The following is a 283,397-nucleotide window of genomic DNA, read 5'->3' on the forward strand; positions in this document are numbered from 1 at the left end:
GCAGAAGAAACGCCATTTGGGAAAGTCTCAAATTAACTTGATTATTTTAACAATTATTGAGCCCCCGCTCTGGCGAGACACTGGAGATACAAAGATGCAAAGCATCAAGGAGACTCAGGGTGGGAGGGATGGACAGACTCACCAGTGCCCTAAAGAGCCCCATGTGCAGCAATACACATCCTAAGAACAGGAGAAGCACAAAAGAGAAAAGGACTTTTCTATCTGGAGGGAAGAAAGCCAGTCGGAGAAAGTCGAAAGAGGGGATATGAGCTTAGTCTTGAAAAATGGTTGCAGTGGATTCTCTGAGCTCATGAACCGCCCCCATTCTAGGCAGGAGCAGCCTAGGGAACAAGCGTGCACAGGTAAGAAACAGACCAGCCTGCAGGTGACCAAAGAGAAAACTGAGTCAGAATTCTCGGAAATGCCTAAATCCTGCGGTTACATGCTAAGCAGGACCACCGATCTCCTGCCCCGATCCCACCTAGGGTCTCGTCATGTACCACTTCCTCTGTGAAGCCTCCGGCCTCCTTTGAATTTCTGTAGCCGTTTTGACTGTTTGCCATTTCTCTTACACTTCCATCCTCTTCGCCCTTCCCTGCCACATTTCACTGCACCCCTAACACTCCTCAGTGAGGGCAGGAATTGGGTCTCAGTAGGCGAGGGTGGTGCCTTAAGCATCACTGTTATTCCATTTGGATCTACATGGCTCTATTTGGTTCACTGTGCTCTGTGTACATGGAGATCCATAGTAGCATTTTTTTTCCTGCTGCTTATATTTCTTATTTTGACATCTGAAATGAATAGAAATGTTGCAAAAAGCAAAACTATACCCTATACCTTTTGCTCAGTTTACCGATTGTTACCACTTTATCACATCTGCCTTATTCTTTTTTTAAAAATGTCTATTTATGTTTTTTGAGACAGAGAGAGAGAGAGAGAGAGAGTACTCACCCAAGTGGGGGAGGGGCAGAGAGAGAGACACACACACACACAGAATCTAAAGCAAGCTCCAGGCTGTCAGCACAGAGCCTGACACGGGGCTTGAACCCACAAACTATGAGATCATAACCTGAGCCTAAGTTGGACGTTTAACCAACTGAGCCACCCAGGCGCCCCTGCCTTGTTCTTTATAGACACACACGTTAAAGTTTTTTCTGAGCCGTTTGAGAAAAAGTTGCAGATTTAATACTCCCTGACTCCTCCTTCAATATATATTTGCGTATTTGCTATAAACAAGGACATTCTCTTATACAATATAACCGTCAGGATAATAAAATTAACATGGATTCAACATTACCATACAATTCCCATTCAGATTTCCTCTGTCAGCCCAATTATACGTGGTGCAGGTCCTCTATAGGTATCATTTCTCTTAATCTCCTTCATTTTGGAACAATTCCTCAGTTTTTCCTTCTCTTTCATGACCTTGACATTTTTTGAAGCCTGTAATTACTTTGTTGAATGTCCTACAGTTTGGGTTTGACGTTTCTTTATGATTTATGCACTTGTAGCAAGAATACCTCAGAAGCAACGCCTTGGTCTTCTCATTGCATCATAGCAGGAGGCAAATAACGTCAATTTGTCCCGTTACTGTTTTCTTGTTGCTTTCGGTAAACATCCAGGCTTATAGGATTTTCCACTGAGTCATTCCTAAGTATTTTGCAAGGAGAGGACTTAAGACTTCTATTGTAAGATAGCCTTTTCCTTTTCCTCCATTTATTCATTTCAATCAGTGTAGACTCATGGATTCCTATTTTAATCAAAGGATTAACATTGGTAACTATCATTTATTGTGATACTCAAATAGTCCCAGACTTGGCCAGTAGGAGCTCATCTAAGGCAACTCTTATGTCCTTTTGATATGTCCCCATCATTCTTTCAGCATTTCCTTACTTTGTAGTATAAGATGTTCCTGTCTCGTCTGTTATTTTTCCTACCCATCCCTGGAGTCAACCATTTCTCTAAGAACCCCGGTTCCTTTAAATGGAGAATAATATTTAGAAACCAAGCCCTGCAAGCTAGGTGTGCTGATTGCTACCAGGATATCTTTGCTTTCAGCAGCTAGAACTAGGAGATACACGTATATATCTACATGTTGCATGTGTGTATGCATGTATGTATGTGTGTGTGTCTGTGCATATATATGTATGCACGCACACATAAACATCTATACGCATTATACCTATATCAATAGCTATGTCTATTGACATACAACTCACGTACAGCTGTGAGTTCACATTGACCTCTGCATCTCCAATCTAACACAATAGGATTTATTCTAGGATTTACTTCGCCTTTCCATATTTGTAATTCCCTTCTGACCACAAGAAATCCTCAGAGTATTTCCTTATTTGTTTAACAATTCCAGTATGTCACTAGTCCCCCAGCTGCACTGGCCAAAAGCTTGTCCCCTCACCATGGGCCCCAGAAGCAGGCAAATCCCTGCCCCTGCCACTGGGGGGGCCTTTAATCAACAGTGACTTGCATGATCTGAATTAATAGTCTTTGAGTGGATTCCGCCCACCTCTGCCATTGCCTAGACTCTGAGAATCAATAAAGAAGAATCACAAGGTTGACTTTTCCCGTTGTTGCTTAGCAGGGTGAATGTTATTTTCTTCTTCGCCATGGCAGTGACCACTTTAAATGTGGTATTTTTTTTTTTTCCTGTTTGCTCTTCTCTACTTCTCTGATTACTCACGGGACAGTAACAGGATTAACTGAATCCATTCAAAGATTTGTACAGCTCCAAGCTTCTCCCAGGAAGAGTGCATTATAAATATTATATAGCTATAAAATCCAGAACTGGAGGCCAGAGGTCAGCTGATCCCTCCCCACAGTTGCCAGATGGTTGGCTCTTCTGGTGCATTCTCAAAGCCACAACCTCACATCCTAGATACACATCTTTAAGTCATCTTTGACACCTCCAGACGCCACCCACCCCCCCCCCCCCCCGCCCCATGTCAAACGGTAACCTTGGAAGCAGGGAGTATATTCCCCACCAGAGCCGCTGTGTGTTTTTCCTCCACCAGTCCTGTCCCCCACAATGTCCTCACTGTTCCGGAGGGGAGCGGAAATCCTTTTCTGCGAGCTAAATCATCCCCACGCATTTAGAAGTTTGCTTACAGAATTTTTAAAACCAGATAGCTCTGTGTTGCACCACGTTCACTAAATGCAGTTGAAAATCCCATTTCTAAAATTACTTTCAACACTGTCACAATTTAGATTGTTAGGGAAAATGGATGATAACGGGGCCCACGGTCTTTCAGTCCAGAACTGACTTTGTTTTAGAGGAGCTAGAAGAGAGCTGCCTGGCAACACAATGCATCGCTGTGCATAAACTTTGTTTACAGCTAAGGCTGGAGTAAAGGAACAGATGGTAAGAAAATCGGATTTAAAGAGGGACAGATGCGCCAGCGTCGGAGCTTGGTAAATCTCTTGGCTTCTGGTTTGCATGCAAGGATGAAGTCTAACTGCCCACAGCAGTCACGCCCCTGTTCACTGTTGCCTTTGACTGTTTGCATCTTGTCTCTCTGAGGATAGTTAAGACAGCCCATTGCAAGCATTTATCTCTTCCCTCCCACGGGGAATGTGTTTTCCCAGGGCTTTGTATGTTCCCTATCCTTTTATGGAAAGTAGTCTCTTCATCATCCCTGTGACAGTATATCTAAAATTTCAAGAATATTTAAGCCGTTAACTCTGCCTGTGTATGGAGGATGGGATTATATTTCTATGATCTTGGAACTATTTCCAATGAGCATGTGTAACCAGGAAAAATAAGCATAAACATTTGCGTGTAACGCGTTCATAAGCGCACCCTCCCCCCACCCATCATGCTTCATCATCTCCCTTCGGTGCTTTTCTCTGTGAGGGCAAAACGATTCTAAGATGCTAACCTCCACGATATATACAATAGCTTTTATAAATGTTATATTAAAGCTGCCTAGGCCGACTTCCCCCTCCTTCCTAAGGGAAAGTGTCAGTTATACTTCAGTTAAGATTTACACGTGCTCCCTCAGGGAGGTGAAGGGGAAAAACACATTCTATCTCAGTGATGTATGGTTGGATTTAACAGCCCCAATTGTTCAATGCTGGGATCCAGTTATAAACGTTTTTATTCCAAAATGACCCCTATGCATTTATAGCGATTCCAGGACCTTCATAGCTGCTCCACAGTGAGTTCCCTGCAGAAACAATGCACCGTGACCAGACATCTCACCTGTTCCTGCATGTTGGCCACTGGTCACTCCTAGGCAGCATCAGGTTCTGTCACTCCTTGAGATTCATCCTGAGCGAAAGATTGGCTACTTAAGTAAAAATGCTGTGGATTAGAGCAATAGTTCCTTATAAAATAGTCACGGTAAACATCAAAATATCTTACAGGGTTGACTGCAAAGCACCACCAGAAGTGTTCTAAGTGACACCATTAGAACTGGTTTGACTCGACTCCTTACCTCTGGGTGTGCAAAGGGCCAGCTGCGGCTCTTTGGGCACCAGAATGATCCTTTTGGGTGGCACACAGGTTGCCGTCTTCAGATACACTCTCCGGGTATTCCTCACCACCCCCCGTGGGACACCCCTAATGCTGTGCTCTGGAACTTCTAGTCGGCTCTGGTGTCCAGGGTGACCCCCTTCACCAGTCTCTGGAAAGGCAACATGGGGATCAGAGGCCTGTGGCTTGTGGTACCCCAGTCTCCCACAGCACTTGGGTTCCAGCCTGTACAGATGCGGCCACGGATGTAGGCAGAGGACACAGAAGTTGCTCCGGGACTAGAAGTACAAAGGCCAGGCTGGGCACAGGGCATGTTAGGTGACAATTTACCACTGCTGTGTTAAATGAACCATGTTCTTTGACTGCAAAGTGTCTGAATCTGCCACAGCCTCGAATTCCCTAGCTCCATAGTAACCAAGTTAGGGAAAAGCCTATATAGTACCCAAGTTAAGGGAAAAGCCACCACCAAGAAATCCCCGGAAGAATCTACTATGGCATAGACCTCTTCATAGCCACCAGCCAGGAGACAATGTGTTATGCCTCCTTTTCTTGGTCTCTTTTTCTTTGCCTGTTGCACATCTACCCCACTCTGGGTTCTGTGAAGCTCAAACTTGTGTTTGCATGGGATGGACCTTGAAAGCACTGGATGGACCTTGAGGGCATTTGCTAAGTGAAGTAAGTCAGACAGACAAAGACAAATACAGTATGATCTCACTTGTATGCGGAATCTAAAGCAAAACCAGAAACAAAAAACCGAGCCCCTAGACACAGAGAACGAACTGGTGGTTGCCAAAGGCAGAGGTGAAATGGGTGAAGATGGTCCAAAGGCACAAGCTTCCAGGTAGAAGATAAATAAGTCATGGGGATGTAATGTGATGATAGTTAATAACACTATATAGTATATTTGAAAGTTGTAACTATGTGGGGTGATGGATGCTAACTAGATTTACTATGGTGATCATTTTCCAATATATACAAATATCAGATCATTTTGCTTTATACCTGATGCTAGTATAGTGTTATCTGTCAATTATATCTCAATTTTAAAGACTTTTATTTGCCTCGGGATCACCTGGGGTGCTTTTTAAAATTTTTTTTTATGTTTATTTATTTTTGAGAGAGAGACAGAGCATGAATGGGGGAGGGTCAGAGAGAGAGGGAGACACAGAATCCGAAGCAGGCTCCAGGCTCCGAGCTGTCAGCACAGAGCCCGATGCGGGGCTCAAACTCACAAACCGTGAGATCATGACCTGAGCCGAAGTCGGACACTTAACCGACTGAGCCACCCAGGCGCCCCTGGGGTGCTTTTTTAAAATTTTTTTACTTTTATTTAAAAAAAATTTTTTTTACATTTATTTATTTTTGAGAGACAGAGAGACAGAGCACAAGTGGGGAGGGGCAGAGAGAGAAGGAGAAAGAACCCGAAGCAGGCTCCAGGCTCCAAGCTGTCAGCACAGAGCCCGATGCGGGGCTCAAACTCACAAACCGCGAGATCATGACCTGAGCCAAAGTTGGACGCTCAACCAACTGAGCCACCAGGAGCCCCTGGGGTGCTTTTTTAAAATTCAGATTCTTGGGGTCACCCCTGCCTCAACCGTTTAGGCTGAGTGCATCCAGGGTAGGACCGGGAACAACAGGCTCCACACGTGAATCTGATGACCATGGATGGGTTTTCTTTAAAAGGCCCTGAGTAGTAACTTTTGTCCTTTTCTCTTTCCACTTTTTTTTTTCATTTTGTTAATGTTTATTTATTTTTGAGAGAGACAGAGCATGAGTTGGGGAGTGGGAGAGAGAGGGGGAGACACAGAATCCCAAGCAGGCGGCAGGCTCTGAGCTGTCAGCACAGAGCCCAACATTGGGCTTGAACTCACGAACCATAATCGTGACCTGGACCGAAGTCGGACACCCAATCGACTAGGACCCAGGCACCCCATCTTTCCACTTTAAATAGTCTCCCTTTCCCCTTGCTTTAATTACTGTCAAGTTTTTGTCATTATCTGTAGAGCTAATGACTTCCAAGTCTATACATCTATAGCCCTCATCTTCCTCTCGAATGCTAGGTTTAAAATTCCATCAGCCAGCACGTATTTCTCCCTCGATGCACTGTAGATACTTCCAAAACCCTTCCAAAATATAATTGTGACCAGTTATTTCTTCCCGAGACATTTGAAATTGAAGGCCACTCTTTGAGGACCATTTAGGTAACAAAAGGCTAGCGTCAGCTAAGATGTGGAATCCACTCAGGGTAAAGAAAAATTTAAGTGTTCACATTTCTTATAAAGTTAAAAACAAATGTTTCCAATGGCTGAATAACCTCTAACAGCAAGACGCGAACGCAGTTTGTTCCCACAATCTGTGAATTCAGGACTTGTGTCTTCTCTTCTGCTGAAGCCAGGAACGGATATTCCAGTATTTCATCATCACTTAGTGAATTTTTGCCTCGGTTCCCCAAGACAAAGCTAGCTGTGTGCGGGTGGGCTTTGACAACTGCGGGTACCTGCTATCTGTTGATCTGGTTCTCTATTGCTTTTCACATGACAGTGGTGAAAATTCTGAATTATTATATCCTGACTATGCATTCAAATCCTCAGAAACCTGCTCAGTTTATGTCAAGAGTTAGAGTTCATTGTAAGGCTACGTACAGTGCTGCATGAGGAAAACAGGGACAGTGCCGCCGAGGGGAACTTCAGAACACAGCGACAGTTCTGGACATAATGGCTCTCACATGCTGACAGCTGACATGGGCCAGACAGCGCTGAGCGCTGCCTGTCCCCACTTATTTAGTCTTCCCAATAGTTTATAAGAAGCACCATCCTAGGGGCACCAGGGTGGCTCAGTCCGTTGAGCATCTGACTTCGGCTCAGGTCATGATCTCGAGGTTTGTGAGTTCGAGCCCCACATGGGGATCTCTGCTGTCGGCACAGAACCCACTTCAGATCCTCTGTCCCAATCTCTCTCTGCCCCTCCCCTGCTCATGCTCTCTCTCTCTCTCTCTCTCTCTCTCTCTCTCTGAAAAATAAATATTAAAAAAAAAAAAGTGCTGTCCTTGTCCCTGCCTTACATGTGGGAAACAGAGGTACAGAGCAGTAAAGGAGCGCTTTCAGCCTCCCTGGCTCAGAGTCCATGTTCTTCCCTGAGGCGCGAGGCACAGTTGTGCCTGGAGACAGACCCTGTGGAGCTTCTCTGTGGCGGTTGCTCAGTGACTCCGTGGTTGGCGTCTCCTTCTCTTGCTGCTCTTGCTGCTGCCAGCTGACTCCGTGTCCCCTCCCTCAGGATTTTCATTCATCCTCTCGGCATGTGTACTCCGGGAGCAGTTCCACTGGTGGTGGTGGGCAGGGTATATTTGCCAAGTGCCGGGACAGCATTGTTAGCCCTTGGTGGGGTGTGTGAAAGCTGTGGCGTCCTTGGAGCGGGTAGAAATGCAGAGACGTCACCACAGTATGACAAAGCAGCAGAGAAAACGGCAAGCCAGGGGACAGAAAAGTAGTGAAATCAAATACTTTCCTATAGCCCTGAGTTCGGAAGGCACGAGGGCCGTTCCCTGGGGGCTCCAGGAACCAACTGGGGAGAAACTTGAAGGGGCTGAAAATATTGTGGGCAGGAGAGAGTGGGAGAACCAGAGATATGTTGCTTTTTTAAATGTTTATGTATTTTTGAGACAGAGAGAGACGGAGCATGAGCAGGGGAGGGGCAGAGAGAGAGGGAGACACAGAATCCGAAACAGGCTCCAGGCTCTGAGCGGTCAGCACAGAGCCCGATGTGGGGCTCGAACTCACAGACCGCGAGATCATGACCTGAGCCGAAGTCGGACTCCCAACCGACTGAGCCACCCAGGTGCCCCGAGATATGTTTTTTTTGTTTGTTTGTTTGTTTGTTTTTTACTTTATATATACGGGGCAACTTTAGAAACAGCCATTTATTATTTGGATTAAATGTATGATTTGTTCTGTGATACAGAAAAAATATGGAACGCTTCACGAATTTGCGTGTCATCCTTGCGCAGGGGCCATGCTAATCTCTGTATCGTTCCAATTTTACTATATGTGCTGCCGAAGTGAGCACGAGATATGTTGCTTTTGACTATTATCTTATTCTCTTTTTCCTCTCCAGGCTGGTATAGGCTGGGGAAACATGGATTATGTGTTTGCAGCTCTTGCAAAATACAGCCTGATAGCCTGTTCCTTTCCTAATGTCGATGTTCACAGTGTGTTGATTTGATTTAAGCAAATTGCCCTTTCCTTTTCACATCAAGACCAAGGCTCAAAATGGCACCACCTCCTCCGCAAAGCACTCTCCTCTCACCCTGCAGATCCACCGCGACCCTACTGTGTGTCAGGCACTGTCCTAGGTGCTGAGGACATGGCAATTAATGAAAGGCACAAGACCCTGCCGGGTTAAAACATACCCCGCAAGTGCCAAGGGGCGTTGGGGAGCATCTAGTCCACTCCGCACCCACTCTGACCACCCCTCAGCCGGCCTCTGCTTCCCATTTCCAACAATGCCCGTTCTACCAGCGATGAGCTCTATCGCTCAGAAAGCTCTTACCTACTGGCGTAACAATCTGTTTTCCGGCTACATGTATCTATTGGCCTGAGTTTCATTCTCCGGAGCTAGGCAAAATAAATTCCCTTTTATTGGATAGCCCTTCAAATCCGGGTCTACAAACTCTCATTGTCACACTTGCTCTCTTCTCATCTCTCTGCCATCCTCCCCTTTTCTCACCAAGCGGGGGCAGACCCCCTTCCCTGGCTGTCCCCCTACCTTGCCTTACGGTCTCTCCGCCTCAGAGCCCGCCACATTTGGACTTCTTCAACTCACGCTTTATTTGTTCTTCGTGCTTAGGCCTTCCTTCTTTTCCCACGGCCTATCCTTAGCACCCGACTCTAAGTCTATACTGTTTCAAACTCTGCATTTGTTTACTGTGCTAGTTTATTGCCATCCTGGGCAAATTGGGATTGGACAGACGGTGGTGAGTAGTGGTAGCAAGGTGGGGGCAAGTCAGCCCTTTCTTTTGGGTTTTGTTCTGTCTTTGGCTGGGTCTACTATCTCTTTACATTTAAATTATTACCATGCAGGATTATTGAAGAAACTAGGTCAGGGAGTTCATATACGGTTATTATTTTGATCACTAAAATAACATTGAATAAAACATGTCTACCAACAAGCCTCTATACGGACGAGAAAGAAGCAGATTGTGTAAATGAATGAATGGATGGGATGTTTTCTTGCATAATTCTTAGTTTGTTTTTTCTTGTTGTTGTTGTTGGTTTTTTTTTTAGTGTTTTAGTTTTTTCCTACTCATGCCAGATAGGTAAGTAACATGGATGGTTTTTCAAATCAAAATAACTAAGTTTCGGTCATTACAATTGCTAGTTTACTTACATTAAATGAATATATAATCCCACCACACTGCACAGCATAATTAGCAAGTATTTATGCTGTTCAATCCATGACCCAGTTTCCTGAAGACATCTGTTTTCTAAAAGGATCTTTCTCAAAATTCAGATGAAAAGACGCTACTCAAGTAGGATTGCCAGATAAAATACGGGGCACTCAGCTAAATTCGAATTTCAGATTCTATTTTTTAGTATAGGTCCGTCTCAGATATCACATAGGGTAGTCTTATACTAAAATGTTGTTAATTGTTTATTTGAAATTGAAATTTATTTTAGCATGTTGTATTTTTCTTTCTCCCTTTTCTCTTTTTTTCCTCCTAAGTCTGACAACCCTACACCTGAGACATAAACCTTAGACGTTCATCCCAATGCCCATCTTCCACCAGTAACCTCCCTCTTCCCCATCCTCTTTCCCATTTTATTTTTCTTTCTTCCCTTTTAGATAAAGCACTCAGATTTCAGTTCTCCCAGGTATAATGGCCTCATTTCGATTCCACGTTGTTGTATTTTTCCCCCTTTGACAATATGTAACAGGTGTGTAGCCTTGTTGATTTCTACTGTGGGATAAAAAAAAATACACATAGGATAAACTGTTGGAGAAATTGGCTTAAGCAGCTTCTCAGCTGATGACTAATAGTTTAACAGTTGCAAACAGGTGAAACCAGTCTCACTGTTCAAATGTTGCAAACTCCGGGGTCAATCTGGGTGGAGATCTGTGGCAGTAAAACATAATTCCTTGTCAACAGAAATGTGTTTGCTGAATGTTATCAGCAGGCATCTAAAGGCCTTGTGTATTTAACACGTTTTTTCTTTTCACCTGAGAACTGGATTCATTTCCTTTTTTTAAAATAACTCTAGACTCTATTTCCCTTCTACCCCATAAGCTCTTGAGACCATCAAGATGGTTGTCAGAGAACACTGCATGGATTGACTTCTCTGAGGGCTCCGGGCCATCCCATACCTCAAAAGCCTTTGTCTTTACTCCGCGGGGAAGTTCAGAGCTGGGAAGTGTGGCATAACCACCACCTCTCAGCTAGCACGGAGGAGTCATTCGTGCTGTTGTCCTGCCCGTGGGGCTGATTCATTCGTTGTTGTGTATGGGTCTGAGCAGACAAATGTGTCAAATTACAAATAAAGGGGGAAAAGACATTTCATTCTATCTTTTAATTGAAGTACAGTTAACAGAATGTTACATTACTTACATTACATTACTTCTTGAGTCGACAGTTCTGTGTATTACTCAATGCTCACCATTATAAGCATAGTCCCTATCTTTCACCGTACAACACATTTTCATCTTTCAAAGTTATTACAATATTATTGATTATATTCCCAGGATTGCTGACTATGTTGTACTTTTCATCATCATGACTTATTTTATAACTGGAAGTTTGTCTCTATCTCTTATTCCCCTCTATCTATTCTGCCCTTCCTCCTGCCCACCTCCTCTCTAGCAACTACCAGTTCGTTCCCTGTATTTAAGAGTCTGGTTTTTGTTTTTGTTCATTTGTTTAGTTTTGTTAGATTCCACACATAAGTATTTCTACACATACAGTATTTGTCTTTCTCTGACTTGCTTCACTCAGCGTAATACCCTCTAGCTCCATCCATGTTGTCCCAAATGGCAAGATCTCATTCTTTTTTATGGCAGAGTAATATTCCATTCTACAAACATGACACATCTTTATCCATTCATCTATCGATGGGCTTCGGCTGCTTCCATAGCTTGGCTACTGTAAATAATGTTGCAGCAAATGTAAGGGTGCACATATCTTTTCAAATTACTGTTTTTGTTTTCTTTGTGTAAATGCCCAGTAGGAAAATTACTGGATTGTATGGTGTTTCTGTTTTTAATTTTTTCAGGAACCTCCACACCGTTTTCCACAGTGGTTGCACCCATTTACATTCCCATGAACAGTGCACCAGCGTTCTCTTTTTTTCCACATCTTTGCTAACACTTGTTATTTCTTGTCCTTTTGCTACTAGGCATTCTGACTAATGTGACATGATCTCTCATTGTGATTTTGATTTGCATTTCCCTGATGATGAGTGATGTTGAGCATCTTCTCATGTATCTGTTGGCCATCTGGATGTCTTCTTGGAAAAATGTCCATTCCGGTCCTCTGTCCATTCTTTAATTGTTTTTTTTTGTTTGTTTGTTTGTTTTTTTGGTGTTGTGTAAGTTCTTTATGAATTTTGGATATTAACCCCTTATTGAATAATCATTTGCAAATATCTTCTCCCATTCAGTAGATTGCCTGTCATTTTGTTGATGGTTTCCCTAGCTGTGCAAAAGCATTTTTTATTTTGGTGTAGTCCTAATAGCTTGCTTTTGCCTTTGTCTCCCTTGCCTGAGGAAACATATCCATAAATACGTTGCCAAAGGTGATGTCCAAGGGTTTCCTGCCTATGCTTTCTTTAAGGAGTTTTATGATTTCAGGTCTCACATGCACGTCTTTAATCCATTTTGAGTTTATTTTGTGTGTGGTGCAAGAAAGTGGTCTGGCTTCACCAGTTTCACTGTTTCGTGAGTGGCTGAAAGACATTTTTCTTGTTGAGAGTAGCCTGTGTCAGTTTCTGTGGCCTGAGACTTTAAATTGTTAAATAATTATTGTCAACACGTTAGACAATGAAAGCTGATTCAATGTACAATTATGTGCTTTACCTCTCTGGAAATGGTAAACTATGCAGGAAGCTGTTAGCTATATTTAACAAAATACTACTCCGAACAGTTTATGAGACTCAAATTAAACATGGATTCTTGGAGATATTAAAATTAAATGATTCAGTAGAGTAAATATATTTTTTTAAGGTTATTTATTTATTTTGACAGAGATAGCAAGCAAGGGAAGGGCAGAGAGAGGGAGAGACAGAATCCCAAGCAGGCTCAGCACAGAGCCTGACGCAGGGCTCACACTCACAAACCCTGAGATCATGATCTGAGCCGAGGGCAAGAGTCAGACACTCAGGGGCACCCGGGTGGCTCAGTCGGCTAAGTGTTCAACTCTTGGTTTCGGCTCAGGTCATGATTTCTCAGTTTCGTGAGTTTGAGCCCCATGTTGGGCTCTGCGCTGGCAGTGTGGAGATTCTCTCTCTCCCTCTCTCTCTGACCCTCCTCACTTGCACTGCCTCTGTCTCTCTCAAAATAAATAAATCAACTTAAAAAAAAAAAAAAGGTCATTCAACTGAGTGAGCCACTCAGGCGCCCCCCGTAGAGCAAATATTAAGATATCCGTGAACTCAAAGAACAAACTTGAGATCTCATGAAACTTAGGTTTCAAGATTTCATCTGTATTAAAATGTCCCAGAGACCTTCCTAAATACAGACTGTTCTTGGGTCACAGTCACAGAGATTGTGCTTCACCACGTTGTGTAGCACAGTTGTTAAGAGCATGGGTTCAAGGGGTGCCTGGGTGGCTCAGTTGGTTAAGTGTCCAGCTTCGGCCCAGGTCATGATCTCACACTTCATGAGTTCGAGCCTGCTTCATATTCTGTGTCTCCCTCTCTCTGCCCCTCCCCTGCTCATGTGCTCTCGCTCTCTCTCTCTCTCAAAAATGAATGAACTCTTTTAAAAAATTAAAATACCTTTAAAAAAAAAAAGAGCATGGATTCAGGATCCAGACTAATCTGCAATTTTATTTACCTATGAAACTCTCTCATTCCTCAGTTTCCCCATCTGTAAAATGGGAACAATATTGCCTATCGCATGGAGTTGCCGAGAGGATTAAGAGTTGCTATGGGTAAAGCACTTAGTAGACAACCTGTAGATGTTAGCAATATTTTAAAACACCAGGCGGCTGCCATCCTGCCGTTCCTCAACCCACGCTTTCCTGAACGCTGCAGTGTGGACTGAGGCTAGCTACTGACTCAGTTTGGGCTGTGCATAAATTAGTTAGCCTGTCTGTGCATCAGTTCACTGCCAGTAAAATAAGTCTGAGAATTCTCAACTAACTCACAGATTCAGTCCTTGAGAAAGGAAGCAGCTACATTTTCCCCCCTGGCCTGGCAGTATTCACTCTGCTCTGTAAGTTTGGAACAGTAAGAAAAATACGTGGTAAACAAGGGCTGTGCCAAGACTGAAGGCATGAGCAAAACACTGTGGACCTTTACCCTCACTCTCGTGGAGAGACACGAGCAGTCACAAGAAGTTGCAATCTTGATGATCACAACGAGTCCGGCACACGGGACACTATTAGCATAACACAGAGTACCACGGATGTGTTTGGATACATGGAGAATCTCAGTGGCCACGAGTTCAGTCTCCTTTCTGGAACCTTCTTCCTGACCTCCAATTGGTGGTGGGGCCCAGGGCTCTGGCCTTTTCTAATCTACCCTCTCTTCTCAGGTGATCTTGCCTAGGCCCTTGGCTTTTTGTAGCTCTAGCCTGACCTCTTGTTGGGTTTCAGACTTTTATATACCCAACTACCTACTCAACGTCTACACGTGTATGCCTAAAATGATCTTAAACTTCACATGTCTAAAAATGAACTCTCATTTCCAAACCCGTCAGCTCCCCTACCCACACAAATCTGTATTCACTTCCTCCCCCAAGCTTTCCCAAGTATCAGACTTAGCACTAAGAGGTCACCCTTGATTGTTCTCGCCCTCAAAACCCTACAGTTTCTCACTCTGCCTTCTCTCAATCCTTATTTCCTTCTGCACTCTGCTTCACATGAGCCTTCCTATTGTTCTAGAACATTCCTGGCTCCAAAATCTCACTTCCTTTTCTCTGTACCAGGAGCACTCTGCTCTTGGTTTGGCTCATGGCTGATTTCTCCTCATAATTCAAGTTTCTGCTCAAATAGCAAACGTCTCCTCTTCAAAGAGGTCTTCCCTGATTACAGTAAGGAAAACAGCCTCCACTCACATAGCCATGCTCCAGCCCTTACCCAGCCTTTTCTCTCTCCCTCACAGCACCTGTCCCAGTCTGAAGCTATGTTACTTATTTATTTATTTGCTTACTGTCTGTCTCCCACACTAGAATAAAAAACTCCAAGACAGCAAAGACTTGTCTTATTCACTGTGGTGCCCTGAGTTCTAGAATGGTGATAATTCAATAGTGGGTTCTTAGTATATATTTATTGCAAAAATAAGTGAATGAATGATGAATGAATATCAATGGCTAGCAATAACAGGGTTTTGGGAACCAGAAGCATAATGAGTATTAGAACACTGGAAAAACAGATTCTGTTTGGGTTTTGAATGGCTAGAAGAATTTATATAGGTGAAAAAAGAAGAAAGGGGTCAGCAGGCGGGGAATTAGCCCAAACGAAGTCCAGACTTGGCCACAGTACTCATGGGAAAATACAGAGAAACTGACCTAAGAGAGGCAGAGAGCAAATGACAGATGCAAATGGAGGCTGAGGCTGCATGGGTAGGAGAGGGTGAGACCAGGGCAAATGTTGGATGTGTTGCATAGAGAGGTTATTTGGTGGTGACATGACTTCTTCCAAGGGGCTGGCAAGTTGTCAGTGATGAATGTGGCCTCATGTAGTGCTTGAGAAGGGGAATAAAGGAGAGGTTTGTCACCAGTAAGACACTCAGACAAAGCCTTGGGAAAAAATAAAGGCTTCTACAACGAGCTTTCCCCCATAGCCTATGTAAAAATCCCAGGAAGAAGACCCTTTGCCCTTGGGATGTGTCCCAGAAACTAAGAGGTCATGGCAGAATCTGAGAATCTGTCCCACCAGGAAGACCTCACATACTCAGTGGTCAGGGAGTCATTTATTATTGCTATAAAATCCAGGAAGTATTGGATCTTGTGTGAAGGCAGGGGGATGAGAGGGTTTCTGAAAACACATTGGAGATACTGTTGGGAAAATGTCAGGTTTTTAATAACTGAAAAAATGACCACAGCAGAATTTCCAGTGAATCCCTTCCCACTTTCACTGTAACTGCCTTAAGAACAGTGTCTGTTGTGATTTAAATTAATGCTTTGCAGCCTGGCCCTAAAGATGCACACGCTGACCTTTTGAGAAATCATATTTATTCCAGATGTTGCTTCTTGTAACAGCGGTGGAGAGTTGATTTCCTGTGACAAAAAGTTGGAAACGACCTAGATAAGTACAGCAAAACCCAAAGGACCCAGTCATTTTTCTAATAGGATCAGGCGACTAATTAGATGGTAACACCTGTTACAGTTCCCCACCTTCCACCTCCCCTAAAGATGAGAAAGGCACATTCTGTAGCTCCAAAGCAACACTTTGAAGGATGCTTCAGCACTCACTTTATCTGCAAGCCTATAACTGGGGCATTTACTGCACTTGAAAAAAAAAATCCCTCGGGGCGCCTGGGTGGCTCAGTCGGTTGGGCGTCCAACTTCAGCTCAGGTCACAATCTTGCGGTCCGTGAGTTCAAGCCCCGCGTCGGGCTCTGGGCTGATGGCTCAGAGCCTGGAGCCTGTTTCAGATTCTGTGTCTCCCTCTCTCTGCCCCTCCCCCATTCATGCTCTTTCTCTCTCTGTCTCAAAAATAAATAAACTTAAAAAAAAAAATCCCTCCACTGTGCCTCTACTGTGTCATACACCACAGCATCACCATGGATGGGAGGGACAATGAGCCTGTGCCACCTCTTTCTGGTTCAGCCTCAGTGTCCCCTGTGGTTTCTGAGGCACTATGAGGGTGAATTACATCCAGCGAGTGTTACATCACTGGGTAACCTCCATACACACCTCCTCTCTGGTGTGTGCCTCACCTATCAGAGCTCGGTGAATCCTCACATGTGAAGGTGGGACTATCATCCCGGGTTACCTATTTAAAGAGTTGAACCTCAGAGAAAATTCCCCTTCATAGTGTGCTTATTTCAGGTAAGCAATATATTGACTTGGAGCTCCCATTACTGAGCTCCAAACTTTTGCATTAAGAATAGCTCTACCTAGGGGCGCCTGGGTGGCTCAGTCGGTTAGGCGTCCGACTTCGGCTCAGGTCACGATCTCGCGATCCGTGAGTTCGAGCCCCGCGTCGGGCTCTGGGCTGATGGCTTGGAGCCTGGAGCCTGCTTCTGATTCTGTGTCTCCCTCTCTCTCTGCCCCTCCCCTGCTCATGCTGTGTCTCTCTCTGTCTCAAAAATAAATAAACGTTTAAAAAAAAAAAAAAAGAATAGCTCTACCTAGAGGGCGCTTGGGGGGCTCAATCACTTAAGCATCCAACTTCGGCTCAGGTCATGATCTCGCAGGTCGTGAGCTCGAGCCCAATGACGGGCTCTGTGTTGACAGCTCAGAGCCTGGAGCCTACTTCGGATTCTGTGTCTCCCTCTCTCTCTGCCCCTACCCCACTCACACTCTCTGTCTCTGTCTCTCTCTCAAAAATAAATAAAACAGTTATTTTTTTAACTTGTTTTATTTTTTATTTTTTAAAATTTACATCCAAATTAGTTAGCATATAGTGCAACAGTGATTTCAGGAATAGATTCATTAGTGCTCCTTACCCATTAGGCCCATCCCCCTTCCCACAACCCCTCCAGTAACCCTCAGTTTGTTCTCCATATTTATGAGTCTCTTCTGTTTTGTCCCCCTCCCTGTTTTTATATTACTTTTGTTTCCCTTCCCTTATGTTCATCTGTTTTGTCTCTTAAAGTCCTCATAGGAGTGAAGTCATATGATTTTTGTCCTTCTCTGACTAATTTCACTTTGCATAATACCCTCTAGTTCTATCCACGTAGTTGCAAATGGCAAGATTTCATTCTTTTTGATTGCCAAGTAATGCTCCATTGTGTGTGTGTGTGTGTGTGTGTGTGTGTGTGTGTGTGTGTGTATATATATATATATATATATATACATATATATATATATATATATATATCACATCTTTCTCCGTTCATCTATTGATGGAAATTTGGGCTCTTTCCATACTTTGGCTATTGTTGATAGTGCTGCTATAAACATGGGGGTGCATGTGTCCCTTCGAAACAGCACACCTGTATCCCTTGGATAAATGCCTAGTAGTGCAATTGCTGGGTCGTAGGGTAGTTCTATTTTTCGTTTTTTGAGGAACCTTTTCCAGAGTGTCTGCACCAGCTTGCGTTCCCAAAAAATAAATAAAACATTTAAAAAATTAAAAAAAAAAGAATAGCTCTACCTAGTCACAAAGAGGTGTAAGCCTTTGAAACAAAATTGCCAAATGATTTAGAAATGGCTAGCTCTCACTTATGTCAAGCAAAACATGAACATACACAGGAACAAAGAAAAAAAATTCCTTTCCTCCTCCAGACAGGGGCCACATCTTCTTTGCTACTCTGTCCTCAGTGGCCAGAATAGGAAGAAAATCAAGATAGTTCTATGGGGGACAATGTATACAGTGACTTTATGTCCTTGTATTGTAGAGTCTGGACTGGAAGTTCCCTCAAAAGTCACTCTGAGCCAGGCCCCCTGCTTCCAAGCAAGTTCACATCCAGAGTAAGCAGCAACAGATCTGGGCTATCTCTCTAAGGCCTAAATAGCAATACACATGGACAGTAAGAAGAACAAAAAGGGTTTGAAATAAAATAAACATGATCCACATTGCCTTCCTGCCTTTTCTAGTCTTTTCTTTTCCTTTTTGTTAAAAAACAGGGATCTGTTGGTGGGAGAATTTCTGGATGTTCCCATGAGCAGATGGCAATGTTCTCTTCTTCTAATGTTGTAGGAACCAGACAGAGAAGGGGCGACAGAAAAGGGAATGAACGAATCAGAATTAGACAAAGCACATCTGGCCAATGGGTTACCCTCTATTTCTAATGACTTTTGAAAACTTCAGTATCTGCAAGAATTTTTTAACGTTATCACTGATCTATCATTACAGTCCAAGGACAGACGAGTAAGAGACTTCATCCTCATCCATTCTTTCAACAAATGTGTGGTCAGTGCTGAGCGTATCAGGCTATGGGCTAGTCGATGGTTTCATAGAGATGAATGAGACCGTCCTTGCTGTCATCTAGCTCATAATCAAGACAGCCAAGCAGCAATGACCAGGTGGCTTGATCAGTGCCGGGATGTTGGCATGCCCAGGAATGATAGGGAAGACTTGAAGGGCAGTCAGAGAGGGTCATGAGACCAGGTACCACCAGAGCTGTGTCCAGAAAGAGGGGTGGGATGTAGACACACGTGAAGAAACAAAGCAATTTGAGGCAAGAGTAAAAGTCAGGAGTGAAAGACTCTAGCTCTGATGGCTGGGCATTAATTTGAAAGCACTGGGGAACCATCGATGTGTTTTCAACCAGGGACGAAAATATCATATTGGCATTTGGGGAAGATAATTTAGGCAGCAGTCTGATACACAGACTTGCGGAAGAATCAGAAAACAAGACTGGAGACAGGGAGACTAGTTAGGAAGGTATGGAAAGAAGTCAGGTAAGAAATTACTTAGGGTCTAACCAAGGAGCTCTGGTGAGGGTGGACAGGAGGAGACTGACTGGTCAACTGAATGTGAAGAAGTGGTGGAGAAGGAGAGACTGTAAAGAACTTCTGGGCTTCAAACTTGACTTAAGAGATAGATGTCAGATGTCATTAACCAATAGACACTGTAGCGAAAGATGGTGGGGGGGGGGCAGATGATATGGGCAATTTTGGATATGTTGAGTTTGAGATGTCTAACTGGCAGTTGGACAGCCCTGTTCTGAGCTCAGGAACAAGTTCAAGGTTAGAGATATGAATCAGCACATGGGTTATCACCAAAGCTGTAGGTTTCAGTTTAACTGGATCGGTGGCTTGCAGATGGTTTTCCTATAATCCACAGCAGAAATACGTTTCCTTTCATAGTCCTGTGCACATGTACATACACATAAAAATTCACTGGACAATATTTACCATTACTAAGAGTGATGAACTCTAATAATTGTCCTTTTTATTCCTTTTTTTTTAAATGCACATCAGGGGCGCCTGGGTGGCTCAGTCAGTTAATTGTCCGACTTCAGCTCGGGTCATGATCTCACGGTCTGTGAGTTCGAGCCCCACGTCGGGCTCTGTGCTGCCAGCTCAGAGCCTAGAGCCTGTTTCGGATTCTGTGTCTCCCTCTCTCTCTGCCCCTCCCCTGCTCTTGCTTTGTCTCTCTCTGTCTCAAAGATAAATAAAAACATTAAAAAATAAAATAAAATAAAATAAAATAAAATAAAATAAAATAAATAAAATGCACATCAGATGCATCCTAATGGGTCACAAACTTTAGTTTTGCATTGTTCTGAACTGTACACTTCTTGTGGCAGGGACCACGTGTTAAGCAATTTAGATTCCCCATAACATCCATTATAGTGCCTTTTGCATAATGAACTTTGGTGGAAAAGAGAGAGAGAAGGAGGGACAGAAAGAGGGAGGGAGGGAGATTTTCTGATAATCAATATTCTCCAGCACTGCAATGACATCTTGTCCCCTCCAAGTCTCTGAAACTTCTATGCATAGTTTCTATTTTTTGACAAATCAAGCATGAATCATAATACCTGGGGTGAGATTGGATGGTTTGCTTTTTCTCCCCCACTGTACCCCCAGTACCAGCTCCCTAAACCACACAGAGTATTCCAGGCACAGTCTTTTATTTATTTTTTTTAAGATTAGAAAAAAACTTCTTTTAATATTTATTTCTGAGAGAGACAGACAGAGATAGAGCACAAGCGGGAGAGGGGCAGAGAGAGAAGGAGACACACAATCTGAATCAGGTTCCAGGCTCCGCAATGTCAGCACAGAGCGTGACGCGGGGCTCGCACCCACGAACCGCAAGATCGTGACCGGGGCCAAAGTCCGATGTTTAACCCACTGAGCCACCCGGGCGCCTGGACAGGCCTACCCAAGCAGCGAGCTTCCACATCACAGCTGAAGCTCTTTCTCGAAAAGATTGCCGAGCTCTGCACCACGTGACACCGAGCACAGCGGCCTGGACCGGAGGAAGATGTAGCAGTGGCAGCAGCCAAACCGCACAGAGAAGAGGAGCAAGTCGAGGCCACGAGGGAACAGAAGCTCTGAGCAAGCTGAAGACCAGGAGGACAGGACAGGATGGAGAAATCAGTTGGTAGGCTCAGGAGCCGTTGAAGAAGCAGAGAGTAGTTGGGAACCTGTAACAGCAGAGCAGTAGGAAAGGTCGCAGTGGCCAACTTGTGCTCAGAGGGACGAGATACCCGGTTGAGGTGTGGTGAATCCTGCGGCAGCTCCCGCTGCCCTGCTTGCATTTCAGGCTCTGCGAGGGCCAGCTTTTCATGATTCCTCTTTCTCCTCGAAGCCTCGTTGTCATAAATGGGTTTTCTCTCTTCCTTACTCTCCCATGGGTTTTTAAAACTCTTATGTTGGGGAAAAGTCGCAAGAGCGGCAGGGAGGACTCCCATAGTCTTTACCCAGAATCACCCATTTGAAACATGTTGCCACATTTCCTTTGTCTCTAGTTTTTTGGGAAGCAATTGAGAATAGGATGCATATATCATATCCCTTTGCCTCTTAATACTTCCGTGTGCATTGCCTTAGAACAAGGATGTTTCCCTACATCATCACATTACAGGTATCAAATTCAGGAAGTTTTACATTGATGTAATACTTTAATACAATCCAAAGCCCATGAAATGTCTCTATGCCAATGTTCTTAGCAGTGTATTCGCAACAGTCAAGAGGTAGAAACAACCCAAATGTCCATGAATAGGTGAATGGACAAACAAAATATGGTACACACATACAATGGAATGTTATTCGACCTTAGGAAGGAATGAAATTCGGATTTATATTATAACACGGATGAACCCTGAGGACATGTTAAACAAAATAAGCTGGTCACAGAAGGACAAATAAGTCTGTGATTCCACGCATACGAGTTAGGTAAAGTAGTCAGAACCACAGAGAAAGTAGAATGGTGGTTACCAGAGGCTGGGGGGAGGGGGAAATGAGCTATTGTTTAATGGAGACAGAATTTCTGTTGGAAAAGATGAAAACACTCTGGAAATGGATAGTGATGATGGTTGCACAGCATTGTGAATGTACTTTTTTTTTTCTTTTTTTTTTTTTAGATGTTAAAGGATTCAACATTTTTTTTTATTTTTTTAATATATGAAATGTATTGTCAAATTGGTTTCCATACAACACCCAGTGCTCATCCCAAAAGGTGCCCTCCTCAATGCCCATCACCTACCCTCCCCTCCCTCCCACCCCCCATCAACCCTCAGTTTGTTCTCAGTTTTTAAGGGTCTCGTATGTTTTGGCTCCCTCCTTTTCTAACATTTTTTTTCCTTCCCCTCCCCCATGGGTTTTTGTTAAGTTTCTCAGGATCCATGTAAGAGTGAAACCATATGGTATCTGTCTTTCTCTCTATGGCTTATTTCACTTAGCATCACACTCTCCAGTTCCATCCACGTTGCTACAAAGGGCCAGATTTCATTCTTTCTCATTGCCACGTAGTACTCCATTGTGTATATAAACCACAATTTCTTTATCCATGTGAATGTACTTAATGTCATTAAACTGTCCGCCTACAAATGGTTAAAATGGTAAATTTTATGTTATGTGTATTTTACTACATTTTTTTAAGACCCTGTTCAAATTCTATGAATTGTCCCAATAATGTCTTTTATATCATTTCCCCCTCCAGCCCTGGATCCAGTCCAGGATCATGCATTTCATGTATTGCATTCAATTATTATGTCTCCTCATGAGGGTGACCATTCACTCCCGCTCGCCTGACTTTCTGGTCTTAGCGCTGAAACTCCCCCATCCCAGGAAACCACTCAGTCCTGCAAACAGGGATGGTCAGGAACCCCAATCCTTAGTCTCCTTTGATCTGCATCAGTTCCTCAGCCTTTCTTCATCTTTCTTAACATTGTCATTTTTATTTTATTTGTTTATTCATTCATTCATTCATTCATTGAGGGGAGGTGTAAGTGAGCAAAGGGCAGACAGAGAAACATTTTAGAGGAAAGATCAGATGGCATCTTTGCACTTGACAAAAGCAAGCATTTCAGGATCCCATTTCCATTGTCATCACAGAGCACGATAAACCGCTTTCTCACTCCCTCCCTCCTTGGCCACTTCAGGATTTTTAGGAGGAAGAATTTTCAAAATGCAAATATTTCCAGATAACTTCTTCTTTAAAAAAAAAAAAATCATCGCATTACTAGGGAAGAAAGTATGCCTTTCTGTCTGAATTCTGCGCCTTGGCACTGATTCTCAAAGCGAAGACTGTTTTGTTGGGAAAAGTACACTATTAATGGGTAGCAGAAACCTTTGCCCTTTTTTGTTGACAGCCCTGACTGCCATCAGAGTTTTGTGTATATTTAGTAAATGATCAGTTCAAATTCTTTATTAATTGCCCAATCAGGTAACCAACGAACTCTCCAAAATCACTAGCAATCATGGGAGGCAGAGCTTTTGGGGAAGAGGTAGATGAGCAAAGTTCTCTGAGCTATTTGAAGGACACAAAAGCCTTCAGATGCTCAGAGCACTGTGACCTTGAATCTAACCACAGCGTTTATCATGGTCTAAACATGCCACACAGTCTCTTTATTTATTATGTTTTCTGTCTCTCTGTGCTAGAATGAAGAAATCCCCATGAAGCCAAGGATCTTTTCTTGTTGTTGTTGTTCACTGATGGGGGTGCCTGCCCCCACCGTGTGCAATTAAGTTAAGATTTGTTGAATGGATGAAACTGCTCCTAAATATAATTAATGTAATTAATGCCCCTGACCTGTACACCTAAACTGGCTAAAACAGTAAGTGTTATGGTACGTATATTTTGCCACTCAAAGAAAAGTAAAAAGGGGCGCCTGGGTGGCTCAGTCGGTTGAGCGTCCGACTCTTGGTTTCGCCTCATTTCATGATCACAGGTTCATGGATCACGCTCCGTGTCTGGCTCTGTGCTAAGCGTGGATGCTTAAGATTCCCTCTCTCTCTCTCTCTCTCTCTCTCTCTCTCTCTGTCCCTCTTTCCTGCTCTCTCTCTCTCAAAAAATAAAGTTAAAAAAAAAAAGTCATCTGACATGGGTAATGCTGGATTGCTGCTGTATTTGAAATAATTTCAGTAGATCCGCTCCACTTAGGGAATCAGACCAGACCAGGTCCTCATCCCGGAACCAACAGAGGATCAGTTTCAAAGCCCCTTGACTCAAGTTTGAAGTTTTTCATTTTTTCTGAGGGGCTGGGGAGTACGAGAAATAGCAGCCCCTTTTAGTTTATAACCTTTCCTGCCATGCATTCTCCGGCCCTATACACCCTCACTCTCCTTCCCACCAGCGATTGTTTTCCACAATTCTCACAAGGAAAGTCAGGAAAAAATACTAAGTTGCATTTTTCTGCCAGTGTTCCCGTCACCCCTCTTCAGCTGAGTACCTAGGCGCTGTGGCGAGAGGGAAGTTAAGAAACCGCCCCTTTGGATAGCGTTGCATTCTTTTCTGTTCTCGGATCCTCCTCCCAGAGGAGGGAAGAGTCCATTTTTGCCCACGATGTAATCTAACAAGCACAGGATCAAGAATTACAGCTCAGGGACATTCTGCGAAGTAGAATGAACGGGGGACGAGAGAGCTACATTAATCATCTGCACTGGGGAATTCTCTGCACTAGTGTTCACAAAACGCTTTCTGCTCTGCAGATAAATGTCTGGGCTCTAAAACAGAATGCACAAACGGCTCCTGGTAAAATCTACTATGGATCAAAGCTATTTTTTTCTTTGCCCTTCCAACTAGCTAGTTTGCTCTTTAAATATTTGAACCCTTTTGTACAAGTTGTGACCATGACACAAATTTAAATACGTGATGCTCTTTACCGATAGAGTCTGACTTGGAAAAGCCTCCACCCCAACCCTGACTCTTCTCTGATGTTTGGAAGGAAAAGAAAGATTTCAGAGGAATGTTAATACAAGTCTTCAAAAATATAATGCTATGAATATATTGGGTGCTTAATTAAAAACACTATTCCATTGAATTTAACACCTAAATGATTGAACTAAGGAAATTGAGGAAATAGTAACAAACGAGATTTTGTAAAAGACAGTTATGATGTCTGCCATTATTCACAATCTTCTGTCTCCCGTGCAAATGTAGCTTCAAATGAAGATGCCACTAACAGATATTGGACACCTACTTTGTACTATTTTAAGCGTTTTTACACATTTTATCTCATTTAAATTACAGTCATATTTACGTCTACCTACATGGATTAGAAAATCACAGGGACCCCTGGGTGGCTCAGTTGGTTAAGCGTCTGACTCTTGGTTTCGGCTCAGGTTGTGGGCTCACAGTTTTGTGAGTTCGAGCCCCATATCGGGCTCTGGGCTGACAGCACAGAGCCTGCTTGAGATTCTCTCTCTTTCTCTGTCTCTCTCTGCCCCTCCCCTGCTCATGTTGTCTCTGTCTCTTTCAAAAATAAATAAACTTAAAAATTAAAAAAAAAGAAAATCACTAAAAAAAAGAAAAGGAAAAAAGAAAATCACTAAGTCTTCTTAGGCAAATGATTTGATTCTCAGCTAAGTAATTTGCCCTCTCCACTCTCTTTTTCTCTTCTTTTTTGAAGTACAGGTATAAAAAGCCATTCTTACCGTATTGTAATACTACTGATTCTAAGACTCAGACACATTTTTCTGTATTCTAACAAATAGAAAAAAGTGTGCTCTATTGAAAGACTATACAGCTCATTATATCAAACTCTAAGCCAATATTTTAATAACTATATTTTATTATAACTATACATTTTAGTTAGAATGTCACTACTGTATTTAGTTTAATTGTATGTTTTGATTCTGAGTTGCAATACAAATGCTGGGTTTGAGCTAAAACTGTTATGGAAGTGGGCAGAAAGTTTGCAAAAGGAAGTCAGGATGAAACCTACCGATGAGATCAGGCTCTTAGAAGAATGGAATATTCAACTCACCTCCTCATTCGTAACAAGCTGAAGGCAACTTTTCCAACTTTCGTTCTTGTGAAAAGTGTCAATGAGCACAATGGCTTTATGTAAATGATTCCAGAACATACCCTTGATCAAAGTTAACAGTGTTTCATTGAGAATTTTCATTCCAGGCAAAACAATTTTGCAAAGAACATTTAGAATAAAGGTAACATTAGGATGCCTAGGTGGCTCAGTCAGTTAAGTGTCCAACTCTTGGTTTCAGCTTGGGTCATGATCTCATGGTTTGTGAGTTCAAGCCCCTCTTCGGGCTCCACACTGTCAGTGCAGAGCCTGCTTGGGATTCCCTGTTTCTCCCTCTCTCTCTGCCCCTCCCACTCACATTCTCTCTAAAAATAAATAAACTTTAAATCTATTTTAAAAATTAGGGTAACATTTTACAAAGTATCGTACTAAATAACACACATAGGTCATTGCTATATGGCTGATTCAGTAATACAACCCCACGCAAAACTGTGCATATACTCCCTTATGTGTTACGGGACTATTATATTGTTGCAGTTCCCAATGCCGTGATCACAATAAATAGCGGTTGATAGAAGTTATTGACCCGTGCCTCTGAAGGTATAGATGAATAGGTCAATTTTAGGAGAAGATGGATGATCCTGTGTATATGGGCTGTAAGAAATATACATTTATCAGAGAATGTGGGACTGGAGCGTGACGGTATGAATTTCATGAATTCATTCTAACATGTATTAATTAAATGATCTTACAGAAGTTCATTTTCTTTTGTAAAACAGGGCTAAAAAATATTACTTGCCTTCTAGCAGTCTTATGGTATTTTGAGAATAAATGATAAGGAAATACATTTTCTTTTTTTTTAATGTTTCTTTTTGAGAGAGAGAGAGAGAGAGAGAGAGTAGGGGAGGGGCAGAGAGAGAGGGAGACACAGAATCTGAAGCAGGCTCCAGGCTCTGAGCCGTCAGCACAGAGCCCGATGCAGGGCTCGAACTCACGAGCTGCGAGATCATGACCTGAGCCGAAGTCAGACACTTAAGCAGCTGAGCCACCCAGGTGCCCCAGAAAACACATTTTCTAAAGCTAAAATACCATAGGTATATTAGGTATAATAATTAATGCTTTTAGCAAGATTCCAATTTTAGTTTCCATTTACAATTTTTTAATTTAAAAATCAGTTTCCAAATACTCATTTTAAAAATGAGAGGGACGCCTGGGTGGCTCAGTCGGTTGAGTCTGACTTCGGCTCAGGTCATGATCTCGTGGCTTGTGGGTTCGAGCCCCACGTCAGGCTCTGTGCTGACAGCTCAGAGCCTGGAGCCTGCTTCATATTCTGGTTCTCCCTCTCTTTCTCTCTCTCTGCCCTCTCCCACTCATTCTGTCTCTCTCTGTCTCTCAAAAATAAATAAAATAAACATTAAAAAAAAATTTTTTTTTAATGAGAAAGGGGGCGCCTGGGTGGCTCAGTCTGTTAAGCCTCTGACTTCGGCTCAGGTCATGATCTCACAGCTCATGAGTTCGAGCCCCGTGTCGGGCTCTGCGCTGACAGCTCAGAGCCTGGATCCTGCTTCGAATTCTGTGTCTCCCTCTCTCTCTGTCCCTAACTCACTTGCATTCTGTCTCTGTCTATCTCTAAAGTAAATAAACATTTTTTTTTTTAAATGAGAAAAACAGATTATAAGGGAAAAAAGGAAAATCATCCATAGTCCTACTGTCCTTCTTCACCCTTAAGTCTTTGCTTAAATATCACAGTCCCAGTGAGGCTTTTCAGGACAGTGGGTTTAAAATTGTTGCAAATTGTTGTACCTCCACCTTGACACACAAACACAGGGCACTCAGTGTGTAGCATTTCTACTAGTAGGAGTAGGTGTAGATCTACTATTTAATTTACTTATTTGTGTATCGTCTGTATCCCTCCAGAGGAATTTGAGTTCCATGAGGACAAGTTTCCCTTTTCCTCATTTTTGTATTCCTCGTCCCTGTCCACTGTCAGCATAAATATTTGTTGAATGAATCAACGAATCTAAGCACAAGTCCTGGTAACATTTAGATGTGTTTCTTCTCCTGCGTTAAAATTTTTAATGCAGTGAGTTTTGTTATTTTTAACATAAAAAAAAAAAAGTAACATTTATTTAATGCCAGACACTGTGTTAAGGGTTTTACATACTTTTTTCATTTGATCTAGCAACAACACTCAGGGATATTATCCCTGGTTTACAGATAAGAAAATCAAAGTCTCAAAGTGTTAAGCAATGTGCCCAACATCTGGCTTCTAGGAAACTGAGTCTGACTTCAAATCAAAGTGTGACTCTAAAATTTTTTTTTTTAACGTTTATTTATTTTTGAGACAGAGAGAGACAGAACATGAACGGGGGAGGGGCAGAGAGAGAGGGAGACACAGAATTGGAAGCAGGCTCCAGGCTCTGAGCCATCAGCCCAGAGCCCGACGTGGGGCTCGACCGCGAGATCGTGACCTGAGCTGAAGTCGGCCGCTTAACCGACTGAGCCACCCAGGCTCCCCAAAGCGTGACTCTAACGTTTGTTGTAATTTCACTGCATCAGTGTGTTTTCTGGTTGTACTCTTGCTATATATTTACTCATATGCATCTTTCTCCATTTAACTTTGTATCCAAAGTATTTCCTCATGTTGACACATTTCACTTCCTACTTTAATGGCTAAAGCTAACTGTATAAGACAGGATCATACTAGAGGGAGCAGCAGTATGTATTAGCTGAAGATCATAAATATCTATCATGTAAGTGTTTAGTTACGAACTTTCCTTAAAAAAAAATCATATTTAAGCTAACCTCTGCACTTTTGTCCAAAGCCCCTCCCCACTCCTGTCTACCTACTCAAATATGTGTATTTGGGATTCTCAGACTCCGTCTAGCTGCTCAAGAGTGTTGTTGTTTAGTGGGGATTATTTATGAGAGAACACTGGATCGGCTCACAGATCTGAAGCTAAACAGTTAAGCCTTGGAAAGGATGTGTCAGCTGGACCTTGGCCGTCAGGGCTCTCTTGCCTTCTCCGGCCTTTGAATCCCTGCCTGTTTGCATCATCCTCTCAAGCCAGCTTCCACAGCGGGAGAATAGCTGCCTTGGGTGCAAATCCTGCAGCTTTCTGACCAGTGGAAAGAGGAGTTCGAGTTTTAAAAATATGGGTAAAAAGACGCTGATTGACCTGGCTGGGACCTTGTGCCTATCCAGGGACGATCAGCGTGTGCAGAGGAATGGACAACAGTGATGGACTCAGTTTGGGCCCATGTGCTTTTCCTCTGAAGCACTTCACGATCAACAGCCCCACAGGGTTGTAAACAGCAGTCCCCCAGAAATGTCTGTTCTGGACAGACAAAACACGGAATGCGCCTCTATGGGATCAGATCAAACCCTGCTTTTTTCCTTAACCACCTCAGGCCACATTCATTCATTATGAAAAAAGATTCATGGGGCAACTATCATGTGGTAGGCACTGCTAGGATCTGGAGATAGCCATCCATTCTTTCAGTCAGCCATCAAATGTTTATTCAGAGGCTCCTCTGCCTCTGCAGTGTGCTAAGTTGCTGGGAACACAACAGTGGGGAAGACAGGTCTCTGCTCTCTACCAGCTTATATCCCGTGGGCACAACCGTCAATAAACAGATAAAGGAAACAGTCGTAAGCTGTGAGAAGAAAGGATCACGATGTCATAAGAGGATAATGAGGGTAGGCATGGGGAAGGGGGTGGGCTTAAGATGATGAAGGCTGGCCCCTCGGAAGAACCGATGGTAGAAAAAAAATCACCTGACCCCCCCGTGTCCTCCTGCTGAATCCCTCCCATGCCTTAGCATAGGGGCTAAGCACACGAAGATTTGCTAAATTGAAAGGGAAACTAGGAAAATGAATATGAATTAGTGTAAAGATAAAGGAATTTTTTTGTGGAAATTAAGACCTGCTGGCTGGAGAAGGTCATACTCCCATGTGAGTTTTGGAAAAAACACATCATTTAGCAGTCATTAAGAAAAAATGTGTGACCATAGGAACTGCAAAGTTCACAAGGCTTCAATGCACATTTCAAAACAAGCCTAAGAAATAACAATCAAATGTGTCATTGCTATACAACTCATTCAAAAACAAAGCCACAACAAAAGGGGAAAAAATAAGGCTGTTTTGCAGGCCATAAACCTAAGCACCAAAGAACTTAGAGTTTGGCTCCTCTGAAAATCGGATAGGCATGTTTACTTCTTTGTAATGATCTTTTCCTCTGAATAGATTTGTTTGTTTCTGAGAGTAACAAATACAGAAAGAAAATTAAAATTTTTATTTCAAGATTGCTCTGTACACATGCGTGATATTTAACCACATGGTGTCATGAACATGCTCTTTGTACACACACACACACACACACACACACACACACACACACACACACGTATACATGCTCATATACATAAAGCCAGGGCTGTGTAGACAGGGGATACAATTACTCAGATACAATTAGTCCCAATTACTTATTAGCTGTGTGATTTTGAGCAAGTTACTTAACCTTTCCAGATCCCATTTTTTTCATTTGTGAAATGGAGATAATACTAAGAACTTTGTAGGGTCATTCTGAAATCTTCATAAATGAGTTGCGTATTGAGTGCTGAGCGGTATGTGGAATAGAGTAGGTGTTCAATAAATGGTATTTATTATTTTTTTAGAGTCAATATATTACTAGACTGGGACAAGACCCAATCTCATCTTGACTACTCTTGTATTCTATGAAAGAGCAAATTTAGTATATTTCATTTGTTTGCTAATGATTCTGATCACACTAGAAATATTAAATGACACTCCTATTTCGTTACTATATGAGGAACAGACACATCTGTGAAATACTTTGAGAAGGTTAAACAGTGTCTTTCTGTTCTTTCGACAATAGACCAGAACAGACAAGAGATACATTTAATTATTCGTGTGTAAATGGAAGAACTAACTAATATTCAGTCAAACCAGCCCTTTTAGAGGTCAGAGGGACCTTGGCCATCTCAGTGAATGCTGTTGCCTCCCCTGTATGTTCTGCTCACTTCCACATTTGTGGTCTGGGTCAAGGTGCTCTTTGACTGGACTGACCTTCACCTCCACTCAAGTAAATTCCATTTTTCTCCTTACCTCATTACTCATTCCATCTGCCATCACTGCACTAGTTTTAAGGGAAGCAGGGAGGGTGGGAGGGGTGGGTGGGTACACAGTTCTTTTGTTCCATTAACAAACATTTCCAGGGCACCTGGGTGGCTCAGTTGGTTAAGCATCCGATTCTTGATTTCAGCTCAGGTCACAGTTTCAGGGGATCACGGAGCCTGCTTGAGATACTCTTTCCCTCTCTCTCTGCCCCTCCCCCACTCACTCTCTCTCTTGAGTGCTCTCCCTCTCTCAGAATAAATAAATAAACTTAAAAAACAAGCAACATTTCCTTTTGAATGCCTTAAATCCTTATCACTCTTTTATAAGTACCTCCCCAAATCTCCTTTGAATCACTCTACCTCAAACACAGAGCACTTGTTACTTACGGTTAACTAGCCCATGTCCTACCTAATTCAGAGGTCCTGTTTGAAGAGATGAGCAGCTAGAGTCTCCTGACTGACAGGTGTGAGATGGCTCTTTCCCATGGTCGCCTTCCTTGGACAAAGTCCAGTTTCCCAATGAACCCTCTTACCAGGTTCCCAGGGAAAAACCCACCATTCTGGATGGACACTGACCAGTGCAGGTCACAGAGAGCCTCTCAGAAGCCTGGATTATTATGTCTGAATCTGAGGCTGCTTTAGGACTTTAAGCATTCCAATTCCAATGACTCTCACCAGAAAAATATCTGGTGATATTTAACCAAACCATTTACCAAAATATAACACAAAACTGAACCCCCAGGACCCTGTAGGTGAAAAGAGAATTTCAGAATACACTTTCTAAGAAGGACACCCTGCCATTTGCAACCACATGGATAGGCTTTGAGGGCATTGTGCTGAGTGAAATAAGCCAGAGGAAAATAAATGCTGCATGGGATCACTTATATGTGGAATCTAAATAAAAAGAAACAACAACAACAGCACAAAGAATATACTTTCTATTCCTTTCCTACAGAAAGGCTCACTCTCATCTGCTTTTGCTTTAGGTTTCAAGAACAGAATCACCAACTCGTTTCTTAGTGCAATTTTGTCATATATATTTAACAAACTGCAGGTTTTCAAATACAATTACTCTACATAAATATGGTATAAGAAATAGCATTTTGCCAAGCAGAGTGACCACAATGTTTTCCAACCATGTTGAATGCTGCCTACAATGAGGTAGCAGCATCAGGGGTCTCACTGAGGAAGGAAGCAGCTGATTGATCCCCAAGAGGCCTCCGAGGTGACATTTCCTTGGTCGTTTCACAAAGGTCCAGATTCTGGGCCTCGTTTGGGAGGGTCCACAAACTGGACTTTCAGAATGGACCCTGGAAATGCACCCTCAGTGAAATACTCACATGGGAGATGGACTTGTAAACCAGAATGTCAATGCATTAATTTTTATATGGATACTAACTTTTTTAGCATGGTACAGGTGACCTGCATCTCATTCAGCATACCACACCTCCTCTCCTATGGACAGATACCCGGGAAGCTGGATTAGTAATCAAGACCACTGCTGAGTGCATAGGGAATTAAAAGTAGATTGTCTTCTGTTTGTTTGCTTGTTTGTTTCTTTTTGAGGGGGGAGGGGCAGAGGGAGAGAGAGAAGAGAATCTCAAGCAGGCTCCACGCTCAGTGCAGAGCCCGACCCTGGAATCATGACCAGTATCAAGAGCAGGATGCTTAACCAACTGAGACACCCAGGTGCCCTGAAAAGTGGATTGGCTTGAGGACTATTTCACAAAGGGCATGACGAGACCCTGATCAAATACATCCTGGCATCTTTGGTCAAACATCATCCTGTGGGTGATAATACCTATCTAGGGGCCAGAAGGACCATGGCATAGGTTCACATTGCCAGATTTTTCTTTGCAGAATGACAATAGCTAATACTTATATGTGGTGGTGCTTACCAGGCGGCCAATCGCTATTCCAGACTCTTGTATTAACTAATCTAATCTTTATAACATATCTTTGAGATTTTTGTTATTACTAGCTCCATTTTATAGACGGTAACACTAAGCCACAAAGGGAGTAAATAACTTGCTAAAGGTTGCGTGGTTAATTAGGTGGTAATGCCGGATTTGTAGGTTGCCTTGCTCCAGAGTCCATGCTTTAAGTTGTTATGCTATGGGGCGCCTGGGTGGCTCAGTCGGTTGAGCGTCCGACTTCGGCTCAGGTCACGATCTCGCGGTCTGTGGGTTTGAGCCCTGCGTCGGGCTCTGTGCTGACCGCTCAGAGCCTGGAGCCTGTTTCGGATTCTGTGTCTCCCTCTTTCTCTGACCCTCCCCTGTTCGTGCTCTCTCTCTGTCTCAAAAATAAATAAATGTTAAAAAAAATTTAAAAAAATAATAAATTGTTATGCTATACTGTATCTCGAACGCTGTGTGTTTTCTATGCTGCCCACCTGTCTCTATTGCTACATCTTGCAAGCTACATTGATTACCTCACATCCTGTTTGACGCCATCTCTGTAGATCTGACTCCTTATAATGTTATGTCTCTGAAGTATTTTTCTTAAAAAGTGTACATATGTAGGGAAGCCTGGGTGGCTCAGTCGGTTAAGCGTCCGACTTCGGCTCAGGTCACGATCTCGCGGTCCGTGAGTTCGAGCCCCGCGTCGGGCTCTGGGCTGACGGCTCAGAGCCTGGAGCCTGCTTCCGATTCTGTGTCTCCCTCTCTCTCTGCCCCTCCCCCGTTCATGCTCTGTCTCTCTCTGTCTCAAAAATAAATAAACGTTAAAAAAAAATTTTTTAAAGTGTACATATGTAAACATATATATATGCATTTTTTAAAAAAATTATATGTATACATATATGCATATATAAAATATTTACTGTTGCCTCCATATATACCAACAAATATGAGCAAAACCGTGCTTGCGTGAACAGTCAGCAGGGCAGGAACTTTGTTACATTGAATTAGATAGCCTGATCATAGCTGTTCAAATGAGAGTTGATACTTAATCCTTCTCCAAAAAAGGAAATATTTAGTTTCAGGGAGGGTTTAATAGTTACAACAAGAAATATTAGAAATGAATGAGGAACGTGCATTGGCCTCATGTTAAAAAATGATGCCACGGTCAAAGGCAGCTGCTCCAAAATAAGGCTTGAGGTGGCACGCCCTTGGCCACACCATCTGGATGTCTACAAAAGGCCCTGGGTAAGGCTGGATTTTTTTCCACTGATCAGATCCTGGTTTCATAGAGATTGTATTAAAACTGCTATAATTTTGAGGGAGACTCCCTTGTTACTTTCTTTTTAAAAAGGGATAAATTAAAAATTTACATGACTCCAAAGCCTAAATGTGCGAAAGGTTGTACAGTGTGAAGTCTCTCCCACGCCTAAATCCCCAACAGTTGGTACCCCTCCCAGGAGGCAATTATCAGTTCCTTACTAATCCTTCCAGAGATAGTCTATTATCCCTTTTTCTGTCACATCTTTTCCCTGGAGATATGTACTTGAGATTTTTTTTTTTTTATCTTAGTTTGCAATACTTTCTTCTCTTCCTTTCCTATTTCTTTTTTTTAAAAAGACAAGGTCGACCTCCCGTGAAAACTTTCTTTCAAATACCAACTTGCAGTTGGTTGATACTGGTTTTATGCCCTTTACAACTCTAGTTTCTCCTCTGGCTAGGAAGGAGTTTGTATGTGACAGGTGGTTGTCCCAGTCACCTCCCAATGAATGATGGATGGGACCAGGAGGAACAATCATTCCCTAATATTATTAATTGCAAGATTTTTGGGAGCTCAAAACTCTAAGAACTGACAGTTGCCTCCAACTGTTACCAGCTGTTGATTTGGCTTAGGCTGTGGGGATCTGACGCTCCTTCAGCAAACAATCTGAGACAGCGGCTGGCTCACTATATACCTTCCTTTACAGCGTCTGTGATTCGGAATTTCTTAGGCCTAAAAAGAATATCCTAAGCCCACTCCAGAGTCCCCACATCTATCACTAGTTGTGTGACCTTGCTTGAATAATGAATGTACCCTTGGTCCTAGGTTTCCTATCTGTACAATGGAGGGACTGGATTCAACAATCTCTTGGCTGTCAACCCTACAATTTCCATAAGAATGGAGTCAGTTGTTAAATGGTAAATCCTACCTCAGTCCTTTTCTCTCCCCCCTTCTCCACTTCCCCCAAAGCACCTGCAACTTGAGGGAGTGAAGAATCTAAGCATGGTCTTAAAGTAATGATGTGTCCCTGCATTTCTAGCACAACTGTTAAGGGGTTTCTCCTCTTTGCTGCCTTACTGCTGGAGGGTCTAAGAACTACCTGTCTCACAGATGCAAAACAATTCTTTCCTAATCCCACATACTGGCATGCATTTTTTTAAAAAATCATTTAAAAAAATTTTGGGGTCCCACCTGGGTGCCTAAGTTGGTTGGGCGTCCAACTTCTGCTCAGGTCATAATCTCACAGTTTGTGGGTGTGAGCCCCATATTGGGCTCTATGCTGACAAAGAGAGAGAGAGGGTGAGCAGGGGAGGGGCAGAGAGAGGGAGACACAGAATCTGAAACAGGCTCCAGGCTCTGAGCTGTCAGCCCAAGAGCCCCACCCAGGGCTCCAACCCACGAACTGTGAGATCATGGCCTGAGTCAGATGCTTAACCAACTGAGCCACCCAGGCACCCCCCAAATCATTTAAGTTATTATGAAAACAGCATTAACTTTTTTTTAAGTTTAGAAAGGTAGTAGAAAAGAGTAATCCCCTATTTTAAAATCTCGTCTGTATTTATCCAGTTAATATATATCAACGAATAATTCTCCCCCAATGTGAATGTTATTGCACATTACCAGTCACCAGAGCGACAGTTTTGAGGTGTGCTTGACGGGGATGCCTCTCCCTGGGAAAGGCCAACTTGGCTGCTTGTGACAAAGGTTTGCAAGCGGTCGTGCACTGGGGTACCTCCCTCCCCCATTCTGTGTTATAAAACTCAATCTTGTCAAGGCCCTCCGAGGTGTCGGTGTCTCAGGACCCAGCTACACAAGTAGCTGGACAACTCAGCTCTGCTGTGCAGGCAACACCTCCCTTGAATCAAGGCATCTGGGGAAAAACTTCCCATCAGAAGTTGATGAGCATGGAGTAAATGAAAGGTAGCATACTCGGACCCTGAATAAGATGGACAATTCCTGCTCCACAAGAGAGATTCCTAGAATGCCAGGGTCTCACATTTGCCGCATTTATTCATTCAGCAAACATTTATCAAGCCAATTTACTAAGACTATGAAAGCTTGAGTTTCCAGGCCCCTCACTTGCAAAGGCCTCTCTCAAGACTGTGAGAGGGACCTTCATAATATGTTCACACATTCATACATTTTTGTAATATTTTTGTGAAAGTAGGTATTTTCAATGCATTCAGTTAAGACTTGATCTCTCTGCGGTCCTACTTCTCAGGCACACGTCTTGAGGAGAGTAGCACTGGAGTTGTCGCAGGCATTGTTAGGATCTGGCAAAGGGGCAATTGACTTGGGGATATATTTTTGTTTGGGTTTAGTGGTTCGCAGTCGCTTCTGGAGATAGTGTAGTCATCGCTGGCTTCCCTGTGTCACAATAGCTTCTGGGAACACTTCTACAGCCCAGTGGGCTGGCTTGTCCCGCAATGAGACACGACAGCACCGAACTGGGAGTCACATTACAACATGAACATGTCCTAGTGCATCGAAAGTATGTGGAGAGTGCGAGAGAAAGGAGGTTTCAAACCTCAGAAGCAAATCCATGAAAAATTCTCCCAGTCTTCACGCAAGTGAAATTGTAAGTAGAAAATTTAATTGTCACTAACGCCTATTCAAAATGGAATAGACTTAATTATGCAGAACATACGATTGTAAACATGTCATGCTTTTTTTGTTCTTGATCGCAGTGGGGCAAAACAGAACTTATCGGAATCCATGTGTTTGCAGGGTAATGTTATAAATTCTGAATACATCTGTGTGGAAAGTTGAATATTTTATGCATCCCAATTATTAACATTAAAAATTTTACTAATCAACCAAGGTGGGGGACTGAATTATCCTCCTATTCTCTCTACATAAAATGATAAAGCAAAATCATTATCCCATACAGATTATCCAGGTTTCAACGTGCAGGAAAAATAGCATTATAGAAGTATTCTGGGCAATTCAAGAAGGTAGCATGTTGTTTCTTTCTGAATTTCGTGAGTGAGTGGCATTTACCATCTCTTAAAAAATGTACCATAAGGGAACCCTAAAAAAAAAAATGAAATAAACATTTTTTCATCAAAACCTGTATTTGTGGTGATTTATTTTCTCATTCAAAATAAAAATTTGCCTTTGTAGCTGATTTCGTATGTACGCTGTTGTCTTCTTTTTCTTAAAGAGTTTCAGGCCCCACAGAACTTGGATCTGCTCCTGATTGAGCAGCTGGCATTTGCCCAACTGCATATTAGGATCCAGGAATGCAGAGACGAGCTGCACACAATCTTTGCCTTGGACAAGCCTGTATTCTAGTGGAAGCGGACTCAGGCGCAAACCAGCAAAGATGGTACATTGTTGCAGTCTTTATAGAAAGTAGATAAGATCTTCACAAAGGAAGTGTGACTCCCAGCCCACAGCCTCAGAAATGCAACAAGTATCGAGTTCTTTTCTTTAGACCAACTTAAATTGCAGCCCTGAGTCTCCATACTACTGCAGGTTGGTTGGAAATTCCAACGCCAGCCGTTTTCTTACCAGAACTGTCCGAATGTAGAGAGGCTTTCCCGGTGCCTGGAAAATGGCAGAGGGTCTCTCAGTTCCTGCGCATCAGAGTCACGGCTGCCACTCTTATGCACCCAGCCTCTGATCTCTTAAGGGCTGGCCACCTTCAGACCGGCACCGTTCTGTTTCCGCACACCCAGCGCTCAAGTCCAGGAACCTTTGCGAGGCTGGGACCCCGGTGCCCAGGTTCTGTCTCTGAAAACGCAACGTGCAGCCAGCCCCTGCTGATACTTCCCCGGAGTCTGTTGCCAAGCAGCGTGAAGGGCCCCTGGCTCCCCTTTCCTGGTGCATTTTGCCCTCTCCCCCTTTTCTCCAGGACATCCCATATACGCTCTTCGAAGGACTTGAGATTTTTACTCAATACAGGAGGAGCCTTTGACGTCACATTATCTGCTAGATTTTGTCTGGTGAACATCCCCAGGACCAGGAAGCATGAAAAGGCCCGACAGTCGTCTGCTCAAATTGGGGAGAAGTGAAAAATACTGAGAAGACAGATCAGTATGAATGGAGCACGGTGTCCAGGGAGGAGTGAAAGTATTATGGGAATAAAGTGTGGGGGAGGGGAGCATAGAGGAAGGTGTACGTGTCTGAGCGCATGTGGAGGGGGCTGGAACTGACAGACACAAATTCTTGCTCTCCAGGTTTCTAGAGGCCTTTCTAAAGGGCCTTCTTTTTACAGACTCCAGTCCAGTCAGTTAGTTTGGGCTTTGTTGGTGACAATGGCATTCCAGTCATGCCTCCCTGAGGTCATCCTGATTAAATGTGAGGATTTTTTGAACACTTCAAAAAGTCTTTGTTGTTGTTGTTAATTTTTATTTTGAGAGAGAGAGAGAGAGAGAGAGAGAGAAAGCGAGCAGGGGAGAAGGGCAGAGGGAGAGAATCTTAAGCAGGCTCCGTGCTCAGTGTGGAGCCTGAAACAGGGATTGATCCCTCGACCCTGGGATCATGACCCGAGCCAAAATCAAGAATTGGGCATTCAACCGACTGAGCCACCTAGGTGCCCTTGACAAAGTCTTTAGTAAATATTGAGTAGATTAAAAATAATATAATATAATATAATATAATATAATATAATATAATATAATATAAAAATATATAGCTGTATGTCAGGTACTCATACTTCTAGAACACAAATCAATCCCCTCCCCTTCCCCCCTCAGCAGAAAGGACTATCTTGAATTTTGTAAATAGCATTGCTTTGCCTTCCTTTATGGTTTTATCACAAATGTTGTCCTTAAACACTAGGTTGTTTGGTTTTGTATATGTTTGATCTCTATATAAATGGGATCATAAGTAGGTATTCATCTATGCCTTGCTCTTTGGCTCTGTGACTTGTACAAATCTCCTGGCACACATGTGTAAGTTTCTCTAAGATATTTATCTAGCAATGGAATTGCTAGCTTATGGGCTATGTGCCCCTTTATCTTTGATTAGATAATACTAATCATTTTCAAAAATTATACTGATTTATATGTTTATCAGTGGTGTCTGAGTTTCTTCCCATGCTCAATACACTTATCATTCTAGTTATCACTGGTTATGCAGTGGTATCACATTATGATCTTAATTTGCATTTCCTGATTACTAAAGAGGTTGAGCATCCTTTCGTAAGTTTCTTCTGTGAAATGACCATTAGGACCCGTTTTCTTCATTTTTCTATTGAATGGTGTGTTTCTTCTTTGTGAGAGTTATTTTCTGTCTGGTTATGAATCATCTGCCAGTTATATTTTTACAAATATCTCCTCCACCTTTATGGCTTGTCTTTACTGACCAGTTCGGAGATGTTCTCTATTTAAATGCAGTTAAATATATTAATCTTTTGGGTTTATGTTTTCTTTCTTTTTTTCTGGGGGGGGGGGGTGTTATGTTTTCTAAATCTTGTTCAAGAAATCCTTCCCTACCCTGAGATCATGAAGATACTCTCCTGCATTAATTTCTTTTTAAGTTTTATAGTTTGCCTTATACTTTTGTGTGTTTAATCCCCCTGGAATTGATTTAGAGGATATGGAATAAGATAGAGGTCCAAATTAGCTATTTTCCTGTGGGTAAACCCTTTTCCCAGCCCCTTGTTGGTCATCTCCCCATGACCTATGCTGACAGTGTAGGCCTAACTCAACTTTTCACATCCGTGTGAGTCTGTTTATAGGTTCTTTATTCTGTTTTATTGGTCATTTTGGCTCTTCCTGAACTAATACCACACAATTACTACAGCTTTGTAGTCAATGTGAAATCTTGTAAGGCATTTACCCCCAATTCACTCCCAACCTTGCTTTTCTTCAAGCTATTCTTGGCCCGTTGTTTCCTGTATGTATGTATGTATGTATGCATGTATGTATGAGGTAGGCTCCTCGCCCAGTGTGGGGCTCAAACTCATGTTCCACCTACTGAGCCAGCCATGCATTCTTTCCATATATATTTTTAATTTACCTATTCAAACTAAAAAAGAAAACAAGAACTGTATAACAATTTTGATTGAAATTGCATTGAATATGGGACGCCTGGTTGGCTCAGTTGGTTAAAGGTCTAACACTTGATTTTGGCTCGGGTCATGATCTCAGGGTCGTGGGATCGAGCCCCGAGTGGGGCTCTGCACTGACAGTGTGGAGCCTGCCTGAGACTCTCTCTCTCCCTCTCTCTCTCTGCCCCTCCCCTACTCTCTCTCTGTCAAAAATAAATAAATAAACTTAATTTTTTTTTTTTTTTACTTTCTCTGCCTATTTCTGGCATATAGTAGTAATACCATTTTTTGCCCATCAACCTTGTTAAACATTCTTATTAATTAATTTTTAATTTTATCTGTAGATTCTTTGCAATATTTACTGCTTAATTTCTTTCCAATCTTTCTAATTTAATTTTCTTCATTTTTTAATCTCATTGTTCCAGTCAGGATCCCTCCTGTGATGTTAAAGAGTATAAACAGAAGTGATAGAGGCACCCCTGGTCTTGCCCTGATCTTCAAAAAGAATGTTTTCAGTATTTCACCATTAGATATGACAATTGCTATCGCTTTTTGGTGAGAATTATATCAGATGTTTATTTCCGTGTAACACATCGTTCAAAAACATAATGGCTCAAAACGACAAGTATTTTATTAGTTTCCATGATTCTGTGGGTTGGCTGTGAGGTTCAGCTGGGACAGCTCACGTCTCATTCTATGTACTATCAGCAGAGACAGCTGGCTGACATCTGGACAAGATGTAAGGTGGCATACTACAGCTGAGATGGCTGGAGTACAGGAGTCTCTTGTTCCTCATGGTCTTACCTCTTCCAAAACCTCTCTCTTTGGCAGGCCTACCCAGCAGAAGCACCTGACTTCCCTGTATGGAAGCTCAGGGCTTCCAAGGGGATAAAAGTTAAGCCACATGCCTCTTAAAGTTGGTCAGAGCAACTCATTAGGAAAGCCCCATTTCAGAGGGAAGGAAGATAGACTTCCCGAGAGCAGGAGCAGCAAAATAGTATATGGCCATGTTTTTCCAACCTGCCAAGTGACCCATCTTTTCATGATTTGCTAAGAATTGTGATCATTAAGAGACACTGTATTTTAGCCAAATCTTTTTGTTCGTTCATCTTTTAGAATAATCATACAACTCTTCTCCTTTAATCTGTTAATGTGGTGAATTATATTAGTTGATTTTCTAATGTTACACTACCTTATATTTCAAGGATAAATCCAACCTGCCAGATATAGTTATAAATATTTTGCTTAGTATTTGTGTCTTTACATCTAAAATTAAGACTGAGTTCATGGGGCGCCTAGGTGGCTCGGTCGGTTAAGCGTCCGACTTCGGCTCAGGTCATGATCTCACGGTCCATGAGTTTGAGCCCCGCACGGGCTCTGTGCTGACAGCTCAGAGCCTGGAGCCTGTTTCAGAATCTGTGTCTCCCTCTCTCTCTGCCCCTCCCCTGTTCATGCTCTGTCTCTCTCTGTCTCAAAAATAAATAAACGTTAAAAAAAAATTTTTTTTAAAAACAGACTGAGTTCTAATTTTTTTTAAATTTTAATTCTAATGTATGAGTGTTTTTTTTTTAATGTTTATTTATTTTTTAGAGAGACGAAGAGAGAATGACAGCGTAAGCGGGGGAGGAGCAGAGAGGGAGACACAGAATCCAAAGCAGGCTCCAGACTCTGGGCTGTCAGCGCAGAGCCCAATGCGGGGCTCGAACTCATGAAACCTGAGATCATGACTTGAGCCAAAGTTGGACGCTTAACCAACTGAGCCACCCAGGTGCCCCTCCAACATGTGAGTTCTAATTTTTGTTTCTTGCTGTGTCCTAACTTGTTTTGGTTCCAAGGTTATATTATACAAATAGTATAAGTTAGAGAATTTCTCTCTTTCTCTATACTCTGGAATAAGTTTTTAAAGATTGGAATAGTGTGTTTCTTGAATGGTTGGTAGAAATGGCAGCAAAACCAGTAGGGGTAGTGATTGTGGTAAATGTTTTGGTTTGGTTTTGTGGAATATTTTAAACACTTTTAAGAGTGTTTTTAAGAAATTAAGTTCTTTTTAAGAGTATACTCAGTTTGAGGGAGTTGTTTGTTTTTGTTTTGTTTTTTCTCCTTGGTTAAATTTATTCCTAAGTATTTCATCATTTTTGGTGCAATTGTAAATGGGGTTGTTTCCTTAATTTCTCTTTCTTCTACTTCATTATTAGTGTGTAGAAATGCAACCAATTTCTGTATATTAATTTTGTATCCTGTGACATTACTAAATTTGCCTGTCAGTTCTAGTAGGCTTTTGGTGGATTCTCTAGGGTTTTCTATATATAGGATCATATTACCTGCAAATAGTGAAAGTTTTACTCCCTCCTTACCAACTTGGGTGCCTTTTACTTGTTTTTCTTGTCTGATTGCTAAGGCTAAGGCTTCCAGTACTATGTTGAATAAAAGTGGTGAGAGTGGCTGTCCTTGTCTTGTTCCCGATCTTAGAGGAAAAGCTCTCCTTTTTTTTTCACCACTGAGTATGTCAGCTGTGGGTTTGTCACATATGGTCTTTATTATGTCAAGGTATGTTCTCTCTACACCTACTTTGTTGAGAGTCAGGGTTTTGTTGTTGTTGTCATCAATATCTTCTTGAGGGAGTTTTGTTAGGTTACACTTTTCTAGGAATTTTTCCATTTCACCCAAGTTTTCAATTTAATTGGCATGTAACTGCTCATGGTGTGATCTACCTTTTATGTCTATGTCTTAACATCTATAACATGGCCCCTTTCGTTTCTAATGTTTATTAATGCTCTTTATCTTTTTCCTTGGTCAGTCTACCAGAATTCTGTCGATTTTACTCGTTTTCTCAAAAATCAACTTGGACTTTGTTGACTTTATCTAACATTTTTTCCCATTAATATCTGTTCTCAACTGAATCATTTCTTCTTTCTACTTATTTTGGATTTATGCTATTAACTTGGGTATGCTATTAACTTGGATTTAACTCATTAACTTTCAAACTTTCTTCTTTTCTCTGAGTTTATTATGATTTATTATGATTCATTTATCATTCATTATGATTCAATTATAAATATTTTCTAATTTTTACTATTATTCTTCTTTAATCCTGAGCTACTTCAAAGTATGTTTCTTAATTTCCAAATGTGTGAGAGTTTTCTAGCAATCTCTTTGATAACCATTAGTAATTTAGTTGGACTGTACAAAGAGAATGAGACCTATAAAATACGAGTAAGTATAATACATTTACATATCTTAATTATGACCATATTTGGCTTTTTTTCCCCTACTCTCTTATTTAGTGCTATTTGTTCTGTCCCTTCCCCCCTGCTTGGTTTTTGTTTTTGTTTTGCTGTCTTTTCTTGCCTTCTTTTGGACTGACTGAATATATTTTTCTTATTCCATTCATCTTTGCCTATGATAGTTTGAAAGTTATATACTCTGGGGCACCTGGGTGGCTCAGTCGGTTAAGCGTCTGACTTCGGCTCAGGTCATGATCTCGCGGTCCGTGAGTTCAAGCCCCGCGTCGGGCTCTGTGCTGACAGCTCAGAGCCTGGAGCCTGTTTCAGATTGTGTGTCTCCCTCTCTCTCTGACCCTCCCCCGTTCATGCTGTCTCCCCCATCTCAAAAATAAATAAACGTTAAAAAAAAATACTTTAAAAAAAGAAAGTTATATACTCTATTTTCATTCTTTTGGTGAAGAAATTTTAGCCTGCATCCTTAACTTATCAAGGTCTAACATTTATCAATACCTTTATTTTCCTCTCAAATAATATAAGAAACTTTCAGCATTCTATTCCTAATCACTTTTTGACTTATATGCTACTGCAGATGTGCTTTTATTTTATAATGATTTTTAACCTAAGACAATGTTATTGTTTTATATATAATTTTATATATGTTTTATTATATACATAATATAATGTAGTATAATATGATATAATAATATATAATACATATATGTCACCACTTTTTTTTGCTCTTCATCCCTTCTTGCATCTCAGACTTTCCATTGGAGATTATGTTGCTTCTGCTTGAAATATATTCTTTAGAATTTCCTTCAGTAAATTAGCAAACTCTCTTAATTCTTTCTTTTTAACTTTTTTTATTGTTTATTTTTGAGAGAGAGAGAGACAGAGTGTAAGTGGGGGAGGGGCAGAGAGAGAGGAAGACAGAGGATCCAAATCGGGGTCCACACTGACAGCAGAGAGCTCCGTGTGGGGCTCGAACTCACAAACCGCAAGATCATGACCTGAGCCGAAGTCGGCTCCTGAACCGACTGAGCCACCCAGGCACCCCTCTTAATTCTTGAAAGATACTTTTTGGTAGCCTTATTGTTTTTGGTTGATTGTTTTCTCTCAATTCATCAAAGATATTATTTTACCACTTTCTGACTTCTACTTTTACTGAAAATCTAATTTTTATTCCTTTAAAGATTTTTTTTTCTCTCCATCTTCTTTTAAGGTCTTCTCTTTTCACTTTGCTGTTTTGCATTCAAACTATATGTCAAAGGATGAGGTTTTTAAAAAAAGAATTTCTCAAACCACACTGAGATATCACCTCATGCCAGTCAGAATGGCTAAAATTAACAAATCAGGAGACTATAGATGCTGGAGAGGATGTGGAGAAATGGGAACCCTCTTGCACTGTTGGTGGGAATGCAAACTGGTGCAGCCACCTTGGAAAACAGTGTAGAGGTTCCTCAAAAAATTAAAAATAGATCTACCCTATGACCTAGCAATAGCACTGCTAGGAATTTACCCAAGGGATACAGGAGTGCTGATGCATAGGGACACTTGGACCCCAATGTTTATAGCAGCACTTTCAACAATAGCCAAATTGTGGAAAGAGCCTAAATGTCCATCAACTGATGAATGGATAAAAAAGTTGTGATTTATATATACAATGGAATACTACTTGGCAATGAGAAAGAATGAAATATGGCCCTTTGTAGCAACGTGGATGGAACTGGAGAGTGTTATGCTAAGTGAGATAAGTCACACAGAGAAAGACAGATACCATATGTTTTCACTCTTATGTGGATCCTGAGAAACTTACCAGAAGACCATGGGGGAGGGGAAGAAGAAAAACAAAGTTAGAGATGGAGGGAGGCAAACCATAAGAGACTCTTAAAAACTGAGAATAAACTGAGGGTTGATGGGAGGTGGGAGGGAGGGGAGGGTGGGTGATGGGTATTGAGGAGGGCACCTGTTGGGATGGGCACTGGGTGTTGTATGGAAACCAATTTGACAATAAATTTTATATTAAAAAATATATATATAAATAAAAAAATAAAAATAAATTAAAAATGAATTTCTCTTACTCAGGACTCTTAAAAACTCACAGCAAAATATAGCCAAGGATTGCAATTAGGAAGACAGCTGGGGGTCAGATTATGAAAGGTTGGGATTTAATTTTGTAGAACAATGATCCTCAAACTTTGTAGCTGTGTACATCATATGAAAATTTTGAAAAGTATGTATTATTTTGCACATATTTAAGTTGATATGTATTATTGTCATATTGGCATCATTAGGTTAAAAAATTCATTTCTTGCTAATAAGAAAAAGGATATATATATATATATATATTTTTTTTTTTTTTTTTTTTTTAAACTAAAATCAGGTAAGGATAAAATTGGAATTGATTTTATGGTATGCTTTGGATATACCATATTTGATATGTATTTGGGTATGATTATATACTACTTGAAATACATTTGTGTGCTTATCAGAAAAGCATGCCAATTTAAAAACAAATCACATATAAAGTTTACACTTCAGTTGTATTAAACGAGTCTTTAGAATGTTGTGCTTTAACACATTACAGTTTCATTTAAAACAATGAGAATTGGGGCGCCTGGGTGGCTCAGTCGGTTAAGCGTCCGACTTCAACTCAGATCACGATCTCACGGTCTGTGAGTTCGAGCCCCGCGTCGGGCTCTGGCCTGATGGCTAGGAGCCTGGAGCGTGCTTCCAATTCTGTGTCTCCCTCTCTCTCTCTGCCCCTCCCCCGTTCATGCTCTGTCTCTCTCTGTCTCAAAAATAAATAAACATTAAAAAAAAAACCCAATGAGAATTGTTTACCTATATGCTGCTTCAAATATTTTGAATTTAAACCATTTCCCAGTATGAGATCAATACTGTTTCTAACTTCAAGCTTTACCCTTATCAGAACTCTGTGTAAAACTAAAAAGGCAGAAAGATCCACGATGTTTGATTAATCATTAAGGAGGCTTCCCTGAAACCAACTGTCATTCCGGGTAGTGCAAACAGTCACACAGAGGTCTAAACAAATTCTACAATGTGACAATGGTTTTAGCTTCTGCATGTGCGAATTTCTCCCTCCCCTGCCCCGTCCCTCTTTCTCATATATGCAGGCAGAACCAGAGGTCCCACATCTACTTTTTGGAAAGGGATTCATGCAGGCAAAGAAAGTTCTGCTCACACACAGGTCTCTGCTTTGAAGGGTGGGTGGGTGAGGACCTTTTCCTTGGGGCAAAAATGATTGGCTGTGGAGAGGTCCAGTTATAATTCTCTTTCATTTGGAGGTAGGTTCAAATGACCTACCTGGTGGGCAGGTCCCTCTCTGTTCTTGTCGCATTAAATAGGACATGGGCACAAGGCAGGACAGGGACTTTCTTGTAAGAAAAAGTGAGCATTTCATGTTCTTTTATTGTAATGTTGTGAAACTTTTCTTTTTGAGAAATGTGCACACAGATCTTGATGTATTTTATTTTATTTTATTTTACTTTATTTTTAGAGATGGGGCTTGGGAATGCACTGTGCTGTTTGTGAAGGAAGCCTCCTTAATGATTAATCAAACATCACGGGTCTTTCTGCCTCTGTGTTTTACACAGAGTTCTGATAAGGGTAAAGCTTGAAGTCAGAAACAGTATTGATCTCAAACTGGGAAATGGTTTAAATAGGTAATAACTCTCATTGTTTTAAATGAAACTGTAAAGTGTTGAAGTACATTTTGAAGACGCATTTCATACAACTGAAGTATTATTTATGTATTTATTTATGTATTTCAGGGCAGGGGGGGAGAAAGACAGTGTGCAAGTGGGGGAGGGGGCAGATGGGGAGAGAAAGAGAATATCAACCAGGCTCCATGCTCAGCATGGAGACCAATGTGGGGCTTGATCCCACAACCCTGGGATCATGACCTGAGTGGAAATCAAGAGTCAGACGCTCAACTCACTGAGCCACTCAGGAGCCTCTTGGTGTATTTTACTTGAAAATAGTATATGATAGTTACTACCAGTTATTTCCACCTTTTTTCCAAAAAGAGAGAAATATGGGAAAAGTGTCATGGTAACTTTAGATCTATAGAGAAGAATTTGACTAAGAATGAGGTTTAATGCATATTTTCTGGTTAAGCATTAATTGTCATTAGCCCTAGATTGTATGCTTGGTAATAGACTAACCATTAAGCAATTGGAGGAGATGCGGAATAGTGACTAAGAGCATAAGCCCAAGAGCTAGACTGCCTGGGTCCAAATCCCAGTCATAGCTAATTAGCTCTGTGAACTCGGGTAATTTTTAAAACCTTTCTATTTTCTATGCCTCAGTTTCCTCATCAGAAGTAAGAGGATTAAAGTGATATTTACCTCAGGGACGCCTGGGTGACTCAGTCGGTTAAGCATCTGACTTCGGCTCAGGTCATGATCTTGTGGCCTGTGAGTTCGAGCCTCACATAGGGCTCTGTGCTGACAGCCTGGAGCCTGGAGCCTGGAGCCTGCTTCTCTCTCCCACTCGTGCTCTGTCTCAAAAATAAATTTAAAAAGTTTTAAATGATATTTACCTCAGAGGATTACTTTGAGGATTAAATGAATACCCCAGTTTCCTCACCTGTAAATGGTCTCTTTTTCACAGAGTGGTTGTAGGGATTACAACCTGCTTAGCACCAGGGCTTGCCTCATGATAGGGAAATAACAAGGAAGGAAATAAATCTGTCTTAACAATACAAAATTAATGCTCATTTTACATTCATGCACCATGTTACATCTGGGAATTTGGGGATTTAACACAATATGCTGATAGTAAATATCCAAAAGAGAAGGAGGCAAAGGCATTAACTTTGAAGAGAAAATTCCCTTGACATCCTTGTATTGCTTTGTACCAATTACCAATTGAATACAGTAGGACAGGATGGTGAAGATACACAAAGACTTAAATGCTTTTCTAACTTTTAAATAGAGTATATCTTGCTTTTATTTTATTTTTTTAATTTTTATGTATTTATTTTGAGAGAGAGCGCGCAAGCAGGGAAAGGGCAGAAAGAGGGAGAAATTCCCAAGCAGGCTCTGAGCTGTCGGCACAGAGCCTGACATGGGGCTCTATTGCATGAGCCTGCAAGATCATGACCTGAGCAGAAACCAAGAGTCAGATGCTCAACTGACTGAGTGACCCAGGCACCCCGAGCATATCTTGTTTTTAGTTCTTTGTTCAACTCAGTTATAGAAATGTAATGGCAATACAATTTCTCCATTTTTATCTCATCTTTGTTCTTTAGTTTAGCTCTAACTTGCTGAGAGTAAACATGTTATGGTAAGACACTAAATCACTTATTACAACCTACTCTTGGGGCACCAGGGTGGTTCAGTTGGTTAAGCATTCGACTCTTGGTTTCAGCTCAGGTCATGATCTCACAGTTCATGAGTTCCAGCCTGACATGGGGCTCTGTGCTGATGGTGTGGAGCCTGCTTGGGATTCTTTCTCTCTCCCTCTCTCTCTGCCCCTCCTGTATCTTTCTCTCAAGATAAATAAATAAGCTTAAAAAAAAGAAAAAATCTAATACTACATGATTTAAAAAAACAGGGTTATGTGTTCTAGATTCTAAATGGCATTCAACTGAATTTATATAGCATCCAGATAAAACATAATAAAACATCAAGATAAAAAATAAAGAAAAGAGTTGGTTAATTATCCATATTTTTCATAAAACAGCAAAATAATTAAACATTTAGAAACGTCTATAGGATTGACTGAATTTTTCATTTTTTTTAGACATCATAATCTCGAAGACATTCATTAATTAAATGTACACTAAATAAAGCTAGTTTTGATTTTTTGAGTTATCCAATGTAAGCTAATTTTTGCCTTTCTAATTTCCCTATTTTTCTTTTGTTTTTTAATGTTTATTTATTTTTCAGAAAGAGACAGAGTGAGCGTGAGTGGAGGAACGGTAGAGAGAGAGGGAGACACAGAATCTGAAGCAGGCTCCAGGCTCAGAACTGTCAGCACAGAGCCCGATGCGGGGCTCGACTTACAAACCGTGAAATCATGACCTGAGCCAAAGTCAGTCGCTTAACTGACTGAGCCACCCAGGCACCCCTAATTTCCCTAATTTTCAAGCTAGACATAACATTGAACATTATAGTGGGCAGCTATAGTTTTTGATTGCCCAGAACCACCCTTTATTTGGAGAACTGTCCCTTCGTACTTTATCAGAGTTTGGCAGGGCTGTGAATCATAGTACTCTGTCACCCACTCTCCCTCTATCATGGTGCCTAGTAAATAAACTAGCCCTGGCTAATCAAAGTAATCTGACTCCCCCAGGGAAGCGATTGGGTCAGGATACACAACCTAAGGTGGTCCAATCCAAGTCCTTCCTGGGACTTTTCAACTAAAGCTAGATCTGTGGAGCTGGAAAGATGTGCATCTGGAGTACTGCCTTCTCACGTGTAGGAGTAGACAAGGTCCACACACCAACAGAAGAAGTGCTGGGAGGTGAGGAGGGGAGGCCTGATGATATTGCTTAAGCCTCTAGCTTTAGTTCAGGTTCGACATTGGGGTCTCACATCCCCACACACATGGGTATATTTTAAAGACCATTTGAGTTCGGTTTAGAGCACTTGGAACTGAAGGAGTCCTGAGAAGCAGAGACATCTTTCTAATTTATTCATAGATGCAACCATTCACCATGAGAATGAATATACTACAATAAGGTGCATTAAAAACGTGATCCAGGTGTTCCTTGAACCCAGGCAGTGTAACAAAGCAGTTGAGAGCCTAGATTCTGGAGTCAAACTGCTTGCCTCCCTGCAAACTAAACTTCACCTGGGGCTGAGAAGGGCTGCCTCTTTACAAGAAACATGTACTCGGGGCGCCTGGGTGGCTCAGTCGGTTAAACGTCCGACTTCAGCTCGGGTCACGATCTCGCGGTCCGTGAGTTCGAGCCCCGTGTCGGGCTCTGGGCTGATGGCTCAGAGCCTGGAGCCTGCTTCCGATTCTATGTCTCCCTCTCTCTCTGCCCCTCCCCCGTTCATGCTCTGTCTCTATCTCAAAAATAAATAAATAAAATGTTAAAAAAAAAAAAAAAAAAAAGAAAAGAAACATGTACTCTCCAGCTCCCATAGGGAGAGCCTGGCACACCATGGACCAGGGCTGATGGCCATTTATCATCACAAGGATACTGCCTTCTTTCTTAAAAGTATGTTATGAGAAATGTCAACTATTTCTAGTATCTCTATCTGTACCAACATTAGGAAGAGAAAGGTAGAAAGGGAGAACCAAAAAAAACAAAAAACAAAAAAACAGGAGTGAGCCTTTTTCTCTGTGGATGAGAAGACCATTCCTACAGGTTGTGCTTGTGTGTGAAGAATACAATCTAAGTCGCCATCTTGAATTCACCATTTCATTCATTTTCATCACCTACGTCAGCATTTGCCACCCTGGCTTAATGTCTGCCTGTCCCAGAATGTGTTCTCCAACACATTGCTTGAAGTGTTCTCCTTCACTGCTTGAATATTTTCTCTTGTCTGTTATGCTGCTCGAAATGTAGAGATTAATTTGGGTTAAGAAGCACTCCATATTTAGATATCAATCCCCCCTGGGAAGGTTGGGATGAGAGCACAGTCTTCAGTATTAGACTGCCTGGATTCAAAACCCAACTCCATCACTGACTATAGCATACTGACCTTGGGCAAGTTATTTACCCTCTCTGTGCCTCAATTTCCTCATTTGTGGAGTGCAAATAATAGCACCTCTTTCCCAGGATTGTTGGGGGTCTAAAGAGTTGATGCATGCTGAGAATAGCGCTGGGGGGCGGCGCCTGGGTGCCTCAGTCGGTTAAGCATCTGACTTCAGCTCAGGTCATGATCTCGTGGTCCGTGAGTTCAAGCCCTGCGTTGGGCTCTGTGCTAACAGCTCAGAGCCTGGACCTATTTTGGATTCTGTGTTTCCCTCTCTCTCTGCCCCTCCCCCACTCACTCTCTGTCTCTCAAAAAAGAATTAACATTAAAAAAAAAGTATAGTGCTAGGCACACGGGAAAGCACTGTATAAATGTTGGCTCTTTATTGTGCTTAGGTGTTCACACATTATTTAAATCAAATCTTATTCTCCGTTGTCTGGCTGCAGATGCTTCATTAAGGGAAGAGAAGGCCAGCGGTTGACGACTAGATGAGCAGGAGCTAGGAATACGGGGAAGGGGGAGGAGTTACAGGGGGGATGGAGAGGATAAAAAACATTAAGGACTTTGCAGAGTGAAGTAAGCCTGCATGAGATGCTATAGTTGCAGTCTTTGGGCCACTAGAATAAAGTATATTAGAAAATGGAAGAGAAGAAACGAAAGGAAGTGAGTGTGCCAAAATAAATAGCACACTTTTCAGAGCCTTGTCTAGTTTGACTTGTGTCTAGAAAAGGGGGCAGAAATTCTTTTTCCTCCCTCTTACTCTTGGGCTGGTGTCATGATTTAACTACAGTATGAATGAAATAAGAGTGTTGTGGACAAACCCGAGATCCCAACCATCATTTATAATGTTTCAACAGGAAATCTTTTCTGAGTTCCAAATAACAGGCTTCAGTGATCTTTTGGAAGAGGATCCATGTGTAAGTTGGGGGCTGCCGGTTTCATGGGGTGGGGGCCAGGGCAGGAGTTGCAGCAGGTCAGAGAGAGAGTCAGTGTTTCACAATAGAAGCAACTGGGGCTTGTGGTGGCTGAGTTGTCTGGACTAGCGACACAGCTCAGAACGAGAGTTCAAGTCGCTAGACGTCCACATTTCTGGCAGAGGCTAGATGACCACCTGCATTCTTTGTAATAGAATCCAAATATCGGGTGGGAGGAGGTGGAAGAGGGGAGGAAGATGGGGAGATCCTCATGTCTCCTCCAAATCCAAGATTCTATTACTCTACACTGCCTGACTTTAGACTAGTAAGTATCATTTGTTTTCCTTTTCCTTTTAGTTGCTGCAACGACAACCTGGATCATAAGGATTCCTCATTGATAAAGATTAGCTTTTACAATCTTCCCTGAATTTCCAGGAATTTAGCAGGTGGGAGACACCGTTATAAGCAACTATGCATTAGAAGAGTGATTGGGAGATTTTTATTTATTCTTATTTGAAAGAAATCCCCCAAGATCAATGATATCATTGTACGCTGCTCTCCTTGACAGCTGTGGGATTAACCATGAGAGGTGAAATGTGAGCCACCTCCCAGTAAATTCTCTGGTGAGACAGGGAGCTAAGGCAATGATATGTGGTTCCATCCAAAGAGAACTGACTCACTGATTAATGGGTCATAAACATCAATGAGATTAATAATCTGATCAGTTTTAACAACAGCACAAGGAAATAACAGCACCAATAGGCTTAGTGAGAGGGCAGATCCTTAAGAATACCTCTATGTTGATTTTCTCATGCAACAATAATTATGTGAATTGCTAAGAGATTAATAACAACTATGTTAACTGAGCTTTTACTATGGGCCAAATGCTGTGCTAGCCACCTTTCCTACATCATCTCTGAACTTCATGTCAACTCTCTTGGGGAGATTTTATTAGAAAATAATTTTTGTTTCTGGTAAGAAGCTGAAGCTGAGAGGATTTCAGTGACTTGCCTGAGGTCCCATAGTTGGTAAGGGGCAGAGCTGAGACTCAGCTTCAGGTTAAGTCTGATGTTGCTTTCCTGTGTGAGGCAGCTAGGAACTTTGGGTTTGGTATTCTGAGAGGTACACTAGTGTCAGAAATAACCATAGTTTAAAAAGGCTGTGGTGTTATGGATAACTCGGTGGTAGTGTGAGATTTCCATGAAAAACAGAATTGCATGTTAATAAGAAAGGGGATGTGTTCGTAATATAAAGGTTACAGCCAATGGAGAAGAAACATCTCTGCTTCCTGACCATATTACAAAGTGTTGTTTACCAAAACTCATGCTTCTAATAAACATTTTAGATTAAACCAGTTGTTCAAGAAGCCACTGTAATGCTTTCTATATAGGAGGCAGTAAAGTGGAGTGGTCAAGACCATGTGCCTATAACAAGACTGCCTTGAACCAAATCCTGGTGCTGTCACTTTCTAGCTGTGTCACCTGAGCCACCTGTTCTGTAGGGCTGCCATCAGGGTTAAATGATTAAATGATTAAAGTGCTTAGAAAGTACCTGGTCTGTGGAAAGCACTTGGTCAACATTGATCAATATTGTGCACAGAATGATGTATGAATGGTGTTATGAGATTGAAGGCACGGTCCCCACTTTCAAGAGATTTAGAAACTAGCTGGGAAGAGAAAGAAGCTGCTTGTAATATATCTTAGGAAAAATTACAGCATAAAAGCATTTCTTGTACTTGTGGTAAACACCATTGTATCACTAATAAAAGTTAAGTAAATAAGAAAGGTGGTAAAGAGAAAGTGAGTGATGACAGGGATTTTAGAGGAGTTTCTGGCTTACTACAAAAATTTTAATTCAAAGGCTTTGGAAAAGCGACTTGTCCATTGTCATTGTTCATCTTGATTCATTATATAACTAATGATAACCTTCTCTATGCAAAACACTGGGATATTGGTAAGGAAGGACTGTACATTTGCAGATCTCATCCTCAAAGAGCTTAAAGTCTTCTTAAAAGAAGTTAAATATTAACAAAATACAAGGTAGTAAGTGCCATAGAAAAGGCATTGCCAGTTGGTAACGCAATGGTTTCCAGAAGTTCTATTAAGTACATGAAAGAAAGAAGGAAAGAAAGAAAGAAAGAAAAAAAGAAAGAAAGAAAGAAAGAGGAAGAAAAGAAAAAAGAGGAAAGGAAAGGAAAGGAAAGAAAAGAAAAAAGAAAAAAGAAAAGAAAAGGAAAAGAAAAGAAAAGAAAATTGGGTTAGTCTGGAGCACAATGGAACCCAGATACCAGATGTAATGACTATGAGGGAGATCTTGTTGTTCTTGGAAGGGCCTCCTGGGGCTGTAATTGGTATTAGGAGTAGGCCTGCCTGGGCTTTGCAGGATGAGAAATTGAGTCAGGATACAGAGGCTAAGGATACGCTACCAAATGGGCAAGAGATGAATCAGAATGGGAATTTTCTAAATTCCCTAGCTAAACTACAGAACTTTCATCAATGCAGCCCCTCATTCTTCTCTCTGCACCTCTGCCCCTCATCACTACTGGTAGAAAGACTCATTTGGGGAGTAAATTATAGAGCAAGAGATTGCCTGGTGCGAGTCAGATAGACTGACATTTTCTACTTTAAGAATATTTCTGTTTTAACTACATGAGCATTTATGTGTCTGGACAATTACTTTCTCCACTCCTCTTCTTCCATTTTTTTTTCCCTCTTGTAACACATTTCTTTTTTAGGAACAGAGATTTTTTAACATGTTAAAATTTTCAAGTTTATGGTTCATTTTTACATTGGCTACATTTTTACTTTCTTCCTGATAACATTCAGGGAGGAAACGGAAGTTTCTTATAAATCCCACTATAGGATGGGTTATGTTGGAAGGCTCTCTGTAGAAAACAAATACTACTATCTTAGGAGTCAAATTCTTTACCTGAAGATTTCATCTTCTTCCTGACTTTTTGTCTCCAACTCTTGTCCTAGATGTTGAATACTATTTTTAGATTTGACTTCTGTTTTCTGATTATGTAACACATTTTATATGGTTAATTGAATAGGATTCATATTTCATTTGAAACCTAAGGTTTCATTTGAAACCTTCATTCGTATTTCATTGACAACCTGTTTGGTTGTCCCTAGGGAGTTACATGAAGCCTGAGAAAATCACACTGATAGCTTGAGTAATGGGAAATAGATGTATGCAAGTAACATCAAATTGAAATAAATATCAAAGGAAAAGAAGTTAGGTAAGAGCTCATGTTTATAAGAACAGGGTAGGGCTTTTGTCCTTTCTGAAGAAAGATGGAGATTGAAGGATGATTAAATTTTTGGATACCACCAGGTGGCTGCCTCCCTGGTACAGCAGGGATTTAACAGGAGAGTGAAATTTTATAATGTGAGTTTCAAACCTGACATGGGTTTATCACGTAGATAGCTTTGAAAAGAATAGATGTGTTGGTTAGATGCTGCCCGGGTAAATTTGTCTGAATTCCTTTTCCAGGCAACACAGACACAGTTCACTTTCCAAGAGCCTGACCTTGACATGGGGAGGGCAAGGCAAAGAGGGGCTGGTGAAGCAGAGCAGTAGAAGACATCTGAAAGACGGTGCCAGGGCACAAGTCTGGAACAAGATAAACACAACCTAACCTAAGCATTGACCTGATGACCCTGGGCAGCAATTTGTAAACAAAGGGAAAAAATGGAGATACTATGACTGTAAGCTAGAGCCAAACATTTAAATCAACTTCAGTGTTTGGGAGAAATGCTCAGAAATTAACATTTTAGGGGTGCCTGGGTGGCTCAGTTGGTTGAGGGTCTGACTTGATTTTGGCTCAGGCCATGATCCCAGGGTTGTGGGATTGAACCCCACATTGGGCTCTGTGCTGAGCATGGAACCTGCTTGAAATTCTCTCTCTCTCTCTCTCTCTCTCTCTCTCTTTCTCTTTCTCTTTCTTTCTCTCTCCTCCTCTGCCACTCTCCCCCACTTATGCTCTCTCTCTCTCAAAAAAAAAATCTTAAAAAAACTAACATTTTAACACATGACAATATTCCTTATAATAGCTGACATTTAAAAACATAAAAAAATAAAAAAGCTTTTTTATTTTTGGGCTTTATAATGTTATTTAATCTTCAGAAAAATGATATGAAGAAGGTAGGGTGAATAGTGTTATCCTATTTTTATTTATTTGTTTATTTATTTTTAATGTTTATTTACTTTTGAGAGAGAGAGACAGAGTGCGAGTCGGGGGAGGCACAGAGAGAGAGGGAGACACAAAACCCAAAGCAGGCTCCAGGCCCTGAGCTGTCAGCACAGAGCTCGACACAGGCCCGAACTCACGAACCACGAGATCGTGACCTGAGCCAAAGTCGGATGCTTAACCGACTGAGCCATCCAGGCACCCCTATCATCCTATTTTTAGAGTGAAAGAAACTGGATATAGAGAGTTGAGTTGTTGATTGTGGTTTACTGGGAGAATGGTGACTAACTCCCAGTTCCCCAGTATGTTACTTATACCAAGATAAACACTGAGAAGTATTAATAAAAGATTAGTTGTGAGTAAGAAGGCTTGAAAATAGTCTACGTTTCATTGTTCATATTTTACCTGGGAAATGGTAGGTATACGAAGTAGAGAAGACTCCCAGTGGCTTAGGAAGCAGATATGGCAGACAACCACCAGATCATAAAGGGAAGCAAGGCCAACGGGCCTGTATTGTGAAGTCAGGAGTTCTCTCTCATGTGGCTTCTGTCCTTGTCCTCATCATTTTTGTACTCCGTTCTGGAGACCGGCTTTCTTTCCTTGCTTACTTGTGTGTGTTCGGCCAGACATTCAGTGCTACACAACTTGGCAGTTTGTCTCCCGAGGCCAACTGAATGTTTCTGTGAACTTATTCCAAATTCCTGGGAGAAGCACAAGGTTCAGCCTGGCCTAGGTCTTCACTCCTGGTTGTCAGGGGAGGAACATTTTCTGGTTCATTGTCACTCGAGGTCACATTTTAGCGGAGGGTATGGGTGACGGCAGAAGCATGGGTTAAGAGGTACACACACACTATGAATATGAAAGAATATCATATGCCATCAGCATTGCCCTATAATTGAAAACCAAAAATAGGAAAGGGTGTATAGTCATTGATTATAATAAAATGTTATATTCAAGAGCATTTTTTATTGTAGTACAGGATCTAATTTAGGGCATTTCAACCAAAAAAATGCTAATGGATTCAGGAATGAGTCAGAGGAGAGTTACAAAATGTATTTTGATTGGATATTAAGATTTGTGATAACAATAAATGGAGGCATAGTCTCAGTAGGGTAAAAAGTAATTTTCAAAAAACAGATATAGGGGCGCCTGGGTGGCTCAGTTGGTTGGTTAAGTGTCTGACTTCAGCTGAGGTATTGATCTCATGGTTCATGAGTTCGAGACCTGCGTCAGGCTCTGTGCTGACAGCTCAGAGCCTGGGGCCTGCTTTGGATTCTGTGTCTCCCTGTCTCTCTCTGCTCCTCCCCCACTCACATTCTGTCTCTCTCTGTCTCTTTCTCCTCAAAAAGTAAATAAACATTAAAAACAAATTTTAAAAACAGATATAAAATTTGGGGGCACCTGGGTGGCTCAGTTGGTTAAGCATCTGACTTCAGTTCAGGTCATAATCTCATGGACCTTGGGTCCAAGCCCTGAGTTGGGCTCTGTGCTGACAGCTCAGAGCCTGGGACCTGCTTCAGATTCTGTGTCTCCCTCTCTCTCTGCCCCTCCCCTGTTTGTGCTTTCTCTCTCTCTCTCTCTCTCTCTGTCTCAAAAATAAATAAACATTAAAAAAAAAAAAGATATAAAATTTAAAAGACCCAAAAAGGCAAACAGCGTAAAGTTAGTCTCTCTTTCAACAGTACCCCTAGCCACCAGCATCCTTCTGATATATCCTACTGGACTGTGGATAAACATACAGCTCCACATCATGCTTTTTTCAGTATACTTTAGAAGTCATTCCATCTGAGTACATCTAGAATGATCTCATTTTTTTCATGGCTCTGTAGTATTCTATTGTATGGATGTAATGTAATTTTTTTGGACCAGTTTCCACCTGATGACATTTAATATATATCCAGCCTCTGCGATTACTATCCTTGAATATACATACATCTTTTTATATACAAATGAGTTTATCTGTAGGATAAAATTCCTAGAAATGGAATTTCTGGATTAAAGGGAATATATATATATTATATATATATTTATATATATAATATATATATATTTAATTTTGAAAGAAACTGCCAAACTTCCCCCTGTAGAAATTGTACCAGTTTTCCTCCAAGCAGTAGTTTCAAATAGCACTGGTTTGCCCACACTTTTAGGTCAGTATAGAGTTATGATATGGTTAGGTCTAGAGTCTTTTACTTGCTGGGGAATTTCCTCAATTTTGTCTTCCAACCTCTTGCTAACATCTTTATACTGGCTGTAATATTTTTAATTTGTAACAGCCTTTTCTCTTACAAATTGTAACTTTTTCATGGTATCCTAGTCTTATTTAACAAATGCAATATTATATCTTGCTATACATATTGATTAAGCTTTTAAAAAATTTCCCGTTGCTTCTGCCTTTCATTTTAGAGACTTACCTAAAATGTTTGGTGTCCTTGACTGACTGTTCATATTAAAAGTCAGATAACTCTCCTCAATCTTTCTAGTTTCATTCTCCATAGAACAAAAGTCCGGGACGCCTTGGTGGCTCAGTTGTTAAGCATCTGACTTCAGCTCAGGTCATGATCTCACGGTTCGTGAGTTCAAGTCCCGCATGGGGTGAGCTTGAGCCCTGCTCTGGGTGAGCCCTGCTTCTCTCTCTCTCTCTCCCCTCCCTCTGTCCCTCACTCAGTTGTGCCCTCTCTATCTCAAAAAAACAAACCCAAAACACCAAAGTCCATTCTCCCTCTGGGGTGTTGGGAAGAGATGGAAGCTTGCGGTGGGGATAGGAGCTCTGTGTCCAACCAACTGTTTTTATGCAGACTTTTCTCCAATTCCATTTTTTTTTTAACTTAATGTTTATTTATTTATTTTGAGAGGGAGAGTGGGGAGGAGGAGCAACAGAGAGAGAGGGTGAGAGAGGATCCCAAGCAGGTTCCGTGCTGTCAGCACAGAGCCTGACAGGGGGCTGGATCTCACAAACCCGATCATGACCTGAGCCAAAACCCGGAGTCAGATGCTTTACCCACTGCGCCGCCCAGGCGCCCCTTTCCATTTTAGAAGACATTTTTCATCCTCACTTTTCTCAGTCCCAGTGTCTCCGTTCTTCAACTTTCCAGAATTCTGATGTGGGAATCAGCTGACTTGTGTTTGTCTTTCCCCTCAATAGTTAATTTTACTTTTCTCTGCTTGGTTAAATCTATTTATCTTTTCTATCTTCCAAAATTTTTTATTTGTTATCATCTCCCCTTCCATTCTTTTCATTCTTTATTGTAATTTTATAAATTGTAATTTTATAAACATGTATATTCAGTTTACCGAGGTTAGAAGGTGGTCAATAAATATGTTTTTAATCTATCAGAAGCCCTGCCCCTCTTGTGGTTATATTTCAAAATTAATAATGTTGAAAGGAAAGAAGAATACTGAAACATAAGGAAACAGAAGCAATATTTATGTTTAGATATAACTCAGCCCTAAAGCCCATTAGTTTTTGAAGTGGTTTTATTTTAGTTTCAGTGTGGATGCTGGTTATGTTTATATTATGGCACATATCAGTAAATTTAAAACAATTTTTTGAAAAGTAACGTATCAGGCTCTTCTTATTTTTGAAGTCGTATTTTCTTTTTTCTTTTCTTTCTTTCTTTTTTTTTTTTTTTGAGAGAGAGAGAGAGAGCTTGAGTAGGGGAGGGAAGCAGAGAGAGAGAGAGAGAGAGAGAGAGAGAGAGAGAGAATCTTAAGCAGGCTTCACACTCAGCACAAGCCTAACACGGGGCTTGATCCCACGACCCTGGAATCATGACCTGAACTGAAATCAGGAGTCGGACGCTCAACCGACTGAGCCACCCAGGCACCCCTAAAGTCACGTTTTCTAACTGGAGTCACACTTTGAAAATCCATCTGTAACTAATTTTGCCACCAATGTACTTTCTCAAGTGGAATACTCTTAAATAATGACTGTGTTATAGATACAGTGACTTTTAAAGACAGATATAATTGCCAGTATTCAACCGTGAGTTTCAAATTTGTGTATGCAGGATTAAGTCATAATGAAGAAAATCTGTCTTGCTAAATGAAGTCTCAATTAAATACAGTAAAAATTACATAAAATGTATTGGTTGTTCTAACAAAAGTGCTTTAAGATGCTTATGTTACTAATTTCCGGAAGGAGTAAGAATATTTCTTTCTGGAATGTGAAACCGCAGATAGAATTGCATCTCTCCAGAAAAGTGGACGCAGTGGCTTCTGCAGTAAGCTTTTCCCATCTGTAATGTGATAACCAACTCTATAACTGCGCTACTATGGTAGAAAATTATCTCCTGCGTTATATTTTTTAATATACTTGGATGGATAAAATGAGGAATTCAACCTAATGCCATTTTTTTCTGTTTAACTTTTCCCATTATTGTAAAAGTATTTCGGTTTTTGAAAGCCGTTTTACCCTGGGACTCCTGAACAAGCTTCTATAACCAAATTCTAGAGAAGACTATTCTTAAATTAAACACGTATGGGTATTACATGTCAGACTGTTCATTGTTAGCATAAAGTACATTATATTTAACAAGTATTTTCCAAGCCTCATTAGTGTACGTGCTATTGTGCTGCTCATTGAAAAGAATATATAAGAAGCACGGTTTTGTAGGGAGACAGGATAGCCCGGAGACTGAGTCAGACCGCCTGGATTGAATTCCCAGCTTTGTGAGGGCCTAGCAGCAGGACCCTGGGCAAGCCGTCCAACTTCTCTAAGCCTCATTTGCAAAATGTAAAAATCTCTACATTTCAGGGCTGCTGTGAGAACAAAATGAAATGACGTAGGCTAGGCATTTAATGTGTTGTCTGTTTACTATAAATGCTCAACATGAATCCAGAGAGCGCAAGAGAGAGAGAGAGAAGAGAGTGACTGCATTGTGCTCTCCAGGAGCTTCAGTAGATTGGGGAAAATAAGAAATGCACATATTGGTAAAATCCTAAGTCATGATAAAATAAATTTTCAAAGTTAGAGAGTGATATCAACGATAATCTCAGTAGGGGTTTGGAGAAGGGAGATGTCAGTGTGAAATGGATGTACCAATAGGTATAACTCCATGGAAGGAGCAGAGGCGGGTCTTAGGTCAGGCCCTAAAGAGTTTTAGAACAGACAGACAAGAGGGACAGGGCAAAGGTGTGCTGGAATGGAATGATAGGAGCAGGTCAATAACTGGTGCTTATGAGGAGAAATACGTGTTTTTTGAACGAATCAATCAAAGGATGACCTGGCTAGTGTGTGGAGTGGAGATGAGGTGAATTGGTAGGTAAGCTGAGGTTATAGAAGTCTCTGGATGTCACCTTGGTAAATCACAAGGAACAACTGGGGATTTTTGAGTGGGGTGGGGAAGATGTGTGACACAATGAAAATGGCGTAGGAATAGTTGTATAAAAAAGGAAAAAAGTCTCTGGAGAGTAGTGAAACCTAAGAGATCAAGTAGGAGTACTTTTCTATGTATATAGTTTGGGCTAATATTTGCAAAAGAAAAAAAAATCCTGCAAGAAATCGTAAGGATCAGAACTAAATGGATAAATAATAAAGGAGAGAAAAGAAAAGGGTCAGTGGTGATTCTAAAGCTTGGGAGGGAGAAGGAATGATGGGAAGTGGTGTTGGCGGGAATGGGGATGAAGGAATTCAAAATTTTCAAGTTAGAAAGAAAGCGACACTGTTGTCACTTTTATAAAGGTATGCATACTTCTAACAAAAAACAACAGCAATGGCAAACAATGGAACTACATAAAGTAGAAAACTGGGGGTCCCCTTTCCCACCCCCAATTCCATATTCTTTGGCTAAAACCACTGTGATAGTTTGTTTGCATAGCTTTCCAGGCTGATTTCTATGTATGCCAACCCAGAAAAGGCAATGGAACACTAGTGGACACAGGTCTCTTCAACTTGCTTGGGCTTTCTTCCATATTGGTTCACATAGGGCTATCTTTACGTTGTAAGGAAGCAATATAACTGCATTTACCTACTCCCATATTGATGGGCATTTAGTATTTCAATTTTTACTATTACAGACAATATTTAATGAGCAGTCCCGTATATCTCCTTGAACTTCATCACAGCATTTTTGTAGGACAAGTATCTATGTGTGAAATTGCTGGGTCAAAGGTACGTACATGTAAATTTTTCCTTGCTTTTGGCACATTGTCCAACGAAGAGATACGTTAATTTTATACTCCTACCGTCAGTTTATGAGAGAGCCTACTGCCCACACCTTGGCTAAACTTGAATATTATAGATCTTTTGGATTGGTCAGTCTTTGAGGCAAAACATAATCTTGTTTAGTCTCCATCAGTAAGGATGGACCTATTTTCTTAGGTTTTATTAGCTATTTTAATTTTTTTCTTCTCTGGCTATTTCAGTTTTAAACACATAGAGATTGAACATGTAGAGGTTTAAACGTGTAGAGGATGGAATATCCTACAGATCATTATCTGATCCTACAGATCAGATATTGATATGATCAATATCATACAGATGTCATGGAGGCAATTAGAAGTCTGAGTGAGAATTACGTGTGGAGCAGTGATCACTGAAACAGTAAGACTACCTAAGTCCCCTGTATGATCATAGATAGAGATCTATGATAGATAGATAGATGATAGATAGATAGATAGATAGATAGATAGGAGAGAATACAGGCCCATAGAAAACTGAGAGATAGAAAGTGGAAAAAGGGGAAATGAGAGAAACTGGGCAGTAGCAGTTTATCAGCTATTGATAGGGAAGTAGAATCAAGATTGTGCCATCCTGCTAACTGGTTAAGGGATTCTGGGTAAATCTTGAATCTCTAAGGTTTAGTTTCCTCATTCATAAGATAAAAAAGTTGGATAAGATGAGTCTTCAGTTATAAAATGCATTGTTTCTAAAATTTTACCCCAAGAGATGAGACAATTTCAGGGGAGGAGTCAACAAAGCCTGTGGGATTAGGCAGTAAGGTGGTCATTTAAAATAATTGTAACGTTAGGGTCTATGGGTGACTTCTGCAGCTGCTTCTTTTTTGAAATTCTAACATTAAAAAAAAGCTTTTTATTTGGAAATAATTTCAAATTTATAGACGTTTACAAGGAATAAACCCAAACACACCTTCCCAGCATCACTTATTAACATTTTACCTATTTATTATGTTTTCTCTTCGCTCTCTATGTATTTCTCAGCCATGCACACCTCCTAGTCTTTTACTCCTAAATACTGCAGCATTTAGGGACATAACCACAGTATAGTAACCCACTTCAGTGATTTTAACATTGATACTTTTATCTAATCTGTTTGCCAATTAACCCAATGATGTGCTCTATAGAATTATTTTTCCCTCCAGTAAAGGTTACAGTTTAGTATTTCACATTGCATTTACTTGTCATGGCTCTTCAGCTGGAATATGTTCATAGCTTTTGTCTTTTATGGCATTGACATCTTTGAAGAATACAACCGCCAAGCACCTCCCCCCTCAATTAAAAAACAAAACAAAACCCAAAATGTTCTTCATTTGGGATCTGCTATTTCTTCATTAGATTCCTCATTAGACTTCCTCATTTTCTCATTCGGTGCTGTGTCCTCTGGGAATCACGTCTCAAGGCAAACAATGTTTGTCTGTCCCTCATTCATGATGTTAATTTTGGTTACCTGGTCAAGATTTTGTCCAGTTTCTCTAGTGTATAATTAGCATTTTTCCTTCCTTGCAACTAATAGGAAGTCTATAGGAAGAACTGTAAGATGATGTAAATGTCCTGTTCCTCATCAAAATTTCTCCTTACATTTAGCATCCATTGATGGTTTTCGTCTTACCCAATCTTTGCCACAATGGTTGCAAAATGATGATTGTCTGACTCCAGCACACCCTCCATGCTTACCTGTTGGCCTTCAACATTCCACCATAAACAAGAGCACTCCCTTCTTCCCCATTTATTTTATCTATTTATTACTTGCATGGAGTTATGAATTCCTGGGGTTTTTGTATTCTAACCTTATTTTGATTGCAGGATATATAGGCAGATACTGTGATGAGTATTATCAACAGATATCCTCACTTTCCATTAAATATGAAGAGCAATGCCTAAAATTTATACAAAGAATGTAGAATGCAATAATAGTTCACTTATCTGGTAAACTCATATATCCAAAATATTAAGGAAACTAGGAAAGTAGGCAAATGGCCTTCACATGAAGTAAATGCCCCCAAGTATCGGAGTTATTTTAGCATATTCTGAGGTTCTTTCCTCTTATTTTATTTTATTTATTTAAAAAAATTTTTTTAACATCTATTTATTTTTGAGACAGAGAGAGACAGAGCATGAACGGGGGAGGGTCAGAGAGAGAGGGAGACACAGAATCTGAAATAGGCTCCAGGCTCTGAGCTGTCAGCACAGAGCCTGACGCGGGGCTCAAACTCATGAACCGTGAGATCATGACCTGAGCCGAAGTCGGACGCTCAACCGACTGAGCCACCCAGGGGCCCCTCCTCTTATTTTATACATCCATTAAAAATATTGGTTGGTTGGTTTCCCAAGCTAATGTGGTAAAATAACTCAAAGGGAGGTGTGTGAATATATATATATATATATATATATATATATATATATATATATATGCCAGCAGTGCCATAGGACGGTTGCGGCAACAAGGAGGGACGGCAAAAAGATCAGTCATGAGCACCATGCAGATCAATTAGACTCCAAGGAATTCAGGAACATAGTAGGCCATGATTATTTATTGTAGCATGAAGGATACTAAGTACTTCTAAGCTCCTAGGGACATCTTGGTATTACGGCTTTTGATTATCAAATGCCTCTGGGTCATTAGGAATAGGTTAAACTATACTATGTTTGATTAGTTCAAGGCAGAGAAACTGGTGCTATTTCAGAAAGAAAATCAATACAGGTGGTTTAAATTAAATTGTTTCTAGTGCTTTAAGAAGAAAACCTATGCTATCTAGAATATCTAGTTACGTTCAATCCCTCATTGCCCCCTTTTTTTATCCTGTCAGATAAATGAGGTATTACTGAAATTGTCTTTAAAGTCAATATGGAAAATTATTAGTTCGTGCAAAATTGTATTTAAATACTAGCGGGTCCCCAGGAGTTGTTCCAGGGAAACGTTAATCGTCATTAAGTAAATACTTCTCAGCTGATCTGTTCCCTGCATAGAGCTGCCCGTGTGAGAAACACCTCAATCTTAAGTTAGGCCTTATGCCTTTTGACAGTTGGTGCTCAGATTTGAAGGGACTGTTGAGTATCTTTGTTCTTGGTATCTTAATATCTGTGGCATGTCTCACTTGATTGGGAATTGTGGCGGGCTCTCCTTGTACCTTGGTGTCAGATTTCTGGAGAATATGTGTCTGTCTCTTCAACGTCCCCCCATATATCCTTTCCCTTAAGGTGAATTTTGGGTATGTTACTTTGCCTATATTTTAAACCAGAACAATTGCAAAAATAACCGATAAAAATTTCAAAAATAAAAATTTTTCAAAGTATGTTTTCAAATATATATGTATTTCAGAAGAGAGATCAATGGTTTAAAGAAATAATAGAGGTGTATGTTATTACTGAAATTCTGTTGGTTGTAACAGAATTAGGTGTTATTGAAATAATAAACTTTTTTTTTTTAGTGTTTATTTTTTGAGAGAGATAAGAGCGGGGGAAGGGCAGAGAGCCAGGCACAGAATCAGAAGCAGGCTCCAGGCTCTGAGCTGTCAGCACATGGGCCCGACGCGGAGCTTGAACCCACAAACCATGAGATCATGACCTGAATCAAAGTCGGACACAACCGACTGAGCCTCCTAGGTGCCCCTGAAATAATAAACTTTCTAACTTTGATTTTGTTTTGACAGCAATAATGAGATGTTTGTTGATTTGTTTCTTGCTGTAGCGGTCTCTTATCTTTGAAACTGCTTGCTCTATATCTAAATTAGTTCTTTGGCTTACCCCTTGGAAATAATTTTGATGGATAGTAAGAGAACTGTTACATAATGGTGATTCCTTTGAAATGATTTTAAACATATTGAATTCTTATTGATTTCTACTTTATAGAGTGACATTTCACTTTTATACATTAGTACTCTTCGTGATACAAAAACTGCATATTTCTTGTCTTCTGGCAAAAGCAAATGGAATACATAAGGCAACTTACAGAATTTAACTGTGATAAAAGATGCTCTGGTAAAGAAAATCTGCTGCTGGTCCTCTTTTAAGTGTAAAAAGCCATTGCTCATTTGCATATCAATAAATGGAAGGGGCATTGACTTTGTAAAATAATTCCCAAGCTATGACAAAAAAAAAAGACACAACAATCTTTTTTTCTTTCAGTATTTTTATTTGCAAATTCTTAATCTTACCAATTTCAGAAATGTGAACTCAACACAACTCTAAAGGTTAATAAAACTATTATTTTAAAGGTTATCAACATGAGAAACAGATTTTGAGTAATTATTCCAAACTCAGAAATTCAGTACATGTAAGAATTTAGTATATCTATGGCCTACCTTCATGAGTCACATGCCTTTTTCTCTTCAAAGTCCAAATGAAAAAACTTCACTGCTCTTACCGTAAACTGTGAAAATTATTGGCAGATGTAGAAACACAGGCTCATTTGTTTTTATGAAACCCTAATTCAACTTTAAAGTAATTGCAAAACATTAATACAAAATAGAATTCCCTGTTGTTTCTCAGTTTTCTTATTTCTTAAAAGCAGTGATAATGGGATATATATATATATATATATATATACACATGTATGCATGTATATAATTGTTGTATGTATTATTGTTGGCACACAGCCAACCACCTCTTCCTTAATCTCTTACTAACACTTTAAAAAGAATAAACATTTACCTAACTTGATAACTAGAAGGGTTTTTCCTCCAAGTGCTAATTTTGTTTGCCAGTTGTTTCTTTGGGACTTGAAGCAATTAGCATCTATGGGAAAACTCTGTATACATAATACATTTCCCCCCTTTTTACCAATAGTCTGTTTTCCTTTTTCTAAGTCTATTCTCATTTGAAAGTTGTTTTTTTCCTTACTTTTGGTTTCTCTACTTCTCTCAGTGATTTCATCATGATTTCCTTCAAGACTTTCTCTGAAAGTAAAATGCAATAAAAGTGAAAAACCATAAACTTTGTCTATCCTGTTTGTTTTTGTTTTTAAACTTACCTTTGGGTTTGGGGAGCGAGAGGGAAGGCTTTAAAGAAGTGACCCTATTTGAGGGAAGGGGTTTGAAGGGGCATGCTAGCTTCCCTAAGAGTAAAGGGTTATGATACCAGGCCGTCAAAGGAGGAAATAATTAGCATTCTTCAATATGCACGATTAATCAGTTCTGCTTGGTGGTTATAAAAGGGAGGAAAGAAACCAAATGGGAACAATTTTGGTCCTTTCATGTTTTATACCCAATGCTAGTTAGTACACAGTATCCCTTCCACATTCTACTGTACATTGCCTGAAGAGCTGCAGATCATCAAATAATCATTTCCAAATGGTCTAATGACAGCATAAAGGTGGCTCACTTAAAACCTTCCATTTATAGTCACACTGCATCAAATGGTGCTAATTTTAAGTAGGCCACCCCATACAGAGCACCCTCCGAAACACCCTTCCGCCGTTTATAACGAATCTGTTCCTTTTTCATTCACAGAAAATATTTGATATTTCTGAATCTTTTTCGTGCATTGACATGAAAATACTTTTCACCTGGAACTCGTCAATCCGAGACCCCCGGGGATGCCAAATTTCTGCCATTTGCTTATTAAGCCACGGGCAGTCCCCAGCATAACACTTACAAAGGCCTACTTCTAACACTTCCCGAATCTTAATATGAGAGTATTGATCACCATAATTTATGGTCCTACGGCAGTGGGGCGGCTCTTCACATTTGGAACCCCCACATTAGTTGCAGCGACTAATTCTAAAAACACCGCTGGCGCGGGCAGAATATTTCATTTGGGGACCAAGTGTTTCCAAACTTTGTTCTCCGGCCTTAAAGGTGAGGTGCCGGCGCTGAAAGCGACAGACACCAGGGTCGGTTTCACCGTGGTGGGCCCCGTGCGGGAAGGAGGTGTCCGGCGCCCCACCTGTCAGCCCTCCAACCCTTCCCCGCCCCTCCTTTGGGCGGGTAGCGGCCCCTCCCTCCCGCGGGCGCTGGGCGGGGGGCTGCGGCTAGCGGCGCGCGCCGCGGACATCGGTCCCCGGCGGCAGTTGGGCGTGTGGGGCAGCAGAGCAGCAGGCGCGGAGCGCGCGGCGAAGACCCCGCCAGTCGCGGCCCCGGAGGCACGCGCGAGCGCATTCGGTTGGTGCGCGCGCGCGCGGCTCCGCCCCGCCCTCCCTGCGCGCGCCCGGCAGGTCCGCTCTCCTCCCCCACCCGCGGCGCGGACGGGGTGGATCCAGCTCACTCCCCTCCCCCGAGCGGCGGCCGCGGCGGCGGCGGCGGCGGGCGCTGAATGAGAGACGCCGACTGCTCGGGTCGCCAGGCGCTAGCTTAGGCGGCGGCGGCGGCGGCAGCGGCAGCGGCGGACCCTGAGGCCGGCGTCGTGTTCCCATCCTCCGAGGCGACGGCCGCGGCTGCACAGGTCGGTGCTCCGGCCGCGGGCCCGGTGCGGAGCCTTGGCGGGCGGTGCGGGGGAGGGAAGGTGGGTGCGCTGCGCCCCCCGGGAGGCGCGGAGCCGCAGCGGCGGCGCGGGGAATGGCGGCGGCTCGGGCGCTGCGGTGTGGCTCTCCTGGCCGCGGGCCCCGGGGCTGCTTGCCCTCGGCGCGGAGACGGGGCTCGGGCTGAGGGAGGAGAGCGCTGGGGGGCCCGGGGCCGCGCCTCCCTCGGCGGCTCGCTCTCGGAGGCTGGAGGCGGCCGTGGGCTCCCCGCTCCCGGTCTCTGTCCCGAGGCCGGGGGCGGGGCGGCCCCCTGAGGCCGCCTCGGCTCTCCCTCCTGGGTGGCGGGAGCCCCCTGGCCGCGGCCCGCACTGCCCTGGCGCCGGGCTGCGCCTCAGCCTCCCTTCAGGTGAGCCGGAGTCCGGACCGCCGCGCCGGGAACGCGGAGCCGGGCCACACCCCCTCCCCTGGCTCTGGCGCTGCGCCCCCGAAGCCGGCAGCCGAGCCAGCCGCCCGCGAACCCGCGCCCGCGGTCACGGTGACCTGTTGCGGAGCGGCCCGCAGCCCGGGTCGCCCGCCAGCCCGGGACGCGGAGGGGCTGGTCCTGCGCTGGCCTCCGGCCGGGAGTGCGGCAGGGTCCGGAGTCGGGGGCGCGGCCGGAGGTCGTGTCGCTGTACAGCTAGGAGCGGGCGTACTAAGGAGAGATTCCGGACCGATCTGATCAAACACTTGCAAAGCCGGGATATCTGTCTGCAAATATCCGGAATTCCATTGCAGTATCGGATTAGGTAGGCTCATAAACACCATGCTTTGGAGGTGATTTGGCAGAAACCCGAGCCAAGAGTGAGGAGCTAATATCTGGAAAAGAGTCGTAAACCTGTGCAGAGCTAAATTATCCTCCCACCTGCCCCCCTTGGAGCTCTTTTCCTGTAGCTGTGTTGTGTAGACGCAGGCCAGTTTCAATGTACGTGGGCGTGTTTGGGAAGAAGCTGCGAGCTGATAGGAGGTACCTTCGTACAAATGTTAATTTGTTTGAACTGGGAGGGGTAAAGGAGGAGGAAGAAAGGGCATTGATGTTAACTGTGGAGGAGGGGTAACTGAAAACATTAAATTTCTGTTTAAGAAAACGCTAAAAAAAAAAAAAAAAAGTATCTAATACCTGGCGTTTAAGACCGTAAAGCAGGAAACACGGGCAGCAATTGAGTTTTACCTTTTATGTGCCCTGGATTTTTTTTTTTTTTTCTTCCAACGCTGTAGTTGTTATAGAGAGCCTTGTTTTCGTACTGGTGTTTATGAATTGATTTTGGTGTATTTTTGTATTCACCGTGAAGTCGGCTCTCACTTAAGTCTCTTTGAAGATGACCATCAGAATCTTGGGAAACTTCGACCCATGCAGTCACAGACCATAGCATGCTAGCCATAAAGCCTGTTCCACCCAGATAATTATGCTTGTGCAAGTGGTGTAGAATCATGACTATAATGTGTATTACTGTACTGTTACTGCTGAATATCTTACTATGAACTTTAGAATTATGAAGGAACTTATCCAAACAGTATTATTTTAATAAAAACAACTACTAACTCAAGCTTTGTGGGCATACAGTTTATAATCTAGCTTAAAAATTTTTGGGAAATTACTTGTTTAATTTGCTTAAAGGTCAAATATAAGGATATTAGATGCCTTTTTGCATTAATTTCACTGTAATTTATTTTAAACCTATTTTATTTTCCCTCTTTAAAATTCAGTATAATAATTTTGAAATGGTAAGGTCTATTTTTCCAGTTTAGTCCACCTTTAACTGAATTAAGGAATTTGACTTTTGAAAATATTCTGGGTGGGACACTGGAAATACTGTTCATTTTGCCTAAATTATTCCACATTGCAACAGAACTTTAAAGATGATGTTTGCTTTATCAAGATTGCAACATGCTTTTCTGATGTGTGTGTGTGTGTGTGTGTGTGTATCAGAAAGAACACACCAAAATTTCTTGAAAGAAATTTTTTTTAACTCTTTTACTTTGCGTACTTTTATTACACACATAAGTAATATACTTGTGTATGTTTAAGTACCTACTATGTGTCTTTTTCAGTTTATCACGTTGTTATAGTTGAGAGTGTAGTTGTTTGTAATGAGTGATGGATATTTAAGTGAAAATGTTCTTTTGCAACTTAAAACACTTACGCTTTAGGCTAGAGGCCCAGTTCACTCACTCACTTACTCATTTGTTCCACACATATTTGTTGAGTACCTAGTTGGTGCCAGTTAGGTGCCTTAGTGTTGGGGATACAGCAGAGAAAAAGACAGGTCTGTGCTCTAATGGAGTTTAAAGAGTAAGTGGGCAAATAGTCCACTGCTCCTCTGTCAGATAATGTTATTTGTTTAAAGTTAGCTTAAAAGTTTAAGAAGTAAAATCTCTTGCAGTGAACTTTAGTTAAGGATATTGTTTGTGTTTTTTCTTCTAAGAATAGTGGGAATTATTACTGAGTGAACAAAAGCATTAAGACAGTTGTTTAAAAAATATATTTATGTTTATATACATTGGGTGTCTAGTTCCCAAGTGGAACCAAAAATAAACATTCTACCTGAAGTCAGATGATGTGGAGTTTACATGTGGTTAAACAGCTTTAGTCTTTTGGTTTGTATAGTTAAATATTTGCTAAAAATAATTCCCTCTTGGCACTTGTTTATAAGGGAGTCAGATTTTTTTTAAGTCTAAATTAAAAAAAAAATCCTCTCTTCTTTTTCTGGCACGTGTGTGTGTGTGTGTGTGTGGGGGGGGGGGGGGGGGACCGGTGTCCTACTGTTCTTCCATAGAATCTGATAACCATTATTGCTAAAATCAGAAAAACTTGACTGAAAGTGATAGTTTTCCTTTTTGATTAAAATATGACAAATATTGGTATAGTGCTTTGCAGATTACAAAGCTTATATATATTTATATATATATTATTGATACTTAAATATGTGAGTATTTCTCATTGTCAGGACCGCCAGTAATTAACTTTGACCCTATGTAGGTATTATTAGCTCCCATTTATTTATTTATTTATTTATTTATTTATTTATAGAAAGAGAGAGAGTGTGTGAGCTGGGGACAGGCAGAGGGAGAGGGAGAGAGAATTTAAGCAGGCTCGACTCCCGAAGCTGGGCTTGATCTCATGACTGTGCGATTACGACCTGAGCCAAAATCAAGAGTCTGGCTGACTGAGCCACCGAGGTGGCCCTATGTCATTTTAGATGAGGAAGCACACCAATAGTAAGCAAGCAGTCAACCCAATCCCAAGTTGTAGCCGTTCCTATAGCCCAGTGCTCCATCTCCAAGTGCAAAGCTTGGGGAAAGCATCAACGTCTAGTGTTACAGGTCAGTGTACAATATGGTTACTGGTTTACTTTTCCAGAAATTTCTAAATAACTTTTAAACTTTAAATCCTCCTCTTAATTGAGATGTAATTAGTTGAATTTGCTTTCTTTTCATGAGTTAAACTTTAAAACCTATTTAAAATCTAAAAGTATCACTTTTTTTGCTATGTAAAAAAGACACAGATAGTTTTGATGGACTTTTAATGGTATAAGTGTCTTGAGAATAAGATGTATTAAAATCAATCCTATTTTTTGAATATTAGGTTCTTATAACAACTAAATGTAGAATAAAATTATCCCTTTAATCTGAATACTATATTTTTTCAGTTACTCAATTTTCAGTGAGAAGATAATTCAAAAAAGTTGAAACTCTACTTCACTTAGCCTGAGTGAGGTTCCTTGGAAAGGAAAGTTAATGTATTGCATTACCCTATAAATTGTTTTTTTAAATGTGTCTTATTCCCATTGGTTTAGGGCTCCTCTGTAGTGAGAGAATGAAGATTGGACGTGATAAATTTTGGTAACTTGGAAGTAATCTGGAATTTTTTTTTTTAATCTTACTTGATTAATGTGTGGAGCTTTTGATTTAGGAAAATGTTTAACTACATAGTTAAAATATAAACATCCATGTATTCTATGGAAAGAAAACTGAGTATAAATATACACAGTAACTTTATTTTTTATTTAAAAAAAATTTTTTTTTAATGTTTATTTATTTTTGAGACAGAGAGAGACAGAGCATGAACGGGGGAGGGTCACAGAGAGAGGGAGACACAGAATCTGAAACAGGCTCCAGGCTCTGAGCAGTCAACACAGAGCCCGACGCGGGGCTCGAAGTCACGGACCTTGAGATCGTGACCTGAGCCGAAGTCGGACGCTTAACCGACCAAGCCACCCAGGCGCCCCATTAACTTTATTTTTTAAATGTTTGTCTATTTGTTTAGAAAAAAACGAGAATGGACTGGGGGAGGGGCAGAGAAGGGGAGAGAGAGAATCCCAAGCAGGTTCCATGCTGTCATCGAAGACCCAGACTTGGGGGTCCAACCCAGGAATCGGGAGGTTGTGACCAGAACCAAAACCAAGAGTTAGATGCTTAACTAACTGAGCCATCCAGCTGCCCCTACCTGGTAACTTTAATAAGTAATGGCTAGTTATAGATATAGGAAGAGTATAAATAGCCATGTTTGTGACTTAGGTTGAGGGTCCCTAGCAATTTATGTTTCACTACTGAGAACTTTTGGTACAGGCTCTTGAATGATACGTAGCTTTGGAGTATGAGAGGCTTAAAATGAAGTTCTCACTTTGGACTTCATTGATACCCTTCTGTAATTTTACTTTTATGACATTTTCTCAAAACACATTTTCATTTTTAGGTTGATTTCCTTTTTGCTGATTCTTGGAAGGAGCCATTTTCTGAAAACCCTACTTAAATAGGATCCTTATCACACTCTACCCTTACCTTTATTTTTCTTCACAACATTAATTTATCGGACATTAAAGCATACATTAATTTGTTTATTGCTTTCTTCCTTCTGGATGTAAGCTTCATGAGGGCAAGGACTTAGTTTTCTTCACTGTTGTATTCGTAGCACCTAGAAAAGAACCTGGCACATAGTCAATGCTTAGGTATTATTTGTGGGGTGACTGAATTAACTGACATTAAAGGACACAAAAACCATTAGTTTTGTTTTAAAACAGTTGTTGACTTTCAATAATACAACTATGCAGTTAAAAAGAAAATTGTACTGTAGGACTTACAACGAAAAACACCATCCCCTGCCTCATCTTGGTATCACTTTCCTTCCTATATTCTGCTCTTAAAGCAACCATTTTCCATACTTGTAGCTGTTTCTTCTGGTATTTACTCCCATATTTTAAACTATTTCAATTTTAGATCTCTCCTGGCTTGCTACTGTGGAAGATGAGTCTGTGCTTTCAGATTCCTAGGCCACCTTGAAAATCCTTGATCTCCCAGTATATTATGCTTTTGGTTAAATCAGTGTTCATTGTTCACACTATTATGACTTTGTAAATATGTTTACTGTTGAATTTTGCAGTGTACTAAAATTATATTTCTTGGAGTTAAAAATTTTTCTTCTTTTCTGAATTTTGCTTAATTTCCCATTTGTCTCTAATTTTTTTCTTTTAAAGCTGTCCCAGTATGTTCAACATCAGATTGTTCAGTTTTTTTTTAAAAATTGGGAACCCCCTAGGTCTTTCTGTGCTTTTGCTCAAATCTGTACTGTGGCTTTCCACTCCTGCCATACAGGTGTAGCCTGCGACCTCTCGTCATGAATCTGAGAGTTCTCTTTGCCTTTTCCCTGTGTCAGAGCCTGTAGTGTCTGGATCCATGCCTTCCTCTTTTGCCATTTATACCTATGTTTTGGTGAAATGCATCCCTCAGTAACTTTTAAGAAAGTGTATGAGGAGGTGACATTTTTGAAATGTATGTGTTGCTGAAAATATCTTTCTTCCACGCTGATACCTGATTAATAATTTGGCTGGTCTGAGTGTAGAATTCCAAGGTAGAATAATTTCCCCTCAAGATTTAAGAGAGTGCACTATAATTTTCTAGCTTCAAGTGGTTATTCCAAAGTCTCATGCCATTCAGTCTTCATCCTTTTTATGTGACCTCTCCCTGTTAAGATCTTTTTTTCTTTTTTTTTTTTTTTTGTCATCAGTATATCTGACATGTCCTTGATGTTGTGTCTTGTTTGCATCTTACTTTATGTGCTTGGAACTTCGTGGGCCCTTTCAACCGGCAGTGCCCATATTAGTTGAGAGATGGTCTAGTGCATGAATCAACAGTTTTTCTTTACAGAGCTAGATAGTGAGTATTTTAGGCTTTGTGGGCCAGTTTCTGTTACTCCTAGCTTTACTTTTGTAGTGTCAAAGCAGCCATGGATAGTATGGGCTTTGGTTTGATGACTCCTGATCTATGTACAGGTGTAAGGATTAGCCTTTGCTTTACTAGGAGTAGGGGGAGTTTATGTATAGAAACAGGAGAGAAGATGGAATACAGTTGACCCTTAAACAACAAGGGGTTAGGGTCACTGACTTCCGTGCAGTCAAAAATCCACATAGAACTTTTGACTTCCCCCAGACTTAATCACTAATAGCCTGTCGTTGACAGGAAGCCTTACTGATAACATAAACAGCTGATTAACACATATTTTGTATATTATATGAATTATATGCTGTATTCTTACAATAAAGAAAGCTATAAAAAGGAAAATGTTACTAAGAAAATTATAAAGAAGAGAAAATACATTGACAGTACTGTACTATATTTATTGAAAAAAATCCATGTGTCAGTGGATCCATGCAGTTAACCTTGTGTTGTTCAGGCGCCAACTGTATTTGGTTGGAGACATAAAATGATGGTGGCTTGGAGTTTTCACCTAAGGGTTTGTGTTTACCTTAGTCTATGGAAAGTGAGGTAATTAGCTAAAGTAAAGAAGAATAGGAGTGTGTATTGGAGGTTTGAGAAGAGGGAAAAATATATGATACAGTCATCTATCAAAAAGTGGAAAAGTGAACAGAAAATAGAATAGGGAAATATAGTGTTTTTCCAGATAGTAGCATTAAGGGCTCACTTGAATGTCATGTTTCTGACTTTAATAGGAATATCTCTAAAATCTCATAATTAAGTATGATATCTTAATATAGGTATTTTTAAATTAGTTATTTTATTAATCTAATCAGAAATAATTGCATGCATAAGTAATATGTACATACATGTATATATATTGTTTATACATACAGACTTAGCCTATAGTACTATAATTTTTTCCCCAAGTACAGATTTTGATTTAGAAATCATTCATTTATTTATTCATTTAAAAAAGTCATGGAGCATTTTCTTTGTACCAGAAATAGTTCTTGGTGCTGGGGATACAGCAATAAACAAGATAAAAAGTTTGCTTTTATATAAATCTGTATTTTAACTAGCTAATATATAATATGACTAAATCATACACACAATAAAACAATAAGTAAGGAACATTTGTAATGTTGTGACGTGTTGTGAACAGATTTCCCCATTGAGTTAACTAACACACCTATCACCTCACATATTTACTTTTTTTTTATGGTGAGAGCATTTCTTTCTTAGCAAATTTTAATTATACAATATACTGTTACCAACTATAGTTACCATATTACGTATTAGATCCTCAGATCTTATTTATCTTATAATTGAAAGTTTGTACCCTATTACCAATCTCTCCCTATTTCCTCTACCTTACTTTAAGTTTTTGATAGATAACTGTAAAAGATTAAGAAATATGTTATAGGCTTTGTTTGGCAAGAATTTTTATCTTTTACTATCATAAATAAGTATTAAATTTCATCAAGTGCTTATTCTGTGTTGGGAGAGATGATCATGTGTATTTTCTTTGTTAATCTAATAGAATGTATCACACATTAATAGAGTATCTCCTGTTTGCATTATTACATCTAACCCCACTTAGCTGTGTTGCATTTGTCTCTCCTCACACATACTGTTGAACTTGGTTTGCCATTGTCTTAGAGTTTTTTAAAATCCACATTTATCAATAGATTTATCACAGATTTATATGTGTGCATTTGTGTTTAAAGTTATGAAACTCATAAAATGAGTTGTGGAGCTTTCCTTTTTCTGTTTCCTGAAATAGTTTTATAACAGAGGTTATGTATGTGTGTTTTGAAGGGGCTATAGATATAAGATGAAGGGTCAAAAATAAAGTTTCTAGAGAAAACCTGGAAAAATATCTATGTGATCCTTTGGTAGGCAAAGATTTTTTTTTTTTTAAACAGGACACAATAAGTACTAACCAGATAAGACTGATAAATTGTTCTTCATTAAATGAGAACCTCTGTTCATCAAAAGATACTTCGAGTAAATAGGCAAATGACACACTAGAAAGAGTGTCTGCATTACTTAAAACTGACAGAGGACTTGTATCTAGAGTATATAAAAGATGTCAAAACAAAACAATAAAAACACTAGGAACCCAATTTTGAAACAAATGGGCAAAAGACTGAAACAGGCATTTACAAAATGAGTTGTTTGGATGGCTAAGGTGAAAAGGTACTCACATGATTTTTAGAGAGTTACAGGTTAAAACTATCATGTGATACTAAGATATACCCACCAGAATGGTGTTAATGAAGAAATCTGAAGCTACTAAGTGTTGACAAGAATATAGAGCACTTAGACTCTCATACATTTCAAATGGGTTTGAAAATTGGTAAAACCACTTTGGAAAATTCTTTGGTATCCTCTGCTAAAGCTCGACACATATATGCCCTGTGATCCAGCAGTTTCGCTTCTTGTTTTAGACTCAATAGAAATCAGTATACATGGACATCAGAAGACATGTATTGTAGAAGAAAACATAGGAGTAAATTTTCATGACCTTGAAATAGGCAAAGCATTGTTATATATGACACCAAAAGCAGGAGCAACAAAACAAAGATGAGATAAATTGGGTTTCATCAAAATTTTAAACTTAAGCTTCAAAGGACATCATCAGGAAAGTAGAAAGACAACCCACAGAATGGGAGAAGATATTTGCAAGTCATATATCTGCTAAAAGACTTGTATTCAGAATATGTAAAGAACTCAACTCAGTAATAAAAAGACAAGTAACCCAATTTGAAAACAGAGGATCTGAATTGGCATTTTTATTTTTTTATTATTAAAAAAAGTTTTTAAGTTTATTTATGTTGAGAGAGAGGGTAAGCATGAGTAGGGGAGGGGCAGAGAGAGAGCGAGAAAGAAAGAGAATCCTAAGCAGTCTCCACACTGTCAGCGCAGAGCCTGATGTGGGGCCCGAACTCATGAACCGTGAGATGATGACCTGAGCCGAAACCAAGAGTCAGACACTTAACTAACTGAGCCATCCAGGTGCCCCTGAATTGGCATTTTTTAAAAGAAGATATGCATAAGCACATGAAAAGATGCTTAATATTATTAGGTATCAGGGAAATGAAACAGAAACCATAATGAAATCCACCTTCACACCACTAGAATGACTAGAATCAAAAAGTTAGATTATAACAAATGTAGGCATAGTTGTACAGAAATTGGAATCCTCACACACTGATAGGAATGTAAATTGACATGGCTACTTTGGATGACATTATGGGAGTTCTTCAGATTATTTAACATAGAATTACCAAGAGAAATGATAACATGTCCCTGAAAAAATTGTACACGAGTATTTACGGCAGCAGCATTCACTATAGACAGAAAGTAGAAACAACCCAGATGTCTATAAATGAACAAGTGGAGAAATAGCATGTGGTATATCCATACAATGAATTAGTATTCAGTCAGTAAAAGGAGTAGCTACATGCTACAACATCGCAGAACCTTGAAAATATGATAGTAGGTGAAAGAAGCAGTCAGAAAATGCCACATGTTATATGACTCCATTCAGATGAAATGTCCAGAACAGAGCAAATCTGTAGACAGTAGATTAGTGGTTGCTTAGGGCTTGGGGAAAGGAGAGAGGCAGTGGGAGCTAAAGGGCGTGGAGTCTCATTCTGAGATGATGAAAATGTTCTCAAATTGTGGTGATAGTTGTACATACCATTGAATTGTGAACTTTATTTTTATTTTATTGTTTAAAGTTTTAATTCCAGTATAATTAACATCAAGTGTTATATTAATTTCAGGTGTACACTATAGTGACTTAGCAATTCTGTACATTACTTAATGCTCATCATAAGTACACTCTTAATCTCCTGAATTGTATACTTTAAATAGGCAAATTGTATGGTATGTGAATTAATATCTCAAGAAAGCTATTAAAAATAAGACATGGCAAAAATAATCAGTGATATGAAGACACTGCTACCATATTTAATTTAGAAAAGCAGGATGCAGAGGAGTATATAAAGTATCACCTTTTTGTAAAACCACAAAAACCTTATGTGTGTGTATGTGTTTAAGTGATCTTGTAAGGGTGGGAAAACGTTGCACACTAGATGCAAACGTTTCTTACTAGTTGGGCTAAGGTAAGGAGGAGAGGAAGAGAAAAAGGGAGAAAAAAACTGAAAGGAAAGGGGATTGATTCAGAAGAAACAGCTCGTGTAAGATAATCTCAGCTATGTAAAATATAAATCTTAAAATGAAATGGTAGTTGTATTTTTTTGTGTGTTATATTTTTCTGGGTTGTGATCCTTTTAATTTTATTAATAGAAGTATCTAAAACTAAATTAAAGGCAGTGCAAATAAAATCAGTTATAAAACCTGAAGAAACATAGCAGCTTTTTTTCATAACAACTCCCAATGGGACACGATCCAAATGTCCATCAACAGAAAAAAATGGATCAATAATGTGTAGTCTGCTTTACACTAAAGTAGTGCTACGCATCAGTGGAAAGGAAGGAACTCTACCGCTCTTCCCAGGAAGTATGGGCAAACACACAAACAGAAGGTTGAGCAGAAGAAGGTGGACACGGTGTATATGCTGTATGATTCTTTTATTTTGAATTTCAGGAAAAGGTCAAACTCAGCTGTGTTGATAGAAGTCAGAGTAGAGTTTAGGGGTTGGGACTAGAGGAGCAAGACTCTGGGAGGGCCGGAAATGTTCCGCATCCTCATTTGGTTGGTGGTTACATGGGTGGCTACACAGGAAAAACATGTTGCCCAGTACACTGTACATACTGCACACTTGAGTCTTTTATATCTCAATAAAGAGGTAAAATCAAATCAGAAAAGATTTTTTAAATCTGATACTCATATGAAAAGCTTTTGTATGTTTGTCACTTACACTTCAATTAAAAATAACTGAATAGAGTGGCACCTGGGTGGCTCAGCCGATTAAGCATCTGACTCTGGATTTCGACTCAAGTCATGATCTCATGGCTTGTGAGTTCAAGCCCCACGTCAGGCTCTGCACTGACAGTGTAGAGCCTGCTTGAGATTCTCTGTCTCCCTCCCTCCGCCCTCCCCCCCCCCACTTCCCCTCCCATGCACACGCTTTTTCTTTCTCTCTCAAAATAAATAATTTAAAAAAATAGGAAAAGTTTAAAAATTAAAACAAGGGGAAAAATAGTCTTTGTATACTTCAGGAATATTTATATGCCTTTCAAAGACAGTTTTTCTATGCCATTATTTCTAATGGTTGCATGGTGTCGTGTTGTATGGATGAATCATAATTTACCTAAGGAATCTTGATGGACATTTAGGTTGTTTCTAACTTTTATATTAAACAGTGACAAAGTTAACATCCTTTTTAAATAGGTCTTCCTATTCTTTTCTGATTATTTCCTTTTGGTGAATTCTTAAAAGAAGGGTTTCTTGTTTGGTGGTTAAGTACATTTTCATTCTTGCCCATGGTGTGTAAGTGTTTCTGTATGTTAACACAGATTTGGTGATCAGCTTTAAAAGCATATACATTGATCTGTTGTGTAATAAATGCTTTCAGTTTTAATTGGCATTTGTAAACATTTTCAGTGGAACTTATATTTTCACGTTTTTGTATATTCGTGCTACTTTCTCCAGTTTCCTTTTCATACATACCTTTTACCTATTTTCTTAATTCTTTTAAAGGCATAAGTCTTTTGATTTAAAGCCTTTTAAGGAAATAAATCAGATACACAAAAAGTACATAAAAAACTGGTACAGTTAACTCCTAACTTAAGAAATGATACATAATCAGTGCAGTTGAAACACCGTGTTAACATTAATAACATGTAAGAGCTTTTTGTGTATTAAGAATATTAAATCATTTGCTTTAGATCTTTTTCATTTTATCTTTTGTCTCTTAAGAGAATCTTACTGAATCCAAGATGGCTTCAACTGTAAGATGCATTATTTTATCTACAACTAAGACTAAATAATATGCTGTCAGTTAAACCATGATATTCTTGATTTTAAGAGACATCCTGCTTGTAGAGATGTTAAAAGGTGAGAATATACTCACCTTAGATTAATGAAATAATATATTTTACTGTGTGTGTCTTATATTTTCTCTAGTCAGATATACCAGTCTCTTGTGTTGTTTCTATTGTTAGTCCTAGTAAGACTTTCCTATGCCACAATTAAAAAAAAAAAAAAAATCATGTGTTTACTTCTGGTATTTTTTTAATGATTATTTATTTTTTTTAGAGAGAGAGAGCAAGTGTGAGCACGTGTGCACAAGCAAGGGAGGGACAGAGAGAGAGGGGAGAGAGAATCCCAAGCAGGCTCCCCGCTGTCAGCACAGAGCCTGTTGTGGAGCTCAAACCCATGAACTGTGAGATCATGACCTGAGCCAAAATCAAGAGTCAGCTGCTTAACAGACTGAGCCACCCAGGCACCCCTACTTCTAGTATTTTTATCACTTAAATTTTTTTTATCTTTAATTCATCCATTTTATTTTAATGTAAGATCTAGTTTTTGTCCTTTTGTCTTTAATTTTTTTTTATTTTATTTATTTTGAAACAGAGAGAGTGTGAGCAGGGGAGGGGCAGAGATAAAGGGAGAGAGCGAATCCCAAGCAGGCTCTGCACTGTCAGCACAGAGCCCAATGTGGGGCTTGCAACCACGAAACTGAGATCATGATCAGAGCCAAAACCTAGAGTCAGATGCTTAACTAACTGAGCCACCAAGGTGTCCCTCTAGTTTTTGTCTTTTTATCCAATATGTTAGCCAACTGTCATAAAGTTGATGCCACTAGTGATTTTTTGAACAAGGAATGATAGACTTCAGTGTGCTTGCTTGAGAAACAGGATATGGCGGTGGATTTTGGTTGGGTCTAGTCTAAAAATGATCATTTGCCTTTCTATGAAATGTGTATCTTAACCTATAGTTTAATTCAGTGTTAAAACTATGATTTCATGTTGCCTTAAAATTCTCATAATGCATCTGAGTGCTCTAGGAATCCGTCAAGTAATTTACTAAGTTAGATTTAAAATAACTGTTTTGCAACATAAACAGTGGCATTAATTCTGTGCTTAAAGTTTGTGTGAATGTGGGCAAGTTACTTAATTTCTTTAGCATTCAGCTTCTCTATTTACAAATGGCATAAGAGCACCTTCTCATAGGATCATTGTAAGGATCAAATGAGAAAGCATAAATCAAGGACTTAGCTGAATTAGCTCTTCACGCTTCCACTTTCAGGACCTCGAAGATCAAGTATAATCATAGCTGAGATTCTCTCCTACAGAGGGTTACTCTAGATCTTCAGGGTTACTGAAGTAAATTATTTTTGTTAGACTTCCAACCCTGATTTAGATTCCCAGGATTTGACTAGAACTTTTCTGGCCTTCTAGAATTATGTGACAAATCTGTATGTTTTCTGTTGCTGCTCTTAAAGGTGCTCTTCTGTAAATGCACTGAAATCTTTATAGAGTTTCATAGATTTTAGGATTTTGTAGGTGGAGAAGTTTGATTGACTTAGCTTTTATCCTGTAAAGTTGTTGCTAGGATAACCTCTGCTACTTTTCAGTTTTGATTTGTGGATGTAGTTTTTGTAGGTTTATGGGTTTTAGATCCTATCTCTTAAAGCTGGAGGGACAAGGGTAAGTCTACTAAAACAAATGTTTTGATGATATCTTACAGATAAGAAATTCCACTTTTTGCTTCTTTTTTTTTCTCTTTATGAACAGTACTTTTGAATGTTTTATGTAAGCACAGTACTGTGAATGTTATCATAGAAGTTTAAATCTTAGGCCTTGTACTCATTTACATCTTCTTGGTGAAAGATGAAATCTTATATGTGAAATCACAGTAAATAGCATAAGATAAAAAAAATAGCATAAGACCATATGTACTTATGTGTCAGATTGAAGAGCTGTTGACAGGAGAGGAGGCTTAGTGAAGGGAAGGCCAGAGTGTTCCTTAAGGAATGTGTTTTGTTAAGGTGTAAAGAATATATTAGGAACCAACCAGCACGACTGAAGATATAACAACAAGAATTAGTCTTTTGGGCATGCTTTGGATTGAAGGGTTTATTTGCATTGGGGTAGGGGGATAGTTACATTTGATAATGTGGGACAAGATTAGCATAAGGAGGGATGAGAAAAGAATAGGTCATCTATGTTGGGAGAAACACAGAATTCCAAGCGAGAAACCATGAGATCTGAGAGAGAGACAGGCATAGAGCAAGAGATTGAAGATTCTGATTTCTGGCTCTGTGGATATTCTTCTTCGATTATTCTAGTATTTCTGTGGTTCCTGCCTTTCTTGAGACTACATCCAGTTTTGTTTTTTGTTTTTTTTTTTTCCCCAGGAAAAAGAGTACAGGTTTTGGTGTCAGACTTTTGGTGGTAGATTTTTGGCTCTCTCCTTTACTGATTTGTGACCTTGGGCAAATTGTTCATCTTCTCTGTCTCAGTCCTCATCCGTAAAATGAGCATCATAAATAGTATCTGTCTTTGTAGGGCTGATATGAAGATTAACTGAGGTGACACAAAGCTTTTAGAACAATGCTAAGCATGTAACAAATGTTTAGTAAATAGCATCATATATGTATGACATCATATATACATACACATATATATATGATATGTGACATATATATAATGCTAATTGAGATAACATGAATTAATTTCTTATAGTTAAAAGAGCCTAAGGAGTTAATTTGCTTGCACCTTCACTTAGAGTAGGGCAACCTAGTGTGTGAGCTGGGTATGAAATGTTATTTTGGGTAGTGTATAGAGCATAAAAAAAAATACTGTCTTACGTAGTTTGAATAATAGGACCTGGTATTTGTTTATCAAGGATTTAAAAGAGGCTTGGTGCTGTTCTAAACATTTTACCTGTATTAACTCACTGGATCATTGTGATAACGTGGTGAAGTGTAGGTACTGTTATTTTCCTCCATTTTAAAGAGGTAGAAACAAAGGCTAACCATCTTGCCTAAGGTTATGTATAAGTGGCAGAGCTAGGATTGGAACACAGATAGTAAAGTTGTAGAGTTTTAATTTTTTTTATGGGAATATGGTTTTATTAAAAAAAAAAAAATTGTATGCTCCAAAACATTTTACTTGGAAATCTTCACTAGAAGTAAGAAAACACAAAACAATAAAGAACACCAGCATGAATACATAATACATACTTTAATTATGGACACATTAAATGTATTTTAATGTAATACTTCCTAACATGTTATCTCATATTGTGTTAAAAATAATACAAGGAGGTGACACTAGAGAACTACAGAATCCTGGATTCTGTTGCAGATAGGTATCCTTATTAGAGCCAAAAAAGGAGTCCTGGAAGGTGGCAAGAGAAAAGTGACAAGCAGTGCAAAACTAACAAGTCATCCAGTTGTGTGTTGTTGTTGTTGTTTTCAGTTGTGTGTATTTAAAAATGCCATTAAAATGAAGCTGAGAATACGTTTAGACACAGTTCCCACTTCAGTGAACATCCAGAATGCACAGTGGGAGGGTAAAGGTAGGGTTGTAATTTTATTGTGCAGTTTGAGCCATAACTTTCCCCTCAGTCTGTATGCAAAGACATGAGGGGAAAGTCATGTCATGATATGAAACCTAATCAGCATTCAAACGATTCATAGTAGCCAGAAACCCTATGAAGGCCACAAAGCAGATGAGCATTTAAGTTTTAAAGCCTACTTAACATAAAAAAATTTACATTGGGAAAGAAACACACAAATTTAAAGATTATTTATTTTTAAAAATCCTTTAACAGTTTTAGTAACCATCAGAGATGTATGTAGAGTTTTAATTTTTAAACCTCTCTTTCCTTCTTGTTTCTTACTTACCTTTTTAATTTTTTTTTTTTTTAACACTTACTTATTTTTGAGAGACAAAGACAGAGCATGAGTGGGGAGGGGCAGAGAGAGAGGGAGACACAGAATCCGAAGCAGGCTCCAGGCTCCAAGCTGTCAGCACGGAGTCCAACACGGGGCTCAAACCCGCAGACCACGAGATCATGACCTGAGCTGACGTCAGATGCTTAACTGACTGAGCCACCCAGGCGCCCTTTTATTTACCCTTTCAAATGAAATCAAGGAGGTCTCAATTCCTTGCCACTATTTCTTTTATTTCTAATGCTTGCTTCTTTCCCATTTTTTCAGGTACAGAGACTTAGGTAAGCAAGATATGGTATTAGGTAGTAGACTGTTGTAAGATTTTTGTACTGCACTTGAAGGTAGATTATGGTAAATTAAAGGATGTACACTATAAATCCTAAAGCAATCCTGTTTTCAAAAAAGTTACAGGTAATCTAACAAAGGAGATAAAATGGTATCAGAAAATACAGTTATTTAATTTTTAAAAAAGTAATAAAAAGAGCAAAAAGGTCCATGGAACACATAGAAACAAATAGCAAGATAATAGACTTACACCTAACTATGTCAGTAATCACATCAAATGTAAGTGGTCTAAAAACACCAGTTAAAAGGCAGAGATAGGGGCGCCTGGGTGGCGCAGTCGGTTAAGCGTCCGACTTCAGCCAGGTCACGATCTCGCGGTCCGTGAGTTCGAGCCCCGCGTCAGGCTCTGGGCTGATGGCTCGGAGCCTGGAGCCTGTTTCCGATTCTGTGTCTCCCTCTCTCTCTGCCCCTCCCCCGTTCATGCTCTGTCTCTCTCTGTCTCAAAAATAAAAAACGTTGAAAAAAAAAATTTAAAAAAAAAAAAAAAAAAAAAAAAAAAAATAAAAGGCAGAGATAGGCAGATAAAAAAGCAAGACTTAACTATATATTCTTGTCTATAAGAAGCATACTTTAAATATAAAGGTACAAATAGATTAAAAGAATGGAAAAACATAATACCATACTTATAACAGTCGAAAGATAGAATGGCTATATTAATACTAGACAAAGTAGACTTCATTTAAAGCAAAGAATATTTCCAAGGATAAAAGATATCATTACATAATGATAAAGAAATTGGTTAATTAAGGGGACATAACACTTCTAAACATTTTTTTTGCCTCTAATAGAATTACAAAATTTCTCTTGATGGAACTCTAAAGAGGAATAGTCAAATTGTCTGTTTTAGTTGGAGAGTTCAGTACCCTTCTCTGAGTATTGAAAATCACAAAGATATAGAAGGCTTGAATAATAGTGTCAACCAATTTGACCTAATTAACACTTATAGAATATTTTACCTAACAACAGCAGAGTATTCTCAATTCTTCTTAAGTACATTTTCCATGATGGACCATATTTTGAGCCATAAAACAAGTCTCAATAATTTAAAAGGATTGAGAACCTGTGTTCTATGATCACAGTGGAATTAAATTAGAAATTGTTAGCAGAAAACTGCAAAATTTACTAATACTTGGAAACTAAATAATACAATGCTGAATAACCTATGGCTTAAAGAATAGATCAAAAGGAAATTATAAAGTATTTTGTACTAAATGAAAATAAAACATACCAGAATTTGTGAGCTACCAGTAAAGCAGTACCGAGGAGGGAATTTATAGCGCTGAATGCCTATATTAGAAAAGGAAAAATATCTCAAATTAATGGTTCTCACTTCCACATTAAGAAATTAGGAAAAAAGTAAATTAAACCAGAATAATTGAAAGAAAATGGTAAAGGTCAATATGGGAGAATGTATAAAAAACAGGAAAACAAAGACAAAATCAGTGATAACCACAAACTGTTTCTTTGGGAAGTTCTGTACAGTAAATAAAGCTCTAACCGGACTGGTTGGTATCAGGAATGACAGAGGTGACATCACTACAGATTCTACACACAATCAAAGGATAATAACGGAGTATTATAAGCAGCATTATGCTTATAAATTTTACACCACAAATGAAATGGACAAATTCTCCAAAAGATACACACTACTACACTCAAGAAGGAATAGACAACTTGAATAATAGACTTGTGTCTATTAAAGACATGGATACTATTAAAATACTCCCACCAAAAAACCTCTAGGCCCAGATGGCTTCTAAATTCTAAATTTAGAATTTAATGAATTCTAAATATTTAAGGAATAGATTATACCAGTTCTAAACAAAGACTTTCAGAAAGTTGCAGAGAAAGGAATACTTCCTAACTTACTTTGTGAGGCTAGTATTACCCTTATATTTCAAACTAGACAAAGACATTAGGAGAAAAGAAGACTATACAGAAATATCCCACATGAGCATACATGCAAAAATTCTAAACTAATTAGAGCAAATTAAATGTAACCATTTATAAAACAAAACAAAACATCATGACCAAGTGGGGGTTTATTCCAGGAATTCAGGGTAGCTTTAGCATTTAAAAAGCAATCAGGATAAGTCCCTGTTAACCAACTGAAAAAGAAAAGCCATAGGATTATCTCAGTAAATGCAGAAAGAAAAAAGCATTTGATAATCTTATTAAATCTTCCATTCCAGATAGTAACTCTGAGCAAACTCTCTGAAAAAACTACAGATAATGTAATTTTAATGGTGGAAGATCAAATGCTTTCTCCTTGAGACCTAGAACAAGTCAAGATTGTCTACTCTGACTACTTCTGTTCCATAGTATACTGGAGGTTCTAGGCAGTGTAGTCAAGCAAAAAACAAAAGGCATCTAGAATGGAAGGGAGGAAGTAAAAGTATCTTTTTTTTTTTTTTTTTTTTTGCTGATGGCAGAACTGTAGAAAATCTGTTGGAACCTATAAAACTACTAAAACTAATCAGTGAGTTTAATGAAGTTGCAGGATAAAGGATCGATATATGAATATCAGTTACACTTCATAAACTAGCAACAAACAGAAATTGAAATTTAATAAAATCAATACCATTGGCCATAGCAACATGTATGAAATACTGAAAACTACACAGTATTGCTGAACAGAATTAAAGAATACTTAGATAACTGGGGTGGTGTTCCTTGTTCATGGGTTTGGAAGACTGATTGTTACTAAGATGACAACTCTCACCAAATAGATCTGTTGATTTAGTGCAATCCCATTCCCAAATTTTAGCAGGCTTTTATACACACACACACACACACACACACACACACACACACACACACACACACATTTATAGAAATCAACACATTGATTCTAAACTTCATGTAAAACTGAAAACAATCTAAAATAGCAGAAAAAATTTTTTAAAAAGAACAAAGTTAGAGAGTCAGTACTACCTGATATCACAATCACTATACAATTAAAGCAATCAAAACAGTATGGTATTGGTGTATATACAGAGAAATAGATCAGTGGGATAGAAAAGTCCAGAAATAAGCCAATGCATATTATAGACAACTGAATTTTAATAAAGTACAAAGGCAATTGAATGAAGAAAGGATAGCCTGTTCGACAAATCATGCTGGCACAATTGGGTATCAATATATACAAGCACATGAACTTCACTCTGTATCTTGCCTGCAAAAGTTAACTCAAAATGAATCATAGACCTAAGTATAAAAACTTAAAATTATAGAACTTTTAGACAAAAACAGGAGAAAATCTTTGTGATCTTGAGTTAGGCAAATATTTTTATTTTTGAGAGAGAACCAGTGGGGGAGCAGAAGAGAGAGGGGGGACAAAGGTTCCGAAGTGGGCTCCGTGCTGACAGCAGAGAGCCCAGTGCGGGACCTGAACTTCTGAGCCTTGAGATCATGATGTGAGCTGAAGTTGGAAGCTTAACCGACTGAGCCGCCCAGATGCCCCCAAGGCAAATATTTTTAAATGTAACACCAAAAGCGTGATTCATAAAACAACACTGATAAGTGAACTTTGTCAAATTAAAAATGTGTGCTCTTCAAAAAGTATTAAGAGAATGAAAAGACAAGCTGTAGGGTGGGAGAAAAGATTTGCAAATCAGTTGTGTAAGGATTTATATCTAGGATATGTAAAGAACTCTCAAAATATTTATATTACTTATATTAAATGTAATATTGGTCATTAGAGAAATGCCAATCAGAATCATAGGTGAGCTACTGATTCATACTTACTAGAATTACCAAAAAGGCTTACCAAGTGTTGGCAAGGGTATACAAGAACTAGACCTCTGTACTTCGCTGTTGAGTTTGTAAATAGTACAACCACTTTAGGAAATAGTTTGATTATTTATTAAAATGTTAGATATAGACCTACTGGCTATTCTACCTAGATATTTACTGAAGAGAAAATACTTCCATACTAACCTTCACAGCAGCTTTATTTGTAATAACCACTGAAATCTAGATGCTCATCAGTAGATGAATGGGTAAACAAATGATGGTATGTCCATACTACTTAGCAACAAAAAGGCATGTACTGTTGATACACACAACAACACAGATGAATCTCAAAGTAACTTTGCTGAATGAGAGAAACCAGGCACTTGGGAGCAAGTGGCTATGTTCGCTATCTTGACTGTAGAGATTTTTTCATGGGTGTTTACTGTATACATTGAACATGTGCAATTTATTGCATGCCACCTCTGTATAAATAAAGCTGTTTTGAAAAAGTGATGCAATGAAGATTCTAATACAGATATGAATTGATGAGAGATTTACCAAAAACTGTTTTTTTAACATGGATCCTTGCTGTGCCTTTCACGTAATTATTTAAATACACACAAAGCAGAAGTCAGTTATAACCTTTTTCTTAGAAATAATCAAGAAATAAGGGGCGCCTGGGTGGCTCAGTTGGTTACGCAGCTGACTTCAGCTCAGGTCATGATCTCATGGTTCGTGAGTTCGAGCCCCGTGTCGGGCTCTGTGCTGACAGCTCAGAGCCTGGAGCCTGCTTTGGATTCTCTGTCTCCCTCTCTCTGCCCCTTCCCCGCTCATGCTCTGTTTCTCTCTGTCTCTCAAAAATGAATAAATGTTAAAAAAATTTTTTTTAAAGATTAAAATGCCTATCTAGACACGTGTTTGCCCAAATTACACAAATAGACCAAGACCCTTGTCCAGATCAGATACTTCAGCAGTTTTACATGATACTTGAATCTTAGTATTTTCTTCTTTTTACATCTTAAAAGAGAACCTGAGGGAGGGAGAAGGCAATGTTTGAGTGGAAGAATGAGGCCTCCGGACGAGGATTTGGATTGGGTTGAGAACATTGGCTCTTAATATGTTGCTTGTGTGGAGTGTTAGTTTTCCAATAGATTCTTTCTTAGATCTTATTTATTCGATTTGATGAGGGGTAACTTGCTGCTACTATAGATATATCTGCAGCTGCCCTGGAAGATTAATGTTACCTGGCTGAATTTGGTCTGTGTACAGCCTTTCCCTGCATACCCTCATCTGAGGAGTGCTTTCTGAAGTAGAATCTGCCCTTGGTTTTGTTCTAGATGAGGGATCAATAGACTTTTTGTAAAGGCCCAGATCGTAAATACTTCAGACTTTTTTTTGCAGGCCATACAGTCACCGTTGCATCTATTCAGGCCTGCCTTTGTGGGGTGAAAGGAACCATAAACAATACATAAATGAATGAGTGTAGTTGTGTTCCAATAAAACAATTTTAATTTAGAAAAACAGGGCTGGATTCAGCTTGTGGCTGTAGTTTGCAAACCCTTGTTCTACACCATCAGTATTTCCTCTTTGGGACACTTGGCATCATCTGGTTAGTTTCCTAGTGGTAGTTGCAAATGGAGGAAAGTGGTACCCTTTCACTTGCACCTGCTCTGTTGAACTTAATGGCTTTTGCAGATGATGGTATGAAATGAGTGAATGACCTCAACTATCAGGGAGGAGTAGAATGATAAGGCATGCTTACTTCCTTTCTCACTCACAACCCATTTGCAGATGGTCAATAAATTCAGCAAGTTTACTTTTGAAAATTCTATGGAATTAGTTTTTTAAAAATATACTTATAATCTCCTGGCTGAAGTAGGGCAATAATTGCTGTTTCTGCTTTTAAGGTTCTCTTTCTAATCCGCCAGCCTCCACACATGTTGCCAGTTCCTTTTCTAAAATAAAAGTGTTATGGCATACATCTCTGCCTGTAATTATACAGTAACTCCCAGTCACCCAGAATAGTGATTCTTAACCACTTTTTATTCCTGAGTCCCTTTGAAAATCATTGGATAGCTGTGGATCCAGGAAAATTAATTTTTGTGAGTGCTCATTACACAATTTTCATACTTCTGGGAAGTTGTGCAGTTCATGGCCCTAGGATTTAATTCATGGTCTCTTAGTTAACAACTTTTGATTTAGAGAATAAAGTGCATGTTTCTTCCCATGCTGTTGTACATGCTTCATGATCTGCTTCCAGTCTGTCTTTGCAGCATATTATCCATGTTCCCTGCCTCCCTCTCTATCCCTCTTCCTCTCTCTCTTTCTGTCTGTCACCCTTTCTGTCTCTCTCTCTCTCTCTCTCTCTCTCTCTCACACACACTTTTTTTTTCTACAAAGAATTTACCAATATTCTTCTGCCATGCCAGTTTCTTCCATTCTGTCTTTGCAAGTATTATTTTCTCTTGCCAGGAATGTCCATACTACCCCTCCATCTGCCCGGTTTCTACTCGTTAAGACTCATCTCAAATAGCAGATCCTTAGTGAAGACTTCCCTGACATTTCCTCTTTGTCAGACATAAATAAGTATGAAGGATTTGTAGCCACTGAGACTTGCAAGGATGGGGGTGGGGTGGAGGGAGAGGAGAATGAAGGAGGAAGACTTCTAGGAAAGATTTCTTTGCTCTCTTTCTTTTTTTTCCTTTTTTCTTTTTTTAGTATTTATTTATTTTGAGCAAGAGGGAGAAAGAGAATGCCAAACAGGGTCCGTGCAGAGCCTGCCACAGGGCTCAATTTCACAAACCACAAGATCATGACCTGAGCCGAGATCAAGAGTCAGATGCCTAACCAACTGAGCCACCAAGGTGCCCGAAGATTTCTTTGCTCTTAAGAGATATACCTCTTCTTGAATAATGGCTTCTGACTTAACAGCATTGTTATGAAGATTGCATGAGATAATATATGTGAAGTACTTGCTCGTAAATTGGTATAGTGGGCATTTAATTCAGTTAGCTATTGTTTTTTACTAAGTTGAAATCTAGCATTTTACTAGGTGAAATCTAGCATTTAAGGGCAAGTGAATGCCTTTCCATTGGCCATCTTGGAAGCACTAAATTTGAGCTTATAAAGAAGTAAGGGCAAGTCTGCAGCCTCAAATGCTGAAAGCTGATGAAAAGCAATAAGCAAAATCTTTGACCCAAAGTCAAGAATCAGAATGACTTGTAAGGCTTGAGTTTCTTAATTTCTAAATATTATATTTAGAGTAGTGGAAAAAAAAAAAAAAGATACCTCTTCTTAACCTCCCTGAACCTCAGTTTTCTAAGTTGAGTATAATAATGTTTACCTTGGGCTGTTAAATGAAGAGCAGTGTTCCAATCTCTACAGCACCTCGATAATTATACAGGAAATTCTCTTCTTCTAATCAGTGTGTGGCCCCAGCAACATATTGCAGGAGTAAACTAATCTTCAGAGACCCACTTCTTTCGGTTCTGAATAAAATGTCCTGATGGAAAACTATATTGTAAATTTACTAAAACAAGATTTATTCAAATCCTGCTGAAATTATCTTAAGCTGTGTGTGTGAGATACAAGTTGTCATGCAAATATTTATGTTGTTATAGGCATTGCTACATTTAAACGTCCAGTGGAATTTTTACTATAAGAGTACATGATGCTTTTTTGGCTAGTAAGTTGCAAATAGAATAGATACCTGTCTTTGACAAATTAACACTTGTGTTTTTCACTATTCTGGGAATGACTGATGAGTGTATGACATATGATAATTTGTAATTTTGCTGAGCACAGATGTGATACTAGTCCATCACGCTGTTGTCGAAAACTGAACTCTCTGCGCCAGAGCCAAAATATAACACAAAGACAGAGTTTGGGATAAAGAGGAATGATAACTTTATTGCTTTGCTGGGAAGAGAAGGTTGCAGCAGGCTAAGGCCTTCAAAACTGCAAGCCCAACTGGAGGAGGAGGTTGGGGGGCTTTATAGGGAAATAATATAACTATATCTATAGGGAAATAAAATAACTCCTGGTGCTGGTGACCAAAGAGAAGCAAAAAGCAATAAGTATGGGAAGAGGAATTTTGGATAAATTAATGAGTAAAATGTAAAATTCTCTGGTGGCTTAAATCAATGGTATAAATGAGTCTACTTTGCAATTGTATGGTAATGTAATAAGTATAAATTCTTTCAGTATTTTTAGAATCATTAAACGGCCTGTAAGAGTAAAAAAAAAAAAAAATTAGTTACACTTTAATGTGTTATATGCCATAGTAGTATTTTCAAATTTGGGGATTTTCAAGATGTTCTGGGACAAAATTCCTTATAACATTGAGGATCTATTGTACTTGAGGTTACCACATTGGTATTTATTTATTGAGACTTCAGAATTCAATAGGAATAAATAATACAGTCTCTCTGTGTGTATAATACTATCTCTCCTTCTGAATGAAACTTCTAAGATCATATAATTTAGTAGTCCATTTATAAGCACTCTTTTTGTTGCCCATAGGATGAAGTCCAGGCTTTTCTTTTTACTGTAACAAACATTGCCTTTTTTACCTACTTCACCAGACTCCGTTCTTGAAGCTTCTTCTTTTTTACATTTTGCCCTTTTTAATTATACTGTACTTAACGATTGGCAATTCCCTGAATGCCAGTGTCAAAGGATTTCACCATCCTAGCCTTTATACATGGTATTTCTTTTGTTTACCTTATTCACCTGATGAACTTCTATTAGAAATGAAGGTGGAGAGAAACTAGATATTTCACCCTCTGCCACCTCCATGTTTCCACAATTTAGTGTTGGTTAGGGAGTGGGTAATTTGGCATTGTAGAAAGCACTGAGGATTAGCAAACAGAAGACTTGCATTTAAGAGCTACCTCTGCAATTAACTGATTAAGTGAGCCTGGCCGGATCACATAACCTCCCGTGGGATTGTTGTCTTCTGTAAAATCAGGGGATTGGGATAAAACAGTGAGTAAGTAAACTTACTCCCCCCCCCTTCCTTTTCTTTTTCTTTACTTCCAGTTTTCTTCCCCTTCTTTCATTCTTGAACATGTGAAGAATACAACAGTTTCCATCACTTTTTAGTAAATTACTACAGCCATGGTTTTTCATGAAGAGTGGGGGCGGCTTGGTAGGGCTTGCCCTGGGATAAGGGGGACAAATATTAAAATAAGGGATTTGAAGTGTACCCTAAGTTGAGATCTCCAAAGATCTTCCACCTCTTAAATAATATTCATGTGTATTCTTTGTATTAGCATGAGAAAAATATTTGTGAACATATATAGCTTAATTCTAAGAGACTGTTCTTGAGACCATTTTGGCTTTGAAGTCAAAATTGACCACTAACACCATCTGTTGGTGGGAAGAGTTGTACTTTTTATTGGATATGTAGCTTAGTTTCTATGAAATTTTGCAAATTAAAGGTTTTTAAGTTGAGGCGCTTCTGTATAATTCAGGAGAATGAACAGGATTCCCCCTTGCACTTTATGTTTTGAAATAATTTCAAACTGTCAGAAAAGTTATAGGTATATAGAAGTCAAAAAGGCACCAGTGTTTTTTAAAACATTTTGCCCCATTTGCTTTATCATTTATTTCTCTTTCTCACATACATATACATGCTGTCTTTCTGAAATATTTGAAAATAGTTTGCATGCCCCTTTACCTCTTAATATTTCAATTGTATTTCTTTTTTTTTTTTTTTAATTTTTTTTTCAACATTTTTTATTTATTTATTTTTGGGACAGAGAGAGACAGACAGAGCATGAACGGGGGAGGGGCAGAGAGAGGGAGACACAGAATCAGAAACAGGCTCCAGGCTCCGAGCCATCAGCCCAGAGCCCGACGCGGGGCTCGAACTCACGGACCGCGAGATCGTGACCTGGCCGAAGTCGGACGCTTAACCGACTGCGCCACCCAGGCGCCCCTCAGTTGTATTTCTTAACAAAATTATTATTTTATGTAACCACATCACAGTTATCAAATTCAGGAAACTGATACAGTACTTTAATCTATAGTCAGTATTTCAATTTTGTGAATTGTTCCAATAATATCATTTACTGCCCTCCAGTACAGCCTCTTTAGTTGTCTCTTGAGTTTAAATTTGTACTGGTTCCTCAGCCTTTATTTGTGCTGTGAGATTTTTAAAAGAATGAATTCATAGAATGTTCCTCAGTTTATTTTTATCCATTTCCTTGAGATTAGATTCAGGTTATGCATCCTCAGCTCAACTACTTATAAGTGATGTGTCCTTCCCAGAGTATCACGGCAGAACCACATGATGTCTTTCCATTCCTGGTTGGCAATGGCAACTTTGATCCACACACTCAGGGTGTCAGTGCTGTTTCTTCACACAGTGTAGTTACTTATTTTCCTCTTGCAACTAATAAGCAATCTGTGGGAAAGCACTGTTTTGTTTTGTTACTTTTTTCTAATTAAAATAATGTCTTTGTAGAAATTTTGAAATATACAAGTAAGCAAGCTAAAGTTAGGAAGAAACTGACTTGGAAACATGGAGATAGCTACATTGTAGTGCATATTGGTATAATCTCTGATCTACAGCATAATAGTGATCTCACATGATAAACAAAAGGATTATACCTTAAATACTGTTTGGTAAATTGCTTTATTCACTTAGCAGTATGCTGTGAATATTTTCCTATACATCACGGAGTTTTCTTCTGTGATATTTTAGTGGCTACAGTGTTGCATGGTGTATAATCCTTTGCCTATGGATTATTCTGTGATGTTTGACTTAGTCTCGCATTTCAGGTACAAGAACCTCTTGAGTGTCCAGGCTATTTAATTGCTCTTCTTTCTAGGCTCTTTCTTTTTTCTTGCAGCTTGAGGGAAGCACTGCTGTACTGTTAGCGCATGTGAAATTTTCACTTCAACCATGGAGTCCTTGACCTACCGTTCTGTCTGTTCCACAGTTTGATACTACCAGGCTGAGTTCTGAGTTCTTTTCTCTGACCATTTCTGAGCCTGCAGTGGCACACATCTGCCAGTTACATAAAGCTATTTCTGATTGAGCTGGATTGTTTTCATGTTTTGTTAATCTGTACAGTATGTTGGGATTTTTGTTTTATTCCAGATACATCATTTTATGAGTTAAATGGACTTTTATGGGCTGACTTTCTGAATAGAGCTTCTAGCTAAAATGTATACACACCCACCACAACCAAAAACATACAAAACAAACATGTGGAGCACAGTTTATCTTTTTGCTTGGAACTTTCTGTTATCTGAATTCTAGTCAACCTATATTTATATTTTGGGCCAGGTTGAGTGGAAGATCTCAGAGCTCTTACGTGTTAGAATCACTTGGCAAATTGGCAAATTATCATCAGGGAATCTTTACTGGAGATAGAGATTTACTTAAGATTTTCCCCTTTAATGCTCATTTATTTGAAAATCTCTCATCAAGTATTTAGTTTGGGGCCAGTTAGGTAAATGGAAATATAAACTCTCTGTGTAAGATATGGGTCAGTTAATCGATCATTCCATTACTTCTACACTTAAGTACAAATGCAACAAAATTACATCTGAAAGGCTTATTATGTATAGAATCTCTATTGACTTAAGGTAGAATCATTTTAATCCTAGTGAATTTTTTAAAGTCGCTTCATTATTTTTAAGTCTTTCTTTACACTTTGGGAAATAAAGGCTACTATTTTATAAATGGTGAAGTACAAATATATCAAATGGGCCAGTTTCTTAGGGCGCGTGGGTGGCTCAGAGGCAAGTTGAGTGCCCAATTTCAGCTCAGGACACGATCTCACAGTTCATGGGTTCAAACCCCATGTCAGGCTTTGTGCTGACAGCGCAGAGCCTGCTTGGGATCCCTCTCTCTCCCTCACTCTCTGCCCCTCCCCTGCTTGTGCACACGTGCATGCTCTCTCTCTCTCTCTTTAAATATAAACATTAAAAACATTTTTTTAATGGGCTGGTTTCTTTTCATTGTCCTTAATATACGCACTCTTCTTGAGGTAGGGTAATAAGGTGGCATTGAGAAAGGTAAAACAGTTTTCTGCTATCTTTATCCTTTTCCTTTTAAGATCTTAGTTTACTTTGTTTTGAAAATAATCGTCACACATCTTGAGTATGTATGTAAAAGATATGCCTGGAAAAAATATAAAGGTGTTTAACTTTAATAATTTGGTAAGTGATCTAGCAGTCTTACTGGAAAACAATTTAGTTCTTTTGACGTGAGACTTCTAAATGTGTAGATTAATTTAGACATTTTCAACTGTTTTTTTCTTTTGCAACCTGGTGGTGTAAAATTGCTAAACCTGTCATTGTGATTGGCTTACAGTGATTGAAGTTTATGTAAAACTTGTCTTTTTTTCTTACAGTTTGGTGTGTTCTTATCCATGTGATTGCTGTTGTTTTAAACGATGCTTGCCATCTTTTGATTAAGAATGAATTGTAGCTTAGAATTTGTTATCATTTATTCTGCGTTACTAGCGATATATGGAATAATTTCAAGGTGTATACTTTTGAATAAATTCATAAAATAATTTATAACATTTGTGTTTAGTTTACATGTAGAAGTTAGTTGGCCATCATGCTGAGAGGTGTCTCTCTTGAGGGACTCCTCCTCATTAAATTCAGTGGCTTAGTATTGCAAACTGTTTGTAGATTTATCTTTTTTTTTTGTCCTGAGAGATACAGTTGTTATTAGTCAACATGTTTACAGTGTTTTTAATCATTTAGTAAATTTCTTTTCCAGTGTACTTATGTCTTAAAATATACTTTTGAAATTCTTTATTTAGAGGAATAGTTTACTCTTTTTAATCCATTGATTTATATTGTAATTTTCACAGGCTTCTGGAATTTAGAAGTAGAGGGGCTCTTAGAGGTGTGCTCCTCCTCCTTTTTTTTTTTTTTTTTTTTTTTTTTTTTTTTTTTAAGCCACATCACTGATGGATGGACTTGGTGCCTCTGCTTAAATATTAGCAAGGTTCTTTGCCCAACGCCTTACAGCTGGCTAGTAGTGCCCTAGACCAGGATTTGAATCCAGGGCTTTCTGATTCTAAAATCTGTGTTCTTCCCATTATGCTATGCCATTTCTAGATGCATGGAGTTTTTCCTGAGTGATTTTTTTTTTTTGTAATTCTTACAAAATCTCTCTGAGGTATATTTTATCATCCCGTATTTGTAACTTAAGAAACCAAAGTTCACTGATACTTACCTAGCATAATGCACTTGGTTAAAATCCTGGAATTGGTATTCTATATCTCATGATTTTACCACTGAACTGCTTTCTCTGCTCCTTGGTCAGGAGTGGTGGTGGAGTTATGGAGGAGTGTTGTTCATGAATTGACATGAATTCTGTTCACTTTTTAAAATACCATCTGAGATTGCCATTTCCATAGCATCAGGGCTTCTGAATTAGGAACTGGTGATGGTAGGATAAAGATGATTGAAGTGAAGGGGATACGTTGTGACTATGGGAGAGTTTGCACAGCTGAAGACTAGGAGAGGGTCCTCGAGAGCAGAGATGGGAAAAGCTTGGGTGGGAAGGGGTCTGTACAGCACTTCATATGCTTCGCTGTTTGTGGCAAAAGATGGAAGAGGGTTGTTTACTACTCAACTTCCCTAAGACCCTGTGGCACACCTCTGGCATAGTAAACCCTGAAATACTGGTTTTACTTTTCTAAGGTTTCTTCCCTATTTAGAAACCTTCCATGATTCCTTGCTTGTCCCTTCCAGTCTAAATTTCCCCATTCAACAGCTGAGACCCTCCCTAGTCTGGTCCTGTGACTTCTTAGAACTTTTCCGGAGTCCATCACAAAAATTCTCCTGAGCAAGCAGGCCAGGACTCCACACTGGACCTCCTCTCTGGGTCGTCACTTTGAAAACTTTTTTTTTTTTTTAACCTTTATTTATTTTTGAGACAGAGAGAGACAGAGCATGAACGGGGGAGGGGCAGAGAGAGAGGGAGACACAGAATCGGAAGCAGGCTCCAGGCTGTGAGCCATCAGCCCAGAGCCCGACGCGGGGCTCGAACTCACGGACCTCGAGATCGTGACCTGAGCTGAAGTCGGCCGCTTAACCGACTGAGCCACCCAGGCGCCCCTTGGGTCGTCACTTTTAAATTTGCACTCTCGTTTATGGTGTTTTTACTTTTCCTGTCTTCCGAACCTTCAACTTGTCTTTATAAACCTAAACATTATTTCTTCCTGTAGAAATCATGTGACTCTTGAAGCTGAATAGAAGTTTAACAGATAGTAGCATTCTGTTTATTTCATTTCGTGCTCTTTTCCCCTCTAGTCATATTATGAACTTAGAGTAGGAACAACGTTTTAGGTTCTCTTTTCTGTTTCCTTCCTTCCCTCATTTTGTTTCCCTACAATTCCTTCTCCCCTTGACCCTTCCTTTCTCTCTTCCGCACCCTCCGCCTCTGTCCTGGGTTTGTTTGTTTGTTTGTTTGTTTTTTATCTATCCATTTATCAACTCATCTGTCTTTTTTGTCTTTTGATTTTTCCTTCCCATCTGTCCTCCCTTTTTAATTCCCATCCAGCTGTCTGCCCCTACTGTGCAAGCTTGGGCAAGTTACCTCTCCTCTCCTCTCCCCTCCCCTCTAAAAATAGGGTATAATGTTATTACTTCATAGAATTGTTTTGATGATCCAGTGAATTTGTAATGAAAAAGTTCTCAGCAAGCCTTCCAGGTAATAAGCACTCCTGGATATTAGGTTTTATTGTGATTGTTGTACTGTTTTGTATATTCCAATATATAAAACAAACGATAGGATTTTCTATAAAAGGAGAAGTAGTTTTCCTTTTTTTTTTGCAAATAAAAGTGGATGATTGTTTTTAAAAGTAGTTAAATAAGTTAGTTTTGAACTCTTAAATGTTTTGACAGTAATCTAAAAATATTAATCATATTAGCAGTCATGACTAAGATAATTATTTCTGCTTTGAAATAAATTAGTTTTTCATGTATTACATCCTTAATTGCTTGCCATATGGACTAATTTTGTGCTAAGTTCTTTGTATAAAAGTATATTTTGCCTTCTCTTGAATAAGAATTTAGCTGGGTATGGAATTCTAGGTTGACAGTTATTTTCTCTCAGCACTTGGAAGATATTTTATTTTCTTCTGTGTGCATTGTTTTTGTTGAGAAGCTTTCCATTTAATTTTATTCATATGTAAGTAAAGTGACTTATTCCACTTGCTTTTAAAACAAATATTCTCCAGTTTAGAATGATGTATATAGAATATGACTCTTTACTTTCTTTGCTCAAGGTTTGTGATTCCTGAACATGAAATTTGTATCTTGCCCATATTCTGGGAACTTCCCAGCCTTTATCTCTTTAAATATTGCCTTTTATTATTTCTCTTCCTCTGGAACTTCTCATAGACTGTGCTAGATCTTATTATTCCATTTTTTATTTTTCTTGATCTCTATGCATTTTGCATATAATTCTTTTTGTACAGAATTTTTGTATAATTTCCTTTCTCTCCGCTGCTTCACAAATTCTCTTCAGTTTTGTTTAATCTGATGCTTAATTCTCTAGCTACTATATTTTTCTTTTTTTAAGAAACATTTTTATTTGGTTTTCCAACAAATGTTTGTGTTGCTTTTTGCATAACATTTTCAGTTTCTTCTTTTAAGGCTGCTGATTTTAATCTTTCCTGTTTTATAGCCTTTATCAGATAAGCGTTCATCTAAAGTTCTCAGAAGGTAATCCTAATAACTGTTGTGTTTCTTGCTTTTACTTGTAGCATGTTGCTTGCTTATACAGTTGGTAAATTTTTATCTTGAGCTTGCCAGTGGGGTTTTATTTGTGGGAATCCCACATTCATTGTCTTTTTGTTCCCTCCATTTGCCTGGGGTTCCAGGAGTCTCACTGGCTTGTGAACCTGTTTTTGTGGATTTCTCATCTTGAGGGCCTTGAACTGTGCTGGTAGTATATAAATTCAAATTCTGTACCTGCTGGAGTATGCCTAGGATTACAGGTTTTTATTTTGTAGACAAGTTTGTGGACACTCTTCTCTAGCTTCAGTGTTAAGTTCAGGCCAAGACAGACAAGTTTCTGTATCTTCTTATACCCGTATACTTTCTTTCTTTCTTCCTTTTTTTTTTTTTTTTTTTTTTTTTTTTTTAAATAGACACTTTATCATTGAAGGAGTAGACTATTCTGGCTGGCTGGCTTTATTCTAGGTAAAGGTGTGGTTGGGTGGGGTGGGGAACAGTGTGTGTGTCTCAGTTCTCATCTCTTGGTTGCCTTTTCTATCCAACTGATAATCAAAACTCAACTTATAATTCCTAAATTTCATTCATACAAAGATTTTTATATTGTTTATCAGATGTATTGCTGGAAATTGAAATCCTCATCATATTCTTTTAAATGTGTGTAGTATTGTATGTATTATCTGATTGCCATTCGCCCTATACTGTAATTGGACATTGATATAACATTATCCTGTGAGTAATGCTTTATTCAGTGATTCAGTCTTTTAACAGATACTTACTAAAAGTAAGTAGTTGGGGGTCAAGTATTGTGTTCATGTGCCTGAATGAAAAGATGGAAAATAATGATTTTTCTGTCATGTTTTGTTTTAAATATGAGTCTTTAATATCAAGGAACTCAAAGTTCATTAGGGAGAGATACATAAATAAACCAGTGTGAAAAGATGGCATTAGAATTTTGACAAAAGAGCAGTGGAAGCACAGATTTACAGGAAAATCTCTCTCCAGGAGGCACTGGGGACTCCTGTAGCCCTGGATGTACACGAGAACTTTTTTCTTTTTAATTTCTTTTGTAAAAGCTTGAACTTTTCAAGGGTGGCAAATAGCGAAGATAGGCTTGCTTGGTGTTACACTGGAAATGGTTTTAAGAGGCAACCATGTTTTTAGTAAACTTCTGCTAGAATAATGGCTTTATTGTTGAAACAAAGTACTGGGGAATTGAGACTCCTCTCTCATTTTCTTAGATCAAAAATTAAAGAAGGCAGTGGGAGTTTAGCTATCACAAATGCTGAAAGTGAGCTTGCCTGCATGCCATGATATACAGGCTACTTAAATCTTCAGGCCTTCCATGAGTGTCATATAAAGCATGTCTTTAATATTCATTTTAAAATAAATGTTAAAGGAAAGCAAGCTGTAACAAGTGTTAAATATTGAACTGCAATTACAGTGTTTTAATTTTACCCCATTTTTTTTCCTCATGAAAGTTTTAAGAATATTATACTAGGAAGGTTTCGTTTCTTTCTTTTCTTTTTTTTTTTTAAGTTTATTTTGAGAGAGAGAGAGTCAGGAGTGGGGGGTGGGGAATGGGCAGAGAGAGAATCCCAAGCAGGCTCCATGTTGTCAGAGCAGAGCCTGGTGTGGGTCTTGAACCTACTAACTGTGAGATCATGACCTGATCTGAAGTCAGACGCTTACCTGACTGAGCCATCTAGGCACCTGAGGAAAGTTTAGTTTCTCTTGTTGAGCCCTTCATTTCTGTTTTCATCTTTCTTATAATTATCCATTGGAATTTCTTAATGTGGTTGTATACAAAGGTATTAAAATGGTTCTCACTATTGTAAATTGTGCTTTATTGAATAGCTTTACCTGTATAGTTTTTTCTCTATGAGATGAATTTCTAGGACTGAGATTTTAAGCTAGAGTATATGAGCATATCAATTCTGTATTGTCTAAATGTTCCCAAAGAAAATGCTCTAATTAATTGTGTTTCACTACCATTTCTCTTATAGTTGCTTAACTCTTTGAGGATATGTTTTATAGAAGTATTAAATGTCTTTCGCATAATATTCCTAATGATGATAGCATAACTTACTTTAGAAAAGAATATGTATCTGCTTTGTGAAATGAGATTCATTAGTGAGAAGTTGACACTTTGATTTTAATCCTTTGTTCGTTTAGTTAAAAAGTACTGGTTTCTTGGTGTGAATACCATTGAGAAGGTGGGGTGTTTAGGAGATGTGCCTGCACATCTAACATGCCTGCAATTTAATAATTTAGTTCCATGACCTCAAGCAAGGAACTAAATCTACACATTTCAGATTTCCTGTTTGGGTATTATATTGCTTGGAAAGAGCAATATCCTTCTTTTTGGATTTTAATTGCTTAGAAAGAAGCAATATACCTGTTTTGGGAATTAAACCCAAAGATTTAAATTTAAAGATTAACTGTCTTTAGAAGTTTCAGAATGAATTTAATTAAGAAGAGAGCTGTTGTGATGTTGGTAATAATTATGAATGATTGTGTCATTTGTAGCTCTAGGAAAATTAAATAGTAAAGTATGTATTTGTCTTGTTTAATTTGAACTTTTCCTGTGTGCAAAACACAGAAAGGTTTTGAGGTACATACTAAGAACATAAACTTAGTTTGTATCTAAGGATTTAATGTTTGTATGATATCATATGAGATCTTAAACTTCACTTCAGCATTAAATAACACTGATATGTAGTACATTTACAAATAGTTTCTTTAAGGTATGCTTTACTGTACTTTTTTTTTTTTTTTTTTTTTTTTTTTTTTTAATTTTTGGGACAGAGAGAGACAGAGCATGAACGGGGGAGGGGCAGAGAGAGAGGGAGACACAGAATCGGAAACAGGCTCCAGGCTCCGAGCCATCAGCCCAGAGCCTGACGCGGGGCTCGAACTCACGGACCGCGAGATCGTGACCTGGCTGAAGTCGGACGCTTAACCGACTGCGCCACCCAGGCGCCCCTACTGTACTTTTTTTAAAGTTAAAACCAGGCAGAGAAAACTTGATTCTTTACTGTTAGAGTTTAAAAATGTGTAATGTTTATTTCTGGTCTATATTACTTCATTTTCAGTAAATAATAGTAAAAAAAATTACCTATTTGAAGAGTAGATTGAATACATTTCCTGTAACAATTTAATTAAAATCTTTTTCTTTAACACTAGGGGGCACTCTTGACTTACGGATTCATATCTAAATTAATCTTCATGCATAGACTGTGGAATGAAATGAAATTATCTGAAAACATGTTATTGCAAACTGAATGTTACTTCAGAAAGAATTTGCATTATCAAGCTCATTTTATATGGCAGTGTAAATAAAAGTTGATCCTTAATAGTGGCATAAGAATAATGAACCTTATAAAATGAAATGCTGTAGATTGGAGGAAATGAAAGTATTTCAGTGCTCTGTTCACTTTCACGTTGACTTTTCTAAGTGGGTTCTAAATGGTTTTAAAAACCCATTATTTCTAATATCTTTCTCATTTAAAAAAAAGTCTAGCACCACGTTTTGCTCTTAGCAGGTATTTAGTATATATCTGAAGAAATGAAGATAGTCTTAAGATATGACTGAAGGATGCAAACTAGCAGTACATTTTAAGCATTTGAAAACCAAAATGTTTTGCTACATTCAGGAGACCTATTTTAGGCGTGTTTTCATTCACTGTGTTTTCAGTTGGGATTTTGGAGATGCCCACCAACATGTATTTTGCCAGAGGTGTATTTCTAAGGCTTTTGTCTTAATTCAAAGACTGTGGAACTTAAGCTTTGTGTGGATTAAGTAGACAAAGTCTGCATCATCATAATTGCACACTTATCACGTGTCAGCACTGTTGTGTGGGCTTTGTATATATTCATTTCTCCTCATCACAACTCTGTGAGATAGGCACTTACTGTTACCTTTGTTTAATAGATAAGGAAACTGAGCCCAGAAAAGTTAACAGTTTTCTGGGTTCATACTTAGGCAGTCTTGTTCTAGAGTCTGCTTCTAAATCACTGTCCTCTATTGCTTATCCGGAGAGAGGAAACTTAGCATCAAGAGAATTATTATTGTTATTTTAGACTCAGTTTTTAAAGCCAGTGTAATTTAAAACACCTAATTTATAGACACTTATCATTTCTCTTATGAGAAAGGATCATTGAAATTCAAAGTTAGAAAGGGGCCTCAGAGTCCATTTGCCTCTGTCATTTTATAGAGAGGAAGAAATTCCATCCTAGACAGAAGTTACCGACACAGTGTTGTACAGCAAGTTACTTGTGGAAAGGGATGCGAAGCTCAAGTGAATATCCTGGCTTACAGTGAAGTGGAAAGAAGTGTGATGTTGTGGAAATAATATTTGACTAGAATTTTAGATGGCTCGAATTTTATTCTTGCCTCTCCTCATTTACCAGCCTGCATCATCAGAAGCTCTGTTTCTTTGTGCTGTGTGAGTATAATAATGTCATCCTTAATTTAGTCTATTGGTAGTTGTGAAGGTCAGAGTGATAATGATTGAAGATATTCAGTAAACTTTAAAACCCTATACAAATAAACAAACATATATTGTGGTATTTTTATGACACGTTCTGTAATCTTTTAATTACTTGCATCTTTGTAAACCAGTTTATCGGCAATGACAAACTTACTTAGTATTGCTGATTTATAGATGTCTTTCAGATCTCTAAAAAATGTATTGAGTTATGCCATGTGTTACTTTGCCACATGGTGTTTTACACTTTTTATTTACTTAAAGCTAAAAAAGGTTTTTGAATTTTTCTCACACTAAGTGAAAAATTATACTTCCGCTTTATGGATGAACATAACAGTAACGTGTATCGAATATTGCCCATGTGGTGTTTCTGACCATTTGGAAATAGCATCCAGGATCGTCCTCAAGCTGGATATAGTGACTTAACTGAAATAAAAATAAAAAACTTTACTTCATTGAAGTTGAAGTGTTTTATTTCTTGGCATGGTGATAGGCATGGATTTGCTCTCTTAAACGTCCAGTAAGACATAGAATAAACATTTTCTGTTTATTTTTTACAGGAATAATAATGTATTTGTGGCCTTGGACATGAAGCAATCAGTCTTCTGTTACTGTTAACGTAGTGTCAAGGACTGATGTTGTGGGAAGCATGGACCTAATGAACGGGCAGGCAAGCAATGTTAATATTGCTGCTACTGCTTCTGAGGTAAGAATTTTTAGAAGTTTAGCTGTAGAGTTTCTTACCTGGCATTCTGATTTTTCAAGCATTATGGTTGGTCACAGATTTAACTCAGAATTTGAGAAAAGGACTACAAATTTTTTAATTTTTAAAAAGCTTTTATTTTTTATTTTTAAATGTTTATTTGAGAGAGAGAGAGAGGGGGAGGGAGAGGGAGGGCGCACACAAGTGGGGGAGGGGCAGAGGGAGAAGGAGACACAGGATTCAAGCAGGCTCTGTGCTGATAGCCTAGAGCCTGATGTGGGCTTGAACTTACAAACCTTGAGATCATGGCCTGAGCCGAGATCGAGTGTCAGACGCTTAACCAACTGAACCACCGAGGCACCCCCCTCCCAAAACTGTTTTAATTGTTCCATTCATATGTTCTATACATCTTAGAAACAGTTAATCCTTATTCACTTAAGGTATGTGACAAATGATTACTTAAAACTTTTTCTTGGGTTTAGTTAAAAAAATTTTTTTTGATGTTTATTTTTGAGAGAGAGACAGAGAGAGAGACCATGCATGAGCAGGGAAAGGGCAGAGAGAGAGGGGAAGGACATAGAGAGAGAGGAAGACATAGAATCCGAAGCAGGCTCCAGATTCTGAATTGTCAGCATAGAGCCCGACATAGGGCTTGAACCCACAGACTGCGAGATCATGACCTGAGCTGAAGTCAGACGCTTAATCGACTGAGCCACCAAGGCGCCCCTTGAGTTTAGTTTTAAAGGATACATAGAATGTATATATACATACGTAGACTGTCTTTTTAGGGTATTTTTACATTGCATGAACCTTGAGGACAATAATACAAGTGAGAATACAAGATTCTTTTTTTTAGAATCACATAATTTTGACACTGTCCAGATCCCTTGATTCCCAGTCTCTTAAAGGAGATCAAAAACCATTAGGCTGAAATGTTGGAAGGGGTGTAGCTTAGAGTGTAAAGACGGAAGTGAAGACTGAACTCGATGCCCATCTCTCTAGTTAATGTGTTGGGATTTTATTTGTGCCTCACAGTTTTTCTTTTTTGCTTTACCTTTAAATCTAGAGTACTTGCCTTCTTTCCTTAATAGCTTAGCAACCAGCTCCTCTATTTCTCCTTTATTTTTCTCTTGTTACAGAGGATGAGAATAATGTTTATGACCTTTTAACACGTTGGCCTCAAAGTTGCTTAATAACTTCAACTCCATTTTGCCCCAGCCAGTTACTTAGGCCTTGCTGTCAGTGAAAATATTCTAAGTCTGTGGTTTCGATTATTTTTCTTATGCTGATGATTTCTGTATTTCTATCTCTAGCTCTTGCTTCCCTCATATGCATTTTCATTAAGCATTTCTGATGAACCAGACATTTTATGTATAATATGAACAAAATCCAAGTTACTTGTTACTATTCTGCTCTACAACCTGTAAAGAAAATAGTCCAACCCCTTTCTCTGACTTTTGTTAATAGCATTACCAATTTCCCGTCACTATCTATATCAACACTATTTCCCTAGCCATCTAAGTTTGATGTTTAGATTTGTCATTAACTCACTTCTCCTTTGTGTATCACAACCCATTTTCTCATCACAGCAGGGAGAATATGCGAGCAGAACAGAAGTTCCAGTTCTGTAATGTAACCATGCAAGTGATACCCCATTCTCTCTGCCACATTCTGTTGGTTAGAAACAGGTCACAGTGCTGCCCACACTCAGGTGGAGGGAGCTCCACAGGATGTGAGCGCCAGGAGATGCAGACACTTGGCAGCTGTTGTAGAGCCTGTCCCGCACTCCTCCTCTCTAGGATCCGGCCCTTTTCTCCTTATTTCGACCAGCACCATCTGAGTTTGGTCATTATTTCTTGTCTAGATTATTGCAGCAGACTTTTAGCTTGGTCTTGCACTTCCATTCTCTGCTATTTTGGGTCCGTTTGACTATAATTCAACCTTAATGTTCTTAAAATACAGCTCTTAAGCTTTTTTGTATCCCCAGATTGTCCATGGTTCCCCATTGCCTGTTAATTAAATGCAAATGACCCTAAACCTTTTATTTAAGACTTTCCTCATAATGGCTCTAAATTTTCTTTTTAATAGACTTAACTCCTGATAATTATCAACTTGAAATCTCATTCTAATGAAAGAATACTACATCTTGCTGATGTTTGTATAAACCATTCTTTTCCTACTTTGGTTACAGCCTTGTCTGTATTAGTTTTTCTACATGGAATTTCTCTTCTCAGTCCAGTGTGCCTCTCCCTCTCACTGCACCAAAAAAAATACATTTTATCTGTCTTTCAAAACCTATTTCAAGTGTTATACTTTCAGTAAAGTCTCTTCCTGATCCCCTCAAAAGATAAGAGGTTTCCTATTTTGAAACTATCACTTAAAAAAAATCCCACTTTTAAAATAATTTTTTTCAATAAGTGTATATCACTTTAATTCCTCCTTGAGACAGGGATTATATTATTATATGTTTGTATATATGTTTATATTACATACATATAATATATATGGGTGTTTTTATAACCATATTTTTGAATATGTTAAGTGTATATATATATATATGTGTGTGTGTGTGTGTGTGTGTATATATATATATATATATATATATATATATAGGATATTTATAACTATATACCCTGAAACATTTGGTCTAATATTGCAGGAAACAGTACACAATTATTTGTTATATAAAATAGATCATTTTACTGTAAAAAAAAAAAAAAAAAAAATCTGCCCTAAAAGTGAATGAATTACATCAGGCCTCGGAGTAATACAGTTTAGCATATGGTAAGTGGAAAAGGCTGTCTTTTAAATTGTTCTACACTGTGGTAAGAAAGTAAAATTTAAAAATACATATTTTTTGCCTTTTCTTAAAATAGAGATCTATTAATATAACAAAATGCAAAGATCCCATAAATCTGAGAAGCTTATTAAATGGATAAAATACTTGATCTGGGTGATTGACTTCCCTGTCTTAGTACCTTTATAGTTAACCTGTACCAAAGCTTCTGAGATCAGAAGAGTTGCAGTGAAATTTTTCTTTTCCAGATATTGAAAGGTGTCAGTGGTTTTAATCTTGTCTTGAATATAGAATTACTACTCTTCCCTTAGTGGACGTTATACTTAAATACTGTGTAGCTTATCAGTACCAACTTCTTTATTGGTATTGGGGAAGCAGATAGATATCCCTCTTAATTTCTTAAGCTTCTCTAATGGCTTGTAAGGAGGAAAAAAGGAAAGTGATTACTTGTTTTGATAAGCAATAAAATTGCCTTTATGATTTGCTAACTTGTCTTGAGTGAGTTAAAAACTTGGAGAAAATTGCCAAGTTATGTTTAAAATTAATGTCTCTACTTGACAGAATGTATTTGGTTATTGGGGCAGTAACTGATGTCTGTTTGAATGTTTGACATTATAAGTAAATTTCTAAATTAGTCTTGGGATATAAAATAATGATGTTGACATACTATAATCAGAATTACAGAGAATAAACACACGAAATAAAATGCTGTTAGGAAAAATGATTATGGGACGTTGGGTTTCTGCTAGATATGTAGAGGTTGGAATTCATCACTCCTGTCCTCACAACATGAAAAAAAACAAACAAACTGAAAATCAGGAACTCTTCTTAGCTCTCTCAGAAAATTGATGTCACAGAGCAAACTGACATTGATGACCCAAAAACTGGAGAGAGGCAAATAGGAAATTAATTTACCAAGAGTATAAATCACTCTAGCCAGAAACGGGTAGAAAAACTTAAGCTGTAGTTGACAAATTGCTGGAGGCATTGTGTAGACTAGCAACTAGCTTGAAGTTAGAAACTCCTGAAGGCCCAGTCTTGGGTTCTCCCAACCCCCACTTTAGTGTTTTACCTCCAGAAGCTCTACCAGGTTCTCACAGTGAAGATCAGAGAAAAATACCCTCCTGCTTCTAGCAGGGGGAGGGGAAAATAACCATTCTGAATTATACCCAGTGCATTCTCTTCTCCCCCGACCTCAAGGGAAACTCCTTTGCCAGAGACCTACTTGGGGCAAGAGAAATACCCAACACTAGCCCCCTCCCGCCTTTCTTTCTCATTTTCTCAGGGATCAGCAGTGGTGGTGGGGTACTGAGAAGTACTTGAGGTCACAGCCCAAGGGCATAGGCTCACAAAAAGACCTTATAGAATACTCCCCCTCCCCCCCCCCCCCCCCCGTACTTCACCACCACATCAACAGGGCTCCTGTATAATAGTGAAGGATTATAGCAGAAGGAACTGCAAGACACAGATTCTATCTAAGAAGGAGTTTCTAGGGAAACCCAAAGACAAAAAGAAGGACACTAGAAGAATTGAAGAGTAGACACATCAAGTACAATAAACAGTAAACACAGCATAACTCCTACCTATAGAAACATAAATCCTTGTACTGAAGACCTGTTTACCTCTCAGTTCCTATTACCCAGTACATCATGTCTGGTTTTCATAAAATTACAAGGAATGCTAAAAGGTAAGAAAAAGACGTAGTCCGGACAGACAAAGCAGGTACAAGAGCCAGACTCAGGTCAGATATGGCAGAGTTTTGGAATTCTCTCTGGATAATTAAAATAACCATGATTAATAATGCTAAGGGCTCTAATGGAAAAAAATGGACAACTTGTAAAAACAGATGGACAATGTAAGCAGGAATACTGAAAGAAACTATTAGAAATCAAAAACTTGGTGACCAAAATGGAGAATGACTTTGGCTCACCAGTAGACTGGTGGCCAGTAGTCAGTCAGCGAAAGAATTAGTAATCTTGAAGATATGTCAGTAGAAACATCCGAAACTAAAATGCAGAGAGAAAATAGAATGAAAAAAATGGAGTAGAATATCCAAGGACTGTGACAATGACAGAGGGTGTAACATACACGTAATGGAAACCAGAAGGAGAAGAGAAAGGGGCAGAAGAAATATTTGAAGTAGTAATGGTTGAGAATTTTCCCAAATTAATGACAGATCCTTTCCTTTGAAATGATTTTGATACTTAGCTGCTAATGAAAGTGAGAGAAAACATAAAAATGAGGCATAATGACAAGTGTTCAAAACTGATGGATAACAGCTGGTAGTTTGACATACATATTTATACATTGGCAACTGAAATTTGGTGAATTTTTTTGTGCCGTTAACTGTAGCCACTATTTAATAGAGCATGATCTAATATGTTCTTATAGCAATGATGCTCTGATTTCAGCCAACTGAGGCAGAGTACATTTTTATCTCGTGGTACAGATGAAGTGGAAATTGAACAGAAATAAACTTTTCAGAGCCAAAAGCCACCTATTGTTTTATATGTAATAACAGCAAATTCAAACTTAAAATAGTAACCTTAAAACAGAAAACTGTTAACTTTGTAGTATAATAGGAAGAATAGTATCAATTGTACTATTGCAGACAGACATCACTTAACAAATACGATCGGATTACTTAGTTAATGAAGTTCTGAATGTTTTATGATTTAGGTTATGAAAATAATTTGTATTTTTCTTTAAAACTATAGTTTAAAAATTATAAACAGAGGTATTCTTCTCCCCTAACTTGCCTTTACCCCATTTGAGAATCATAGAACTTGTTAAAATCTTTTATTTCTGTAAGAAATGATAGGATGTCAGGATGCGGAAACTGACAGACAAGAAAATGACTCATGTAAGAACCTAGAAATTTAAAGAGATTAGATTTTTCAGTTGTCTGAGCCTTTATCTGGTGCTCTTCCAACTAAGCAGCGTGTTGTACCCGGTTTTTCTACCGTGTTTGTCGACCCACTGTTTTCAGTTTAATGCCAGTGGAGTTTCTGTGGCACTGACTGTGAGACAGTATTAAAATGGCTGCATTTTCTTTCAATTTAACAGAAAAGTAGCAGTTCCGAATCATTAAGTGACAAAGGTTCTGAACTGAAGAAAAGCTTTGATGCTGTGGTATTTGATGTTCTTAAGGTTACACCAGAAGAATATGCGGTAAGCCTCCTGCCTCCCCTTTCTCCAGTTTTTGCACATAACTTACACATCGATGCTATTGAGCTAGAATTTGTACAGCACAGCAGAAGGAGGTGGTTAAAGAAAACTGGCTAGGGGCATTGATGGAGAGACTAGTACAGCAGTGGAGCAAACAGGAATGATGAAATGGGGAAAGGAGAAGGGCTGGGGAGAGGTTTAGAGCAGCTTCCTATGTTACACTCTCAGCTTGGCAGATAATAATACTTCCCACCTAAAACTAATGTAACATTGCGTGCTACTCAAAAACAAAAACAAAAAAACAACACACACACACATTAGGAAAAAAAAAAAGTGAGTGGCTTACCTTTGAGCTGATTGTTTTTGTCCCTCCCTGTACCACCTCCCCAAGCCACTGTGCTTTATTGACCTATGTAAGAAGTATTTTGACTTTTTTGTAGACTAAAAAACTGAAAAATGAAATTTGAAGGCATTATTGTGATACCATGAAAGATACCTAGAAAAACTTCTATTTCTGAACTGACATAAATGTTCATTTATTTAATTTCTGTTTCTCCATTGACTTGTTAACAGCATCTGTTGATTTTCTGATGTTGAACCACTCTTGCATTCCAGGAATAAACTATTTAATCATAACATGTTATTCTTTGGTACGTTATTGGGTTTTGTCTTCTATCTGTAGCCTTAATTGAGATAGAGATAGGGCCATAGCCATATGCAGCCCTTAGATGTGAGTTGCCACTACCAGTACAGTTTCATTGATTTTTATAAATGGGGAAGAAAACCTTTTTATTAATATCATATTTTATATTACTGTTAGGGGGAATACAATTTAATAGTCACAATAATACTGCTCTATGAACCAGTAGATCTGATTTTTGGTTTTGATTTTGATTTTGATTTAATGTATAACTGTCCAAATTTTTAAATTATTTTTCTTTTCTTTTTTTAAAACATTTGTTTATTTTTTCAAAACCACACTCAGATACTACCTCACACCAGTCAGAGTGGCCAAAATGAACAAATCAGGAGACTACAGATGCTGGAGAGGATGTGAAGAAACGGGAACCCTCTTGCACTGTTGGTGGGAATGCAAACTGGTGCAGCCACTCTGGAAAACAGTGTGGAGGTTCCTCAAAAAATTAAAAATAGACCTACCCTATGACCCAGCAATAACACTGCTAGGAATTTACCCAAGGGATACAGGAGTACTGATGCATAGGGGCACTTGTACCCCAATGTTTATAGCAGCACTCTCAACAATAGCCAAATTATGGAAAGAGCCTAATGTCCATCAACTGATGAGTGGATAAAGAAATTGTGGTTTATATACACAATGGAGTACTATGTGGCAATGAGAAAGAATGAAATCTGGCCCTTTGTAGCAACGTGGATGGAACTGGAGAGTGTGATGCTAAGTGAAATAAGCCATACAGAGAAAGACAGATACCATATGTTTTCACTCTTATGTGGATCCTGAGAAACTTAACAGAAACCCATGGGGGAGGGGAAGGGAAAAAAAATGAGGTTAGAGTGGGAGAGAGCGAAAGCATAAGAGACTCTTAAAAACTGAGAACAAACTGAGGGTTGATGGGGGGTGGGAGGGAGGGGAGGGTGGGTGATGGGTATTGAGGAGGGCACCTTTTGGGATGAGCACTGGGTGTTGTATGGAAACCAATTTGACAATAAATTTCATGTATTGAAAAAATAAATAAAGGAATACCTGAGAAAATGGTTAAAAAATAAAAATAAAAAAATAAACTTCACAAAATTTAATTAAAAAAAAAAAGGAATCTACTCCTGAAATCATTGTTTCACTATATGCTAACTAATTTGTATGTAAATTTTAAAAAATAAAATTTAAATAAATAAAAACATTTGTTTATTTTTGAGAGAGAGAGAGACAGACAGACAGACAGCAGAGAGAAAGGGAAACACAGACCTCAAAGCAGACTCCACGCTCTGTGATCAGCACAGAACCCATGGACTGCGAGACCATGACCTGAGATGAGGTCGGACACTTAACTGACTTAGCCACCCAGGCTCCCCTTTTTGTTTTATTTTCTAACTTTACTTCATTTATGTCACAAGAAAATATGAATAGGTATGAGATAATTTGAAGTAATCATATTTAATGGTACAAGGGCTAAATTTTCATTTTCTGTAATCCCTTATAAAAATGACTCTTTTTCTGAAGTAAAAATTTGAGTATTCAATATATTTTAGTATAGAATATAATTCTAATTTAGAATATATGTCATGTCCTAGAATTCCCAAGAAATTGTCATTTTTTACTTTCTATTTCAGGGTCAGATAACGCTAATGGACGTTCCAGTATTTAAAGCCATTCAACCAGATGTGAGTAGTTTTAAGAACTTTTCTTTTAAATATACAGAATGGTCATTAATAGTATCCCAAATTAAGAAGTTTTAGAAATGTCAGATTCATATTAATGTTTCAGTGTTTAAAGATTTTGATGTGACTGTCCATATACTATTCAGGCGTCAGAAACTCACGTGGCAGTCATAAACACAAATCACTGAGTCACAGGCAGGACTGATGAATCATTTTGGATGATTAGGCTTTGTCACTCTTCTGAGGGGGGCACTAGACTTAGGGTGAATGGTCACCCAAGGCTTTGAAACTTTTTCGTGGGAGAATGGAAATAAGAAACTGGGTTTCACAACTCACTACAGCAGTTTTTTCCCTTACTTTATTTATGACTTTAAAGTATGACTCTGTGTTGACATTTTAGAGAGAAGAGGGAGGATCAAGGAAGGCATTTTTTACTTTTATTAAAAAGGAGACTGACATTTATTATGCATCTACCTACTGTAAGCCATTTAGTATGCTGTGTGTGTGTATGAACTTGAGTGTGGTAATGTATATTACTGATGAGAAGACAGAAAGACCGTTGTCCTTGCTGCACAGCTAAGTGTAGGAATTGGGTTTCAAACTGGTGCTTTTTCTATTTCTACTCTTACCAAGTAATAATACAAGTACGATTTTGCACCCCCAAATGAAGTGTGATAATACCAATATTCAGTACCATAAGATACATATTTTTTTAATTCTTTTGGGAACAAAATGTAGTGTATTTGTTGTATATAAAAGTGTGCAGTGGCCTTGAACGCTGTAATTACTATAAGGAGTTAGAGAAAACATCTCTATCTTAAGTGGTGTAGACAGTGTGATTTTAAAGTAAGTTAGTTAATGTCTTAGTATCTCAAGTTTGTCATGTACAAAAGGAAGGAGTGGGCCTGAATGATCTCTGAGTCCCTGTCATTTCCACAATTCAGTGTTTTCCTAACATTTGCCCTGTACCATGAGGATTCTCTCAGTAGAACCATTAGATTAGCAATAGGAGGAGCAATCTGTTCGACACATAACATGCAAACAGAAAATGGCTTTTGTATTTAAATGACAAAAACTTGCATTTCCTCACATCCCTGAACAAAAGAAACTAAATTCTTTACAAAAATTACACTTTTTTTGCTCAGAAATTCAGCCGTCTTATCTATAGACAGGTTTTTCTTTTGAATAAACTGCAGTGACCATATTACTGTTTCATAGGAGAGTAGTCCTATCCACTGGATACACAGTGTGAACCACTTACATAACTTTACATTTTCTAGTAGCCACATTGTGAAGTAAAAATGAAACAGATGAGGGGCACCTGGGTGGCTCAGTCGGTTGAGCATCCGACTTCAGCTCAAGTCATATCTCATGGCTCGTGAGTTCAAGCCCCGTGTAACACTGTGTGCTGACAGCTCAGAGCCTGGAATCTGCTGCAGATTGTATGACTCCCTCTCTCTCTGCCCCTCTCCCACTCATACTCTGTCTCTCAAAAATAAGCATTAAAATTTTTTTCTAAATAAAAAATTAAACAGATGGAATTAATTTTAATAATTTTATTTAACCTACAACATCCAAAATATTATCAGTTTGACTTTTAATCAGTATAAAATTATTGAGCATTTTATATTTTTTCTCTACTAAGACCTCGAAATTCAATGTGTGTCATACAGTTACAGCACATCTTTATTTGGAGTAGCCACATTTCAAGTACTCACTAACCATTAGTGACTAGGGGCTTTGGACATTGAAGATCTAGATAATAATTACTGAAGACATGGAATTCAGGTCACTGTGGGAATTTTTTATCTTCCTGAGACATCGGACACTACTTTGTGAAATTCAGAAGTGAGCCTTAAAATTCCCTTGGTCCCACTTCCTTATCTAACTTAATACCAGTCTTACTGATTTTTTTTTTAACATCCTGAGTATCTTCTCTATCCATTTTCTCTCTACTCCCAACACCCCAATCCAAGATACCATTTTATCTCAGCTGCAGTACCTTCTTCCTGATCTACCTGCATCCATTGACCCTTCTAAACTCTTTTCTGTCCAGCACCCATAGGAATGTTTTCGAATGTGTAAATCTGCTCATAAGGATCCCTCTGCTTAGAACACTTCAGTGGCTTTCTATTGCTCTGAGGATAAAGACAAACTACCCTAATATGGTCCACAAATCTCCTCATAGTTTTGCCTCCTTATGTATCTTCTGCCTCATCCTAGTCTAGCCACACTGGCCTTTTCATCCCTGTCACCACTGAGCCTGTGTACATCCTAGTTAAGTCCTGTTCATCCTTCAGTTCTTAGGTCAAGTTTGACTTTCTCAGGGAAGCTTTTTTTGTCTTCCTGGCGGTTCTCCTAGCGCTCTCTGCTTCTTCACTACACTTGTCAGTTGCAAGTTTCCATTGATGTTTTGTGATTCAACAAGTATTTGCTGAGCATCTGTTACATGCTAGGCGCTGGTTTCGTTGCGAGAGATACAGCAGCAAACAGACTACAATTCCTGCCCTGGTGGATTTTATATTTGAATGAAGTGAGCTAGATAGTGTGTCATGAAAAACATAAAGCAGCCAGAAGAGAATAGAAAGTGAGGACAGTGGGGGTTTTGATTGCAGATGGGATGGTTTCAGGAAGCCTTCACTGTGAAGGTGCCATCTGAGCAAAGACCTGAAGGAAGCGAGAGAGTGAATCCTGGGTGTTTGGGGGAGAGTGTTCCAGGCAGAGAACAGCCAGGACAAAGGCCAGTGAGCTGCATGATGGAGGGAGGGAGTGAAGTAGAGGAGGGAGGTGGAGTGAGGGCTAGATGGTCTAGGGCCTTGCAGATCATTACTCTGAAAAAGATGGGAAACTCTTGGACGCTTTTGAGTAGAGGAGTGGCAGTTTCTGACTGAGATTTTCAGTAGCACTTTAGGTTAGCTGTGACTGCTGACTCAGGTAGGGAGTTAGGGCGTGGTACCAAGGACTGAATCGAGGAGACCAGGTGAGAGAGCAAGGTGGCTTGGGTTAGGATGGGATCAGAAGAGGTGGTGAAAAGTTGTTAGACTCTGCGTGCAAGAGTAGTTGAGGGTGATGCCAGGGTTTTTGGCCTGATGCCAGAAGCATGTACTTGATATTCTCTGAGATGGAAAATTATTGTGTTCACAACTCCTGGAGCTGCCATTCATATAAGAATATTATGTGCAATGTTGCCTTGTGGAGAAAGGCCAGAGCCGCAGATTTGGAGGAAAGAGCAGGAGTTCGGCTTTGGACATGTTTGGGTTTACAAGTCTGTTAGAACATTGAGTTAGGTGATATATATTACATTACTTGTCCAGGTTGCAAGTGTAGTTTGAGAGAAGTCCCCATAGAGATACTTAAAGTGTAAGGTGAGGTTACCAGGAAAGTGAGTATAGATGAGAGAAGCGTCCTACTTGGTGCTTAAGTGGAATTAGCAAAAGATGAAGAAGCAGCAGTGAGTGATTTAGGAGGAAAATCAGGTTATTAGTATGGAATTAGATGAGCCAAGTGAAGGAAGTATTTTTAAGAAGGAAGGAGTGATGAGGTGTGAAGTGTGGTTCATCGTGTGCTTATTTGGTTAATTGCTTGCTTGCTGCTTCCACTAGGTTTTAAGCTACATAAAGGCAGAGACTGATAATTTTGCTTCCACTGTTTTATCTGTCTGGCATGTAGTGGGGCTCAATATTTTGAATAAGAAAATGAATACAGTGTTCAGTAAATATTTGTTCAGTGAGACAATGTTTTTAAAAATTGAAGCAGTAACTGTTGAAAGAAATGATGTAGCACAAAAATATTCTTGTTATGTATTAGTCTCGTATAATCCTCAAGATTACATTAAATCTGGCAGTATAAACAGGACTTTTGTCATCTGACAGAAAAATGTTTTCTATTATATTTTGAAATTTTCAAGACCTACAACAAGACATAAAGACTAATAAGATGAACCTCTCTGTACCCACCTCAGCAGTGCTTTGAGCCGCTCTGCGTTCTGCCCCGTTGTCTCTCTTCCCTCCTCCCATCCAGCTAGCCACTATCCAGTATTGATTTGTATCATTCCTGTGCATTGAGCTATATTTCCTCTATGAGTATATATGTCCCTTAGCAATATGTGCTGTTGCACGTTTAAAATGATTTATGTGAAAGGCATCCTGTTGTTTTAGTCGTCTTTAGCTTACTTTTTATGTTCAACATTGCTGACTAGCACCCATGTTAATATATGTACTGTAGTGCATTAAGTACTGACTTGAGTTGTAGAGTATGAATGTCTTTGAGTTTATTAAAGACTGCCCAGTTGTTTTCTGAAGTGTTTGTTCAGATGTTTATTATGTCAAAACTCTTGCTGTCGACAAATAAACAAAAGATTAAGCCATGATGTCAGTCAGTCTAATGCATTAGCCTTTTTATTAGCATAAAATGCATAAAACTTCACATACTGTGAAAAGATAGTGGTTATCACTGAATCGAATAAATTTATCTTGATATTTCTGTCCATTATTTCAGTGTTCAAGTCTCTATATAACTTTATGTAAAACTTTAAAAATTGTATATGTACTTGATGAAGCTTTAAAAGATCTTTAGTTCGCTAAAATTACTAATCAAAACTCACTGTTACATGTGTATATCTATTTCAGGTGATGATTTATTCACGTTTTCTAAAATGAAATCTGTACTAATGTAAACTTAGAAGAATAAAGCTTCTGAATCCAACTGTGCGGTTTAGTGATTTTAGTTGCAGGTCGGTGATTAAACCACACAAGTCTCGCTCAGTTTTCTACACTAGAGACAATTGCTGAGTTACCTGGAACTTTTTACAATATATATCTCTCATTAATTCAGTTCCCTGAGTAGGACCCTGTAATTCCTACCTGTTTGGGGAATTCTGTATTCCCAAGTCTTCTGCGTTAAGTAGAATTTAGCCAGACTTGTTCTACATAAACTTGTTCTTAACTTGTAGGAAGAAAGGGGCAACTATACAAAGTGCAGCTGTTTTCTCAGAATGAAGTAGCTTATCTACAATGTCTGTTATACAGTATATGCCTGAAAACTGCTTGGGGGGAAAAAGGAAAAGTTGTAAGCCCTTTATTTCACTGTAGAACCTTATCTTTGAGGTGTCGAAAAAATTGTTATGATATAGGGACTGTTCTTAGTCATCAGTAGAAAACTCGCTAAATAAAATCACATCTTTAAGAGCAGGTCTGAATCAAACGAAATGCTCAGCCTGGTTTTTCTCCAACCCTGTATCATACTCAAAGGTACCTCAGATTGAAAGAAGGAAAAGGAATAGATTTTGGTACTTTGTTTCTTAGTTCTTTTGTGTTGTGGTCAGAAGTATGGAAAACATTCTTACCAATGAAAAGAATGTTAAAGGAAAGTTCATCAGTAATTTTAAAACTACTCATGGTAAGACCATAACTACATAGAAAAAATGTTTGCTACACTTTTATTTTTAACGGTTCCTTGTCTGCGTGATGTGCACTGTCTATCCATTTTTAATGCCATTCAGAAACCTGGGAGTCCTTCTTTTCCCTTTTCTCTCCATCCTGTTTTCCTTCTTCTTCAATTGGTTTTACCCCCTAAATAACTTATCTCTCCTTCCTCATCTCTGTCAACTTTGAAAGATTATTTATTAAAAGAGTACAGTGTTTTTATAGGGCTGTACCCCATCGACTCTAGAAATGTGAGCACTCCTTAGTGTCTGTGCGTAGTTGTTGGGCCTGCGACCGGTCTCAGCTCGGCCAGTCATCTATATACTGACAGATCGCTCTCCATCCGAACACATTGCCCTGATAGCTGGTGCTACAGAAATGCTAAGAATCTTCACTTGCCCACTGGCCCAAGCAGTGTGGCCAAATTTGGAAGCGTCTGTGGATGGTGATCCCTCCTCTCACACAAAACCCGGCTTTTCACACTTTCCTCCTTTCAGTAAGCAACCATCTCTTAGTGATGGGCAGGGCGCACAATGATATGGTTACTGAAACTGTGATTATAGTGATTACAAAGAAGGAGAAATGTTAGTAGCTCTATTGTTTATATTCAACTACTGTTCATGTGTCCTTACAACTCTTACTTACATGGAGCTACTCATTCTCTCTTTTCATTAGTTAAAACCAGTTTGGGGCATAAAGTGCCATGCATTTTGCCACTTACTTTTTTCTTTTTTGGTCTGTGTCTAACATTCACAGCTCTGAATGGGTGCTCACAGATTTTTACTTCCATAATTTCATTTACTTTAAAATTTATTTCAAAGCCCTTTGGATCCCCAAAAATAATTTCCAATGGCAAAACATAAAAGGGAGCCGGATGACTTGTAGTTTTTTTCAGCTTTGCCATTTATAGATCGTGCCATTAATAGAATCGAATTCATGTCTTTGGCCTTTTAAAAAATTACTGAATCTATGAAGTAAAGGATTTTGGACCATTGGATCTATATAATACCTTCTAGGTCTTCCAGAAATTCCCGTAAGTAGGATTATTTTTATTGGTGACTTCAGAGTAAGGGCTGCAGTTATGTGTAGTTCTCACTCAGTAATAAATATAATTTTGATTAAAACTTCAGGAAACTTAAGGACGTGATACAGGTTGAGTGGCGATCATGAGTCAAACTCTTACAGGTTGGGAGTCTGTTATACCCTCACTATAACATAAATTCCACAAGGGCAGAAAACTTTTGTCTGCTTTGTTCACTGATACATCCCTAGTGCGTAGAATATTACCTGTTCTGTATTTGAGTTTGGTAAGTGACCATTCCCAAGCTTTATACTGTATAGCCTCCAGGCATGTCATCTCCTAGTGTTTACCGTGTTTGGAATCATTTCTGCAAGAGTCTGTTACTAGTCTAAGAAAGTGACTTTTATAAAATCGTGTTTTCTTTATGGAAAAAGGAGTTTGGGTTTTTTTTTTTTTTTCCCCACCCCCAATTGGGAACATTTTTAGGTGTTTTGCCTAGTATGAATTATTTAATGCTTAGTAAGGGCAGTTTAAGGATTCTATGGATTTATTAATTTCCAGTATGAATTTTCTGGTATTTAGTTGAAGCTCTGCTCTTGTTAAGGTTTTGTTTTTGTTTTTGTTTTGTTTACATTTCTTATACATATAGATTTCCCTGGTGTGATCCTCTCTTGATCTTGAAGGTTTGTTTTCTTTTAGAACCCTCTTACCGTTTATAGGACTTCCCTCCGGTGTGAGTTCTTTAATGTTGAGGAAGCAATGACTGTTCTGAAGGATTCCCATGTTTATTACATTCATGGGGGTTTGGTTTTTGTCTAATATGAATTCTCTCGTGTTCTATAAAGCTTATATTTTTTCTGAAGGCATTTCCATGTTCATTACATCAATGGGATTTCTCTTCAGAATGAGTATTATACTCAACACAGGATAAGTTAGGACAGAAAGTTTGTTTGCAGTCAGATTTTCTTTCTAGTTGCAATGCTCTGGTACTTTCAATAACTCTTAAAAGGGTGAACTGTGCTTGAAATCTGTACTGTAGTCATTACATTGGATGATGTTTGCCTCTTACGAGGTTCTTAAGTGTTCACAAAGCGACCGGCTCTCACAGAAAGTCCTCTGACGTGTATTACCTTCAAAGAAGAAAGTTTGACACTTTATTATAATTTCCAGTAAGTCGGTACAGTAAGCCATTAGATTGTATCAATAAACAGACATTAAATACAGAGGATAGATAAGGCCCTCCTGTATTCCTGTATAACTGGGGTACCCTAGAGACTGAGGAAGAATGCTGGTTAAGTGAGGGAAAGTACATAATAGGTGATTCTGAATCTTACTAAAACATTTCTGAAAAACTTACAATTGAGATATTTTTGACAGTATGTAAAAGAACTTTCTGTATGCTAGCTTTCTTGTGATGCAGAGACTATGATCTTGGCAACATACGAAGTTCCAACATCAGGAATACCATAATTCTGTCTTTGTTTTAATGAAGACTATCATTTGCATTAGAGTTAAAATGTAAACCATTCATGAATATAGTGAGAGCTTTGAAGAAAGCAAAGAAGACCTGAAAGATTTGAAATTTTCTGTTAGAAGCAAGGTGGGCTGTTTTGTAAGTTCTGTGATTGCTCCTCATCACCTGAACTCGCTTACTACGTAGCAAGGTCAGGCTTAGAATAGAACGAGGGGAGTGAAGAGGAACATGACTGACGGGGAGAGGAGGTGTGCCACGGCATCGGTGGTAGCAGAAGGTAGCACCTGCCTTTATCTCGGCTGTCGTTACAGGGGCAGTGTTAGTTAATTAATTAATTAATTAACTAATGTGTGGGGAGGAAGGTGGAGGGGGAACAGAGAATGTGAGTACGTTAGGAAAGAGAATTGATCTTTTGACCTAACATATCATATTGCAGTTTTATAGTTACAAAACTTTATTCTGTTGATTAAAAATACAGGAGTTGTAGCAAGCACATCGTCTGTGGCTGAGACTTCTTTCTAAATAGCCATATAGGACGAATGCCAACGGATATATTATATCCCTTTAAAAAAGCTTTGCATTTTTGAGCATAAGAGTGCCTTAGCAATAATTATCTTCTCTCATGTGTCAACTATACTTGAGTGAAAAAACAAACTGTCTTCTTCCTGTGAGGACCCCCCCACCCCCGCAGTCTTGTGTACATTCCATCGCCTTTTCTTTTCTTCTCTTCTCTCATTCTCTGTCTACATGCTGGTCTATATTGGCCTTTTCTCTTCTTCTATCTTTAGGTATCCCTACAACATCACCCTTAGAGCAGTCCTTTTAAGAGTGTTGGAACCTACAAGATGAAATTTAGATCAAGAATTTGACTTTACAGAACAAACCTACAAGAGGCATAAGAGAAGCTGTGGCTCCTGTGAAATTCAGTAATTCTTTCATAGGGTAGGTGGTCCTCAGTTGCGGTGTCTGCTTCCCATGTGCTTCCGAAATAAACTCAGTGGAAAATCGGGCTCGACAGTTTCAGGGCTCAAAATGCACCCGTGAATATTCTTGCAAATACACTTTCAATGCCCAGTTAAAAACTGCCTTTTTGTGTGAGTTACTGTTAGATTGCTCTTTACTGCCTGATTTTAAAATTCTAAGTTAAATCCATTTGAACGGATTTTAAGAGGTATCAAGGCTGCTCTATTTCATTGAACCTTTGCTGAAATAGAGGCTGACTTACATGGTGTACGCAACTCAAATCAGTCCTATTCTTAAATCAGACCTTTAAAAAAATCCTCTGAGTCACTAAGCTTTCTTTTTGGTATTCATGGGAGATGTTTTAGTATAGGATAACCCTTGACTAGGCTGCTCAGCTGTCAAATGCAAGATACCATGGGTGGGAGGATTTATTTCTTAGATTGTTCCCTAGTGTCTCTTGGAGGAAGATCCAGAGTCCGAGGCAAAGGGAAGAGCAGTTTTTTTCTCAGAGAAGTTCAGTGGCTGTTGAGAGTTAGAGTTGGGGCAGGGCAAAATTCCTCTAAGGCTAGCTAATACAAATGCATATCAAGGTTTAAGAAGAAATTAGTGAGTTCTTTCTTGGAGTCCCAGTGCAATTTCAGCTCCATAATTCATTAAATGGATTTTTGTTGTTATTGTTGTTGTTTAACTTTTTATTTTGAAGTAACAGATTTACTGGAACTTGGCAAAAAATAGTACAGGGATAATTAGGGATTCATATGAAATTGCAACAATACCGCAGAGAGGTCCCATTTATCTTTCATCCAGTTTTCCCTAGAAGCTACATCTCCTATAAGCATGGTACGGTATCAAAACCAGGGGATGGACTGCTATAACATTTATTTATTTATTTATAACATCTTATGTGTTGTTTTGTCTAACCATCATCTCAGTCAAGATACAAAACTATTACAATACCACAGAGATCTCTCTCCCTTGTACTACCCCTTTATAGTCAGCCAGCCCCACTCCTACCTACTTCCCACCGTCCTTAATTCCTCGAACCACTAATCTGTTCTTTGTCAGTTACAGTTTATTATATTAGATGTGCTAGTAATATAGAATTGTCTCAAAGGGGAAATGGTAGCTACTATCTTAAGAGGTTTAAAAAACCTGCTTGTTTCTTCACATTTAAAAAAAATTTTTTTTTTAACGTTTATTCATTTTGAGACACAGAGCGCGAGCAGGGGAGGGGCAGAGAGAGAGGAAGACAAAGAATCTGAAGCAGGCTCCAGGCTCCGGGCTGTCAGCACAGAGCCCCATGCAGGGTTCAAACTCAGAGTGGCGAGATCATGACCTGAGCCAAGGTCGGACGCTTAACTGACTGAGGCGCCCCTCTTCACAGTTTTTAAGTACAAATTCCTTTAGAACAGAGGGCTCCAGTGGAATTTTAATCTATGTACTCCCAAGTGATGTGACTATAGATTGATTCATCCCCACCTCCTTTCTGTTGGCTTCCAAGGGTTCTGTTAAGGGACAAAGCATTTTTCCATTAAGTTAATGATGCTGAAATGTTCTAAGAATTGGATGAATTTTTCAAAACCTCTTATTTTTTATTTGAAGAGTCAGAAAAGCAGTCAAAAGGTTTTCGTGTAAAAAAATAAAGCCATAATTCACTGACACTTTTACTGGGTTCCTTGTTTATCATAATAATTTATAATGGTGAAGATAGGTTCAAGTGAGTATGTATAAAGCACTTATAATAGTGCCTAGCACATGGTAATCTCTGTTAGTGTTAATTCTTTCACTGCTGCTGTTAAGACACCTGTTCTCTGGATGAGAAGGTTTTAAGCATAAAACCAGAAGATTAAATCACACAGAAGAGGACAATAAAAGTACTGGCTACTTTAAACAAACAAAAAACTAGGCCCCCTTTTGCACATAAACAAGATTGGGAAGGTGTTTTCATAGGTTTTCTCTCAGTGGTGGGTTTATAAGTGATTCACAGCCTCCACCCTCCCTTTTTTCTCCTTTTTAAAACAAATCTTGTTCATTCAATTTTTTTTAAAAAAATGTTTATTTACTTATTTTGAGAGAGAAAGGGAGAAAGAGAATCCCAAGCTCCACACTGTCAGCACAGAGCCCACCATGGGATTTGATCTTACAGACTTTGAGATCATGACCTGAGCCGAAATCAAGACTCAGACACTTAACTGACTGAGCCACCCACGCGCCCCCCTTTTCACTTCTTTTAACAAAGGCACTTCTTCCTTACAGTTGGGGAAATTAAAGTAGTGATATACAAAAAGAGGATAAATATACCCAGATTTGGTGAGACTGTTGGGAAAGTGACTCAGTAGTGGTGGTATAAATGACTCGGTATTTCAGGAGGGCAGCTTGACAGGGATCAAAGCCTTGAAAGGGTTCAGACTCTTTGACCTAGTGATTTTACTTCTAGGACTATATTTTTAGGAAATGATCAGAAATGTCAGAGAAGGTGCAAGGATATTCATTATTTATGGTACAGCCTTACTTATAACAGGAAAATGACATTTACGTTTTGTGTAAAGCTGCATAACTGAGTTTGAACTCTATCGAATGGCTATGTTGACATCAATTTGACACAGACACTGTATATTAATAGCATTAATATGTATTTGGAAGTTATATTAATTGGTTTAAAATGAGCTCAGTATTTGTAGATCTAATCCGAGGAATTTTGTCCTAAAATATGCTATCTTTATGTAGTTACATTAATATGGTTATATTAATATTTTTAGAAAAAATATTTTCTAGAAGTTTGATGTTTTTAATATAGCTGTCATGTCATTTTCATGTTCGTGTAGTATCTGTCACTAAATATTTTCTGTCTGTACAAGGAGGTAATGTGAAATGAGCCTGTATCTAGGCTAACAAGCAGTTGTCTTTTTACTGTAGAGTTGTTTCTGTTCCATATTTTCCTTTAGTAATTTCAAATCTGAAGGTTGTGATCTAGCTTTAGATTTTAAAAAAGTAATTGATATCTTCAGAGCATTTACTGCTTGTCCGCTGTGTTAAAGCAATGATTGCCGTTTCTTCCTTTAGTATTCTTTATCTCCATTACTCAAGCCGAAAACTTGGGAGTCTTGGTACTTCTGGACACCTCATTCTTGGCTTACATTGTGTGGATCCAATTTTTGACCAAATCCTGCCTGCCTCCAAGATATCTTGAATCTACCACTTTTTCCAATATAAGGAAACAAACATCACCTTAATTTTTCTGTTTTAGTTAGATTTTGTAGTATCACCGTAACTGTTTCCTCAGTCCCCTTCTCAGTCCATTTCTTTCTGTTTCTGTTTTAAAATTTTATGGAAGACAGGCATACATCACATTTAAGAAGTCCCGTATTTCCACCGGCCTCCACCCTTGAGCCCCATGCTCATCCAGTGCCTTAACTATTCCTTCTTGCAGGAATTTATGTCCAGTTTTCAAATAATATGTCTAAATGTCTACTGTTTATGGTTTTAAAAATTTTTTAAGTTTATTTATTTTGAGAGAGATAGCACGAGTGGGGCAGAGTGGGGCAGAGTGAGGCAGAGTGAGAGAAGAGAGAGAATCCCAAGCAGGCTCTGAGCTGCCAGTGCAGAGCCTGATGCAGGGCTTGAAACTACAAAGCCGCGAGGCCATGACCTGAGCTGAAAGCAAGAGTCAGACGCTTAACTGACTGAGCCACCCAGCCGCCCCTGATTTTTAAAATTTTAGATATGATATATTGACTCTGTACTATAGAAAATGATTTCACACTTTTATATTGTTTCCCTTGACCTTTATACAGTTCTGTTCCTCCTCTTTTTCGCATATAGTTATGTCACAGTTTCGACATGAATAAGTAATCATGGCTCAACTATTCTTTACAGTGGAGCCATGATTACTTAAATTTTGTGTTCCTTGAGCTAACAACTTACTTAAGCTTTCTCTATACTTGTCACTAATTCTTCTGCCAGAAGTGAATATAGTGAATGTGTCTTCTCAGTGTGTTCAAACACTTAGGTATTGTTTCATTTTTGAGAGGTATCTCTCTTGGAATCTCTTATCTCTTGCTTAGTTACTATCTGGACTGTTGTTCTTAAGCTCTGCTCACAGCTATGTCCCAGGATCTCCCTTTATTGATAATCTGGGTTTTGCAATATTTTCTTTCTGTATTGGTTGCTCAGTTTCTTGGATCCCATGTCTTTTTTTTTTTTTTTCTTAATTTGCTCGTTTGTTTTGAGGAGCCACATATTTTCCTAGCTGAGAATAGGTCCCTAGAAAACAAATTCTCTGACACTTGCATGTCTGAAAATGTCTGTAGTATACTTTCATACTTAATTCATTTTTTTGTTGGACAGAATTCTAGGATTTTGAAGACTTTGTTTTCAGTTGTCTTTATCTTTCAGTGTTGCTGTTGAGGTATCTGATACTTTGATCTGCGTGTGATCTAGTTTTATTTTGTTTTGTTTTTGAATCTTACAGATTTAATCTCTTAGTCTCCAGTGTGCTACAGTTTTTTTGAGGCTAGGCCTTGTTTTGAGGGTTTTAAAAATTTAATCCACTGTAAAGAACACTAGACAGATCTTGTTCTTAAACTTCTTAGGGGAGGGGCATTAAAAAATTTAGCGGGGCCGGGGGGGACACCTGGGTGGTTCAGTCAGTTAAGCATCTAACTCTTGATTTCAGCTCAGATCATGATCCCAGGATCGCATGATGGAGCACCATGTTGGGCTCCATGTGGAGCAGGGAGCCTGCTTAAGATTCTGTCTCCCTCTCTCCCCTGCTTGCATGCCCATGCACACAGACACTCTCTCTCTCTAAAATAAAACTAAAAAAAATTTTTTTGGGGGGGTAAGATATTTTTCTCTATTTTCTCTGTTCTCTCTTAAAATTCCTGTTATTGGGACACCTGGGTGGCTCAGTTGGTTAAGGTCTGACTTCAGCTCAGGTCATGATCTCGCAGTTTGTGGGTTCAAGCCCCATGTGGGCTCTATGCGGACAGCTCAGAGACTGGAGCCTGCTTCAGATTCTGTGTCTCCCTCTCTCTCTGCCCCTCCCCCACTCACACTCTGTCTCTCTCTCAAAAATAAATAAACATTAAAAAAATTATAAAACTCCTGTTATTATTCAGACATTGACTTTTACGGACTCTCTAACAGAATATTTGGATCCTGTTTTGAGCTTATTTTTTAAAAGATTCTATCACCTTTATCTCACAACTCTTACAGTGATTTTTAAAATCTCCCTTAGTGTGTTTTTCATTTCCAAAGGCTGTGTTTTGTTCTCTGAATAGAATGTATCCTGTTTTTGCCTAATGGGAGCAATACCTATTCTTATCTGAGAGTAGTAAATATATGGTTCTGTCTTTCTCTTCTCTCAGTTTTTTTGGTTCCCTTCCCTAACTCAGCTTCCTCAGAGTCTTTTTTTTTTTTTTCCCCCTATAGATTCTATCTCTTTTTGGTGGTGGTTATTGGTATTATAGCAGGATATTTAACCTGTTTTGAACCTTGGACTCCCTTGGCCCCTGAATGAAGCCTATGAATCTGAACCCTTCTTTAAAATCAAAGGAAGTCAATTCTATTAAAATACACTTCCCAAAGTATTTTGTAAAACTGTCACATAGCAATATATATGTGCTTTTATGTTAACATTAAGATCCAGAGATGATGAGCTCATAATATCAAACTAGTGATGCGTATCAATGATAGTTTTGAGCTATCTGCACTAACTGTAATGTGATATGAAAATGAAAATATCTGTGATTTTTATCAATGGTAACGTCACATGCATTGCCAATTCTTCTGTAATCTGTATTCTCCATTTAAGATAAAAAGGAATGTCATATCAGAAGTTAGTATAAAATAGAAATTTAAGTTTTTAAGTTTATTGAGCCCTTTGAATTCTATTGACAGACCCTGTGGGGTATCAAGAGCCCTTTTATTAGAGGTTTCATGACATATATGGGGTAGTTAGCTGTCAGCTCAAAGAAGAAGGTACTGGAAAGCTGATTGGAAGCTCTGAGTAACTGACTGGGAATGGGGCTTGACAACTAGTAGGGTTCACTGTACGTTGTAGGAAGCCTAGCTCTCGTTATCTATAGGTCCTTCCTGTTGACACTCCAATATCTTCAGAAGGAGAATCCACCAATCTCCCTGTGGAGTGTAGGTCTAGTTACCTATGTTCTAATAGGGAATTTTGCCCTCTTATATTCTACGGGTAAAATTTGTTTTTATGATTTAACTGAATGGTTACAGTATTAGATATGCTCCTCTTGAATACAATGGTTCTAGGAGGGGACACAACTGTCTTTAATGTTGTGAAACCCCTAATATAATAAGAAAACTGGGCTATTTCATGAACTTATTTTTAACCTATTTTTTCAGGAGCTTTCAAGTTGTGGATGGAATAAAAAAGAAAAATACAGTTCTGCACCAAATGCCGTTGCCTTCACAAGAAGATTTAATCATGTGAGTTGCCTATAAAATTTTGATACTTACTTTCTGAAATTCAGTTCCTCGATATATAATTTTTCATTAAGAAGTAGTTTAGCTTTTCACATGAATGCTGGCATATTTTCAGCCAATATCTCTTCAAATACTGTCCCCCTGCCTGATCTCTATTTTTTTTCTTCTGTAATTTCTGTTGGAAATTTGTTGGTACTTGACATTCTTTTTTACCTGTTATCTTAACCTTTTGTATTTTATATCTGTTTCTTTGTGTTCCATTCTGCATTATTTCCTCAGTTCTGTATTTCAATTCACTAATTCTCTTCAGATGGGTCATTTCTATTTCAAGTCTGTGTACACTTTTACACTAGTGTGATTTTTTTAATATTTCTTAGATAATTTTCATCATTTTATTTTATAATTTCTGTTATTATCCAGAGTCCTTGGAGTACTAATTCTCTGTTATTTCTGCTAATCCTTGTTCAGAATGGTTTGTATTTTTATGCATTTGCTAATTTTGGATTGAGCACTCATCATTTAAGCTTATATCTGTACTTTGTGGGAATTCTGCTGCCACCTAGAGTGAGGGTATATCTCTTCTGAAATGCTTTTTGTTTGCTTTTGCTGGTACCAAGGGCTATACTGACTTAGGACAGTTTTTTATATGTTTTGGTTGGGAACATCCGTACATTGCCGTAGCGGAAATTTCAACTCCAAATCCAACTAAGGGATGTTTACAAATTCTTATAAAAGACTTATTTTTCAGGGCACGTGGGTAGCTCATCGGTCAAGCGTCTGACTCTTGATTTCGGCTCAGGTCACAATCTCACAGTTCAGGAGATCGAGCCCCGTGTTGAGCTCTGCGCTGACTGTGTGGAGCCTGCTTGGGATTCTGTCGCTCCCTCTCTCTCTCTCTGCTCCTCCCCCACTTGTGTGCACCCTCTCTCTTTCTTTCTCAAAATAAATAAATAAACATTTTTTAAAAAGACTTATTTTTCTCCATCTACTCTGCCTTTCTCTGCCAAGAAGGGAATTGTTTTAGTCTACATTTTAGCCCTTTGAAGATCCCTTAGATAGACATAGAGGTGGTAGAGTAGAGATGGGGTCCTTGTATTTGAAGGAGTATTAAATCCCGAGCCCCTATGTCACTGAGAGAAAATCCTCCATGGGCAGCTATAGTGCCCTTTCTTGTAACTACTGCTTTGCCTTTATTTCCCTCTTTGTTTTGGCCTCCAGGGGAAGAAATCCTTCCTTTCAAGTTAGCCACACATTTTTTTAAAAAAGTTTCTTGTCTTCAACCCAACATTTCTAGGAGTTTGTAGCAAATAGTTTCTCAGGGTATTTGGTTCACTGTATTCCCCAAAATGGAAGTAGATCAAAGTCTTTAAAAATTAGATTAAATCATTATTAGGGACACAGGGCAAGCGTGTCTTACACTGAATTTCATATTCAAGTTATATAGAAGTTGTTTTCAAAATTTTTCTGAGTTGGTCAGAATTTTTTTACCACAGTAAAATTTTTTTTCTTTGCCATACAAAAACATTATTATAATATTCACAAATTTGACTTTACATTTTAAGCAATAATATTATTCTTAAGCTGAAAAGTTGTCAGAGTCAGATATGTCACATTGTACCAAAAGCTTTTATCCTTATTCCAGATCATAATAGATCCTATAATCTCACTTAATAGCTCCATTACTCTATTAATTTCTCCTAGTGGGATCATAGGACATTTGAAATAGCAAATTTTGAAAGAAGTTAGAATCTTTTAGAGGGAACCTGTGTGCAATATTATTTTTAAAATGAGTTTTTTGTAGACAGCATATCGGGTCTTCCTTTTTTTATTTTTTATTTTTTTTATTTTAGGAATTTTAACATATATGTAGATTTATATAAGTATAATCAAAATTCACTTTTATCACCCTAAAAATTTCTTTTGTGCTGTACCCTTGTAGTCACACCCACTCTCTATCCCTAACCCTTGGTGACCAATGAGCTCTTTTCCATCACTGTATTTGCCTTCTCCAGACATTAAAAAAAATTTTTTTTAATCTTTATTTTTGAGAGAGAGAGAGAGAGACAGAGTGCAAGCGGGGGAGGAAGAGAGAGAGAGAGGGAGAGAGAGAGAGGGAGACTTCTGAAGCAGGCTCCAGGGTCCGAGCTGTCAGCAGAGTCCAACACGGGGCTTGAACTCACAAACTGTGAGATCATGACCCGTGCCGAAGTCGGACCCTTAACCGACTAAGCCAGCCAGGCGCCCCCAGACTTTTATATAAATAGAGTCATATAGTACGTAACCTTTTGAAACTAGTCTCTTTCACTCTCTCAAAGCATAAAGTCTTTGAGATTTATTCTTGTTGCATGCATTAATAATTCCTTTTTATTGCTGTGTAGTATTCCATTTGACATCCATTTGAATTTGATAAGTGGTAGTTTTTCCTTTTTTAAAATTTTCCTTAAATATATATTAAAAGAATCAAATTATTTGATCAAATACATCATTAGTATCTTAGCAACAGAACTACATTATAATTGTTTTAAGAACTCATTTTTACTCCATTTTCTTCTCTATATTTTCTCAAAAATATCCCCAGTTGAACTTCACAACAATCACATGCACAACGACAATTTAATGTTAAGGAATCTAAGGTTTATTTTGTTTTGGTGGGGGTTTGTTTGTTTTTCAAATTTTTATTTAAATTCTAGTTAGTTAACATACCTTTCATTTTTGTAATTCAGTCTGAATCTCTGCTTTTCAGTTCAGACTTAGAAAGGGTACAAAGATAGTTCAGAGAGTTTCCATATTCTTATATTCCATATAAGATGTTACCTTCCCCCAGTGCTAACATCTTACAGAAGTATAGTTATCAGAGCCAGGAAATCAACATTGGTACAGTACTATTAACTAAGCTAAGGACATTATTCAGATGTCCCCAGTTTTCTCACTAATATCCTTTTTGTTATTGTTACAAGATACTTTGGGATCCCATGTTGCATCTAGTTGTCACTAATTATAACAAAAGAGTTATCTTGGGGTCTGTTTTTGTCCTTTTAGTGCTTTACCTCTTAACTGTCACATTTTTCTGTTTCTTTGCATGTATGATAATTTTTAAAGTTTTATAGTTATCATTATGGATGATACATAATAGTGATTCTGGATTCCGTTGTCCTCTTTTTTTTTTTAAGCTTTTATTTACATTCCAGTTAGTTAACATACAGCATAATATTAGTTTCAGATGTACAATTCAGTGATTCAACCCTTCCATACATCACCCGGTGCTCATCACAAGTGCCCTTCTGAATCCACGTCCCCTATTTAACCCATTCCCCCTCCACCTCCTCTCCAGTAACCACCAGTTCTCTATAGTTAAGAATCTGTTTCTTGGTTTGCCTCTGTCTCTCATTTTTCCCTTGGCTCCTTTACTTTGTTTCTTGAATTCCACATGTGGTATTTATCTCTGACTAACTTATTTATGACTTTTCTTCAGTATTTTTTCTTTTTCCTTTTTTTTTTTTGCATTTTTAAATTTTTATTTAAATCCAAGTTAGTTAACATATAGTGTAATAATGGTTTTGTTTTCCTCTTTTGAAGAGTGTTGATTTTTATTTTAGCAAGCAGTTAACTTCGCTGGACTCAAACTTCAAATTCTGTCTCTCCTTGGAGAACAGATAATTTCCTTTAGGTTTTGTTTTCAATTAGGCTTCTTAGAGTTTCCCTTGCACATGCACAGTTCCAAGGTCAGCCAGAGAGTTAGATGACATTTTTATATAGATTTGGGGGAATCTCCTTCTTATCTTTCTTTCCTTTCTAGAATTTATCCCCTCACTTTCTGGCCACCTGGCTTCTGACTTTTGAAACCATTAAGACTATGGCCTTCTGCTTGAATTTTAGTTGCCCACATTGTGGTAACTAGAAAGCATCCTCAGTGAACCAAGTGCAAATCTCATCCAACGCATCTTCTTTCAAGGATCAGTTCTCCAGTTTCTGCCTTCTTTTCGTCCCTCTCTTGTGGTTTTAAATAGTTGTTTTTATAATTTGGAATTATAATCAGATGAGCATTCCCAAAGATACCAGCTACTCCACATTACCAGAAATGGAACTCTCTCCCATCCCATTAAAAATTATGCTTTCTGGGGCGCCTGGGTGGCTCAGTCAGTTAAGCGTCCGACTTCGGCTCACAGTTCATGAGTTCAAGCCCCACATCGGGCTCTATGCTGACAGCTTAGAGCCTGGAGCCTGCTTTGAATTCTGTGTCTTCCTCTCTCTCTGCTCCTCCCCCGCTCATGCTCTGTCTCACTCTCTCTCTCCCCCCTTCAAAAATAAATAAAAACATTAAAAAATTTTTTAAATTATGCTTTCTATTGATTATCAAAATAATACTATGTATTGCAGGGAAATTGAAAAAACGTAGAAATGTATAAAAAGCTGAGGGGAAAACAAATACGTGGACATGACTGTTGTTAACATTTCAGCATATATCCTTTTCTTCATTCTTTATTTTTTCTTAATTTAATAGAAATCATGTTGTGCATGTAATTTATAGCCTTATTGTCATGGCATACCATTAAATGTTCCTATATCATTATATGTTGAAAACATTTTTAGTATCTCTATGATCTTCTATGATTGAACTATGTCATAATTTTAATCATCATTCTATATTGGATATTCCTCTGACAACTTGGGGGCTTGCCTTCTGGCCAGTGGAGGTTCTTGTTTTTGTTTTCTTTTTTATTGGGGAAGGGTTGTTTAAATTTGTTTTGGACATTATCTTTAGATAATTGGAAATACGACTGATAATTAGAAGTTAATGCTTTTAAGAATGATCATGATAATGGGTTATGTTTGTTAAAAAAGACTCTACTTTCTGAAAGTAAAATTTATAGATGTAGTTATATATTATCTATGATTTTCTTCACAGTATTCCTGGGGCATTTGAGGGGAAGGGAGGGGTAGAGGTGAAAAAGTTTGGCCATAACTTGATAATTGTTGAAACTGGTTGATATACATCAGGGACTTCATTATTATCTTCTGTTTAGTTCAGTATACATTTGAAGTGTTCCATGTAAACAGTTGAGAAAACTATCTTGAAGCTTAACATATTTTTGGCTGCAAATATAAGGTTTTTATAACACTTCTATATGATTATAAAACTGAATAAAGCAACTACAGTTAAAAATATCCTATGAATAAATGTTTTCTAGGATTTACTTTTTTATGAAATATTTGGTACATTTCAAAGAATGTGTTAAATATTTGTTTGAGTCATGTGAAACTGCTGATGTTCAACCATTGTTAGCCTACAGAAATGGCAAGTTCATGTGATGAATGTGTATTAAAAAGCATTCTAATAAATGATTTTGAATTGACCACCTAAGCTAGGAGCTAGAATATTACCCAAACTCTTTAAACATTTTACATATTCTTCCCTGTACCCTCTCTCAAGGATAACCATTATCTGAAAATTTGGGTTTTGGTTTTTTGGGCAGGTTTTTAAAAGTTTTTTAAATTCTTCTTGTAATTCTTTTATAGATTCATCGGAAATGTTTGTATCCTGAAACAGCATGTTGTATAATCTTGTTTTTCATCCTCATAAAATGTATCATCAGACTATATATATTTTTTTTTATGGTTGGCTTTTTTTCACTTTGTGTTTCTCTGATGCCATGGTGATGTATTTGGCTCTAATTCATTGATTTTTCACTGTTTTCTAGCATTTCATTGTATGAATATATCAAAATGAATTTATCATTCTTTTGAGAATGACCATGAGATATGTTTCCTATTTTTTTGCTATTATGAAGAATGATGCTAGGAATATTCTGAGTCTTGGTACTTATGTATACTAGTTTCTCTAGGCAGTGGCTTTCAAACTTTTTTGATGGTGACCCACGATAAGATAAAATATTTTACACTGTGATTCAGTGTAGACACACTGCTGAAACAGAAGTATTCTGAAATAATATTTATTTGTATTAGATGATATGTTCTTTGATCTTTTCTGCTTAATAAAGTAGTAACATTGCTACTTAGACTTACTAAATTGATACATTAAAGTGGGTAAAAAAAAAACCCACTGTAATTGGTTAGAAAAATGTGTGTTTAGATATAAAATTTTTGTCAGAGAGAATGTATGCATGTTTAACTATAAAAGATGGTGTCTTTTTTTTTTTAATGATTGTACTGATTTTGCATTCCCACCAGCAGAGTACAAGAACTTTCGTTACTCTCATCTTTGTCAACAGTTGGTATCATCAGACTTTGCAACCTAATTGATATGAAATGATTCGGATTTCATTTTTATTCAGTAAATGTTTATTAAGCTTCACTGTGTCCTGGGCACTGTTCTCAGTGTTTGGAATATATTAGTGAACAGGAAAAACAAAGATCATTATCTCCACGGACCTTTTCATTCTAGCTCTTACTAATTTTAATTTCACTTTTCTTTCGTTTTTTCATTTTCACAAGTTCTGTCATTTTCTTTTTTCTTTTTTTTTTTTTTAATTTTTTTTTTTTTTAACGTTCATTTATTTTTGAGACAGAGCATGAATGGGGGAGGGTCAGAGAGAGGGAGACACAGAATCTGAAGCAGGCTCCAGGCTCTGAGCTGTCAGCACAGAGCCCAACATGGGGCTTGAACTCACAGACCACGAGATCATGACCTGAGCCGAAGTCGGACGCTTAACCGACCAAGCCACCCAGGCGCCCCACAAGTTCTGTCATTTTAAAATCTCCCTGGTCATTTTTATTATTCTTGTATTTCTTACTCATTTATTTTCTTACTCATAACTTACTGTAAATTAAAATGTGGATACAAAAAACCCACAAAACAAATACATGGTTCAATAAACTATTGTCAAATATCCTTGTAACATCACCCAGACCAAAAATAAAACTTGAACTTTAGAAACTCCTACATGTACCTCAGCCCAGTCACACGCTTTCTTCCTCCAGGAATAATCACTGTCCTTTTATCATACTCACTTTCTTGTGTGTCTTTTTATAGTTTTATCACCTAAATGTGTCCCCAGACACAACTATTTACCCTTGCCAATTTTTAAAATTTGTTAAATTTTAAGACTTTTTAATTGGCATTTTCTCCTTTTCTTTTCCTTATCATTTACCTGTGGAGGCACCTAGGCATTTTGACCTAATTTTGCGTCTCCCACAATCTAGATTGCATCTAATACAGTGTAATATATTATGTTTTCTGGGTGTTAGTGCTGGTTCCAAGGATTCAGTTGGGTTCAGTGCCTTTGGCAAGAATATGTGTTGTGTTTGTTGTTTTTCTTCTTTTTCATCAGGAGGCACATAATATCTGGTTGTCTTTTTCAGGATTTTAGCAGCTGTGTCTAGATCCATTAATTAACTGAAGTTGTTAAAAGGCTGGGACGCCTGTATGGCTCAGTTGGTTAAGCGTCCGACTTAGGCTCAGGTCATATTTCACAGTTTGTGCCTTGCATTGGGCTCCTTGCTGACAGCTCAGAGCCTGGGGCCTGCTTTGGATTCTCTGTCTCCCTCTCTCCCTGCCCACCCCCCTCAAAAATAAATAAACATTAAAAAAATGTTAAGGTTAATTCACATTTCATTCTTTTTCATTTATTAGTTGGAATGCTTTTATAAAGAGACATTTTCCCTCATCTGGTATTTGCTTACCCAGAGATCCATTTCCTATAAGCAAGGAAGGATAAATGTTCAATTCTTTCCCATTATTTAGTTGTTTTGAAGATAATGAATTGGTGTTCTGACTTCCTCTAACAGTGACCAAGTAGTTTTTTTAAGTACCATTGTGAACTTACAAATTAAAACATCATATATGATGTGTTTCAACCCATTGCAGTTATTACCTTTTTAAAAAAGTATATTGTTAAGTTTGTTTATTTTGAGAGAGACAGAGAGAGTGAGAGCAGGGGGAGGGGCAGAAAGAGAGGGAGAATCCCAAGCAGGCTCCACAGTCAGCACAGAGCCAGATGCAGGGCTCCAACTCACAAAACCATGAGATCATGACCTAAACTGAAATCAAGAGTCTTATGCTTAACCAGCTGAGCCACTTTCATGTCCTTTGTCATGATTCTAACAGTCTTTAATAGTTTCCTTGCCATCTGGTATGCAAAGATATTTCAGGTTCATTTTGTCCATTACCTGCTCCCATCCCTTCCCTGTATCTGGAATCAACGTTCTTTAATACGTAAAGTCCTGGTTTCTTACAGGGGGAAATGGACTTGAATGCTAGAAATGCTCATTGCTATTTTCTATGCCTTTTTCAGCAGAGGTAGCTAAGATTTCTATATGTCGTCCACACACACATAAGCAAACAACTATTTAAAGATAAAATATCTCGTGAGTTCATATAGATACTTGTAATTCAAATTCAGGACCGACTATAGAGTTTTTTTTCCAACTCTTCTGTATTGCGTCCACGTGTTCTTTCTTCTACTCACAGAATCCTGATTATCAAGGCATGTTGATTGCCTAGAGCTTGTTATCCATTACAGTACTCAGGAAGGGCTCGTGAGAATAGTAATTCCTGAATTCTTGCATGCTGGCAAATGTGCCTGTCCTCTGTGTACGATTTTCTTTCCTTGATGATTTTTGATATATTACTCCATTTTTTTTTTTTTTTCTGACAAGTGTTACTGTTGATAAGTCCGGTGATAATTACATTTTCTTTTCCTTAAAAATCACTTTATCTTTTTGTCTCAATGGCCAAAAGATTTTTTCCCAGTAATTTTATTGAACTATATCTTTGTGTGGGTCATTCTGGATCAGTATTCTGGGGTATGGTTGGCTTTATCTGGGATTGTCAAATGGGGAGCACCTGCACTTAGCCTGTCCAGCATGAACAGAAGTTGGACTTCTTACACAGTAGCTCAGGAACCTCAGAGAGAATGTTCTGGCAGTCAAGGCAGAGGCTTTCTTTTATGACCATCTTCTGGAAGTTAGCATCAATTTTGTTAATCTTCTGTTCATTAAAGCAGTCACAAGCCTGTCCAGATGACATGACAGGTGACATAGACCCCAACTTTCAATGACAGAATGACAGAGACCTTGGCCATGTTTTAAAATCATGATGGCATTTTGTCTTAAAATTTGCCTAGCATTGGGGCACCAGGGTGCCTCAGTCAGTTGGGCGTCCGACTTTGGCTCAGGTCATGATCTCGTGGTCCGTGAGTTCGAGCCCCGCATCGGGCTCTGGGCTGACACCTCAGAGCCTGGAGCCTGTTGCGGATTCTGTGTCTCCCTCTGTCTCTGACCCTCCCCTGCTCCTGCTTTGTCTCTCTCTGTCTCAAAAATAAATAAATGTTAAAAAAAAAATGAAAAAAAAATTTGCCTCGCATTAAATTTAATAAAGTCAGTAATCATGCAGTTTAGTTTAAATTCACAGGTGATATTTGCCAAGGTTGTTGACAAAATAAAGTATAACTTTTGATATATTTTAGAAGTGTACTTTATCAGAATGGGGGATAATTATTGTCATTAGTAGCCCAGATATAGTAACAAATATGAATATGGCTTTATAAAATATATACATTTTATATTTACATATACATTTGTAAAATATATACAAAATATGTACATTTTGGCAGTTTATAGATGAAAGTTGCAAGTAAAATCTGAAATGTTTCTCACTAAAACAGGGATAAGAAATGTGAGGCAGTGGCACTATGTTTTGCACTATCATTTCTTGCTAATACACCTTGTATTTAGATTTGTGTAAGTTCAAGCCAACTGAGAGTGCCTTGATTTTATTTTCATAGTAAATGAATTAAAAATGTTATATTTATGAGAAGCAAACTATTTTCATCAGAGTACATAGAGCATTTTAGTAATTTAGATTTAGCCTGCCTTCTGATAAATGATTTTTAAAAGAAATTGTAAAGGTGGTTTATTGAATTAGAAAGCATTACATGATTTTAAAAATATAATCTTAGTTTAATTTTAGAATGACTTTTCTTTATGGTATTATTTCATAATGTAAATAAATGGCAATGTGGGTGGGATTACACAGCCACAGAAAAACTTGCCCTAAGTAGCATAGTTTATAATGTCTGATCTTAGAGCTTATCTAATTCTGCCATGATGTTTCAGAATAAAATTACATGTATTTGTATAGTGTTCTTGTTGTAATAATGCAATAAAACCAGTTTTATTAACTCCTTCAAAATTTATTTTGCTTTTACAAATCAAAACTTGTAGTCATGTTTTTGTGTGTGTGTGTGTGTCTGTGTATAAGCATACACATATACACATGTATATCTCTATGCACATACATATCATGTATATATGAAATGTATGCAACATTTGAAGACTGGTTATATCCTGGCGGGGAGCCGGAAGGAGAAAAGAAAGTATTGTTTTTTAACCAGCTATAGGTCATTCACCAAGTAGCTCTTGTCATTAATTTGATCCTTGTGAGTGAAGAATCTTGCCATTCAACTCCTTTTAATTTTTATTTGCAGGTAAGCTTTTGGGTTGTTAGAGAAATTCTTCATGCTCAGACATTAAAAATTAGAGCAGAAGTTTTGAGCCACTATATTAAAACTGCTAAGGTAAGAAAGACTTGTATTTTTATTTTTGAGTCCAGCCATTCAGCATTGTGAGTGACTATTTGCCTGTGATACTTTATTTACTATTTATTGACCCTGGAAAATAAGGCCTGTTGATTAATATGTTGACTCTTTGGAGTCAACATATTTGGATGCCTGTTTTCTTTGCCTTTTCTTTATTCTTCCTGTCTTCCTCCATTTAGCTCTCCCCTCCCTGTCTTAGAGTAGCTGGAATATATTACTAATTTGACTGGATAAGTAGGCAGAGATCAGATTATGGTGAAGTATAGTATTTACAAAATACTAGACTCTCCTGCAGGTAATTGAGAAAGCCTTATAGGATTAAGTAGGAAAATGTATATTGATTATTTGTTTTTGAAATCTATCACTGCCAACCCTGTGGAGAATAAGACTTTATTTTTAAAGGAATAGTATAAAGAGGATGTTAACCAAATATGTTAATTGAGTAGTTATTGTGGGGCATAGATAATGAATGCAGCAAGAGAAAAGGAACATGGATTTCAAGGATGGTCAGAATTCAGAGAGGAGGGTGAACAGGGCATTCCACAAGAGGATACCAATATTTCCTTAAAACTGACAACTCTAAATTTATGGTAAGTTCACTAAAAGGTGGTATAATTGTAGCCACATCTTCACCATTCTTAGAATAAATTCATAACTTACCTCATGTCGGAATGAAGGTGGACTAAAATGAGAATGCCATGTTTACAATTTTAAGTTATCGTAATTGTTTTAAAATTGTAACTGCTGGGGCGCCTGGGTGGCGCAGTCGGTTAAGCGTCCGACTTCAGCCAGGTCACGATCTCGCGGTCCGTGAGTTCGAGCCCCGCGTCAGGCTCTGGGCTGATGGCTCGGAGCCTGGAGCCTGTTTCCGATTCTGTGTCTCCCTCTCTCTCTGCCCCTCCCCCGTTCATGCTCTGTCTCTCTCTGTCCCAAAAATAAATAAAAAATGTTGAAAAAAAAAAAAAAATAAAATTGTAACTGCTATAGGTCGGAACGCCTCCGTAATTTCCTTGGGCACCTGGAAGCAGTTGTATTCTAACGTTCTGTGGCACTAGGTGGCAGAGCTAGCTTTCAAAATGTGATCTTCTGTGGCAGTGTCATAAAATTTCTGAAAACATTCTCTGTGATATGTTTGATAAATATTGGGTTTTAGCTAGCAGAAATTCCTGTCTTTTCTCCATACATTCTGAATTTGTTTTTTTCTTTTCTGGTATTTTTGTTAGTTTTTTTATGGGCTTTGCATGTTCCACTCAAAACCACCAAATTCTGCCTATCAAGCTCGTTGTTACCTTCCTCATCGAGTGATCATTTAATTCCAGTTCAGACTCTTAGACTTTTAAGTTATTTTTGACAGTAGTTTCTTTCATTCCAAGCTGTAAATTCATAATTTTTTTTTTGGCTCACACTGTCTTTTAAATCCCTCTATTCTGACTCTGCCTTCTGTATTCCGTCTGTTACAAAACTTGCAGGTCTTTTACTTGTTTAGTAGACTGTATCCGTTAGGGTTCTCTGGAGAGACAGAATAAATATACATGCACGTAAAATGTATAAAGAAGATTAAGCAATTGGCTCCGATGGTTGGGGGAAGGGGCTGGCAAGTGTGAAATTGATTGTAGGGCAGGTGGACAGCTTAGAAACCTCAGGCAGGAATTGAAGCTGCAGTCTTGAAACAGAATTTCTTCTCTGGGAAACCTTCAGTTTTTATACTCTTACGGCATTTCAGCTGATTAGATGCAGCCTACCACATTATCAAATGTAGTCTCTTTTATTTACACTTGATCTTAGCCAAAAGGCCGACTGACTATGGATGTTAACTGTATCTACACAACTGCTCCACAGCGAAACCGAGGTTATTGTCTGGTTAAATAACTGGGTACTGCAGTTTAATCAAGTTTGACATATAAAACTAATCATCCTATAGACACACAAAAAAATTGTAAAATATATTTTAAGTATCAAAAGAATGATAAAGTGGACGCCCATGTCCCCACTGCCCACCGAACTCTGATAGGCCTCCGCATACGCAGTCCCCTGCCCTCCTACCAAAGGAACCATTGCCCTGAACTTTATGTTAGCTTTTCTTCTCTAGTTTTGTACATGTGTGTGTTCCTGAGTAATAGATTGTTGTTTATATTTTTGAATTTTGTTTAAATTATTCCATAACTACTTTTATACTCTTATAACTTGGTGTTTTTACTCAGCACTGTTGCCCAACGGCTTTGGGTGTGCCTCTGTTGTAGAGTGTTCTGCTGCTTGCATTTACCACCAGTTCTTCAGTATACTCTGGCTTGGGTAGTTACCACATTTTTGTTGCTGTACACGCGGCTGCTAGAAAGCTGTCTTGTGGGATTCTCTTTGTGCTCATGTGAGGGGTTAAGCCCTAGAAGTATAGAGAGAAAAGATAAATTACCTTTAAAGAAATGACGGAACAATAGCTTTCATTGAACGTGATGAGAATGAACATTTTTTCAGTGTTGGCCATTTAGGTTTTCTCTCCTGAAATAGCTCTTCAAGATCTTTGAACAGTTGTCTCTTATGGTGTTGATCTTTCATTGATTTTTGTAAGAGTTTTTTATTTAATTTTAGATACTGCTTCTCCAATATATGTTTTTATATCCATCTTTATATTTGTGACTTCTCTTATTACTCTTTTCATGTTATCTTTTCATATAGATGTTCTTAACTTTAGTAGTCAAACTTAGTGATCTTTAATTTTTATTATATCGTTTAAGAGTATCTTATTTAAGGGGTGTCTGAGTGGCTCAGTTGGTTAAGCATCCGACTTTTGATTTTGGCTCAGGTCATGATCTCCCAGCTTGTGAGGCCAAGCCCTGCATTGGGCTCTGCACTGACAGCTCGGAGCCTGCTTGGGATTTTCTCTCCCCCTGTCTCTTTGCACCTCCCCAACACGTACGCATACTCTCTCAAAAGAAAGAAATCATCTTAAAAAAAAAAAAAAAAAAGAGTATCTCATTTAAGAAAATTTTATAGCTTTGATTTTTGTATGTGAGTATTTATGTGGAAAAACTTTTTTCTGTATGTAGGAATTATGGATTATTCATATTTTTCATTTGAGTATCTGGCACCATTTTTTTATTGAAGAATAATTAACAAACAATATCCTGTTTCAGGTATATATCAGTGATGCATTATTTTTATGCATTGTGAACTCAATAAGTCTAGTTACCATACAGAATTATCATAATATTTTTTACTATATTGTTATGCTGTACATCATGTCCCCTTGACTTACTTATTTTAGAACTGGAAGTTTGTACCTCTTAATCCCCTTCACCTATTTTGCCCACTCCCCCAAGCCCTCCCATCTGATAACCAACAGTTTTTTTCCTATAAATCTGTTTCTGTTTTGTTTGTTCATTTGTTTTTTAGATTCCACATTTAAATGAAGTCATGCTATATTTGTCTTTGTCTGGTTTATTTTACTTAGCATAATACCCTCTAAGTTCAACCATGTTATCACAAATGGCAAGATTTCATTTTTTTTTTTTTTAATGGCTGGGTAATATTGTATTGTATCGTATGTACCACATCTTTATTCATCAGTCAGTGGACACTTAGGTTTTACTATATCTTGGTTATTGTAAATAATGCTACAGTGAGCATACTGTGAATTTTGTTTTCCTTTTCTTTAGATAAATATCCACAAGAAGAATTGCTGAATCATACAGTAGTTCTGTTTTTAAATTTTTGAAGAACCTCCCAGTGCTTTCCATAGTGACCACATCAGTTTACAGTCCCACCAGCAGTGTGCGAGGGTTCCCTTTTCCCCATATCCTTGCCAGCAGTTGTTATTTTTTGTCTTTTTGATAGTAGCCAGTCTGACCAGTATGAAAGGATATCTCACTGTGGTTTTGATTTGCATTTCCCTGATGATCAGTGATATTGAGTGTCTGACACCATTTAAAAAAATCCTTTGTTAATCTTTATTTTACTTTGCCTGGAAGTATCTTTATGTCATCTTGTTCTTAAAAAATGCTATTCCAGGAGCACCTGGATGGCTCAGTCGGTTACGTGTCCGACTTCAGCTCAGGTCACCATCTCACAGTTCATGAGTTCGAGCCCTGCATTGAACTCTGCGCTGACGGCTCAGAGCCTGGAGCCTGCTTGTGGATTCTGTCTCTTTCCCTCCCTCCCTCCCTCCCTCCCTCTCTCTCTCTCTCTCTCTCTCTCTCTCTCTCTCTCTCTCTGCCCCTCCCTCATTTGTCCTCTGTCTCTCTCAAAAATAAACATTTTTTAAAAATGCTATTCCAGACTTACAGTTTTGTGTGTTTCTTTAGGCACCAGGAATTAGTGTCTTTTTAGTTCTCTGGGAAAATAATAATCTCCCATTATCTCTCAGATAATTATTTCTACCATTGCCTTTTATCAGCTTCTTCTACAACTCCCTCTAGATAAATGTTGGCCTTTTTTTTTTTTTTTAAAACCTCTTATGTCTCTTAACCTTTGTTTGACATTTTTTTAAAACACTTTGTCTTTCATGTTGCATTCTGGATAATGTCTTCATGTTTAATCTTCATTTTATTTGAGGCCAGTACCTAACATTGTTCTCATTTGTGAATTCCTGTTTCCTTATGTGTTTTCATTTTCCATGTTTTTAAGATTGAGTTTTATTGGGGTGCCTGGGTGGCTCAGTCGGTTAAGCGTCCGACTTGGGCTCAGGTCATGATCTCACAGCTCGTGAGTTCAAGCCCCGTGTCGGGCTCTGTACTGACAGCTCAGAGCCTGGAGCCTGCTTTGGATTCTGTGTCTCCCTCTCTCTCTGCCCCTCCTTGGCTCACACTCTGTCTCTCTCTCAAAAATAAATAAACATTAAAAAAAAAAAAGTTAAAAAAAAAAAGATTGAGTTTTATTGAGTTTATATTTCTTGAAACTTTATGGGAATTCTTTGAGACCTAAGTTAAGGTGGTATATTGGTTGGAGTTTTTCAGTTAAAAACAGGCATTTTTTGCTCTGGAGTCTTTTGGTAGTGGGTGAGGACCATTCTAAATGATTTTTGATAGGACCATTAGGATGTAAGCACATGGTAGTATGAGGAAATCTGGGAAGTTAGCAATAAATGTCAAATAGATCTGTTTAGCAAACTGATGGAACCTAATGTTAGGTAGGAGTTCTACAAGGAGACTGTAAAAGCAAGGCCTAGTATTGGGAAGCAGGTTGGTGTCCCAACATGAATGAAGAACAAAGGATCTGAGGATTCAGCCAGGAGGAAGCAGAAAATTGAGGAAGGCTGTGGAAGGCAGGTTTGAACCCTCGTCCTGGAATTATGAGGATACTGAGTAGGAAACCATATCAGGATCCTGGGTGTAGACCCTTTCATAAAACGGGGATCATAAGGCAGAGGCTTAGCATTTCAGTGTAAAGGAGACTCCTTACTGGAAACTAGGGTGCATGATCATACTGGGTAAACTTGATGCTGAGCTATAACTTTGGTTTTCTTAATATATTACTGAGCTAGAGGTAGATGTGTTCCCAACACTTGGGGACAATGCCAGGTTAGAACACGGAAATTCTCTTGTGGGCCAAAATCAGTTTACTGTAAACATGATGGGTACTCTAAAGACAAATCTCAATAAGGGTGATAAGTACTGGAACACGACCAATTGCCTAGATTTTACTCGTTAATCTAAAGTTTTGTTGTGTTTATTCTTTTTATTTTTCATCTCTCCTCTCCCTTTTTCTTAAATCTTCAGAAACTGTATGAGCTGAATAACCTTCATGCACTTATGGCGGTGGTTTCTGGCTTACAGAGTGCCCCAATCTTCAGGTTGACTAAAACATGGGCGGTAAGTAAACTTCCTAGTTAATGAAAGGGTTGGACTTTTTGGTGGAAGTAAAGATCTATTTACTTCTTTTGTAGTTCTCAGTAAGGTTAATGTTATGATAATAGATTTGGATCTTTAAACTATTTTGTACTGGTTTTTTTTTTTTTTTCTTGAAACCTACATTTTCCTCTCTAAGTGTTTCACTAGACTTGCCAGGTAATTTTGGGGTAAATTATAGCTTGGTTCTTACTTTCTGCCATTTAGGAAATCATTTTTGTAGAATTTGTGTGAGCATCTTTGATAACATAGCATTTCATGTTTACTGATGGGAAAGTGTTTTTTTGTTTTTTTTTTGCACTTAATGTAGTTTTTTTGTATTTAATCTTATAAAGATTAAGCTTTCGGAAAGTTCGAGGAAGATCTAAATGGCAACTTTCAGTGAATATTAAATATTAATATTTCCATTTTTTAGTTAAATGGAGCATTACATTACAAACATTAAATTACCATTTTTTAGTTAATAAACTCTTAGATTTTTTCCTGAGGAATAATGAAAAACCTGATACCTAACGTGGAATTATTCAGTATTGGTGCACATTCTGATATATGTTTATTATATTTGATTTTATCACTTTGACAAGGTCAGGGTGTTAATTTTGACTTCTGCAAATTTATGTACCTTAATATTTGAGTGATGTGATACTGGTCTCAAGCTTTCTCAGTATTTTTCATTTAGATGTTATATAAGTAAAATTTTAGATCCAATTAAATCTTTATTACATTTTGTATAAAAGATTATTGTATTCTTTGGGCCCTGTGATAAAGACATGACTAACTTTTAAAACGTTTTTTTTTTTTTTTTTTTAAAAACAGAGCACAATAGAATATTTGTTATGTAGCATATTAAATATCATGAAAAAAAAATTAAAAAATGTTTTTTTTTCTAACTAAAATATAACCATTTTTTTTTTTTTTCAACGTTTTTTTTTTTTTTTTTTTTTTTTATTTTTGGGACAGAGAGAGACAGAGCATGAACGGGGGAGGGGCAGAGAGAGAGGGAGACACAGAATCGGAAACAGGCTCCAGGCTCCGAGCCATCAGCCCAGAGCCTGACGCGGGGCTCGAACTCACGGACCGCGAGATCGTGACCTGGCTGAAGTCGGACGCTTAACCGACTGCGCCACCCAGGCGCCCCAAAATATAACCATTTTTAATTAGCATAGTATTGCTTTTACTTTCCATAGTATCTGAAGAGACAGATGTTTCTCATGAAAACCAGGGTGCTTTACTGTATTGGAAAGACATTAAAATGGGAGAGCTTATGATCCTGTTTATATTTTATTTGCATTTAGAAACACCTGAGTGAAGGGTTTTCTTACTTTAAAAATTCTTTTTAATAATATGGCCTTATTCTCTCTTCTTAAAATCTGAATTTCACTGGGGAATGGAAATGATTATAAATATACAATAATGAATTCCATCTTTGAAGTTTTTGGGGAAAGAATTATACTCTGATTTATATTGTGGTTTATAAATGAGATACATCTCCCTCAAGTTAATTTTTATTTTTCTTTAAGATATTTTTGTCATCTCCCTCATGTATTTACATGGAAAATAATTTTTTTTATTTAGCAATTTTGGTTATTAATCTGAATAAAATCTTTGGTGTTTATATTAAACTTTAAAATAGTCAATAGTGTGCCAGGCACTAATTGCTTGACATAGAGCAGTAAATGATACAGACAGAGTCCCATTTTTATACAGCCAACAGTCTGCTGGGAAGAGATAAACTGTAAATAAATAAATAAATGTTATATCGTAAAGAGTGATGAATGCTCTGAAGAAAAATAAAGCAGATTAAATGGGATAGAGAGAAAGCAGGGAAGTATTTTATATATACAATCGACCCTTGAACAATACAGGGATTAGGGATGCCAGCCCCCCTGCACAGTCAAAAATCCACATACAACTTTTGACACCCCCCCTCCCCCCGGCAGACTTAACTACTAGTAGCTGACTGTTGACTTGACTGACTTAGCAATAACGTGGAGTCAATTAACACATACTTTGTATGTTATACATATCATATACTGTATTCTTACAGTAAAGTAAGATAGAGAAAAGAAAGCGTTATTAAAATCACAAGGAAGAGAATATGCATTTATAGTATTGTACTATAAAAAATTCCCATATAAGTGGACCTGTGCAGTTCAAAAGTTAACTTTGAATGTATATGAATGGTAAGAGAGTCTCTGGTAAAGAGCTGGAGGAATTGAGAGAACCATTTGTGTGGAAATCTGGGAGAAAAGAATTTCAAGCAAAGGTGATAGCCAGTACAAAGGCCCGGATAATGTTCAAAGAATGGGGTGCTCGGTGTTGACAGAATGGAATAAGGAGTAATTGATGGTAGGAGACTAGTCCAGAGAGGTGTCATCAAGTCAGGTAATGGAGATACTATTTACTGATATTCTGGGGCCACTGTGTTGGCAGCGGGGCAGGGGGGTTCTATTTTACACAAAGACAGTTTGAGTTGGGTGATAAATATCCAGGTGGAACTGTAAGGTCAGAGTTAGGTATATAAGTGTACAGTAGGAGTTGGGGCTAGAGATATATATCTTTTTGATCATCAGTATAAAGATAGTATATAAAGCATGAGGTTGGATAAGATCATCTGAGTCAAAAGTATGGATGAAAAGCCCTGGAACCCTCTAAGATTTAGAAATTGGAAAAATGAGGAGGGATCAGCGAGGGAAATATCATGGGAGGAGTTTCCTACAGTCAAGTAATGAAAGTGTTTCAAGAAAGAATAATCACCCCATGTCAAATGCTGCTGATAAGTTGAATTAGGTAAGCACTTTGAGATGGCCATTGTATCTGGCAGTTGGGGAGGATTGGCAATCTAGGCAAGAGTGGTTTCAGTACAGTGGTGGAATGAAAAGAGAGAATGGTGGAGAAAAAATAGGACATCAAATGTAGAGAATGCATTTGAGCAATTTTGCTGTAAATGGCTGGGCTGAGGTACTGCAGAGAAATCTGGCATTATGTTTATATGCTAGTGCAGTGATCTAATAGAAAGAGAGAAATGGTAGGAGAGCAAGGAGTTCTGCACCAATACCCTTGATCAGGCAGGAGGGAATTAGATCCAGTACTGTATTGGAGCAGAAAGAGTTTATCCATTTTTTTAAAATATTTTTATAAGTTTATTTATTTTGAGAGAGAGCAGGGGAGAAGGGGCAGAGAGGTGGGGAGAGAGAATCCCATGCAGGCTTTGTGCTCTCAGCACAGAGCCCTATGTGGGGCTCGAACTCACAAATCATGAGATCATGACCTGAGCTGAAGTTCGACACTTAACCAACCAAGCCACCCAGGTGCCCCAACAGTTTATCCATTTTAACAGCAGAAAAGGAAAATGCATTTGGTTACCGATGCAGGTAAGTTGGTAGATTTGGTGGTGAGATCCTATAGAAATTCTTCTGACGATTTATTTAAAACATAAAAAGCAGAGTCCTTAGTTGAGAATGTTGGAGGAGAGGTGTTGGAGGTTTGAAAAAAGAACGAATGAATGAAAGTCATGCAGAAGAGTGTCAGAATGAATTAACTAGGGAAATATAGTAGGTTCGGTATGGTAGGCCTTATGATTGAGACTTTTGATCATGTATTTAAAGTGAAACCAGTCAGCAAAGTCATGCATTCTCCATCCAGGTGCAGGTGCTCAGTATAAACCTGGAGTAGTGATGAGAGTTGTGTTTAACCAGAGTTGGAATTATTTTAGGCTTGTTTGTACCATAGTGAGGTCAAGGATAGCACAGGAGATTAAATGTACAAGTTGTTTCAGTGACAGGTGAGGAATTTAACCCAAGTAAAAGAGATAAGGAAAAGTGAAAAAGTAGTATTGGTAACTGGATTGGAAGTTCTGGTGCAGGCAGTACTTATTGGATTCAGGATGATCAAGGGAATAGAGGCTGAGAGTAGTAGAAGTTAAGATTGTTGGGTGTAGGAGAAGTCAAGGAACTGAGAAACCAGGGTATTGAGAGTCTCCTTTATGTGAAGATTGCAGTCACCAAGATATGAAAGTAATGTTGGTTTGCGGACTTTTTTTCTCCAGCTACTAACATCTTTAAGGTATAATGGGGAAAATGACTAGCAGCTCTATTAATGACAGTAACATAAGCGTTATAATCTAAGTGCTCTCTTGGTCACTATAGTAGCCGCTAGCCACATGTGGGTATTAAATTTGAATCATTAAAACTGGGGCACCTGGGTGGCTCAGTCCGTTAAGCATCTGACTCTTTGTTTCTGCTCAGTTCATGATCTCACAGTTTCTGGGTTTGAGCCCCACGTGGGGCTCTGTGCTGACAGCGCAGAGCCTGCTTGGGATTCTCTCTCTCCCTCTCTCTCTGCCCCTTCCCCACTCGCTTCTCTCTGTCTCTCTCTCAAAAATAAATAAATAAAACTTTAAAAAACTAAAAAGAAAAACTAAATTTTAGTTCCTTGTGGCACCTGGGTGGCTCAGTCAGTTAAGCATCCAACTCTTGATCTGCGCTGACAGCACAAAGCCTGCTTGGGATTCTCTGTCTCCCTCTCTGTCACTGCCCTTTCCCCATTCGTGCTCTGTTTCCCTCTCTCTCAAAATAAATAAACACTAAAAAATAAAATAAAATTTAGTTCCTCATTCACACTAGCCAGTAGTCCCTTGTGGCTAGTGACCATTGTGTTGGGCAGCACAGACACAGATCATTTTCATCACACAAAATTCAGACAGCACTGATCTAGTGCTTGAACCTAGTAGAAGCTGGAGGATGTTAGGAAGGAAAAAGTTCTGAAGACCAAGGAGCCAGGATTGCACCCAACTTGAATCCAGGCTCATGTTACAAGAAAAGCAAGAGAATGCTTAAAGGAAAGTTTAAGGATGGGGCTTTTGCAGAGGATGAACCGTGAGACCCAGAAAGTACAGTTGGAGGGGACTAGGAGGGGTAGAGTATTGGGCCAAGTTAGAAGATAATAAAGATTGCATGTGTTTCATGCTAGTTTGGGCTAATGATTTTTAATAACAAATAAGGAATTGAGAGTATTTGGGGGGTTTTATTTATTTTTGTTTGTTTGTTTTTTGTTTTTTAATTTTTTTTCATGTTTATTCATTTTTGAGAGAGAGAGTGTGAGCAGGGGAGGGGCAGAGAGAGAGGGAACAGAGGATTTGAAGCAGGCTCTGCGCTGACAGCAGCAAGCCCGATGTAGGGATCTAACTCACAAACTATGAGATCATGACCTGAGCCAAAGTCGGACGTTCAACCAACTGAGCCACCAGGTGCCCCTTTTTGTTTTTTTTTTAAACTGATAAAAGGAATGTCTCCCCAGACTTATAGTAACCTAAATGGAGAGAATATTAGGAACATTTTCTATAACATCAAGGAAAACGATGCCCATTTTTATTGTTTTTATTCAACATTGACATCTTAGCCAACACAATTAGAAAAAAATGATTAAAAATAGTAGGGTTTATCTTCAAAAAATTAAGCAGAATTACTGTTTGATCCAGCAAGTTCCACTTCTGGGTATATATCCAAAAGCACTGAAAGCAGAGACTCAGGCATTTTTATACCAGTGTTCATAGCAGCGTGATTCACAATAGCCAAAAGGTGTAAACAGTCCATACATCCATCACCAGATGAATGGATATACAAAATGTATAGACATACAATGGAGTATTATTTAGCATTAAAAAGGAATTAAATTCTGACACATTACACCATGGATGAATCTTGAAGACATTATACTAAGTGAAATAAGCCAGACAAAAAGACAAATACTATATGATTCTAAGGTACCAAGAGAAGTCAGATTCATAGAGACAGAAACTAGAAGATGGTTGCCAGGGGCCAAAGGAGGGAGGAATGGGAAGTGGGAGTTAGTGTTTAATGTATGTGGAGTTTCAGTTTGGAAAGATGGAAAGAGTTCTGGCCATGCACGATTGGTGGTGATGGTTGGTTGGTAATGTGAATGTACTTAATGCCACTAAAGTGTACTCATGAAAATGGTTAAAATGGTGAATGTTATGTGTATTCTGTCTACCACAATTTTAAGATACAGGGCTTATTAAGGTGACTGAATATACAAACAATATATAAAATTAGTTGTATTCTAAACAATTTGAAAATGTCACTTAAAAGGACACCACTGTTTACAAATCAAAGAAATACAGTAGCAAACAATAAATAGAATAATATATGAAAGACATGTGCAGAAAACTATAAAACTTTATAGGGATTCATTGAAAAAGAACTAGGTTAGATGGAACAGTATCTGATAGTCATGTGATAGGAAAGCTTAAAGATGGCGGTTTTTCCCAAATGCACATAGAGATTAGATGCAACTTGAATCAGTCCCAAACTGGGAGTCTGGATAAGATTGCTTATAAAATAATATGGAAACATAAAAGGTCAGTATAGCCAAGTTATTTCTGAAGAAGAAAATGGGGTTGGAGGCTTGGACATTTGCCCTAACAGATACCGAGATGGATTATATTATTTAGGTAATGTGCAATTAGTGCAGATGTAGACATATCGACCAGTGGAACAGAATAAAGAACCCCCAAAAAGATCATTGCTTTTATAGAACTCTGATATATGACAGTGGTGGCATTGTAAATCAATGAAGAAAAGAGGGGCTGTTCTTAACTGGAGCTGGGAAATTAGTTACCAGTTTGGGGAAAAAATGAAATTAGGCCTCAAAAGTCACTGTCAGATGAATTAAAGAGTTATATGCAAAATGAAAAACGTTGAAGCTTTTAGAAGAGGAAAAATTGCTTAATATCTCTCTGGCTTAGCATGAATAGATTCCAACTTGGAATCTGTAAGTATATTTTAGATAAGATACAAAAACCTCAAGCAGAGAAAGAAAAGATGAAAAAATTTTGGTACGTTAAAGTAAGAATTTCTGTTCACTAAAAGATATTTAAAAATTTGTTAAGTTTATTTATTTATTTTGAGAGAGAAAGAGAGCATGAGTCGAGAGGAGAGAGAAAATTCCTGACACAGGCTCTGCGTGCTGTTAGCGCAAAGCCTGATGTGGGACTCGAACTCATGAACTGTAAGATCTTGTCCTGGGCCGAAATCAAGAGTCTGACGCTTAGCTGACTGAACCACAAGTGCCCCAAAAGATATTTCAAAGAAAATTGAAAAGAATGTGTAGCAGTTGCAACTGGTCAAGAATTTATATCCAGAGTATATAAAGAATTCTTACAAAGCAAAAGGAAAAAGTAAGAAAAATGGAAAAGTATGCATTATGATGGTACTTCATAGAAGAAGACATATGCATAGAAACAGTGAAAATGAACTACAGCCACACGCAACATTATGGATGAAATTTCATCCTCAGAACATTGATTGGATAAAGCCAAAGATTAAAAACAGTATGCTATTCTTTAGTCAAAAATCAAATAAAATTTCAGTCAAAATTTTTAAAAAAATCAAATAAAAGAGAATGATAAACACAAAATTTAGGATAGTGATTATTGGTTATTTAAAGATAGTCAAAGGAGGGGCGCCTGAGTGGCTCAGTCGGTTGAGCATCTGACTTAGGCTCAGGTCATGCATGATCTCACAGGCTCATGAGTTCTAGCCCCGCGTCCGGCTCTGTGCTGACAGCTCAGCACCTGGAGTCTGCTTCAGATTCTGTGTCTCCCCCTCTCTCTACCTCTCCCCTGCTCGTGTTCTCTCTCTCTCTGTCTCAAAATAAATAAACATTAAATTAAAAAAAATAAATAAAGATAGTCAAAGGAATTGGATATGGAAGAAGCACATAGGTAGATGTGTATTGTTAGTATATGGTTTGTAAGTATGAAGATGAATACATGTGCATTCACTTAAAAATTTAAGAAAAAAATCGATTTAACAAGAAAGTAACATCAGGGACTAATGATAATTTGAGTGTCATGAACAAAAGATTATAATTAATCTGCATTTAAGGTTCAAAACAAATAACTTATTTATGCAAATGAAAGCATTTGTACAGATTATATGGAGATACAAATCAAGGTGATGAGGGGTGATCTGGGAATTTTACTTTTCTTATGGTGACTGAGATGTACAAGGGTTGATTCAAATTTTCCCAAAGTCCATTGTTATGGTAACATTGTTATGGTATAGAGATTTGGCCAGGAACATTGGGAGTTCCCACCTTCCGGCACCAGTGAAAGTGTGAAGAGCTTTGCCCCGGTGGCCTCTTAACCAGAGAAAGAATATGGTGCTAAAACATGAAGAGTTGGAACCTTGTGAAGTACTTTGTTTTCCCCCTTTTTTGGAGGAGTATAGTGAAGTGACATTGTAGAGGGATATTAGGACTAAACATCAGAAAAAAGATTTGAAAAGGAGAAAAAGAAAATCAGGACTTGTTAGTTATAGCTTTGGCACGTGGGCTTTGGATAAGTTTCTGAGCTATCCCTAGGAAATAACCTATTTTAACATCTAATTAATTCTTTTTTCCATATTCTTCTTCTAAATAGTCTTTTGGAAACAAGTCTCTACTATCCCACCCCAGATTGAATCCTTTTAATCTGGTTGTTGATTATTTTGAAAATTCCAAAAAATTGTTCTTATACATATTAAACCATGTAGTTCTTTACCACAGGTTTGTGTTTCAGAGGTGGCAAAATCAGTGATGTTCCGAGTACATAATTTGTTTCTCCTGAAATTCTACTGAAGTTTTTGAATGATTGATTTAAGAAAAAAAAGAACAGGCTTATTCTTATCCCTGCCATGTCATATCACTGTATTTTCCATATCTACACATTTAAGTGGGAGAGAAAGGGATGGTTGGACTTACAGTTAGAAGCAGAGATTTGCACCTACTCTTGAAAATGCTGATCAAGATTGTTAAAGCTGGGCCAAGGAAAATTATATAATCGCTGTTTTAGACTGTGGAATATCTATCTAAAATATTAAAGCAAAGGACTCCTTAAAACTTTCGTTTTAAAGAAGGAGGGATACTAGTCACACATTTTTCTGATGGAGATTATCTGAAGATAATCTGCATCTTAGAGCCCATGAAAAAATAAATTCCAACAGGAATCCCAATCGTAGCACTTGTAGTATTATGTATAAAGAGTGGTGGATTTGGTGTCAGAATACTCTTCACCTCCAGAACCAGACTGAGACACTGCAAGACAGGGACCTGTGCCTTTGTGGGTGGATGACTGTGAGAATATTAGTATGTGCTTCTTGCTAACCCTGTAATCTCCTTTGAATCTCTGTCTCCTCATCTCTCTATTAATCTTCAGACTTCTCTGTTCACCTCATAGAGTTAGATGAGAATTTTTCAAGTGGAATGTGTTTTGCGTGCTAAAAAATAACACTAATGTTTTATGACATAAAGTGAAATTTTATTATATCATAATGAAATAGTAACTTCATATGTTTAAAGAAAACAAGACTTTTTTCCAGAGTCTTTGAAATACTTAAAAACATATTTTTGGGGGTGCCTGGCTGGCTCAGTCAGTTAAGCATCCAACTCTTGATTTCAGCTCAGGTCATGATCTTACAGTTCGTGAGTTCAAGCCCTCATCGGGCTCTGCACTGAGTGTGGAACCTGCTTGGGATTCTTTCTCTTCTCCCACATGCTGTCTCTCTAAAAAATAAATAAACTTTTAAAAACTCCATATTTTCTGAAGTTTTTAATTAATATTTTTAAAATACCCTTTTTATTCAAGTATAATGAACATACAGTGTTATATTAATTTCATATGTACAGTATAATGATTCAACAATTCTATATATATATCTCAGTGCTCATCAAGATACGTGTTCTCTTAATTCCCTTTATTTCACCCATCCCCCCACCCACTTCCCCTATAGCAACCACCAATTTGTTCTCTGTATCTAAGAGTCTGGTTTTGTTTTGGGGTTTTTTGTTTGTTTGTTTTTGTTTGTTTTCTTTGTTCGTTAGTTTAGTTTCTGAAATTCCACATATGAGTGAAATCACATGATACTTGTCTTTTTCTTATTTGACTTATATCACTTACTCTCTAGCTGGGTCCTTCCATGTTACTGCAGATGGCAAGATCTTTTTTTTATGGTTGAGTAATACTCCATTGTGTGTGTGTGTGTGTGTGTGTGTGTGTGTGTGTGTGTACACACCGCATCTTCTTTATCCATTCATCTATTGATGAACACTTCAGTTGCTTCCATACTCAGCTATTGTAAATAAGGCTGCAGTAAACATAGGAGTACATACATCTTTTCAAATTAGTTTTTTCATTTTTATTGGTTAAATACCAAGTAGTGGAATTTCCAAATCATATGGTAATTCAATTTTTAATTTTTTTAGAAACTCCATACTGTTTTCCAGAGTGACAGCATTAATTTGCATTCCAACCAACAGTGCACAAGGGTTCCTTTTTGTCCACATCCTTGCCAACACAATATATCATTTTTCATAGAACTAGAACAAATAATCCTAAAATTTGTGTGGAATGATAAAAGACCTCAAATAGCCAAAGCAGTCTTGAAACAGAAGAACAAAGCTTGAGGTTTTACAGTCTCAGATTTCAAGGTATACAACAAAGCTGTAGCAATCAAAACAGTATGGTACTGGCACAAAAATACACACATAGATCAGTGGAACAGAATAGAGTCAATTAACAAACCCATGCTTATATGGTCAGTTAATCTATGACAGAGGAGACAAGAATGTACAATGGAAAAAAGACAGTCTCTTCAGCAAGTGGTGTTGGGAAAGCTGGGCAGCTACGTGCAAAAGAATGAAATTGGGCCACTTCCTTATCCCATACACAAAAATAAACTCAAAATGGATTAAATGTGAGGCCTGAAACATAAAATTCCTGGAAGAAAACATAGGCATTACTTTCTTTGAGATCAACCGTAGTAACATTTTTCTAGATAGGTCTCCTCTGGCAATGGAAACAAAAGCAAAATTAAACCTTTTCAGACTACACCAAAATAAAAGATTACTGTATAGTGAAAGTAACCATCAACAAAATAAAGAGGCAGCCAACTGAATGGGAGAATACATTTGCAAGTGATAAGTCTGATAAGGAGTTAATATCCAAAATATATAAAGAACTTATACAACTCAATACCCCAAAAAATCCAGTTAATGGCACAGGACCTAAATAGACCTTTTCCCAAAGAAGACCTGCAGTTGGCCACCAGGCACATGAAAAGATGTTCAAGATCACTAATCATCAGGGAAATGTAAATGAAAACCACAACGAGATACCACTTTATACCTGTCAGGATGGCTAAAATCAAGAACACAAGAAATTGCAAGAGTTAATATTATTTTGGGTGATTGACCTTGCTTTTATTCCCTTTGATTGTCCCAGTTTTTTTCAAAGGCACTCACTACAAATCACCTCAACCCTCTTAAAAACAGTTTCAGTTGAGTGTTCACCTCTGTGTGATACAGCACTGATCAAAGCGATCAAAGAAAAAATGTCTTGTTAAAAATCCAAAAATGTGAATCACAGTTTTATGGTTATCGTTAGGACTAGCCATGGTTAGATTTATCAAAAAAATTGTTACTTAAACCACAAAATTGAGTAATCTCTTTAAGGATATTACATTTTATAAATAATGGATTTGCGTTTATTTTAATAAACATGTCTGACTTTGTTTTATTTATATACTGCCAAAATATAATTGAAAAATGTATAACATTGAAATTAAAACTTAAATTTATAGTAAATACAGCTTCATGTCTTTGCTAAAATAAAATGGGATTTGGAAATAACTTAGACTCTTCTGTTTGCTTTTTTAGTTACTAAGTCGAAAAGACAAAACTACCTTTGAAAAATTAGAATATGTAATGAGTAAAGAAGATAATTACAAAAGACTAAGAGACTATATAAGTAGCTTAAAGATGACGCCTTGCATTCCCTATTTAGGTGAGTAGTGTCATTATGTGTTCATTATATCTAGTTCTGTCTTAATCAGTAGTTTATATAAAATTCTAGATATTTTAAAAGTATGTGTATCCTTTTAGGAAATTACTGCAAGATTGTTAAGTTAAAAAAGTTGACTAAAGAAATATGTTACCTTATTACCTGGAATGGATTTTCATATTAAATTAGACTTTGGCCCTTAAGGTTTTTCGTAGACTCTCGTTTTTCTCTTAAAGATGAACCATTGATAAAATAATACATTTTAGCTCTTTTGGTAATGATTTTAAAGAATGAAACAGTAGTTTGCAATGAAGTTTAATGCTGTGAAAACATGTAACATTAACTAAAGAAATTGATCAAAAGATTTATTGAATTTATTTTCAATATCATGAGTTCCTGTTATTTTGTATAGTTGGCAGATATTTTAGGGCGAATTATGAAAAGTAGTCTAAATGTTGGTGGTGTTGTTTTCTTGGATGGAATGAGTTGTTCAGTAGTGCAAATTTAGCTAAGTGCTGAGACAACCAAATGTGTATTTTAGATATCATTTGACTAAGAATTTGTCTCTTTACTATGTATTTTACAGTGTTTATAAATTCCAAGAACTATTTAATAATATTATAAGATTATTTTCAACAAAAAAGGAACAATGCTTTGTTAGGTGTTTGAATGAAAGGAAGTCTCAAACTGTCCCATTTTAAAATGTAAATTTAAATATAGAAAATATAGAGTATTTTGTTTCTTTCTGAATATCCCTTTTTTCATCTGTATCTCCACTATCTTCATGTAATTACTCATACTGGATTTCACCGTAACTATTTTTGAAAGTAATTGGAAAAAACCTGTTATTTCTTCAACTATCTTAGTGTCCTCTTTGAAGTCTTTATAGTACCAATGACTAGAAGACAAGGTAGGGACATAGGCAATTGATAACTTTCTCATTCAGTTGAAATAGAGCATCTGCCTTAGTTTGTAAGAGAAGACTGAACTCATTATTAGGACCTTGTAGGACATCCTAGGATTCCAGTGGGAATAGGGAATGTTGCACATACTGTGTTGAAGGCAGAATACCCCCAAGCAGAGCATGGATAAGGGCCACTACATTCCAGAATATTGTGTCCTGTTTCTTTGATCAACAGTACAGGACCGTAGTACACATGACTCCATCAGAGAGGCTCAAGCTGGATATTTGGAGAGACTTTCTGCATATGCTCCACTTTTCACCATGGCCTTGGTTGTGCCCATTCTTGAAAATGTCATTGGGAGTGAAGAGGAATAGAGGATTTTTTTTAAATCACCAATATCTTCATACTTTCTAAGAACATAAACTTTTTACAGCTTAAAGAACATTAGACTGATAATCAGCAACCCTCATTTCCAAAATGGCTCTTCCCTACTAACTTTTGAAGTCATTGAATTGTCGTCTTTGAGCCTTGTTCTCTCTACCTAGAAGTAGCACACCTAGGACCAAAATCATGTTCTTCTTTCAGCTGGATGGGACCATTGTAATTTTTTCTAATTCACTTATTTTATAGTTAAGAAAATTAAGGTCCAGAAAGGTGGAAGGCCTGACTTATAGTCTGAAGATCTAGTTACTGACAGATTTACATTCCAAAGTCTTGATCTGGTATCTTTCCAATTGTACCTGTTCAATTCTCATTCCAAAATTTACTGATTCTATGTTTATGGCTGTTTCCCATTGAAATGTTTTTCTCAAATTCCACTATTTGTATCTTTTAGAAAAGGAAATTAAGGGGCGCCTGAGTGGCTCAGTCGGTTAAGCATCCGACTTAATTTCTGCTCAGGTCATGATTGTGTGGTTCGTGAGTTTGAGCCCCACATCGAGCTGTGCACTGACAGTGCAGAGCCTGCTTGGGATTCTCTCTTTCTCCCTCTCTCTGCCCCTCCCTTGCTCTCACTCTCTCTCTCTCAAAATAAATAAACTTAAAAAAAAAAAAGGAAATTAGGATTCTTTTCTGTCGAAAATGAGAAAATGAATATAAATCTTTGTGCCATGATGTCTAGATTAGGAGTCTGCTTTACATTTTTCCACAGTGGAGACTTTGGTACAGGATTTGAAGTTGTAATGCATGTGCATCCATTTTTGCCCTGTCATGCACATAGAAGGGGAGCAAACCAGCAGCATAGTTGGAGTTGAGTGGAATCTGGAAAAGTTGACTATTAGAAAGCATACCTATTTCTTCCCAGCCTTGGTACCTGAAACAAACACAGTGGTTATTCCTATTGGTTAAAGCAAATGAGACAAATATTGAGATGCAGAAGTTGATGTAGAGAAAATTTCAGAACCATTATCTTTTCTGTGCCTTCAATTTGGTCTCCAATGATTGACTCCTCCTTTTTTCAGTTCCCTTTCATTTTACATGTTCTCATGACCCAGACTCTTCTTTTTCACTATTACTATGTAATTTTCCTTCACTGTACCGAAGCTAATTAAAAAGTACTCTATTTCTTTCTACTTTTCTTGCTGTTTTCTTTTGCTCAGCATGCTGTTATCTCCCTCTTCACTCATAGAAATGTTCCCTATAAGGCCACCATGATTTCCTAGTTGGAGTGTTTGATAGGTGTTTCTCAAGCCTCATCTTAATTTTGTGAGGTTGATAGTAGTTATTTCTGCTTTTTGAAATTCTTCAGTAGTAGTGCCAGTCTCTTGGTTTATGTTGTATGTTTCTGGCATTTGTTTTATTGATTCCTGTTTCTCTGCCTTTTTATTACATCTGTTCTTCTAAAAGTCTCAGTCCACTGCTTTTACTTAGTCTGTACTCTCTGGAGTGGTCAGTCAGATTTTTCTATAGTTCTCCTGAAAGCTCCCAAATCTAGCCCAGCAACTCGAGTACATCCAGCTGTCTAGTAATTTTCAGTGCCTGGTAACATTTTGGATACTCAGAAACTGATTGAATAAGATATCTATCTGTAGGGAACTCTGATTCAACATGTTTAGAAGTAACTTCATCATCCTTCTTCCTTCAGACCTGTCTTACCTCCTTATATGTTGGTAGTCTCCATGTAATAGTTCATCCCTACGCTAGTTTGGGAAGAAGCACCTGAGATTCTGAGATAATTATGGAACATTTGGCACAAACATTTGGCAGACTGGAGAAAGGAAAAGTTAATGTTTGTCAGATAAGTTATTATGACTCAATTTAGTTTATTTCCATCTTAAAAATAATCCTTTTAATGCAGTGACAGTTTTGTTTTGTTGTATAGCAAATCTTGAGGTTAAATGTATTTCATCTATCAAAACATACATGCTTTTTCTAAGAAAATGTGAAGCATCGTCAATTTATACAACTGTGTGACTACTTGATTTATTTTACATCTTAGCTGGTTTGTTGTTTCATTCCTGATCTTTAATACTGAAGTATTAAAGAACCAAGACCAACAACAGTTTATATCCTGTTAATGTTTACTTTGTCATATTTTCTTCTAATTTAAAATTAATGAAGACTGTGTTTTTTATTAAGTTGTCTTGGTTTCAGAAGCCTTTCCCACTCTTAGGAGACGAGGCCTAGTGCAGTTGTCACAAACGTCAGTATTTACAAGATGCTATTGAATAGGACAGAACTTGCCCTAGAGGGGCGCCTGGGTGACTCAGTTGGTTAAGCATCAGCTTCAGCTCAGGTCATGATCTCACAGGCTGTGGGTCTGAGCCCTATGTCGGGCTCTGTGCTGACAGCTCAGACTGGAGCCTGCTTCAGATTCTGTGTCTCCCTCTCTCTCTGCTCCTCTCCTGCTTGCGCACGCTCTCTCTCTCTCTGTCTCTCTCTTTCTCTCAAAACTAAAAAAAATTACAAAAAATTTTTTAATAAAATAAAAAAAAAAGAACTTGCCCTAGAAATGTTGGAAAGATGCTACTCAGTATGCATATTGGTAGCTTCTATTTAACTGTCCCTTTTCAGTATGCAGAATTTGCATAATGCTGCCCTTTATCCCTTATGTTGCAAACGTTTTTATGGAAAGAGTATCAACCAAAAGAATCTATACGGCATAGAGAAAAGGGGAAGGCAAATCATCTGTTTTTTTCTTTTCTTTTTTTTTTCTTTCTTCTCTCTCTCTTTCTATGTTTATTTATTTTGAGAGAGAAGAAGGAGAAGGAGGAAGGGGCAGAGAAGAGTAGAGGGAGAAAATCCCAAGTTGGTGCCACTCTGTCAATGCAGCCTGATGTGAGATTCAATCTCCCAAACCTTGAGATCATGACCTGTGCTGAAATCAAGAGTCAGACATTTACCTGACTGAGCCACCCAGGAGCCCCCAAATCACTTTTCTTAACACAAGATAGAATCCAAACTTCAGTGCTTTTGCCTCTAAGAATTATGACCAAAATCAACCATTCTTAGAAAAGCTTAAAAAAGGAGGTGGCGGTTTATATGCTGATAAAACTCTTACTTTGATACTGCCAAATTTATCTACAATATGGATTAAATTATAAGAAGTAGAAAATGTTTTCTTGGCTTTCAACTCATCATCCCTTGCAAAATTGTCTCTTCTGTTGGTTTGCATTCAAGGTAAAAATTAGTCAGCCTGGACAATATAGTGAAAAATTCTTAGAATAAGGATACAGTATTTCTGGAGAGGAATAGTTTGGCAAATCTCAAGGAAAAAATGGTTTTATATGAGAATTATTGCTTTAAATCTGAAAATTATTAACAGCTCTCATTTGTTCTTGTCACTGGAGAAAAATCTTAAGGGGCTTATTGAAGAATTTGGCGTGGGAAGTTTTGCTTTGCTGAAGAGAGAAAAATAGGACATTGTGCTAAAATAATTGCGCTGGATGAAACATAAATATTATTTCTTGTGCATATCCTAGCCTCATTTCTACTTTATTCGTGTATTTTGGGGTAAAGCAGTAGCTTAACAAGCTTGGGATGCTTTCTGGAAAAACATAATAAAAAATAAATAGTTGTCGTTCTTTTTATTGCTTTTGATCAAGTAGAAGCAAAGAAGTTTCTGTAAAATCTCCTGCCATTCTGTAGCACACAAGTACATTGTTTTGATGTGTCTAGGTGTGATTCCTCTCACTCTTGTAGAGAACCCCCCCACACACACACACACACACAAATTCACAAATTTTTGATTTGTTAGATTTTCATAATAGTCCTTTTTTTTTTTAAGAAAAGAAAAGCTGTCCTTAAAACTTTCTGTAATATAGCATCCCCTCCATCTTCAATTCTGAAAAGCACCGTTTTGTTTTTATAATGTTTTAATTCATCTTTCCCTCAGCAGAATGTAAGCTCTAATCTCTTGGTTCAAAACTTTATCCTTAGCATCTAGAACAAAAGTAGGTACTTACTATTTGTTGGTTGAATTAATTAAATGATTGCTTTCTGGCTCTTCTTATTGTTCCAGTAACTTTGTTTTAAATACAATAGATTTCTTTGTGAGGCAGTTTTACAATCAGTCAACTTCCCACCTACCCCAGTTTTCCTTTGGTGCTTCAGCTGGCCAGCCAGTATTTGCACAGCAGGCCACAAAATGGACTTTGTCCCTGCCCTTACGGAACTTAACATCTCTTCAATACCTAGGCTCAGATCCAACATTACCTTGTCAGTAATCTCTTCTCTCTCCTGTGTCGTGGAAGAAGTACATTTATTTCTTTGCCAGCCTTCGTCAGTGGTGCCCTCATCACACTTGATGAAATGTTTAAAGCATGCCTAAACTTACAGTGGTCTCCAGATTTTATCTGATCCTCTGTTTTACAATAATTGTTAACTTATCTTGATCTTTTAATAGGATGCAGTTCTTTATTTTACTTTAGTTTTAGAAACTTCTGCTAACCTGTATATAAATGTTTTCGAAGATATTAGGTGTTCATTCACATTTTTATTCAGATAACTTTGACAAAATCCAAAGCTGTATGTAGCTGTATGGAAATTAAAGGGATTTCCCCCTTCCCCTTTTCTAGAGTATAAAAGACTCTGACACTGGTCTCAAAAATGTCTAATGGTCAGGGTACCCGGGTGGCTCAGTTGGTTAAGCATCCTACTTTGGTTCAGGTCATGATCTCATGGCTCGTGAGTTCGAGCCCCGCGTTGGGCTCTGTGCTGACAGCTCAGAGCCTGGAGCCTGCTTTGGATTCTGTGTCTCCCTCTCTCTCTCTGCCCCTCCCCGGCTCATGCTCTGTCTCTCTCTCCTTCAAAAATAAATAAACATTTTTTAAAAATGTCTAATGGTCAAAAAATGTCATTGGCTTTTGATATTTTAAGACTTTTATTCCCTTTCCTTTCTTTGGTTTGATTTGTAGATAATATACACCATGGAGTACTTTACCTTATTCTTCTCACTAGATTATATATTATATTCTAAAACAGCAATAAAGCATGTTTGGTCATTTTTGTTTGAATCCCAGGAATGAGCTCTGACCAAATGGCAGCCAGCCCTGGCTTTCTCTTTAGCCAAAATTACATCTGCATTTTCCATTACCTCATTTATATTCTTTTTTGCTCTCTTTCTTTTTTTATATATTTAAAATTCCTCTAACATTCTTTCATGGTATATTTTCTGAAGTTTACTTTAGATCACTTGAGGACTTGTGATATAAAAAGGCTGGGGATAGGGTTGCATTGATTTCTTTCCCCTGTTCGTAGTCTTTCTTTAAGAGCTTCTATCTTGAAAATAAATAATGTATAGCAGTTTACAGATCTGCGTTTTAATCATAAACAGAATCAGATCCCCCACCCCCACCCCCAGTTCCAGCAGCTTTGCTGGTGGCATTTCTGGTTGCTGATGTTTCCATAATTGCAGTAAAAAAAAAAAAAAATTTGCAATTTTTTGAGCAAACCTTAACAGAAAAATAATAAAAATCTTAATAACTAACATTTATTCAGCACTTAATCCTGTATGCCTGACACTGTGTATTTTACATAAATTGTCTAATTCTTAACAGTTTTATAAGGTAAATGATATTATATTCACATTTTACCAGTGAAGAAACTGAGACAAAGAAGGTTAAATGGACTTACATAAAGATACATATTATGGGCACCTGGGTGGCTCAGTCTTGATTTTGGCTCAGGTCTCACAGTTCCTAGGATCAAGCCCTGCATCAGCTCCATGTTTAATGTAGAGCCTGCTTCGGATTCCTCCTCTCTCTCTCTCTCTCTCTCTCTCCTCTCTCTCTCTCTTTCTCTCCCCCTGTCTCCCCCTCCCCTCCCCCTCTCCCCCCTCCCCCTTTTTCCCAACTCGAGCTCTCTTGCTTTCAAAAATAAATAAATAAATAAATAAATAAATAAATAAATATTTTTTTAAAAGATAAGCATTATATTTCATTTACAGTTCAAAGAAATAAAGCATTAGGGAATAATATTAATATTTTGGGAATCTGTATTGGAATTAAAATTTTGAGTTCATTTGTCAGTCTTTCCTATAATTATCTGTAGACTTACAATTTAGTAACTATTAACCCCACTGATAAAATTGAAAACTGAGCTTATTTTTGTTTATTTTTATTTATTTTTTTAGTGTTTGTTTATTTTGAAAGAGAGAGAGTGCACAAGCAGGAGAGGGGCAGAGAGAGAGGGAGAGAGAGAATCCCAAGCATGCCCCACAATGTCAGCACAGAGCCCAATGTAGGGCTCAAACTCATAAACTGTGAGATCATGACCTGAGCTAAAATCAAGAGTTGGATGCTTAACCTGCTGAGCTGCCCAGGTGCCCAGAAAACTGAGCTTATTTTTAGATGGCTTTTGGGAGAAGTAGGAGAGGAGGGGGGCTTGGCATTGTGAGTGGAAGCATTCTTTTCTTACTTGGTTGTCTTTTTATAGACACTAAAATAAAAGACTAAAAATCTGTGAGGGTATAATCTTTAACTTACTATTAAGTATATAAAAACTGTATCTTACTAGTATAGGTTTATAAGTAATTGTAAACATCTTCATAATTGCAGAAGTGTTTACAGACTTAATATATTATTACTCGTAGGAGTCCTAAGAAATATAACACTAGAAGAATTCGCACTCTCATATCATGACTTACAGAGTCAAGGGAGCACTGGACTAAAAATTTGGTCGTTCTGCTCTACCAAGCTTGGAGCCTGGGGATAGGTTTGTTTGTAGATACCTACTGAATTTCAAGGCAATGTCTAATATTGGCATTATTCAAAATCTCAAGTTTTAAAAGTCTACCTCAGAGATGCCAAGTTTCCTAGACATTGATGGCATCTCCCATTGAGTACAGAATGGAGTCTAAATCATTCTTAGGATAAGCTTCATTTCATTTATTAAAAATGACTGAATCCTTCTGTAAAGCATCTCCAAAGTTAGAGTTCAGTCTTATTGAAGGTCGGGCAACCATGTCTTTATTCCTAAGTGACCTGCTAAGTAGCTAGCCATTGGACCACACAAGTGACCTATCTAATCTCTCAGAAGATCCTCACTTGGCTTAAATTCTTACTATGACTGTCTTCACCTTAGTTTTTCTTTATCTTTTCTTGTGATCCCAGCTCTTAACTATCTGCCATAATAGTTTGTCATAGCTCTGTTAAGTTAGCAAATGAAGAGCTGGCTACTGTTCATATCCTCATTTTATAGATAAGAAAACGGAATATAAAAACTGCTCAAGGTAACAGAGCTAGTAAATTGGTAGAGTTGGGCCTCAGATCCAAGTAGTACTGACTTTAGTACCTATACTTAGCCACTATATAATTCTGCTTCTTATTCCCTGCTCTACAGGAGCTCCAGAACAGAGCTATCTCGTGTCTATAAAGGAGAGCAGAATGGGCCCAGTGGCCAAGGTGTTTTAGCATTGAGCCCATTTTTCTTGTTTGTATGTGGACTTTTCACATCATTCTAGTTTTAATAAAACAATATTCTCCTGTGAAAGTTCTTTAAGACTTGTCTTTGATAGGGTTTTGGATGTTTACATGAAATGCTATATAAATGGAATGCCCTTGTACAATTTTATCCAATTAAGATTTGATAGAACAACTAGATTATCCAGAAATCTTACAGCAGATTTTTTTTTATTATTCTGGGGGTGGTAGGAGGGACTTCAAACCCATTTTAAGATAACCATAGGTAAAACAAAGAAAAGCACTACTTTAATATTTTGATGTTCTCTTGAAGCCTTCTTTGACCAGCATTTTCATTTTAACATACGACAGGAAAAACACTGGTCATGTTGGTGGGCTTGAGTTGTTCAAGTGATTATCTTCAGTCGTGGTAGGATTTTCTTTTTGCTTGAGCAGAAGTCTTCAGCGATTTCTCTAAAATTTTAGTTCACAAATGAATTAGGAAGGTCAACTGTAAGCAAGAACATGTTTCTGGAAAGAAATTATTCCAGGAGGTTGGTAATAAGTTGTTAGATCCAAAGTTGAGTAAAAGACACACGCGCACACACACACACAATAAGATGGAATTAGCAAATTGGACTAGCCAAACCCCTGTGGATTCTGCCCCGAAGGTATTGAATCTCAGTATTGAGAAAATATCTAACAGTTCCTTGAAGTTGTGTTAGTCCCACCCATCAGTATGTGGTAATGCTTATAAAGTTCTCTAGGCTTTCTGACTTGAATAGCAGACAGGATCAGTAAATTTGGAAGTGGGGAGAGCAGGGGTATTAATAAGCTTGTTTATACGTAAGTTATAATTCAGATCTGTAAAACCATTGGCTCACTAAATTTTTGTGATTCCCATTCTTGTAATACCAATATTTTGCTGATAGAACAATATAAATACATTTCAGGAAATTTTGGTGTTCCAATAAATCATGTGAAGACAATATTGAAAAAATCATTTATAATTTCCGTTTTTTGTAAATTTGACTGTTTAAACATTACATACATTATTTTTTAAAATACGTATTTAAATACTATGGATCACTTAATTTGGGGGGGGGGATTGGCACAAAATATATTGGCAGGAGTTCAAGGGGCACGTCTGGTTGGCTGAGTTGGTTGAGCATCTGGCCCTTGATGTCGGCTCAGGTCGTGATCTCAGTCATGGGATGGAGCCCCATATCGGGCTCCATGCTCAGTGCTGAGCCTGCTTGGGATTTTGTCTCTCGCCCCTCCCCCGTTTGTGCATGCTTTTTCTCTCTCTCTCAAAATAAAAGCAGGAAAAGGATTTCGGTCTAACCATTTCATGTCAGAGGCACAAACTGAATTGAAATAACTTTTATTCAATGCAAAATGTATTTTCTATTGGCAAAACTAGAGTTTTCTCTAATTTCCTGTCTATATTTTTATAAATAAAACGTATTACTTGGCTGAAATTTTAAAATTATTTTTTCTATTGGAAGTTAGAGCAATCTCATAAAATTTTTAAATAAATTGTCTTGAACATGTATTCAATTTTGATTTAAAATAAAGCTAAGATTTGTTATATACTGTAGCAAATATTTACATTTTATAAAACAAACTTTGCCTATGTTTAGTCAATATAATTTTAAAAATAGGATTATGGGTACAAATAATCTTCTGCAGTATATTGAGGAAAGATGAAACTATAGTCATAAATCCCCTTTTACAGTTATGGTAAGTTCATTTAAAACTGTATCTGTAGCAATGAATTGTGCAAAACAATATACATGTAACATTTACATTTTTAGGAACTGAAAAGGGCAGAGCTCTCTGTCATTTAAGTTGGAGGCGATCTCTCTTCAGTCAATAGGCTTGATCATCATCTGAACTGCTCTCAAAGAGTACGACCCGCCTCGGTATTCAGCCCAAAATATGCCATCTTGGTATTTGCTTCTGTAATGGCCACCTCTGTACCACACTCCGTTTAGGTTAGAATGCGCACAGGCGTTGTACCACCATCCTCCTTTGTGAAAGTGGGCGCAGTTTCCTTTGAGGAAGAAAATACAGTATCAAAGTAAAAGTTTCTCCAAGCGTGGTGCTCCATAAACCATGAAAAACTTACTCTACCTTTGGAATAATTTGAGTTTTTCTTACTGATTTCAGTTACCTTTGTCTTTAGAGTTTTGTTTCTTCATTCTTTTACTGTTGCTGAAGTATCAGCTACTTGGAAGATCACTTGAATTGCCTTTTTGACCTTGCCCTTTGCTTGCTTACCATTGCTTTTTTAAATTAAATTAAATTTTAATTTAATAATTAATTAACCTTAATTGTAATTAATTGTAATTTCTGTGTAGCAGGGTAAATAAAACACAAACAGCGTTTGTTTGTGTGAGAGAAAGAGGAATAAAATGGAGAATTGGGAAGGAAAGGTATGGAGTTGCTAAAGTAGTAAGTTGGGGAAAATTGAATTCTCAAAAAAGCACAAAATAATGTAAATTAGAATAGCACTACCAGTGGCCAAATGTGTTTCTGTAAATATGGGATATACTTTGGTTATATCTTCCTTTTTCCCTCTTCTGCCATTGTAAACTTAGAGACCTATATACTGCTTGCCAAGATACAGCTGAACAGAAAAACAGATTTTGCAGGGTGATGTCTCTTTATCAGGGCCATAAAACTGGGTTAAAAAGGCAGAAGTATATGAAAACTAATGTGAACAGTTCTGTTTTCTGGATGGCCTAAATGATTCTTCCTAAACCAAATATTAACTTCTCTGAGTAAAGCTTTTTTGCTGTTGCAGTCCTACTGTTCCCCTTCACGTGAGTGCTAAGAAATGCCTTTACCAAGGCCATGTACCCAAATGGCTTGCTTCCTTTGCTCCCTTCAGGTCTTTATTCAGATGTTACCTTCTCAAAGTAACCTTACTTGACCACTCTGTATAAAATAGTACCCACCCCACCTCCTGCTGCTTATCACTCACTGTTCTCTCCATTTTATTTTTCTTAGAGTATTTGTCACCACCTGACAAATAATTTTGTCTCCTAGAGAATAAGCTCTAGAAGGGCAGGAACTTTGTTCACTGCTGTATCCTTAGCATCTGTTAACAGTGCCTGGCATGTGGTAGGTGATTAGTTAGTAGTTGTTATGAATTTTAGGCATTAGAGAATTTTATTTCCAAAGGAATGAGTGTTTTTTTCCTCACCACCCTCCCACCCCCAAGTTAAAATGACAGAACCTTATTTTTCACAGAGTTCATTCACACTTTGGGATTGCCTTATAGAAGAGATAACCAACCTTTCAGCAGCTTATATTCCCTGTGACTGACTCCAAAATTACTTTTCTGGAAAGATTTTTAGTAGTGTATACTGTAATAGCAAGGTTCTGTGTAATACATAGAAGGTAGTGATTCTACAAAGAATACACTTCAGTTTTTTCTTACTCACCTGCATACATATCTTTATCTCTGTCCAGTGTGGTGAACTGTTTACCATTATGCCACATCATAGAGTCCCCTGCATTTCCCTGGTAAGTTCCCAGACGTAGTCTAAAGAATTCACTTTCAGGTTCCAGGCGAAAGCTGCTATATTCTGCATAGACTTTTTTATCACTCCAGTCTTCTAATTCAATCAACAACTTATAATTATCTTGATTGCTAAGCATATAGATATTTTCCAGTCCAAGCCAATATTCTCCATCAATGTTTCCAAACCCTTTCTGTTAATAAACAAACAGCATGAGTACAAACATAAGTGCAGGGATAGTAAACTTTTTTATAGATAAGTTTCAAACATTTGGTAACATAAAAATATTTGCCATTTAAGCGGTAATGTGAATTTCCATTTTAATAGCTCACCTGACCTTTATAAACCCCACATAGTCATTTTGTTTTGTTTTTCTTTCTCTTAGTTTGTCCATATTTATTTATACATCTAGCTTCAAACCTTAGGTATAAGAAAAGGGCAAAACAGAATAAACATTATTCCTAGCTACTAAAAACATTAACTAGTGAACTAGCCAGATTCTTGAAAAGGATTCCTGATCTCTCTCGTACAAAGAGCCAGATTTTTTTCTAAAGGTATATATGTAACTGTCCCCTGCCATAGTCAGACAAAAAGGATATCTGACATTTTTATGATCACTCAATAAAAATGATAGTAGAGCAAATTGTCTTCTTTAGCTCTATTATAATTAAATATCAAGATAAAACAGTCATCTTCAAAGTTCCACCTTGGAAAAATTGTAGATTATTATTTTTTTTTTTTAATGTTTATTTATTTTTGAGACAGAGAGAGACAGAGCATGAACGGGGGAGGGTCAGAGAGAGGGAGACACAGAATCTGAAACAGGCTCCAGGCTCTGAGCTGTCAGCACAGAGCCCGACGCGGGGCTCGAACCCACGGACCGCGAGATCGTGACCTGAGCCGAAGTTGGCCGCTTAACCGACTGAGCCACCCAGGCGCCCCAATTGTAGATTATTTTTAAAAAATCCATGAACTGTCCTATTTCAGTAAGCATTCACCATTGCAGGTGTGCAGCACGGCGTAAGTTTCGGCAAACCTGATCTTAACACTAAGTGTATTTTCAAGGAGGTTGTGTTGGGGATTTTCTCCCTGGTTACTTGTTTGGAAATTTACACAACTTTTGACATGGATATGTTAATGTCTCATTTTTAGCTACCAGTAAAATGCCACCTAAAAGTGAGTAATCACATGTTACTTCACAGTTTTGAATGAAGTATTAACCATCTAGAAAATATAATCGCACTCATCTGCCATCCTTAAACTGAAGGGTGTATACTCTACACTCCTAGCATGATAAACATCAAAATTATTGAGAAATAATTTTGGTCCCGTATATCTGGGTGTACATTACTTCCCAACAGCGCCGTTGTCTGGTGTTAACCAATTTAAAACCTGGGGGGATGATTATCTGAGATAATTTAACCTAGAAAAAGAGTCATTTTTTTAAGTTCTATAGTTTATATTAGTGCTTACATACAACTGCTGATGGGTACAAATGTGATCGTAAACAAAAAAGCAGTTGTCTTCTTAGGAAATGGAATTAGTGGTGGTGTCTGGGTGGCTCAGTCGGTTAAGCATCCGACTCTTGATTTCAGCTCAGGTCATGATCTCACCGTCATGGGATCAAGCAAGCCCCACAGTGGACTACGCTCTGAGTGTGGAGCCTCCCTCTGTGCCTCCGCTATTTACATTCTCTCTCTCTCTCTCTCTCTCTCTCTCAAAATAAATAACATTTTTTTAAAAAGAAAAAAAAATGGAATTAGCAGTAGTCTCTGCTAAGAATTAAATACATGTATAAATGATCCAGACTGAAAGGAGACATTTTAAAGTATATCTCTAGTTTCCTTTTTACCTTTTAATTTTGACTTTAAAACTAGAGATGAGAATTCTTTTTTTTACAAAGGTAGATAGTAAAAAACATATGGATAGTTGTTTCTCAGCTGTGTCTCTTATTTATTTCCTAGAATGACTACATTGTAAGAGTTGCTTTGCTCCACCTCTCTCCCAGGTCCAAATCACTGATTTACCTTATAATTTTCCCAGTTTCTGAAGAAGTTGACAGAGCCATCTGTTCTTTTCTGAATAACAGTCCAACCCCCTGGATCCAAACTGTTCTCACACCATAACTGTATTGGTCCATTGCTGTTTTCAGGTTTAATCATATAAATCCCACTGACTGAATGTCCAGCTTCTTTTGCATGCTGACAGTCTTTGAATGGTCCTATAATTAAAATATCATTGATTACCAGGAAACTTACTAGGAATAGAGCCTTATTAAAATAGTTTTAGTCTAGGGTCTTACCTTTATTCTTTCTTTACAATACAACTTTTTATCTATTGTATACACAATACCATAGAAGTTAAAGAAACTGAATAAAGGATTACCCCAGTCCCACTATCTGGAACATTAACTTGTTCCATTTTCCAGTGTTCTTAGGAGTCTTTGTCCATATGCATACATTTTTATATTGTTGTAATTCTGACACACATAGAAAATTGAATTCTGTCTTTTAACAAAAAGACAGTTTCCTTGGGACCACAGTCTTCATTCTAGCACTTATAGTAGCTGTAATACACAATTTTTAACATTAGTATATCATTGTTTATTACTCTGTCATTGGATACTGAAGTTCCATCTGATTTTTGCTATTGTAAAGTGCACAAAGTGTCTTCTTATTGGCTTCATTTTTTTCAAATATTTACTTTAAAAATGCTGTGGGATTGATCTGCTAGATCAAGAGGGTGTGAACACTTTTATGGCTCTTCATTGTACCCAGTTCACATTTTCCAAAATTTGATTTCAGTTGAACACACTAGTCCCTTAAGGTACTTCGTGAAAACCGCCTACCATGGTCAAATAAGTTTTATTATTGCTAAGTATTATATTACCCTTTTGGAAACTCACAGTGTACATGTACATATTAAAGACTAAGAAGCCCTGAAATAAATCAGAATTTCCCAAACTTACAGAATCTGTTAACTTTTTCCCTCATTCAGTAGTCCATATGAATGCATTTCAGGAATGTTGGCAAAATGCCTTTCTAAAGAATTGTTTCAATTTATATGACTAACAGTAATTTTCTTAGTCTACACAGTGACCCTGTGATCGTTTACAGATGTCCTATAGATGAAACAGTTAACAGTTAACTAGAGATGAAACTAAAGTCCTATATCTTAGAAGGTAATAAACCTTGGACTTAAACCCGTTTCTTTCTAACCCCAGGGCCCATGTTCTGAACTGCTGGCTACATTTGCTTCCGTGTTATTTCACAGGGAGAGAAACAGATTCTCTCCCTGTTTTTTAATCCACTAGTAAGTTCTTCGTATCTTTTAAAATGACAGAACATTTTTGTGAAATACTTTGTAGTGTCTGACTCTTGAACTTGTGATTTCCACATTTTTTTCGATCTAAAGAAAGATTGCTTCTAAGTTTTACTGAACATTTCTTTAGTTGAACCATTCTCCAGTGTTTTGATCCTTTGTTGTTTTTTTTTTATAAGGATGTAAAAATATTAAGTGATTCAGAAATAAGAATTACCCCACAGATCTTTTAGAACAACAATAAAAAAGTATAGAAATTCCAGTCATCACATTTTATATTTTACTAGAAATATTTACATTTTGACATGTGCACTTTTTAGAAATTAGGTGAAAATAGAGTTTAGTCGAGTAAAGCTCATGCACTATAATGAAAGTAGGGTTGTTGAAATTTTAAGAAATGTGTTATCTATACTGTACCGGTGTATAAAGGGACCCTTTTCGGCTAACTGGGGAAGGAGTCATCTCATTAAATAAATAGTTATATGATTGCATCATTAGAAGAGGTTTTTAGAGACTGAACTCTTTCCTCTAGATTGCTCCTTGAGGATGGAGACTATTTTTGTTTTTCTTCTGGCTTTACATTATCAGTGTTTTAACTATTAGTAGGCTATTGGTCATTTTTTTAAGTAAATAAATTAACTTGCCTTCACACTTTAAATACAAGGAAATTGAAAACCACACACAAAATCAATAGATGATATATTTCTCTAGCCCACATTTTTATGTTCTGTTGATATTTCTGTTTCAGACTTTTTGAAATTATGATACAATAACCATAAACACTATACATTACTAGTAAAAAAATTTGAGAACCTGGAAAGACTTAATGCTCCCTTTCTTGGGTTACATTTATTTTAGGTATTGGATTCTTTAATTCTTTTTAAAAATTTGATTCTTTTTTTTATAGTTTTTATTTCTCTCCTGCAGTTTCTATTGCATTGATTATGAACATATCCTTTAAGCTGTAATAACTACTTTAAAAATTCTTGTCCCTTCTGTTCCTAGTTTGCTGAGAGTTTTTTTCATAATGGATTTTGGGTTTTGTCAGGAGCTTTTATTTATCTACTGAGATAATAGGGTTTTTCTTTTTTTTTGTTTGTTAGTAGGTGAATTCTGTGATTACTTTTTAATATTAAACCAACCACCTTATTGCTGGGATAGTCTTGACTTGGTCATATGTATTACTAGTTTTATGTATTGCTAGATTTCATTTGCTAAAATTGTGCTAAGAATTTCTGCTTTCGCGGGCACCCGGGTGGCTCAGTCAGTTGAATGTCCAACTCATGATTTAGACTTAGGTCATGATCTCATGGTTTGTGAGATTAAGCCCTGTGTTGGGCTCTGTGTTGACAGCGTGGAGCCTGCTTGGGACTCTCCCTCTCTCTCTGCCTCTCTCTTTCTCTCAAAATAAGTAAATTTAAAAAAAAATAAAAAGGAATTTCTGCTTTTATATTCATGAGGATATTGATTAGTCTGTGAAAGCTCATAAATAGGTTCTTAAGGTAGGGAGGACTGTGAAAAAATAATGTTTTGATCTTATTAGACTGGCCATAAATTTGATCACATTCCATTAAAATTCAGTGTGAATTGTTTTTATATTATCTACCTTATCATTTACTGAATTTAAGTTACAAAGTATTCAGAACTTTTAACACAGTGCTTTAGGGAGTAGTCATCATGAGTAACTTGTTAATTGCCTTCTTTTCTCCTTCATTGCAGACCTTGAAAAAAAAGCAGTTGCTCATGTAATAAATATGTATCTTATTTAATTAATAAATGTAATATGGCTAATCAAAGGTGAATGTACAGTCATCTCTATTGTAGAAAATAATGTATTCCTGAAACATTTCATGTTCTATAAAATCTTACACTAAAAATAACAGCACATATTAGCTGTTAACATACTTTGTATTCAGCTGTTGATACTTGTGACACAAAACATTAAAATAGCTTGGAAAAAATCCCAATGAACCAATATGACCTCTTTGTTTTACTGATATTATTCTCCTTATTTATCCATCACATATGAGCTACTAAACACTTCAGAAGCATGCATTGTAGTCAAGTCAGAGAAGGATAGAGAGGTTGTAATTCAGATAGGATGAAATCTATGGAATTTTATATGCAGGAGCAAAATTGAAGGAAAAGTGAAGTCTAATTTCCAGGTCCATTCTTAGATTATTTTGTGTAATGCATGATATTATATTCATTTGTTTACTCCTACAACTCCCCATGGGCCAAGACTATCTTTTAGTTGTGCATCCATAGTTCAAGCCCACATAGGCACTCAAATATTTGTTGAACTACATGATCCCTAGTAGCCACAGTGGTTTCCAGAATTTCCTCAGTTCTGCATTTTTTCCATATGTTTCTTTTCTGCATCTATGATAGGCTAGAAAGTTTAGGCTCAAGAGGTAAAGAAGCAACCACAGAGTGAAGTGGGAAGTGGGGGAAGTGGCAAGCAAAAAGGGAATTCCACTGCAACATGACAAATATTTGACGGAGTTATGCAGGACAGTTGGGAATACTGGCCAACAAATAGCTAACCCAGATTTGCAGGAAAGAGATCAAAGTCTACCTGTATCTAAGCTGAGTTTTGAAAATTGAGTAAGAGCTTGGGCTCGTAGTGTGGGGGTTAGGAGTCTGATCAAGGCTACCCATGAGTAACGTGAGCTGAGAACTGAAAACAGAAGAGAGCTTGAGGTTACAGAGGACTTAGAAGTTTTGTATGCCTGAAATGTAAATGGTCGAGGGTGATACTTAGAGCCCTTGAGGTAGACTGTCGAGTTGAAGTTGTCACTTCCACAATAGTCAAGGATATCTGAGGAACATTGCTCTTATCTTAAACTCTATTATAGTTAATGCACACATAAAATGGTCTTGTTGCAGTCCACATAAATATTCCCTCATTTCAGAAATTTGTTTATTCTATAAATGTCACCTTTGTATTGTTTATTTTATGAATGTCATCCTTGTAAATGTTTGCTCTGCACTCATTTGACTATAGTTTTGACAATTACATTTTATATTTAAGTATATATTCAAAAGTTTGACTTTCACTAGGTTACTTGAATTGCTCTAAAATATTTAGAAACATCAAGGCTTTGAATGTTGACAGAATATTTGTAAAATACCATTTGTTTCTTTTCTGCGACTTAAAAGGCCCTTGGATATTTAAACAAATTGGAGAGTTGTGGGTTTTCTAAATCCAGCTTTGATTTGATAAGACTTCATTTTATGCAATATTAAAATTACCTTTAACTTTAATTTTCAACCCACATTTTTGGTGATGGCCTTCATGTTTACAGTTCAGATGCCTGTTAGATTTAGTTGATCAAAAAGCTTAGGAAAATTTAGTTGAAATCCTTTTCTAGAACATGTGTCTAAAATTAGTAGTGTTTTAGCTACTTTTTTCTCCTTGGTAAAGATAGTTAATATTAGAATTTAGTATTTGTTTGTGTTTATTTTTTATAAATAAACCATTAACCTGTCTTAGCCCAGTATATATTGTTGGTCTTGGCAGAAATATTTTTTCATTATTACTTGTATATGTTATTTACTTTTCTCTAGAGTTGGATTATAAGACATTCTTCTATTAAGTGTTTTACTGCTTTCTCTTCCACAAAAGTCACTGCCTAATAGGAATTCTTAAATGACTAGAAGAAAAGTAATAGCTTTATTTTTGAGAGGTCAAATTTAACTTGAAGGTTTGCATATGATCAGAAGTAAGTTTACTAACATATGTTTCAGGAATTTGTTCAGAATGGTTCACAAAAGGTATAGACTGGAAGTACCTTTCTTTTAAAATAGGAATTTTATTAACCTTTTTCTTGCATTGAGTAATCTTGAAATAGTCTTCATCTTTCTTGACACAATTGGATTCTTCTCAAGGCAGGAAACTGGAGTTCTGTACATTGAATTTGAAGGACCAGTCTCTCTCTTCCTCAGTTTATTTGATGATTAAAGTTTGTATAGGGCTAACAAACTCCAGTTAATAGATCTGATTCATAGAAAGAAAAATATTGACCAGTCATGCCACATTATTTCCCAACACGTATTTTTCATTAAGAACCCATATTTTGAACAGAACAGTGGGTTAATTTTCTTTTTCATACTTTAAATATACCTTTACTGGGAACCATCTTTAATATACCCATTTTTTTTTTCTGTAAAGAAACTATTTAATTGCTTAAAAGGAAAAGCTTTCTTCCCTTTTTGAACTTGTTGAATTTCTCATTTATTTTCATTGTCCTAATCCTGCTCTTTGTGACAAAAGAAACAGGACAAAAAGGTAATCACTTTAGAGCTTCAAATAATTGGTCATCAAGTAAAATCTTTTGAGAGGTAAACTTTTTAATTGGGTTGTGAGCTAAGTATAAGACAAATACATTCTATAGCATTTCCAAATGGGAAGTTTGGGGCAAATACTTTCTAAAGCAATAATAGATTCTGTCTTCTAAAAATATTAATTACTATGTTTATTAACCTGTAAGTTTAAAATAAAAGTTAGTGGGGCACCGGGTGGCTCAGTTGATTAAGCATCTGACTCTTGATTTCGGCTCAGGTCATGATCTCACAGTTCCTGAGATCAAGCCCCATGTCAGGCTCTGCACTAATTAATAGTGCAAAGCCTGCTTGGAATTCCCTCTCCCTCTCTCTCTCTGCCCCTCCCCTGCTCACATGTGTGCTTTCTCTCTCCCTTTCTTTTTCTCTCTCCTCTCTCAAAATAAATAAAAAGCATTTTTTTTAAATCTTAAAAAAAAATAGGGGCTCCTGGGTGGTTCAGTTAGTTGAGCGTCCAACCTCAGCTCAGGTCATGATCTCGCACTGTGTGAGTTTGAGCCCCATGTCGGGCTCTGTGCTGACAGCTTAGAGCCTGGAGCCTGCTTCAGATTCTGTGTCTCCTCCCCTCTGCCCCTCCCCCGCTTGTGATTGGTCTCTCTCTATCAAACATAAACAAATGTAAAAAGAAAAAAAAATTTTTTTTTGAATCTTAAAAAATAAAATGGAATTAAAAAATAAAATGCATTTAGCAATCTGAGCTTTTATTTTTGAAATTACTAAAGAATTATAAGTTGTTTCTCATAACTGGTAAAAAAGAATCCTATTCCAATAGCCCCTTTGTCTAAACAGGTTTCTTTAGTTTTTTTTTTTTCAAAGTGTTAATCTAAGTATTCCACTGAAAGCAATTGCATCTTTAAAATAACACCAATAAGAAGCATTATAAGTAATTAAAAGTTTTATCCACTAAAAAGCGTATTGTTAGTTTCTAATGACTGCTTTTTATGTTTAACTTTTTAAGCTTACCTTTTATGTTCCCATACATGGCAAAGCAAGGCACATGTAGGGGAGGGTGCAGATAAATGGAGTAATTAATGATGGTCAGACCATACATACACCAAGTGTTTTCATATGCATCACCTCACAAATTACCATAACAATCTTTCTTACAAAAGAGGCAACAAAAAAGCCTTGCCAGAATCCCAAGTTTCCTGATAGCTATGCTCTAATACTCTGTGAAGGAACTTTCTCAAATCCATTTGCTTACAAGGAATAAACTATTTTTATAAATACACCATTTGTAAAAGAGCAATGTTTTCTTTTGTAAAAGACTAACCCAAAATGTCGTCCGTGAATAACATTAACGGTTAAGAATTTTATTGATAGCAGTTTGCCAGGTGTGCAGTTATATTCCCAAACATTTTGCTTTAACGGTAGAGGGAAGGTAATGTTTCTGGAGATAATTAATTTTAATCTAACAGAGTTATTGCATTATTTGCGTTGATTTCATAGTAAGTTTGTTCTTTGGAGGTACATTTTTCTTATAACCTAAAATATAAAATTGTCATTAAAACACCTTTTTAGAAGAATGGTGGTAAGATACACATAACGAAGTTTACCAACTCATCATTTTAAATGTACGGTTCATACCTTCTCTTTATTGTGCAGCCAGTCTCCAGAACTCTTTTCATCTGGCAGAACTGAAACCCTTTATCCATCAAACAGACTTTCCTATTCTTCCAGCCACCATTCTGCTTTCTGTCTCTGCACATTTGACTACTGTAGGCACCTCATATTAGTGCAGTCATACAGTATTTGACTTTTTGTGACTGGCTGAAACAAGTTTAATGCATATGCATTATACATTTAGAGACTTTAGAATTCTAGACTATGTACCTACATGTAGTGCACAGTTATTAAGAACATCTTGTTGCCAGAAGTATATGTAAGTACAGAAGAACCATCCATCTTTGCCCTTTTTGTCCAAGTACCGAAAAAGCTCAAACATATTTTCCAGTCTGATAAGAATACTGTGAACAAAGATTTTAGTACATTATATATAAAGAAAATAGCAAGTCTGTTTATTGTTGCTCAGAGTAATTTATATTTTATAGGAATCATAGAATATTAGAACTAGAAAGGGATGTTAAAATTGTCAGGTCCAACAAGCACTCTCATTGTACAAGTGAGAGAACAGGACAGTCAGGCAAAGTGACTTACCCAAGGTCAATAACAAAGATAACAGGTTTTCTTAACTCTGTGCGCTTTCCCTTATATGTTCATTAGTGTTCTAATGAACATTCTTACGGTGTAGCTAATTATTCCTTGGATATCAAAGACCAACATTTATAGAATGAAATAAGTAAAAAGTTAATGTTTACTTATAATAACAAATAGTGAATAGCAGAAAAAATTATGTGTGCCCTTAATTTTACATTAGGGATTAGTTTATTAAGGATATAAACACCATTGTTTTATTTAAGCAGAGGTCTTTTAAATGGGACTTTTGATATGCTAAATGCCTAACATGGGATTTAATTCTGAAATAAAAGATTTTTCTTACACTACAGCTCAGTGTATAATAAAATCTAGAAGTGATACAGCTCATTTTGTGTAAGCATTTTTTAATGTATCAGTGTATGAATATATGAATAATAATTTCTTCTAGAACTGATACCATCCAGTTAAGATTCAGCACTCACAGAAAATACTCCATGGTGTTCATCTCCGTACCTACATGGCTATACCTTCCATCAGTTAAAAAAAAATTCTACACACTTCAGTTATATTTATTTATATGTGATAATGTATAAACTATTATGCTGATAAATTGCGAACATTAAAAGCTTACCTAAAACATACACTTTTTAAAAGAATATCAAAAATAAATACGTATTTTTTTCTTTCTATACCCAGTGGATCATTTTGTACACATCTTTGCTTTGGAAATCACAGGGTTTGGGGATATTAGTAATGATCGTCATTTACCTAACATAGTGGTGTTCTAGCCTGTTGTTACTGAGTGTTAAAACAATATAAACTGAATGAATCCTGATATCTATACTCTTAACACGCTGTTAATACAGCGTTAGTTAATACATTGTTAGTGCAATGTATCAAAAGTACTTTCATGAAGGTCTTTGGAATGAAAACTTTAAGAAGCTCTGTAAAAATGTAGTAACAAGTTAGCCAACATTTATTTAGCATCTGCAAGTGAGAGACAATATCCATCTACTAGGAAGGAGCTTATATTATAGTTAGAAGACATTTTTATTTAGATGTGTATATAAGTACTATATGTACCTGTAAAGATAACTGATAATTCAAGAGGGAGTATAAGGAATGTTGTATATACTTTATGTCACAGAGAAAAGAAACATTTGTGGAAAGAAGCAATCACTTTAAGCCTGAGGAAGTCAGCAAGGACTTTAAGGAGGAGTTGCTATTTTATTTTATTTTATTTTATTTTATTTTATTTTATTTTATTTTTATTTTATTTTATTTTATTTTATTTTAGTCTGAGCCTTATAATTTGATAGGCAGAAAGCATGGAAAATATTTCAAAGACAATGAGTTGATTCATTTTATTGAAACAGATGGTTTTTATGAAGGAACTTAATAGAAGGAAAGCTAAAGAAGTAAGATTGTTTTGAGGAGGAAATTGTTCTTACCCAGGCTAAGCAAAATGCACATTTTCTGTGTGTCATATGGAACTGCTGAGCAGAAGTGTGATGTGATCAAAGTGGTAGTTTCAGAAGATCTGTTGGCAATATAGAATATATTTTGATGGAGAGAGAAAATGGAGTTAGGCTAATTGACAAGCTATTACACCATTTCTAGTAAGAGTTAACATTTTGACTGCCAGGCACTGTTCTAAGTACTCCTCAAATGTTAAATTCTATGAGGTAAGTACATTTATTATCCCCCATTTTACAGATGAGGAAACCGAGGCACAGAGCAGTTTCACCCCACCTTCACCCCACACCCTGAGGTTACACAGCTGATAACCCAGAAGCCTATCCTCTAGCTGCTGCCATAGATAATTGGGGGCTAAGTTAGAGTTCTGGCTCTGAATAGAAATGAGGGACAAGTCCACGAACGATGGAAAAGCAGCAGGGGAGAACTGAGCTGACTCGGTATGTGGGGCAGGAGGCAAGTGTCAGAGATGGGCCAAACAAATTCAGAAATAGGGAGTGATGGAAATCAAAACAGAGAAATCAAAATCAAATGACCCACCAATCTTACTAATGGGAATTTATCCTAAGGATATAATCATAGAGAAAGAAAAAGAACAAAGTTATTTTTTAAAGCTGCAAGAATACTGATTACCATGTTTAACAGGAAGGACACATAAGAAAGACTTGAAGGCTATTACCAAAGTGTTGGTTAACTTTTGTTTATTTCTATTTGCTTTTTGTTTGTAATGTTTGTTTATTTTTTGGAGAGAGCACAAGCGGGGAAGGGGCAGAGAGAGCAGGGGACAGAGGATCCAAAGTAGGTTCTGTGCTGTCAGCAGAGAGCCCAATGAGGGACTTGAAATCTGAGCCAAAGTCGGATGCATAACTGACTGAGCCACCCAGGCACCCCTGTTTATTTCTATTGGCTATTTAGCGAAACTTTCTTAAAAGCTTGTTAGTATTTTCTAGATTTTCTTCAATAAATATGTATTACTTCTGTAATAAGTTACTTATTTTAAAAGGAAAATGCTAGCTTGGGGAAAAGATTATTTTAAGCTTTAGTCATTCATTCACTCATTCATTTATTCCTCAAATATCTATCATAGTGCTTAAAATATGCTGAGCACAATGTGCCAAGACTTGATCCTACCTAGATGTTCGATTTCTTACTGTTGAATACTGAGAGTTCTCTCTTTTTTTAATGTTTGTTTATATTTTTAGAGAGACAGTGAGAGTGGGGGAGGGGCAGAGAGAGAGAGACAGACACACAGAATCTGAAGCAGGTTCCAGGCTCTGAGCTGTCAGCACAGAGCCAGACACGGGGCTCGAACTCATGAACCATGAGATCATGACCTGAGCCAAAGTCGGATGCTTAACCCACTGAGCCACCCAGGCGCTCTTTTTTTTTTTTTTTTTTTTTTTAAGTAGGCTTCATACACTGCATGGAGCCCAACACAGGGCTCTAACTCACCCCCCTGAGATCGAGAGTCAGTGGCTTAACCAGCTGAGCCAGCCAGGCATCCCCCAGCTAGGTGTTTGAGACAGTAAAATGAAAAGACAGTTCACTTTCTTCCAGAAGCATTCAGTCTACCAGGAGACCAACATGCAAACAACTCTAGTGTAATGTGATAACAGAAAACATGTTCAAGGCAAAGTCAGCAGTTTGGGGAAAGAGCCATTTAGATGTTTGTTGGAATCTGGGAACGTGTAATATTTAAGGTATTCTTTTACTTAAGCCTTAAAATCTGCCAGGTCAAGAGAGAAACTGGGAGAAGGCATTTCAGGAGAGGAAGCAGCACCATGTGAGGTGATGGTAGAACATCCAGATGCAAAATACTGAGCATTGGTTAGATTTTGGAGGGAGAGCCCCAGGCAGGAGTCGTCTGAGCAGTGGTGGTACTTGGCGGCCTTGAAGGTGTGTGAAACCTGCAAAACAGAGTATCTTGAGGAAAACTTTTTTAAATATAGAGAAGGAAGGAGATGCAAATGAAGAATTTAGAGAAGTAGGAAGAGTCAGAATATTCTGAAGTGGAGCCCCAAGAAAGCACTGGGGTCCACTGCTGCAGAGACATACTTTATGCCATACGCGTTCCAGTCTTTGTTCTCTGTGTTGTTGTTTAAAATCACTCCATAGTCTACGTACATTTTTATGTACTGCCTTTTCAGTAAGTGAATGAACTATTTATTTAATCTTTTTACTTTGGGGCATTTGGACTTTTCTTTCCACTGTAAGGAAACAAATCAACTTCTAAAGAATTCAAGAGAATGCCTTATGGCAAAATGGTTGCAGGGGTAAAATAAATGTAAAATATTCAGAAAATTAACAGTGAGCTTACTAAACTGAAACAAAGATGAATTATTTATCTTTGTATTCTGGCCACTTAGATCGGTGACCAATACTGAAGGGAAAGAGGAAGGGAGGGAAGAGGAATGGAAGAAGGAACAAAATTAAGAAATAGAGGTAGGGATAGTGGGATCAATTTTAGGTTTTGTTTTGTTTTGTTTTGTTTAACCATAGTGAAAATGTAATTATACGTATGTGGGTATAAGATACAAATTGTAGTTTGTTTAGCCCTGGAAAATAGAAGGGATACCTTTTCCTCTTAACACTGAGGGCAAGAAGGCATAGGTGTTATGTAGATGTTTCCAAAATAGGGAAAAAACAAGGAACCTAGGGCCTGAGTAGACTTCATCTCAGTGCAGGAGTAGATGACACATTTCTGAGAGCAGAGGTAAGGAGGAGGTGTAATTAGAGGCTTAAGGAGAGTGAAAGCAAACTTTTAAATGTTCCTTTTGGAGAGGAGGAAAATGGGGAGAGCAGCAAGAGGTAAACAGAAGGATTGCTGAGCAGCTAGATGATCTAGCTGGAGGCCGATGGGGGGTTGTAGAGGTTAGAAGTGGATTATGGACTCATTCCTGTCTTAATGCTGGTAACTTAGATTGTGAGAATTTGGATGGAAGACAATACTTTTCTCACAGAATACTCTGTTTTTAGAAACTCTTAGACTCAGACCTGAGAGATGTATTTAAGTTCAACTCTTGATTAATAGAAAACAAAAATGTTCGTGTATAATTACGTCACCAAAACTAAGAGTAAGCCATTTATTGTGTGCATTGTTTTATAAACCATAAAACATATTAACCTCATGCTTCCATTTTTAACAGTAAGAGGTAACTCACCTTCATTGATGAACGTTACTGGTGGTATCTTGAGAGGACTTTTGGTGGAAGAAGTCCCCAGATCGGGTGGTGGCATTAAATCCCTGGGATAACCTGGATCCCTCTGTATCTCATTACCCCCCAGCAGTCCAGGAGTATACGGATGACTGTTAGGAATATGTTGTGGCACCACCTGGACAAGAGGAGGAGACACATGGGGGTCTTGTCGGGAAAATATCTTCAAGCACTGTTCTTCCAGCAAAGTGATCATCACAGACTGGTTATTGACGAGATCAGTCAAGGAAGCATATTTCACCTCTAGTTCCCTGTACCTTGTTGCCATCTTCAACATTTCTGTAGTGACATTGAGGATTTTATTTTCCAACTGGGAAAGTTCAAGTGAATTATCCCTCTTACGGATAATCTCGTGTAATAGCTGCATATAGAGTTGAGTAACACGGGAGTTCATGTTCCGGCTTTCTTTTCTCAGCAGCTTTACCTCGTTTACAATGTTTCCATCTACATCCACCACCAGCTGCAGGACATCTATCTCCCGCTTCTGCCTGGAGAGCACATCCTTCAGGTTTTCAAGGTCCATCCTGGTGATCATGTCTTTAATAGTACTTGCATCTTGCCCTTTGGTATTGACACAAATTGGCCCTGTAATTTTTTGTTCAGGCACCAGGAATGTGTATGAACATTTCTTTGCTTCCTCTTTACCATCTGTGGCACGAGGGTATCTCCTCTGGGTTATTTTTTTTATTTTGAACTGTCCTCCTCTGCAATGTCCAATGCCCATTAGTAGGAAGAATAACACACTTAGGGTCCAAATAAAAGCCTTCATTTTGAAATGAGGTTGTATGAAGTCTTTGTAAAAAAACAAACCAGTGAAGGAAAAAAAAAGTAAAAAGAATGAATATTAACCTACTTTTAAAGTCAGTAACGAAAAAAAAAATGGAAAAAACCGAGTATCTATTGGTGTTATTAATTGGGCCAGAATTAATTTTATTAATTTGTTAAATCCAACACCACGATGCCTTTGCATTTGTTTAGGTTTCAGAGAATAACTTTCCCAACTATCACCTCACTGTAATACTTTTTCTTCCCCAGCTCAGTGCACACATTTTGGTGAGTGCCCACTGTTTGCAATGGCATACTATTAGTGTTCTTGGGTGCTTTGAGACCCTAATAAGACACTTTTCTTACCCTTGAAAAGCTTACTCTACTGTCTTAAGACTCTGAAAATGATACACAATGTGTATAAGGCATTAATTAAAACATTCTTCCCTAACTAGTATTAAAGCTAATAGCAAGTGACTTTACTAGTCATTATTTTATATGTATATTCGGTTTTAGTTAAATTGGCCCTCTCTAATAAATATCTTTTTTATCTATCAAGGAAACATTTTGAGGCAAATCTCAAACCAGAAAGTTTTGGCATCATATTTTAGTTTTCGTAGCATGTCCTTTTAGGATTCGAGACAAGTTGAAGAATGAGGGAATGTTTACAGTCATTATTGTAGGCGATTATGTTTTCTAAACCATAATCATATATATGTTCTAAGTTTACGTATGATTTAGCAGGTTCATTCTTCTAACAGGTTCTACTGAACTGTATTTTAGTAAAATTTCAATAATTTTCTTTAACCATTACCAAGGAAAGAAACTCTATATTTGAATATGATTGTTAGAGTTGGAAAGTGCCTTAGAGACCATCTCATTCAAGAACGTCTTTGCACCTGGGACGCCTGGGTGGCTCAGTCGGTTGAGTGTCCGGCTTCGGCTCAGGGCATGGTCTCGCAGTCCGTGAGTTCAAGCCCCCCATCAGGCTCTGTGCTGGCAGCTCAGAGCCTGGAGCCTGCCTCTCTCTCTCTGCCCTTCCCCCGCTCACATGTGCTCTCCCTCTTTCTCTCAAAAATAAATAAACGTTAAAGAATAAAAAAGAACCTCTTTGCACCCATGTGCATGTTGAAGGCCCAGACCACACAAAAAGATAGTAGTAGAACCCAGTCAAGAATTCAGGTTCCCCGGCTCCTCAGTCAGTGTTTATAGCAGTGGCACGTATTGCTGACATGTGTGCTTGAAATGTTTCAATTTTGCTGTGACAGAGAAATTCTTGTCCCTTATAATGCAATTTCTGTAGAAACACTAGAGGAAACATTAGAACTCACTCTACGAACCAAAGCTGCTTCTTTCTCACGAGTTCCCTCCCTAAGGAGTGGTAGCAGTAGAACGGGTAGGACGTGCCACTCTGTCGGGTGCGTCAGCAGGCTGAGCGGCACATGGCCCACCTTCCCACTGTCACAAGCTCGATTCCTGCTTGCTGGTTTTGAAGGACACCAGTGGATACACTAAGAACTCTAGTGTACCACTTCCCACCCTACTTCTTGTGTTTTGATTTGAGAAGTCAGGTCCCAAGTTGTTTATGCCTACGATTAATAATAGTAATGCAGTAATAACAGTCATTCATACTTACGGGGCGCTTGGCATTATTTTAAGCCCCTTTACATGCATTAAGTCCATTACTTGTAACTACAATCCTCTGAGGTAGACTGTCACAGTCCTCATTCTCAGCGAAAGACTAGCATCTGGAAATTAAGTACCTCACCCAGAGTCACACAGCTTCTGAGAGATGGCACCAGAGTTTGAACGTAGACAGAGACTCCACAGAGTTCATTGCAACATATTCTATTCTATTTTCTATCCCCAATACCGTAACAGTCCTTCACATTTATGTAGTGCTTAATACATGTTAACAATATGTTTGCATTCACAACAACACTGTGAAATAAATGTATACCATTTTACACAGAGATAAAGTACCAGAGAAGCCAACATTGGCATTCAAATGCGATTCTGATCTTCTGCTCCTAACTTTGCTAGACCTGTGTTTTTTATCCTAGTCGTGGTGTAACTACAGAGGAGCCTTAACTTTGTGTCTCTCGTTTTGCAGTCTTCTCCTGGTGTGTATCTCTTTACATTGACCCATTGCTTATTTATGAAAAGGTATCTGGGAATCATTTTTGTTAGGCTCTGTTTCCATCATTTTTCTATCCCAAACTTTTCTGCTGTCATTCCTTTGCCTCTGTATGTATTGTATCAGTTGATATCTATCTAACTTTTAAGTATGAACCCTCCCCCAAAATAAAGGTTATTATTAAAATCAGTGAAATAAGGACTCTTTGACTTGCAGTTATGAAGATGACCACTACTTTTTAAAACCATGTCTCCTTTGGTGTTTTGAAGGTGGAGTGAGAATGAAAATAAGCAAAGGGTGGAGTGTGGACTATTTTTCTGTTACCAACATAAGATAGGAGGAGTGAGCATAATAGTATTCCTTATTTATATCAGAGGCCTTCTCTTGCTAAGTGATCATCAAAAGCACACTTGGATGAATACTTTTAGTTTTTTGTTTTTATATTTTGCCTCAGACATGAGTAGAAAATTTAGACCTTAAACATCATCTGTCTATTTTATAAGAAAGGGACTGCTATTGTACTAGAGTTACTTATGCCAAAAACCAATAAAAGATTTCTTGCTATATTTGCAGATTCGTGGAATTTAGATGTGGTTTATTTTAAAAACTGAGGACAGTAAAGTAGAAGCCGTCAGCCTCCTGGTTCAAATGTATAGTATTTCTCCTGCATAGTTAACTTAGCTAGTCCTCAACTTCACTCATTTCACTTTAATAATAGAATGGAAACTCTTAGATCATAAAATTATTTAAGTAATCTATGACATAAGCTACCAAAACAAGGGAAATTCAGAACCTATCATGAAACTTCCAAACAAGTAGAATTTCATAAACGGTATTCTGATTTGAACAGCTTGTGTTTCCTACCAGACACAGATTTGTATAGAACAACTAAGAACATATAATCCAAGACTGTTATTGTGACTTTACATCAGTGTTGTCATGAAAGAACAAAAACGTGAAAAGTTAAAATAGCAGTATGTTCTGCCTTAGCTCTTTGTGGGCTCCTGTACGATTAAGTCGTAAGATAAATCCTTGTGCACCATGAGAGAATCTGACCTAAGTAAGTATTTAAAGGAGGCAATTAAAGGTTTCTTTTAAGCAAATACAATTCCCTTACCCTTATTATAAAAGTAATGACTCAGTTGTCACATAAAGAAGAATAAGGAGCCACATTTCTTAAGTAAGTAGACTAGCTACGTCATGAGTAAAGAACTGGTTTTAAAAATACATTTACTACTACATTTTCTGAAAACTTCAGTATTTCCCCACCACGTTCAGTTTTAAAAGTGAAAGATCTATAAATCTGTCTTACCTCATAAAACCTTTCTGTATATGTTAAAATTTTCCTAGGTCCCAAGAGAATGTTATAAATTAGTTACAGTATACTTAAGTTTAAATCTGTGCCTTTGCTTGGTTGTTTTTAGGAAAAAAAGAAAAAAAGTCTTCCATGCCTTGGGTTAATTTTATTAGTACTGTTTCTCTTCATAGTTGCTACATTTGCCAGCTAGTAGAGAGAAGAAATAAAAATCAGGATTTACTTCCTTTCAGATGGTAAATGCATAGAGGCATTTAACTGGTTATCTCACGCACCGAAAATAGCATGAGGCAATGAACCTAAATTTATGAAGCACTGAAGATACCTTAGGTACTTGTAGATTGTGAATTATATTCTGGGAAAAGACTTGAGAACAATCTCATCCCCTGGAGACATCTAAGAAAGGGATAGTTATCTGTGTGTTTGGGGTTTCAGATTAAATGCTTGCCTAAGGACTCAGTAAGAAATGAGGTTGAATGAGGTCCTGCACTTTTCATAGCAAAAAAAAATAACAACAACAGAAAGAGAGATGAGAGTATTTCAGATGCAGTATTGCTTGGACATTTTATCAGTTTCTTGTAAAATATGTTTAACAGAGATCCTCCCAGGATTTAGAGTTTGAATCTTTAAGGAAAAGACATGTAAGTAAAGTTGAAGAAATCTTAGCTTTACAATTATTTGCTTGTTGAAGATTCTTACCATTTAATGCCTTTCGTTTTTTAAAAGAACAGAAAATCCCCAAATCATAAAAAACTTAAGTGTCTTTGATGCTAAAGCTAACTGTTGGTAACTAGTAATTTTATTTTTAACAGTTCTTTCTCATAATACAATTAAACAAAGCCCTCAGGTAGAATATTGAAAGAAACCTCATATGTATGGTTACCAAAATTCTGTCTGTCTAAAAGTATTATATATTTTTGGTCTTTTAATCATGTATTTAAGTAATTGGTTCTTCTGGGTTCTTATTTTCTACTGTTACTGCTGACTGCTTAATACTTCTGTCACATTTTATTTTTTTCCTTAATCCTAATCTATAAAGTTTTAGTTTTTTTGTGTGTGTCAATAACTTTGCTTTTTTAAGTAATTCTAGTTATAGCAGTTTTAATGTGTGTGACCCAAGTTAAATTCCTGTTACATGTAAACCTGGAAAGTTAGTTACAATTTTGAGTTTTTGCAAGAAATACCATAGACTTACCTTTAATCTTTACAAAATTTCTGCTTCATATTGGGTTATGCTATAACTGGGGAATTGTTCTAAAGCCTTTAAGTTAATTTTATATGTTCTTAGCTGTGTTTTGTAGCTATACTTTAAGATCTCTAACAGTATGCATAAACTTACACACTATAACTGCAGGAAGAGAGACTCATGTTTACAGCTGTTTTCTTTTGTTTGTATCCCTTTGTTTTTACTCACTGTGTTATCAGCCTTATACATTTAATCTGTTACTTGTTAAAATTTCTTTCTAGTGTCACTAAAGCACTTGTTCTCTGAAACCAAGCACGTATCTACCGATGTGTAAGCATATACACCAAATGTTATTAAAGTGAACCTCATATAATGCATCGATCACCACAGAGTATGTACATAAGGACCAGTTTTTACATAAAGGTGCAAAAGAAAACCTTTTTCAGCTAAGATAAATTGTAGTGTATTTATAAATTCTTTGTTTAATAAAATATTTTGAAATTTCTACAAATATAAAATTTTGACATACAGAATTTTTAAATAAAAACAAGAAATGTTAAAATACCTTTATGCATCTGTTGATAAAGCAGACCCAGAAACTTGCTGCTCTTATTCTCGCTTTTAAAAATCAGTGCAGAAGTTTGTTCATCTGTGACTTTAATGGCAATTGCATTTTTGTTTTGGACCGTTGAATCCAAGCTGTAATAACGAACTTCTTTTTCTTCTTACAACACTCATCAATTGAATTTGACAAGCCACCTATGTAATTTTAAGTAGTATAGTGGAAGTTCTGGTCTGTGGGCTGTCGTTAATCCGGCAGAGAAAGCATTGTGGCTTTGCTCTGTCTGCCACATGGAGAAATGCAGTAACCAGCTGCAGCTGACCCAGATTGTATATACAGTACCCTTGAATAGTGATTCCCTCTCTTTCTCAGTAAACTCAAGTTCAGCCCACATATTACGTCACCAAAAAATTGCTGGAGACTAGGGGGGGAAAGTCTCCTCCTTAGGATTTCCTCTCTGTAGCCTTAAATAGGGGTGGGGGTAGTGGGATCAGCAGGAGGTTGAATAGCTCCGAACAAGGAGAGACTGTGTGCAGGTTGAAGGAAGGGCACCATCTGGAAACAAACTATCATAGTTCAGCGGGCAATTATAAAACAAACATTTTAGTCTGCTGGCCAGAGATCTTTTAACTCGAATACTGAAAAAATAGTACTCAGCTTCTCAGAAATAGTAGCAGGCTGATAAGTTTGTTTTTTGTTACAAAGAACGAGCATTAGACCTTGTCAGGAGGCAGCCACCTAAATAATGTAATGCTCTCTATAACCTAGCAGGATTTTTAAACATTTTACTAAGTTGTCATTTCAGAAGGTTTTAAACTTAGAAGAAACTTGATGTTGTTTTGATGTATCTCACTGTGTAATGTCACTTAAGATAAAACTGCTCATACACATAATTACTAAAAATAAGTGGAAATCTATATATAAAATTAAGAAATTGAATACTTTTAAAGATTCTGATTTTCTATAATGTCATATCCTCCTATTCTAACAACATGACCCTTCTTGTCTGAATAAGGTTATTCTTAGTAGTTGATGTTTTGAGATTTAAAAGCAAACATAACCCTGGCCAGAGTGAGGGAAAAAAGAGAGTTCTGACTCCCCACAGGCTATGTGAATTTAGACAAGTCGAGAGAGAGAATTAGTAACTGTTCAGTACTCACTGTGCTATTATATTTCATTAAACCAAGAAATGTTAAGTAACTCAATAGCTAATGAAACAAAAATTTAGGCATCTTAACTGATTTGGCTTAGTACTTCACTATTAAGTAGTAGAACTGGGATTTGAATCTAATTCCAAAGCATTATGCCACACTGTCTCTCCTTGGATTCTGTAATTGCTGATTGCTGCTTCTAGATAAAATTTGGGGGGCTTCTAGTTTCCATATTACCATGTGCTTTTCCTTCCGTGTTGCCTTAGCTTGAGCTATTTTTTCTTTCCTGATAGATTCTACCATCATCTCTTTGTCAATCCACACTCTTTAAGTCAGCCTAGTTTCAAAATAAATAAAGTCATCCTAGTTTCTACCTCTTTCACAGAATTGTTTCTTTAAATTCCGTCATGTACCTATGTCTGTCGGGGGTTGCAAACTCAAGGGTCTACAAAGACATGCTCACAAGAATGAAGCAAGTCATGTAAGTAAATGAAGTAAACCAAAAGTCAGATAACAAAGGAAAATGAGGGCTAGGACAAACTGGCATCCTTAAGGTTAATACAGTGGGATCTGCACCCTTCCCAGCTGTACCTCATTGTTGCCACATCTCCCCATTTTTAGGAATAGATGGACTCCCAGCTTCTAACCTCTGGTTTATGTTACATAATACATTACTTGATCATTTAGCGATCCTGTTATATTCACTAATAGCTTAATCTGGGGAAAATATCAGACAGTAAATTTCTCTTGAGCCTTTTTACTTGAGTCGTTTTGAACTTTCTAACTTTAACATTAAGTAATATCACTAACCAAAGTAAGAAATGGGGTTGTCAGGTGTGGCCGGACAAATAATAATTAATTCGGCATGTTTAAATTGAAAATGAAAGTTAGGAGTTCAGTTCTAAAGAGAGACTTGGAAAGTCATCAGCAAAAGGTGATGGCTGAGGCTACAGAAGTAAAATAATCCAGAAAAGTACATGCAGAGTGAAAGATTAATGACAGAACCCTGGGGAACACCAGCTTCTAGAGAACCTTGAGGAAAAAGGAGAATGGACGGAGTGTGGGAAGGTAGGAAGGCTCAAGCCAGTAAAGCCAGTAAAGACCAAGGAACAAAGGGAATGATAAAAGTCCTGCTGCGACACTAATAAGCAGCAGGAGGAGACCAAGAGAGACATGTAAGGATTTCATAGTGAGCAGGTCTCTTATACCTTTTCTGAATAAGTTTCTTTTTTTTTTTTTATTTATTTTTTTTAATGTTTATTTATTTTTGAGAGAGAGAGTGTGAGAGGTGGAGGGGCAGAGAGAAGGAGTCACAGAATCCGAAGCAGGCTCCAGGCTCTGAGCTGTCAGCACCACGCCTGATGCGGGGCTCAAACTCACGACTGTGAGATCATGACCTGAGCTGAAGTCGGACACTTAACCGACTGAGCCACGCAGGCGCCCCTGAATAAGTTTCAACAGCGAGATCTCGATTTCAGATTATATAACGGGTTGAAAAGCAGATAAAATTTAACTGCCAAATGGTTTAGTTTCCACAGTATATTAAGAACTTAGAAATCAATAAGAAAAAGACAACCCAGAGGGAAAAAATGGACAAAAATCATTTCATAGAAATGTAAATGCATAACCTCATAACTAATCAAAGAACTGAAAATTAAAACACAATGAGATATTATTTAGCACCCACAAGATTGGCAGAAATTAAGACTGGTAATATCAAGTGTTAGCACAAGTATGGATCAGTAGAAACATACTGTCAATGGAGTATGAATTGATACAGCTTTAAAAAACAATGTGGCATCGTCTTGTAAAGTTGAACACTAATATACCATATATATGTCATATTTATAGCATATGATAGATCTATGTATTCTAGAGAAATTCTTTGTGTACCAGCGGGGAGAAGTAACTGTACCGGAGGGGAGAAGTAACTGAAAAGTCTGTCAAATAAAATGAATAAGTAAATTATGATATAGTTATATAGTTACAAATTCTTCAATTTAAGGAATTACAGCTACATTTAACAACCTGAATAACTCTTGGAAACAAAATGGTGAGATACAGCCATCACAGAAGGCTATCTTTTTAAAATTTTAACAGACACCTATAAATTACTTGTGGTGTACCTGTTCAAACTTTACCAATGTTACCATTTGACTTAATCACATGTGCATAAAATAGGATTTTTTCAAAGCTCAGAAATAAGCAAAAGTAAATAATATATCGTGCAGAGTTACAGACATATGTCTTGGGGAAAAGGAATAATCTTAAGTTTTGGAATAGTAGTTCCCTCTGGACAGGAGGCAAGGAGATGACACAGGGAAGGAACAGTACTGGTGATGCTGTAGTTCGTAACTTGACTGGTCATTCACAAGTATTTATTAACACATTACATGTGTTAGAATATACTTCTTTAAAAGGTAAAGTCATGATTCTCATACAGATACAAAATGAATATATGTCAAGGTTTTATTTAAATCATTAAATTTATAAGGGAATCAGGAAAATTTTGCAACCATTTCAAGGGAGAATTCAAAGTACTACACATTCCACGTAGGCACTAAAGAATGCTAAAATGAATTTACAGATAGTTACAAAACTGTTCAACATCCATAGAACATGAATCTGTTACATTTTACTAGACGTAAGCAACTGGCATTTTTATGGACAAGAATGTGTATTATTACCAGTTTTCAACAACTTACAGTTATGAAATAGCTTAAAAAAAAAAAAAAAAAAACCAGAAGAATACACCGGAGGCAAGACACCTAGTAATCTTTTTTGCCTTTTCAGAGTCTGTCACGTGTAAACTTATCTATGTGTCAAATATTTCATTAAAAAGAGATGAAGGATGAAATAAGTGAAGTGGACTAGTCTGTGTTTCTCTTAAAAGGTTTTGTTAAAGGGAAAGGGGCAGGGTGCTATCCGGAGGAGGGAATCAGATTTAAATGAAGGGTTGCCTCGATTTTGTTTTCTTGAAGAGGAGGTGGAGGTGTATGCATGGGCTCTAGTAAAGGAGCTGACGGGGGGTGAGTGATAGTGGAGAAAACAGCAAGTATTTTAAAAGAAGCAGTAGCAATTACACTCAAAGTCACAGTTTAGATCTGGGAAGGAGAAACAGATTCATATTCCTCTGAGATTGAAGGAAAAGGAAAGAAGCTAAGCTAAAGATTCATTTGAAGTCATTAAAAAAAAATTGAGAGTCTAAAGAAAAGGAAGTATTTATGATAGATAGCTTAAAGAATACCATTAAGATTTCCTGAATGGAAAGGAATGATAATAGGATGAATAAAAGGATTGCCACACCAACCTTTTAGATTAGTTGTTTTTAAGCACCTAGTGTCAAAACACTGCACAAGATTTTCATTTTCCTAGAGTGCAAGATAGAGCAACTGCCTTAACTGAGTTTATAGTTGTGAACAGATAAGATATAAACATGAGAGTTCAAACAGATTGTAAAGTCATAAAAATTACCAAGTGAATGGTATTATAGATACCGTATGAATTTATAACAACATGGAGGAGAGAAATTTGTGTACAGGTGTATATACTCTGAGCTCCAGCTCTATTACTAAAAGTTCACATGGCATTAGACACATATCTGTGGCCCTCAGATTCTTCATCTGTAAAATGAGGGGCGAGACTAGACAGTTCCTAAATTCCTTTCTTAGAATCTGTGAGAAAACCAAAGAACAGTTGACGCTGACCTGGATACAACAGAGATGAGTCTCAGAAACAGTCAAGGTGAATGAAATGGCGTGAGAAAAAAACACAGGGCTTATTTGGAAGGCAGCATGTGATGCATCGGTTGTGTTTTTTCTGAGAGTTCATGAATGTGGTATTTTTCTCTTTGAGTATAGTTGTCTTACACACTTTACATTTGTATAATAAACTCTCAGGAAATATTTTTAAATAAGTGACCTTGCATATCCAGAACTGGTAGAACCAAATTATTTTGGAGGTTATGTTATTTTTGTTGGTACAGAGAAACGGGGTCGGGGTTGGGGGAAGAGTTAGCTTCAATTTGTAGTCCTATGCACTGTTTCAGAAATTCAACTGCTAATCTTCAAAACAAGACATTTTTACCAGGATGAGGCAGTTTTCAAAGTATTTAATATTCAGGTGATAGTTATCAACTTGAGGCAAGGGAATATAGAACTAATACTAAGTAACTACCCCATGCCACGTACTGTCGAGGCCAACTTAGCTGCTTCAGCCTATCCTTAGAAAATAGGCGCTAGTTGTATAGACATAAAAACCGACGTACAGAAGTTAAAATAAGTGTCTCCATATGTACAACTAGTCAGAGGCAGAGACAGTTCAAGAGCTCATCTCCTTTCCACGAGGTTCCAAAAGTGCCAGTTTTGACTCCAGCCTCAAACTATGAAATGGTATCATAAGGGACATTTACAAAAAACACATATTATTTACGTATCTGACCCCAAATCCATGGAAATCTAGGCCTCAGTCATCATGTTTTAACAAGGCTGTGGTATATTAAATAACAACAAATCCTAAATACGGCATGTATATTGAAATACCGTTGTAAAGTAGCTTTTTTTCCCCCTTTTTCATTGTGTCCTACTCTTCCAGGCTACAATAAGAAAACACTCATTTCTCTCATTTTGTTTCAGGTATCTATTTGTCAGATTTAACATACATTGATTCAGCATACCCATCAACTGGCAGCATTTTAGAAAATGAGCAAAGATCAAATTTGATGAATAACATCCTTCGAATAATTTCTGATTTACAGCAGTCCTGTGAATATGGTACGTTTTTGGGGAATACCACTGCACCATTATGCTGTGATTCTGTTGGTTCATTTACCTGAACCAACCATTTGCCTTCATTAGCCATTTTTCACACAGCAGGAAACATTATCCTAATATAAAGGAGATTAGTGATTGTTTCATTTCACTCTTTAATATTTAGCATCCTGTTTGAGATTTTGCTCAATTCCTTAAAGGAATTGAAATATTTCATATTTAAATTTTGAAGTTTTATCTTTCGCTCTTCTGCTACTTTGTAGAAACTGTGCTAACATTATTTATAAAATTATTTTTTATTATCTTCATGTCATTTGATACTCCTCAACTATTATGTAAATATTTCTTATATTTTTCAGTTAGGGAAGGAGCTAAGACCTCTGATCCTAGTAACAATTGACTAGCTTTCTTGAGTTCGATAATGGGTAGATAACCAATTTTTGTTCAAGATGTAGTTTATGGAAACACATGTAGAAAGAGCTTACACAAACTCAGGTGATGAGCAAAAGGGGGTAGATTTTTTTTTAATGTTTTATAATGTCTGGATGCTTTCAGTTTGATAGGGAATAAAGATACCGTAGTGGTATGTGTTTTTATAATATTAAAAAACAGTGAGCATACTGTTTAAATTATCTGATTTATTTAAAATAGATTTGTCTTAAAGCTAACTTATATGCATGTATACTTTTAAGAAAACCTCAGAAACTTCCTGAAAGTGTATATGAGGGAGGAAATTTATCCAATACATGGGATTTTGTCAATTGAATTGTTTGGGGAGAAACCAGAGTATGTTTGCTTTTTTTTTTAAATCTACATAAACAGCATGCCTTTAGTTTTACATTAAATAAAATTAAATAAAATCTACCTCAGTAATGTCCTTCTAGAGTTCATTTAAATTTTGGTGCCACATGGCCTTAATTTTTAAGTATATTTTTCTCAGATTAACTTTTAAAAATCTGGTTAAGATATACTTTATAAGATAATCTTTTATCACATTTTGCCTAGATATCCCCATGTTGCCTCATGTCCAAAAATATCTGAACTCCGTTCAGTATATAGAAGAACTACAGAAGTTTGTGGAAGATGATAATTACAAGTAGGTTGGATCTTCAAAAGTGGTCTGTTTAACTTTTTCCTGTCTTCTACCCTTTCGTCCCCATGTATTTAAACATCTGACTTTTATATCGTATCATACAAAATGCCTATTCCAGTTGTGTCTTTACAGTAGCAAAGGTACTTATGTTTTTTTTTTTTTAATCACTTGGTATGATTGAGCCAGTATACAAATACCTCGTCTCTTCTTTTGTTTTAAAGTATTTCACCTTTCTCAAGTTGTTGAGAGCTGATGTTTGATATTTGATAGTTGTGGTTTGGATTTCTTCCTTTCTATATTGAAACGTTGAATCTTTATGGAAATTTATCTTTTTTTTTTTTTTAAGTTTATTTATTTAGAGAGAGAGTGCGTGTGCATGCATGCAAGCAGGGGAGGAGCAGAGAGAGAGGGAAAGAGGGAGAGAGGAAATCCCACGCAGGCTCCGCATTGACAGAGTCTGATGCGGGGCTCAAACTCAGGAACCAGAAGATCATGACCTGAGCTGAAACCAAGAGTTGGACACTTAATTGACTGAGCCACCCAGGTGCCTGTGGAAAGTTCTCTCTTAATAGATTGAAAAACTAATGAAACAGTCTACAAATAGGAAAATTACTCCTTTTTTTAATGGTAATTTTTGACATATCTTTGAATTTGTTTTTAGTTATTTTTGTGGATGGAGAGAATAATTGAACTTTTTTACTTCTGGGTTAGAGATATGTGTCCAGCACCACACTTACCCTTTTCTCTATTGTAGCAAGTCCTTCACTAAAGATCTTAAAAAAGCACTTTGAAATACCGTTGTCCGTTTCCTTCTCCTTAACATCCACAGTACTGCCCAAGGTGGGAAGGATCTTTGAATTATTAACCCTTTTTATTTTCAGTGGTATGCTGCATGTAATCATAACTGCCAGTGTTTTTTGTTTCCTTTTTTCAAAAGATGGGAGGATAAAGAGCTTATTTATTTCCCTTGGGGCTTCTGATATTTCTTATGGCTTTCTTTGTTAATTTCAAATAAAAAAAATTTTTGCTTAGCCTTATTATGCCAATTATTCCCAAGCTTTCAAATTACCTTTTGTCTTTCACAAATATTTTTTACACATACTTACTTTATAACTTACCAAGGTGAGAGACTAGGTTATTTTTCAATATTAATGCTTTATATAAAAATTTTCTTACAGTGGTCATCAACTTTCTTGTTGCATAAGTTTCAACAGTTCTTGAAGAGCAGACTTAGTACCAATAAAAGGCTAAAAATTCTGGAAAATAACTAGAAATAACTTTTCTTTAAAGACTAACTGTATTAAGCTCTAGGTATTATATATTTAAATATATCTATACTAATGTTTAAAAACTGTTATTGCTATCTGTTTCCCCATTTGGTAATATTACCACTTTATATTTCTGTATCAATTTTTGTTTTATAACAGATTGTACATAGTAATTCATTTGAAAATATGTGAGGTCACTGAACCCGCTTTTCAAGGCTGGAGTTTTTTCATAAATCTGTTGTCCGGCCCTAAAGTTGTGAGCTTCTTCAGTCCGATGGTCTGTATATTGTATTGACCACTATTTCTTCCGTGTCAGCTCTAGTCACTGACATAGCATAAAACACTCATGTTTTGTCCAGTGAGGTATGGAAGATTATCTTAAAACTCAAAATATGATTAAGTAGTTATTAAAAATTTCTATACCTGGCTCAAACTTACCAGATTTAAAAGAAGTTAGGGGCGCCTGGGTGGCTCAGTCGGTTAAGCGTCCGACTTCGGCTCAGGTCATGATCTCACGGTTCGTGGGTTCGAGCCCCGTGTCGGGCTCTGTGCTGACAGCTCAGAGCCTGGAGCCTGTTTCAGATTCTGTGTCTCCTTCTCTCTGTGACCCTCCCCCGTTCATGCTCTGTCTCTCTCTGTCTCAAAAATAAATAAACATTAAAAAAAAATAAATAAATAAATAAATAAAAGAAGTTAAACTATTTTGGGCACCTGGGTGGCTCAGTTGGTTAAGCGTCCGACTCTTGATCTCGGCTCAGGTCATGATGTCACAGTTTGTGAGTTTGAGCCCCCGTCAGGCTCTGCGCTGGCAGCGTGGAGCCTGCTTGGGATTCTGTCTCTCCCTCTCTCTGCCCCTCACCGTCTCATGTTTTCTCTTTCTCTGTCTCTCAAAATAAATAAATAAAAACTTTTTAAAAATACAAATAAAAAATAAAAGAAGTTAAACGATTCAGTAGGGGTGAAGCCTAAGAAATTGTTGCAGTTATAAAGGATGGTGAATTGTTATTGACTGCTGTGAAAATAAAATAATAAAGTGTTTATGTAAGCTGATTTTTACTTTGCTAAAAGGATAAAATAGCCCAATAAGCCACTAAGTAGTGTTAAATCTCTGTAAACTGACATAAGATACCTTCATTTTTGTAGGAAAGCTGATGCTATTGTACTGATTTTTGTTTTCATGAGTAGCTAGAACCAGAAGAGCCTTCCGATTATATTCATTTTAATAAATATTTACTAAGCTTTTGCCACAGGTGAGTTATTATGCTAGTTGCTAGGATTATAAAAACAAAATCTTATTCTTGCCCTTAAGAAATCCAGTCTAATACAAAACACATCCACAAAACAGATGACTACAAACCACGTCAGACATCACCATAATAGAGATATGCCCAGGGTGCTGTGGGAATGCAGACATGGGGGGAGACCTAACTCAGCTTTTGAGTGGGAAAAATGAGGAAAAAGGAAACGTGAAGAGCTTCAGGAGACGGTTGTCACCTGAGGCTTAATCTTAACAGGGGAGTGGGAGATGTCTCCACATAAAGAGTGAAGAAAGGTGTTCCAGGGGATGGACTGACCAAAGGAATAGAGAGGGAAACTGTTTTTGCTTGGGGGAACAAGTCCCTTGGTGTTGTGTTGTTGGCCTCATATGGGAGACTGAAGAAAATAATTTTTAAAGCTGCAGTTCTGATGCATGAACCTACTAATTCAGTGTACTGAAAAACAGCATTTTAAGATAAGAGCTATTAAAATAATTAGAAAAAAATGGTTTTTATGTTGAAAGAGATTTAAATAAAAATGACACCTTGTTTATCCAAAAGCCTGTTTTTGGCATCTTCATCTATATAGGCAACCAGTATAGATAATACAAATTACGTGCATGGTTTGTTTGTTTGTTTGTTTGTTGGGGTTTTTGTTTTGGTGTGTAAAAAGTGACTTTATCACCTTGGGCAGAAAGAGCTGCCACATGCATGTTTTTTAATCAGCATGAAAATCTTTCAAAGTTACTTCATTTTAATACTGAACATATCTATTCTCAGCGAACTAGCAGCACTATTACTGGATGGTGTTTTGATGATGACACAGGCAACTGACACTCTAACCTCACTGCGTGCTTTAAGATGCTTTTTATAGTGCTGAGAGCAATGTGATTCACCCATGGCTTCCTTTCTCTTCCTCTCTTTTGCAGTTCTTTATTAAGAAATTGTAGTTATTTTGTTTACTTCTGTGTCCCCCACCTACTAAACTGTAAGCTTCAGAAGGGCAGGGACACCATGTCTGCCCTTAGTCTCTTACATTCAGTGCAAAGAGCACAGTGCCCAACACAAAACAGGTGTTTAATAACTGTTTATCAAATGAATGAATTCACGGGGCACCTGGGTGGCTCAGTTGGTTAAGCGTCCGACTTCGGCTCAGGTCATGATCTCGCGGTCCGTGGGTTCCAGCCCCGCGTCGGGCTCTGTGCTGACAGCTCAGAGCCTGGAGCCTGTTTGAGATTCTGTGTCTCCCTCTCTCTCTGACCCTCCCCCGTTCATGCTCTGTGTCTCTCTGTCTCAAAAATAAATAAATGTTAAAAAAAAAAAAAAAATGAATGAATTCAGTACACTCTGTAGCCCAAATAATTAAACTGCTGTGTAAAAAGAAAAAGAGCAGAGAGTTCTGATTAACTGTACATCTGTTCAGTGCTGTATTTTACGCTGTCAAACAATTAGAATATAATCATATATAATTCCCTTGTTAGGTAATCAAGTAAATCAGCTAAGAACCTATAATAGATTTATCATGATGAATATCACTTGTATTCTACAATTTCATTAAAAAAAACAACTCCAGTGGGTAGAATGCTTTTTAAAAATATTAATATTTAGACAGATATTTAGTAATGATAGGCTTTGTGGACTATACCAAAGTGTTTTCTACAACTGCTTTATTATTCTATTTACTGAAAGTTTCCGTGGATAGGAGTCCTAATCTCTTATTGCTGTGGAACTCAAAACTGGATATATTATCCTAAATGAAACTTAAGTACCAGGTAATAAACTTTGAGTTAGGACAGGGATATACTAGGAATTTTGCAGACAACCTTTTTATTATTGAAGATCTTTTAAGAAGTTGAATTGGTTTTTTGAGGTGTTTTGGAAATTTTCAGTGCTAGAGAAGCCATTAACCCATCCAGCAAAGATTCTAGAAGTATTTGCATGATACATTTAGTAACATACATGAAAATTCCTGAATTGAAGTGTCAGGTATCAATATAACCTCAAGTTCTATCACTTTGTAGTCATTCATCGAAAATCTTTGGCAATATTGGGGTACTTTGGAAAGATTTTTCTGTTTTTAATTATAACTTGTTAATGTTTTTCCCCTCCCTAATATTTCCTAGAATAACCGTAAGATCAGCTTTTGTATGAAGATGATAGGAAATTTACTATTGAAGATTGCTCTTGACGAAAAATATATAGTTGAGATTATTTTATAAAAATGCTTAATTTTTTGTGAGCAAATACATAATCTTGATGTTATTTTGTCAAATGTTAATATTTTATGTGTTTTGTTTCTTTTTAAAATGCAGGCTTTCATTAAAGATAGAACCAGGGACCAGCACACCACGTTCTGCTGCTTCCAGAGAAGATTTAGTAGGTTGGTGCATAGTTTTCTCTGATGACTGAATAAGAAATCAGATAACCTAATAAGAAAGAATGTGCTTCAAAGTAAATATACTTAGCACATTTTATAATACACACAAAAGTTGATTTTTGATATTAAAATATATCACTTTTTTGTTTGGGTTTTTTTTTGTTTTTTATTTAAAAAGTTGTTACTTGAGGGGTGCCTGGGTGGCTCAGTTGGTTGCGTGTCCGACTTTGGCTCAGGTCATGATCTCATGGTTTGTGGGCTCGAGCCCTGCATCAGGCTCTGTGCTGAGACCTCAGAGTCTGGAGCCTGCTTTGGATTCTGTGTCTCCCTCTCTCTGCCCCTCCCCTGCTAGTGCTCTGTCTCTCTCTCTCTCTCTCAAAAATAAACAAACATTAAAAAAAAAGTTTTTTTTTAAAGTTGTTACTTGGAATTTGTAGTAGTGTACAAACAAGCCAACTAATCAAGAAAAATAGATAACAAATAAAAAAAAGATAAGTATTTATGAATATCTCTTCTTTTTATTATTAAGAATACACTGTCCTAGGCAATGAAGGTTGATTACATTAGGAATTTCTGGGGTCTGAGTGGAAAATTTTACTAATTTGAGTAATTATGGAGGTCAGTTTTAGTGACTTGACTTTTCAGAAATTTCACTTTAATACTGGGCTACATCCTGAAAATACTAAAAAAATAGTCACAGTTCCTTAATTTACTTGTCGCATTGTAATGGGGATAATATGTGTATACCACAGATAATTAAAAATGAAAAATTGGAGATAATTGGCTATTATTTAAGAAATTATTAATAAGCACCTTTTTGTAATTTCAAATGCAGACTTTGGCCCTAAGCTTCATAATACCGCATCCCCTCAAAGTATTTGGAGGCTGATCTAATAAGATGTGGAGGAAGCAAGGAGACAAGCCATGACAATATCTAGGAGAGGCTTACAAGCAGAGGAAAACATGGCAGTTTAATCTCTTAAATTTGCTTTTGTTTTTATTGTTAAAGTGATATTTCGCAAATCTGTGTACTTTTCAAGTTCTATTTTTTTAAATTCCCATAAGCCTGGCGATGTTAATATTCAAGTTGAAATTCCAACTTGAATGCTTGACCTGCCCTGCCCTACACTCTCTTTCTCTAAGAGAAAACTGAAACTAAGAGAAAGAAGCAGTGTGTAAACTGAAATGAGCACTGAACTACAGGACTCAGAGAGCTGAGTGATTGATTAGTTCAGGCTTTATGTGCAATGTGATATCCTGAGCCTGTCTCTTCTAATTCTTCTTCCTCTGTAAGTGGGGAAAAATGCTTCTACTGCCTGCTTAATGCAATAAAATAGGAAGTAACAGATTTGATATGTTTTGGATTTTGTGTTTTAAGCAGAAAGTATATATTTTAATGTTCAGTCATTTAAATAGAATTAGCAATATTATTTTATTTAAACCACATTATAAATTTTCTATCAAGGGATTAAAAAGAAAACACTCTTTTGAAACCATTTGAAAATTTCTCTCTCTCTCTCTCTCTCTTTCTCTCTCTCTGTCACACACAAACACACATTTAATTCTTAGGTCCCGAAGTAGGAGCATCTCCACAAAGTGGAAGAAAAAGCGTGGCAGCTGAAGGAGCCTTGCTACCGCAGACGCCACCATCCCCTCGGAACCTGATTCCCCACGGACATAGGAAGTGCCATAGCTTGGGTTATAAGTCAGCATCTTTAACTTTATCTTTTCAGATTTTTAAATTGTTTCTAGTTGGATTTATTTTCTGGATATTTTGTCCGTTAAAATAGTGTCCTGTGTAGTTTTATTTGTATAACAATAGTTTTTTTCTGATTCAGTAAAATATCTTGTTTGCTTAAAAGCATTTAGTTCTTCCTTAATTTGGAAATAAGCTTCTCCCAACAGTGCCTTTACATTTGGGGGAGATAAATGAACTATATTACAGAGCATCATCGTAAATAAAATCAGGAAAGCAATATACCATTTTCCTTTTAAATTATCATCTTCGTATCACGACAGTCATTGTTTGTCTTAATCAAAATGAGTCGCCATAAATTAAGGTTTATAAAAATTACTCCTTTTATTCCTAAACATAAAAGGAAACTGTTTTTTTGTTTAACATCATTGACTTTGCAAGACTTTTCTCAAAATGGGGCCCATAGTTCACCTTTGCCATGATTTTTGTGAAAATTTAATAGTTATTTTCCAAAAGCAAATGTAAATAAACAGTTTTTTAATGGACCTGAGACTTAAGGTGAAATTAAGGTATTGTCTGTTATATAGATAGATAAAGTCCTGGCCTGGTTTCCTAAAATATTTTCCCTAAACTGCTGGTTTGAGGCTTTCATGGTGAAATCTGTGTGTTCATTAGTATGAGAGTTCAGAAGTCAGGTCAGGATAGCAGGTAAGTCTTCTGTGTCCTGACTCTTTATATAAGAGTATCTTTTATATTTTGAACTACCAACAGTAATAAAAGATATGAAAAATATTTCTCTTTGTTTCCAGTTTCATTCATAAAATGAACACAGCAGAGTTTAAGAGTGCAACGTTCCCAAATGCAGGGCCAAGACATCTATTAGATGATAGCGTCATGGAGCCCCATGCACCGTCTCGAGGCCACGCTGAAAGTTCTACTCTTTCTAGTGGAATATCAATAGGTGAGAAATACTTCTCTGGGAGGATTCCAAGTTATGTACAATGAGACTTTTAATCAAACTCAGCTGGAAAAAAGAGTCATTAATCCTATTATACTTAGAGAAAAATTGATAAAGGCAAAGTTAACAATTAGATATAGGATCATATTACTAGTAGCTTCCGAAGTTAATGATTCATGGTGTTTTTAAAAGTGCTTGATGGTTTTGACTCCAAAAGGGGAAGCATTTGAGAAATGGTGGGAAAAGAAGGTAGACTGGTTGAATTGGTTACTTCATGCAGTTTGTAGGAATGAGGAAAGAGAGGCAGTGTTGGTGTACTCCCTGTCTTTTGGATTAAGCAGCTAGTTAGATAGTGGCGCTATTGCCATAGTAGAGAAGACCAGAAGAACGGTCATTTGTAGGTGGTGAAGTATTTGTGAAGGAAGACTGGGTTTGGGGAATTAGGAATTCTGTTTTAGACATGTTTGGTACACATGGAGTTGTCAGGTAGGTAACTGAATATATGACTTGAGCTCAGTGGGTAAGATTAGGTCTGTAGATACAAGTATAGGAGTTAGCATATTTATAGTATTTCAGGCCACGGGACTGGTTGAGTTCACCAAGGGAGAGAGTGTAAATAAATAAGACATACTAATGTTTAGAGGTCTGATTATTATTTGTTTTTTTTTTAAAGATGGGCCATCAGAGGAAATATGAAGGAGGGACCAGTGAAGTAGGAATAAAAATCAGGGTGTGGGATCAGAAAAGCCCAATAGACAAGTATCTTCAGGAGGAAGGAAGTATCACTATCAAATGCAAGAAAAAGAAAAAATAAGAATGGGAATTGATGAGTGCATTTGGCAAGATAGAAGTCATTGGTGACCTTGATAAGAGTTGCTTCATAGAATAATGTGGGTGGAGTCCTGATTGGAGTAGCCTGGAAAATGAGAGGTGAAGAAATACAGATAGTTATCGTGAAGGGGACTGGAAAATCAGGACCATACTGGAAAGGGAGATGAGGAATTTGTTTTTACTTCCTAAACTTATTTATTTTCTGAATCGTTTAGATGAGCTTTATTTCTTTTGATAATTAGAAAAATCTTCATAAATACTGATTTATTTTTTTAAAGGATAAAAATGTCTTCCTCTCTGATTAAGTACCAGGTTGGTCAAGGGCTATGCCAATTGTTAATAGGATCATCTTAGTATTGATGAACAGTCAATAGAAAGAAATCCAAGAAGGAGTTCATTTTCTTAAACATACTGACTTCCTTAACCTTTGAGAGTTCCAAACCTGGTAAACAAAATTGATTTAGAGCTTTCTGGCACCATTCAGTTTTTTAATTCCAAAGTTCACCCTTTGACAAATGCAAATGATTAAATAGTGACAAAATTCACAAAATACAAGACTGATTAGCCACCTGAAGTACCTCTTTGTTGATACTGTAAGTCGTCTATATGCAGGTATCAACCTCAATCTGAAAAATAATACAGAGAATAATTTTGCAAAAGAGAAAGGAAGAACTTTTTTCCCGTTAAAAATTTGTTACGCTATGGAATCTGGCATTCCACTTAAATGAAAAAATAATAATTTTTTAAATTACAGCTCTCAAGTATACATATTATTTCACTTTTCCCCCTCATAAGTTTTATAATGAAAATTCTTTAGTTTATTTGTGGCTTTTACTTTCTATAGATGTTCTTTTTGTTACCACAGGATAATTATTTATCTGGTTATTTTATTCAGTTACAGTTAGTGTCTCAGTTTATAGGCCTTTCTTTTAGAACAGGAAGAGACTATTTTAATTTTTGCCTTTGTGTTTATTTTTTATTAATTCTAAGGCTGTTAAGAGGATAAGCAATAAAGATTGTTACATCCTTGTTTGTAAATTAAGAATGTTAGACATAGACCGTACCTTGCAAGGTTTTTGTTTTAAAACTGTATATTCTGGAAAGAAAGTAAATCTGTAACCCTAGATGGTAGATGTTACACACACACATACACACACAATTTATAATTACAAAAGGGTTTTTTCCTCAGCTGTAACTTTAACATATAATATCAATCTGTACCGTAGAGGTTTTGAGAAAGTACTGCAGAGAAATTAACCAGTGCTTGGGACAGTGGCCTCTGTGGTCCAGATATCTTAGATAACCTGAAGTGGTCTTGCCTAGCCAAGAGAAGCATATCCACTCTGGACTGGAAAAACATATTTTCTACAAATAAGTCATACTAATTATGATTCAATTTTCAGTCTTTGCCACATAATGTTACAAATCAAAAGATGATCTAGAATACCCTACCGCCACTAACAGAATACTGGCATTTTCTCATCTGACCCACACAACCAGAAAATTATTTCATTGACTATTAACTAAGCTCTTCCGAGGAGAGTATATAGCTAGGGCCACTCTAAATACATAGACGAGGTATCAATCCATCACATATAATGCATACCTTTTAGCATTGGAGTTTGAGTCTGTCATGGAACACTGGTATGAAAGTCTGATGGACAGTTTAACTTGACACATATGGGACACATTAATCATCAATTTCATTGAGAGCCAGAATTATCTTTAAAATAACTTCTAAATCAGTGTAAGCTGTTTTTGACTCTCCAGATTTATTCTTCTCAGTTTTTTTCTTTAGCTAATTTAAAACTTTGTATGTTAGCTGCTATTCTGGCCAAAGAGAAAGTTTTTACGTTGTTACGGCACCATTGTTATTTTTTTCTTTCTAATTTAGGGATTCCATCCTCTTCTACCTTGCCTCTAAAGGCAGAAGTTGAATTTCATTGAACTTCTTTTTTTTAATGTTTATTTATTTTTGAGAAAGAGAGAAAGAAAGAGAGGAATTTCGTTAAGCTTCTTATCCTTAAGGCAATAATGGGTTTTTAAAGGAATACAAAGAGAAGGAAGTGTATCGCAAACCTCTTAAGAATTTCACAATTATATTCGTCTTAAATTATGACAAAATTTTGAAATTTTGAAAAGTTTTATGCTTATGTACATTCGCTGATGGTAGATAATTGTTTATAAACATAATGCATTTGAGCTCTAAGTAGACCTGCAAAAGTGTTTTATGCTCTTTGTTATTTTTGGTGGTCTTGTTAACTATATTCCAGTATGTTGCAGAATAAGCCTCGCAGCAGTAACACAAGAATGAAGAATTAATTTGTGGATGTTCACCCACAGATAACATGATTATCATTTTATAAGTACAATTAGAAAATTTATTTTTAAAATACAAAACTTAAACTAATTCTGATGTTTAAAATTAGAATAACTTTTGATTTTAGGTAGTAGTGATGGTTCTGAACTAAGTGAAGAGACCTCATGGCCTGCTTTTGAGAGGTAAGAAAAATTGTCCATTTGAACTGCTTTGAGCTGAGTTGGTCTTTCTTAAAAGATCATAAACATTTTAACAGATAAAATTTGTTACATATCTGGAAGGGACTATTTATAAGCTTACAACTGGTGGCAGAAATTAGAAGTTGATATTTAAGTCTGGAATTGAGTCTTAGCTCATAAATCTATGTTTATTTGGTGCCTTGACACGTGGATTTGAATTTTAGTACCTGTAAAACAGTAATAACCTTACCTACTTACGTGTTTGAAGTAAAATTATTGCCTTAAATTCTGGTTCATTTCAGTAGTTTCAAGGCATTTAATAGAATGGTCTACTTCATTCTCTGCTACCTTGTCAGGGGCAAAAGGACTTAGTAAATTTTAAATTATACTATAAGTAAAGCAGCTTAGAGTTTGAGTTTAAATTGTCAGCAACTCAGAGTTTACATACAGCACACAGATTTATGCTGAAATGCTCTAAGTCATGCTCCGTTCTCCTTTCTTTAGGGCTTTAAGTAGTGGAAGTTGTGCTCTTCCTGCAGCAAATCCCATGCTGTATTGATCTGCCAGTATAAGATCTCCTTAAAAATGTAGCCAAACAGCGCAAATAATTTATTTACTAAATATCCATTAGGACTCTTATATTGTCTTTGACCATTTCAGTTCTTCCATTTTCGGATTTATAAGATGCTTGACTCTTGCCAAAATAATTGCCCCCTTTTGTATGTAAACTGGACATCCTAAGTTTCTAAGCAGCAGAGTGTAGTTGAGATTGAATTTAGAGTATGGAGTTGAAAATAGTTACCTAATGCCCTATCAGTCACTTCTTAATAGAAAATAATTTTATTAACTATACATTTGAAATTAAACTGTATTGGAACTGGAAAATTATATTCTTGTTCTTGATGAAACTTCATAACGATTTCTCTCCATTATGTGATTAACATGCTGTTTGTAAACCCAACATTTCAAAGTACTTTTAAGCCTTTCTACTCTACTTGTCAGTGTTATCAACTCTTACTCTTTGCTTTGGGGGATCTTACCTTGTTTTTGCATACTGTTTCTCTTCCAGCTTTTACATTCAGTCTCTTTATTAAGTAAGGTTTGCGTGAAACGAGAAAAACATGAGAGTTGCCTCTGGCATGCTGTCGGTACAAGTCATTTTAGTTCTTTCCCTCTAGGAAGAGCATCATATGTTGGTTATAGAGTATACTGTAATCTTTAGATAAAAAATATTAATGGAAAAAACGTTTGTCAGTTTGAATGAGTTATAAGTGAGTGAGTAACCAGGACGGTGTCGTGTTCAGTAATCTGTCCATCCTCGTCCCAGCAGGTTACTTCTGAAGACTGTATGTAACGATGTTACCTTCACATCTCAAAACAGTATATTTCTTTTATGACACATGTTTTGCTTTGCAGACATTTTCAGCTAAAAAAAATCTGTCTTTGCGCTAAGTTTAAATCTGTGGCTCTTGGAACATTTTGAGAGCAAATTAATGCTTCTCAGCAAGATTCAGACATGGAATAACAAAAAGTAAATAAAGAACGAGGATGTTTAAAATACTGCTTGTAGATAGTGGATTTGAAAATAGTAGTCTGAATGTTAAATCACTCTGTGTTCTTATTTACTACAGAGACATCAAGTATGTTGCTGCCTAAGTTGCTAAAGTAATGCTTTTTGCTTTAAATAACATTTCCCAACAGTGCTACTTTTGGCTTTTCCCAGGCAAAGACGTGTTGGTGTTTCTACGTGTGTGTTTATTTCCTTTGTTAAGTATTATATGCCATTTTGGATAAATATGAATTCAAACCGTTTTTATCATTTGTTGGCTTCATCATTTATTTCAGTTGATGTAGAAATAAAATAATGCCTTTATTACCCAGCTCCTCTCCTTTATTAGTTTTCTTGGATTTAATGTAAAGGATAGAGAGGAAAATAAGATGTTTAGGCCACATTAAGTCTACAGCCCACATCGTTTTTAGGTGTCTTCATAGGGACATATAATAAAAATGAATTATTTATATAAATCCAGATAGCATTTTTGAACTGGAATCGAAGAACTGGAATAGAAACAAAAGGGTTTTCGAAGTATTTTCCAGGCTTTGATAGTATTGGTTATAAATAACTTTCATTATTTTAGCAGATTTATGAAAGCAAATGTATATAAAATGTATAGTATATACTAACACCTGTAAGTATATCTAGAATCAATAGAAGAAAACATTTTTTTTTTAATCTATGCTGCATGCTTAAGAAAGGAGCCACCACATTTAGATTTAGAAAGGATTTAGAAAGCTATATTACAGGAAGAAATTATATTGTTCTAGGTATCAATGATTGTGTGAATAAAAGCATATGTAATATATACAATTTATAATGGAATCCAACAGGAACAGATTATACCATTCTCTCGGCCCGGTGACACGAGTGGCACGAAATGGCTATCGAAGCCACATGAAGGCCAGCAGGTACAATCCCCCTGCATCCAGGGGTCACAGAACTCCCCTCTGGTGGTGGTGATTGGCTTAATGGGTGTAATCTCACAATATCTCTGTTCTTTCTCAGCTAATTGGTTTATCAACTAAAAAAATACCCAAGAAAACTTTCTTTCCGAGATTTAATCTAGAGAGAAATTTGGACTTCTCTTTCCGATCCACTGAGCTAGTTGCAAAATAATTCCAAGTTGGTAGCCTTGTAACCATACAGGTCTTTCTAATGCTGCTAGTTATTGGATGAGCAATATAAAAATCCACTTATTATTCAAAGGCTACTTACTGTCATAGCATTTACTTTGCTAATAAGTCTCCATTCATTTTATCTTTGTTAAGAATTTTTTAGATAAACTGCAGGTCCAGAATTTAGACAAGTCTATTTCAGTAAATATTTGTTCGTTTTGACTTCCGTTTGTTCAGTGGTTTATGTAGTTTTACCAGGTCTCTTTCTGCACCATATTAGCTGCGGAAAGAAATGAGAATGTTAGATTGATTGGGGGCTGGAGGCTAATGGTAACGGGTAATCAGCCACCTCATACTACAACAGAATAGCCAACTTCAAAAGTGAACTTTATATCAATTTGGTGTCTAATCTCTCTGTGTATACCTCCCTGAATATAAACAGCTCTTACATGAAATTTCTAGTGGTCTCTAGGTTTTTAAGTCACTTTGAAGACACCTAAATAATCATAAAGGGATAAACTGGCAAACTGCACAGTTTTTGTCTGTGTTGTAGGAATTCTGCAGATCATGTCAGATCACCAGAGAATGACAGATTAAGTTATTCTTGTTTTAAATATAGGACCTTAAGTCCGTTGGGGAAAGATATTTAAATGTTTGATTATTTTGTGATGGTTTTCTTAAGATATATGAAAAGGAAATCTTGAGTTTTGTAGTTATTCCTTCCTTAGAGAGCTGTTAGGCTATAAGGCTATAACCAAACACTTACACATTGACAGCATTTAAATGTCATTAAAATTTATCATAGTATGCCAGTTTTTTAAATATGTTGTTATTGCCTGTATTACTTCTCTCATCTACTTTAGAATTAATTTAAGCATGGGTTTTCTTTTCCCTTTCCTCCTTTTTTTTGAGTTTCTGCTATTTTTATTTAGAGTTTTGTATGCTTAAATACTTTTAACAAAAAGAATCCTCATCTTTCCTACCAAGACTTAAAATTTCTAATGGGAAAAAAGTTTACAGCAGTGATGCAATGTAGCACGTAAGAAGAAAAAAGTCTTGGGGGTGCCTGTGTGGCTCTGACTCGTGGTTTCTGTTCAGGTCATGATCTCAAAGTTCATGAGTTCAAGCCCTGTATCGGGCTTTGCACTGACAGTGCAGATCCTGCTTGGGATTCTCTCTCCCTCTGCCCCTCCTCTGCTCGCTCGCTCTCGCTCTCGCTCTCTCTCTCTCTCTCAAAATAAATAAACATTATAAAAAAAGAAGAAAAAGTCTTAAATCCATAATTTAATCTTCACTAAAGTGAATTGCTCTATTCTTTCTAAATTATGCTTGTTCAAATATGTCATAAAGTGTGTTTTTAACCATCTGCTGACTTTAATAACTTCCTGATTAAACTTTTGTGACAGTTTATAAATTTCATATCAGTAAACCTTTATAATTGTCAGTGTCTTCTTGTTCTGAATACAGTAACAAAGTTTTACCATTAAGAGCAGTTACATTTCATTTAAGTACCTGTTTCGTAACTACTGTACCCAAAAGCTCTTACATGTTCTTTTCTTCATTCCATTGTTACAGTTCTGCAGAATCAGAAGATTTGGCAGTACATTTATATCCAGGAGCTGTTACTATTCAAGGTGTTCTCAGAAGAAAAACTTTGTTAAAAGAAGGCAAAAAGCCCACAGTAAGATCTTATCTTATATTTTAACACACCTCTAAAAATATGCAAATGTTTTTAGGGCCCAAATGTATAGGGCCCTAAAAAATATGAAGACAATTGAAATAAAACCAAATACATGGTTCAACTGAAACAATTTGAAATACACATTTGCCTCACTGTGTTTCTTAATTTAGACTTCAGTTAAATCATTCATTTAGGGTGTTTACATCAAGGAGCTCCTGTTCCCTCAGTCCCCTAATGTAGTTCTTACACAAAACCATTTCACAGAGAAACTTGAAAGTATATGCTGTTATGAAGTATTTTAGTAATAAGTTTAGGAAAAGAACAGAGAGTAACAACCCTAAAAAATGGAATTCAACTAATTTTGTTTTGTCAGTCCTAACTTGTTTATTTAAATCTTCTGTAATGCAGTTTTGTTTTCCTTCATGAAATGAAACCCAGGTATTAAATGTCCTTCAAACCATAGTTATATTTTTTAAAAAAATGATAACAGTGGCACAAAGCCTTTGTACGTAACCTAGAAGCTTCTTCTTCCCCAACAGCAGCAAGTAGTTGGACTACTAAAGAAAGAGAATTTTTTTTTTCTCAAATAATGGTATAATTTATCTAGTTTGGAATTAAAACTTCAACGTGTATCCAGACGTAACACTTTTGAAGCTATAAAGGCTTCTTAAAACATAAAAATGATTTGCATCTAAGCAATCTGATTTTGCTGCCTGTGTTACAGTAAACCTCAGGCACATATAGTTAGGAAGCTACACTAGGCCAGCTCACAAACTAGGAGTAGTGTGTCGGGTGAGACGTTACTACACAATTGTGCACCAGATGCTGGAAATAGATCAGCAAACAAGATGAGGCCAAGTGCCTGCCTTGTGGGGATGACATTCCAATGAGGACAAATAGAAAGTAAGCCCTTGAAATAAGGTGATGGGATGGCAGATGAGAGGGTGAGGAGAGGTATCGGCGCAGCGAGGCTTCCACGCTGTCATGGGAATGAAGAAGGCGGGTTAGCCGTGTGAGGATCTCCAGCTCAGGAGGCAAGAAGACCCATGTGGCTGAGGCACGGAAGGTGGAGGAGGCGAAGTCAGAACAGTTAGCGTTGCTTGATGGATGTGTTTGATGCGGTGTGTGAGAGAACGTGGAAGTGAAGGTGGCGTCTGGGTTTGGGGCTGAGCTCGATGAATGTTGAGGACGTTTATTGAAATGGGGAAAGTTTTTTCCAAGAGGGGCTGGTCAGTCTTGGCTGAGTTCACTTTATGCATTTAAGTGGAGATGTCAGTTTGGCTGTAAAGAATACAGTTCAAAAGTTCAGCAGAGAGGTGGTGGCCAGAGATAGAGATTTGGGACTTGTTAGCATACAGATGGTATTTGAAGTATGAGACCGGATGAGACAGATTATCTATGAAGAAAACAGGGCAGGGATAGAACTCTGTAGCATGTAAAGGTCTGCTGTAAGAAAAGCAGAGAGAACGAAGGAACTGTTAATCAGAGAAGCATAGCAGTTAAAAGTATTTCAAGAAAGGAGTGGCCAGCTGTGTCGGATGTTGCTAAGAGGTTGTGACAAGAACAGAGGCTTTGGGGGCGCCTTGGTGGTTCGGTCAGTTAAGCATCTGACTCTTGGTTTCGGCTCAGGTCACGATCTCACGGCTTTGTGTGTTCGAGCCCCACATAGGGCTCTGTGCTGGCGGCGCAGAGCCTCCTTGGGATTCTCTGTCCCTCTCTTGCTGCCCCTCCCCCACTTATGCTGTCTCTGTCTCTCTCAAAATAAATAAATAAACTTAAAAATCTTAAAAAGAAGAAAAAAAGAACAGAAGCTTTGATAAAATGTCAGCGATCAGTAACCTTGACCGCAGCAGCCTAACTGAAAGTAAGTTGAAGAGAAAATGGGCAAGATCGAAGTGGAGTCAGGAATTAAAGACACCTTGCAAGAAGTTACAGGAGCAGAGAAATTGGCTGCTATCTGGTGGGGCAGGGAGTGGGGCAGTGGAGGGATTTTCAAAGATGAGAATGCTGTTAAGCCTCATTTGTATAATGATGGTAGAGGGGGAGAAATCAAAAAACAGTGGAGGGGGAGTAAATTACAAAAGCAGGTTTCTTGAGGAAGTGAGAGTAGGAAGCTAGGGTGTGAAAAGAGAGTGGAGTTTCTCCTTTGATAGAAGCAGCATTAACTATTCTGTTGTAGCGAGAAGAAAGGCTAAGTATGTGGGTCTACAAACAGGTGGTTAGATGGCATTGGCCTGGGAAGATGAGGTAGTCCTCACTAGACTTCAGCTCTTTTCCTCCGAGAAGTGTGCGATGCTGTCATGAGAGGGTGGAGTACTACAGTTTTTAAGAGAAGGAATGAAATCGTTGTCTCCAGAGAGAGAATATAATGACTTGATGGGGTAAAAGTGAAGTGCTATTGATTTCTATTTGAGATTGCTGGTTATAATTTTATCAGTTGGCACAATTATGTGATTTCTCCAGCAATATTCGGTTATTGTAATGTGCCAAGTAATCAGATGGTTAGATTTAAATAGGGCTAGGGCTATATCGGGACAGAGGGATGGTGAGATGCCAGTGTTTGGAAGGGAACGGATATAGTGCTAGACCGTGTGGTCCTGGCTAAATATGGAGAGGGGGGAAAGGAGGATACGGGATGGGGAGGCAGTGGCAAGGCTAGATAATGAGCCTGGGTGGCTCAGTTATAAGCATCCGACTTCGGCTCAGGTCATGATATGACGGTTCATGAGTTCAAGCCCTCATCAGGCTCACTGCTGTCAGGCTGTCAGCCTGGGGCCCGCTTCGGATCTCTGTTCCTCTCTGCCCTTCCCCACTTGCATTCTCTCTCTGTCTCTCTCTCTCTCTCTCTCTCTCTCTGTCTCTCTCTCTCTCTCTCTCACTTACTCAATAAGTAAATAAATAAGAAAGTAGCAGTAGAGTGTGTTCCATGAAAGTGACGGGAATGTTGGAGATAACGATTTGAGAAGTGATTCGACTCTAGGATTAGGCTAAGGTGGCTGGAGTGCAGTGGAGCTCTTGGTCATCAGCACTAAGAAAGTGAAGAAACTGAGAAACTGGTGGTAGTGTATTCATGTGTTTGTCTTTCCAGGTAGCATCATGGACAAAGTATTGGGCAGCTTTGTGTGGGACACAGCTTTTTTACTATGCTGCCAAATCTCTAAAAGCTACAGAAAGAAAACATGTAAGTATTCCTCCTCTAAACTGTTAGCAGAGTTGTGCCTCCTCTCCATGGTTGTAAAGAAAGTAGTCCTAATGGAATGCGGCAAGTTGGTTTTTTTCCACATTCTAATCCAGAAGTTCTTCCATCTATTTCTTGTGTGAGTGGTGTGGTAGAATGGTTTTACTTAGGGACACCATTCCAAAGAAAGTCTTGGAATAACTTCCATATTTAGAAGTTTCTTTTTTTGAGTGCAATTTTTCCATTGAAAGATCAAAAGTGCACATTACCAATACCTATCTTGAATCAAAACCTTCCCACGCCTGGGTTTCTTGTTCAGAAAATAGTTGACAGTTATTGCTTTGGAGGCTCAGTTCATAACACGTAAAATGTGAAAAATTGAGACCATCATCTAATGTTCTTTCCACCTCGATTTCTAATGGAGTGATTTTTCCCAACAGTAAAGAGGAACAATGGTTACTATGCTCACTGAAGTCCACTTTCTTGTGCTGCATGTTACTTAGAAGCCTCTCAGTGCTCTTTTTTCAAAATGTAAAGTCGTGCTGTAAATCTTTTCTGCATGCTGTTTTGTTTTTATATGCTAGTGATACAGTCTTTGTAAGGAAGAAATTTTCCATGTTGCATTAATAAAATCCCCTTGAGAAGAATTTTATTTCTAAGTCATGTATTTTGTGGGAAAATTAAGTGGTTTACCATACTGAGGAAAGGTAAGCTACTAAAAAAAAAAAAAAAAATCAAGTCCTTTTACTACATATAAATTACCCAATGACATTGCGTAATTCAGAGAAGCTCTTCTTTATTCTTACGGTTTCGGTTTTTTGCAATTAAACCAGAGGTGTAGAAGAGTACATTTTTTGGTGTAAATGAATGTTGTGAGTGCATCATCACCTCCTTTCCTGTCAGCCAGACCTACACCTGTCAGTGCCCTGCTCTGCCTTCGGGTTTAAGGATATATGTTTCCTTAAACAGTACATTGCTTCATTTTTTAACTATGCCTGAATGAAATCATGAATTCTGAAGTTCTGGCTTTTTTGCCCACTATTATCTTACAGTTATTTACATATAGTCCTCACATTGAAGTAAAGGACTATTTTTTGTATTTCTGGTCAAAGTGACTAATGCTCATTCACCCACCAGAGTTACACAGACTCGTTCCACCAGAACATTTTGCAGAGTAATTGCTTCTAATTAATACCGCTGTCCTCAAAGGGAGGAAAAAAGGTTGCTGTAGCTAAATGAAGTCCTTTATCTTCAGATATAGTTAACTCTTCACATAGCCACTGTGAGATGCTTGCCTCAGTTTCACTTAGTTGATGATTATAAAGTAGCTGTCCAAAATTAAATGGGTTTTTTTTCTCTAACTTTAATTAGAAAGAAGCCTAATAAAATTAGCATAGTGGCCTGTAAGGAAATCAAATTGAGTGCCTAGGAAAAGGACTATATTTCTAATCTCTTGATTAAAGCTATTAAGCTTAAAAAAGGAATTATAAGAACAACATAGAGGATATAGAGACAGGGTCATGTTTATTTTAGAGTATGAATTTTAGAAGAGATGTGGCACAGGACTAAAAGCAATGAAGGAAAAACTTTGTAAAATCATTTTCAAACAAAATTAAAATATGAATTGGAAGAAAATATTGGCTATATATAAGCAATAGATAAAGGATTAAAATCTGTTCTATAAGCACAGCACCACCTATGTAGTATTCTTGCCAAAAACGTAACCTGAATCTAATCATGAAGAAACAATCAAATCCAGATTGTGAGACATTTTACAAGACAACTGGCTTGGTAGTTGGAGAATTTGGTAGATGGAGGGGGGCGGGGGGACAAGAGGACTGTTACAGGTTAAAAGAGACTGAAGAGTCTGAGAGATAAATGCAGTTGTGTATTTTTGTTGGATCCTGGAAGTGATTTTTTTTTTTTTGAACTACAAAGATCTTAATTGGGACAATTGAAGAAATTTAAATATGAACTTTAAAAACGACGTGTCTGTTAAATTTCTTAGATACTTACGTTGTGGTTATATGGAAATACATTCGTAGAGTATACATGCTGAAATATTTAGGACTCAATATGATGTCTGTAGGTCAAAGAGATCAAGCAAATGCACAAAATGTAGATATGTGGGTAACCACTGACATTCTTTCAACTTCTCTGTAGTTTCAGCCTTTCAAAATTAAAAGCTAGAGGGGAAAAAAATCACTAATGAAAATAACGCCTGTTCATATGTCTATAAATGCTGAAGGAAGAAATCTGGAAGCCTACAAACCTATATTTTATTACTCTCTATACATCTTTTTTCCTATGAGGAACAGTATAAGCTTGGCAGGATAGAATAACTGGGGAGAGAGAAGAGGACTCGTATGTCTATATTTTTGGATGTTTTAAAATAACATTCACTGTAAAAATATTTTAATGGAAGTTTATTCATTGTAAGAAAAAGTTTTTGCAGGTATGTTTGAACCTATCTCTGTATGGTGCAGAAAGAGTAAATATTGTTCAGTTAGTTCATTTTTAAAAACCAAGACTGCACCTGAAAAGAAATCTGTAAAAAAACTTAAGACCTTCTACAACTTAGAATAAAACAGGAGGAAAGAAAAAGGGAAAGAAGAGATAAATAGAAGATGAAATATAAGTGGCTAATAAACATGAAAGGATGATCGACCTCATTAGCTATCAAAAATGTAGATTAAAAAGATGCCCTTTTTTACTTTTAGGCAAAAAGTTTAAAGATTGATAATACAGCATTGGGCATGGTGTAGGGAAACACAGACTGTTATTTGCAGAAATTTAAATTGGTATTGTTTTTGTGGTGGGCAGTCCTAGTCAATGTTTAACTTAATGATAACCAGCGATTCCTTATCTGATAATCTGGCCTGTGGACATCCTTGAACAAGTGCACAAAGATACCTGTAGAAGCATATTCCTGTAGTGTTTATAATAGCAGAAATCTATAAACACTCAAAATACTTATCAATAAGGAATTACAAGTGAAAACCACAAGTCAGAGTATACATACGCCCCTGTTTGTACAGATGACCTTTGAACAGCTAGGTTAGGAGCAGCTACCCTGGCTCCCTCCCACTCCCGTGCAGTTGAAAATCCAGCTTCCCAAAAACTTAGCTACCAGTAGCCTACTGTTGATCAAAAGCTTTACCAATAACATGAAGAGTTTATTGACATATTTTGTATATTGTATGTGTTATATGATGTTTTCTTACAATAAAGGAAGCTGGGGGAAATGTTAATAAAACCATAAGAAAAAAATACACTTACTGTATTTATCCAAGAACTGCATATAAGTGGACCTGCGCAGTTCAAACCCGTGTTGCTCAAGGGTCAAGAGTCAACTGTATATGAAAACCAACAGTATCAAAAAAAGTCTTTGGTGGGGCACCTGGGTGGCTCAGTCGGTTAAGCATCTGACTTCAGCTTGGGTCGTGATCTTACCGTTGGTGAGTTCGAGTGCCACGTGGGGCTCTGTGCTGACAGCTCAGAGCCTGGAACCTGCTTCAGATTCTAGGTCACCCTCTCTCTTTGCTCCTCCCACACTCCCTTTCTCTCTCTCTCTCTCTCTCTCTCTCTCTCTCTCTCTCTCTGTCTCTTTCTCTCTCAAAAATAAATAAACATTAAAAAAATAATAATAAAAGTCTTTGGTGTAAATGCATAGACAAGGGTCCAGAGGGCTCCACCCTGAACAGTGATGAATTTTGGGGAGTGGGATGAGATTCAGCTGGTGGTCAAGGGGCATTTTTACTCCCTATGCTTTGGCCCTCTATACAAAGAGACTTACATTGCTTGAGTTACTTTTTTTTTTTTAAGGTTAGGAAAAGAACATTGGAAAATCATGCTGTTTGCTTTGACATAAATTATAAGCTGTCAAATCAGCAGTTCTGGAGTATTGCCCGTTTCATTTTTGATAGTATTAAAACTTTGTAATTAGCTTTCATTTTTGTAGTGCCCATGTCGTTACAAGTAATGTGCTGTGTTCATACTTTTTCCCATTACTTTAAAATTGTGAAACGTGAAAGGTGTGTGGTGTACATGTACACTTTAAGGAGTAATAAAATGAATGCCTTTATAACTCTACACCCAGCATAAGAAACAGTCTTAGTGAAACCATCTATATCTTCCCAGAGAGCATCTTCTTCCTTCCATCCAGCCTGTCACTATCCTGAATTTACATTCATTACTGCTTTTTTTTTTTTTTACTTTACAGATTTCCTTAACACATTATTTTTTAACTGTACCTGAATAGATTCACATATATAGGCTGAAGCACTACCTTTTTTGCTTAATACTATATTGTTGAGATTCATCACTGTTGATGCATATAACTGTCACTTTTTTCTTTCCACAATTGAATAGTCTTCCATTTTATGAATCTTACATAATGTATTCATCATTCTACTGTAGATAGATATTTGCATAGTTGCCAGTTTTTTGCTGTATCTAGCAGTGCCCCTGTGAATATTTTTGTGTGTATGTTCTCTAGGAATGCAGATGTTCAACTTTACAAGAAAATGCCAAATAGATTTACACACTCACCGGTAGCATAGTGAGGTTGAGCCTCCTCATTGTTAACACAATACTTGTCAGGCTTTTAAATTCTGGCTAATCTAGTAAATATGAAATGGCACATCATGATTTTAATTTATATACCCCTGATTGCTTAATGAGTTTCAAATTGTTTTCATGTTTATTGGTCATTCATGTGTCTTGTGCAGAATATCTGGGTAAATATTTTGCCTATTGGGTGATACGTTTTCTAACGAATTGGTGAAAGTTCTTTATATATTCTAGACACTGATCGATTAGTAGTCATGTGTTGCAAGTATCTTCTTCCAGTTTCTAATTTGACTTGTTTTTTCAAACTTTCTTTGGGACGACTTTTACTGAAGAGTTCTTAATTTTAAAGTGATAAAATTTATCTTTCCCTTTATGGCTAGTACTTTCTGAGTCATGTTTTCAAAATTCTTCTCTAACCTGAGATCATTAAGATATTCTGTATTTTCTACTAATGGATTTAGTTTTGCATTGCGCTTTAAAATCATTGATCTACCTGGAATCAGAGACGTGTGTGTGTGTGTGTGTGTGTGTGTGTGTGTGTGTGTGTGTGTAGGTGTAGGTGTGTGTACGCATGAGCGAGGGAGAGGGGGGCGAGAGAGGTGTGATAAGAAATAAGCATTCATCTTCATGTTTTTTCTGCATGGATAACCAATTTTCCTGGCATTTTTTATTGAACGATTCATTCTTCACCAGTCTGCAGAGCCCACTCTTGTCATATGAATTTGCATCTCTGTGCCCATCTCTATGCTCTCTTCAACTTTCATTGCCCTGTCCATCCCTGTCCCGGTAGCCCATGGTCTCAAATACTGTAGCTTTATGAGTCTCGATGTTTATCAGGGCAGGTCCTACCTAATTGTTCTCAGGAGTATATTGGCTATTTCTGCTCCTTTGCCCTTGCATATAAATTTTAGAATCAGCTTATCAAGTTCCATGTAAAACCCTATTGAAAAATTTTTTTAATGTTCTTTATTTATTTTTGAGAGAGAGAGAGACACACAGAGTGTGAGCGGGGGAAGGGCAGAGAGAGAGGGAGACGACACAGAATCTGAAGCAGGCTCCAGGCTCCCCAGCTGACAGCGCAGAGCCCGACACGGGGCTCAAACCCAGGAACCGTGAGATCATGACCTGAGCCGAAGTCGATGCTTAACCAGCGGAGCCACCCAGGCACCCCAAACCCTATTGAAATTTTTATTGAAATGACACTGAATCTATAGATCAATTTAGGGAGAATCAAATAGGGAGATCTATACAAATCACACCTTTTTCTTCATCTCATGGTATTTCTTCATTGATTTATGGCTTCTTGAATACCTTTGAACTGTTACACTTTCCCGTATGCCTTGTTACATGTATTGCTCTCTTATAAATGACTATTATATTTCTAGTGTATAGAATTACATTTGACTTTCATACTGATCTTTTCCAAGCATCCTTGCTAATCAAACTTATTAATTTGGTATGTTTGAGTGGATTTTCTGTGTCAATATTATCACCTGTGAGTAATGGCAGTTTTATTTCTTCCTTACTTTTACACCTTTTATTTCCTTTTTATTGTCATATTAAGCTAAGTCTTCAAATTCTGTGTTGAGTGGATGTAGCAATGGTGGGCATCCTTGTCTTGATACCGATTTTGAAATGTTTTTAGAATTTTACCCTTGAATGTGTGTATTACAGGGTTTTGATTTGGGAATTTTTTTTTTTCTTTCCTACTTTGTTTTGGTTTGGGTTTTATGTAGGTTTTGTTTGTTTGCTTGGTGGATACTCTTCATTGAATTAGAAACTGCTCTTCTATTCCTAGTCTATCACAGACTTGCATTATATTTTACCAGATGGTTTTATTTTGCATCAGCTGAGTTGAGAGTATTTTTTCTTTTTAATCTGTTAATATGGTGATTTGCTTTAATAATTTTTCTATAAATTAAAAAAAATTTTTTTCTAAAGTTGAACTAATCTTACTTTCTTGAAATAAATCCAACTTAGTTGCATTAGTTGATTTCTAACATTAAATCAACCTCACATTCCTCGGAGAAATCCAGTTTGTCATATATATCAGCTTTTTATACACCAGTACTTAATATTTTTTCATTTATGTTTATGAATGAGATTAACCTAATTTTCTGTTCCTTTATAACAGCCCCTTTTTCATTACATTTATTTCATGTTATGTATAACTTTAAAAACAAGAATAGAAAAGTAACAAACGTGCCAAGAATACCTTTTTTTTTGAGAAATACAAGTAAGAATATACTATTAAGAATTGTCTGATAGCATTGCTGACTTAGTAAATCATCAGGTTTAAGAGAACAACCCGTATTACATTGTACACGTTAAACTTCCACAGTGTTGTATGTTAATTACATCTCAGTAAAGCTGAGTGAGAAAAGATAACACCTTGATTAAAATGCAGGTATGTTTCCTATAAGCAAGGAGTGAGGGGCAACATAGTAAGGAACAGAAAAAAACAACATAGATGAATTTACCAAACCCAGCAAAAGATCATGCTTTTAGGTAATTGAGACTCAGACAGTTACACTTTGATAAAGAGTTGAAGCTATGAAGGATCTGGAAAGTAGGAGACTACCTAAAAGAGGGCATGCTTAAATGGAGTTTAGTTGTAAGTAAAAGGCTGTGAGCAGACTTGACCAACATGGAGTCACAAATCTCACCTCTCAGTGGGAGAAACTGAAAATATGCTCATTCTTAAGGTTTGTTTAGGATGAGCCATAAATTTTGTGTTTCTAGTAATTATCTTTTTATCTCTCAGTTCAAATCAACATCGAATAAGAACGTATCTGTGGTAGGATGGATGGTGATGATGGCTGATGACCCAGAACACCCAGATCTCTTCTTGCTGACTGACTCTGAGAAAGGTGAATCATTAGAATAACTAGGGTTTAAGGTACTGCGCATACATAACTTTCAGCTGGCCAAAACCTAGTTTAAGTGGAATACTTGACCAGGAACGTGTTTGTATAGTTTTATGTCTTGGAAATATTTCTGTCACATAATGTGTAGTAATGATGCCAATATTTTTAGATATCAGTATCTATTATAAGCATATTTTCTTTGCTACATGGTCATAAACTTGAAATTAAAAGCCCAAGTAATCCCTAGAGAGCTAAGAACCAGGGAGGGAGGGAGGGAGGGAAGGAGGGAGTTGGAGAATCTATAGGCCATGATTTGCCATATGTGCAGCACCCCTTTATTTGTACCCTGAAATTATTATTCTTAAGTTCTAAATGTGACAGAGGTTGTCCTCTAAATGATTTTTATTCCATTATTTTTAATTAAATTAATTGGTTGACTCCTATCACTTTCAAAATATGATTTATAATACTTTGCTTGCAATGTAGAGAGAGACTTAAAAATGAAATTATTGGCTGTTGACTATAGGAGTTTTTCAAGTGGATCTGAGAAGTTAGACAGTGGGCCGATTAGAATCCGATCCTACCTCCTGACCCTGTGTGCATCTCTAAGTGGAGACTGCAGGCAGCCATTAGAAACAGATCCTTACATGATTGCTGCTCTTCCTTCCTAACAACTGCCAGCTCTTGATGAGCACCTCAAAGGAAGCTAGACAGGAAATTCTTTCATATCTGCCCAGAATCTTACACTGCAGCAACTCACCACTGAAATTATACTTCTTGACTGTACAGTTATATTTTGATGTCTGTTTATTCAGAATGTATTTTACATCAACAGATACTCTGCTTTTAGGATATTATAGCATTTTAAGTGAAAAGTGAAGCAAATATGTTAGATACAGAAAAAAATCATAGTAGCAAAATGTCTCATTTGAGATTCAATAGATTGATTTATAGAGTAAGGACTCTCTACTCAGTATTCTAAATTCAAAGTCCCTGCCCTACTCCCCAAATCCCAAAGACATTATTCATAAAATTACATTTTAAGATCATTTTCATTGGGTTTACTTAACAAATTCTTTATTTTCTTTCAGTTCCCTTAGTGTAGCTTGATAGAACTATTTCCAAGTTGCCGAGGTTTTTGTGACATCTGAACTAATGGCCTTCTGTTAGGGAGGAGAAAGTAGGTAAACGGCAGCTGTGACCAGCTTAACTGTAGATGTGCCTTCTATTCAGATTGATCTAACGTCTGCATCTAAATTCAGCAAGTAAAACAGTATTATTGAACATTAAACATTTGGTGGAGAAAAACTGTTGTTTCTGAAAGTGAAAAAGTCCTTTGAGTGTTCAAGTCTCAAAGGAAAGCTCTATCATGACTAAGTAAAGGTCAGGCTCTTGGACCATCGAATGCAATTATAAAGGAAAGAGTAGAATTCAGTATGAATTGGGAAATAAAAAGAACTTAGGTCCATGAAAAAAACAGAATAAAGCTCAACTTAGGGCAGGCTTCAGTACATGAATCCTTTCTTTTTTCAGTTTATTACCTTAATATATACAATTATATAAGATATATTTATTATGTGTCAGTCTTGAATTAGCATAAGTTCTAAATACACACAAAATGGATGAATTTCTAATTTTCTAAAAGAGGAAAACATGGTTTTTCAGATTTTCCCAGCAAGCCCTCAGTAGACCTGGCAATCTGTAATAATTTTGGCAACTGTAACCAAAAACTAAGAGCATAGTTGATATTGATGTTAGGTAATTAATCCCTAATGACAGTAGATACTTGATGTTTAAGTGTCAAACATGTTAAAGTATTTTGCCTGTAAAAACTTAATATTAACATATTCTTCACTCTCCGCCACACACACAAATCTAGAGGAGCCAAACAATTCTTTTATTTAGGTACACTTTAAAGAGCATTTAAGGAGACAAAAGTACTTCTCTGCCGATTCATAAACAGCAAAATGGTGGCTTTTGGAATTAACGATAGCATGTGAATGTAGCACTGAGAACTCTTCTTTTTATTTATATCAGAAGATCAGGTGTTCGAGGCACAGAATTCTGAAACTGAGAATTCTAGTCATGTTTTAGTTTGCTCTCTGGTATCTGCCTGAATTATTATATGTCATAGTCCTTAAAATTTTGTTATTGTCCCCTTGTTTTTGGTAATTTTAGGAAATTCATACAAGTTTCAAGCTGGCAACAGAATGAACGCGATGCTGTGGTTTAAGCACTTGAGTGCAGCCTGCCAGAGCAACAGACAGCAGGTGAGCCGCTCGCCTCCATCCTCATGGTGGGCCCGAACATGGGCCTGTATTTAACCAGTTCCAAAGGGAAGTAAGGAGACCAGTTTTAGGAATGAAGAGGGAAAACAGTATTGTTTTTATTCTTTTTCTTGTTGTCAGTGGTCAGCAAGGTATGAAGTCCACATTTTAGTGAGGAGATAGTCAATAAAAAGTGAACAAAGAGGGGTGCCTGGGTGGCTCAGTTACGCGTCCGACTCTTGATTTCGGCTCAGGGCAGGATCTCCCAATTCGTGAGATCAAACCGAGGTTGGGCTCCGTGCTGACAATGCAGAGCCTGTTTGGGATTTTCGCTCTTCTTTCTGCCTTTTTCTCTCTCTTCTCTCTCTACTCTCTCTCAAAATAAATAAAAATTTTTAAATGTACCAAAAAATGAACAAATAAAATTTGAACTGCTGAAAACTGTATATAGAACTATACAAACTATATAAAAAATAGTTATGTGATATGGAAAGATGAGAGTAGACACCACTTTATTTTTTTTATTAACCCCTAAAATTATTCATTTGATTTTTTTTCCTTTAAATCCAAGTTAGTTAACATATAGTGTAATAATGACTCAGGAATAGAATTTAGTGACTCATCACTTACATATGACACCCAGTGCTCATCCCAACAAGTACCCTCCTTAATACCCATCACCCATGTAGCCCATCCCCCCACCCAACACCCTGCCAGCAAACCCCCTTTGTTCTCTGTATTTCAGAGTTTCTTATGGTTTGTCTCCCTCTCTGTTTTTGTCTTATTTTTGCTTCCCTTCCCCTATATTCACCTGTTTTGTTACTTAAATTCCACATATGAGTGAGATATGGTATCTTTCTCTAATTTCACTTAGCATAATACACTCTAGTTCCATCCACATAGTTGCAGATGGCAAGATTTCATTCTTACTGATCGCCGAGCAATATTCCATTATACACACACACACACACACACACACACACACACACACACACACACACATCACATCTTCTTTATCCATTCATCAGTCAGTGGACATTAGGCTCTTTCCATACTTTGGCTATTGTCAGTAGTGCTGCTATAAACATCGGGGTGCATGTGTCCCTTTGAATCAGCACTCCTGTATTCTTTGGATCAATACCTAGTAGTGCAGTTTCTGGGTCATAGAGTAGTTCTATTTTTAATCTTTTAAGGAACCTCCACACTGTTTTCCAGAGTGACTGCAACAGTTTGCCTTCCCTCCAGTGCAAAAGGGTTACTCTTTTTCCACATCCTCACTAACACCTGTTGTTGCCTGAGTTGTTAATTGTATTTTTTTAATTTTTTAAAAAATGTTTGTTTATTTTTGAGAGAGAGAGGGAAAGACAGAGCGTGAGCAGGGAAGGAGCAGAGAGCAAGGGAGACGCAGAATCCTAAGCAGGCTCCAGGCTCTGAGCTGTCAGCAGAGTCCAACACGGGACTCCAGACCACGAACCACAAGAGCATGACCTAAGCTGAAGTTGGAAGCTTAACCAACTGAGCCATCCAAGCCCCCACTGAGTTGTTAATTTAATTTTATTTATTTTTAAAAATTATTTTTAATGTCTATTTTTTTTTTTTAATTTTTTTAACGTTTATTTATTCTTGAGACAGAGAGAGACAGAGCATGAACGGGGGAGGGGCAGAGAGAGAGGGAGACACAGAATCGGAAGCAGGCTCCAGGCTCTGAGCCATCAGCCCAGGGCCAGACACGGGGCTCAAACTGGCGGACCACGAGATCGTGACCCGAGCTGAAGTCGGACGCTTAACCAACTGAGCCACCCAGGCGCCCCAATGTCCATTTATTTTTGAGAGAAAGCCAGACAGACTGTGAGCAGGGGAGGGTCAGAGAGAGAGGGAGACACAGAATCTGAAGCAGGCTCCAGGCTCTGAGCTGTCAGCACAGAGCCCAACATGGGGCTTAAACTCACAAACCAGGAGATCGCAACCTGAGCTGCAGTTGGACGCCAAACAAACTGAGCCACCCAAGTGCCCCCCTGAGTTGTTAATTTTAACCATCTGACAGATGTGAGGTGGTATCTCACTGTGGTTTTGATTTTATTTCCCTGATGATGAGTGATGTTAAGCATCTTTTCATGTGTCTGTTGACCATCTGGATGTCTTCTTTGGAGAAGTGTCTATTCATGTCTTTTGCCCGTTTCTTCACTGGATTATTTGGTTTTTGGGTGTTGAGTTTGATAAGTTCTTTATAGAGTTTGGATACAAACCCTTTATCTGATGTGTCATTTGCAGATATCTTCTCATTCTGTCTGTTGCCTCTTAGTTTTGTCAGTTGTTTCCTTTGCTGTGCAGAGACTTTTTATCTTGATGAGGTCCCAATAGTTCATTTTTGCTTTTGTTTCCCTTGCCTCTGGAGACATATCAAGTTAAGAAGCTGCTGCAGCCGAGGTCAAAGAGGTTGTTGCCTGTTTTCTCTTCTAGGATTTTGATGGCTTCCTGTCTTGCGTTTAGGTCTTTCATCCATTTTGAGTTTATTTTTGTGTACAGTGTAAGAAAGTGGTCCAGCTTCATTCTTGTGTATGTTGCTGTCCAGTTTTCCCAATACCATTTGCTGAAGAGACTGTTTTTTCCTTTGGATATTCTTTCCTGCTTTGTCAAAGATTAGTTGACCATATGTTTGTGGGTCCATCTCTGGGTTCTCTGTTCTGTTCCATTAAATCTGTGTGTCTATTTTTGTGTCAATACCATACTGTCTTGATGATTACAGTTTTGTAATACAGCTTGAAGTCCAGGATTGTGATGCCTCCAGCTCTGGTTTTCTTTTTCAGGATTGCTTTGGCTATTCAGGGTCTTTTCTCTGGTTCCAAACAAATTTTAGGATTGTTCTAGTTCTGTGAAGAATGCTTCTGTTATTTTGATAGGGATTGCATTGAATATGTGGATTGTTTTGTGTAGCGTTGACATTTTAACAATATTTGTTCTTCCAGTCTATAAGCACAGAATGTTTTTTCATTTTTTCTGTGTCTTCCTCAGTTTCTTTCATAAGCTTTCTGTAGTTTTCAGTGTATAAATTTTTCACCTCTTTGGTAGATTTATTCCTAGGTATTTTATGCTTTTGGTACAGTTGTGAATGAGATTGATTCCTTGATTTCTCTTTCTGCAGCTTCATTATTGTTGTATAGAAATGCAACTGATTTCTGTACATTGACTTTATATCCTGCGACTTTGCTGAATTCATATATCCGTTCTAACAGTTTTTTGGTGGAGTCTTTTGGGTTTTCCACATACAGTATAACGTCATCTGTGAAGAGTGAAAGTTTGACGTCCTCCTTTCTGATTTGGATGCCTTTTATTTCTTTGTGCTGTCTGATTGCTGAGGCTAGGACTTACAACACTATGTTGAATAACAGTGGTGAGAGTGGACGTCTTTGTCGTGCTCCTGACCTTAGGGGGGAAAGCTCTCAGTTTTTCCCCATTGAGGATGATACTGGCTGTGGGTCTTTCGTATATGGCCTTTATGATCTTGAGGGTATGTTCTTTCTATCCCTACTTTCTTGAGAGTTTTTATCAAGAAAGGATGCCATATTTAGATACAACGTTAAATAAGAGTGAGGGACACCTGGGTAGCTCAGTTGGCTCAGGTCATGATCTCACAGTTCATGAGTTCCAGCCCCCCATCAGGCTCCGTGCTGATAGCTCAGAGCCTGGAGCCTACTTCAGATTCTGTGTCTCCCTGTCTCTCTACCCCTCCCCAACTCATGCTCTTTCTTTCTCTCAAATATAAATAAACATTAAAAAAAAAATTTAAGGGGGGCCTGGGTGGCTCAGTCAGTTGAGCATCCAACTTCGGCTCAGGTCAGGTCTTGTGGTTCACAAGTTTGAGCCCCACATCGGGCCCTGTGCTGACAGTGAAGAGCCTGGATCCTGCTTCAGATTCTCTCTCTCTCTCTCTCTCTCTCTCTCTCTCTCTCTCTGTCTCTGTCTCTCTCTGCTCCTCCCTGGCTCGTGCTCTAACTCCCTCAAGAGTAAATAATAAACATAAAAAAATTTTTTTTTAATTTAATAAAGAAAGAATGAGCACAAAGATCTCCCTGAAGACATTGACATGAATAACAAGAAGGAGCAGCCATGTGAAGATTAATGGGAACAGGGGCGCCTGGGTGGCTCAGTCGGTTAAGCGGCTGACTTTGGCTCAGGTCATGATCTCGCAGTCCATGAGTTCGAGCCCCGCGTCAGGCTCTGTGCTGACAGCTCAGAGCCTGGAGCCTGTTTCAGATTCTGTGTCTCCCTCTCTCTGACCCTCCCCCGTTCATGCTCTGTCTCTCTCTGTCTCAAAAATAAATAAACGTTAAAAAAAATTTTTTTTTTTAAATAAAAAATAAATAAAAAAAGAAGATTAATGGGAACAGAGGTCTGGTAGAGGGAACAGAAAGTTCAAAGTTCCTGAAACTGAAATGAGCTTAAGATGTTCAAAATAGGCAAATGAGGCCATGTTGGTAGAATATAGTGAGAGGCAAAGGAATATAGTCCCACAGAGGGTAAATTTAGATGGCACTTTAATAAAAATTACTCTGATTCCTCTTTATTCTATTGACTAGATGCAGGTTCCTATAGTTGTAGTGAAACCCCCCGCCCCCAAAAAAAACCCATGGATTTGTTTTTATTTTACTGAAACAAAGATGGTCTAATTCAGAGGCTGTAGCTGCAAAGAAGAATGAAGCCACGGTGTTGTTTTCCCCAAACCCTGCTGCAGATCTAAAGTTGAACCATGAACTGTTAGAGCAGACATGAAATAAAGATAGCTGCAGTTATGGAAATATGTGTAGATTTTTTTATACACCAGTTTTTAGTTGAGTATATTTGAAGACCATTGACTTAAGGTACCAAAATTCAGAAGTGTTATCTGTAGCTAATTTTGAATAATGTAATACACTATATAAGTTTATATCATTTATAAAAGTATTTTTCACCCTATGCTGTCAGGCCCTAAGTTATTACCCCTTTTTTGATAAAGGAAGAAACTAAATCTCAGACATGCTAAGTGACCTACACAGGGTCAAACAAGTAAATACCTCTATCCTTTAGATCCAGTCTTTCTAAATTTGTTAGAATAGGCCTTGTTCTCTTAGTGTTTTCGTTTTAGATATATATAGGAAAGACTAAGAGCAGTATTTGATATCATTTTTAGCACCCTCCATTAAGAAGGAAATGATCTAGAACAAAGATAACCTTCTTGCCTCTGTCAGGTTCGTGTCTGGGACAGAATAAAGGAAACAGACCTCCTTTTGCCTGGACTAAGGTTATGTGCAATGCAGCATAACTTACATTCTTTAAATGTGCTTAAGGTATTAAGTGTCATTTTTTTTAATCTCAGATTTCAAGATTAATCTAGAAAGTGTATGCATACCAACATACAGGTTCAATTTCTTTTACTATATTAGTAGACCTTCCAGCTGAAAAAGTCAACCAAATGTGTGTAAATGGGTTTTATTCATTTTTCTCTATACTTGGAAGAATTAGAGTAGCAGCAAATGTATAAATAGAAGCTGTGAAATTTGAAAATTTTTAATAGAAGACTCTGATTCAAATACAACACCTTAAATCACATTCAAGGAACTTAGGAGGAAATGAGCTTATGCTTTATTTAAATATGGGTTTTTTATCACCAGACCTGAGAATTTGTACTTTAAGCACTTTTGAGCATTTGTATTGTAATTTTTTTTAAGTTTATTGATTTATTTTGAGATAGAGACAGCACACGCCAGGGGAGGTTCAGAGAGAGAGAGAGAATTCCAAACAGGCTCTGTGCTGTCAGCACAAAGCTCAGTGCAGAGTTTGAGCTCATGAACGTGAGATCATAACCTGAGTCAAAATCATGAGTCAGACACTTAACCAACTGAGCCACCCAAGTGCCCCTGTATTGTATTTGATTTATAATTCAATTGTAAATGTATTGTTAAGGAACTTTTTCATTCCAAAGATGACAAATGTAGGAGACTCACCCACCTTTTTTTTTTTTTTTTTTTTTTTTTTTTTTGAGTATCCTAGGATTTTCAGGAAAAGATTGCTAAAGTGTGAGAGCTGTTAAGCTGCTTTAAAGGACAGAGAAAGGACCATTGAAATAGGGGTATCTCTCCCAGCACACTGATAAGAAAACTGATAGTAAAGGTTAAGAGTGTATTTTAACATGGTGAAAACCTCTTTAGTCCTTGACTAGAGGACTCATCAACTGATTTTTAAAAACAACATATATTCCTATTTCAAAGAGTTATTGTGGAGTTTCTCCTCATCAAAACGTGGACTTCGTGGCTTGCTGTTGATTTCTGTAAGGAATTAAATTTGATTCCATCCACTCTATAGGCAGCAAACTATTATATAACCTGTTGATTTTTTTTTTCAGAGTCACAAAGTGTCAGATCAGAATTTATCTAATGATAAGTTTTATTCTTCCATATGTATTTTCATGATGATTTCACAAAGAAATTCTTTGTAACATTCATTATAAGATGACCTGTGATTTTAAAATGTGAATGTAGAAACTCATGGTGATACACATAATGAGAAAATAGATGATGACAAGCACATTTGTGTGAGTCTCACCCTACTTGAGCCGAACTTCTTTTCTGATTCATTTTTTTCACTCAGCAAGCATCTGCTGAGCCTCTGTGTTAGACAAGAAAGACACCGTCTCCACCCTTTCTCCTGTTCCAATTTCAGTTTTTTGGAAAAAGAGTATTAACTCAGTGATTTTCTCAAAAATGTTCTAGCATATTTTATTCATTATTCATAAATGATTGCAGTACCTTCTGTCAAATTCCTTTTATAAAGAGATATTTGGGCTTACTTAAAATGACAAGAAAAGATAAGAAATAATACTTTGAAAAACAACTTTTAAATACTATCAGTTTTGTGATGCTTATATTTTTAAGGTTCCTACAAACTTGATGACTTTTGAGTAAAAGCCTAAGAAAGAAGCGAGGTGAACTATTGCCCCTAAGTAAAAGCAAGGAGCTGATGAAAGCGCCAGCTATAAACCAGTTCTGTGCCAGGAGGAGCCCAGAGGCTCCGTCTCAGCCTTTGGAGTTCTGAACCAAAAAAGCACTAATTTCAGGGAATGAAGTGAGATATTCCCAGAGAACAAATTGGAGTTACACAACAAACTGCCATGGACCGCGCTTCTTTTCTCCGAACTGACCTGCAGAAACCACTGCCTTAAAAGAATGAAAGGGAAACCAACATGAAACACCAAATAGTGCGTGTGACTCTTCCGGCGGTGCTGTGCTTGGGATAGATCATAGCTGATTTGCATTTCTTTTAACTTTGTACTAATTTTGGAGGGGGGAATCGCCTTTTTTAGAAACACTTTAAAAAGGAAAAACATATTTCTTAAGGGTCATGTGAGGGGCTGGTTTTGAACTGAGGTGTGAAGATACCCTGCCCAAGTAGGATGCTGCCAACAGCCTACCTGAAAGGCTGCTTTGGCTTCCAGTAATCTGCAGCCTCACTGGCTTTCCCACAGCAAGAGTTTAGGAATTAGACGTGTTCACAATGTGAGTGGTTGGGGTGTGTTCGGGATTGGGGGTGGGGTTTGCTTTGAATGAGGGGAGTTTTTTTTAGACACTAAAGTTCTGAAATATAGTACTGTATGGGGAACCTCATTTCCTGCAGGAGGCATAAAGGCTGAGTGTTCCTGTTTCAGACGCTCTTTCAAGTGGGCTCCAGAAAACATGGTTGTTTTTAACTGGGTTTGAAGTTTAGCCTTTTGTTTGAATTCATTGTTGGACCACAGATCTGCTTAGGAAAGAACCATAATCCCAACCTAAGCTTTTCTGAGATTTTACAGTAACTACATTTTTTTCAAGTTAATTGAATTAACCCTTCTGCCAGTCACTGGTGATTTTTGTTATCAAGGTGATGTATTGATATTTCATCACAATATTTTCTTTTACAGGGTGTAATGTATACAATGCCAGTTTTTTTTTATTAGTCATTTTCATTATTTTTGTTAAATAGGAGATTCAGGGTCACATTTGTTTATAAGAGCTTCCACATGTGTATGTGTGTATGTATTTTATTATAAGGCATATGAAATAATTTTAAAAGGGGAAAAGGGGAAAGATTGAGATTCTGGGAATCTTCAGTTTATCAAAACTTTCCTTCTCCCATAACTTTCCTTTATAAAAAACATTTTTCTGAAAACTTACTGTTGGCCCCTGCCATGAAACCATTATTTCATCAGTAGTTGACCAAGCTGTTTTGTGAGAGCTCTTCTACACAACAGTACATTTAATTTCCAGAATAAATGTTGAATTGCAGAAAGAAAAAAAAGTTCAAAGGTGAACTGCCTTAGAGTTTTAACAAAAAAATGGCACTTGAACAATAGCTATGTGTTAGATGCTGTAAGCTCATGGAGCACTGTGTAATTTAGCAGTGGCCCAGAGTAAGAAATGCTTTTCGACTGATACCTTCCAATAAACTTGTAATACTTTGGGCCTCACATAGAATTTCTTACATTTGCATTCTTAGAGAGTTTTATACTTTTTTTTAATCATAAATATTTCACTCTTGAAACTTAAATATTAAATAGAAAATGTTGCCCACAGAATAATTAGCTAAAAATCTATCCAAAGGAAAGTAGAAGAGCTTTTGGGAAAGGATATGAACAGTTCAAATATTTTTCTCATATGGCACAGTTAGAAATACCAATATTTCTGGTTTTGTGGAAAGTGACATAGGGTAGAGAGGGCAAAATGTTGCCTGTGGTCAATGATTTTTCAGTTAATGACCTCCCAGGCTTAACCCACGTCAGGTACATAGAAAGATACCACATGCATAGCCAACAGTATTACTATATAGACCTTGCACATCTTTCTTTGGTTTTGCATTTTTAAAAAATTCCTTAATTTGTCTATTTCTCTTCAGAAATAAGTGTTTTTAACAGTGTATGTGCTTTTTAAAATACTGTGGATGAAAACCCTGTGGATTTTTTACTATTATGTTCTCATAAATAAGCTAAAGTAGATATGTTGTAGGTTAACCATATTTGTGGAGATTTGCAACTGAAGTCAGAGCCTGACATCACACAGTTTTGCCAAAGAGAGAGCTAAACTGGAAGACGTGTTTGATATTTTCAGCTCTAAACGTTAAGGGATGCTTGCACAGAGAAAGAGTAGTGTTCAAATGTGGTGAACAGTCCCCGTATAGAATTGTGGCCTCCGGCTGACCGAAACTCTTAACGTATCTGTGCAGTAGAAGCAGCCATTGCTCTTCTGTCTTCAAATTTGTCTATTCAAAAGATTATACGTTGCTTTTGAGGATTATTTTAGCATTTGAAGCAAATGGAAACCAGTGAAAGCAGGGAATTAAAATAGCATAGGTGAATTTTTGATCTATAATTCACCAAATGATCTAACAATTGAAACAAAGAAAATAGGTCACCAAAATAATATTAAATATTTAGGTGGTTTATTAGTAGAAAGATGAAATTTTTTCCTCTTATTAAGCCTACACTTAATAAATTAGTAAACAAGTGACTCAAAAGCTTGAGATTTCTATCAATATTACGCTCATTTTTTTTCTCCTAGCCGAGAACAACTCATTAGAAATTCCATTATAATTTAAATTTAAGCTAGTTTACAATAAGCATAAATATTGGCATATTATACTGCCTGGTGTAGTAGTATATAATACTAGCCAAAATACACTTTGAGGCACATGTAATTTAACAGTTTCTTTGAACACCGAATCTTATTTTTCATACAGAAGTAACATCAGTTTTTAAAATACAACTATAAAAATACCTGCATAATAATGGCCTTCAGAGCTCTAGCTTCAGTTTCATGCCCCCTCCGGGGTTTGGACTTTGCTGTTTTGTTTTGTTTTCTTTTCTTTTTTCCCCAGAGGTATTATTTTTACCGTGATCTTCAAACTATAAGAATTGAAAGAGAACTAATCAAACACACCTTCCTATAGCATTTTCCTCACTATGTAAATATTATTAATTTTATAAACATTACAAAAAGGGACCCCAACAATTTGAGTATTTTTTTTCTCCCTAGGTCTGTGCTTCAATGACAATCTTTTTTTTTTCTTCTGCATAAAAAATCCCATATGACTATTGCACTACCTTCTGTATGGACTGTTATGGTATCGGGTCCTCTGGTATGTCAAGAGTTAGGGTGTTTATAGCTGCAGAGTTTTAATAAGTGGCTTTATTCCTCTTCTGGGTGACTTACAAAAGAGCCCAAGGAGCACTATTGTTGCAGAAGGAATGTTTCCAGCCTCTAGTGTCTACACTGTGTATTAGTTGACACCGGGGCCCTCGAAGAACAGCCTAGCCTGTCGCTCTCTTGGGGTTACTAGAATTTACCTGGCCAAATGACTTGAGCAGAAGTCTTTTTTTTTTTTCTTAAGATTAAATCTGTAAACTATACACCTTTACTGCTGAAAACAAAACTATAAAGCATCGTATTAATTGGAAACCAATAATAGGAGTAGACTTAATCCATTAACTTCTTAAAAGAATATATCCATTATTGATTTTCTTCTTGTTTTTTGAGGCACGTTCCTTTCTACCCGGTTTTTAAACCAACCTGTTACCTTCTGCAAATGCAGGGTACCAGTGTTGCTTAACAGAAGGTAATTTTTAATAAAAGAAATCTTCTGCTTCAAAGGATCTCTTTTTGAAAATGAAGATGAATTCAGCTGTGCCCCAGTGGAACTATAGTATTGCTGTCACATGAACAAATGATCCAAAGCAAGTGGTGAGGTTTACCTGACTTCTTCGGTGGTCTTTTAGGGTTTGTTTTTATTTTCTCTCTCTTCTTTTATACTGGTTTTTTCAGACATAGTAAATTTATGGTTTTACAGCCAGAGTGATACTCTGTTTTTTCTAAGCTTTGAGAAAAAACATTGTTACTTAATCGCATTGAGGATCATTGTTTTCCACGTGAAGTCAACCTTTTTTAAATGATTTAATAAGTACTTTTTGGTTTTGCTCCCCTAAAAATGGCTTGTGACTAAAGTGACCTCTTTTTTTTTTTTTTTTTTTCCCCCGTTCCGAGGATTCTAATGAAAGATGTGTGCATGCAAACTCTTTCAGGTTATTGAAAGCAGTTTCATTATACCAGTATCTCAAGTGGTAGTGTGGGGAAGATTTGGTCAGTGCCTTAACAATTTGAGGACCAATTTTAGGGCATCGAATACGACGATAATCCTCTGCCCTGTTGCTTGTCGGATTTCAGGAGTGTGTGCTATCCTGTGTCCACCAGCTTACTCTTTCTCACAGCAGGTGCAAGACAGTCTGTACACAGGCCTCCAGGCAGTTGCTGCTGTCCTCCTTGGTCTTGATTCTTCTTTAGACGAGCTCCCTCCCTGCCCCTCTCCTGCCAGGGGAGATTAAAATGAAACCCGCCCAAATCAACCTTTAGATGCGCGCTTTTATGAACAGCTTTGAAGAGCATCCATCCAGCTGAGTTTGGTTTTATTTTGTGTTGTTGATGTTGTCGTTTTGAGCATAGATTTAATTCTAAAGACCTTTCAGAAAATCCCTAGAAGAATACATTATAGCCAGAAGGATTTGTTGAGAATCTTATTAAAGCTACTGAAATCTTGTCATGATAATCTCTTTGACAAAAAAGCGAAATTTAGTTTGGTTCATTTTTACATTTAAATAAGACTCAGAACAAACAGGCAGTCACTTAACCTACCAGTTCTTGTTTGCTTGAAAATACTATTGCAGGAAAGTGAAAATAACTCTAATGTCTAAATTAAAGGGAAGCTAAGAGACTAAACTAGCTTTCTCAGTCAAAACAAAACTTGGAAACATTTTGCTTCTGAGACTCTTGCAAGATATGGAATGACTGTTGTTCAACTGAATCAAGATGCTATTTTCACATTTTTTAAGGGCTAGTATGTTTCAGAATACAGAAGTAGATATCGTCTTTAAAGAGTTAACTGATCCTTAAGGGTTATTAGCAGCATTTAAATTTTGATTCTAGTCACCTGGCCTTGCAGAGTGGTGATGGGATGAAAGGAATGGAATGCATATAGTGCTTTGGGATGAGACTTTTAATAGACCAGAGAGATTTTCATAAATATTATCTGTGTTTTAGATACTAACAAATATTAACTTTCCCCTAAAGATATCACCTATTAGAACTACTCATAAATAGAGTCCAGTAATCATCGACTTATCAGGTCTGACACAGTAGCTGCTCATAAATCACCAGACTCTCAAGAGTTTCTACATCTTGATTATTGACAAATTTATTGTTCTTTAGCCCACTGCAGTGTGTATGTGGCGGGGGGGGGGGGGGGGGGGGGGACCGGGGAACTGAGTTGTTCACAATGTCATCTAAAGGAGATAAACATCTGTGGGCATACATATCCCAGTGATGATAATATACAGGAAAACACAAGCCATTTTTATTCTTCTTTATCCCAGTTAACCTGAGGTACTCCCGTGATGAAGCACTCAGTTGCACTATGACCTCCCTGAGTGATGTGCAGCTTGGTTCCTCTCTCATTTTTTGTTTCTGTTTAATATGCAGATGTGAGTGTGAGATCTTCAGTGTGTTTGCATAAGCTAACTTAAAATGAATTTAAGTACAGTTTTCTGAAATATTTCTATTGAAATAAATTACTTAAAAATATAGATTGTGTGGGGATAATTTGTTGCCATATTTACATTTTTATCATTAACTTTTTTTTTTATCTTATTATTTACTTATTTTGAGAGAGGGAGAGTGCAAGCTGCGGAGGGGCAGAGAGAGGGAGAGAACCCTGAAGCAGGGCTCAATCCCACAGGCTGTGAGGTCATGATCTGAGCCGAAATCAAGAGTCGGACGCTTAACCAACTGAGCCACCCAGGCTCCTGGATCACTAACTTTTGAAATGCATTTCATCATTAAGTTTTAAATAAGTTCTCTAACTTGATATTTTTCTCTTTCTAAACCAATCGACAAAGTTTTTGTTGGTACAGGAAGCTTCTGTCTGGGTATGCTTCAGTCGCTCTTCTCTGTGCTGGAACGAGGGTGCGCTCTGGCAGGTTGACAAATGGGGTCTGGAGGAATAGAGGTCATGGATATAATATTTCCAACTTCATCTCCACGCTTCAAGTATATGATATGCTACAAACAGTCCCCAGAGAGGCCTTCTTTGCTAATACGTACTGTATTTCATAGATTCTAAGACATGACATTAAATCGTAAGAAGTGCAGAAACAGCTGGGTTGAGTCTCCCATGAGTCATTGGCTGAGGTGTTGGTCATGCGTTATCTAAGAATTCCGCGTGAGCTTGCCCCTAAGATCCAGGCTTCACCAGTGTTCTCACCTTGCTAATGGCCTTTGGAAATTTTCACTGTCCCCGCATTGGAATGAAAAGAGTGACAATTCTCTGATGGGGTCAACCTGTCTTCACTTCACACAGTGCCACCTTTGTCCTACACGAGTTTTCCATATGTGCACGCTCAGTTTCTGGCTCCCCTTTTCTGTTTCATTAGTGCTTGTCTGTGAGCCAGTACAAGCATACTTGTACTTCACAGGTACTGTATTTTGTACAAACTGCAGGTTTGTGGCAGCCCTCCTTCGCACAAGTCCGTCGGCGCCATTTTTCCGACAGCACTTGCTCACTTTGTGTCTCTTGTCACATTTTGGTTATTCAGTATTTCAAATCCTGTCATTATTACCGTGTTTGTTCTACTGATATGTGATCAGTGATCTTTGATCTTGTTGTCGTTGTTCGGGGGCACCACAAACAACACCCATATATAAGACCACAAACTTACTTCAGTAAACGTTGTGTGTATTCTGACTGTTCCACCAGCTGGCCACTCCTCCGTCTCCCCCTCTCCTTGGGGGGAGAAATAAGCTTAGTGAAAAAATCAAGTTAGGCTAAAAGCCTCTTGCACCAAACAGTTGGGCAAGTTGTGAATGCAAAAGGAAAGTTCTTGAAGGAAATTAAAAGTGCTACTAAAGTGAACACGCAAATGATTCGAAAACAAAACAGCCTTATCGTTGGTATGGTCTGGACAGAAGTTCAAACAGCCAGAGCAAGGCCCTAACTCTCTTCAATATCATGAAGACAGAGAGGTGAGGAAGCCGCAGAAGAAAGGTTGGAAGTTAGCGGAGCTGGTTCTTGCGGTTTAAGGAAAGAGCATCTCCACACCATACAAGTGCAAGGTGAGGCAGGAAGTGACCCAGAAGATGTAGCTAAAATAAAAGGAAGGTAGTTACGTTAAACGATGGATTTTAAGTGCAGATGAAACAGCCTAATCCTGGAAGAGGATGTCATGTAGGGCTTCGATAGCTAGAGAAGTCAGTGCCTGGCTTCAGAGGAAGGCTGACTCCTACGTTTGGGGGCTAATGCAGCTGGTGACTTTAAATTGAAGCGCATGCTCTGTTACCATGCCAAAAATCCTAGAGCCCTTAAGAATTAGGCTAAATCTACTCTGCTTGTGCTCTGGTAATGGGACAAAACCTGGATGACAGCACTTCTGTTCACAACATGGTTTCCTGAATATTTTAAGCCCACTGTTGAGACCTGAAGCTCAGAAAAGAAAAAGATTTAATACATGCTCACTGACAATGTATCTGGTTATCCAAGAGCTCTGATGAAGGGGTACAACGAGATTAATGTTGTTTCTTTTCTTTTTTCCCCCATGTCTGTCTAGAGATACCTTTGTATCTCTAGCATGTATGTTTTTCTATTTTTACAAAAATTTTTTTTTCATTTATTAACATTTTTTCATTTACATCCAAGTTAGCACATAGTGCAATAATGATTTCAATATATGTGTGTATACACACATACATACATACACACCACATCTTCTTTATCCATTCACCCATTGGTGGACATTTGGGCTCTTTCCATTTTTGGCTATTGTTGATATCGCTGCTATAAATGTTGGGGTGGATGTGCCCCTTCAAAACAGCACTCCTGTATCCCTTGGATAAATACCTAGTAGAGCAATTGCTGGGTCATAGGGTAGTTCTATTTTTAATTTTTTGAGGAACCTCCATACTGTTTTCCAGAGTGACTGCACCAGTTTGCATTCCCAGATTAATGTTTTCATGCGTGCTGACACGATTCTACAGTCCATGGTATCATAGGAGTAATTTTGACTTTTAAGTCTTAATTTTTAAGAAATGTATTTCATAAGGGTATAGCAGTCACAGGTAATGATTCTTCAGATGGCTCTGGGCAAAGTAAATTGAAAACCTGGAAAGGATTCATTCTAGATGCCATTAAGAATACTCATGATTCATGGCAAGAGGTCCAAGTTATCAATATGAATAGGAGTTTGGAAGAAGTTGATTCTGACCCTCACAGAAAACTTTGAGGGGTTCAGGAGAACTTCAGCGGAGGAACTGCTGAGCTGGTGGAAATAGCGTGAGAACTAGAATTAGAAGCAAAGAAAGTGGTTTCCGGAGATGGAATCTACTCCTGGTGAGGTTGTCGTGAAAATTGTTGAGATGACAACCAAGTATTTAAAATATTACATAAATTTAGTTGATAAAGCAACAGCAGGTTAGAGAGGATTGACTCTTAATTTTGAAAGAAGTTCTGTGGGTAAAATGCTATCAAACAGCATCGCATGTCACAGAGAAATCCTCACGAAAGAGTCAATCGATGAAGCAAACTTCATTGTCTAATTTTAAGAAATTGCCAGAGTCACCCCGACCTTCAGCAACTACCACCCTGAGCAGTCAGCAGCCATCAACACCAAGGCAAGACCCTTTACCAGCAAAAAAAAAAAAAAAACCTGACTCACTAAAAGCTCAGATGATGGTTAGCATTGGTATATACATTGGGGTTTTTTTTAGACATAATTCTGTTGCACACTTAATATACTACAGTATCCTGTAAACATAATTTTTATATGTACTGGGAAACAAAAAAAGTCTTTTGACTCACTTTATTGCAGTGGTCTGGATCCCAAGCCCACACTATCTCTGAGGTATGCCTGTACCATAGTGTCTTCATTACTATGTTGCTACAGAAGTCTTGATATCTAGTAAGGTAATTACATTGTTCTCCAAATTTGCCTTAACTGTCTTGATGCGTCTTCTCAATGAATTCTAGAATCATTGTGTCAAAATAGAGAAAACACTGTTGGTATTTTTATTGGAATTGCTTTAAATTCATAGAATGAATTTGAGAATTAACAGTGTTTAAACATTTGTTCCTTTCATCTACAAACACGAAATATCTCTCCATTCACTTGAAGACTTACGCCCATTACCTTGTTGAACTCCCTTATCTCATTCTAATCATTTGTCCAGTATGATTCTGTTGTCATGTGAGCTGTGAAAAAGGTGACTGGGAGAAAATATTTGGAGTTTATAAAAGAAAGGGTTCATATCAAGAACGTGCAAAGGGGCACCTGGGTGGCTCAGTCAGTTAAGCAGCTGACTTTGGCTCAGGTCATGATCTCACCATTCGTGAGTTCGAGCCCCGCGTCGGACTCTGTGCTGACAGCTTAGAGCCTGGATGGAGCCGGCTTCAGATTCTGCGTCTCCCTCTCTGCTCCTCTCCCACTTTCACTCTCTCTCTCTCAAAAATAAACATTTTTTTTTAATTGTAATAAAAATAAATGTATCATCTCATTTAGTCTTGAAAATACACCCTCCTCTCACAAGAGGTCCTTTAAAAAAAATTTTTAAAGGAACATACAAGGAATTTTTGCAAGTCGGGTAAGAAAATTTATTCAGTAGAAAAATGTGCTGAAGGAAACGAGTAGACAGTTTACAGAAGAAGCCTGTGGGGCTAACCTATGAAAACATGTTCAACCTCAGTAGTATAGAGAAATGCAAAGTAAATCGCCAGAGAGGTGTCGCATTGTATCTGTCAAACTGGTGAAAAATAGGCAGATAATACCAGTTATGATGAGACCAGGAAAAATCAGAATTGTCAGGCAAACAGGTAAGGGTATAAGCTGGTGGAACCATGCCAGAGATCTTGTGGACAGTATTGGGGAGATATATTTGTATAGAGAGCAATCCAGCACTGGGTCCCTTACTCCATGACCTTGAGCAAGCGACTCAGCCTTCTTTCTCAAGTTCCTCACCTATAAAATGTACCTAATAACCCACTTACAGAGTTGTGAGGCTCAGCTTAGCTCGTGCCTCTCAGGCCCCTAGAGCAGGGCTACCTAGCCCGTAAGAAGCACTATTGGTGTTAATGCTGGTATCCCTGTTACACACTCTGCTCTTCGACTCTGGTACAGGGAGTGGGATTAGGGATGAAGGGGAAGTTTCAAAGAGAACAAGAGTGGATCTTTGCTGAGTTAAGTCACAGTAAACTAAGAAGTATCTTCTTGTAAACCTGAAACCAAATAAATAAGCCATGTATATTCACCACAAACTGGCAAGTTGAGAAAAACATGAAGAAAAGCGACCTGTAAAAGAACCCCCATTTATTGTTGAGTATTAAGAACAGTATTTCATCCACCTCAGTGCCCATTTAAAACAGTGACTTTGGCTCAGGTCATGATCTCACAGTTTGTGGGTTCAAGCCCCCCATTGGGCTCTGTGCTGACAGCTCAGAGCCTGGAGCCTGCTTCAGATTCTGTGTCTCCCTCTCTCTCTGCCCCTCCCCCCACTCATACTGTATCAAAAATGATTTAGAAAATGAATAAACGTTAAAATAATAAAACAGTGACAAAATTGAAAATAAAACTGCGATTTCTGAATACCACCCTAGATTGGTTAAATCAATCTGAGGCTGGTGCCTGGTACAGGCTAAAAGCTGAATTTGATGTGGACTGATTTGCCCATGGCCCGAGCTCAGCAAGAAGTAACAATTGCTGAATCTGTTGTGTTACTGCCTAATTGTGAGAGTCAGGTTTTTCATCCAGTTTAGGTTCAGAAACTATTAGCATCTATGTTAAGCTGTTACAAAAGAAAGATAAGTAAGCTGCTGTTTTTATTGCCAGAAACTGCTCTGAGATTTTAATATAAAACAGGACCTTGTGCCATTAGTTGTGGAAGAAAAACCTGGAGATTCACTGTGAATCCATGGATGCACTGTGCCAACCATTCATTTGAGTAGCATCTATGTTTCATGACGTCTTGCAACCTTAATTGCACTTTAAATCGTAACCTCACAAACAGGGGGGTTGGAATTTCTATTAAGAGGTGAACGGCTATACTTTTGAGTGTGGTCACATCTCACTGGATTTTTGGGATAGACAACCTAAGAAAAAGTCCAGAGCATGGCCTGGTGCAGGTTGGAGACCTTTGACCCTGCCCTAACTTGCTACCATAACAGCTAATGAAGTTTTAGGTCTCTCTTCAAATGAAGGTAATTTACTGCACTTGGGTAGCAGAAATGTAGTAATTCCTTAGTTTTGCTAAATTAAAACGGATACCCCTCCTAAAGAAATGCTCATTTCTAGTTTCATGTTTTTCCTTCTTTAAGAAGAGGCTTATATTGTGTTTTCACATTGGTTAAAGTAATCCGTGGATGCCCTTTGTGCTTTGAGCTGACTGGGGGCAGCAGGGCCTTCTGCATTAAAGGGACTTTCATAGGGTCCCTTCCTGTTCTGATGAGGCTCTCTGTTACAGTTCAAACTCATTTTTCTGCTCCCTCTATCAGAACTCACGGAAAAGGGAAAAGGACAGTTAAGGGGACATATCACATTGAGAGTGTTTCATAACACAGTGAGTTGTGTGTTCTGAAGCAGTAAAGGGGACTTTTCAAGTAACACTAACCCACAGTATTTAGAAACCACTGATGTATACATGTTGCCAAAGGAGGTAATGAGCTTTCCAGCCTCATTTAAATCTTGGGAGTGGGATATCTCCAGCAATATCTAACCCAAATCCTCTCTCTTCCCTTATACTTCTGTTTTACAGTTTAACCTGTCACATTAGTGGGTTTTGTTTTTTTTTTTCATTTTGTTTCAGTGTATGTGTCTCACTCTTTGATTTCTACTTAATCATTTGTAGTATAATTGTCTCCCTTCATATTTATTTAGATCAGTGGTTCTCAACCTTGGCTGCAATTTAGAACCATCCAGAGAACTTTTAAAAATCCCGAAGCCCAGGCTCCACACTAGACCAATTAGAATATAATAATTGGGGAGGGGCGGGGAGAGTATGATCCAAGCATTAATAATTTTTTTCAAGCTCCCAGATGACATGAATGTGTAGCCAGGGTTGAAAACCAATATTTAGGTTGTTGGTGTCTAAACCTGCCAGAAACTTTAGAACGGTTGCTTTCAAACTTCAGAGGGCACCAGAACCCCTGGAGGGCTTGTTAAGACAGATATCTGGGTCCCCCACCACCACCAAGTTTCCGCATCAGCAGGTGTAGGGTAAGTCTTAACAATGTACATTTCTAACAAGGTCCCACGTGGTGCTGATGCAAAGTGTAGTCCGCACATTGGGAACCACTGGAACTTAGAAACTGGGTTAGAAGGGAGCACCAGAGGGCCCATCCTAAACTGAGTGTGACGGGGTGTCATCCAGAGCATGACCACAGGTGATGGGAGAGTGCCAAGGGCCATGTCGCCCTCAGTGTATAGAAGCTTGGGATTTTGCCCGGGAGGCAGAACTCGTGACCGGACAGCAGCCACTGCGGAAGCATGAGGTGAGGCTGAGGCAGGCTTCACCATCGTCCGATCTCCGGAAGGTCACCATCCTCCCTGGACTCAGGGCTGATTTCTGCAAGAGTAGATCGGTAACTGTTCCAAGCTCACAACAGTGTGTTTACTCTCGGGAATTATTTCAGAACATCCGTGATCCCCCTTTCCCGTCTAACAACAAAAGTATTCTGAAGCAACAGGGGAAAAATACTGTTCTGTATTTGAATGCCTTGGGCAGGGGCATTCGCTCCAGACCACGGTAGTCCCCATCACTCCTCATAGCCTTTTGACGGATTTTCTTCTCTCATTTTCGTTATGGACCTAGGTGTTGTAATGTGATCCCTGGAACTGAGGCTCCCACTTTATGACCAAGAGGAAGCTGGCCAGAAAGCAAAGCTGTCCTCAAAGAAAAGGGAAGATGGAAAGAACCTAGGTCCTTAATGATTTCCTTGTGCTGCTGAATTAATCCAAGCCCACAAAAGCCTCACTTTTAGACTCATGCAGAATGATAATCCTTTTTTTTTTTTTAAGAGGGAAAAAAAAAAAGGACGAGAAAGGAAAAGGAAATAAAGGAAAAAAGGGAGAGAAGAGAGAAGGGATAGAGGAGAAAAAATGAAGGGAAAAGAGGCAGGCTGCCTTTAAGACTTGTATGTGTGCCAAGGAAAGATGTAGCTGCAAAAAATACTTTACTAGAGAAATCTCAAGATTTCTGCTTGTGTGCCTGCTCTGTGAATTTTTAAAAGTGCAACCAGTGATATTAATGATCTCAAAACAAAGGAGAGAAACACCTATTGCTTGGGGGTGGGGGTTGTTTGTTTTTGTTTTTACTAAAGAAGGGGGAAATGCCATCTCCACAGGCCATGGTGATATAACCCTCCACACAGGGGACGGGTGCTCTGGCCGGGCCACCTCCCGTGGCTGCAGGGCCCGAGCCGCCTCCACCCCAGCGCCTGGTCAGCCTGGTCAGCCGCAGTTCTGTAAAGGGAACATTCTGTTCCTTTATGTGGGTAAAGCAGCCGAGCCCCTGCTGGTCCCTGAGTCCGCGGGAGGCCCACAGAACTCCCTCCGCCTCCTCATGGGCTTGATTTGTGTCCACAGGAAGCCCCTGCTCCCTCCAGGCCCAGTGCTCCCTCTGTTACCACCACCAGCTTCTTCAGAGATGCCGAATTCTCATAAACCGTTAAAGCCAGATTGTTTCCCTCATTGCTTTTGTTTTGATGTGTCTTAAAATAATTAGGCTTTCATTCTCAAATATTTCCATTCCCCCCTGCTGGCTAACGAGGCATCTCTCACACTCCACACCAGGGCGAGGCGTGCTACTATGGTATCCAGTAAACAGTCGCTAAACAAAGCCAAAAGTCTTGCTCGCATCAAGTTCTCTCTCGTACTCGTTGTTCTTCCATCTGCCTGGAGCAATGTAATTGCTTTCAAAAAATGTCACCCGCCGCACCTCTGTGCAGAGCTTAAGAAAAGCAGCTTCTTGAACCTTTACCACTGACTTTTCTTGCGACGCCTTAATTGTCCACCTGTTGGTTAGCAAGTCGGTCTAGGAAGAAGTCTCTTTTATTCTTGGAAAGTATGTACTTGGGAATGTCCAGTAGAAAACCGTCTGTGCTAACCTCCTGCTCTCTGCCAGCTTCTGGGGCCTGGGAGGCAGCCTCTGACCACCCCTCCCCCACCCCAGTCGGGGTGGGAGCATGAGAGCGGAGAAGCAACCAGGAACCAGGAGTGACCAAGTGCCTGGTGAGCCGTCACCTGCATGAGACCAGCACTGTGTCAGCCCTCAGGCCGAGGGGGTATCACTGGGAAAACACACTTTGCTGTCTGAAGGCAACGACCTCCCCATCACCCTGTCCCTGCACTGAGAACACAAGCCCACCCCAGGCCAAGATGACGAAGCAGCTATTTTCCTGGCCGCCCATTCTCTAGTCCTGCCCTGTGTCTCCTCACAATGTCCCTGCAGATGCCATTCTGAGTTCCCAGTGTATTTCACTAAAATTTAGCAATTTGATTCATCATATAATCATTGATGCCTCGGTTATAATCTTACATGCAGTAGCTCTATTCCTCATAACAACCCTATAAGGTAGGGATAATTCTTCCTTAAAAAAAAAAAAAACAAAAAAACACCCCCGAAAAGTTAGAGGTTAACGAATATTGTGGAGCTGGGATTCAAACTCTGATTAGTCTGGTTCTCAAACCTAGTGGACCCTGGCTTTCAGAGCTATAACTTGCAATTTTGGTGCCCAGAGCTAGCAGCACAAACAGGTAATGTTGTGATTAATTATGTGGTGACTCAAGGAAAGAAGAACCCAGAAGCTTCCTGTTTTAATTATTCTTGCCAATAACAGTTTCTGAAGAAACTCGCACGGTGTCAACACGCAGATGTAATTTTTTTTCTTCCCCATGGCTGTGCAGGGCCCGAGCCTCCCTGTGGGCCTTGCACTATTGGTCCCTGGCGTTTTGCAACCTCACTACAAATGCAAAGCAGAGAAGTCAGCACAAAGAATCCTGAACGGCTGCAATGCCACGTGTGCATGCCAGACCAGGGAAGTTCTGCTTCAGAGGACAGCACTGCACGGTGACCGAGAAGTCAGGGGAGGTTGGATGGGAGGGACAAGATTTACCTGTGGGTAGGATTTAGGGCAGAGGAGAACTGGAAGCAAGACCTGGTCTACGACCATACCACCCTGAAAGTGCCCCATCTTGTCTGAAAGCAAAGCCTGGAAGAAGGCAGCCGAGGCCGGGGAAGAGTTCCCTGCTGAGAAGTGGCAGGACAGACACACCGTGGGACCCACGGTTTCGAGCCGAGCTGCTGAGTGAGGGCTTGAACTGCAGGGATGAGGAGTTGGAGAGCGGGGCCGGGAGAACAGGCAGGAAGCAGCCACGCTCCAAGAGAGGGACAAGGAGGGTCTGTCCCCAAGTGGGAGCATTGGAAAAAAGACCGAGAAGCATTTTGAAGAAAGGGTGTCCCTCCGTCTCGTGAACCCAGGATCCCTGCACTCTGCTGAGCAGTACGACCCACAACGATGCTTCACTGAGCTGTCTGTCGGCAGCCTCCGGTCAGACCTGAGAGACAACGTGATGTCCTTTCCAGGGAAAAAGTGGGACCTCCCCTTTCAGTCCCCTCCGTGTTCAAATGTCCATTTCAATTGTCCCCTTCTGTCTACTGTACTTAGCTTCCTAAGCCTTTAAGGTCAGCATGAAACAGTTCCTCATTCCTAAGGTTATTGTGAGGTTGAATGAGATAATGCATGGAAAATGCAAAGCACAGGGCCTGGCACTGGAGAGCAGTCAGCAGATGTGAGCCACCAGAATGACAGTTCTGCTCCCTCGGTCAGCTGAAACTAATGCCTCCCGAGTGATGAGCACGCTTTTCGAGGACTTGCCTGCTGTGGAAAGTGGCTGCTTTGCTCTCTCTCTCTGGGAAATGTCAGACCCTGGCAGACGGCTGAAGGCGCAATCAAGCAAGTTCAAAGTACGATCCCTTTCCAGGGCTTCCCATGAGATAAGCTGGACAGAGGCAACTTTCTCACGCGAGGTCAGAACTTGGTGAGTTCTGACAGCGAACGTGACTTCATAGCCCCTCATTTTAGACTATTGCTGCACATACAGACTTTGTTTCCCCCTCCTTGTGTTTATACTCCGATGTCCTGGAGCCAGGCTGTAACAGATGCCTGGATGGGAATCCAGGATGCTTTGGCCCCCCAGCTAGAGAGGTTAAGTCCTGAGAATACTAGAAGGACCCTTCACGTAAGATTTGACTCAATGCCCTGTGCAGAGGAGAAACTAACATTTATCCGTCTCTGTATGTCCAGATAGTACGCTGTGCATTTGACAAATGTTATGCAATCCTCACATCCGTCCTGTGAGGTAGGACTTGTTCTCCGCATTGTTATAAATGAGGCAATTAAGTCTTGGTTGAAGGGTCTTGCCCAAACTCCCTCATCTAGCCAGTGTTGCAACCAAAATCCTGCCTTTAGTGCATCCGTCTAAAGCCTCTTCTTATCTGCGCAGGCTCCTTCTCCCAGGTTGGCGCTCAGGCCTCACGGTAAGCCTGGTAATGCTGTTACTATGACTCAAGTTCAGCAATTTTTTTGTTGTTGTTCCAGGAGGCTTGAGAGATTTGTGGTTTCACAATGGTGATTTGCTACAATAATCACCTATAACTGTATGATTAAGAATAAATGTAAGGGGCACCTGGGTGGCTCAGTCGGTTGGGTGTCCGACTTCGGCTCATGTCATGATCCCGCGGTCAGGGAGTTCGAGCCCCGCATCGGGCTCTGTGCTGACAGCTCAGAGCCTGCTTTGGATTCTGTCTCCCTCGCTCTCCACCCTTCCCCAGCTCACGCTCTGTTCTCTCTGTCTCTCAAAAATGAATAAACATTAAAAAAAAAATTCTTTTAAATAAATGTAAACCCCACAAGCTCTGATCAGCCCCGAATAGCATCTTCTTTCATGACAAGTAAATGACAGGCTGAATGAAAACAAAAGCCATAGGACAGAATATGGAAAGAGATGGTAAAAGGAATGTCTTGCTCATCATTCGAGAAAGGAGATTGGCATGAGACTCCATTCAAACAGAAGCGGGAGGGGCGCCTGGGTGGCGCAGTCGGTTAAGCGTCCGACTTCAGCCAGGTCACGATCTCGCGGTCCGTGAGTTCGAGCCCCGCGTCAGGCTCTGGGCTGATGGCTCGGAGCCTGGAGCCTGTTTCCGATTCTGTGTCTCCCTCTCTCTCTGCCCTTCCCCCGTTCATGCTCTGTCTCTCTCTGTCCCAAAAATAAATAAAAAACGTTAAAAAAAAAAAAAAAAAAAAAACAGAAGCGGGAGATCAAACAACAGAACATGTCAGCGTGTTTTATTATGCTTTTTATGGTTAGATTCCAAAGAAGATATATTTGCACTTCTTACCTTTTCAAATGCCTTTGCTTATAAAGTCAGTCAATATATTGAGTTTCCCTGTGGCCGAGACACCATACATTTAATACATGATGGAGCAGGGGCAGTGTCCCTGCTGCAGAAAATGTGGCAATCTAAGGAAGGAGAAGTGGAGAGGAAGGGGTTACCCAAGATAAAATCTGTACAAAGTAACTTACCAGCGAGTGAGAACGCGACAGGGACAGCCGCGGGTGTGGTGTTGTCCGGGTATGTGCTCCATGGCTGGCTCTGCCTGATCAAGCCGAGCCTCACGGGCCATCTGTGTCCCGGGGCAGGTCTGGGTCTAGATCCGGCCCTTGGCTTTCAGGTCTCAGAAACCTCATGTAATCGGTCCACACAGGACTCCCCAGGCCCCAAGAGGTGAAATCCTGCCAACCAAACTGACAGTAGACTGATAGAAAAATCAGAATGCCAGTTTAACTAACTTACAATGAAGGGCGTACCTTTCCGGTTTTTCCCTAGGGCACCCCTTTCGGCTGCGTACCGGAAAAACGGAATTAGCATTCTCAAAATTGCTTTTTATTTCTAGTTCAGCGTGTAAGGGCGCTTGGAAGTCACTTCATCCTAACAATAGGTAAAAAGAACCCGGAAAAGCAACAACTCATTTAGGATCCATAGGAGAAGGAGGACATTGGACAAACCACTGCCTTCAAGACTGGAGAGACAGGTGAACCCAGGGAGTATATCAGAGAAGAATCCCCTCGTGCTTCCAGCATGGGGAGAGGAAAAGGAACCGTTCTGAAATGTGACCGAGCACTCTTCTTAAGGCTTGCTCCCAGGGAAAACTAGTTAATCTGAGTTTAACCTGCTGGGCTGTTATCAGAGTCTGCCTGACCTGGGGGAAGGACGATATCCAACTCCAACCGATTCTAGCCATCTTGTCCCCCCTGAGGGGAAAGGGAAAGAAATTAAAAACATGCGTGAAGTTCACTGTCCCGAGGCATAGGCTCACCGAAAGGCTGAGACCTAATCCTAGGACTATAGGACCTTCTCTGCCCCTCACCACCGCATTACTGAAGGACTATTCAGAGAAATCTCTCTTACCCAGTAACTTGGTGTTCAGCCATCAGGGAAAAAAATTGCAAGACACACAGAAGTCGGTGAACACAATTTGAGGAGACAGAGCAAGCATCAGAAGCAGATATGGCAGGGATGTTGGAATTATCAGATGGGGAATTTGAAACAACTATGATTAATATACTGAGGGATCCAACGGATGAAGTAGACAGCAGGCAAGAACAGATGGGCAATGTAAGCAGAGAGATGGAAATCCTAAGAAGGAACCAAAAAGAAATGCTAGAAACGAAAAACATTGTGACAGATATTAAGAATGCTTTTGATGGGCTTACCAGGATCCTGGACACAGCTGGGGAGAGAATCTCGGAGCTTGGGGCTATCTCGGTAAAACCCTCCGAAACTGAAGGGCAAAGAGAACAAAGACTAAAAACAAAAACAACAACAACAACAAACCCAGACCAGAACATCCAGGGCTTGTGGGACAACTACAAAAAGTGTAACGTACTTATAGCAGGAGTACCAGAGGAGAAAAAAGAAAAAACAGAAGAAATATTTGAAACAATAATGATTGAGGATTTCACCTAAATTAATGCTAGACACTAACCTGCAGATCCAGAAAGCTTGGAGGACATCAAGCAAGACAGATGCAAAAAGAAAAAACAGAAACAACAAAAATCGACACTTAAACTTACTTTTGAATTACTGAAAAAAAAAAAGACACAAAAATACACCTTACTTATAGAGGATCAAAGCTAAGAATTATACCTGGCTTCTCCACAGAAACCATGCAAACAAGAAAAGTGTTGAGAGATAAAAAAACAAAAACAAAAACAAAACAAAACAAAAAAAACCACCAACCAAGAATTCTGTATCCTGAGAAATTATTGTTCAAAAGTGAACGAGAAATAAAGGTGTTGTCAGACAAACAAAAACTGAGGGAATTTGTTGCCAGTACACCTGCCTTGCAAGAAAAGTTAAAAGCAGTTCCTTATTAATTGTTTTCAATGTTTTATTTATTTTTGAGAGAGAGAGAGAGACAGTGTGAGCAGGGGAGGGACAGAGAGAGAGGGAGACACAGAATCTGAAGCAGGCTCCAGGCTCAGAGCTGTCAGCACAGAGCCTGATGCAAGGTCCAAACTTACAAGTTGCAAGATCATGACCTGAGCAGAAGTCGAACAGTTAACGGACTGAGCCACCCAGACGCCCCTAAGGGCAGTTCTTTCGAGAAAAGAAAAATAGGTCGGAAATTCATCTACATAAAGAAAGGAAGACCATTGAAAAATAAGTGAAGGTAAAATTAAAACTTTTATTTTTCTTATCCTTAACCTAGCAGATAACAGTTTGTTCAAAATAATAATAGCTACAATGTATTAAGATTATGTATGCTCATGTATGTATTTGGTGTATATATATATATATATACACACATGTGTATGCTTACATGTAAGTCAAATGAGTGACAGCAGTGATACAGGGACAAGAAGGAAGAATTAGGACTATTTTGTTCCTGTAAGGTACTCACTACCTGTGAAGTTGTATAGTGTTATTTGAAAGTAAACTTGTGTTTGTTGTAAATGTATATTGCAAACGCTAGGGAAACCACTAAAAAAAAAAAGTGGAAAAAAAGAAGTATTATTGATATGCTAAGAAAGGAGAGAAAATTAATTTATATAAAATGTGAAAAAGAGTGGAAGACAAAAATAGGATCAAAGAACAAGGGCAACATACTAAAAACCGTAACAAGTGTGGCTGACATTAATCCAACCTGTATCGATAATTATTTTGAATGTCAGTGACCTAGATGCACCAATGAGCTACAAGAGATCATCAGAATAGATTCTTTTATTATTATTTTTTTTTTTTATTAAAAAAAATTTTTTTAACATTTATTTATTTTTGAAACAGAAACAGAGCATGAACGGGGGGAGGGCCAGAGAGAACGGGAGACACAGAATCCAAAGCAGGCTCCAAGATCTGGGCTGTCAGCACAGAGCCCAATGCGGGGCTTGAAATCACGGAGTGTGAGATCATGACCTGAGCTGAAGTCGGACGCTCAACCGACTGAGCCACCCAGGAGCCCCCATCAGAATAGATTCTTACAGGCAACTATATGTTGCCTGCAAGAAACCTACTTTAAGTGTAATGACACATAATAGATTAAAAATAAATGGATGGAGAAAAATATGCCATACTGATCCTAATCAAAACAAAGCGGGAAGAGTGACATTAATTTCAGACAGAGCAGACTTCAAAGCAAAGGAAGTTATCAAGGATAAAGAAACACATTCTATAATGATAAAGGGGTCAGTTTCCAAGAAGACAGAACAATCCTTAGCATGACGCACCAAACAGGAAAGAGCAGCAAACTACACAAAAATTGCTTGTTAAGCAGGAATCAGGGAAAAGGTGTTGAAGGGTGTGTGGCCCGGATTGGAGTAGAGTCGGGAATGCCTTCTCGATATCCCCTTGACAACCCCGGATAAGCACTAACCACGTTCTTCCTCTTCAGCGCTCTTGTTCTAGGCTCCATACAGGAAGTTTCACACCCACTCATTTAATCCTCTTCAAGTAATATGGCTTATTACAATTTACTTGGTCATTACATAAATCTTCAATAAACTTCGGGTTTAATCTTAATGTTGCAAACCGTGAAACCGTCAGCAATGCATCTGCAAAACTTCCTCTAGGGCGGGCTGCGGGCTGCGTCTGCAGGTGGTAAATATCAAGCATGTTGTGAAGATTCTATCAGTTCCTCCCTTCAACACCTGACACCTTCTGACCATGTCCCCAAATTCTGGAGGTGCTCCTGCTGCTCCACACAGACAACAAATGTGTTATGGATTCTAAAAGTGCTAGAAGATTCTGGAGGGAAAGAGGAACTGAATTCATATTGGCCTGAAACAGACGTCTGGCATCCCATGGTTTTTCTTTCAGTTCAAGTGTTCAGATAGTTCATCCCCTAGAGTTCATGGTAACAGAGCACCTCCTGGCTTACCTGAATACTGTCTTAGAGAACCATAGACTGACTTCACAGACATTTACTGACTGACTCTCACAGTTCTAAAGGCTGGGAAGTCCAAGATCAAGGTGCTAGCAAATTCTGCTCCTGGTGAGAGATCTCTTCCTGCCTCACAGACAGCTGTTTGGTTTGTTTTTTTTTTTTAAGTTTTATTGTATTCATTTATTTTGAGAGAGAAAGCATGAGCAGGGGAGGGGCAGAGAGAGAGGAGAGAGTAAGAATCCCAAGCAGGCTCTGCACTACCAGCACAGAGCCCGATGTAGGGCTTGAACTCATGAACTGTGAGATCATAACCTGAGCTGAAGTAAGAGGCTTAACTGACTGAGCCACCCAGGTGCCCCAAGACAGCTATATTCTTGCTATATGCCCACCAGAGTGGAAAGAGAGAAAGCTCTGGTCTCTCTTCCTCCTCTTCTTAAAAAGGCACTGATCCCAGGGGCGCCTGAGTGGCTCAGCGGTTGAGCGTCCGACTTCGGCTCAGGTCATGATCTCGCGGTCTGTGAGTTCAAGCCCCGCATCAGCCTCTGTGCTGACAGCTTGGAGCCTACTTCCGATTCTATGTCTCCCTCTCTCTGCCCCTCCCCCGCTCATGCTCTGTCTCTCTCTCTCTCTCTCTCTCTCTCTCTCTCTCTCTCTCTCGGTCAAAAATAAATAAACATTAAAAAAAAAAAAAAAGACACTAATCCCATTAAGGGAGCCCCACCCTCATGACCTCATCTAAACTGAATTCCCTCCCAAAGGTGGTTCCTCCAACCACCATCACATTGGGACATTGGGAGTCAGGGTTACACAATACGAATTTGGGAAGGACACAAACATATAATCCATAGCAAATACCCACTGGATCCCTTCGTACCAGACATTTCCTATTAACTGGAGAAATGGTAAAGAGTTTTCGGTACTCACACAACTACTGGAATAGAGCCCAAGTGAATAGCGGGACAGAAGAGTCTGTTTTCTAAGCAGCTTATTAAATGAGCTTCAAGTGAAAGGTAAAGGAAATCAATGCGCCTAGATTCTGGAACACGATTTTGCTGAGGATTGTCCAGGGTCTTTTAAGGCCATAATTAGAGACCAGACCAGACCTTTCCATTCCTCATCTGCTCTTGTGGACTCCAAAGCGTTGCCTTGCTCCAAAAAGGAAAATGAAAAACACAAATTCTCAAGTGGTTTGATAGTAAGGCAGCCCAGCAAATTTTACTTTCCATTAAAAGTCACCAGCTGTCATGTGCTTCGCTTCAAATGGAAATAACTTGCTCTCAAAGAACATTTTTCAGTTGATGTCACTTGTGAGTTTTATTTTCTCCTAATGAAAAATGTATTCGCATTAGTGTGGCTCTGGTGACAGGAAAGCCCTGGCCGGAGGCCCGACTGGGTGATCTGCCTCCGCCCGAGGAAAGCTAAGTGTTCTGCCAGCTCAGAGGACCCACACTGCCCTTAGGAGGGGGCCCGGAGACACCAGGGGCGAGGGTGGTGGTAATGGCCTGTCTCCTTGCAGTGAGGGTCTCACGGTGCTCCTTCCCTTAAAAAAAGAAAAGGAAAACTTCAATTAAAAAAATGCTTGTAAGTGTGGAGGGGGTTTGGAGAGAGGAGTGAATATTTTGAGGTGACTGATGGATGGCCTTGGGAAGGCAGCCCTTCTGATACATGTTTGCTTGGAACCCGTGGCAGCCTAAACCCTCCAAAGCTCCTCGCAAAAGCAACAGCTCGGCCCCCAAGATTCACGGTTGCCCGGACCCTCGGCCAGCGGCAGCGGGAATCGTCTCCCCGTGATTCTCAAGAACAGAACAAAACACAAAGCATCTCTAGACGGAAGCTCTCGGAGGCTTGAACCCTGTCACGTGCGGTCACAACCGTGGCACCCCACGGAGGAGCTTGGTCACTCGGGAGCTGCTTGCAGTGGGTCCTGTGACCGGCACCGGGGCAGGAGGGGGACCCCCAGGACCCCCAGCTTTCCCTGCTGGGCTGTCCATGACGGGGAAGACAGAGCAGGGTCCCCACCTACTAGAAACGACTAGAGGGGACCAGTTAACCTAGTGAAGGCAGGAACCAGAGGAAGCCCAACCACTGCAGCACTGAGCATCCCCCAGACTGCGGGCTGCAGACACCCCTCAACTGTGTCCTCCGGGGGGAGTTGTGGGTGCTCTTGCCTCCCGGGCCGCCGACGTGAGCACATGTCCTTGCACACCCGTGCCCACATGAGCATCACACAGCCCCTCCAGGAGAGCTCCCTGTGCGAACGGCAGCCTCCAGACCCGGGGCTGCTGCGAGGGCCGTCCCTGCTGAGACAAAGCGTCCCCAAGCCCCCGTCCCCGGGCTCGCAGTGAGGGCTCCGAAGTGCCCAAGACTTTCTGAGCGGTGTTCTCCTCCGGAGCCTGGAGCGCTGGGCTGCCCCCAGGGAAGCTTCCCCTGGCGTGGGTCTGAGCAGCCGGGGCCAGCTCCAGGAACACTAAATTCTGGCTGCGCCTCCAGCCAAGGCCTGGTTACTTTAGATCCCCTCTCCTCCCCCCTTGTCTTTTCAGGCAGGAGCCGGCCAAGGTATTCGTCATATTTCCGAGCTCTACCCTGCTGCTTGATTTATGCACAGACAGGGCCGGAGAGCAGATTCCAGACAAGGGCGAGGGTAAGCTCTAGGGGGGAGGGGTTCAAAGGTGCGGAGGTCCCCGACAGGGCCCCCGGTTCTCAGGTTGGCTGTTCAGCTCAGTGAGGGCTGAGAATCACACAGGCTCCACAGATGTCAGGCAGGACGGAGATGAGCGTGCTCTCTGTCTCTCTCTGTGTCTCTCTGTCCCTTTCTCCTATTGTGAGAGATGGCCACAGAAGGAGAGACGCTCCACATGCCCCCTCAGTGGGCTTCATCTACAAGGGCTTAGGAAGAGCTTCCAGCCTTCTCCTTCAGGACATTGGACGTGGTCTCTTTGGCCAAGAGGAAAACGAGGAACAGATGAAGTCCGTGCAGATGAAGAGGCCAAAACGAAATGTTAATCACCTCAGGATACACACTGAGGCCTCCAGAGCCTCTCCTGGCTCTCCTCAGGGGATCTGTGATGGGGCCGGTTCCCCCCCCCGGGGTGGGAGGGGGGGGGTTGGCTGCCATGTCGGGAGAGGCATCTGAGGGTCCCACTCGCGAGAAGATACGTAATTGTCGTTCAGCACCTTGAAAGTGCCTGTCGTGGTGACTTTAAGCGGCTGAAATATTGACTGCGGTTCTTGCTTACGCGAATACTTCTACAGCGCTCTCATAAAAGCTCAAAATGCTGTCATCCAAGATGAATAAAAATGCCTCTTTTTATTACGCTGCATATGAAAACATGAGATCATTGGAATATATTTAGAGTGAGGTTTGGCAGCCTATGCATGTTTACAATTCTTGGACCCGATGCTCTCGTGTGAATCGGAGGCTCTCTTTTCCCTCTTTACCTTCTTTCTCCAAGACGGCAGATGCCCGCTCCCCGAGTTTATAATCCCTTTCTTGCTAGGACCCGAAGGTAACCTTGCTCTGTGGCTCACAACATCCCCAGCACCTGCTGGGGAGCTGTAGAGCCGGAGGGTGGAGACGTGAAGGTATTAATTCCATCACTGAAGTGACTCCGCCACCATCCATGACCCAGGGGGAAGCCTCCAGGTTTTGAGCGGAGGGTCTGAAAATACCGTCTTTTCCTCAGTTCTTTGAATCCTGATTTGGTCTGATTCCTCTGGGTAGAAGCCTGAAATGCCCTGTGGTCGCTGGGCTTGGTGCTACATGCATCTCTGAGTTCTTTGTGGAGCCTTCAAGCACCAGCATGGAATCAGCAGGAGGCTGCCTTTGCTGCCCCGTCTGGTACTAGTTTGTCTCTTGGGTTCTGGTTCTTGACACTGACTGCACATCCGGATCATCCGGGAAGCTTTAAAAAGCACCGCTGCCTGGTCCCCAGCCCCCCAGGGATTCTGAGTGTACTGATCTGGGATATAGCTAGGCACCAAGAGTTTTAAAAACAGTATCATACTCTACTCCTAATTATGTTTTTTGAAATTAGGGATCGCAGGAAAAAGATTTGGGAGAACGTTCACCAGTAGGTTAATTGACTCGCTCTGAGTGCAAAATTAAGAGGAATCTATTCACTTGGATGCTTTTCTGTGTCCTGCTTTTTTTGTGTGTTTGTTTTTTGTTTTGGGGGGCAACAAAACAAATTGCAATGAAACAAATTATTGGTACAAGGGAGGGAAAAGCTATTTGCCGCCTAAAAGGTGAGAAACTCAGGATGCATAGAAAAAGAACTCCTCTTTTTCCCTCACGCTGATTTCCTCCTGCATCCCCATTTCTGAAAATGGCACCGGACCCTCACTGGCTGCCCTTAGCCGGTGGTCATCCAGACCCCCTGGCTTCCCTGACCCCATTCATCCAGTTGCTTACCAAGTCTCCACATTCAGCAGGAGCCCCCTTCTCCAAGGAGCCACTTTATAGGTTCCTCGATCCCCAATCTCTTTCACGCTCCTGTTGGCCTGTGTCTCTGTCTAGCGCCGGTAAATCTGTCTGTCTGTCTGTGCCCCCCACTGCTGTCTGACTGATGAGGAACTCTCACTTTGTCCCCCAAGCACCACTCACCTTGCCTGACAGCACTTCCCAAGCTCTCGACAAAGGAGTTAGGGAATGAATGGATACTGAGTTTATACAGCACTTTATGATTTTTCAGAGTACTCTTATATGGGTCGGGGTTGGATCTTGTGCCCCAGAATTGTCTCCAGAAGCATCACCTGCATCATCTGCATTCTAATGTATGCCCTGGGCAAGGTGGGGGGGGGGGGTATCCCTTGTCTGTTGTGGGTGGTGAAAGCGGGGTGCAGAGGAATCAGGAGGGGCCCTGCTGCCCAAAGTCACACAGCTAGTGTGCAGGAGACCCAGGAGCCGGGCTCTCTGCTTGCGTTCTGCCCCCTCGCCTCATTTCTTCCCCATGCTGGCTCGGTGGCCCGGATCCAGAGTCCGCACTGGGCGGCTGCCACAAGGAGATGGAGATCATCAGCCATTTAAAATCCTGCCTTCCTCCTCATTTCCCAGTCACGCTCTCAGAAAGGGAGGGAGGGACAGCCAGGAGATATGAAATGAAAACCACAGCCCCGTTGGGTTCAAGATGAGCTTAGTCAAGGGCACACGGTCTTCTGCAAGCAACATTTTCTAGAGAGAAAGCAGGGTCTGTGTGTGGATATGGCCTGTCGGGAGGAAATACGAATTCACTGGGTAAGGGCTGCTAGGGGATCCTTTCCAGAAAGTCATCAGTGGGGGACCGTGCAGGGTCACCTGTCTTCTGACTCCCTGGCCTGCAGACCACATCCTAAGCCTGTACCCAAGGCAGTGACCAAAATTGAGGCTCATGGTTCTGCCACCCTGGCCAGATTTGGGAGAAGTTTCTCTGAGGTGGGATGACATCAAGGGAGGCTTGTCTCTGGCACATCATCCTCGTCTGATTCTTGTATTCAGTGTGACCCAGAGAGGGCTCCTGGGCCCCCCTTCCCAGGGTCACGGGGGTGGATGTTGAGGGGCAGGTACTGCCTCCCACGCTTCTCCCTTCTCAGATGCTCCCACAAGCTATAGTGTAGAGCCCTGGGACACTGTCCCTACAAGGAGCAGAAGGTCACATTACTGAGCTCAACTCTTAAAAAGCACCTACAAAGTGCCGGATATTATGCTGAAGAGCCAGCCAGATGGGGATAAATTAGACATGGTTCCTTCATCAGAAAAAAGCACGTACGTGTAGACAACCACCGTGCCTGGAGAATGGTGACAAGGGGTGCGGGTAAGGTGCCATGGACGCTTGGGAAAGATGATTTCCAGATGGGAGTTCAGCAAAGATTTCTTGGAGGAAGTGGCATTATTTAAGCTAAACCTTGAAGTGAGGGCGAAATTTGGATAAGAGGAATTGTTGGTTGGGGACCGAGGGAGGTGGAGCAGTAAAGGTAGGTGAAAGCTTTGGGGCACCCGGGTGGCTCAGTCGGTTGAGCGTCTGACTTCAGCTCAGGTCGTGATCTCGCCGTTTGTGGGTTCGAGCCCCGTGTCAGGCTCCACGCTGACAGTGCAGAGCCTGCTTGGGATGCTCTCTCTCTCCCTCTCTCTCTGCCCCGCCCCCACTCGTGGCTTTCCAGGAAAAGACACCTTGGCCACTCTGAGGAAAATCGATGTCCAGAGAGGTAAGGCAGCTCATGTGCGCATTCCAACCCCCAGGCCCAGGTTGGGGGACAGCACCTGGCCTGCCTCCTGGCTGTCCCCAGCGGGGCATGACCTGCCAGTCTTGGCTCTCAGCTTTCTACTTTATTCTAAGCCGTCTCCTGCTGGGGTAGAGAGACGGTGCCCTACCCCCACCAGGAAGACTGGTTCGTGTATCTTCCCAAAAATGCCAATAAGATTTCTAGACGACATTTAGGATTCTGAAGCAAACAGTGTTTATAATGGGGCATTGCCTTGAAAGAGTAGGAAACAGCATCAGGGAAGATTCTCTGCCGGCCCCTCCCCGTCTCCGCCTGCCCTTCCCCTCAGGGCTGCTGTCCTCCGGGACCCACGGGACCCACGTCTCCCTGACCAGAGGGGAGGCAGAGCCATCCAGGGGGCCACCCAGTCAAATGCCTCAAGAGGAGCTCTTCTCTCTGCAGCCCTGAAAAATTCCCCTGCAGTTTAAATTTTTCATCCAAGTCACCATTTCCAATCCTGCTGACAAGTCTGCGGGGTCGGAAAGTGGCTCTGGCTGGGAGCAACTCAGTCAGCGGGCAGCCAAGGCCTGGGCCCGGGTGCTGACACCTTGGAGCCGTCCCAGAGGCCTGGAGCCCAGTGCGCTGCAGGATGGGTGGGACCGAAGGCCACTGCTGCCACCTGGAGAAGCCCCAGGCCTCAGCAGTCATCAGGAGGCCTCCTCTTTCATCCTCTGTCATTGAAAGCTGCCCCTGCGCTCGCTGTCCCTCAGCACACCGCATCCGGGAATCACTGGAGAATTTCCCTCTAAATTCAAAGATGGCAGCATCTTTCCCCTTCTGGTCCTACGGTCCTACCGTGACTGTCCTCAAAGACTAAGCCTATCCCAGGGGTGCCTGGGTGGCTCAGTCGGTTAGGCGGCCGACTTCGGCTCAGGTCATGACCTTGCGGTCCGTGAGTTCAAGCCCCGCGTTGGGCTCTGTGCTGACAGCTCAGAGCCTGGAACCTGTTTCAGATTCTGTGTCTCCCTCTCTCTGACCCTCCCCCGTTCATGCTGTTTCTGTCTCAAAAATAAACATTAAAAAAAAAAACTTACAAAAAAAAATAAGACTAAGCCTATCCTGGGAGATCACGCTGTAGAAGTTCAGAGAGGTTCTGGCCCCACGCCAGGCTCTCCTGACGCAGAAATGAAGAGTCCACAGGCCCATCTCAATGGCCTCGAGCTGGAGAGGACAGGATGGGAGGGAGGACCCCACAGGGTCAAGACACTTTTTCCTTGGGAATTCACACATCCAGCCCTGGAGTGGAGCCTTTCCCCAGGAGGTGACTTAAAAAATGGAGTGCAGTCAGGGAAAGAGGGACAGCATTTGCACAAGGCCAGGAGCCAGGAGTTTCGTGTCCTCTGGCATTTCTGGTGTGTGAAAAACAAGATGTGACAGGAGCTGAGCCTCGAGAGAGAGGCAAGGAGCCGGATCACAAATGGCCTCCCTGCCGTGGTGTGCTAGTCACCGTTTAACTGGCAGCCGTGAGCAGAGTTGGGGAGGTTGCTGACCCGTGACGTTGGCACACCAACTTGCGTGGTGCAAATGCCTCAGGGCAGATTTCTCCCTGCCAGTAATTTAATAACCAACTCACAGAAAATCTTGAAAATGGAACAATCGGCTTGTTGGCTGATGAGGGCCAGTTCCACATAGAAACCCTCTTGGCCTTCCTTATGTCCCTGGGGAGAGGGGCCCGCACTAGTTGACCACAGGCTGCTGCCACAGGCTATTGGTCTCCTCCCTCTCCCTGCCCACAGCTGGTCCTTCTCCATGCCTCCGGGACACAGGTGTGGAGCTCAGTCACCTCTCCTGGAGTTCCACGCAAAACACCCCCACACCCACACAGTGCCGCCTCGTGGAAACGGGGCACATCACAGCAATGCTCGTCCCGTCAAACAAAATACTAAGCTGCCCATTCTTAAATTTTTCTTGGCCACCATCCTGAGTTTTATTCTCCCACCGTATTTCTTTGTCCCCCTCTCTCCAACCTTGGCCTACTCTCTCTGCCCTTAACCCTCCTCCCTAAGTCATCCTATCTGCAACCAGGAGTAACTTGGCCCCTCTTCACCCCACCCCCACCCCCACTCAGGCCCACACTGCCTGGTGAGTAGTATTCAGACCACTGAGGGTTAGTTCAAGTCCGAAGGACCTCTGGGCACGGAGAGGGATGCTGACTACTATTGACACAGGCTTTAATGCCCACTAAAAAAACTTAGTTGAAGTATTGTTAACATATAATATTAAATTCATTTCAGGTATACAACGTAGTGATTCAACAATTTTATATGTTATGGAACGTTCACCACGATTGGTGTATGAAGGTATCATTGACTATATTCCCTAGGCTGCACGTCTTATCCCCATGACTTATTTTACAACTGGAAATTTGTACCCCTTCATCCCCCCATCACCCATTTCCCCCCTCCCCCACCCCCTTCCCTCTTGGCAAACACCAGTTTGTTTTCTATATTTATGAGTCTGTTTCTCTCTCTTTTTTGTTGTTGCTGTGTGTTTGCCATATTTTTAGATTCCACATATAAGTGAAATCACACGTTATTTGTCTTTGTCTGGCTTATTTCACTTAACATAATACACTCCAGGTCCATCCATGTTGTTGTGAATGGCAAGATTTGGTTCTTTTTTATGGCTGAGTAATATTCCACATCTTCTGGATCCATTCATCTATCGATGGACCCTCGGGCCGCTTCCATATCTTGGCTATTGTAAATAATGGGGCAGTGAACATAGGGGTGCATATATCTTTCCAATGAGTGTTTTTGTTTTCTTTGGGTAAATACCCAAAAGTACAATTACCGGATTGTATGGTGCTCCTGTTTTGGGTTTTTTGAGAACCCTCCATACCATTTTTCAGAGTGGCTGCACCAATTTACATTCCTACCAACAGCGCACAGGTTCCATTTTCTCCACATCCTCACCAAGACTTGTTGCTTCTTGTGTTTTTTATGCTAGCCATTCTAACTGGCATGTGTTCTTGGTTTTCATTTCCGAATCAAACTCACTGTAAACAACGAGTTCCCTCTACACACCTATTAGAATGGCCCAAACCCCAAACAATGGCAGCAACGAATGCTGGTGAGGTTGAGGACAACAGGAGCTCTCATTCATCGCTGTGGGGGGCAGGGGGGATGCAAAATGGAATCCGCACTTTGGAGGACAGTTGGCAGTTTGTTACAAAATTGAACATACTCTGTTATGATCCAGCAAGGTACTCCTTGGTAATTACCCAAAGGAGTTGAAAACTTCCATCCGCACAAAAACTTATACACAGATATTTATAGCAGCTTTATTCATAGTTTTCAAAACCTGGAAGCAAACAAAATATCCTTTTGTAGGTGAATGAATGAACCAACTGTGGCCCATCTAGACCATGAAATATTATTCAGCCTGCAAGGGGGTGGGGAAGGAAGAGCTATCGAGCCATGAAGACGTGGAGGAAACTTTAACACATGTTACTAAATGAAAGAAGCCAAACTATAAAGGCTACTTACTGTACAATTCTAAGTAGCTGACAGTCAGGAAAAGGCAAAACTACGGGGACAGTAGGCAGATGAGTGGTTGGGGCGCCTGGGTGGCTCAGTCAGTTGAGCGTCCGACTCGATTTCACCTCAGGTCATGATCTCACAATTCATGAGTTCAAGCCCCGCTGTCAGTGCAGAGTCTGATTGGGATTCTCTCTCTCCCTCTCTGTCTTTTTTCTGCCCCTCCCGCACTCTCTCTCTCTCACAATAAATAAATAAAATTAAAACAAAACAAAACAAAAGATCAGTGGTTGCCAGGGACTAGTGGGGAGGGAAGGATGAATAGACCAAGCCCAGAGGATGGCTAGGGCAGTGAAACTATTCTGTAGGACATTACAATGGTGCATACATGTTATTATACATTTGTCAAGACCCAAAGACTGCCAAGACCACCCAGAGTGAACCATAATGTCGACCCTGAACTTTGGTTGATAACGATGTGTCAGTATGGGTCCACTGACTAACAAAAGTACCGCTCTGCGGGGTGGGGAAGCTGAGAGAGCTTTCGGAGACCGTGTGTCATCACGGGGAGGGGAGCATACGGGGACTGTCTACTTTCCACTCAGTTTCACTGTAAACCAAAAGCTGTTCTAAGAAATAAAGTCTTTTTTTTTAAGACTTCATGAATTTAGCACATTGGATTTTCACATTTAACACTGATCGCCAACTTAAAGAAACACCTCCAAACATTTAATTAAATTCACAAATTCAATGCAGCAGATCCTTCTAAAAGCTCTAAGTGCATTAACTATACAAAACATCGCAATTCCAAAACCGCTTCATACCTTTATATCAAAACCTGTTAAAAAAGTGCTAATGATGTGGATTTCACTTGCTGTCTCATCCTAAACTCCACACCTTCCCGGGGTGCCAATTTTGACACCTTCCTAGGATTTCAGTGATTTTACCAAATACTATTTTTACCTTCCTAGGGATTTTAACAACCTTACCAGACCAAAAGAAAAAGGGAAAGAACCGCCTCAAACCGCTGGAGTTTGTGAAAGTCTGGGTGGTTGAAGAATTGATTCTGGGTCAGGATGTAAGCCTGGGTTGCAAAGTCTGATGAGAAGAATCCAAATATGGGGAGTCTCCTTTTTATAATTAAACTTTGTTGCTTCAGTAAGACTTTTCAAGCCCACACCTTCAGGGAAGGTTTTCAGTGTTGCAGCATTGTATTTTCCCCCCAGAAATGAGATGAATTGGCATCTTGCTTGGCCAGGGTTGCCTCATGATATATTGCCCTGGTCTGTTAGCGTTATTAAAAACGTGCGGCTCCTTGCTGGCGGTGTATTATCACCTATAGGGCCATCTCGAACTTCCATCCCCTGAGGAAGAAGGCACCAACTCTCTGCAGATACTGCTCCTCCCAGGCCCACTGCAAACACAGGGGGATCCTCCCTAATGAATTATCCCTAGTGACCTCAGGATTGAGAAGCCCTGTCCTGGGATGGTGCCTACTTTCTAAAAAAAAAAAAAAAAAATTTTAGCTGACTCAGAGTTCCCTATATTTATTCTTTCTTGCTTTCACAGAGAGAAACAAGCACATCTCTCTTTTATAAACAGATTTATAATTAGTAGAAGAAACAAAAGACCTGTTTACATGAAATGCCCCACTTACTAAAGTCAATACAAATTAACATAGCCCGTTCTATTCACCCTTTTTTTTTTCACCTCCAGCCACTTGTCTGTATACTTTTAAGGTTTTTTTGTTTGTTTTGTTTTTTGAGTATTGTAGCAAACCCACATTCCTTCTCTGGCTCAACCTCTTCTAATTAATGCCCAAATGGTCAGGGCTTGATTCAGGAACCCCTTTGGCTCCTTTGTCCTTGCAGCGCTGCCCTTGACATTCTTGAAAGCATTCTTGCTTTCTGGCAACAACAAGATGTTCCAGACCCCATCCTGATTTTTTTCCTGCCTCTTAAAGACAAGGAATCAGCTGTCTCTATGGAATCCTCATTCCTGGTAGTGGAGAATGATATTAGAGACCACAGTCTGGGAGGCTGGGGTGCATGTGAGCATGGGGGTGAGGGACGGGGGCAAGGGCGCTGCCTTGTTGGTAACAGAAACTGGAGAATATTTCTTTTTTTTAATGTTTACTCGTTTTTGAGAGACAGAGATAGAGCGTGAGTGGGGGAGGGGGAGAGAGAGGGAGACACAGAATCTGAAGCAGCCTCCAGGCTCTGAGCTGCCAGCACAGAACCCGACGCGGGGCTCGAACCCATGAGTGAGGGAGGTTATGACCTGAGCTGCAGTTGGACGCTCACCCGACTAAGCCACCCAGGTGCCCCTGAAAAATATTTCTTTTAAAGATAAGGTGTTCATAGCACTCTACTCCAACTTAATAGATGTGCCTTGTAGCTTCCTTTACGTTTTTTACACCATGAACCTTCAGTGACCACTCAGGCTTTCTCTGTGCTGACCTAAACAGTAAGTCACAAATTCAGCCATTCCCACCTATTCTCCCCACTCCTCCCTGCAGGGGAAGGAAGCCGACAGAGATCAATCTCCCCACTCACAGACACTGGATCACCACCTCCCCCTTAGAAGGACACTACCCTGCAACGATTGGTTTTCAACTGTTTTCTCCACGGTACACTCCAAGGGAGTGGGGGCAGGGTGCTCAAACAACTTCGTATTTCGGATGGATTCCCCTGGAATCAAGGGTCAAGGGTCAAGGAGGGTTTTGAGAACGGACAGGACAGAGGTAAGGTGATTATCGAGGAGTCCGTTGTGACAGCTCAGAATGAGACCCTCAAACCAAGGGAGCGGCAGAAATGGGGAGGAAGGTGGGGAGCTGGAAATGACCTCGTGTCTGGATACAATAGACAAGGGTGCATCCCACGTGCCTGTTCTAGTCTCTGGGAGGATGGCGGTACCAGCCGCTGCATGAGCGAGAGACAGAGAGAACAAAGTGGACGTAGAGGTCTGTCAGGGGTCAGGGTTTGGCTTTGACCTATAGAGTTCGAGGTGTTTCCATTCAGATGGAAACATCCAACAGTCGGTTGGACACATGGGTCAGAACTTCTAACGTGAACCACAGGCAGAGAAAGCCTCCCCAGTGAAAGGCAGGTGGTGCGGGGCTGTCTGTTGCCAAGGGGTGTTCTCCAGGGGCCGTCAACAGCTTGGGCTGTTGTTTGCTTACACTGCTCGCGAAGACTTGGAGACTCTTCTGTTTTTCTAATTCTCATTTCGTCTGAGTCCTTGCCAGGAATCCCTGATGTTTTTACTTAATACCAGAGTTCCAACCAAAATTAGCCAACAGCCCAAGAGGCTGGGACCCAGAGAAGGGGCTGACCGCCTCTCCCCATTGCCAACCCTAGAGAACAAGGGGAGGGTGGTGGAGACCCGGAGCCAAGGTGACAGAGGCTTTTGGAGCAAGCCCTGGCCATTCCAGAAGATGGTCTCCGCCTCTCTCCAGGTTTTCCTGGTAGGCTCTGGAGCCTCTGGAGGAACCACGCAGGTGAGGAATACAGGGGGTTGCAGAGAAAAGACCCTCTGCCACCTCCCAAGCAGCCATCCGGGGGGTGCTGTGCACCGAGTCTGGCCTGAGCGTCACCTGCCCCCAGGACTCCGCCTTGGCCAAGGCAGTGGCTAGGCCCCACCTTCAGGGAAACTGCTGCTCTTTCCTGGGACCTTCTGCAGGACTGTGCTCATCTGAGAGTGTTGTTTGAATTCAGACAGGCACCGGGTGGCCTGTTTTCACTCAGGGTCTGGGTTTGGCAACCTGGATCTCGGTTGTTTACCTAATCTAGTGTTGGGTTATGTTTTTCCCCTTTACTGATTACAAGAAGGTGCCAAATGTAATCAACCCCCTCACCCTCATCACTGTTCCCCACTCTGAGCCAGAGAAAGTCAGACGTGGAGAAGGAGCTCTCTCCAGACTACCGGCTAGTCCAGGGGCCCTGTTTCCATCCCGATGGCTCATCTTTCCCCAACACAGACCCAACCGAGTGAGCTCCGTCTCCGCGCTGCTCCCTTCTCAGCCCACACGCTCCTTGCCCCTTCCCAACTCCCAGCCTGGGTTGCCCTTCCCATTTGTCTATACCAGCTGAGATCACACCCATCCTTCCAAGCTGAACTCAGCCTCCATTGCTCCTGGACCGCAGGGGAGGGGACTCAGCCATCCTCGAGCCCAGAGTGTTAACCCAGAACTTGCATTGCAATGGCTTCTTGTACAGATGGAGGCACAATGCATACATTAAGAATGACAACTATAGGGGCGCCTGGGTGGCTCAGTGGGTTAAGCGTCCGACTTCGAATCAGGTCATGATCTCACAGTTTGTAAGTTCGAGCCCCACATCAGGCTCTTTGCTGACAAGCTCAGAGCCTGGAGCCTGCCTCACATTCTGTGTCCCTCTCTCATTCTGCCCCTCACCCGCTCATGCTCTCTCTCTCTCTCTCTGTCTCTCTCTCTCTCTCTCTCCCTCAGTCAAGAATAAACATTTTTTAAAAAGTTTTTTTAATGACAACCACAATTGAGAGCAATAGGAAATTCCTCATGGGTGTTTAAAGGAAAACCCCAAGTAGACTTAGACCTTGGCCTTCTGCAGTTCACCCAGGAGGTTTGCCTGTCACCTCATTGTCACCTCATCACCACCGGCCACCCCCCCCCCCATCCCTCTTTCTGCCTGGGTTGGGGTATGGGCTAGAGCTGGCCACAAAGTTCCAGCTGCTTCCTGGGGTTGTTGGGAAATGACAGCTTCTGCTGTGTTAAGACTTCCTTACTCACTGGGGTTGGGGAGTGACTTTAACCTAACGCACGTGGATTAGAGCCTTGTGATCCCCACCTGCCAGCGCCTGGAGGGGGCGTGTGTCCTTCTGGGGCCTCAGGGCCTCACGTGTCAAACACCCTGCCTTGAGAGGATGCGGTAAGACCTTTTGCGTGAAGCGTTCAGCGTCCAGCACAGGTACTTGTGAGTCGGCCCCAGCTGCACGACTGCGTCTAGCACATCCCGTCCCCGCCCCCACCATCACAGGGATATACACAGCGCTCTGTATCCATCAGTGGTACATAAATAGCGTTCCGAGGTAAGCCTCTTCTTCATGGTCAAGTTTTGCAAATGTAAGCAGGGACGGGGGCCAAGTTTCACAGAGCCAGAGACACTGCAGAAGCTGCCAGTGATGCATGGGACTCAGCTGCCCATGGGGCGGTGGCTGGGGAGGCTGCCCGGGGAGCTTGGCTGGTGCAGACAACGCAGGGGCCGCAGGAGACCTTCCTGCGCCCTCCCTCCCTCCCAGCCGCCGCATCTAATCCCACCGCCACACACAGCGGCCCTGGCCTCTGTGCCCCTCCTAGGGAAATGTGTGGACAGAGACGTTGGTCACGCAGTTATTTGTAAGACGAACCTCAATTTTCAACTATTGGGGAACAATCTGACCATGGCCCAGAATGCGTCCCAGAAGACTACGGGTGTTAGGCCGGGTCACGGCCGGTAGATGTATTTGGAGCTGAAAGAAAGCTCTGGGGACCGGGGACCTCTTGAGCTGAAAAGGAGGCTCCCGGAGGTGAGGGCCTGGTGGCCATAGACGTCACCGCGCGCCTCTGGGCTCCTCCCAAGGGCCGGGTCCCCAGGAGTCGAGAGCAAAGTAGAGATGGGACCACGGAGGAGACACACGAGGCCCAATCCAGGCTACGGTGTGGGTCACCAGGAAGCAAGTCACTGAGGTCTCAAAAGACCAGGAGGACCTCGCCAGGTGCTGCAGGTGCTCCCAGCTGACTGCAGCAAACAGGGTGAGGGCCGCTCTGGGAGGCATGACGCTCCGGGAGAGAAAGCACGGACTTTGCAGGCTGAGTTTAGATCCCAGCACCATCACTTACGGTAGTAAGTGATCCAGCTGATCTGGAACAAGCTGTTAACCTCCCTGGGGCTTACTTTTCTCATCTGTGAAATGGGCATTCGTGATCCCCATCTGAGCATTAAGAGAGGCCGAGGACGAGAAGGTACAGTCCCTGCCTGCTCATGACAAGCACTCGACAGGTATTAGTTGCCAACACTTCTTATTGGCAGGGCTGGAGGGGAAGCGGGGCACTCTGTCTCCAAACCCATGATGCTCCCACCGAACCGCATGATGGGAGGGACAGAAAGAGTGGGAGGGCAGGAGGCACAGAAGGCCCAGGCGGCTTCCAGGAGAGTGCAGGGCAGGGGAGTGGTTGCCCCCGTGCAAGTTCTGTGATCAAACTTGAGGATGATCTTGCGACCTCTCTTGGCCAAATCTGCCAACCGGAACCCTGAAGCTGTGAAGTGCCTGGCTGGAGGGAGTCCCCCCTGTGTGCCCTTCACCCCGTGTGACAGGAGGAGCACTGGACTGGGGTTCAGGCCCCTGGATTCACATCCTGATCCCACCGTGTGTTACGAGTCCTCAGGCAAGTACCTTGGAGCTTGATCACACCTCACGCCCGGTGCAAATTAGGATCCCCTGGAGACCTATCAAAACCAAACAAACCAAAGGAGGCCCGGGCCCCCAGAGAACCTCATTTCATTGATGAGGCTGGGGCACAGGGATCACCTTTTCTCAAACTTGGCTCTAGCTCGGAGTCACCTGGGGCATTTTAAAGACCACTGATGCCCGGGTCCCACGCCAGCGATTCTGGCATAGTTGCTACGGCGGGAAGCCTGGACAGTGGCGTTTTCAAAGCCCCGCAGGTGATCCTAATACGCAGCAAGAACACATCTCACCCGGAGGCGTCTCCACAGCAGGCTTGCGTTGCACTGGCTGATTGCCGGGCTTTGTCAGACTTCCGTTCCTGCTCAGAAAGGGACACCTCAAGAGAGAGCCCAGAGGGCCCAGAGGCCAGCAATGCCCAGCGCAGCTTGCGAAGCTGAGGCCCGGGTTGGGCAGGCGGCCCGGCTGCAGGGATTCCTGCTGAGTGCCTGTGCCCTCCCCGCTCCCGGTGAGGTGAGTGTGCCGGCTGGACACCGAGCTGCACGGGGCTGTGTGTCTGTGGCCCCCGCCCCCCGGGCAGCACCTGCAGACGCCCAGGACAGACGAGGGCGGGAGGGTCCACCGCCACTGATGCCGGAGACGGGTTTGGGACTTGAATACTGGGGGTCCTATGTGGGCCCCTCAGTCTCTCCACTTTTTCAACATGTGTCAGACGTTCTGCTGGGCCCCGAGGACACAGATGAACAGATGTAGGTGATCGTCTGGCGGAGAGGCACGGGGCAGGGAAAGGCCGTGCAGGCCGAGGAGCAGGCCCACGGAGGCACGGGGCTGTACCTGGGGCAGGGGTGACGGACGGGCAGGGACCCGGGCAGGCCCCCTGTGCCACACCGAGGCGCTCCGGCCGTTTCCTGGCGGCCCCGCTTCTCACGCACGTGAGCCTCGGTGGAGTAAAGCGTCACAGTCACGAGACAGACAGTGCTGCCCTTTCTGCCTCCACCTGCCATCACGGGACCCCTCCTTCAAGGGGCCATAGTTCTGGGAGCCCCCCAGGGGTCCTCAGTGCACCAGACGGCCCCACAGCACACCCCTGTCTCCTGCCGCGCCTCCAGCCCAGCCCCTGGAAACGTATCCAATGCCCAGTGCTCCCCAGAGCCCAGGAAGGGGCCCCGGGCCGCCGCGATGGCTGCTGAGGCGTCTCCGTGTGGTACGACGTCGTGTGGGCCTGGTGCTCGCTTCTGACAGCACTTGGGGGACTCCCTCCCTCCCTTGTGTGTATTGACCTTCCCGCTAGAACCCCCCCAGAGGTCCTGGAAGCCACTCCTCTCCTCCGGACGGCCACCCCAAGCCCTGCCTTCTTCCCCCTTCCTTCCCTCAGGACGAGTCGTCCCCCTGGAGGCTCCTCGGTCCCTCCTAGAAACGTTCCCCAGCATCCAGAATCCTGAGAGCGCCCGAGATGGGAAGGTAAGCCCGAGAGGGACAACATCCGCTCTCCTTTGCTGAGAAACAGGACAGAAAACTGCAAATCCGTTTGTCCTCCTTGGGCAGGGTCAGGCTCTTAAGCTTCAAGACCCGAGCACCAGGCGAGGCGAGGCGTCCGCTCCACAGCAGCCACCGCGAGCTGTTGGAGCTTCACGACTTGCGAGCGTGTTCACTGGCATTTTCTCACAAGACTCACAACCAGCCTGTGACTCAGGAGTTGTTACGGTCCTCGTTCCGTGAATAAGTAGATTGAGGCTCAGAGAGGTTAGGTGTATTGACTGAGGGCTGCCCAGCCAGGACAAAGAATCAAAGAATCAGAATCAAATGCAAGCGCTTTCCCCCCACCCCCCCGCCCCCCAAAACTGGCTGCATCAAACTGCCGACAGCATTTCTGAAACTATGAAGGGTTACGCAACTGCCAGGCATTAATAATTATTATCGCTTCCACCCCGTGGCGCTTGGCTTGAAGCCCCTGTATGGCCTTCAGCCCTGCCGCACTGCACATGCCCCCTTTCCCCTGGCCTGTCCCTCACTGGTCCTACACGAAGAGCCGCCATCAGGAATGGGGTAGGATGAGCTTGAGACTCTCATGGCCCAGGCTCCCAACAAAAGTCCGGATCCCTGTCTGGTCTCCCACCCGTCTTTGTACTGTCTGGCTGGCTGTCCTGACTCCAAGTGTGTAAAGAGACGCTGAGGTCCCTCAAGCTGCCTCCACTATTTCAAAAGCAGTGCTCAGGGATCGGGACACACATGGAGCAGAGGAGGGCAGCCAGTCTGACTCAGTGTGAGGCTCAGAGGTGGCAGGGCCTGGGGGATGTCCCCGTGGGTGTCTCAGCAGTCCAGAGCCATTCTGCCTTCTCAGAGTAGAGCCTCACGGTTTTCCCCAAGGTTCCCTTTTGCTGGAATGTGAATTCTTGTTTCTAAAGTGTTGCGAGAGTCGAGAGTCGGGATAGTGCAGAAGAGAGGGAAAGGAGGTGGGGGGAGGTTCTGAGGTTTTGCAAGTCAAATACTCCCTAGGAAACATTTCAACATTTCAGCGTATAAAAGGTTGAGAAACATATGGATCGAATTTTGCCGGAGAATACATATATATTTAAAAATTAAAGGGCAAGGATAGGGTTTGGATTTTCTTTCCTTTTTTTTCTTTCTTTCTTTCTTCTTCTTCTTTTTTTTTTTTTTTTTTTTTTTTTTGGATGATTGGGTGTTTTTCCCCCGCAAAGCACAATTGGAGAATTTTACTGGCAGCCAAACCACTTAAAACATCCTGAGACGTTAACCAGACCTAGAACCATCCAGGTGACCCATCACCCAGCTCAGCAGGTAAACAAGCTGTCTGCCCCTCTCCCTGTCTCTGAGTGCACATTCCTGCCTTGCCCCAGAGGCTGCGTGTACACGAGGAAATGGTGATTGCAAGTATTCCCACCACCAGCTGGCACACACTGGCTGCAGCCTGTGGGACTGTTTGCCTGGGTTCATCCGCTGGGAGTTCCAGAATGTTGCCAAAAGTCCGGTGGGGACCGGCGGCTCTAGCCTTGACCTCTCTCTGCGGCGTTTTCTCATCTGACCAATGGGAACTATAATAGCACTTACCTCCGATTTACTTATTGAGAAGTGGGTGGGTAAGGACATGTAAAACGCTGAGACCTGTGCCTCGCACACTTCCGAGGGCTTGGCACTCAAAAAAGAATCCGTGCGATGATGATTATACATGATTGTATATCAATACCCAGAGTGGGTTTTTTTTTTTTTAATGTTTATTTATTTTTGAGACAGAGACAGAGCATGAACGGGGAAGGGGCAGAGAGAGAGGGAGACACAGAATCCGGAGCAGGCTCCAGGCTCCGAGCTGTCAGCACAGAGCCGGACGCGGGGCTCGAACTCACAGACAGTGAGATCGTGACCTGAGCCGAAGTCAGACGCTCAACCGACTGAGCCACCCAGGCACCCCGAGAGTGGGGTTTTTTAATTCAGGACTTTGGGAAGAGGACAAAAGGATTCATTGACAAATCATTCGTTTCTTCGACAAGTACTTATTATGGAGGGCCTACCCCACCACTCTGCAATCACAAATCTCCCCGATACCTCAGCGACTCACAACAACAAAACGTCTTTCTTGCCCGTGCTACTGCTCCACCTGGTCTTGGCCAAGGGTCAAGGGCAAACAGAACCCCCACCGCCCGGTAAGGGGTCGCCGGTCACCACACCAGAATGAAAGGGGATTGCAACCAGTCAAGTACCAGCTCTTCAACATCCCTTCTGGAGGTAGCACGTGTCACGTTCACTCACGTTTCAGGAGTCCAAACAAATTACATGACCATTCCAGAGGAGTGGGTGGGGGGAGGGGTGTAGTTCTATGTGGGCCAGAAGGAGCAGACCCGGAAGGGGCGGCGGGGCGGCATCCGGTGGTCCAGCAACTGCTCTGGAGGCTTGACATCTGTCAGCAAACAAAACGGACCAAACCTCTGCCCTCGGAGAGCTTAGTGAAGGGAGAAAGACAACGAGCATAGTAAACTAAGGGCTTCATTCTTATTTTACTTTTACTTTTTTTAATGTTTTTATTTATTTTTGAGAGAGAGAGGGAGAGAGAGAGCACGAGCAGGGAAGGGGCAGGGAGAGGGAGACACAGAATCTGAAGCAGGCTCCAGGCTCTGAGAGGTCAACACAGAACCCGACGCGGGGCTCGAACCCACGAACCGTGAGATCATGACCTGAGCCAAAGTGGGACACTCAACCAACTGAGCCAGCCCTACAATTTTAAATAGGATGGTTGGGGTAGGCCTCATTAGGAAGGTGAAATTTGAACAAAGACTTGAAGGAGGTGAGGGGGCGAGCCATCCAGACATCTGGAGGAAGAGTGTTCTAGCTGGAAGGAACAGTTGGTGCAAAGCCCAGAGCCTGGTGTGTTTCAGGAAGGGCAGAAGGTCATGGCACCAGGATGGGGTGTGCGAGGGGAGGGCAATGGCACGAGGAAATGCTGGAGAGATTGGACTAACAATTTAACAGGATAGTTAAGAGTGGTTCTTTACTGCCTTTTTTCCTTTGTTCATTTGTGTGTTTCTTAAATTCCACATAGGAGTGAAGTCATACGGTATTTGTCTTTCTCTGACTTCTTTCCCTTCGCACAAGGTCCACTGGATCCATTCGTGTTGTTGCCAATGGTATGATCTCCTTCTTCTTGATCGCCGGGTGATAATCCGGTGTATATACACACTACATCTTCTTAATCCATTCAGCTATAGAATATAGAATCAATATAGAATTCAATATGGAATCTAAACTAATTAGCACTGTATATGAATTACACTGGAATTTAAAACATTTTTTTTTTAAAGAAAGAAATTGACAAGTGAAAAAGAAAAAGGATACTGGGCTGCTATGTGGAGGGTAGACCATGGGGAAGCAGGGAGACCAGTCAGCCCAGCCACCCTCTGTGACAAGAATGCAAATGACCTGCTGGTCCAGGACAGGTTTGCTTGTTAACCTCATGAAAAGATTGACACTTGGTCAGCCCTGCTGGTCTCTTCCAACCAAGCCCACGGTCCTGGGCAAGTGGGCTCAGAGTTTCTTCCGTGCTTCTTGGATACAAGGGTGGGGCAGGTCAGGGGAGACCATCGTTAGTTTAAAGCATTTTGAGAGAAAGTGTATCTTCTTGCTCTTATTTCCCACATGGATTTAAATTAGGCACCACTTCCCCCCCTCCCCAAATTCTCTGCTTCCTGGAGATCTGACCCCCTACCCTCAGCAACAGAGGTACAAAACCTAATTACTTAGTCACACAATGGCAGTATTACGACCTGCATCGTCTTTAGGATGAGAAAGGCTTCCTAAGCAGAAAGGTGACCCGTGTTCCCTGCCCTCAGTGAATGTGTAGTCATTGAGTCTCCCCAAGGGCTGTGTGGTGGGAAGAGGTGTGGGCTCAATTTCTAGCCTGGTTACTACTTCTGGCTCTGCCTCTGATAAAAGCTGGCCTCTGTGGAGCGCTTTCAAATGCACGAGCTCATTTGAAACCCACAATCACCCTGTGAAAGAGCTGATTTCATTATCCTTATACCCATTTTACAGATAGAGGAACCAGCCCAGAGAGGCTAGGTGACATGAGACTACACAGGAGAGACGCAAGATTTGAACCCAGGTCCCTGCTCCAAAGCCTACTGCGTCACATGGCTGCTAGGAGCCACCCCACTCCTCTTTCTGCTCCCCCTTCCCACTGAGCCCTCCCTATGAGTCTAGGCAGGCCCTGTGACCTGTTTTAACCAGGAAAACATGGGGGAAATGAGTGCATAATTTCTGAGGCTGGGCCTGACGAGATAGACAGTTTCTGTGAGCCTTCGCCATTTGGAACTCCCCCTCTTGAAAATCCGCCGTTGTGTGAGAAATCCAACTCTTCCGTGGCCGCCGTTCTGTGAGCAAGTTCAAGCCTCATGGAGGGAGGGAGGCTGCACGGTGAAACGTGGAAGTGCCAGACACATAAATGAAGTCGCCTTGACCTTCCAGGCCAGCCAAGCTGCCAGCCAAATACACCCAAGTGAGCGGCTCCTGCCAACTTGCATAGAGGAGAAGAGTCCGACCTAAACTCCTGACCCACAGAATCATTGGCAAATAGAAGAGTTATTGTTTTAAGACACTAAGTTGGGAGTAGTTTGGGGGCCGGCAATAGATCATGGAAACACCTTCATATGACAAGAGAAGGGCAACAGCCAACTTGATTCTTCTTTCCTCCCTTCCCTCCCTTCGCAAATGTTTATCAAGTACCTACTACGTGCAAGGCACAGGCTAGGTGTGGATACAGAAACAAGCAAGGCGGTCACAGCCCTTCAGGAGCCTCGTATATAGCAGGGGAGACCATGTGTGGAAACGTATGTATGTTAAAGCACAAACTACAGAGCAAAGAAAGGGCACCAACTCAGGAGTGCTTGACTTCACCTGGAACACAGGTCAATGAAGACTTCACAAACATCGCATATAAATGAAATCTCAAAGAATGAGTGGGTACTTCTCAAAGAGATGAAGGAAGAGGGCCATTGTGGGCAGAAGAAATAGTTCAAAGACAAAAGACGCAAGAACAGGGCACACAGGAAGGATGACAGGTCTGTGTATTGAGTTCCTTCTAGAAGCTGGGAACTGTGCTCTGATTTGGTTATCTGAGCTGAACGCTGTCCTTTGCCCACCCCCAGCTCAGGGCAAGCTTTGCTCGTATCAGTTGCTTTATCTGTCATCATGCAAAGCATTAAGATGTTGAATGGCATAAGTCCGGGTAGATGCTCCCTGCACAGGTCAATCTAGGTCCCTGACCCATGACACCCCCCTTCATAGAATTTCATTGATAAGCACTTTGCAAGAACTTTTGTTGAACTAACTACAAGCCCATCTGTGTTAGTCTGCTCAGTCTGCCATGACAAAATAGCACAGACTGGGTGGCTAAATCAACAGAGATTGTATTTTCTTGCAGTTCTGGAGGCTGGAAGTGCAAGGTCAGGGTGCCGGGACAGTTGGGTTCTGCTTCCAGCTTGCTGCCTTCTTGCTGTGTCCTCACGTGGTGGAGAGAGCGCTCTGATGTCTCTTCCTTTTCTTCCAAGGGCGCTAATCCCATCATGAAGGCCCCATCCTCATGACCTCATCTGAACGCAATCATGTCCCAAAGGCTCCACCCTCAAATGCCATCACATTGGGGGTTAGGGCTTCAACCTATGAATTTTGGAGAGACACAAACATTCAGCCCGTAACATTATCTAACCAGGTTATCATCTGGATGACTGTCCTTCATCTTGACCTTGAGATGTCTCAATGGGAATCTTCGCTAAAGTTCACGTTTCACCCCAGAGTTTGATATCCCAGTGATCCTCCAGTCTGGAGACCTGATTATTAAAGGAAACGAGACCATTTCCTCTGCTAATGGCTTACAAATTCTGTGTTTAATGATCTTTTCAGAAGCTCTGGCCAAGGTTCGGATCTGTCGGTTTTGGAATCTACCTCTTTTTCCATTTTTAAAAACCTGGTTCCAAAGCTGCTAGCCTCCTGGCACCTTCTGCCTTCCCAAGACTCCTCAGAGAGGCCCAAGCAGGCTTTGTGGATTTTCTTGTCAGGTTCTGTCCATGTTCTGGGATGTAAATGAACTAGCTCAAGGGTGCTGGGCACTCCCTTCCTTGCGGGACAGGACAATTTCTTGAAGTATTAATGGGGACATTTTCATCTCTAAATGTCCTGGCCCCAGGACTGGTGAAGGTAGCTGGGTCTGTATGTATTCCCTTCTCATGGGGGAGCTTTGTACAATGGCCCCAAATAGAAGCATTAGCCTGGCTGTCTATTTCTGACATTGGTTGAAGAGAAAATGATAAATATTTTTTTAATGCTTATTTATTCTTGAGAGAGAGAGAGAGAGAGAGAGAGCACAAGCAGGGGAGGGGCAGAGAGAGAAAGGGAAACAGAGAATCTGAAGCAGGCTTCAGGCTCTGAGCCGTCAGCACAGAGCCCGACACGGGGCTCAAACTCACGAACTGCGAGATCGTGACCTGAGCCGGATGCTCAACCGACTGCACCACCTAGGTGCCTGAGAATGTGATAAACATTTTTAATGGCCACCAGAAGAGTAAGGAACAGAATTCCCTGAGGTAAAAAAAGTCCTTAATCAGGGTAGGAGGGAGCAGGGTTGGGCAGTGCTGAGGAAGTGTAGGCCCTGAGTGGATGGCCGCGTTGTGCCCCTGGGGAAGCGACGGCACGGGTGCCAGGGTGCCCCTTCTTAGCCGTGGTTTCCCCACATGTGGCACTGAAATGGCCAAGACCTTCAAGGGGCTCTTCCCTTGGAGGACGAGGAGCCTGTCCACCACAACCAAAACACCTGAAACTGCGTGGCCTCGGGCAAGTTCCTGAAACTCTCTGGGTCTCAGTTTCTTTGTATGTAAAATAGGGACGTTCGTATTATTTGTCTCCGGACTGTAATGAGGATCAAATGAGCTCGTGGGTTGTGCGCACTTAGAACAGCGCCAGGCACACAACACCGTGCTGGTGAGGAGGGGGAGGGGCTGCCTCCGAATCCTGGGGAAAGGAGAAGCTTTGGTAACAATTTAAATTGGGTTTCCTGCCAAACCGGCAGGATAGGAACTCGGAGCCAGGTTGAAGTGAATCTGGAGAAATTAGAGAAACACGACCTTTCTTGCGCATTTGGACGCATGAACCAAGATTCCCATCTGCTGGGCTCTCTCACTCCTGGGTCAGGTTACACTTCTCTCTCAATATTGCTCGTTTGGCCCTTTGTGGAGCGGGCAGCACCCGAGTGGGCTCTCACGTCCCCTCCCAGCTACCACTTTCCCCAAGCTGTGGCTCTGCCCTTTTCTTACTCTCCTTTCTTATTAATCTTCCCCCATCCCAAACTTCCCATCTTCCCGTAAAACCAGAATGGTCCCCTCACGGATGTCCTCCTTGCCATCGTCAGCCTCAGAATCCGTGAGTGTGACGCTACGTGGCAAGGAGGACGTGGGTGGGTTAAAGGACGGAGGGTTGTGGGTAGACTTAAGTTTGCTAACCAGCCGCTCTTAAAATAGGTAGGTTATGGGGGTGGCGGGGGCGGGCAAGAGAACTTCAAGGATCCTCACGATGGACTGGATGAGGGAGGCAGAGAAATGGCGGCGTGAGAAAGACATGGCTGAACATCCTCGGCCTTGGAGGCGGAGGAAGGTGCCACTAGGTAAGGGACGTGGGCGACCTTCTAGAAGCCACAGAAGACAAGGAAACTGCTTCCTCCCGAGAGCTTCCAGAAGGAACGCAGACCCGTGACACCTTGATTTTATAAATTCCGTTGAGACCGGTGTCAGACTTCTGACCTCCAGAATTGTAAAATAGGGATTTGTGGTGCTTTAAGCCACTCTATTTGTGGTCATTTGTTAGAGTAGCAGCCGAAAACAAATACACAACAGCGGTCACCATTAACACAAAATTAAACAAAAACACTTGTTTTTGCAAAGCTTTAGCTTTCCTGACACTACTCAGGAGTTCTTGGCCTTCTCTTTGTCCTTGTTTCTCTGCCCCTCGGTCCAGGAGGGATGCATGTTCTTTTACACTGAGTTTTGTTTTTGTTTTTGTTTTTGTTTTAAGATTTTTGTAAAGTTTACTTTGTTAGAGAGGGAGAGAGAGAATCCCAAGCAGGCTCCGCGCTGTCAGTATAGAGCCCGATGCAGGGCTTGAACTCATGAACTGTGAGATCATTACCTCAGCTGAAATCAAGAGTCGCATGCTTAACTGACTGAGCCACCCGGGCCCCCCAACATCAAGAGCTTTTTAAGGAGCGCTCTATTCTGTTTATTTAGACATGTCCCCCTTCTTCAGTGAGTTCATCCCTGGTTATACTCGGAGGCCTTTCTTGTCTAGAATGTTCCGTCCCTCTGGCATAATCCTTTTTCACACCTCTAGGGTCACACCTGCCTTTCCTTTGGACTTTCTAAAGTTTTTTCCGAAATCTAGTACAAGTGACTGACTAGTTAAGGCCCTGTACGAGGTGCCGGAGACATCAAGACACAAAGCCACTCACTTACAAGTAGCTCATATCTATTGAGTGAGATTATATGAAGTTGCCTTTTTTTTTAGATCTTGAAAAAAAAAAAAAGGCAAAGTGTCCGTAATAATCCCGTATAGTTGAACTTAAGGAAAGAGAAGACCGTAAGGAACTACCAGTGTGAGAAATACACAACAAGAAGCAGGAACAAGAAGAGGAGTCCCGATGAAGGGGATTAAAAAAAAGAAGAAGAAGAAAACAGTAAGAAGTGCTGTGAACAAAACTGAGCCCCATCATGGAGAGCACCTGGGGACCACTCTAGAGTGGGTGGTCAGGGGAAGTGACTGGTGTGTCCCATCCAGGAGCTTGTACCCTGGAAAGACTCAGGGAGATGGGGAAGACTTCAGACGTCGAGGACAGGACCCCACTCTGTGGCTTTCTCTGGAGGGAGGGTGAGGAAGGGCAGGAGAGGGCCAGTCCAGGAGCCTAGTCGGTCGGAGGGGTGCTTGCGGTAGCCCACACGTAAGATGGCTGTGGCCTACAGGAGGGCCATGACAATGGGTTGGGGAAGAGTGGGCATATTTAGGATGTGCGACACACAGGCCTTTTTGGTGACAGAGTGGGGGGAGGTGTAAGGAAAGAAGAAGATCTCAGGGAAGTGTCTGGGTTCAGTGTTAGGGGACTGGATAGTTGTGCTACTCCTCAAGATGAGGAACCCCAAAAGAGAGGCAGATTGGGGAGCCAGCGACATGAGTAGAGGAGAATGGGGAGGGGGGTGATTAACCATAGTTCTGGAAATGTGTACAAAAATTGCCCCCAATGACCCACACCTCCCAGCATCCACAGCCTTGTGTAGTGCCCTCCTCTTGAATCCAGGCTGGGCCTGGAGCTCTTTTTAACCAATAGCATGTGGCGGAAATGATGCTGTGCCAGGGCTGGGCCTGAGTCATATGAAAGCCTGGAAGCGCCTGTCTTTTGTACCTTTTGGAGCCCTGAACCCCCATGTAAGAAGTCTGGCTACCCTGCTAGAGTGACCAAGTGGAGTGACCATTTGGAGAGGCCACCTGGAGAGGAAGAGGCCCTACGACTGCAAGGAGAAAGAGAAGCCCAGTCGTCCCAGGGTCTCGGATGAGCCCACCTTCCGGATATTCCCATCAGTGTGCCAGCCATGTGAGGGAGCCATCTTGGATGTTCCAGCCAGGTACCCCAGGTGTCTGTAGCCCCAGCTGACACCACACAGAGCAGAAGTACCTCTTAGGCAGGCCCAGTGAACCCACAGGGTCTTGAGAGAGAATAAGATGGTGTTTGAGGTGGGGGGATTTTTTCATACAAACTTTTTAAAAAATTATAATAAGATACATATACTTTACCATCTTAACTATTAAGTATACAGTTCAGTGGCATTAAGTGCCTATCACCACCCATCCGCAGAACTCTCTTCATTTTCTTAAACTGAGCCCCTGTACCCATTAAACAGTAGCTCCCATTTCCCTCTCCCCTCTGCCCCTGGCAATCACCACTCTACTTTCTGTCTCTATGAATTTGACTCCTCTCGGTACCTCGCATAAGTAGAATCCTACAGCGTCTGTCTTTTTGTGATTGGCTTTTTTCACTCAGCGTGATGTCTTCAGGGTTTATCCGTGGTATAGCAGGCGTCGGGATTTTCTTCCTTTCCAAGGCTGAACAATAATCTTGTATTTATATACCACATCTTGTCTGTTCACCCGTCAGGGGACCCTTGGATTGCTTCCACCTCTTGACTATTGGGAGTAATACTACTACAGACATGGACGTGAAAATATCTGTTCAAGGTCCTGATTTCAATTCTTTTGGTTATAAAGCCAGAAGTGGAACTCCTGGATAGTGTGGCAGTTCTATTTTCAATTGTTTTGAGGAACTGCCATGCTCTTGTCCCCAGTGGCTGCCCCATCTTACATCTGGGCCAACGGTGTGCAAGGGTTCTAATTTCCCCACACCCTCACCCACACCTTAGTATTTTGTTTCTTAGGTTTTGGGATTTGGGGGTTGTTTTGATAGCAGGCATCCCAGCGCGTGTGAGGTGTTACCTCGTTGTGGTGTATGGTTCTCGTTTTAAGCCACTAAGTTCTGAGTCAGTTTGTTATTACAAGGCAACGAAGACACTGAGTTTGTGGCTCCAGTGCTTCCCTGGCCATCTGGTTATCATGGACCCTAAGATGATCGTCACCTCCTCCCAAGACCCCCCATCTGTACTTCCCAGTTTCTGGTGCTTGGCCAGAATCAAGTCTAGAGCGGCTGCCCTTGAAGGCAACCTTGGAAACGCATGCTGAGAATTTCCCCAGTGCTCTTTTTATAAGAATTAGACACCCCTCCTCCTTGGCTTAATGTAACATGTTGGGGTTGGCTACACAGGTGACTTGTGTCGGAAATACCTGGAGCACCTTCTCGAAGGTAAAAGGTTTTCAGAGCATGGCTGGCCACCCTCACTTTTTGTCATACACATATGAGACAAGTGTCCGAGAGGGTGCCGGATCCCACGCTCCCAAGCTCCCGAGGGTATTGTAGATTTTCTCATGCGTTCACACGCATATCTGACTGTTCACCCTCTTCCACGTTCCCACGCTCAAGTACAGGTCAGACCCTGCTGACCCAAGTTATAGTGAGGCACCTTCAAGATAAACCTGGCTGCTGAGATCGCCTGGGGGAACTTTCACAAGTCTCGACGTTCAGGCCACTGCTCGTGCCAGTTAGATCATAATCTCTGAGTGTGGAACCCAGGCATCAGTACAGCCAACTTTGAGAACCAAAGATCTTCAGCCATCGTCAAACCCAGGCCCACAGCGGGGAGGGGCAGGGAGAGAGGGAGAGCCAGAGAGAGACTCCCAACCCGGCCCCATGCTGTCAGCGCCGAGCCTGATGTGGGGCTCGGTCCCACGAACCGTGAGATCATGGCCTGAGCCGAAATCAAGAGTCGGGTGCTCAACAGACTGAGCCGCCCAGGCACCCCTCACTGTGGCTTTGATTTTCATTTCCCGAATGACTGATGATGTTGAGCATCTTTTCAGGTGCTTGTTGGCCATTTATATATCTTTTTTGAAGAAATGACCATTCGAGGCCCAAATATTTCTTAGCCCCCAATCCTTACAACACCACTGAGAGGAAAGGATCGTCTGTGTTTTGTTTTGTCTTTTTTTTCTTGACATCCATGTTTTTATAGATGAAGAAACCGAGGCTAAGAGAGGCTAGGATGCCCTAAATCTAATTGGTGATGGAAAGCAAGGTCTGTCTAATTCTGAAATTCACAGCATATACATGCCCGAAACTTTTAAGTTCACAGATGCTAGTGCCAAATGAGAA

General features: G+C 39.4%; 2 protein-coding genes, 1 long non-coding RNA gene and 1 other non-coding gene across 8 annotated transcripts; 1 reads left to right on the top strand and 3 right to left on the bottom strand.

Moving 5' to 3' along the window:
* Window positions 1-4,131: 4,131 nt before the first annotated feature.
* On the bottom strand, window positions 4,132-31,377 carry LOC132686953 (uncharacterized). The gene is made up of 3 exons (XR_009613909.1): window positions 31,229-31,377; window positions 15,854-15,916; window positions 4,132-4,285 (listed from the first exon to the last, which is right to left on the bottom strand). It is a non-coding gene; the product is annotated as an uncharacterized LOC132686953 (long non-coding RNA).
* Window positions 8,448-8,551, bottom strand: LOC132687004 (U6 spliceosomal RNA). Its single transcript, XR_009613947.2, has one exon. It is a non-coding gene; the product is annotated as a U6 spliceosomal RNA (small nuclear RNA).
* A 37,007-nt stretch (window positions 31,378-68,384) lies between the features above and the next one.
* Window positions 68,385-238,063, top strand: RALGPS2 (Ral GEF with PH domain and SH3 binding motif 2). 5 transcript variants are annotated; one of them, XM_078440636.2, is made up of 21 exons: window positions 68,396-68,540; window positions 104,680-104,910; window positions 105,513-105,658; window positions 111,519-111,623; window positions 113,928-113,978; window positions 129,229-129,312; window positions 139,755-139,844; window positions 145,577-145,669; window positions 157,421-157,547; window positions 196,081-196,218; window positions 197,221-197,311; window positions 202,145-202,212; window positions 203,779-203,914; window positions 204,715-204,866; window positions 208,142-208,196; window positions 210,582-210,659; window positions 212,442-212,547; window positions 215,636-215,728; window positions 223,062-223,167; window positions 225,343-225,434; window positions 232,340-238,063. In XM_078440636.2, the coding sequence occupies exons 3-21, from the start codon at window positions 105,602-105,604 to the stop codon at window positions 232,367-232,369; spliced, it is 1,752 nt and encodes a 583-aa protein (XP_078296762.1). In that variant the 5' UTR covers window positions 68,396-68,540; window positions 104,680-104,910; window positions 105,513-105,601; the 3' UTR covers window positions 232,370-238,063. The 5 variants fall into 5 exon arrangements, with proteins under 5 accessions (XP_078296765.1, XP_078296762.1, XP_078296761.1 ...); XM_078440635.2 differs by lacking the exon at window positions 104,680-104,910; XM_078440637.2 differs by lacking the exons at window positions 68,396-68,540; window positions 104,680-104,910 and adding an exon at window positions 69,238-69,341.
* ANGPTL1 (angiopoietin like 1) lies at window positions 165,860-190,820 on the bottom strand. The gene is made up of 5 exons (XM_060643633.3): window positions 190,299-190,820; window positions 184,277-185,122; window positions 171,845-172,038; window positions 169,740-170,010; window positions 165,860-168,343 (listed from the first exon to the last, which is right to left on the bottom strand). The coding sequence occupies exons 1-5, from the start codon at window positions 190,306-190,308 to the stop codon at window positions 168,156-168,158; spliced, it is 1,509 nt and encodes a 502-aa protein (XP_060499616.1). The 5' UTR covers window positions 190,309-190,820; the 3' UTR covers window positions 165,860-168,155.
* Window positions 238,064-283,397: the final 45,334 nt, after the last annotated feature.

The sequence above is a fragment of the Panthera onca genome, chromosome F1, assembly GCF_046562875.1.
Source record: "Panthera onca isolate mPanOnc1 chromosome F1, mPanOnc1 haplotype 2, whole genome shotgun sequence".
In the NCBI taxonomy this organism is placed as follows: Eukaryota; Metazoa; Chordata; class Mammalia; order Carnivora; family Felidae; genus Panthera; species Panthera onca.

Coding starts and splice junctions, on each gene's coding strand:
- ANGPTL1 (XM_060643633.3), bottom strand. Junction 170,011..171,844: donor GAAACTGGGAAAATTATAAG/GTAAATCAGTGA, acceptor GTTTATTAACAG/AAAGGGTTTGGAAACATTGA. Junction 168,344..169,739: donor AGATAAAGATATGTATGCAG/GTGAGTAAGAAA, acceptor TCTTCCTCAAAG/GAAACTGCGCCCACTTTCAC.
- RALGPS2 (XM_078440636.2), top strand. CDS start 105,602: ATGGACCTAATGAACGGGCAGGCAAGCAATGTTAATATTGCTGCTACT. Junction 145,670..157,420: donor GGTTGACTAAAACATGGGCG/GTAAGTAAACTT, acceptor TTGCTTTTTTAG/TTACTAAGTCGAAAAGACAA. Junction 210,660..212,441: donor AGCCACATGAAGGCCAGCAG/GTACAATCCCCC, acceptor CCATTGTTACAG/TTCTGCAGAATCAGAAGATT.